The 288358-nt window shown below is 43.7% G+C and overlaps 2 protein-coding genes across 7 annotated transcripts; one reads left to right on the top strand and one right to left on the bottom strand.

The window, feature by feature from the left end:
• Window positions 1-29816: 29816 nt before the first annotated feature.
• Window positions 29817-92103, top strand: SCML4 (Scm polycomb group protein like 4; the record flags this gene model as incomplete). 5 transcript variants are annotated; one of them, XM_082668919.1, is made up of 8 exons in its annotated part: window positions 29832-29987; window positions 49357-49486; window positions 51654-51854; window positions 54235-54366; window positions 56407-56601; window positions 76134-76421; window positions 85434-85579; window positions 88100-92103. In XM_082668919.1, the coding sequence occupies 8 exons, from the start codon at window positions 29832-29834 to the stop codon at window positions 88223-88225; spliced, it is 1374 nt and encodes a 457-aa protein (XP_082525045.1). In that variant the 3' UTR covers window positions 88226-92103. The 5 variants fall into 5 exon arrangements, with proteins under 5 accessions (XP_082525048.1, XP_082525046.1, XP_082525045.1 ...); XM_082668922.1 differs by lacking the exon at window positions 54235-54366 and having other exon boundaries at window positions 29817-29987; window positions 76143-76421; XM_082668920.1 differs by lacking the exon at window positions 54235-54366 and having other exon boundaries at window positions 29817-29987.
• Window positions 92104-128549: 36446 nt separating this feature from the next.
• Window positions 128550-286697, bottom strand: SOBP (sine oculis binding protein homolog). Of its 2 annotated transcripts, XM_082669224.1 has the most exons (7): window positions 286489-286697; window positions 272869-273007; window positions 270527-270712; window positions 243908-244059; window positions 194383-194478; window positions 146288-148228; window positions 128550-128715 (listed from the first exon to the last, which is right to left on the bottom strand). In XM_082669224.1, the coding sequence occupies exons 1-6, from the start codon at window positions 286582-286584 to the stop codon at window positions 146291-146293; spliced, it is 2607 nt and encodes an 868-aa protein (XP_082525350.1). In that variant the 5' UTR covers window positions 286585-286697; the 3' UTR covers window positions 128550-128715; window positions 146288-146290. The 2 variants fall into 2 exon arrangements, with proteins under 2 accessions (XP_082525350.1, XP_082525351.1); XM_082669225.1 differs by lacking the exon at window positions 194383-194478.
• Window positions 286698-288358: the final 1661 nt, after the last annotated feature.

Here is a 288358-nt window from a genome sequence, read left to right as displayed (position 1 = left end):
TGTTTTTTCACTTTCTCTTCCCATGTCTTCCCTCACTTCTCCATGTGATGAAATTCTGTGTCTTTTAAGACATTGCTCACATATCACTCCCCTGACCCTGCTTCTCCACACATATTCTCCACACAGACTTTATATATAGTATTTAGATCCTTAACCTTCTCCTGCTGCAAGACTTGAGAATATTTTTCTGGTGGGCAAGGAGGAAGAAGGAAGGTATCGGGATATACATCCCTGTTGTGGCCAAGAACAAAACTGTAGTAGTGACATGTCTTTCCTTCCTTGTCAAACATCCCGAAGAGGTTTTTGTTTTTGTTTTTGTTTTCTTTTTTCCTCATCCAACTTCTCTATTATTCTGGGTAAAATACGTCTCCCACAAATGAGTGCGGAAGCAGGCAGCCAGACAGACAAAGCAGGAGGGAGTAATTGAGGGAGATGTGCAAAAGTAAACTGAATTCTGAATATCAAGCAATTGGGCTGGAGTGATTTGGAACAACGTGGTGGGTGATGTTTGTGTTTGTTTTCCCCTCACACTGTAATTAATTCATGGAAGTGCTGTAGGTTGTTAAATTTTAGTAAACAGATAACAGAACTGTTCTTTGAAATAAAAACAATGGCAACAACCTAGTCATCTTACAGTTTCGTGAATGCAAGACAATTACAGTTTGCGAGAACTTCCCCATCCAGTGCAGCAACACCGGCAGGGCAGGGCGGCTTGTCTTTGGCAGGGAGTTGCTGCGAGCACAAATTGCAAAGTTGATGTGTGTTCAGGGAAATGGCCAAAATGGCCAAGCACTTTCCCCATCTAGCCAAGGAGAGTGCTTAACTCACTTTTCAGAAATTCTAACCAGTGTCCAACAGGGAATTGTGCTAATAAATATGACAATAACATTGTAATGGGACAAGAAAGGCTGACACAGCGTTTAGTTAGTGTTCAGCATTAGCAGGGAGCTTTGCAACCCCTGGGCAATGAAGCAGGAGCATATTGGTTGACTGTAGGCATTTTAATTAGGGGTCTTGGGAATATTTCTGTGCTGTGGCAGCTGAGTGAGACCTGGCCCCACGAAGTTCACCCAAGGTGAGCTTTCCTCCTTGCCCTCAGCAGCCATTAAAAGGTTTTACCCGAAGCAGGGGTCTGGAGGAAGGGAGGAAAAAGTTTCTAAGAAGAGGAGGACTCCTGGTGGGCTGGGGTCCAACACCAATTAGCTACTCGGCTGTCAGCACCCAGAGCCCTTGTTTTAACCAAGTAGTGGCAAAGATTGACATAAATGGCTCGACCCCATGATGGGTCCCAAAGCATTTTTAAAAGGTTCTTTTGAGTCTTGCTACCTTTTCATAATTTGGCATAAATACAGTGCAAGAATACAGACATCATAAATCAAAAGCTGTTAGCGCACATGGCCCCTGAAATTTATGGGTATTAAGTAGAAAAAGCTTAGGAACATTTCACCAAATAATTTTCCAATCCCCTAAGACTCATTTAAATTTCCCTCCTCTCCCTCCCCTGTTGCTGATGTACGTTCTCTGGCTGCCAGCGATCTATCGATTATCACACAGGAGCACCTGAGCCCTAAGCCGGGGGAAGCCAGTTCTTTGCCATCAGACAGGCTGGAGGATTCTTACAGGGCGGAGCTCAAGGCTTCGTCCAGCTACCAGCACCACATGGGCAAAGAGCCAGGAACCAAGAGAAAGATATGGCAACTGCCCTCAGGTCAGAGATTTGGCCTTGGAGATGGCTGAATCAGAGGTGAGAAGAGGCAGTGGCAGGGCTGGGATTCAAACCCTGGGCTGTTCAGACACCAGTGCTGCATCACAGAGCCTCGAGTGCGAGGCAGCAGCTGTCCTCAGAGTTTGCCCTAAGCGAGGAGAAGACATAATTGTGTGTGCGTGCGCGCACGTGCGCACACACACACACACACAGAATAGATAATCTCCGACCTAAGGGAGCAGGGGATTGAGGTGCAGACCTGAATGGCCCTCTAAGAGAAAGAACAAGAACTGGAGGAAGACAGGGAGGCTTCCTGGAGGAGGTGGTCCTTGAAGGGCAGGAGACCCACTTCTGGTGCTAGTGGACCTGACTTTGTCTATCTGCATGGCCAGAGTAAGTTACTCCATGTGTCTCACCCATCAGAGGGGCTCAATAATTATTTGACAAGTTCACTGATTACAAACAAATGTAACATCACTAATTGGTTTCTACTTCTCCACTAGCAGTGAGACCCAGTAACCACCATCCAGGGCACAGCTGGGTGGGTCTGCTCCTTAATATTGACCTCTAGTGGGCCTGCTGCTCTACAGACATGAACACCTATATCACAGGTAGCTATGGGGAGCAAATGAGGTAAGATGGGTCTAACACTTAGCATATTGCCTGGCCACAGGGAGTGTGCAATAAATTGAAGCTGATATGATACTGTCATTTAGCACATGGATTGTCAACTGAGCCCCTGTTCACTGTCTATTAGGACAAAATCTCTTTTTGATTGTTTGTCCTTCTGAGTTGACAAGGGGCCCTCTAAGCTGAAAGCTGCCCGGGAGAAGTAGAGAAGGTGGTAGGCATAGGACTCTCTGTGGTATCACCTGGCCCCGTGATAAATCTTATTTTATTCAATGAGGAAGGAAAAGAAAAGGAATGTCTCCTTAGACATTCTTCTGAGGCTGACAGAAATCTATAGATCAAGAACTCATAACCGTGGCCTTCTCCACGTGAATCCCTGGGTTCTCATGCTCTCTGACCCCCTGCCAATCCTGGTCCTCCTCGGAGATAACGTCTGTCCATTTCAATGCCATTGTTCTTATTATAATTAGGAATATCATATTTCAGAACCAGGCTGATTTCTCATCAGGTCTGATTGCGAATATTATAGCTACCATGTGCTCTTAGATCTGAGGGCCTATAAAACAGCTCACCACATATGGGAAACTTTACATCACTCATTCCCAGGCACTTAGAGGCCAGCTGTAAGAGGAATTCCCACAAAGCGCCATGGGTCCTCACTGTTGGACAGGGTAGGGAGTCTTGCCAAGAAAGTGCCCTTGGAACCATCTGGAAGGATGACTTTGAGTGTGCCAGACAGAGAAGGGAGGTGGGAAGGGATTCCAGCAGGCTGAACAGTATGTGCAAGACAGTCTGTCTGTGGATCAGGGGGAGCCTGTCCTGGGTCTGGAATGGAGAGAGGCAAGAGAAAGGCAGGCTGAAGGTGTGAGTCTCACCATGATCCTCTAGAAACATAAAGAATTAGTCTTCCGTATGGAGGGGAAAGTGGCCTTCCCCATGTAAATCCAGACATAGAACTAGGGCCGGGGAGAGAAGTTTCTGGGAGGCAAGGTTGAGCTCAAGATTAGGAAGAATTTGCAATCAGTCATGTCCAGCAGTGGAGCAGGCTTCATCCGGCTTGCTTGCACGCCTCCCCTGTGTGCCAGCAAGAGCCAGGGCATGTGAGGGCAGCAAGTACGGGCGTGCGGTTCGTCTGGCAAACATAGAAGGCATTCGTGAATGGGATGAGGGGGAGAGATGAACTTGAACCCCACCCCACTCAGATGACCGGTGCTGGTCTCACGCCTCAGGCCGGGATGAGAGCAGGGCCTCTTCCCAGGTAAGGGCCGCGTATCCAGCTCGGCTCTGGGCTGCCTCGACAACCCCAGTTTTTTCACACTTTTTCCTTTCAAGGGCTGCAAAAAAATTGGGACAACTGGGTAATATCCTCTGCTAGCAGGAGAAATTTGGAGGGCTAGCCAGTTCTTAACATTAAAGGCTGTATGTGTCTGTGTGTGCACACACATATACACAGGTGTAAAATACTGTGTTCGGATTCCAATATTAGGTCTACTTGGATGCTTAAACAACATACTGCAATTTGAATCTGGCCCCCATTTTCTCTGTCTCCTCTGGACTCCCCTCTGGGTGTCCTGCATCTGTAAGGCTGAAATGAAACTTGAGAAGCAAAGCCCTGGACCCCATCTTGCCTTCTCAGGGGGCCTGACCTCAAGCAATGGTGGGCAGTCTGCCAGGACTTAACTTTGTAGCAGGCTGTCGAGGGTTATTTACTTATTTTAAATGATTTTTTCAAGATATACAAGTTGAACACACGCACGTTCATGTTTAAAATGAAAATTAGTAAATTGGTACAGAATTCACATAGCTGTGCTCTCCACAGCAGCCGGAGCGAGTCACATTATTTCTCTGGCCTGGAAACGTCTGGTGGTTCTGCATCTCAGAGAAAGAACCAACACTCATAAGTGGCCTACGGGGTACTACAGTCTCTGGCCCCTTATTCTCTCTCTCACCTCATCTCCCATCCCTCCCCTCAGACAGTCTACACCCAATATCCTGGCCTCCATACTGTCCTGGAACACCTGAGTACATACCCACCACAGGGCTTGGAATTTGCTGTTTTCTCTGCTTGGAACCCTCTTCATTCACATATCCCCATGGCTCATTCTCCAAGTTCCCTGAGGTCTCTGCTCAAGTATCCCTTGATGAGAGAGGCCTTCCCAGGCCATCAATATAAAAAAGCACCCTCATTGCCATCAGGCTTTATCCCCCTTAACCTAATTTATTCTTATAGCATTTATCATCACTTAGCTTATAACATATTTGTTCATTTGTTTGTTTATTGCCTGTCTCTCCCCATTAGAATATAAGTTCCATGAGAGCAGTGACTTTGTTGTTGTTCATACTATATCCTTAGTGCCCAGAACACTGGCATATAGTAGGTGCTCAGTAAACAGTTGCTGACGAAATGAATGAATTAACAAAGATCATAGTAAAAAGTAAAAATGTCTCTCTTTACCCACTTATGTGCTCACTCTCATTCCACACTTCTCAGTCTTTAGCCTTGTAATAGCATATACTTCTGGAAACTGTCTTTGCATGTGCAAGAATACATAGAGGCTTCTACTTCCAGTTAGGATGTAAAAAAATGTGAAATATTTTTGGACATGGGAAGCAACAAGAAAAATTTAGAAAAATAAAACCCATACTTTTCAATGGGACTAGCAAAAAATGATAGATGCAAAGAAACCTTGATGAACTATATTCCAGAGAGAAATGAGCCCTTCCTAGGTGTAGCAGAGAACTCTAGCTTCCATACCTAGGGAGTGAGCAGGTATAGGTAGATGTAGGAACGGGGAGTTTCCTCAAGGAGTTGCCCTCTGAGCCATCTGGAAGGATGGCTTTGAGTGCACCATGCCAGGAAGGGAGGTGGGGAAACATCAAAAACCAAAATATACTTAATGATAAATTTAACAAAATGTGTGAATGATATCTACACCAAAAACTACAAAAACATTTCTGAGAAAAACCAAAGAAGTCATAAATAAATGGAGAGGTATACTACGTGTAAGGATTGTAAGACTCCATACTGGTAAAATTTAAATTCTTCCCAAATTGATTTATAGTTTCAATGCAATCCCATTCAAAATGCCAGTAGGTTTTTTTTTTTTTTTGTACTTATGTGGAAATTTAAATGTAAGTTATGAAATAATCTTGAAAAAGGAAAATGAAGTTGGAGCACTTACATTACCTGATTTTAAGACTTACTATAAAGTTATAGTAAGCAAAAGAGTTTGGCATTGGCATAAGGATAGACAGATATGTCAGTGACAAAGAATAAATAGCCCAAGAAATACACTCAAATTCATACTGTTAATTGATTTTTGACAAAGGCACCAAAGCAATTCAATGGAGAGAGAAAAGCCTTTTCAACAAATTGTGTTGGGGATGACTTGCTAACTATGTGTGGGAATGAATGAATTCTGAACATTATCCCACACCAAACACAATAGTTAATTTGAGATGAATCATAGACCTTAAACTGTAATAAGTAAAATCACAAAGCTTCTAAATTAGAAGAAAACAGGAGAATATTTTCATGATCTTGGGGTGGGAAAACTTTCCTTGGAGAGGGCACAAAACCCACTAATCAATAAGATGTTGCTATACTGGACTTCACAGAAAAAAAAAAAAAAAACAACCCAAACTTCTGTTCATTAAAAGACACTATTCAGAGGGAGGCAAGCCGCAGGACAGGGAGAGAAGTTTTGTAGTACAGATATTTGACAAAGGACTTGTATCCAAAATATATAAAGAATTCCTACAGCTCGATAATTTAAAAGGCAAACAACCCAATAAATATTTGGGCAAGAGACTTGAACAGGTACATTAGAGGATACGTGAATGGCCAATACACACATAAAAAATGTGCTCAACGTCTCTACTCATCTAGGAAATACAAATTAAATTCTCACACTAGAATGGCTAAAATGAAAGACTGACAGCACTGATATTGGTGAGGATATAGATAAGCTGGGCTCTTTCACACTGCTGGTGGAGTGAAGACGGTGCAACCATTGGAAAATTGTTGCGCAGTTCCTTGTAAAGTTCAACATAAACCTACCCCATGACCCAGAGATTCCACTCCTAGGTATTTACCTTAGAAAATGAAAACATATGTCCACAAAGGACTTGTACATGAATGTTTCCAGCAGATCTGTTCAAATACCTTGAAAACAGAAACAATCTAAATGTCTATCAGCAGGTGAATAGATTAACAGGTTGTGGTATATTCATATAACAGGATACTATTCAGCAGTAAAAAGAAATGAATTATTGATATGTGCCAAAATATGTTTATGAACTAAAGAAGCCAGATACAAAAGAATACGTACTGTATAATTCCATTTAAATGAAACTCAAGAACAGACAAAACTAATCTATGGTGATAGAAATCAGAATAGTGGTTGGCTTTGGAAGAGTGAGGTTGACTGGAAAGAGACATAAAGGAACGTTCTGAGGTGAAGAAAATGCTCTAAATTTTGACTGGGATATGAATTACATTGGTGTATTCATTTGTCAAAACTCATTAAACTGTACCTTTAAGACCTGTGCATTTCACTGTATGTAATTGTGTATCAACTAAAACAAATATTTTTATCTGGAAAATGTAAATTTAAGTGGAAAACTTTACTTGCACAAATTAGCTTGAAGGTAAAGAAAATTATGGTTAAATTACAAGAAGGGCTATCAGATTTTCTTCATCTTCCTAGGGGATGTAGGAAGAAAAATGCCTTAAATTATAGCAAAAGACTTCTATAGAAATTCATATTCTAGTTAACATACCACCACAGATGGTAAGATAAAGACAGTATTTCCCCCAAATGAAAGGTCGATGCATACTACTCGTACTGGCCTGGATAGTGTCCCCCCAAATTTCACATCCATCCAGAATCTTGGAATGTGATATCATTTGGAAATAGGATCTTTGTAGATGAAATTGGTTAAGATGATGTCTAACTGGATTAGGATGGGCTGTAAATCCAATGACTAGTGTCATTACAACAAGGCCATGTGGAGGTACAGAGACACACAGAGAGGGTTGAAGGCCACGTGACCATGGAGAAAAAGACTGAAGTGATGTACTTGCTGGCCAAGGAATGCTAAATATTGCTGGTGACCACCAGAAGCCGGGAGAGAGCCATGGAACAGACTCTCAGATTCTCCCTCAGGACCCTAAGAAGGGACTAAACCATGCTTGGCACCTTGATTTCAGACTTCTGGCCTCCCGAACTGTGAGAGAGTAAATTTCTGTTGTTCTAAGCCACTAAGATTGTGGTGATTAATTATGACAGCGCTAGGAAACTAATTCACTACTCAACTAGGTTATCAAAGAACAAAGTGTAAGTGTTGGAACATTTGTTTGGTACACTCAGGTAGATTTTAATCAATAAAGTAAACAAAATGTGCTCTGAAAAGTGTATATACGCCTTTTCTTGTGTAAAACAAATGAGATAAGTGTACGTGCTAACATACTCTTTGGCTACTTCTTATTGTTGTTTTCTAATGGAACAGTAAATCCTGGAGACATTTCCCTGTTAGTACACAGAGAGATGCCTGAATGTGCCCCTCTGGGCTGTTCTGGGGCCAGGGAATTAGTCTTTCTAAAGACTGCACCGTGTTCCAGGATATGGATTTCCCATGATTTATTTTGCCAGCCCAGCTCAGTTAGATGACGGTTTATTAAATGCCTCATCCTGAGTGCTTCTATTTAAATCTGTTCAATTCAATCCAGCGTAGTGCAAACCAACTCAGTAAGCATCTATGGAGAGCACCTTCCTTGTGCCAGCAACTCTGCTGTGATCACATCTTTGGTTTCATCTTAATTGACTACCTCTGCCCCTCAGGTCTCATAGCAAACAAAGATTCTTCTTGAAAGTCTATTATGAAATATAATATGAGACTGATAATAAGACCAGAGTAAAAGAGTCTGATGTTTGGAATGGGTACAATATTTTTCTTTTCCTATACTGACCTTCTTGTTTTAATAGGCTCTAATGTCCTTACTTAACTGGGCTTCTTAGAATTTGGGATTTGCCCCAGATAGAGAGGCGCAACTCAGCCTATAAAGAAGTGACAGAAGAGATGAAAGCAGAAAGAATGTGAGTCCACCTGAGTCACAGTGAGACGGATGCCCGCCCAGAAGCAGTGAGGAGGAAGCCAATGTCCTGTCCTGTTCAGCTTGTGTTAAGTAGTTTTTTGTCTGGTATGATTCCCAGTTATTGGTTCTGTGTTTCACGTGCATGCAGGGGCTTCCTGCCCCATAGAATAAATACCCACTGGCAGTAATACATAGTATCTCACTCAGTTCTTCTTGCTGCTGATGTAAGGAAGCACATTAACTACTGCTTTCCCACTTTTGAGTTAGACTGGGTCTTAGATTATGAGAATCCTGAGTAATCAATGTTTCCGTTAATAATTTAATTTAAATTCTTGACACAGTGTGGGAGTGGAGATGGGGATCATTGGGGGCCATTTTGGAGACTGCCTATTATATTCTGGTTCTGACTCGTTGTGCCACATGGAATAATCAATCTCTTCTCCAAGCTAAGGGTCCTCAGTTATTTCAACTGTTCCACAGAGGAAAGTTTCCATATGCCATTTTCCCCTCCTTTTGGATATAATATTTCCTTTAATTTTTGCCCCCAGAAACAAGTGTAAAACTCTAGTTGTTCTGCAGACAATGAGGTTGTTTCCTTTGATCTGGACACTATACATAATCTATAATCTTGTGAGCTTTTTAATAAAATAGCCCACACCATAGTCTAAAAAAGACTTGTCGTTAACTAAAATTCCTAGATCTTTTTCACACAGGAAGCCTTCCTGTCAAGTCTCTCCTGTACATCTGTGAAAGAGGATTTTAAGTATTTTGTCTTTTAAAATTTCTATTTGATTGATTTGGTTTACTGGGTTAAAATTTTTTTTAATCTTAATTCTGTAACCTGTAGCATTAGCTGTCCCTCCCAGACTTGTGTTATCCACTTTTATTTGATAGGCCTGCTTTCCAAATCTTCATCCACGTCATCAGGGAGATAGTAACTTACACTAGAAACCTGTGGCATGCCACCAGAGACAACCTGCAGATCGGTGTTATCATTAGTTATGCAACTTAGAACCTAGGTGGTGTCTCATTAGTTACAATTCTACCCAAAAGTATTATCCTTCTACTCACATGTACTATGTTGATCCATGAAATAATCTTGGGAAATTTTGCCAAACACTTTGTGGTAATCAAGACAACCCGTGGTTATAGCATTCCTGATTTCCAACCTAATCCCTACTTCCCCACCCACCCCCTCGTCCCACCAATAAATCTAGTTAGGTTAACCCTTAAACTTTAAGGGAATTTGCTCTTAGTGAGCCAATGTGCCAATATTAGTGATGGCCACATTCTTTTATAAGAGTTTACCAATTTGTTTAAATATCAGTTCTGTAATGGCTTGTTCACATCCAGAATTCAACCTGTTTTGAAAATTGGGATAAAATATGCCCCTCTGCTCTTCTAGTACTTCTGCACTTTCCATGATTTCTCAGAAATTACCAGCAGCAGCTCTGAGACCCTATGTGTAAACTCCTGCTGCCCTGGAGGAAGGGTTTGTCTGAGTCTAGAGAGACTGAGCTCACTGAAGTGGTGAACCGTTACCAATTTTTCTGTCCTGTCCCAGGGCAGCCGACCTCTTTCTCACCCTGTGTTCTGCTGCCTCCACTTTGAGATCCTTCCCCTTCCCGTACTAAACAGGAACAAATAGTCCCCGAGCCTTTTGGCAGCTCGCTGTCACCTGCGAACTCTCCAGTCTATTTTAAGCAGTAGGCTAATTCCATCCTTGTTCTTCTTGCTTTGAAAAATAAAAGCTAACCCAATGGCACATCCCTGTATTCTTTAGTGCTTTTTGTCACTCTCAGCTCCTTCTGTGCTTTGACCTCTGCTGAGACTTTTCTGCCTGCCTCTTGCAGTAAGTTTGCAAGGTTCATCCCAGACCAGGCAAGTCTGCCGCTGCAGAAACTTTTCTGCTTGCATGCTTGTCCTGATGCCCCTTTGTATCTCCAGGGCCTGGCACACGTGCCTTGCACCTAGTAAGTGGTAAGTGTTCAATAAATATTCATATAGGTATAGATTTTCAAAAGGTAAATGTTGAAAGCTAATTAAGAATTGATTTAACTGCTGTTGCATAGCCTCAGGAGACCTCTGAGAAGGGGAGAAGATGTAGAAAATTATCCAGGAAGCCCCTGTTTGCTGACTGCTAACCCATTGGAGAGAGACCAGGACGAGAGAGTCATTATTTTTTCCTTTTTTGACCTTTTCTTTCACAACCAAGCAGTAGAAGTGCACAGCTGTGTTGTTCTATGCTCCCCTCCCTCCCTTTCTTTTTATGAGTCAATCAAATCATATTTGCTGAGGATTCACTGCATGCAGGGCCCCAGCAGGTCACATAAGGTTTACCCAGCCCAGGTACAGCAGTAATAACATCCTTGACTTCTCTCAGGTTGTGTGCAAGGCTTCCAGACTTTTCGGTCAGACATTTTAAAATACATCTCCCACTCCACCTCCAGCCAGAAACAAAAGCCCTGGGAGATGACACCCCTTGGGTCTCAGTGACTAACATCTTGTTAACCAGGTGCTGGTGGTGAGTGGCTGTGCCTGGCACAAGGCACAGAGCCTCTCTGAGCCATCATCTGTGTAGATTTGATAGACTCTTCATCTGTGTCTTGGGGGTACATAATAATACTTGTTTTAAAGACTTGTAGTGAGAATTTAACAAAATAATGTACGCACAGTTACACGCTTCTGTCGTCCATTTACTTATTCATCCACTGTTTGTTACCTTGTTGGTCCTGTGAGCTGGGCCCTATGTGTAACCGTGTCTACCAGGGACAGCGCCTACAGCATCAGGGGCACAGGTGTGAGGGGGGCGCTGACAAGGGCTGGAGGGACTGGGAATCCCGTGCTCCACGGGTGGGGTGTCCCAAGGGAAGAAGGAGTTGCTCAGGGAAGACCCGAACATGACCTTGGCTGTTGTGCCATGGGCTGGCATGCTTGGTCTGCAGAGGCTTTGACTTGTGGTTACCAGCCACCCCTCCTTATCTGGACTGAGTGTGTGCTGTGACTGCTCTTCCTTGTTGAGTGACCTGCGAGTGTCACCAGGCTAAGAGCCATCCTGGGAGACGGAGACTGAGAATTTGGCTGTGCCCTGCACACCACAACATGCCATTGGGGCCCCCCTGGAAGGAGGGGTGTGTGTGTGTGTGTGTGTGTGTGTGTGTGTGTGGTCAGGATGGGCTGGGACTTGAGGAGATGTGATGACCTGTAGGTGCTCTGCTTTCCTTCTGTCCTCCTGAGAGTCTCTGGGGAAGGGATCACTCTGGGTTCATCTTCATGTCCCCAGTGGGCTCTGCACAGGGCCTGGTACACAGTATTGTGCCCAGAAAATATTTGTTGAATCACTGAAGGGATGACCAAGGGGATAAGAGTCCATTTCTGACCAGTGCTTCCCTTTTGAGGGCCAAGAAGTTGCTTTTTTTTCGCTAGTCTTGTAGTACCGTGAACTCTGGGGCCCCAGGCTGTTTAAGGGTGGCCACTGGGGGACACTGGTCCAAGAAGTAGTGACCAGCCCACCGTGTCCCTGGTGGGATGATGCTGCAACTGCACTTAACAGGACAACTGGGAAGCCTTTGTGACCCTTGGTGATCAGAAGCAAATGAGGACTACACTTTGTTTTCCTCTTTTACGTTAGGAAAACAAATACAGAAACAAAGAAACAAAAAATACCACAGGGAAAAGTTTCCCAGTACTCTTTGTTCCAGCCCCTCCTTCCCTTCACCCATTCTATTCCCAGACCTGGTGATAGTTTCCATTCCTATTTAAAGGCCCTGGGATTCTTCTTTGTGAAATAAGGGGAAGAGTGAACCAGTGTGCAGTGACTGCACGTACAGATAGATGATGGATGGTGACAGTGCGAGGCACCAAGGACCCCTCCAGACTCACAGCTTTCTAGGGAGCTCTGAGTCCCCCAGATGCCAGGGTGTCCACAGCAGCTTCACCCCCATGAGGAGGGTATAATCTAGCCGGGAGACAGGACTAGTGTGATGCTCTGCAGGTGGAGATGAGGAACTTGGCATTCTCTGGAGGCATTTGGGTGTATTTCTTTAATAATAATAAGCTTAGGATGGGCTCTTGTGGTCATTTTCTTATCGGATTCTCAAGGCAGCCTGGTGATGTGACCCTGGCAAGTACTGGTGTCTCTGTTTGACAGGTCAGGACACTGACGCCCAAGCGTCACACTGCTTTTCTAGTTACTTCCCATGCAAGAGGGAAAAGGTATGGGAACGTAGGTATATGTATAACTGATTCACTTTGTTATAAAGCAGAAACTAACACACCATTGTAAAGCAATTATACTCTAATAAAGATGTAAAAAAAAACAAAACAAAAACGGCTCTCCTGATCCTTGCTCCCTGGACCCTGACCACCAGCTCCTCCTACTGGCCCCTCGATCAAAGAAACACGGCCCTTGTATACTGGGGAAGCAAAGCGTTCCACCCCCAAACACAGAGGACCAAAATCAGTTTCAAGATAAACATGCACATGCTGTTGCCTTTCACCTCTAATGTACATCTCTCCTTGACTTGCAAAGAGGTGAGGGCATTGGTTCCTGGGTTATTTTCATATTTGTTTTCTGCTGACTGCTGTATCCTGCCTATGTGGAGCCAATGTGTATATCTTTCTTAGACAGTCCAAGGTGTGTATCTTTCTTAGACAGTGAGTTCTTCCAGGGCAAACATTGAGTTGCTAAGTCTCATTGCAGACCACTAACAGAGTGTCTTGGATACTTCAATGTTTTGCAAAGAGTATCATAATGCAGATAGCATAGTTTCACATTTCTGTGCCTGAAAATTTTTGTGAAAGTGTTTGTGTTGAAAAGGATGCTGTCTAAAACATCCCTGTGTGAAATCCTTGAGGAATTCACAACCCCCAGGACTGCTGAATGGATTCCCATTCCGTGAGGCATTGATTTAGAGAGCTGTGATTTGTCTTATTGTTAAAACTTTAAGAATTCTTCTTAGCAAAGTATTTTAAAGGAATCTAGGTCTACAGTTCGGTTATATGACAAAACATCGTCTTGAAAAGAAAGTTTGCTTTGTTGATAAAGACTGAACTAGAAACAGCCAAAACACCAAACCACCAGTGCTTTCTCAAAACTAAGTGTAAAGTATAAATAGAGAACAAAACAGGAAATTGTGGTTTTCAAAAAAAGCAATAGTTGTAGTCGCCCTAAAAAGTGCCTTTCCCTACACTGTGGACTGAGTTCAGAGACCAAGTGACAGAAGGTCACTGGCTCCACCTCCCAGGAGAGACAGTGTCTTCCAGCACACGCTGCCTTACTGCTGCCTGCAACTGCTCTCTAATAGTCTTTCAAAAATCTTTGGATCAGTCTGTATGTCACAGGCACTGGCCAAATAACTGTGCTTCTGAATCTGTCCAGTCACCACATGCTCAGTGAGTTGATTGGGTTACCTGATACCCCCTAAGCTTTCCCTTAGTGTCAGTGTCACCTCTTTACATCCTATAGAGATGTGGAGATGTGTCTTGAAGGGTTGGGCTTCCCTCCTGTCCCCCTGACCAGCTCCATTGCCAGCTCCTGTCATGCCGCCCAGGGCTGACCCTGGGAGGCAGCAGTAGGGATTTGTGCAGAGGACCCTGGGGTGGAATCTGAGATCTGCCCACTAATGGGTGATCTCATGCAACCTCTCTGGGCCACAGCTCTGCATCTGTAAATCCAAGGACAGTACTACTTATCTTAGAGAATCATGAAAGTGAATAGAGATGAAGTAGGTGAAGGCCCATCCTGGGATCATGTCGGGCACTGTGTCTTGCTGGGGTGGCCTTGTTGTAGGAAAGTGGCTATTGTGGGGTAGAGCTCTGAGCTTGCTGGTGCCAAGTGCCCTGGGCTGGATCCTGCTGCCTCAGCGCTGGGGAGGGGAGGGAGTCCTGGAAGAGGGGCTGGGTTGTGATCCTTCACTCACCGTTTATTCAGTAAATATTTGTTAAGTCCCTAAGTTGTACTAGAAGCTAAATTAGATGGGATATGTTGATCAAGATACAGTGCCTCCTTCAAGGAGTTCAGATATATCAGGAGACACAGACAAGGATACAAATAAATGGAATGACATGTTTGTGGTGTTGTGATAGAAACTGTCAGTCACAGACACTGGGGGGACGTAGAACAGAAACATCCTATCCAGACAGAGCTGTGCGGGAGGAGTCTCTAGAAAGCCACCTTCTTGAGGAAAGTGATTCCTTTTTAGCCAAGGGGAAAGGCCTCACATTTCAGGGAGAGGCTGATGGCTTTCGGAGAAAGGATAGATTCCTCTCTTGCAAAGCTGGGCAAAGATCAAGTAACGGCGCTTCTCGGACTCCGACCTTAGAGGAAACTGTTAGTGAGGGCACCACCTTAGAGGCTTCTGAAGAGCCTTGTTGTGATTCAACTCACTCACCTTGAGTTCTCCTTCTACCCTTCAGTCAGACTGGAAGCGGATTAGTTTCACCACTGTGTTCAAGCCCATGAAAGCCGCCTGAAATGAGCTAGGAGTAGGTAATAGGGCAAAATTCCAGGGCTGCATCAGGGGACCCCCTTCAGTTTGGATGTCCTCTTGGTTCGGTAGCAAAGGGGAGGTTGGGCCCCTCGGGGAGTGCCAGGCTGCAAGGACCTGCAGAGGGTGAGGTGGAGGGAGGTTAGCAGGCCCCATGCTTTGACTTCCCCTTGGTGGTTCTGTGGCCCCAAGAATCTCAGCCCCACAGACCTCTCTCTCTGAGCATCCTGGACCCTTTTGTCCTCATCCTAAGGGTACAAGTTGCCTCAGAACAGTCCTCCTGCCATATCGTGTACAAATCTCTCTTCTCCCCTCCTCGGTACTTAGCTTCTTGAAGGCTGGAGGGGAGTATGGGGACCGGCTCAGCCATGGCACCCTGGGGACTTGGTACGTCTCCACGTAGGCCACCAGGCAAGGCTCAACCAAGCTGATGTGAGTCTTGGCAGAGCCCCTGTGATGCTCCCAGACCATAAGCGTGTAGGAGGCCTGTGAGGAGCTGCTAGCAGGCCGCTTGCCACTCACCTCCCTATCTGCCCAGGGGCCGTCATGGGACCGTCTCCCATTGCCTCCTGGGCGAGGCCTTCGCCTGGCTCTCCCTGAGGGTGCAGCTGCAGCCTCTAAAACTGCTCCCTGCAGCGTGAGGGCTCCTCAGCAGCAGGGTGCGGTCATCTGGCCCTTTTTGTTTCTGTGTTGTCCTATGGGACAAGGGCGTGGGTGCTCTTCTCACTGGTGCTTCAATGTAAAGTGAGAAACTGTCTGGACTGAACAAGGGCTTGTTGTCTTCTTACTGGAGGTATCTGTCAGCTTTGTTCTTCAGGGAGTTTAGAGATCAAAACCTGCACAGATTAGAGGGCGGGGCCGGGAGAGTTTGAGTGGTCTTTATCTCTCTGCCTGTTAGGAGCAGAGCCGGGACTAGAGGCTAGCGCCCTAAATCTGGGGTCATTTCCACTAGCACCTAACACTATGCCTTATGGACTATGAATGCCTGTTGAAACAATTGCTGGTCCAGTCAGTCAGGTCATTGGGGTTATTAGTTGTCCTGGTCAGTACAAATGCACACAACCATGGCTCCCAATGACCGTAGCACCCACATATTGGCTTGTGATTTGTGGTCCTTGCAGGGTCCAGGGCACCTGGCCCATCCTACCCCGTACATGCTAGTGCAGATGGCCCTGGCTGATCAATGGCTGCGGATGGTAGAGCCACTCATTCATTCTTCTCTGGAGTAAGAGATTGTGGATGAGCTCATTTATTTGTTTGTTATTTTTATTTTTGAATAGACACAAAATACAAAAGGTAGAAAACAGTATGCAGAGAAAAATCACCATCCTCCCACCGCCAACCTCCAAGAGATGAATGCTACCATTTTTAAACCCTTCCTGAGGCATTTTATGCATATATAAGTGTGTATATGTGTGAGTGTATATATTTGTATATGTATCTTCCTCACCTACCATATGATAGCATGCTCTCCATGCTACTGTGTAAACGTAAACATTTATCTTGAAAGTCATCTGCTCTTATTTTTCTTAGCCACGATTCTGCTGACCACAGCAATGGCAGGAAGCATTCTATCTCTTCCCTCCTCCAGGTTCCTGCTTACAACCCATGGGTATGCATGTGTGCAGAGCTCCAGGTGTGGCCACAGAGAGACAGACTCCATTCTTGGAGGTAGCAGGAAAGATGGGAAATTCCCAAAGGAGGCTTTCTTACAAAGTTCTGCCCGGTCATGAACTGACCTGCCTTTCCATGTCAGTCTGTCGGGGTCTAACTAGGAAACCTCTTTAGTATTTAAGGCGCTGGGCATGTAATGCAGGGAAATGGTGGCACAGTGATGGAAGAGCCAACACAGGAGGCTGGACCATTAGCCATGGTCCCTGGAGGTGAGCCACTGTAGGCTAGAGGGGCAGAGGGATGAGGTGGTGTGGCAGGAGGCAGGGCCAGGCCACCCAGCAGAGCGTGGGACCACGTGGGCCTGCCCAGCGGGAGCTAGAGCCTCAGAGGAGAGGCAGCTCCTGGTGGACACCCAGCAAAGCAGAGGCAGTGGGTGACAGAGCCCGGGCTTCACCCATGCCAACAGCCACCTCCAAACTCAGACCGGCACTTCCCATTGAGCAAACTCAGCCAGCAGCCAGCTGTCATGGCAAGCTTGGAAAACAGCTTTGGGGACCAGGCCCCTGGTGTAGAGAACTGCTGTGCAGTATAAGGGGCGGAGCAGAGGGAGGCCGGCCAGGACTGGCCCATGGAATCTCCCGAGGGCTGTCTTCTCTAAGGACATCACCTGAGGGGGGAGGCCTGTCAGTGTGGGGGACTGGATTTTTAAAAAAGGGGTGAACATTTGAAACAAGGAGGTGGCAACCAGTCCCTCTGGGGTCTGTCCTCTGAAGTTTACCTTCTGAGGAGCAGCTCTAGGCCAGATGGCAGTGCTGGAGTTAGAAGCAGCTTTCTCTTCTTCCTGTGCCAGCTGAGGGTACTGGCAGGACCCAGAAAATAGCTGGTTGAGGGTACCGCCGAGCAGCTGCCCAGCCAGTAAATAATTCATACCTCTGTGGTGTGCCTGTCTCTCATGCTTTCAAATGTTCTAACGTTTTTCCAAACCCTGCAGATTGGAATGGGTGTTTTCCCCACTTCGAGGCTCTTCCTTCATGCATCTTTTCTCCTTCCCCTTAAATATATGAATTTTTGCTCTCTATCACCCTGGCTGCTGAACCCTTACTTGATGCAGGGAAGGTTGCAGAATCAGGGAGGGAGGGGCTTTTATAAGTTCAGCCAGGGGTGGAATGGATGTGACAGGCTTTAGAATCTACCCTCTCAGCCGCCGGCCAGTTACAAGGAGGCGGGAAGCCCTTGCGCCTACCCAGCAGCAGAGCTGGGAGCTCTGTGCAGAAGGAGGCACCTGCACCTTGAAGTCTCCACACACTTACTATGCACATCTAGAAGCTTCATCTCTGGGGACTGAGGGGGTAAGTCTGCACATTAGAACCCCTCTAAAGACACTGAACAGAGTCATCGCCTTCAACGTTCTCTTGAACCCACTTTCTACCTGGTTATTATGTGGCACAACTGGGACTAACCAGTCCTTTTCGTTCCTGGGTCAGTTGCTATTTTTCCAGAATAAGCTAGCCTATTTATAATTTCTTTGTACTCACCCATGTGTATTTAGACGTGGAAAGACAAGGGCATATCAGTATGCAATCAGTGGATAAATAATATTTTATTCTATTCTCCCTTCTGTTGTATTAAAATAATTACAAATAAGAGTTTGGGGCACCTTAGCTTAGTCTTCTGAGTATCATAAAGAGCTCATAGCCTTTCACAAACAATTATTTCAATTCACTATATTACCATTGTTATTATTATGGTTGATTCATAAATTGTTACAACTTGCTTCTTTGTCCTCTTAGCACCACCCCTGATATTCTTAGAGTCATCCTTGTCTGGTAATAATAAGATGTTCCAAGCTAATTCTGGCCTTTCTCTGTCCCCAAGATACAGAATCAGCTACCTCTAAGGAGTCTTGGTTTTTATTTCCAGTGGAAAATAGTAGCAGAAAGTGAGTGCCAGGAGTGAGTACACATGAGTGTTGGTTTTGGCTTCTGTTGGCCCAATTTTTGTGACAGAATTGGGGAAAAATATATATTAAGGGAATTCTTTTTCTCCATTCAACAGATTATATTGCTGTCCCTCTTCTTATGGTATGAAGCTTTCATTGACCAGCAAAGTGTTCTATTATGTTCATATATTTCTAGCCAAAATTAAAACATATGAATGCACAGCTCTGACACCAGCTGTGGGCCGGGAGCCTCGGTGAGATGGCGGACTCCAAGACGAATGGTATTGCCACAGGTGCCAGGTGCACTCTGTGGGGGCAACATTGCACCAGGTGCTGTGAAGAGCATAGTGACAAATGAAAGAAACATGGCCCTGGGCCTCCAGGGATGGACAAAAATCACTTACATGCTTGCAATGAGAAAACTGTATAAACCATCATTTAATCAGTGCCTGCTGAAACTGGTGGCACAGGCAATAGGTGGTGAAGGAGTTGAGAGAAGGGAGAGATCAGTGTGTGGAGAAGGGAAGGTCCCTGAAGCAGGAGGGCTTAGGTCACCTTGGAGAGTGGTTGAATTTTAGATAGATGCCAAGGCACATCCTAATTGCTTGAAACTACCTCACATACAGAACTAAGCAGCCTGGGGAGCCGTGGGTATTAGGGTACGTACGAGGCTGCTGGCAAAAGAATGATGCTAGAGGGCTTCCCTGATGGCTCAGTGGTTGAGAGTCCGCCTGCCGATGCAGGGGACACGGATTCATGCCCCGGTCCGGGAAGATCCCACATGCCGCAGAGCAGCTGGGCCCGTGAGCCATGGCCGCTGAGCCTGCGCGTCCGGGGCCTGTGCTCCGCAACGGGAGAGGCCACAACAGTGAGAGGCCCGCGTACCGAAGGAAAAAAAAAAAGAATGATGCTAGAGACTCTGGCTTATGGTGAATGCAACATGGTGCCCCCAGAACGAGAGAAAATAAGATTCCGGTTGTACTTTTTTTTTTTTAATTAATTTTTATTGGAGTACAGTTGCTTTACAATGTTGTGTCAGTTTCTGCTGTACAACAAAGTGAATGAGTTATATGTATACATATATCCCCTCGTTTTTAGATTTCCTTCCCATTTAGGTGACCACAAGAGCATTGATTAGAGTTCCCTGTGCTGTACCATAGATTCTCATTAGTTATCTATTTTATATATAGTAGTGTATATTTGTCCATTCCAATCTCCCAATTCATCCCACCCTCCCCTTCCCCCCATGTGTCCACACGTCCGTCCTCTACGTCTGCCTTTCTATTCCTGCCCTGAAAATAGGTTAACTGTACCATTTTTCTAGGTTCCACATATAAGCAATATTATACGATATTTGTTTTTCTCTTTCTGACTTACTTCACTCTGTATGACAGTCCCTATGTCTATCCACGTCTCTGCAAATGGCACTATTTTGTTCTTTTTTATGGCTGAGTAATATTTTATTCTATATATGTACCACATCTTCTTTATCCATTCCTCTGTTGAGGGACATTTAGGTTGCTTCCATGTCCTGGCTATTGTAAATAGTGCTGCAATGAATGTTGTGGTCATGTATCTTTTTGAATTATAGTTTTCTCCAGATATATGCCCAGTAGTGGGATTGCTGGGTCATATGGTAATTCTATTTTTAGTTTTTTGAGGAACTTCCGTACTGTTGTCCATAGCGGTTGTACCAATTTACATTCCCACCAACAGTGTAGGAGGGTTCCCTTTTCTCCACATCCTCTCTAACATTTATTGTTTGTAGATATTCTGATGATGGCCATTCTGACTAGTGTGAGGTGATACCTCGTTGTAGTTTTGATTTGCATTTCTCTAACAATTAGTGATGTTGAGCATCTTTTCATGTGTTTGTTGGTCATCTGTATGTCTTCTTTGGAGAAATGTGTATTTAGGTCTTCCACCTATTTTTTCATTGGGTTGTTTGTTTTTTTTGATATTGAGCTGCATGAGCTGTTTGTATAATTTGGAGATTAATCCCTTCATTTGCAAATATTTTCTTCTATTCTGAGGGTTGTCTTCTGGTTGTACTTTTAAAATGATAGTGAGAGAGAGCATGACTGACACCAAGGTCAGAAACGCATCCCATGCAGTTAATAGAAGGAAATAATCCCGAGTCCATTAGGAAGCTAGAGAGCCTTGTACCTACCTCTCTCAATGCTTTTAGAAACAACGGAAAGCCATTGGTCCTGCTTCCGGTCTGGCTGGCCCATCCCTTCTCCATGCACCGCCAAACATCCCTGAACGTACCTGTTCTATCGCCAGCTCTGTGCGTTTAGCTTGCTCTGCCTGGAAAATCCTAGCTCTGATGTCACCTTTTTGTGCTTCTCCTGCCTCCACTCTTTCCAACCCTGTTAAAAGAAATGATTTCTTTTCTCCTTGATGTTCTCATAGCATTTCATAGGAAACCTTTGTTATACCATCTACCTCACATATTATTATTGCCTCCTTACTTATCTGCTTCTCCATAGTGCATATCTTAGGGAGATGTACTTTATTTATTCTTGTCTGTAATCCAAGTGCCTATGCACAATACTTGACACTCACTTCATATTCAGCAGATATTTCTTGGATGTATTAATAAATGAAACAGTGAATGAATGAATGGATACATGAACACATGCCTCAGGATTGAATTAGGTGACTCAATGGCCCCATGGGACTGGTGCATGCTTTGAATTTGGTAATTCCTTGTTCTTTACCTTGATGAAGTACCATTAGCCAGGATCTTGATTTATATGTATTAGATCTGCAAGGCAAGCAGGTAAACTGTCATCCCCAAATTCATAGACCGGATCTTAGTTTCTCTTGGTTTCAGCTATAATATTTCTAGCCAAGCCTTTTTTTGATAAGAAGAGGGAGACTTTGAAAACCAGCAGCAAATCACTTGATTTAATACGTTGTCAGGATTTGACAACCACTTAAAGGTTATAACTTGGAGATTTAGAGACTTGAATGTTAGGTTGTTCTAAGGACAGAATCTTTTAATGTTTACTAAAGCTCTTTGCTCTAAGATGGCTTCCAATTCTGAAGTGAACTGAGGCAGTCTGTATTTACTCAAGTCCACAACTGAAAGCAGAGAAATTCAGAGGTATCATATATACCTCGGGATTTTGACAGTTCTCAAATGATTTATATAGTTGGTTGTATCAAATTATGTGCCCATGGCTAGGATGTCCTTGGACAGCACTTGAGGTCTTTTGAAGGTCTTTGGAGATGAGTGGAAATCTTTGGGGGAAGGGCAGTAACCCAGCTGCCAACTGGGTGGAAGTGCCTGCAGGGAGGTGGTATCAAGGCCAGTAAACGCAGTGACCTGGTTCTCTCAGGAGCCCAGCAAAGCACCCCTGTCCACCATCTGTTTATGGACATTCGTAGCTCTGAAACAACTTTCTCTGTATTATTAGTTATAAAGTCTTTTGCCTTTTTGTTACAATTTATTTGAGATGTTAAAGCAGTGGCCAGTGAAGTTCTGTGGCTTAGGAGCCAAAACCATTAGAAAACAAGAAAACGAAAGGCCATCTAAAGCACAAATTTCCAATAGAAACTTCCAGAGAGTGAGAATTATTCACTCATTGTTTATTTTCCCTTTATACTATTTTTCTGCCTATGGTTTAAAAATTCAAATAATGCAAAATGGTACAAAGAAGAAAGGAAAATCATCTTTCCATATTTTTCTGCCCAGAGCAACTACCATCAGCTTTTCTGATGATTATCTTTCTCAGACTTCTTTCTATGCCTAGACACATGCAGATTTATCTCTATCTGTATATGTAAAAGAGATATGAATAGAATCGTACTATAAATGCTATTTTGCAATCTTTATAAATGCATGTATATAGGTATGTATGTATATGCACACAAATTACAGAGTATTCCATTTTATGAATGTGAAATAATTTACTAAACGAAGGCTGCTTTGAGAGGGGCATTTTGATTGCTTTCAGTGTTTTACTATCATAAACAATGTTTGAAGAATATCCTTGGCCATCTATCTTTGTGTTCTTCCCAGATTATCTTCTTAGGATAAATCCTTAGGAGTGATACAGCTAGATTAGGAAGTGTGCACGTATAAAGCTTGTAAGTGATTTTCAAATTGTCCTCCAGAAAATTTAACCAATTTCTACTTCTACAACAGTAAATGGGAATTTCCTCTACCCCCTTGCCAACATGGAGTATTATCAGGGTTATTCACATGTATCCATCTGATAAGTGTCAAATGATATCTCAATTTACTTTTTGGAAGGTTACCAGTGAAGTTTAGAATCTTTTCTTGTAATAATTGATCATTTATTTCTCTCCTCTCTCTTTCCTCCCTCCCTCCCTTCCTTCCTTCCTTTTCTTTCTTCTTTTTTTTTTCTTGCCTTCTCCAACACACCCCCTGCCTTTTGTGAGTTGTCTGTGTCCTTTGCCCATTTTTCTATTGGAGTGTTAATTTTTATTTTAATAATTTGAAGTTCTTTGTATTAACCTTCTGTTGGTTCCATATGTAGCAAATAGTTTCTTCAGATTTTCATTTATTTTCAACCTTATTCATGATTGTACTTTTGCTGTATGAAAGCATTTGTGGTCATGTCCGTCAGTCTTTCCATGTCCACTTCCTGAGTTTTCCATCATACTTAGAAAGTCCATCCCCATCCCAAGAGTATAAAAATGTTGACTTATATTGTCTCCAGCACTTCTTAATGTTTCTTTTATTTTTGTATATTTTAGTCTTAGATATCTCTAGGATTTATTTTGCTGACGTATAGTTAAAACTTTATTGATTTCTAAGTGCCAGTTGTCCACAGATTATTTATTGAGCTGTCTGCATTGATATGAAATGATCCTAAATTTCAAACAAATGGAAACTTAATATACATTTAATTTCTGGACTAACTTTTCCATTAATCTGATCGCTTATTTCTGTACCATAATACTGCCATTGTTATAGTTTTATAACACATTTTAAGAACCAGAAGGGCAAGTCTGTCCTGCTGGCCTTTGTTTTGTCTTTCTTTTCTTAAAATCAGTTTGGATTTTTAATGAGATTACACTTAATTTATAGAATAATTTAGGTAAAAATTATATTCTTAAAATATCCATCTGTCCAATGATAGATTAATCTTTTAATTTAATAGGTAAAAATTATATTTTTTAGGTAAATATAATTTAGGTAAAAATTATATTCTTAAAATATCCATCTGTCCAATGATAGATTAATCTTTTAATTTATTCATCTTATTTTTAAGGCATAAGTAGAATTTCAAAAACCATTATTTTCTTCATGTGACTCCTTCCACTTCTTATTAAGTCTATATAAAGAACAGAAAAGGGTCTGAAATTTTATCCTATGCAAGCAGACAGGTTAGCCTACCCCGGTGTTATGGATGCTGGCAGAAGAAAGGTGACTGCTAGATCAGAGGCACAGCAGGTGGTATAATTTTCATGTTCCCATCTGCTTCTCTTGTCCAAGTTCCATTGTGGATGCTTTACATGCAGTAGTCACAGCTGAGGAATTCTAAGCTTAGGGAACCCTAATGAGAACTCAGGGTAAGTTTCCTTGAGCTAATTGATGAAGAATGAGGGGACTAAGCCAGAGCAGGAGGAAAGAGCATTGTAGGCAAAGGCCCTGTGATGGGAGAAAGTGTGGCAACGATAAATATCTGGAAAAATGGCCACCATAGCGATTCCATTATCTTCTGGCTAATGGAGCTGAAGACAGCTAGCCTGTTTATTTTTCCTATTGTAAATGATCTGTTTGTTCTGCCTAACTGCTTATAGATTTTTCCCTTTGCTGTTGAGTGTATTTTTTTTAGGATTTTTTTGTTGTTGTTCGTTCTTTTTTTTTTTTTTTTTTGCGGTACACGGGCCTCTCACTGCTGTGACCTCTCCCGTTGCGGAGCACAGGCCCCGGACGCACAGGCTCCGCGGCCATGGCTCATGGGCCCAGCCGCTCCGCGGCATGTGGGATCCTCCCAGACCGGGGCACGAACCCGTGTCCCCTGCATTGGTAGGCAGACTCTCAACCACTGCGCCACCGGGGAAGCCCTGTTGTTGTTCATTCTTAAAGGAAGTTTCTTAAGACACAGAGAGGCTCTTTATGCTTGATGACAGCCTCTTAATATATCTTTGAGTATTTTACTTTGCTATTAGTTTTGACCTTTTCCTTAAATATTTGATAAATTGTGATTGTCTATCATCCGTAGTTTTGTTTTCCCTAAAAAATTTCCATCTGTTTTGTTTCCATTGCAGTCCAAGATTGGGACCTTTCTTTATTTTCAGTATTGATCTTTGCTATTTTTACTTTTTGTTGTTGTTGTTCATGTCTTAGTTTTGGAAAGGGAGATCTTGGGGACCCTCCAGTTTTTCCACCATCTTTTCCAAAGTGTCTGGATCTGGGTTTTTTTTGTTTTTTTTATCTGCAATAAATGTGTATTTATTTATAAATTTCAAACATGTGCTACACTGCAAAATTATGTGTTATAAAATGTACGCTTGGAACAACAGAAAGTTTAAAAGATGAGATAAAGAGAAATACATAAAAAGGTTTTAATACTTTTCTCTCTAATGGATCATCTTGATCCCTTCCCCAGGCACATACAGCCCACTTTCAAGACACTACCCTAGAGATAAAGGCTGTCAAATGTGATGTCTATTTCCCCAGCCTTTCCTCAGTGCATGTACTAACGTATATATCTTATTTGTTAAAAACGATGAGGGCATACCAGTTCTTCGATTGGCTTTCTCCATATAACACCACATGTTGGACAGCCTTCCTCTCATTACATAAATCAAGCTCATGATTACAGCTCCACAGTAACCCATAATCAGAAACAGTTATTTCTTTAATCAGACACTTATTAGACATTTAGAATCTCCTGATAGACATTTAGAATGCTCCTAATTGTTCATAAAGACAAAGAACACAACAAGGACCACCACTGTATGTTCACAGATTATTCATTTTTTTTAACCAAACATGTGACTAGAGCTGCATGGTTAATAGTCTGCTCACACCTAATAAGTTACTCGATTTGCCCAAGTGCCCTATGGAGTAGGCAGTATAGAGAATCCTTCTCATTCTGTGGATGGGGAAATGGAGATTCCAAGAGACTACCTGATCTAACACAAAATAATAAGAGCCACTACGTTCTCTGTGTATCGTGCTAAGAACTTGACATTGATTATCTGATTTAATCTTCACAAAAGTCCTAGAGGATAGGTATTATTACTATCCCCATTTTAGAGATCAGGGAACTGAGGCTCTGAGAAGTCAGCAACTTACTAAAGGGCACACAGAGTAGTGGGTAGTGGAGTGAGGTCAGACTCTGAAGCCTGGGCATTTTGCCTGCCACTCACTCATTAGGGCTAGGGTGGGGTGGGATTGGAGGCCAGCACACCTACAGCCCTCTTCGAAATAAAGTACCAGCTACAGCTGCAGTCTGGGATGGCCTTGACACTCTGCCCTAGACCCTCCCTTGGTCACATCCTCATAAGCAGGGAGAACATTATACACAGGATTAGTAAAAACTATTTCAGGCAACAAATTCAAAACTGAACTGTATATCACAGGGAGCTCTGCTCAATATTATATAACAACCTAAATGGGAAAAGAATTTGAAAAAGAATAGATACATGTATATGTATAACTGAATCACTTTGCTGTACACCTGAAACTAACACAACATTGTTAATCAACTACACCCCAATATAAAAAAAAACCCAGAAAACCTGAAACGAAGTTAACAGAAAAATCCCCTAGTTCTTGAAACTGGTTCTCTCTCTGTTGAGTTAATCTCTTTCGCACCACCAATGTCAAAGGTTTCTGGCTTCTTCCTCCTGGTTGGGGCCAGCTTCCTCCCATAAGGGGCACCTGTCAGTGTCAGCCACGTGCCTCTCACGCATTACTCACATGGTACATAGACGTGGGCGGCCCAGTTGCCCCGCTCGTGGGGAAAGGTGAGCACCTGGCCCCCGTGTTTTGCGCAACCATCCTCAGACCACTCCTCGGTGCCCGGGAACCTGTCCAGTACACTGTCGGGTACTGGCAACTTCTGGCTGGGAAGGGGGCTCTGGCCCCGACTGTGGCCTCCAGTCCCCAGCCAGCCCCGGGTCCCAGCCTCAGCTTCATCCTCGGAGCCACTGCTGCTGTAGCCCACCCGGAGCGCCGCACTCATGGGGGACCCCCTCCACTACAGCACAGCCTGCCTGCCAGCGGCTGAACCACACCAGGAATTCCTCTGCGCAGGAAGTTGGATCTGTTATTGAAAGAATCATTTTGTAGATGCTTTCCTCCAACTCTGTAAAATTATTCCAAGAAGACATTTTGAGACTCCCCCATGGTTAAAATAGACTATTCAGTTTTTAACAGCTCTCTGTCCCATTACTTAAAATTGGATTTATTTTTGTGTTAAAATGGTATATATTTGTTAACAAGGAATTGGGGAACAGCATCTTCCTGATTGATGGATGAAATACATAATCATTCAGGTATGGTGACTTGAGGAGACTGTGGGAAGACTCCCTATCTCCAAGTATCTCCCCAACCACTAACCAGTACTTAGTATTCCACTAAAAATACTTCACTGTTGTTCCATTAGCATGAAGTCTGTTGATCAGATTTAGTTACCTGGAAAGGTCCTTCATACTCCTGCGATGGTGTACTTCTATAGAAGGGAGTGGAAAGTAACATGAGTCCTGTTTTTTCCTCCCACCAGGGAGAGGGAAGTAGAACAAAAGAATCCAGTTTAAAAGATGACTGTTTTTCCTAGGAAATTATTTCTGGCATATTAGAAATTTGGGGATACTTAAGTGTAATTTTGAGTGATACGAATTCTTAGGATAATGTGCTCATTAGTTTGTTACCCTTCCTTTACTCTTCAAAACCTGTTCAACAAGAAGAGTTTTGTGAGGGAGTGTCTCAGTTAGCAGAGTATCCCAGCTCACGAGGGAAGGAGTGCTGCTAATTGAACCTTTCAGGGGACTCGCATTTTCATGAGAGGAAAGAAATTCAGTGCCTTCTCTGATTGTGGATTTTCTCATGTTGACTTTTGATCTTGATGTTATTAAATACATTGCTGACCTCCTCACTAGATGAAAGTAGAAAGGTAGAGAAACTTGTCCTAGACGAGGAAAATTCCTGTTTCCAAAATCTATAAAGATAAACTAATTATGAAGAAGCAGAAACTTGATCATGGTAGTTCAAAATGGGATTCAGATAAAGTTTCACATAGCAAAAATCTTACTGAATAATTTTTTGTGGTTTTTCAATGTTTTTAAAAGCCTCTCTTTTGAAAATGAATATTTGGGTATTTGTTGGCACTGTGGAGCAGAGATACTAAGTCTAGAGATAGTCTAATGTTTACATATTTGTCTACATATGGGTTTATCTGCATTGATCCTAATTCCTTGACTCTAAGATGTCTTTAAGTATATCACACGTCATTATTTCATATACCCCTAAGAAAGAAAAAATGCTCCCTATGGAATTCTGACACACTTACAGTGCTTTAGGGTGCATCCTGATTTCAAAGATGTTAATATGTGAAAAAATATGCATCATAGAATTGATGAGATATAGTATTTTTCTTAAACTTACAAAAACAGGGAAAATTGATATCCTTAATTACTTGTCCATCTATCTGAAATATTTAACAATACAGTCAATAGGTAAATTTATGCTTTAAAATTCTATTTACTAGGTATGATATTTCTAAGAAAAATCAAGACATTGATAGAATACCATTAATATTCAGAGAATTAACAAAGTGACCTTACATCTATAGATGATACACCCCAGATTTCCCCTGTCATGTTTTTTTAATATTTATTTTATTTTTAATATTTATTTATTTATTTTTATTTTTGGCTGTGTCGGGTCTTAGTTGCGGCATGCAGATCTTTTGTTGCAGCTCACGAAGACTTCTCTCTAGTTGTGGCGCGCCGGCTCAGTAGTTGCGGCGCCTGGGCTTAGTTGCCCCGTGGCATGTGGGACCTTAGTTCCCCGACCAGGGATCAAACCAGCGTCCCCTGCATTGGAAGGCAGATTCTTAACCACTGGGCCACCAGGGGAGTCTCTTCCCTGTCATGTTTTTAAGAATTCCCACTATTTGATATTTTCATTCCTGAGTAAAGCAATCTGGTCCCTGCAGTGCTGCCCAGACCAGGGTGTAGGGATTGCTTCTATTGTCTTTTCCAACTCTTTCAGCAGCCTTTTGAGAAAGAGCCTCTTATTTCCACTCTTAGGTATCACTAATGCTCAGAAATGAATTTTATCACCTAACATCACCCCTGAATTAAAGTCTAAAGTTCTGTCCCACTTGCCACTTTCCTGAACATTCCAGGAAATGTGATCCTTGAGCTCATGATACAGCTGCGTTCTCTAGGTTGAGGTTGATCAACTACCTCTTGCTGCAAGATTTAGTCAACTTTACTTGAGAAGCTTATTATAAATATTTTTAATGCTAAGCATATTATAGTACGAGGGGGAAAGGATTTGTGTGTGGTGAACAATTACCCATAGTCCCACTATCTTTGCCATTGGCAGCATTTTTGCAAGTTTCCTTCTAGTTTTTCACCACATAAATTTTTGCAGAGTTGAAATAACTTTTATGGGCAATTTGTGTGATGCTTTTTCACTCAACCTCATGTTATTAAAAAGAGTATCGTTAAAGGCTTGTAACTAGTTGACTGTTTTATTCTGTAGATATATTAACCATTCCCCTATTGCTTGTTATCGGGCTCTATCCATTTTATTTTTGCAGTTCTGAATCATGTCAAAATGAACATCTCTGTATGCAAATCTCTGTCCACATTTTGATAGGAGACATAATCAACATTAATCCAATTGATTTGTACTGTTAAATTTCTTTCATGGGAAAAAAAGGGTCATAACAATCTGTCACCCAACCAAAGGGTAGGAGTGAATGTGAGAAAATGGTTGTTTATTTAATACTGTTATTATTTCAGCTCAGAGTTGAACTGAGACACATAGGTAAAGTTGTCTCCTTGCTGATGACATCATCAGTTGTGCTTGTTGCTGGGAAGCTGTTGTCCTCTTCACCTAGCCAGTATCTTCCCTACTTCACTAGTCCCGTGGAAATTCACTATCCTTGAAATTATACCAGGAGCCCAACAGCACTTTAAAAGCTCCTACTGGTGCCTGGCTCGCTCATATTTGGTTTTCCCCTCCCTTAAGGGGTAGGTATGGCCAAAATCACCAAACCGGATCCATGTTTGCCTTGCAAACCAAACAAACACTTCTGTTTTTGTTTTGCTTTGTGTCTGGACTAATCCTTAGCACCTCTTCTGCCTGTGAGCGATTTGTCACTTCCTTCTGTAAGACTGGCACCAGCAGAAATGCAGTCTCAGAGGATCCCGGGGAGAAAGCGAGGCCGACCCCCACTTCACTCAACACCTATGAAGATGGCAGTTCATAACCTTTATTCTGCTTCAGCTGGTTCTTTACCAGCAGTGAAGATCCCAAAGAAAAGAGGGCGGAAACCCGGGTACAAGGTATGGCTCCATCATCTCCTTTCTCCAAAGTGCAACTGGGCTGGGGCATGGCGCTTGGGCAGAACTCCAGTGCCAAATGTGATGAGAGGTTGGAAACTGGGTAAAGACAGGGTGAGAAATAAGTTTCTCTCAATGAAGCATGTGACAGACGAGGCTTCATTGTTGCAACATGGCACACAATACATGCTGTCGCTGTCATGTGCATTTTTACAAGTGGAGAAAGCAAATTACACCAGATGGGGAAAGTTGTAAGGCGAGCAGATTTTAGGGTCATAGCTAAACACACATTATTAAGCCTCGCATCTCAATGAACGTTTCAGACACTGAGCTTTCCCCTGACTGTTCTTATGAGGGCAGCTCTGGAAGCCACTTTCCAGAGCTCATTTGTCATTAATTTCAGTAGAAGCAGATGATGTCCCTGAGACATTTAAATTAATAATGCGAGCAAGCTAGTGTCAAAGGTCGTGAAGAGTTTTCCCTAATAGAGCCTCAATGAGGGGACTCATCATGAAAATTCAGGGTGTTAATTCATAGTTTCCTGCTTACAAAAGGCGCTGACGTCAAGATTGGCTACAAGGAGACATATCAGGCAAAATGAAAATCCTGTTACTCTTTCAAGAATTAATGATTTGGCGAGGCTGTGGGGTGGAGACTAAATTCTCTGATGTAACTGAAATCACATAAAACAACCCAAACCCGAGGGAGAGCTTCTCCTCTAAGATGTTTTTGAAGAGTCTGCTAGAGAAGAAAGATCATTGAGTTGTTTTCCGTGAGCCTTTCGGGCATTAGAAAATGAGCTTCAGAAGTTTTCCTTCGTCTATTTTTCTAGAAGTAAAGAGCTTATGTTTCCATCTTGAGATCTGAATACGCAAACCAAAATGCAAATTGGCAATTAACTCCCATATATTTAGGAAAATGTATGGAAATTATTTCATGTCAGCAGAAAGACAAAGCTTCCGGAAGAATTGGTAATGAATTCAGCCTCTGTCCCTTTGGTTCTCCACAGTTCTTCCAACTGCTGGAAAATAGACACAATAGGTAGGGGGAAGGTGACTTAAAGTTATTTGGGGGTCACTGGTTTTAGTAAAAGAAGCTTTTACTCAGCCAGCTCTTGAAGCAAAGGCTTCTGTCACTGGTTATTTTTTTAACAAAGAGAGCTTCCTTTTTCTCATGGGCACACCGGTTTCAGAATTGTGTCTCTGAAGCTGGCCCAGGGCAGGTCTCTCTGCTCAGCTACCTGTGCAGTTGCTGGGGTCTGGGAATTGCATCTGGAAGGCTGGAGCAGGGCAGCCCTTCTGTTTATAGAGCCAGGGAGTGAATCCAGGATCTAAAGAAACACACTGAAAAATTTTCTCTCCTATTTGGCCTTTCTCCTGCTCCCCTGGGAGCTGTGACCCAAGAAAGAAAATTACCGACAGACACAGCATTTCTGGGGCCAGGAAAAATGGAAATTCACTCTGTGGAATGAACCCAACTTTGCAATTTTCCTGTCTCCTGAAAAAGGCAGTTTTCAGTTCTCCTAACACTCAGAGACAGCTCAAGGCAGGAAGAAAGCTTTGGAGACGGTTAGCTGACATACGGGCCCTGCACATGGCAGGTGGATCTTATTCCCATGCCTCACAGGGTGTCTTTTCTGGGGACAACAGGCCACAGATCTTCTTTCAGTCCACCTCCCATATATTTGAGGAAATTGTGGGAATTATTTCAGGCCAGCAGCTCCCCAAGCCATGGGCTTCGTGTTCGAGAAAAACGGCTCCAAACCGGGTGCCAGTCTGTATGCAGTCCCGACCCGCTCCTGGTGACAGGAGCAAAAGGTCTAAAGTCTTCAGAAAGCTAAAATGATTCCACCTAAAGGATCATCCTTTATTCTTTTTTTTTTTTTTTTTTGGCTGTGTTGGGTCTTCGTTGCTGCGCATAGGCTTTCTCTAGTTGCGGCGAGCAGGGGCTACTCTTAGTTGTGGTGCGTGGGCTTCTCATTGTGGTGGCTTCTCTTGTTGTGGAGCACAGGCTCTAGGCACGCGGGCTTCAGTCGTTGTGGCACGCAGGCTCAGTAGTTGTGGGTCGTGGGCTCTAGAGCGCAGGCTCAGTAGTTGTGGCGCATAGGCTTAGTTGCTCCGTGGCATGTGGGATCTTCCCGGACCAGGGCTCGAACCCGTGTCCCCTGCATTGGAAGGCGGATTCTTAACCACTGCACCACCAGGAAAGCCCCAGGATTGTCCTTTATTCTGAAATATTTGCTTCCTGCTATTTTGGTGTTAAAGTTTATTAAGTGTCATATATTATGAGGGTTTGGTAATCTTAAAAAAATGTCCTTACTTGGCAAAGTAAAGTTAACAATGTATTAAGTCTCTCTGGTTTTATTTTGACAATTTCTTAGACCCCGAAGCCCCATTTTACCAGTAATGAAATGGTTTTAATTGTGGAGATGCCAGCAAGGAAAGTGTACAGTTTGATTCCATTTACCAAATGACCACTCATTTGGCAATTTTAACTACCTGGGACACAGCTGGGGAGCCAGAGTTGTTAACAAAAAATCCTGAGCAAGTGAAATAAGATATTACTTGGTCTACCCTTAAAGATTTTGTATTTTATTACTAAGAAAATGCTTCCAAACCCTTCCTCAGTGTCTGTTTACCTTTATTGTAGATGCATTTCTTACAAGCTTGATTATTGCAGTTTAATAGCCTTTGATTTGAAGGGGAAGATATTTTGGGGAGAAGATTGCACACACAGCTGGATACTGAAAGTATAATTATATGATATCATGTTAATAATTTAGAACAATAAAATATACAATAATTTTTCAGTTGTAAACTTATAACACTATAACTTTATGTCAGCACATTATTATATTTATATTAACAATATTATCTTAATAAAATGATAAGTATTGAGCCAGGAGATTCTGAGGATGCCTGGTTGTACCAACTGTATCACAGGTTTGTGCTGGTTGACATTTGTCGCTTCTTGCCTGGTGCTGTCCCAAGCTGTTCTGTCAGTCACCTCTGTGTCCCTGCACGTGTGGAAACTCTCTCTGGTCCAAGTATGGGTATAAGCCTCTCCCTTTAAGACCCAAGCACAGCTAACACAGGCTATGATATTTAACCTCTTCTCTGAGTCTTGAGAATAACATGAGCAAATTATAGGCAGAAAAGGAAGGGTTTAACTGGCATTCAGATGTGAGTGCTCCAGAGTTCATGGGTCATTCTCCCTCCCAGGGCCCATCTGACCATGTCTCTTGGCCCCGGCCTGCAGCCACTTTGCTGGGGCCTGCTTGCTGCTGTGAGTATCATTTTATGGCCTTGCTGCCCCCTTCTCACCCCAGTCAAAGGAAGGAAAAACCTCTTAACGTCATATTTTCTCCGAAGAGCCATACTCTGCCACGAAAACAGCTTTCTTCATTACAAAACAGAACATTTACATCTCAGTTTGAAGAATCTGCTGTTGATTTAGGTCCTCAGTTCAGAGACTCCCCAAGGTCAACAGGTGGATTTTCCTTACATTTCATGACGAAGGAGACCATGGAAGTCTTTTTAAAAAGATAGAGAGGGTCTGCACCAGGGATAAACCCTAACTTCCATTCAGTAGACATAGCTGATTATAATGGCTCCAAATAGCGGGATTTTCAGCTTCTGTGTCTTTATGATTTAAGCAGGAAGAAAAAAGTGCCGGTTTTTTAAGATAGCCATTTGTCCCCAGTACACAATAATAATAATTAATAGTAATAGCAATAATAGTCGTAAGTAACACTTACTGAGCACTTCTACATTTGAGTCTCTGGGCCTAAGCACTTTATATATATATATTTCTTATAGATCCTTGATAATTTCATAGTGAGAAGAGTCAGAAAAACTGCAGGAATTAGGCATGAATTAACCATGCCCCGCAGCCTGAGGCCACATACTGTCTGGCCAGCAGCCCTCTCCACCTCAGCAATCTCTTTGCATTACTGTTCAGAATAGTATTTGCGTTTCCTGATTCAAAAAAGAGTAGATTACTTTCTGTCTGCTCTGTTTAACTAGCTAAGAAAAGTGTAACATGCTCTAGAAAGAATATCATCCCTGAAATATTAAAAACAAATAGTTTATATGTTCTAAAATGTTAATAATTGTATCATTCAGCATACAAATTCAGCTGCTGTAACAAAGGCCAAAGAACAGTGGCTTAAAGAAGATAGAAACTAATTTCTCTCTCATGTTACTGTCTGGGAAGGCCATGTGGGGCTGATTCGATGACTCCACCGTGTGGAGGACCCAGGCTCCTTTCATATTGTTGCTCTGCTATCTTAAGACACAGTCTCTACCTCATGCTCTAAGGTGGCTCCTCCAGGTCCCACCATCCCACTACTTTGGCCAGCAGAATGGGGACAGAGGTGGTGGAGGGCACGTTGTTCCCCTTTAAGGGTGAAACCTTCAGAGTTGTACACACCCTCACACTTGCAACTCACTGGCCAGGAAGTGAGTCACTTGGCCACATTTAGCTCCACAGGAGGTGGGAAAATGTAGTGTTGAGCAACCACATGATAAGCTGAAATCCAGGGATTCCATTAATAAATGAAGAGAGGAGCATGGATATTTGGGAAGAGCCAGCAATTTCTGCTAACTATTGAAAGGACAGTCTTCCATTAACTGGTAAATTCACTTTATAAAGAAAGTAATTTTCTAAAGAGCAAGAGTAAATGCAGCATTTTGTTTTGTTCCTCCTTTCTTATTGTCATCCTTTTCCCCCCCGAAAAAGTATGTGTTCTTGGCACTGTGTAACAAGGACGTCAAGTTAACAAAAATCTCAGTTAAGAGAATGTTCAAACTTAAGTAGAAAGGGTTTGTTTGTTTGTTTGTTCCAACATTTGTTTAAAGTCTCTTTCTAAAGTGTGTTTTCATTATAACTGTTGAATTGGCTTCAGTGCTTCTTTGATTATCCAGATCTTGTATTGCCTTAAGAGTCATAGTTAGGAACACTAACGGCAGCCTAATAGTGTGGAAGGGAAGAATCGACATCTAACCTTTCCTGTGCCTATTTTCAAGGTCCCCCTCTTGCTGATGGTGCATATGAAGTACCACCTGTGGCCCGTGAGGGAAATGACTACAAAGGCACTAGGCAGGGGCCATTCCCTTGGGCTGAACGGTGTGCAGCATCTAGGGAGGGGACGGTGTCTCCTGGGGTTTTCTGTGACCCTCCTGCCCTCAGCCCAGGGCTGGAGCAATGGTCAGGGGTGAGGCTAAGCAGTGTATCTGGGGCAGCGGTATCTGGTGAATGTTTCCTGACCAGCATTCTGAGTGTAACTCAGACATGAATGTTAGTTGGTATTTTCACTTATGTTAAGGAGTGAGAGAAAGGTAAACAGTGAAGTTGTATGTTGGAATTTCACTCATTTGTCAAGGATGTGGTTGACTTCTTTGCTGAATTGGATAATAGTTTGTGAAAACAAAAAATATTTGTTTTTTCATTCTATTCGCTGTGTAATGGCTACAGACAAGACACACTTTTAAGTTTAATTTGCATTTTTAATATTTTCTCCATTGCTCTCTTAAGCCTATAAGTCAACAAAACAGTAAATTCAGCCCTATTTGTAGCATTTGCCAACTTCCAAGGTGTAAATATTCCCAACATGGCCAGTTTCAAGGCACCAATGTGACTTTCCTGAACGTGGAGTTGGTAAAAGATGTGCTGTAGTATCACTCTTGTACTCTATTTCCACACAGATGCAACAGTAAAATAATTAGAAAGTGATGAGTTTTGAGTATCTATTACCTTTGTTCTTAATATATTTTAAAAATTAATACTCTGTACGTGTATGTACTTTAATTTTTAATAATTGCTGTGTTTAACAAACAACTTGCAATATTCCTGAAAATTTAACAATCACCTCTTGTGAACCAGTAGAAACTGCTCCACCTCCCCGCTGCTCTGAGCTCTGCTATGCGCAGGATGCCTGTGAGTGTATGTTCCATATCCCCACTCTCATCTTCAGGGCTGACCCCACGCCTGCTGGTGCATAGAACTTGGCTCCCTCACCAGTTTCTGTAAGAAGCTCCATCACAGCAAGCATTCGTTGAAATGTGTGGGCTCTACTGAAGATTGTTGGAGTCACAGGGCAGCATCGACATTCATTAAATACTTCACATGGATGGATCTGTTTTTCTGCATCCCACTTTATCCAATGATGGTTATTTTTGTTTTCCTTTTTCTTCCTTCTGTCTCCTCGTACTCACGGAGTACGGGCTTCACGGCTTCCCTGTCTCCTCTCTCAGCCGCCCTCTGTCAGGAGGAAATTAACCCATTCTTCTCAGCCTCACCCAGGCAGGATGGTAGCACCACCTCTGCCTCCATGCACACTAACCCTAGGGCGGGGAACTGTCTCTCCTGGGGTTTTCTGTGACCATCCCCGCCCTCCTGCCCTCACCCCAGGGCTGGAGCAATGGTCAGGGGTGAGGCTAAGCAGTAGGTCTGGGGCAGTGGTATCTGGTATCTGACCAGCATTCTGAGTGTAACTCAGATATAAATGTTAATTGGTATTTTCACTTATGCTAAGGAGTAAGAGAAATGTAAACAAGGCCAAAGGATACTGGCTCCTCCATCCCTCGCATGTTTAATCTCTCCCAAGGGAAAGGAGAAAAAGTTGTGGGTAAACCCAGAAACAGGCTGACTCCTCGGAATGGAATTAGGCCATTGGCCACAAACTTCTTGTCGTTGGAGCTGATTTGCATTTCCAACAGGCAAGTTTTTTAGACTAAAGTCTAATGTTAAACACAGTGAGGTATTCAATTTTCCCTAACCCTGCTCCCTGAATCTCCGCAGAACCCTGAGGGAGTTTTCTGTGAAGAAAGAGAGTGAGCCTAAAGGAGCAGTGTGCCCCCAGGGAAAGCTATGGGCAGGGACGTGGACAAAGCTATCCTCGAATGGTGTGGGAGAGGAAGGAAGGGAGAGAAAACATGATTTTTTAAAAATAGAATCTGGTACATCAGTTTCCTAGGGCTGCTGTAACACAATACAACAAACTGGGTGGCTTAAACAGTGCAAATTTTTTTTAAATTTTATTGGAATATAGTTGATTTACAATGTTGTATTAATTTCATGTTAGATATACATATATATCACTTAATATACATATATATACATGTTAGATATATGTATTACTAATATATATGTATTACTGAATATGTATATTCTTTTTCAGATTCTTTTCCTTTATAGGTTATTATAAGATATGGACTATATAGTTCCCTGTACTATATAGTAGGTCCTTGTTGTTAATCTATTTTATATATAGTGGTGTGTATCTGTTAATTCCAAACTCCTAATTTATCCCCCCCTCTCCTTTCTCCTTTGGTAACCATAAGTTTATTTTCTATGTCTGTGAGTCTATTTCTGTTTTGTGAATAAGTTCATTTGTATCATTTTTTAGATTCCACATGTAAGTGATATCATATGATATTTGTCTTTGTCTGATTTACTTCACTTAGTATAATAACCTTTAGGTCCATCCATGTTGCTGCAAAAGGCACTATTTCATTCTTTTTTATGGCTGGGTAATATTCTATTGTGTATATGTACCACGACTTCTTTATCTATTCATCTGTTGATGGAACACAGAAATTTATTGTCTCACAGTTCTGCAGGGTGGACATCTGAGATCAAGACCAGCCAGGTTGGTTCCTTCTGAGGGCTGGGAGGGAGGATCTGTTGTTGCAGGCCTCTCTCCTAGCTTTGGGGGGCCTCCGGTGTTCTTTGGCTTGTGGATGGCATTCTCCCTGCGTCTTCACATTGTCTTCCCTCTGTACATGTTTGTCTGTGTGTCCAAATTTCCCCTTTCTATAAGGGCACAGTCATATTGGATCAGGGCCCACTCTAATGAACTTATCTTAACTTGATCATCTGCAAAGACCCTATTTCCCAATAAGGTCACATTCACAGGTACTGGGGGTTAGGACTTCAACATCTTTTGGTGGGGAGACACATTTTAATCCATAGCACCCAGTATAATAATCTTTATCTTGTAACTAGACATTTAGTCCATTTATATTTAAAGTAATTATTGATAACTTTGGGTGTAAATCTGTCTTATTTTCTGTATTCTATTTGTCTCACTCATTCTGTGTTCCTTTTACCTGTCTTTCCTGCCTTCTTTTGGATTTTTAAGCATATAATTCTTTCTTTTCTACTTCTTGAAGTTTAAGCACTATGTTTTCTATTGTATTACTGATTGCTCTAGAAATTACGGCATGCTTACGTACTAGAGTTTTCTAAAGTTAACCTTACCTTTGCTTCTTCCTAGATCATACAAGGACCTTAGGACACTTTAACTCCATTTATCTCCCCACTTCAATATTACTGTCGTCACACATCTTAATTCTTTTTTGCTTTTTTAATCCCTCAAAACAATTATTTTTGTTTTGTACAGTTATTTTCATTTAGATTCACCTGCGTATTTACCACTTAAAAAAATTCTTCATTTCTTTTTGCATTTCATACATTCTACCTGAAATCACTTTCCATTTCCTGCAGTACATCTTTTAGAAGTCCCTTTAATATAGATCCTCTAGTGATGAATTCTCTAGCTTTTGTTGTCTGGAAGTACGTTTATTTCATCTTCACTTTTGGAAAAAAATATTTTTGCTGGGTGTAGAATTCTAGGTTGTTATTTTCCTTGCAGCACATTGAAGGTATTATTCCATTTATCTTCTGGGGCCCATTGTTGTAAAGAACTCAGCTCTCCATCTGGTTCATGTGAGGGTTCCCTGGCAGGTTTTGTATTTTTAAGCTAATTTTAAGATTTTTTTCTTTGTCTTCAGTGTTCTACAATTTCATTCTGTTGTGTCTACCTGTGGATTTCTTTTTTATTCATCTTATTTAGAGTTTGGTGGGCTTCCTGAATCTGTGGATTAGAACTTTCATCAGATCTGGAAAATTCTTAGCCATTCTCTTTTTAAATATAACCTCTGTTCCATTCTTTCTGAAACTCTAATGTTAAAACTTCTCATATTCGCATTGTCTTTTAACCTTCCCTCAATAGTTTTTATCTATTTGTCTCTATGCTACTTTTTGGTGAATTTCTTCTGACATATCTTCTGGCACACTAATTCTTTCTTTAGCTATATTTAGTATGCTGTTAAATCTGTTTATTTAGTTTTTAATTTTAGTTATTGTATAGAAGTTAAATTTGGTTCTTTTACATTTTGCTATGCTATTTTTTATAGTTTTCTGTTCTCCAGAGATATTTTAAAACTTGTTCTTTATATCTTTATACATAGTATCACACTTGCTTTTAGAATCTAAGTCTGATAATTGAAATATCTTAAGTATTTTATTTTATTTATTTATTTATTTTATTTATTTATTTTTGGCTGCATTGGGTCTTTGTTGCTGTGCGCAGGCTTTCTCTAGTTGCGGCAAGCAGAGGCTACTCTTCGCTGTGGTGCGCGGGCTTCTCATAAGAAGAAAGAAGCGGTGGCTTCTCTTATTGTGGAACACAGGCTTTAGTCGCACGCGGGCTTCAGTAGTTGTGGCGCATGAGCTCAGTAGTTGTAGCGCACAGGCTTAGTTGCTCCACGGCATGTAGGATCTTCCCGGACCAGGGCTTGAACCTGTGTCCCCTGTACTTGCAGGTGGATTCTTAACCACTGTGCCACCAGAGAAGCCCAGTTTCTGGGGTTTTACTGCTGTGTGTTTTTATTGCCCATTCTTGCTTTGGTTCCTTGCTTCCTTGTGTGTTTGGGCTGTGTTATTCACTGACTTTGAAAAATTATTTTGGGGACTTCTTTGAGACCTTTCTCCAGAGATGATTTGTGTTTGTTTTTCCAGGTAACCTGGGAGCACTGCCAGATTGGGTAATTTTTTTTTTTTTTTTTTTGCAGTATGTGGGTCTCTCACTGTTGTGGCCTCTCCCATTGCGGAGCACAGGCTCCGGACGCGCAGGCTCAATGGCCATGGCTCCCGGGCCTAGCCGCTCTGCGGCATGTGGGATCTTCCTGGACCGGGGCACGAACCTATGTCCCCTGCATCGGCAGGCGGACTCTCAACAACTGCGCCACCAGGGAAGCCCAGATTGGGTAATTTTTAAACTAATTTCACAGGCTGAAGTTTTCCTGGTTGCCCAAGTTCTGTGAATTTGAGCTACAAATCTGTGTGAGCTCTGGCTTGTGGCAATATCTTCCCAGGAATTCTGCACACCCCCTCCCCCAGTGTCAAGGCAACTTTCCTTAGAGTCAGTTATGGGTTGGGTAGGGCAGGACAAGTTTATAGCTAGCTTACCCTTACCCTGAGGTTGTAGCCCTTTGGGTGAGCTCTGATCCATGGCAATTCCAAGGCCTAGATTTCACCTATATTTGGGCCCAATTATCCTTTATATATTGTTAGCGCCTCCATACTTTTACTAATCTTACATTTTATCCATTGTTGGTGGTTGTTTTCAGTTGATCCACATAACATAGTTTTCTATATTCCCAGAAACAAAACTCCGAAGAAATTTAGGATGCCACATTTCTTCTAATCAACATTCAAAATATGGCACTGACACTGGTTTTATCTCAAACTCTTTAATGTTTTCAGAAATAGTCTAATGCAAGGTACATACACACATTACGAGTTGGAATAGAACTTAGAAACCAACAAGCTGGGATTTCGCAGGTGGTCCAGTGGTTAAGACTCCATGCTTCCACTGCGGGGGGCACGGGTTCGATCCCTGGTCTGGGAACTAAGATCCTGTATGCTGAGTAGCAAGGCCAAAAAAAAAAAAAAAAAAAGCCAACAACCCTACCCGCATTAATGGCTTTGGAAGATGAAGCCCAGAGGCACTGAATGGGTTGCTCAGAGTCCCACGTGAGTCAGGGACAGAACCAGGATTAGAACCCCAGCCCTCTCTGAGTCCTGTGTTCTCACCACTCCCCTGCAGCTCTTTGGGCAATGTGAAATCATGTCAGTTCTCAGTGTTCATTTTCCAGATGAGGAAATGTGGATGCTCGACTTCTTTTTCACGTCCTCTCCCAGAAGTTCCGCATAGAATGTTTCCTGTCGTATTCTGAAATTTTACTGCTTGAGTATTAGAGGAGGAATGTTTTGAACCTTAGACACAAGCCAGGGTTATGGCTTCCCCAAAGTTAACTAAATGAGCAACAAGTAAAATGCTAATGTTTTAAACTAATGTAATAAAAGTATACTATCAAACAAAGTTTCTGTGAATAAATCTAGAAGTTATCTTTGATTTTGCACTTTCTCTAATCACCTTAATTTCACCTCCAAAGTACACCTGAATCCAACCAATTCTTTTCTGTTTTCACTACTTTCACCCTAGTTCAGCCACCTATGCGTCTTGCCTGGACCATATGATAACCTCCTCACTAGTATTCTTTTCTCTATTTTGCCTCTCCCCATCCATTCTCTGTATAGCAGCCATACTTAATTTTATAAAATAAAAACTGGGTTGTGTCTTTCTCTGCTTAAAATTCTCTAATTGTTTCCATAACTCATAGAATAAAATCCAAACTTTTTAATCTGACTGTACTTATTTACTAGGAGTGCTATAACGAAGTACCACAAACTGGGTGTCTTAAAACAACAGTTCTGGAGGCTAGAAGTCCAAAATCAAGGTGTTGGAAGGGCCATGCTCTCTCTGAAGGTTCTAGGGTAGGATCCTTCCTTGACTCTTCCTAGCTTCTAGTGGTTGCCTGCAATCCTTGGTGTTCCTTGGTTGTAGACATATCACTCCAATTTCTGCCTCCATTGTCACATGGGATTCTCCCTGTGTGTCTGTGTCTGTGTCCAAATTTCCCTCTTCTTATAAGGACACCAGTCATCGGCATTAGGGCCCACTCTAATCCAGTATGGCCTCATCTTAACTTGATTACATCTGCAAATACCCTATTTCCAAGTCAAGTCCCATTCACAGGTACTGGGAGTTAGGACTTGAACAAGTCTTTTTTGAGAGGGACACGATTCAATCTACAACACTGACTTAGAAAACCCTCATGATTGGGCCCTGACCATCTAGCTAACCTCATCTTGCATCCTTCTGCCTCTTGCTCATAATTCCAGCCACTCTGGCTTCCTGGTTCTTTGAAGAAGCCAAGCTTTAGGAGGCTTACACTGATCACTCTGTCTCCTTCGAAAGTTCTTTCCTCAGCCTCCCTCTTTTTTTAAAAAATAATTTTATTTATTTAATTTTTTGCCTCATTGAGTCTTTGTTGCTGCATGTAGGCTTTCTCTAGTTGTGGCGAGCGGGGGCTACTCTTCATTGCGGTGCGCGGGCTTCTCATTGCGGTGGCTTCTCTTGTTGCAGAGCACGGGCTCTAGGCGTGCGGGCTTCAGTAGTTGTGGCATGCAGGATCAGTAGTTGTGGCTCGTGAGCTCTAGAGCTCAGGCTCAGTAGTTGTGTCACACAGGCTTAGTTGCTCCGCAGCAGGTAGGATCTTCCCGCACCAAGGCTAGAACCCGTGTCCCCTGCATTGGCAGGCGGATTCTTAACCACGGAGCCACCAAGGAAGCCCTCAGCCTCCCTCTTGTCATTCAGATCTTGATGTAGGTGTCACCTCCTTATCAGCCTACCCTAGTCACCTGGTCCCTTTTTATCACATCCCCATATTTTACTTCTCAGAGTAGTACTTATCACAATTTGACATTTTTGTTGTGTTTCTTATTTGTTTCCTCCACTATGCTATTACCTCATCAAGAACAATGACCTTATCTTCCCCATTTACAGATGTATCCTCAGCACCTACAACAGTTTCCTGCACACAATAGGTGCTCAATAAATATTTGTTGAGTAAATGACTGCCTCATGGAATGAATTTTTTTCCCTTTTTATACTTAGCTTAAATGATACAACTTGGAAAGGGCAGCTTCTGCCTAAGCAGTACTTAACGTACTGGGAACATTTCTTAAAGGGGATCGTGTGCAATGTGTAAGGTAGGAGAGTGGGTCTTCAAAGATTTGGGAAGATGTGATCCCAAGTGGGTAAGTGTAGAAAATGTAGATGGGTCCTAGAAGAAAGATGGGCAATTTCCCTTTCCTGCCATGGCTACATGAACAAGAAACTTGGAACTCATTTGTATTTCTGGAATTTCTAATAATAATATTATAATACTAGCAGCAATAATGATCAGAAATACTTACTGAGTTCTCACTTTGCACTAGCCCTATGCTAAATGTTTACACTTCATTCTTGTCACATCCTTGTGATGAGAAGGTGCTGTTATCCTTACCTTACAGATGAGGAAAGGTAGGCTCTGAAAGGCTAAGTAGCGAGACTGAGGACAGGGTTAGTGAGGCTCCATTGTATGTGCCTACTGTTATCCTGAACTTATTTTAGTTTTGCTTTGCTGTTTCATCCTCTGCTGATGTGCAGGCAGGCTCTACACATCTTCATACTTCCCCCGACCACAGTCTGTATCCTTCATTTACCAAGCTCTTCTTGTCAATCTAACAAATACTCTTTAGTCAGTACTTCTGTTTCTCCACACTTGCATATTTCTGGAAAAATACTTGAATTTTACATCAGCTGATCCCTTCTTCTTTAGTGTGCCCTGGCCGTACATCTCAGTTTGCAGACAAATCCCCTCCCAAGTCTTTGCAGTGATTTTCTAGCAAGCGTCTTAGAGAAGGTCTTCCCCTGAAGACAGCGCGAGCAAGAAACTCTCCAGGCCCATATCTTGGATCTGTGGATGGAAAAGAAAGATGAGCTGATCCCAGATTCCCCAGACCCTTTGGTGGAGACTCCAGCTGGCAGGGGCCGCCTCTACCCCTCTGCTTCACCCCACCATGATGCTTTAAGAAGGCAAAGCACAGCCACTGGCACCCATGCCCTGGATGAGGAGTCGCCATACCCATTTGATCGAGGTTTTGAATTTCAGGTAAAGGTGCCAACTTTGCCAGCGTCTGTACAGGCTGTTGGCTTCGAAGGCCAAGGATTAGCTCCTGCATGTCAGAGCAAGGCATCCTGGGCAGCAAATCTTCTTCCAGTCTTATGCAGCCAAGAAAGAGGCCTCTCCTCCCTCCTTCCTCTTTATTTTCCCCAATTTATTCTGCCAGATTCTGTTTTGAATATTTTTAAAATAAACTATATTTTAGAACAGTTTTAGATTTAGAGAAGGGTTGCAAATACACAGAGGATTCTCATATACCCGACACCTAGTTCCTCCTGTAGCTAACATCTTACATTTTTATGGTACATTTGTCACAGCTAGTGAACAAATAACAATACATTATTGTTAAATAAGGTCCATATTTTATTGAAATTCATTAGTTTTCCCCTATTTTGTTCCAGAATACATCCAGGATACCTCATCACATTTAGTCATCATGTCTCCTTAGGCTCCTCTGGGCTGTGAAAATCTCTTAGACTTTTCTTGTTTTTGATGACATTGGCAGTTTTGAGGAGTATTGGTCAAGTATTCTACAAAATGTTCTGCAACTTGGGTTTTTTGAAGTTTATCCCATGATTAGATGGGAGTTATGGATTTTTGGAAAGAAGATCTCAGAGGTAAGGTGCCATTCCCATGCCATTCCCTGTCAAGGGTGCGAACTATCGACATGGTTTATCACTGTGGGTGGTGATCTGGATCCCCTGGCTGAGGTGGTGTGTGACCAGTTTCTCCACTGTAAAGTTACTATTCCCCCCATTCCCATGCTGTCCTCTTTGGAAGGAAGTCACTTTGTGTGGCCCACACTTAAGGAGGAGGAGTTATACTCCACGATAAAATGTTTGGAATTTTTATACATGGGAGATCTGTCGATTCTCCCCATGTGTTTACTTAGTCAGTCACTCATTTATGTGAGTATGGAGTCATGGATATTCACTGTATACTTTGAATTATAACCCACTACTACCTTCTTTATCTGTTGCTCGTGTTTCTCCAGGTTTGGCCATTGAAAGCTCTTTCAGTTGACTCCCGTGTCCCTATGACCTACCCCTCTCCCTTTGCTAGGTTACCTTACTTTTGATTCATTCTTTATATTAAGCAATGAGATAGAAATTTCAGAATGCTGAGTCAAAGGATATTCCTACTGATGATTTATCCTCTTACCAAAAGGATATTTTTTAAAAGTCATATACCACCCACAGTTGCATGAGATTCCTTCTTTGTTCAAAAGTCCCAGAAGTTGTTTTACAGGTTGAATGAATATGTAAGGTTTTTCCTGCAACCAGCTGACTTATTCTAATCCCTTTAATTGCTTCACCTGGGCAGAAATTATGGGCAGAGGTAACAGCCAACTATATTATTTCATTGGCGGTGGGTTCAATGGACAGATCCCCCTCTAATAAATATTAAAATAGTGAGCAAGTATTAAGGTTAGGCTCATTATGAAGTTTACATGAACAGTAAACAGTGTCTGCTATCTAAGTCTTAGCTGCCGTCCTCCTCTTTCTCATCATCATCATTGTCATTTTCCTTGGGATGGATCACACGGATCTTTGTGTAATTTACTTAGAGGACACAGGGGGGAAAATGACTTACTAATCCTGTTTATTTTCCCCCACCAATACCGTTATCTGTATGTTGGGCATTGAAGGGCTTTAAGCCTGTAAAGGAGGATTTAGCCAAGGTTCTTCCAGAGCCTGTTGACAGCCTTTGGAGACTGTCACCACCAGCCTCTCCATCACAAGCTGTACCTTCCTAGAGATACCACTCCTAGAGAGACCACCAGGGGAACCCTTGGTACCTGACCTGGGAGAACAGGCAGAGTGGCTGCAGCCCTCCTCACACTTGGCAGATGAGGGAACCGTGCCATAGTCACGGTGACTGAGTCACAGGAAGTTTCCCATCTACTCTGTCCCAGCACTGAAGTTTCTTTTAAATTATTTTTATAATACTTAGTATGGTATTGCTACATGATGAGCCTTTTAATTCTTTCAAATGTTAACTCAAATTAAGATGAACTGTCTATTGTTAATTGCTGCTTCTGATTAGTACAGGATCTCTAGCAAGAGCCCCAGACTCTGCGCACATACAGCCTTGTGTAGCCAACATGCTCACTTTTGGCCTGTCTCCTTTTAAATTCATTGCAATTAATTTAAATTCATTTCCGCACATCCCACTGTGCCCTCAATACTGCTCAGCAGCCACATTCCATTCCCCCCATGGCCTCCCACCCTCCTAGTTCATTAACCCACCCTCCTCCACCCTCACACACAGCTTCCAGCATCACTGAGAAATTAGAAGCCATTGCAAAAGGCCTTCTGTAAGCTCCCACCTCCACATCCACCCAAATCCAGAGCCTCATATTCCTCCTTCCTTCCTACTGCAGTAGATGAAAAGTCCTTTTTTCTGTCTAAGGCCATAACCCAGTTCATTAAATCTTATCCTCTCTCACCTGTTCAGAGACTCAATGCCAGCAGTTCTCCACACACTCCCCTGTATCATCAATTTTTCCCTCTCTACTGGACTACTTCCACCAGATTAGAACATATTTCCCCCTTCTCAAAAGCAACAACAAAAAATTTTTTAAAAATTAAAAAAAATATAGGGCTTCTGTGGTGGCGCAGTGGTTAAGAATCCACCTGCCAATGCAGGGGACGTGGGTTTGAGCCCTGGTGCAGGAAGATCACACATGCTGCGGAGCAACTAAGCCTGTGCACCACAACGACTGAGCCTGCACTCTAGAGCCTGCGAGCCACAACTACTGAGCCCACCTGCCACAACTACTGAAGCCCGCATGCCTAGAGCCCGTGCTCTGCACAAGAGAAGCCACTGCAATGAGAAGCCCGCGCACTGCAATGAAGAGTAGCCCCGCGGCTCGTTGCAATTAGAGAAACCCGCGGGCAGCAACAAAGACCCAATGCAGCCAAAAATAAAAATGAAATAAATAAATTTTTTTAAAAAAGTAATTGTGATAAAAACCACATGGCATAAAATTTATCATCATAACCATTTCTAAGTGTACAGTACAGTAGTTTAAGTATATTCACATCGCTGTGCATCCAACTTCCAGAACGTTTTCACCTTGCAAAACTGAAACTCTATACTCATTAAACAACGACTCTCCCTTTCCCCCTCCCTCCATCCCTTAGCAGCCACCATTCTTCTTTCTGTTTAAGTGCATTTGACTACTCTAGGTCCCTCATATAAGTGGAATCATACAGTTGTTGTCTTTTTGTACCTGGCTTATTTCACTTAGCATAATGTCCTCAAGTTTCATCCATGTTGTAGCATGTGTCAGAATTTTCTTCCTTTTTAAGGCTGAATAATATTTCCTTGTATGTATATACCACATTTTGTTTATCCATTCATCTGCTGATGGACATTTGTTGCTTCTACAATGACTATGATGAATAATACTGCTGTGAACATGAGTGTACAGATATCTCTTGGAGACACTGCTTTTAATTCTTTGAGAAGTGGACTTTCTGGGTAATTCTATTTTTAATTTTTTGAGGAATGCACCATTTTACATTCCCACCAATAGTGCACAAGGGTTGCAGTTTCTCCACATCCTCATCAACATGTGTTATTTTTAATTTAAATCTTATTTTTTTTATAGTAGCCATCCTAATGGGTGTGAGGTGGTATCTCATTGTGGGGCAAAAATCTTTCAGTCCTACTTTTCCTGCTGCTGTGGCTAATTGGCCACTCCTTTTTAAGACAGGACTCCTTGCAAAAGTTGGCTTTACTTCCTGATCCAGTGCCTCTCTTCCCACTATATCTTAAGCTTATTCCAATCAGGTTCTCATCTCACCTACTGCACCACAGCCTCTCATGTCGAACCGTTGCTATGTGGCCACTTCTGGTCCTCCACGTCTGACCGAGCATTTGACATGGTTGGTTACTCTCTTCTCCATGAGACACTTTCTTCATCTTGTCCCCGCAGTGCCATGCTCTCCTGCTTTTCTTTCTACCCCACTGGATAGAGTTCCTGGTTTCTTTTGCTGTTCACCCCTCTCTCTCCGACTTCTTCATGTTGGAGTCCTTCAGGGCTCAATGAATGGATCTTTCTCTTCTCCACCTACCCTCAATTCTCTGATGATCTCATTCATTATCATGGCCTTAAATATCAACTCGCTACTTACGATTCCAAAATTAGTTCTCCGTTTAGACTTTCCCCCAGAACTCCGTAGTCCAGTTTACATACCTGCCTACTTACCATCTCTTCTTGGATCTAAGCATCTTAAACCTGACATGTCCAAAATCAACCCGACCTTCCCTCGTTGTCTCCACTCTCCCCTCCTCCTTCCCCCACCTGCAAACTCCCTGGCCCAAACCCTCGGAGTCATCCTTGACTTCTTTCTTTTTCTCTCACACACTACATCCAGTGTGTCAGAACGTCCTTCTGGTCCCACCTTCAAAATCTGTCCAGAATCTGTCCCCTTCTCTTCACCTCCACTGCTCTCACCCTGGTCCAACCTACCGTCGTCGCTCATCTACTCTAGATTAGTGGTCCTCTCACTTTTGCTCCTTTCGTCTCTTCTCAACACAACAGTAAGAAAGATTGTTTAAAATGTCAGTTTAGATTCTGTAGTTTCTCTGCTCAGAAGAGCTCAGAGCAAAAGTCAAAGAACTTACAGTGTCTTGCAGAGCCCCGTGGTTTTACCACCTCTCCAATCTCACTCTTGCCACCTTAATGTGGCACAAACACTCCAGGCATGCTCTGCCTCAGGACCTTTGCAGTTGGTATTCTCATTCACTGGAATGTTTTCCCCTTAAACACTGGTATGACTTGAATGAATGAATGTAGAATGGTTGGATAACTAGCAGTAGGAATACTATTTCTCCATGACTACTATTATTATTACATCCTAAAAATCCAGGAATCAAGTTAGGATATGGATGGGGATTGCATATACATTAACAACAGAATGTACACCCTTGCTACTCAAAGTGTGGTCCATAGACCAGCAGCATCAGCCTTTGATGGTCTCCACTGCAGGAAATAAACCCTGAGAAGCATGTCACCTTTTGGAAGAATGGCTCCTGCTGTCTCTTCTAGCAGGACCCAGTGATCTTTGTGAACAGAAAACTCAGCAGAGTGAGCAAAGCTTCAGGATTGGTCACTGGGTGGCTGTCAGGAAAGAGCTGTCCGCAGGAACCTCAGGAGCACAGGGGCTTAGGCTGGGAACTGTCCCCGACCCTGCATCCTGCACTCAGGAGGCTTATAGGCTGCAATTCCTCACACCTCTGTGTGTCCCACACCCTCTGCCTGACACAGTCATTTCCTGGGTGGCTCCACTGTAAGGACGGGGTGCAGAGCTGACCTCTAGGTGTGACCCAAACTTGAATCTTGATCATGAACTTGAATCTGAAGTTCAGCCCCCAAAGCTACACAATAGAAAGGTGTGGAAGAATGACAGAGTAGCAGTGGTTAACTGAGCCCAGGAAGGATCCTGGGAAAGTGCAGAGAGCATATCCAGATTTTCATTGACTCCCTGGGTTCTCTCTTGCAGCTCAAGTCTCGGGTTCTCATGACGCCTTTAGCCCTCTCACCCCCGCGGAGCACGCCGGAGCCCGACCTCAGCTCCATCCCTCAGGATGCAGCCACCATACCCAGCTTGGCAGCGCCACAGGCTCTCACAGGTAGGTGAGGCGAATGAACTCCAAGGCTGGGATGGCCTGCCCGCCAGCTAAAGTTACTTTGTGAACTAGAGAGCTGCCACTGAGGTCGCTCAAATGAAGGATTCAGTGTGTCAGTTGGACAGTAGATAGGATGACCAAATTCTCTGAGAACAGGAGTTCAGTGTCTCACAGCTTGGATTATTTAAAATTGATTTTCAATACATCTTGGGTTCAGCTGGTTGCTGTGGGTGGGTGGAGGCTAGAAAGAGTGGTTGGCGGCCCAGACTGTCTTCAGAGCCGCGTCTACTTTGCACCAACAGTGAGCCTGCTCACCTTGAAGAGTTTCTATCCCTGTGTTTGTACTTCCAGATCTCCTAAGGATCTTAATGCCCCTCAATCCCACCCAGTGCCTTCCAGTCCAGTTCAGGGTGGAGCTCGGCCCAGTCTCCCTCATGGGGCGTCCACCAACCAACAGTTCCATCTTAAAAGTAACAGCAGTCGGATGGTGTCTCTCTCTCTCTCTCTCTCTCTCACACACACACACACACACACACACACATATACACATACACATCCATAGTTCCCCCTCATCACAGACCATCCGCAGCCCCATCCCACTTAAATCCCTCAGTGCCCTAATGCTGTTAGGTAAAGACCAAATTTTGTAGTATGGCCAACAAGGCCCTGCTCTTAGTTTTTAGGGCCCATCATAGGATCGTAGCATATTCTCTTTCCTTCTTCTGGAATGATCTTTCCTCTAGGGTCAACCTATTCCTCCCTTGCACCTCAGCTCAGGTACCTCCCTCCAGAAAGTGTTCACTAACTTTCCTGCCAAGGTTCCCAGGACGGGCTCTCCTAGCATCTCCCTAATGTTTCTTGCAGCCAAGGTCACATATCACTTCCTGTAATTCTCTGAGTAGGTCTGTCTCCCCTTCTGGGCCCTAAGTTCTCTGAAGTCAGGGATTATGTAGATTTTCTCTGTAGGGCCTAGCACACTGCCTGGCATGAAGGTCCCTTAGCAATTAGATTTTCCTTAATCATGTGGGATTAGTTGAAGAAGGAAGCCTGGTAGAGTGAAAAGAGCACAGGCCATGACATCAGAAAGATGTTAGTTAAAATCCCTATTGCACCATTAATTACACTTTCTGAGCAGCCACTAACCACTTTTAACCTCAGTTTCTTCTTTAGTAGAGGAAGTAATAATATTTAATTCTCAGGCTTATCTTGAGAATCAAACAAGATAAAGGATATACAGTGCCCGGAATATAGTAGGTGCTCAATAAAAACTAATTTTCTTCAACTTTGTTGTTACTGTTTAATCCTTCCAAAGTCCTAATGGTCTCCTCTTACAGTCCCTCTTTAACGCTTCTCTGCACTAGTGGCCTCCAGGGTAAGATGCTCATACCTGGGCTGGGGGCAGGGGGAGACATAAAAGGAGCCATTAACATGTGGAAGAAAATATGACACCTACTATTAATATTTCTTTTTATCTCATCCTTTAAAATTTTCTATTTTTTGGTTATATCTTTAAAATGTATGTAATACCTTAATACGGTTGAGAATGTATATAATCTATAAATAAATAAACACATGTTAGGGCATGTGGCAAAAATTTTTTTACCAATGGGGTATATTACTTTAAAAGTGTGGGGACCATTGGTTGGGCTCACCTAAATGGACTGCTGAGTGTTCATTACCCTGAGATTGTAAGTAGAATCCTCTTTAGAATTTCATCGAATATATAGTCTTTGGAGTAATTAGCAACATGTTGATTTTTTTTAATTACTGAAGGTTAACAAAAAAAATGGCAAACATTTTATATAGCTTGATAGCTTCCTGGGAGGAGAAGGGAAGATTTTGTGTATGTTCCCAGCACATAAATACATTTATATACGTGGTCCACAATTGTCCATAATCGTCTACAATTCAGATTTGAGTACATCAGAGAGGACATGCCTATTTCTTCCCAACCAGGAGGCCTTTCTGAGAGCAAGCCCTGGCAGCTGGAGGCGATTGAGTCTATTGCCTCTTTTACTTCTTAAGTTGGGAAGAACTGGTCCCACTTTGGCCTTTGCTTTCCCAAGACCAGGGCCAAGGGGACATGGCTGAGGCCTCCCCAGTGTGCACGGGAGCCACCCCTGGCCTGATGTGCTTCGATGCTGAGGGCTTTGTGGGTCTGTTTCCACAGTCTGCCTCTACATCAACAAGCAAGCCAACGCAGGGCCGTACCTGGAGAGGAGGAAGGTACAGCAGCTCCCCGAGCACTTTGGGCCTGAGAGGCCGTCGGCTGTCCTGCAGCAGGCCGTGCAAGCGTGCATCGACTGTGCCCACCAGCAGAAGCTGGTCTTCTCCCTGGTCAAGCAGGGCTACGGTGGTGAGATGGTGTCAGGTAAAGCCCTGGAGCAGGCCGTATGAGGAGGGCCATGGGTGTGTCTCCAAAGAGGAAAATAACTGTAGTCAGGCTTGGGGGACTGTGGCCAGGGTCTGTCCCCATCTTCTGGGCTCCAGGGTCCTTAAGTGAGCCTGTGTGCCGAAGGTGTCTCTTGGGACTTGAGGAGAAGATACTTCCAGATCTGGATAAGAAGACTGGACATCTGAATCCTCTCCCTTGACTTGCCTCTTTCACCTCCCACTTCCAACCCATCAATAAATCCTATTGTTCTAACTGTAGAATATATCCAGAATCCTTTCAGAATCAACTTCAAAATATCTCCAGAATCCTTTCACGATTCTGGTTCTTTCAAAATCTAAGTCAGATCATGCCCCTCCTTTTCTCCAAACCCTCAATGGCTCCCATGTCACTCTGAGAAAAAGCCCACATCCTTACAAGGGCCTCCAAGTCCTATGTGACCTGGTCCTGGGAACTTCCTCGATCTCCTGGCCACTTCTATTGAGTCCCAAACTCTGCTCTGGCCACAGTGGCTTCATTCCTGTGTCCTCCAACCATGCTCCTCCTGCCTCAGGGCCTTTGCACCTGCTGTTCTCTCTTTATGGAATGCTCTTTCCCCAACTGTCCATGTGACTTGCTCCTGGAGTTCCTTCAGATTCCTACTCAAATGCCACCTTATCAAAAAGCCCTTCCCTGACCACATGTCTAACACATCAGCCCTTGTCACTATTTATTCTCCCTTCCTCTGCTTTATTCCTTATTCATAGCACTTAACACCATGCAGGGAAGTGGGGAAAGTTCATGGTCTAAACCCCACCTCACAGGACATTTTTTTTTTTTTAAAACGAGAGCCTTCAGGGTCAATCCCATCTCCCATTGTCACCACCGTCCTCCATTTTCCACCCCAACCCAACAGCATCCAGAGGGAGTGGAAACTGTCACCACAAGTCTGAGGCAGAATTGGGAGCTCTGCCCCCTTCAAATGTTTCCCCTCAGTGGCTCTGTCTGTCTTACCCGAGGCTCTCCACATGCACAGTGGTTGTTACCACCTGCCCTTAAGCCCTGGAGCTCCAGGACTTTGCAAGATGCTTTGACTCCAGGGGGACAGCCTGGTGTCTTCTCTAGCCCAGCATCGTAGACACAGCCTCCATATCACCAGGGAAAAGGGATACAATTCCCCAGCCACAGGGCAGTGCAGGTGACCCTGCTGGTTGACTAAGAAAGGGTCGGGGAGAGGGGCCTTTAATGTGGCTACGCCCTGGAAAACCAAAGCATAAGTGTTTTATTTAACTCCAGATTGATCCCGAGGGCTTGCAGATGGGGAGGTTTTTCCAACACAGCTTTACCAGCTCTGATTGATTCAGCCCTCCTTCTGGAGCTCCCTGTGAGCAGGAAGCTGGGTCTGACTTGCTGGTAATTGATTAAAATAGAACTTGGCAAGGTCTGGGTGCATGTGTCTGACCCAGGGTGACTTTTAAGAGACTTCAGCAGATGTGCGGAGAGACAGGACAAAGAAGTACTGCACCAAAGAGGCTAGGAGGAGAGTCCTGCTGTCAGGCCTCTGAGAGCTCCTTGGCTGTCCTCTCTGAGAGCCAGGTTCTTGACCCTGCACTGCCCTCTGAGGTTGAAGGCCTTGTCCGTTTCCTTGCTAAACAGCAGGGCTCAGGACGCAGACCCAGTGCTAAGAGAAAGCTCCTCCTGTACCGTGTGTCCCCACTCTTGAGCAAATCCCGTCTGAGCCCTTTGTGGCCCCTGCCCCCCAAGCTGGGAGCACTGACCCCGTTCTCCCTGCTCTCCTGCTTGGCTTTTCTGCGGCCTCAGGGGCCTCGGTGCTGGGGAGGAGGCTCGCAGTGCCTGGCACCAATGCATGAGCGGGCAGAGCCCTGCCAAGTTTCCCTTGGCTGAAGCATTCCCAGGAAGGCTGGAGCTGAGGACTTGGTCATGGAGAATGCAGTAGCGCTGAGGGTCCTCCTCATGCCACCTCCTTAGGTTGTGAGGTGGCAAGGTGGGCGTCCACGTTTCTGATGGTGATGTGGCAGCCCAGCAAGGTGGTGCTAGCCCCAAGGTGGTTTAGGGAGGGACTCAGGAGGAAGAGTCAGACTCTCCCACTCTCCACCTAGAACCTGATCCTTAGGGCACTGCTTTCTAAACATCCGCATGGCACAACATGTAGAAAATGGTGAACACTGGTGCTGGTACCATGGGCTAAGGGAATTTAACCTGCTGTGGCTGGGCCTTGGGCCACCCCAAAGGCTGAGGGGGAGTAGTATCTCAGTACCCATGACCCATTCCTAGCACACCTGTTGGGACGCTCTGCCTTAGTCACACTCTCCCAGAGGGGTAGATTTCGTGATCTCACAAATTCCATGTCTGCTTCCAGGAGGTGGAATTTTCCTGCTATGTGACCATCCAGGCACCTCTGGGAATGTATACACACTGATTTATGGCACAGGCCTGATGACCCAGACCTTCCTGCTGTGGGTTCAGTTTCCAGCACACCTACTCTTTCAAGGTATCGGAGGCAAGCAGCAGTGCCCACCTAAGAGGGAATTTCCAGAGTGTTCAAGTGGCCAGGATGACCCCCTTACTGAGCATCTAAGCAGCTCTTTGCTGGCTCTCCTAATCTGAGTCACCTGGAGTATTAAAGTGACAGGCAAGTGCCACTTATAGGCCTCATGAGCTGGAAAAAAACGCTCTAGGCCTTCTCCTCAGTTTCCTCATCCATATTACGGAGTCATAACCTTTTCTCCACTGTCCTCACAGGACAGTCAGAAGGCCTAAATGAGGTGACAGGTCTGAAAGCTCTTGTCAAACTATAAAAAGCTACACAAAAGAAATAGATTGTTTTGATTTCTAATTTAAATGGGTGTGGAGTTTTTTTGTTGTTTGTCTTTTCGCTCTGGTCGCCCTGCCCCAGCCCTTACAGTGTGCTAGCCTTTGAGAGATATAGTATAAAAATCCAGGCTGCCTTCCAGGTGCTGGTGCTGAGGGCAGAGCCCAGGTGGGAGCAGAATGTCCTGCTGGGGATCTTCTCATGTGTTCTGCACCCTGGAGCAGCTGTGCGAGCTTCATGCAGCAGCAGAGGGCTGTGAGGAGGATTACAAAAAGAAACATGCTCTGGGCTGGAAGAACCAGGTGTTTCTTCTAAATTCTGGTCACCCTAGAGAAAATGAGTTTGATCTAGCGTCACTGTGGAGACATTATTGTTCTTTGATAAAGACTCCTCCCCTTTAGGCTGAATGAACCCTGAACACTGTGGTGCTGCGTTAAGAGCTGGAGACCTCAGCATGAACTCAGGTTTATTTGAATATACCTATATGTCTAGATCTAGACATATCTATCTAGACCTACCTATTGATCTAGATCTATCTATCTAGAGTTGCTTAACATAGATGAGAGTATGTCATAGGGACACAGGAGTCAGTCTGTAAGATCCCAAAGACAAAAACTGGAATAATTTAGCAATAAGATACATAATATAGTATTGGACAACCCACAACACAAAATAAATATATATATTTTAAACTTTTATTTATTTATTTTTGGCCGCACCATGTGGCCTGTGGAATCTTAGTTCCCCAACCAGGGACCGAACCCAGGCCCTCGGCAGTGAGAGGGCTGAGTCCCAACCACTGGACCACCAGGGAATTCCCCCAGAATAAATATACTGAGTCTGCACTGATATCGATGAATAAACAAATAAATAAATGGAGGAAATGGGACAAGTCTTCCTTTATAGAAGAATTCCAAATGATATAGAGACTCTTCCCTCTCCAGGAGGTAGAGCTTAATCCCTCCACTGCCCTTAACTGTGGGTAGGACCTTGTGACTTATTTCCCAGGAACAGAATACAAAGAATACAGTGGAGGGCTTCCCTGGTGCGCAGTGGTTGAGAGCCCGCCTGCCGATGCAGGGGACATGGGTTCGTGTCCCGGTCCAGGAAGATCCCACATGCCGCGGAGCGGCTGGGCCCGTGAGCCATGGCCGCTGAGCCTGCACGTCCAGAGCCTGTGCTCCGCAACGGGAGAGGCCACAACAGTGAGAGGCCCGCGTACCGCAAAAAAAAAAAAAGAATACAGTGGAGAAATGTGGCAAACACTGTCTTGGCCAGGAGATAAAGGTTAACATCCCAGTGATGAACTGTGGCTATCATGTACCACCCCCCACTGACTCTGTGGTCTTCCTCCTCAAAACCTCCTAACCCCGGTAAAATCATAAGAAAAGCATCAGACAAACCAGATCGCGGGACGTTTTACAAAATACCTGACCAGTACTTTTCAAGACTGTCAAGATCATGAAAAACAAGAAAAGACTGTGAAACAGTCACAGACCTGAGGAGACCGAGTTCACACAACAGCTACACCCGATGTGGTCTCCTGAATGAGATCCTGGAACTGAAATAGGACATTAGTGTAAAAACAGGTGAAATTCCAATACAACTTAGTTGAAAACAAAACAAAACTGAACAAACCAAAACCTCTTCCCCAGGGCTGACGGGCTGACGGCTTTCTCCAGAGCCCCGCTCTAAGTCGCTGTCTCTGTGCTCTTCCAGTCTCCGCATCCTTTGACGGGAAGCAGCACCTGCGGAGTCTGCCCGTGGTGAACAGTATTGGGTACGTCCTCCGCTTCCTTGCCAAGCTGTGCCGAAGCCTCCTGTGTGACGACCTCTTCAGCCACCAGCCGTTCCCCAGGGGCACCAGCGCCTCCGAGGAAGCCCCTGAGAGCCAGGAAGACAGGATGGAGTCAGGTAGGGTTTGCCCGTCTGTCTTCCTGGGCCTGCAGGTGGTTCCAGGTGTCCCCGCCCTCCCGGGTCAGGTGAGGCTGCCACTAAGGGGGCTCCTGGGAGCTCTGCTGCTGGAAGCTCACGGGCTGCTCCTCTGGGCACCCGGGGAACAGTCAAGGCTGACCAGGACCAAGGACACCCCAACGGTCCGTGCCCAGGCTGCAGTGGGAAGAGATGGCTCCAGCTACTGAGAGCTGACATTATAGCTTCTAGGCCTATGTTATTAGAATTTAGACAATGAGACCGCATCACATGCAATGAGTGATTTTTTTCCTCTCTTCTAATTAAGACTCTTGAGCATTTATTCATCATCGTTGAGTAATTGAAGGACTACTAGCCTAAGGAACAAAGAAATCCTGAAGAAACAAGGGCTAACGAATTGATTACGTTGGTCCTGTCTGGGGGCCTCAGATTCCTATCCAGGTCAATAAAATGTGTAACAGAGTGTCTATCGTGGCAGGAATTTGACCTGCCCATAAATCACATATGTCCTTCAGTGAGAGTGTTTCTCTCTCGTCACAGGATAGAAAGTGACCCAGGGGCTGAATGCCTTTTGTATCACCAGCCCCAGAATAGCTCAGCATAGGGAAGTGGCCAGTGGGAAGTGCAGCAAGGCCACATGGGCAAACTTGCCACACTGTTGTCTGCCCAATGGGCTGCTCCTTCCTTCCCCACTTAGCGGCCCTGAGTTATGGATTTGCAAGGAGTTGAACATGAGTCCAGGTTCTAGATTCCAGGTTCCCAAGGATGAGCAGGCATGTTGCCTTTTTTCTTTCTCTGGAAGCAGTGTTGTTGATACATAAAGAACACATAGACAGTGAAATGGAATCTAACCATTATGTCATTCTGCAAACACTTGCTGAATCTTTTCTGTTCCAAGCACCATGTGAGACCCTGTCTTGGAATAAGGCAAATATGTATGTGAGCTTAGGAAAGTTTTTGAGGTATTGAGTAACCAGTATGAATAATGAAAAACTTACATTTGCAGGTATGTGCTCACAGACAGGCTTAGAGCATTCAACAAAACGATACTTATAATAGGAGTGGCTGTGTTTTAAGCCTAGGAGGACATCAGGGAAGGATAAAGTTAGATTCTAAGCATAGATTTTTCTCACATCCTGTCAAGAGCCTTGTCTACAGTTTTACTTTAAACTCTCAGAGACCTGGGAAACAGGAAGAAATCTGGCCTTTACAAAGAAATGTACCTAATTAAATATAGTTTGTGTGAGCAGATGCTATATACTTCTGTGTTTTTCTTGATGCCTCTATATGTGTGAGCTTGGGAAAGTCTTCTCATGTCTCTGGGCCTCAGTTTCCTGTGTGAAATGATGGGCTGAGTTGCTCATGTATAATGTTCTGGTTCTGACAGTCAAGAATCTGGCCTCTCTTGTAAACCTTAGTTGACTCAGAAACATATTGTAAAGCTCACGTATCTTCCAGTGAATCTTGCAATGAAAATAGCAGATGATGATCTGATTTCACTTCGCACACCCTAAAGTCATTGTTACATTGAACAAGCAATGACCCATGGACATAATCATAAAGCCACGTAATTCATGTCTCCCATTCTCCTTTAAATGAAAGTCTCCTGTGAGACCACTTCTTCCCTGTCCATGGATGAAATTTAGGGCAAATCTCGTGACTTTTCTGGCTCCTTTCAGATAACAAAACACTCTCTAGTAAATGATTAATATGTCCAGGTCAGTGTGATCATCCAACTTTAAATTTCACTCAAAGATGGAACTACTCCCCATTCCCAGCTCAGCCCTGCTTCAGGCCAGTTGCCTGCAGCAGTAAAGGAGGGCATGGTTGGCTTCTCTCCACCTCCTGCCCAACCCTATGTTTTTGCCCCTTCCTTATCTAGCTAATAATGATTCCCGATCCTTCCTGATCAGAGTGAGGGAAGGAGGAGACGCAAGAGGTAGGAGAGTTTTTACTTGACTAATCCCGCTGTGAGCTGGCATCAGCCTCCCTGGTTCTGGCAGGTGTTTCAAGCTGATTCTGCAGCCTGTGGGCTCTTGCATGGGTCCTTTGGTGATCCTACCATCTCTCATCTGCACGTTCCTTGACATGGACAAAGGTAACTCTTCTCTGGCTGGTCACTTACAGTTCTTCCCACAGCCTCAAGGCATCTGTGGGTACATCTCTAACTTCTTTCTGCTGAGGCCCCCTTGTGCCTCCAGACAGTCCTATGGAAAGGATCTAAGATAATCTCACTTCAGATCTCTCTTCTGATGGCCCGCATCTGGTCCCTTAGAAACACCCTTTGCCCAAACAAACTCAGGGCGTGCAGGCTGATCTCAGCAGACACCTCTCCTTTGTCCTGCCATCACAGCAGCCAGACTTTTTGGTTTCTCATGGAAATCAAGCAGTAATCCATTGTGTCTGTTGAGCTCCAGGGACAGATATCAAGCTATTCACACGGCCACATTGAAGCTCTTGGATCACGTGGGGTAGTTCTCTCCACAGTTCATCTTCTATTCAACCTGCTTTTCAACCTCTACAATTTCTTTTGCAGGCTGCATGTGGGTGGTCATCTACACAGGTAAAACTGGCTTCCCACCACCTCTTTTTTCTAGAGCTCCACACTTCTCTCTGCTATGGGGAGACTATTGTCTTGCAGCTTCAGCAAAACTGAAACTAAAATAGTTTCATTTTAACTTCCTGTCCCAGGAACCCCCCTTCAGCTTTCCTTAAGTGATCACTGAGGAAACCTTTGCCTTGGTTTCCTCCTTATTCTTTCTCCTTCCAAGCTCACCATGCTGAGTGCAGTTCCTGTCTTTTTCCTGGGAAAAGTGTCGTGCAGCCGCCTCACTTCTTCCCTGGGCTGAGGCCGGTATTTCCGCCTGCAAGCTGGTTTCTTTCCTAGTTGGCTTGGCTTTGGGAGTAATGACTCCAGTTGTCTTCATGAGCCCTTCCCTAGCCTGTGGCTGCTTTGAAAAAATGAATTGCTCCAGTTCTTGTGGAAATTGTTCCCCGTGCCCTGGGTGCTACAGAACCAAGCGCTGTGTGTTTCTTGTGTCTGGGGCCCCAGGGAGGGTGGAGGAAGCAGCTACGGCACAGTAAGCTTTGAGCAGCCCCCTGGCGCACACCTCTCCTACCTGTTTGCCATGGAGCCTAGGATGACACCACTAAAGAGTTTGCCTTTAGGGCTTCCCTGGTGGCGCAGTGGTTGAGAGTCCGCCTGCCGATGCAGGGGACACGGGTTCGTGCCCTGGTCCGGGAAGATCCCACATGCCGCGGAGCGGCTGGGACCGTGAGCCATGGCCGCTGAGCCTGCGCGTCCGGAGCCTGTGCTCCACAACGGGAGAGGCCACAGCAGTGAGAGGTCCAGGTACCGCAAAAAAAAAAAAAAAAAAAAAAAAGGAGTTTGCCTTTAGACTAAGACATTGCCTCTTTAGGATTGCCTTGTCAAAGTTCCCTTAAAGGATAACATATCAAGTTATTATTACCTTGGATGAGGAATTAGTTTATTACCCACTTTTCCATGATTATGGCAAGAAAGGCAGGTGTACTTATAAGCGAAGGGGTGGAGGTCTTCATTGATTTTAGGCTTCACATCCATCCGTAGGACCACATCATTCCTAAACAAGATTGTACAGTCTTGAACTCATTTGAACCAGATCCTGCTCTGCCCCAAGGTTGTTCAGTCAAAGCTGGAGTGTTCCAGGTTTGGTGCCACACAGTTAGAGGGTTTGTCAACACTCATTAGGACATTTCCAAAAGACAGTTAATCAGACAGTAAGAAAATGCAAAGCCATGACACATAAGGAACTATATAAAAAAATGGATGATTTGGGGAAGACAGAAGACAGATTTGGGGAAGACAGAAGACAGAAGACAAATTTTCTGTTCCAGGATATGACAGCAGGTCATGTGGATTTGGTCTTTGTGGCCCTGAAGATAGATTTAATTAAACCTCACGTCTTGCCACTCAAACTCGGGTCAGGAGCACTGTAGTAACGTGAGAAAGGAAAAGCTCAGTGGCCCTCCCTCACTCCTTCACAACAGATCCCAGGTGTTTTGAAGACACTTAAAGTTGGAGAAGCCTGGGTTTCAGGAATACTCTCCCACGTAGAGGACTTGGCACCTGAATAACCAGGAGGAACTCTCAGAAGACAGCTCCCTCAGGGTTCAGGTGGGGTTGACATTGTAAAGAACTTTGAAAAGCCAAAGCCATTCAGAAGTAGAAGGAGCTGCTTGGATGGAGAGAGCTCCTCATTACTGGTGACAAGTGCAGATGTCCACATGTCAGGGCCATTAGGGTGAACTCTGGCAACCCAGAGGAGTAAGAGCAAGATGTCGCCTCTGGTCCCTTCCAAGCTGAGAGACGGCTGGAGGTGGCAGAGGACGGCCACGGACAGCAGGAGGTGAGAGGCCCTAGAAGCCCTGGGGAGGGGGTCCCCCAAAGGGGAAGATGAGGATACTGAGACAGAAGGGCTCACATTAGAGCAGAGAGAGGGCTTCTTCCAAATCTCTTCCTCAGACCTTTGAAATATAAACTCTGTCACCAAATGATCTTTCTCCTGCATTCAGGGAAAACCAGGTTTCAGACCCACTCAGCTGCCTGAATTCAGTCTGGAAGGTAGAGTTCTTGGCTTGAGACCAAGAATTTTAGTCATTTTCCTCCGAATCTATTAACTGACAGCCAAATGTTCATGTTTTCAGAAGAAGAGCAGTTCCCTGGATGCTTTAGGAGAATGGAAGCAAAAACATGGATTTGATAACATTTGTGGTTCTGTCAGAAGTCCTGAGATGATCATGGGGAAATTTTACCTTATCTTTGAATGTTGGGGAGAAAAAAGGTCTCAATTATAAGTAAGCTTTAGCCAGATGCTTCTCAAACTTTAATATGCCCTGGTACCACCCAGGCATCTTGATGAAATGTGGATTCTGGCTCAGGAGGGCTAGAGTGGGGGCCTGAGAGTCTGGTTTCTAACAGGCTTCCAGGTGATGTCCGTGCTGCTGCTGGTTGGGGACCACACTTTGAACGAGAAAGTGTGTGCTGACGGAGTCCTGCTCCCAGAGGTAAATTTATTTCAGGTTTTCAGTAAAATACGTCTCTCCGTGCTAGGATGGTGCCAAACCTGTAAAAGCATTGCTGCTGAGGATGACCTGGTGCCCCGTGGAGGTGTCTGTGGGCTGGAGAAGAAGAGAGGGGCGTGAGGGGGCAGAGTAGTCAGGCACGGTGGCACATGTGCAAATCCAGGTGAGAAAGAGGAGGTTTGCAGTGCTGGGGAAGAGAGTGAAAGAAAGGAAAGAATGATGATGGGCAAATTTCCTGGTGTGGCCTGACCACCACCGGCAGCAGGGTCTCTGTTGCCCTCTAAGCTTCTCTGAATTCCTAGAAGACCCTAGGGATCTGTTCTCTCAGACCCTTGTTTACATACCCTCCCTGCCTTATACTGCTAGAATCTGGGTCCAGACCTCGTCTCCCTGCTAGGTAGACTTGAGGGCAGGGACGTGCAGTCCCCAGCAGAGCCTGAGATGTAACAAGTCCACAGTAAATATTTACTGTTTCGAATTCTATGCGACACAACAGAACAAACTGTCTGCTCACCAAGCATTGGGGAGATCTTCTTTGGAAACCACAAATGTGGTAGCTGAACTCTTTTGCAAGATCTAGTTTAGTGATTGGCTTCCTGCCTTTTGAAGGTTTGACATGATGGGAACAAATTGTTTACTTTTTGTTGAGTAGCTTTTCTTGATACACAGACGGTGGGGGTGGGAGATGAGAAAGGACATTTGTTCTTGAGACTTGATGTTTTCTTCCTTGGCTGGTGGTCTTGGAGCCAGGCACCAGAAAACTATTGGAGTAACAGACACACACGGTACGTTCTGCTGTGGTTGAACCTTCATACCCAGCATCTAGAAATCAAATCTGCTTCCTTGTTAAACTACAAATTTGTCTAATGTAATAGCTCTACAAAGAATGACTATCCAGAGCTTATCTCTCTTTCCAAAAGGTTGTTTATTTCTAAAAGGAAATAGAGCTTATCAAGTGGCATGAGTTCTATTATACAGGAATATCCATATGATCAGTTGGCAAACATTTTCTGAGCTCCCTCTACATGTGATACCTGCAGAGCTGAGGCCACTTGTTCAGAGCCACACAGAAAGGCGGCAGCAGGGTGGAAGCTGAGCCTAGGTTTTCTCCTCCCTGGCCCTTTGCTTTTCCTCCCAAGCCTATCAGTAGGGCCCCATTACCCAGCACTTGCTGGGGTGTGTGTGTGTCCTGTTCTCTGGCTCAGAAGCCTGACCGCACAAAATGGATGTTCACAAGTGGCTTGTGGTACCCCTGTGTCACTTCTTCTAGCAAAGATGTAAAAGAACAAAACAAACACAAATGCCCACTTAGCAAAATCTAGGCAGAAACTGCACTCCAGGGACATCAATTATCTTTTCTCCTTCTGGGTTAATATCTTGGCCCCAAGGAGTGTCTCTTCCTTATCTTTGTGCCCTAGCTACATCGTTGCTAGACGACATCCACAGGACAGGCAGAGCCTATCATCCTAGACACCAGGAGAACTTTCTCATCCCTACAAAACCCACACAAAGTGGCCTACTCCACCGACACTAGGTGTGGTTTGACCTGGTATTTTAAATAATATATGAAATGATGGGGGAAAAAAGAAATGAAGGAAGGCATGTGCAGGCCAATGATTAGAATATTGCAGAGCTATGCTCACCCTGTCATAGCCACGGGCCATGTGAACAAAATGAGCCATCTGGTTCTCAAGCCATGCATTGGAAAGGGGGTCATTTGGAAGGAGAACAAAGTATCAGTGTCAAGCTCAGTTCTTAAGAATCTTTGCAGAAAGTTTTGATGGAAAGATGAAAAGAAGAACGTCCGCAAGTTCGGCAGCAAATACAAAAGGCCTTCCTATATTTTCGGACAGGTAGGTCCAGGAGAAGCCCAGCCAGAGCTCTTACAGCATGGAATAGGGAGTGTTTGCCAGTGTAGAATTCCTGATCTTAGCTCTGCCTGTGTGCCAATATGAGTTCATTTAGGAAAAGCTGTTTATCATATTTTTAGTGATATCATTCATTAAAGTATAATATCTGTACCTATTTTAAAACATTGAGCTAAAAAACAAAACAAAACAAAAAACGTTGAGCTAAAAGGGAAAAATGTAACTTCTAAGGAAAACACTGGGTTTTGTAGAATTTGAAATAGATTTTCACAATGCTCAGTAATTTATTAGATCCCTTTGTGCTGTAATGATTTGGTTCTCTTTTGAATCCTGTAGATATTGAGGAAGCACAAGGATTCAATAATTATTGGTTAAATGAATGAATGAATGAATGTTCCAATTAAGTTGTTGGAACCTCCCAAGGTCCTTTAAATATGGGATAAATAGGCTACTATTGAATCATGGTGACCAATTTGGTAATATTTTAATAGAAAGTATATACATTAAAATGACACAAAAAGAAATGAAGATAATGCTCCGCTTGGCCAAGATCACAGATAAAGTCATTTTGTGGATTAAAGATGCCAACACCAAAGACTTGAGGAACAGAATGATGATGGTGGTAGATCCCCAGTAGGCTTTCTACTGTTTGGGAGAGCTCCTTCTAGGAGGGAGTGTGGAGGAGAAAAAGAGGCTGCCAAAAAATAGGCGGTATGAACCTTTCCTTCCTACAAGGCTGGTCTCAGGAATTCTCTGAAAGACAGCCCTACCCCTGCCCCCCATGTCTCTCTTCAAATAAAGAAATCTACTGGAAATCTTCCCCTTTGTTCAATGAAACTGTCCTTAATGTGACATCCCTACCCATCAATCCCCCATGAGCCACTCTTGAACCGGGGACGATGTTGGGGACAGCTGAGGCAGGTGCGCAAGGCCCTCTGTGTTTCTGGCAGGCTTGTCCAAAGAGGCTCCTGCCTTGATGGAAGAGTAGATGTTAGGGAATGGGCAAGGTCTGTAAGGAGATCCAAGGAGATGGTGACCAAGGTCTCTGGTTTATACATCAGAACACTGAAAGCACAAGGACTGATGGAAACAAAGGATCAAGTATATGAGATTTGGCCATCCCAAAATCTCCAGGGCCCAGAGGAGCTGTAATTGGAGACTCTATCCTTGGGCTGCTCCTCTGGACTAATACCCTGAGCCCCTGTGGTGAGTCCTAAGGTAATATCTGCAAGTTATCCACACCAGTATCTACTGACCATGCATCAGAACTGGGTTAAATTGGCAAACCATGCCAAGAGGAATTGAAGCAACTTTGGAAACCAGTAGCCTTCTAAGATAAACTCCATGAGCTTTCTCCTATTAGTTGGTAGTTTCTGGGTCTCAGACATAAGTAGCAAACCCTTTGATTTTGGGGGAAAAAAAAATCCCATGAACTTCCTGACAGAGAATTAGATATTCTATAGCAGATACATCCTAGCTGCTACCGAATTAATAGTTACAACGTCCAACCTAGATATGCAGAGTCAAGAGGAATTAAACAAATTCCCCTTTCCCACCTGTATTATTTATCTATTGCTGTGTGACAAATTACCCCAAAACTTAGTGGCTTAAAATAACATTTATTATCTCACAGTTTCTGTGGCTCAGGAATTCAGGTGCAGCTTAACTTGGTCCCCTGGCTCTGGGTCTTTCACAAGGCTGCAAGCATCCCAGAGTTCAACTAGGGCAGGATCTACTTCCTAGCTCATTCATATGGTTGTTGGCAGGATTCCATTTCCCACAAGCCATTGGTTCCTTGCCATATAGGCCTCTCCACAGAGCTTCTCACACCATGGCAGCCTGCTTCATCCACTTGAGAAATACGGGAAAGCCTTCCTAAAAATTAGGATGTCCGTTTAGAACCAAAAGTTATATGCTGTTCTCTATTCCAGGGACGCCAACATTTTCCTGATTAAGGGTCACTTTAAATTTCCCCAGAGTTCTATGAAAGACCAAAAAGGGGGGGGGGCTATTGAGGAAACAGGGCTTGACCGTGGGAGGTCCCACACTCTCACCCTCCCCCCCCCCTCCTGCCTTCTGGGAACTCATTCCCTTAAGCCTTGGGGTAGAGGCTTGGCAAAGCCGCAAAGAAAAGACCACAGGGATGGTGGTTAGGGAACCTGCTCTCCTCTGGAGACTGAAAGGGCATTCACTATTCTCAAACGGCTGACACTGGGCAAAATTGCCTTTGGGCAAAATTTCCACAAGAGGAAATCTTAAAGACAAAGTCTCAGGCAAACCAGCAACATTGGAAAGGATTAAAGAAGTTCAGGTGTCAGGGGGAAAGTGTAAATGTACTTAAATGGACCCAAGAGGAGTTATAAGGTTGATTCTGAGGGCTGAGTGATCTGTACTTAGAGATGAGCTTGAAGAGAAAATCTATACTGGCCAGAGACCAAGTTAATGGAAAATTTAATTGAAGAGAACGAAAGGCTAAGCCTCATAGGTGGTGTGGCCTGGTGCCCTTTGAACCAGGAAGGCTGGGACAAGAGGCCACAGGGGGCCCTAAGGGAAAACGTGATGAGCTTATCTGAGCCAGAACAAGGGGCGGGACCGAGCCGGAGTAAAAGAAACCTGCAGACCTCCACAAGAACCGCAGTGAAAGGTGGCAGGAGGGCAGAGAGGAAATCTGCTTGTTTCGGACACCGAGGAGTCCCGCCGAGGGCCTCCCTGCCGCCCACAGCTGAGCACGCGCTGGGCGCTGGCGGCGGTGCTGGCGAGAAGCGTGCATGCAGCTGCCTGGTGGCGGAGACCCAACCACTCAAGGTAGGAAGTGAAGCCCAGGTCCGGCTCTGAGCAGGGGAGGGGCAGCTCTACTGGGACCTGCTAGTGTCTCCTGGCCCTTCTCCCTCCTGCCCCCTTCCTCTTTCTGTTTCTCTCCTTGCAGGTCTCTTTCCCTGCATTCCTGAACTCACTGGCTGTGCTCCTTAGGTGGTGGCACCTGGTTAAGCAGGGGGAATAGTTATTCCACGGTTATTCACGTGGCGGTGTTATCAGGCCGACTCTGTTACTTCCTTTTCTCATCTGGGGTTCAGGGCTAGGGATCCGTGGTGCCGCTATCTCTTTAAACAGCAGAGCCAAGGCGCTCACACACGGAGCCCTCTGGACACTGGTCCAGTGGTCTGACCTTCTTGTCAGCCTGAGCAGGGTCACGTGGCCTGCTGGGCTAGGCAGACCCGCTGGCAATCAATCCCAAGAGAGGCAATGGCTTTCAGCCTGGGGGAAGGTAGCAGAGCTGATTGTAGAAAGGGTTCACTCTGTGCAGCTGCTCCTTCAGCTGGGACGTTGTGACTGATATGAGGAAAGGGGAGTGGAGGGTGAGAGAGTGTGTGTGTGTGTATGAGAGAGAGAGAGAGAGAACTGTTTAGTGCTGGGAAGAACAGTGTCTGAGACTCTGGGATTTAGGGTTATTATTGCACTCAGAGAGATTACTTGAGAATAATTTTGCAGATGGTGGTGTTGTCGCTTTTCAGGGCTTCATTTGGTTAAAGAATCCAAGTAAAGTGCCATTTAAAATTCTTTAAATAAATTAAATAGTCCAAGCTCACTTAACTGTGAGCAGTTGGCTCTTGTGTCCTACCTGAAAAGGGGACAACACCCCCTGAACTAAACCTCCGGCAGCAGTGTCTGGAGTCTCATCTATGGGGGCCCCTCTTTCCTCCCTGGACCGCTGTCGCTGCTTTGGGACTTTCTCTTTCTCTCTCTGGCTCTTGGCTTTCTCCTTCCCGTCCCTCTGCCTCTTCCTCTTCTCTTTGGAGTTTCTGCACTTTCCAGGTGCTCAGCTGACCCTCCAGAACTGCAGGAGGATGGGCTGTGCTGGGCGTCCCCCAGGCCTCTGCAGGGGTGTGGGTGGAGGGAGGAGTCCACACACTCCTGACTCAGACCCTAGAGCTTTGTTCTCCAAACAAGGAGGCTTAGACCTGGTTCAGGTTCAGGAGCAAAGGGGTATCCTTTGAGGCTTGAGTGGGTTTGAAGTCTTCTAGAGTATTTTTTAGCCTAATAGGCAGGCTTTATATGGAGCAGCTGGGGAAACCATAGTCCACAAGCAGATTAGCTATGGTGAAAAAGGCTCGTCAGCCTCTTTTGAATGTTCCTAAGACACCAAACCTTGAAAACGTGGCAGCCTTCTTTGAATGTGCCATTTGTGCCTGTGCCTTTCTACTTAAGCATGCCCTTGTGATCGTATGAAAGCAGATTAATCCTTTTTCTGGAGGAAAGATTTAATGATTTATAAGTGGCATCCTTAGTGTCTTGGATAGAGGCAGGGGGTTATAGAAGAGAAGCACATAAAATGCTTCTTGTTTACCCTGCTTTGCTGAGCTGGTGTGCACAGCGATGAAACGGCCTTAAATAGAGGCTGGGCTGGATCCTCTTGTTTAATGAGAGGTGCCAGGGTGACAAGGTAGCTCGTTTCAGATGAGAAGGGATTTTCTAAGAATCCAGGAAAAAAGACTGGGAACGTCTTAATCTGTCAGCCCTGTGGTTTAACACAAGTCTGTGTGCAGGAATCGGATCCACGCAGGGCACTCTCCGCAGATGATCCCAGGTCTGCTGGCCCCATCTGGTGTTCACTCACCAGTCAGCCACAAAACTGCTTGAAAAGTGTAGTTCTCTCTCCAAGGAGATTTGGTCCTTTTTGTTTTTGTTTTTTACCAACTTTAAATAGTGGTTTTGGGTAACAAACAATTCACGAGCCACACTTTATTAAATTCATCTTACCTGTATGTTGGATGACTTAATGGTTTTAATAGTATAAAGGGTAGGTACCCAGCAGTCATCGTTTTAACTGAAGCAAGAGGAATTGGGGTTAGGTGTAAGGAAGACATTTCAGGCAATGAGGTTTGTGGCACAATGACCTAACTGTGAGGAGATTGTAAGATCTCTTTGGGGGAAGCTTTTAAATAAGAGGCTCAGTTATTTAATTTATTTTCCGCTCCAAATAACACCCTGCCTGAAAAGAGAAGTTGGGGCAAGCTCAAGGCATTCCACCATTAATTTACCACCTTCACAATTTTTGCTATGTCTGACTAAAACCGATAGAAGTGTTTACTCAAGATATTCCTTGAAATGGATTCATTTCTTTTAACCGTAGCCTTTAGTCATCTTAAGCAGTGATAACTTATCAGTGAAATCATAGTTTGATGAGCTAACTATATTTTATTGCTGTGCACTAAAATATATGACTGTAATAAAATAACGTTCACCTGTTTTTGTGTCCTCCAAAAAGATACATGTTCAAGTCCTAACCGCAGGTACCTGTGAAAGGGACTGTCTTTGGAAATAGGGTCTATGCAGAGGTAATCAAGTTGAGGTCACACTGGATTACGGGCGCTAATCCAACGACTGATGTCCTTATAAGAGGGAAATTTGGACCCAGACACAGACAAAAAGGGAGAACGCCATGTGACCACAGAGGCAGAAATTGGAGTGGTGTGTCTGCAGCCAAGGAACACCACGGATCGTTGACTATCACCAGAAGCAGGTAGAGGCAAAAAAGGATCTTCTAGAGCCTGCAGAGAGCATGGCCCTGACGACACCTTGATTTCAGAACTGTAGCCTCCAGAAGTGGGAGAGAATATATTTCTGTTGTTTTAATCACCAAATCTGTGGGAACTTCTGCAGCCTTAGGAAACTAATACACCTAAGTGCCGCCGAGAATCATCCCCTGGTGGGCCAGCGCAACACGTTTTAACACTCGGGGAAATGCTGAGCCGGGTGCTCTGTGAAGGTCCTTTTCAGGCCTGGGGTTGAATAATGATGGCCTTCATTGTATCAGCCATTTTTACACTCAGGTATGATGTAAGTGTCAGCACCCCTATTTATAAAGGTGAGGAAAAGGCTGCGTTAATCGGGTTTGAGCAGATGCATCTGTCAATTCTGAATGGCACCCTGATGTGTGCACCTGAACGTGCTAATCACTCCCAGGCTTCCTGGGAGCTACAGGCTGTGCAGGACCGCGGCTGGGGCTTAGTGATCTGTTTCCATGGCTGTCCACCTGGCCGCCTTTGGAATCACTGTCACATCCTTTGCTGGGTAGAGGGCTATTGCTTGACGCTCTCTCAAGTCGGTTTTACTTTCTGATGAATTCATTTGGATCATAGCCCAGAAGCTGGCTTTTATTACCTTTGATCTCACCCATGGTTGTCTGTAGTTTTTAAACCAATAAGGTCCATATTCCCTTGTTCCCCATTTCCACATGTTGTCATAGGGGAACAATGTTCCATCTGCATCTCTATTTTCCAGCTGTAGTGCAGATTGGTGAATATCTGCATTCCCTACCTTAGACTATCAGACTTCCATAGGCATATTTAATTTAGATTTAATATATTTAATAAACAGAATAAATGTTTTAGATTTTTTTCATTGTTTACCGTGCATCTACATGAAGAATTTATATTTAGTTCTTTATAATCTGAATTTTAACACGTCTTCTGTGTAACAGCAGCCTCACTGCCCAAATGTCTACTTAATATTTATTGAGAGCCTTCTGAATGCCAAGCACCATGCCAGACACTGGGGACACAAAAATGATTAGTATCCCAGACTATGGAAACTTTTCAATGAAGGGAATATAATGGCAGGCTTCCTGCTCACTTGCTTGGAATGTGCTGGCCCACAGTAGGTGCTCAAAAAATGTTAGTCTTCCTCTTCCTCGCTCCATTCAAGAAGCAGCCTAGTATCTAGCTCCATAGCCAGGTCCTTCCTGCTGATGTCTTCTGACCAGGAGGGAAGATGCAATAGAGGCCATCTAGGGGAAGGTGCAGAGTTCCAGGTTCCTGAAGACATCGTTCAGCACTGCATTAGCTACAAAGCATGAGGCACAGAGCATGCATGCCTACCCTTTGCTGCTCAGTTTTCCTGTGTCCAAGTGGCCAAAGCAGTGTTGGATTTGACTGTACAACACTCTCAAAAATGTGTTTACAGCCAAACACTGGGCCTCCACAATGAGTTTTTAAAAGCAGCTTTATGGAGATATAATTCATACATCATACAATTCACCTATTTAAAGTGTATTATTCAATGGTTTTTAATATATGTGCAACTATCACCCCAGTCAACCCCGATTCCCCCAACCTCCAAATCCTAAGCAACCACTAATTTACTTTTATCTCTATAGATTTGCCTATCCTGGACATTTCATACAAATGGAATCATTTGATATGTGGTCTTTTGTGGCTCAGTTTCTTTACTTAGCATAACATTTCAAGGCTCATTCACATTGTAGCACGGATTAGTACTTCATTCCTTTTTATGCCTGAAATTATTCCATTGTATGCATATGCCATGTTTTGTTTATATATTCATCAGTTGACAGTTTTTTGAGTTATTTCCACATTTTGGCTATTATGAATAGTGTTTCTGTAAACATTCATATATAAATTTTTATGTGGAAATTTCATTTCTCTTGGGAATATATATATATATATATATATATATATATACATACATATATATACATATATATATATCCATACACACACATACATACACACACACCTAGGAGTAGAATTGCTGGGTTGTATGGTGAATTTATTTTTAACCATTTGAGGAAGAGCCAGACTGTTTTCCAAAGAGGCTGCATCATTTTACATTCCCACCAGCAGTGTGTGAGGGTTCCAATTTCTCTACAGTATCACCAACACTTGCTATCATCTGACTTTTTGATTATAACCATCCTAGTGAGTGTGAAGTGGTTCCTCATTGTGGTTTTGATTTGCATTCCCCAATGACTAATGATTTAGAACAAGTTTTCATGTGCTTATTGGCTATCTGTCTATCTTCTTTGGGAAAATGTCCATTCAAGCCCATTTTAAAATTGGGTTATTTGTCTTTTGATTGTTGAGTTGTAGGAGTTTTTTTAATATACTCTGGATATGAATTCTTTATCAGAGGTATGATTTGCAAGTAATTTCTCACATTCTGTGGGTTTTCTTTTCACTTTCTTGATAGTGTCTTTCAAAATGCAAAAGTTTTAAATTTTGATAAATTCAATATGTCTATTTTTTCTTTTGTTGCTCATGCCTTTGATGTCAAATCTAATAATACCTTGTCAAACCCAAGGTCGTAAAGATTTACCCCTATATTTCCTTCTAAGAGTTTTATAAGTTTTTGCTCTTACATTTAGGTCTTTGATCCATTTCAAGTTAATTTTTGTGTATGGTATGAAGTAAGGGTCCAACTTCATTGTTTTGCATGCAGATATCCAGTTGTCCAAGCATCAGTTGTTGAAAAGACTATTCTTTTCCTATTGAATGATCTTGGCACCTTCATTGAAGATCAGTTGAACATGACACATAGGTTTATTTCTGGACTCTCAACTCTATTCCATTGTTCTATATGTCTCTCCTTAAGTCAGTACCACACTGTCTTTGTTACCATTGCTTTGTAGTAAATTTTGAAATTGGGAAGTGTGACTACTCTACTTTATTCTTCTTTTTCCATGATTGTTTTGGCTATTTATGGTTCCTTGAAAATCCATATGAGTTTTAGAATCAGCTTGTCAATTTCTACAAAGAAGTCAGCTGAGATTCTGACAAGAATTGCATTCAATCCATAGATGAATTTAGGGTGTAAGATGGTAATAATCTTAATAATATTAAGTCCTCTGATTCATAAACATGGAATTTTTTCCAATTAAGTATTTAGATCTTCTTTAATTTCTTTCAATAATGTTTTGTAGTTTTTAGAGCATAAGTTTTATACTGCTTTTGTTAAATTTATTCCTCAGTATTTTATTCTTTTTAATACTATTATAAATTGAATTCTTTCCCCAATTTCATTTTCATATTGTTTAATGCAAATGTATAAAAGTACAATTGATATTTGCATATTAATTTTGTATCCTGTAACTTTACTGAATTCATTTATTAATTTCAATTAATAAAAGTGTGTTATTGGATTCCTTAGAATTTTTTACATACAAGAGATAGTTTTACTTCTTCCTTCCCAAATTAAATGCTTACCTACTTGCCCTGGCTGGAACCTCCAATACAATGTGGAATAGAAGTAGCAAGAATAGAGACATCTTTGTGTTGTTCCTGATCTTAGGAAGAAAAGCATCCGGTCTTTCACCATTAACTACGATGTTAAGTGTAGGTTTTTTTATGGATGCCCTTTTTCAGCCTGAGGAAGTTCCCTTCTATTCCTAGTGTGTTGAGTGTTTTTCTCCTGAAACAATGTTGGATTTTTTCAAACGCTTTTTCTGCATCTATTGAGATAATCACATGATCTTTGTTTTTTATTGTATCGATATCACATATTACATTAATTGATTTTCAGATGTTAAAGCAACCCTGCATTCCTGAAACAAATCCTACTTGATCATGATGTATAAGTCATTTTGTATGTTAAGGATTTGTTTTGCTAGTATATTGTTGAGAATTTTTGCATCCATATTAATGAGACATTGATCTGTAGTTCTCTTGTGATGACTTTGTCTAGTTTTGGTATCAGGGTATTAGTGTTCTCATAGAATGAGTTGGGAAGTATTCCCTCCTTATATTAGTCTGCCTGGCTGCCATAACAGAATACCACATACTAGGTAGCTTTAACAACAGAATTTATTTTCTCACAATTCTAGAGGCTAAAAGTCTGAGATCAAGGTGTCATCAGGGTTAGTTTCTGGTGCTACTTCTCTTCCTGGCTAGTGGACAGCCACTTTCTGTGTCTTCACGTTGCCTCATCTCTGTACATGTGTGTGAAGAGGGAGAGAGCTCTCTCATGTCTCTTCCTTTTCTTGTCAGTACTTTCTTTTTAACCAGTCCTATCAGGTTGAGGTCTTACCCTTAAGACCTTACTTAACCTCTATTTCCTCCTTATGGACCCTCTCTCCAAATATAGTTGCAATGGGGGCTAGGGCTTCAACATATGAACATTTGAGGGGGACACAATTCAGTCCATAGCACTCTTTTTTTTACTTTTTGGAAGAATTTGTGAAGAATTGGTTTTAATTTTTCTTTAAATACTTGGTAGAATTCACCTATGAAGCCATCCGAGCCTGGGATTTCTTTGTTTTTTGATGACTAATTTAATCTCTTTAATTGTTATAGGTCTATTCAGATTGTCTATTTCTTTTTGTCAGTTTTGATAGTTTGTCCATTTCTTCTAAGTTACCTAACTGATTGGCATAGAATTGTTTGTAATATTTCTTAATAATCCATTTTATTTCTGTGAGATTGGTTTTAATGTCATCTCTTTCATTTCTGATTCTAGCAATTTGAGTCTTCTCTCTTTTTTTCTCAGCCAATCTAGCTAAAAGTTTGCCAATTTTGTTGATCTTTTCGAAGAGCCAGCTTTTGGTTTCTTTGATTTTTCTCTATTTTTCTATTCTCTTTAATTTTCACTCTAATCTTTATTATTTTCTTCCTTCTGCTTGCTTTAAGTTTAGTTTGCCCTTTTCCTCCCAGTATCTTAATGAGGAAGATTAGGTTATTAATTTGAGAATGTTCTTCTTTTTAAATATAAGTATTTACAGTTACAAATTTTCTCTAGGCACTGCTTTAGCTGCATTCCATATGCAATGGTTTTTATTTCCAGGCAAGCTCCATATGCATCCCCATCTATGAGAAGACCTGCTAGTTCCCCTAATAAAATCTATTCTTAATCTTTCAATATCTATGTTGTGCGAGGAATCCATACATGAAGAAGACATCTGGATCTTGTGGCCCAAATGTGTTTACTCATTGCCAACATTGGAGGATCCCTTGGTTTTTGTTATTCTAATGCCTTTGGGGAATGTCTGTATCTGTTTTGATCATGTGTAGTATATAGATGATTGTTGATGGGGCTAGACAGATATGGTCTTGTCTGGGGTGGGAGGGACTGAAGAAAAGGAATTACTAGAATATTTTTCTTCCTCTTTCTATCCCTATAATTACTCTGGACTTTGTTCTTCAAAACAAAACAAAGCAAAACACCCCACACCATTTGGCCACAGGTATATAGCTCGCAGAGTTCAACAGGCTGCAAGAATGAGCTTTAAAAGTGTAGAAAGTCCTGATCTACTTGGGTGGGGGAGCTGATGATGAGGTTGGCAGAGCCTGCAGGTCCTCTACTCCCCCTGCACTTTAGATTGGTTCTTTCTCTCTCATCTGCAGGGTTTGGGGAAGACCATGGGGCCATCCAGATCAGCATTTGTGTCCCTAGTTTGTTAGCTTTGGTGGAAGGTTAGTGCCCTTGTGTGTACTGGAACTAAAAGTGTGGGGAGGAAGCACCATCACACCTGTGTCAGAGCCCAGGCCAATCATCAAAAAATCTACAAACGATAAATGCTGGCGAGGGTGTGGAGAAAAGGGAACCCTCTTGCACTGTCGGTGGGAATGTAAATTGATAGAGCCACTATGGAGAACAGTATGGAGGTTCCTTAAAAAACTAAACATAGAACTACCATATGACCCAGCAATCCCACTACTGGGCATATCCCCTGAGAAAACCATAATTCAAAAAGAGTCATGTACCACAATGTTCATTGCAGCACTATTTACAATACCCAGGACATTGAAGCAACCTAAGTGTCCATCGACAGATGAATGGATAAAGAAGATGTGGCACATATATACAATGGAATATTACTCAGCCATAAAAAGAAATGAAATTGAGTTATTTGTAGTGAGGTGGATGGACCTAGAGTCTGTCATACAGAGTGAAGTAAGTCAGAAAGAGAAAAACAAATACTGGATGCTAACACATATAAAGGGAATCTAAAAAAAAAAAAGGTTCTGATGAACCTAGAGTTAGGACAGGAATAAAGATGCAGACATAGATAATGGACATGAGGACAAGGGGGGGGGAAGGGTAAGCTGGGACGAAGTGAGAGAGTAGCATTGACATGTACACACAACCAAATGTAAAACAGATAGCTTTGGGAAGCAGCTGCATCACACGGGGACATCAACTCACTGCTTTGTGACCACCTAGAGGGGTGGGATAGGGAGGGTGGGAGGGAGACGCAAGAGGGAGGGGATATGGGGATATATGTATACATATAGCTGATTCACTTTGTTATAAAGCAGAAAGTAACACACCAGTGTAAAGCAACTATACTCCAATAAAGATGTTAAAAAAAAAAAAAAAACCCAGGCCAAAGTTGTTACTCCTAACTCTGGGACACTGTGACTCTGGCTTGATCTCTCCCAGGAATCATGGGCCAGGTGCGGGAGGCAGTGGTGATGGGCAAGAAAAGACGGAGCAGGGAGATTCTGCCAAGCTGGCAGAAACTCTTGGAGGAGCAGAGCCATGGAGGGAGAAAGACCTTTGTTTGAATTTTATTTACAAGTCATCAATAACCAAGATAATCACATTTTCCTCAGAACATGGAGGGTCATATGTCCCAATCCCTACTAAAATATGCTTTGTTGGTGAGGTGTCAATCTGCTGAGAGGTGAACTATTTGGGATTATGCCGTGGTATCCATTCCTTCTCATCTGCCATCCCCACAGATAGCGGCACCTGTGCTGCCGGGGAAAGGTTTTCCAAGACCCAGCACCAGGTGTCTTCTTGAACTGCTCTCTGATCTCTGCTTCTCTGCTCTGCCTTCTTGCTTAGCAAAAACAGTCACCACTGAGGAGTGCCTGGTGAACCCTGCGAGCATGAGCCGCTACAGCGTGGACTCCTCCTCCGCCTTTAGCCACAGGGGCTCCCTGCCCACCTCCTCTTCGTTGTACTGCAAGAGGCAGAACTCTGGAGACGGCCACCTTGGGGGAGGCTCAGCCACCACAGTCGGTGGTCCCCATACCAGCCCCATGTCCTCTGGAGGCCCCTCAGCACCTGGGCTGAGGCCCCCTGGCTCCAGCCCCAAGAGAAACGGGACCTCTCTTGAAGGAAACAGATGTGGTAATGTAATGCGTGCACTGCCTTCCCCATGACCTAACCTCCTCTGCCCTTGCCCTGGGACCACCAAATGTAGGGAGACCAGGGGACTGTAGCGGTCTGAACACAGCAACACTGGGAAATTAGAAGTTTCCACAAATCCCTTCATGGATTTTTGTTGTTCTTGAGGGCAGCTGACTTCAACCTTTGACCATAAGCAAAGAAAATGGTGTATTAGAGTAAGTTAGGCTGTAGGAATAAGTAGAATCCAAAATGTACAGTGGCTCAAATACAATAGAAGTTTTTTATCCAGGAGTCCAAAGTGGGTGTTCCTAGTTGGTGTGTGTATCCCAACGCAGGGACCCAGGATCTGTCCATTTCATGACTTTCCTGTCCCCTATGGCCCCCATGCCCCATGCATCTAGTGGTAGAAACGGAAGGAACAAACGAGGAAGATGAACATGTTTCCCTAGAGCCTGGAAGTGATGCCCATCGCTTCTACTCACGTTTCATTGGCAAGAGCTGGCCATTTTACCACACTTAACTCTGGGGGAATCTGAGAGGTGTAGAGTAGCTCTGTGCCCGGAAGAAGAAGAACCAGAAGTTGCTAAAGACTTTTCTCTTGCACAGTGGTTGACTCTTGCAGGGTACAAACACGTGGGCAGACCAGAGTTAAGTAAAATTCCCACAATGCTGGTTATTTATTTATTTTTTTTGTCCCGTAAGTTTTTTTGTTTTGTTTTGGTTTTCCATTTATTTATTTATTTAGGCTGCACCGGGTCTTAGTTGTGGCATGTGAACTCTTAGTTGTGGCATGCATGTGGGATCTAGTTCCCCAACCAGGGATCGAACCCAGGCCCCCTGTGTTGGGAGCCCGGAGTCTTACCCACTGGACCACTAGGAAGGGCCTCCCACAATACTGGTTATGATGCTACTTCTGTCTCACCCATTAAAGTTAGCTTATTGGAATGCAGTGTAGGAAGGTACTGTCATTCTAGGGGTAGGTTGATGTCCATTTTGATTTATGTTATTAAAAAAATCATTTTCAATTCAGTATTTGAGTATGAATAGAGCATAGTGGATAATCACATGGACTGTGGAGCCCAATGGCCTGGGCTGGAATGCTGGATCTGCCATTTTCTGACTGTGTGACCTTTTGCAAGTCTGAACTTCTTTGTGCCTCAGTTTCCTCACCTGTGAAATTGGAATAATAATAATAGCACCTACTTCATAGGTTTGTTGGGAGGATTAAATAAATTCATGTGTATTTAGTACAAGGCCTAAGAGTTAGTAAGAGCTCAATAAACATCAGCAATGACAGATCACGTGAACACACCCCTCAACAGATCACAGCCCATCAACTCTACACCTGAGAACTCTAAAGAAAGGAGGCCAGAGGCCCGGGAGTCAGGGAGTCTTCATCTTGCCCCTCTGGTGCCTCCTGCGGGCTGGCTGTCTTCTCTGGCATTTCTGTTCTGAGCCTTGGCTCGTCCACTGGTAGCCCTGACAGCCACAGTGGTGAGCTATCGCGTATGATCCCAGATCCTCCACACACTCCCCTCAAAGAGCCTCACCATCACAGATGCGCCTCTGTGGGCCCAGGAGGGGAGACAGTTTTGAGGGGCAAGGCACTGTTCCCTCAGCCATGGGGGCTCTTGCCAAACATGGATGGCCCTGCTCCCCAACATTGTCATGCAGGGCCGTCGGCCAGGCAGGTTTGAGTGGGCAGAGCCCATTTTCCAAAGGGGAGAGACGTTGTTGCATCTGATTTCTAAGAACAAGAGAAGGGAACAAAACCTGCATCATAAAGTAAACGCACAAACCCGCATCATAAAGCAAATGAGGGGCAGCAGTTATTTCCTAGGTTTATCCCCAGAGTTAGTGTAATGTCAGACATATAGTAGGCGTTCAGGAAACATTCTTTCTCTCTACCCCATTCCACTCCCCACATGGAGCCCAGTGCCCTCACATTGCCCCTGCTTGTCAAAGCCCTCATCCTGGGGTCCCTCTGCCCGTCACACGTCTCCTTCTCTCAACCTCTTCTCCTCAGTGCAATTCCCAGCTGCATGAGGTGGTGATCACAGGACACCAGGCTGATGGAATGGACTCATAAACCTAAGAGTATTGCCATTCTTTAAAAAGGAGGTATTTACTCTCCTATTTAAGTTGGTGAAATCTTAGACCCTATGTCTTAAGTGTAGGATTTCAAGTAGTAAGGGGAAGGCACGATTTGAATGGAGAGAACTTCTACCACTCCATCTGTCACTGAAGAGTTGTCTGCCCCATCCCAGCCCATCTGGTGGCCCAGATGAGGGGAATCCAGGACCCTTCAAAGGGGTCTCAGGTATTTAGCTCCCTCCCCCTTTCTCTTTCTGCCTCCTCCCAACAGAGTCCTGGGACGAACTCCCATCCCAACTCCAACAGCCCCCCTGTCCTTCCTTTTCATCTCTGCTTCAGCCCTTTGTTCTCCTGGAATTAGGTCCTCATCTACTGTCTGAGTAATCTAGCCAAAGGGAAGCCCAGACCCTTGCTCAGAACAAGCTCTGAGAGAGCCCTCTCTGTTAGAGCCCTAGATGCACCCCAGGAGAGCCCCACTAGCTCAGGACTTCTGCCTCTCAGGATCTTGGGTGAGACCAGAGAAATGGAGCCCACCAGTGCCTGCTGCCTTCCACTCCAAGCAAGCCACTGACCGTGGCCAGGAAGATGTAAGCAGAAGTGGAAAAAAGATTGGGTCAGCAACTGGCAGTTTCAGTCACTGCTGATTAGAAATGTTCCTTCCCTCCTGTTTCCTCCTGTGGCACTTTGTCTCCTCATCTCTAGTACTTCCTCTCTCTTGTCCCATAGTAGGAGCCAGACTCTCAGCTTCATGAGGTCTCTCACTCATATTTGAATCCTCTGCAGCCCCAGGAAAGGGGCCTGTTTGAGGCATATCCTAAATAGCTATTTATTGAGCACCTACTGTGGGCCAGACACTTTCCACACAATATTTCTGACTTATTATAAGTTATATCTTATAATTTATTATTATAGCAAGTATATATTATTATTGTAGGTATTATTATATTCAGTTTACATATACAGCAATTGAAGATCAAGTCAGTCAAGTGTTTAGTCAGGATTTGACTTCAACTGACTCCAAAGGTGGCTTTCAAAATTATCCCAGGGATTTTCAAACCATGCAAAATGGGCTTCAAGGGGTCCCTCAGAGGTTCTAGGGCATAGGAGAGAGGGGATGGGAGCAGATGGTACTCCAACACTGCCCTCTTTAACCAGGGCCTCTTCACATTAGAAGAGTGGGGTTCTACATTTGTGTAGTTTGAACAAAGTTTGCACAGCTAAACGCATTTGGAAACCATGGAGATAAACCATGCTGAATTGAGTGGCAGTATATTAAAGTAGGAGAGAAAACCCCTGGCCTCCTTACCCATTTGTCACCTAGCTGCCAGTCCAGGTGCCAGCTGCAGGCCCTCTGGAGGGCTGTTAAGTTTTCCCTCCACCCAAAGAAGTGCTCAGTATTGCTCTGAAATTGCATCCCAAGTGAAAGCAGTTGGTATTAAGAAACCATATCTCTTTAAGGGGGTTTGACCTAAGTCATAAACCTGGAAGGGACATAGAAATGTCCTTTGTGTCCTCCCCCATGGTGCTAATCAAAATGGTTTAAAACCGCAGAAGCCAGAAAGTGGCATGAGCCTGCACAGGACAGTAGGTATCGATGACGTGACAAACTTCTCAGTCCTCTCTCTCATGTAAATACCTACCCTGGCCTCCTGTTGTCTTTTTTTTTTTTTAAATGTGCAACTCTTTTATTTAAAAAATTATAAAATATTATTAAAGGACATAAAAATGAATAAATCAATAGTTAAATTATACCCATCAATTGACCCAATATCATGATGGTACTAATGCTACCCAAATTACTGTGTATATTCCATTAAATATGTTCATGTCCTATGACCCAATAATACTTCTAGGAACATAACCTATAAAAACTTCCTCAGAGACATGTGCAAGGAAATTTTTTGCAGCGCTGTTTGTAATTCCTCCTGCTGTCTTGATACATCATGCCCATCGCCTCTGTCAGTGGACTCTGAAGGGATGTATTCAAAGGACACGTTTCCCTGTTTTTTTGCTGATACTCAGGTGAAAATCTGAGAGCTCTCCTCTGTCTTTCATCCAAGATATAATCACTAAGAGCTATAAAGAGGTTTTAGGGCTTCCCTGGTGGCGCAGTGGTTGAGAGTCTGCCTGCCGATGCAGGGGACGCGGGTTCGTGCCCCGGTCCGGGAAGATCCCACATGCCGCGGAGCAGCTGGGCCCGTGAGCCATGGCCGCTGAGCCTGCGCGTCCGGAGCCTGTGCTCCGCAGCGGGAGAGGCCACAACAGTGAGAGGCCTGCGTACCGCAAAAAAAATAATAATAAAAATAAAAATTTTTTTAAAAAAGAGGTTTTAGATAACAAAAGCTTCCTGACATTTGCATTAACAGGAGATGCTGTAGCATTCCCAACCACAAGTATGTCCAAGCTTCAGAATTGAAGTGACTCTGACATTGTTATTACCACTCATATGCTTTCCATGGGTTGGAGTTTGATTCCATAGGGTATGGTGTTGGGTGACGGATAGAGAACAATTCAGCAAGAGAAAGAAGAATGGGGACAGCGCTCGATGTGGGGGGCGGGGAATGAGTGAAGGTGCGGCACGGCTTATTCATTCCAAGGAAAGAGAAGAGTTTGTTCAGGGACGCCAAGGGAAATCATGCTGGGAAATTTGGGGTTCAAGTCAAGCAGACTGAGCTTTCTTTACTCTGTGGAAACCAGACATGGCTGAACAGGGAAGTGAGCTGATGACCACAGAATTTAGGAAGACAAATCTATTGGCCATTATGGAATGATACATAATAATAAGAATAGCAACTATCTTTTGATTAATTCTTACCGTTTAATGCTTCACATTATCCTATTTAATCCTCACAACATGGTAGGTGTTTGACAGGTGAGGCAACTAAGACTCAAAGAGATGTTGGTCAGTCCTGGCCAGAAGATACTTATGGAGCACAATATGCCAGGGCCTCTTCTGAGGTCCAAGGATGGAGCTGTGAGCAAGACAGATGTGGGCCCTGCTCGCTGACAGCGTCCAATTCCAGAGAGGCAAACGTTAACAAATGTTAACAAATGATTCTGAGGGGCCCCTTTTGGAGACTGATGGGCTTCCTTCCAAGACGCTTCTTGTCAGGCTCCAGCCCAAAGCCATATAGTCACTTGACTCCTACAATACTTTTGAGAAACAAGATGAAGAAACGGAGGCTCATAGAGAATAGAATGATCAGGTCCAGGAAGGGGCTCAAAACCTGGCCATTGGCTCTGCATTCACTGTGCTTTGCACACAGACACACTGATGAGGCTTCAGATGTCCCTCGTGTTGCCCGGGACAGCCTGTGGTGTGAAGGGACTTCGGAGATCCTTCCTAACTCCTTATTTCACACCAAAGAAGCACAGAGACGCTTGCACAGAGGGTGGGTGGTAAGGGCGTCTAACTCCCAGCTTATTGTTCCTTCCATTCTTCCACATGACTCTATTGTTAGCTAAAAAGTTTCCTCTGAATTATGAATGAACAAAAGGAAATTATGCATGTGCTTGTGGGTCTGTGTGAGACAGAGAGCGACTCACAGGCAGCAGCACGAGTACCGGGGCTGTGAAGATATCCGGGGTTGCTTTAGATAGATTCACAGTCAGTCTATTCCTGGTGGATGTGAGTTCAGCGTTAGAAACAGCCACCACCATCCTTCATTCTACATCCATTCACAGCTGGGTTTTACTATACACACATCTCCCGCATCGCCCAGGGAACAGACCCGACCACGTACGAAGTTCTCGGCGCTGGAGAATGCCACCTCCCATAAAGGCAGTTGGCAAGCGCTTTGCATGCTCTGTTCCTTTAGGAGCAAGATATTTTCACCTCTATCACGTCTGACTGCTGTCCAGTCACATCTGCCTGGCCTGGCTGTGTCAGGCCAGACCCATCTGTCTTCCTGACACCTTCGCAGCAGCTGGAGGGGCTAGTGTACTTATTATCTTTGTGTGAGCACAGGCCATTGCAAAGGCTCTTCCAACCTGCTAGAAAGTTCCCTCTCTTCCTCCTAGAGCTAATTCATGGGCTTTGGATCCTGAGCAGGTCCCGAGGTGTGACAGCTTCCCGCTGCTGTCTTGTGTGACTGTGAGGCACCTCAGAAAGCAAAAGTGAAAACGCCCACAGCTAGTACCAGGTGCCAGGAGCGGAGCCACTTCCCCTCCACATTCATCACCTGGAGAGCTTCCCCATAAAGACAAGCCAGACCACCTTGCTCAACTCCACGGCTGTGGCTCATGGGGAAAGTATTTCCCTGGCCTTTTGCTCAAAGGACCTTAGGCTCCCATGGATGGTGTTGTGAGTCGGTCTGGTGGTTTTCCTTCCTGTCAAACACAGGAAATTAGATTTGACCTCCGCTCTGATCACTCTAAAATCATTCTTGGCACTGAAGACTTCCCGCCTTTGTAATCAGAGCATCTATTATCACCCTGATTATCGCCGACGCTCCAATGGGGCAGGCTCCAAAGGCAAATGCGATTTCCGTGGTTCCTCTTCCCCATGTTGAGTGCAGATGTCTTTAAATGCAGTGAAATCATCTCTAATAAGCATGTGTCGGCATTCAGATGGCCCCAGGGTGTATTAACAGTTTCCCGCCAAAATGCACCACCCCAGCCCGCGCCAAATCACCTTAGGGGACCCTTCCAGATCCAACAAGGAAAAGGCAGGGAAAATCTCAAAGTAAATCCAATTCTCAACCAAACTATTATGTATTTAGGACAGACTTCAAATGTGATGCTGTACTTTTCTCAGCACTACTGGAGAACCGTGCACTTCTCAAGTACATTGAAAAGAGGAGGAAAAAAGGAGACAGCAGAAAACCACTGCACCCTGAGATTAAAGAAGGGAAATGGAAGTGAAGGCTTCCCAACTTCTAACTTAGATTTATTCTGTAGGGAAGCTGCTTCATTGTTCAGAGCCTGAAAATAGGATTAAGGATTACTCGCACAAAGCTTTTGTGTAAGTTACTTATACTGTTTCTGCAAAGTATATTGAGTCATTTTACATTCATTGAACCCATATTACAAATATATTTGCATGGAGCTGTGGAGAGTCAATGATTATAAACTCTGTAATGAGAGGATCCCATTTTTCACCAAACACTTTGCCCAGGACCTGGTACACAAGAGACACTCAGTAGATGTCCGTGGATGAATAGGGGGAAGATGCAAAAGATAATCCTCGAGAAATTAAAACTAACTGGAGGTTCCAGGCAAGCACATGCATAATGGTAATACAAGGCAGATGTGGAAAGCATCTTTAAGAAAAGCGCAAACAAAAATTTGGGAGTTAAAGGTAGAGGAAGATGACATCCAGATGGCAGGACACGGAAATGCTGCCTGTGAAGGGGTCTACCTGGGCTTTGATGGCTGGTAGAGCTTCTTTGGAAAGGAGGGAAGGTAAACACCTTCTAGAGAGAAGCAAAAGCACTAGCTAAGGTGGAGACTGGAAGCTGGAGGAACTTTCAGTCAGAACCAGTATGCCCAGATGGGAGTGTGCAGAAGGGCAGGGAGGCGGGCAGGGAGGCAGGCAGGGTGCCTCCTTCCCTCTGTGGACCACCTGATGCAGGTCAACCATAAGGCCAGCCCCAATCCCACTTGCATCCTCACAGCTGCCCTTCCAGGTGGAGAGCATTGCCATTTTACAGCTAGCGACGGACAGCTCCAGGATTTGTCCCTAGGTTTCTCTGGCACCAAAGCTCTTCCTCTCTATCCAGGCAGGAAAGATGTTCTTGAGACCAAAGAGAGCCCTTGATCTTGTGCTAGAGTACGGACTTGGTGCACGGGCGAGGGGCATCCACAAGGGGCACTAGGGAGAGTGTGAAGACGTGACAGTTTTTGCTCTAGAAGGAATAAAGCGTGAGGTGAGGACATCTGCTAGAAAACCTTTGTAGAGGGTCAGGTAAGAAGTTCCCGGATTGGGGCAGCAGGGATGGAAGAGAGGAGACCAGTGTGAGAGGCATCCTTCTAATAGCTTCAGAATAATTAAATGCAGAGAGCAAATAAGGGACAGGAGGTAGAGATATCACTGAGGTTTCAGAAACATGAGAGATAGGAGGGGATGCTGGTTCTAGGGAAAGAGGATGAATTCGTTTGGGATATACAAAACAAGTCACCCCCTAAATATTGCCTAAATATTGATTCACTACTCTCTCCTCCTTCATATGTCCTGCACCTTTTAATCTGCCATGTGGGAAAAGCATTTATGCAGCAATGCAACTCATGCCACAATCACTGACCAGGGACCAGCTGTGGACCAGGCACAGAATTAGGCTCCTGTTGTCAAGGAATCCCTCATCTAGTGGGAGGTTGGAGTGCGTGCTCTGACAGACCTGAGGGCTGGCGAGGTGCTCAGTGTAGGCAGTGAGTCTTCTTTCTGCACATGCAGAGCAGGGCATGGACCTCTCACAGACAGGGCTTCTGAGACCCAGGACAAGCACAAAATGCCCCTCCATTCCGCTGCGTCCTTCTTGTCTCAGGGTGACACCAGTGGAGGCGGAAAGGACCTGAAGTTGTTTTGGCATCACAGCACTACAGAGGTCTATTTGGAGCTTCATGGAACCTGGTTACAGCAGGCCCGGGGCCCACTGAGACAGGACTGATCAGGAGGGGTCTTTAAAACTCTAACATGGGTCAGCATTTCAACCTGCTGGAGGAGATCCGTTTTCCAATGCTCTATTCCCTGGGAGAGCAGAGAACCTCTGTGTAGAGGGGGAGGCTGCTGCCCTTAGGAGTGGCCTCCGGTGCTCCAGGCTCCTGCCAAGAGCAGGCACTTCTGGCCTTTCTCTGTCGCAGGAGGTCACTCGGGCCGCCGCCTTGGACTCGAGGGCCAGGTGGGGACAGGAGGCACCAGGTAGGTGCCAAGGCCCGAGGCCTGCTGTCTCATGGCCTCCCTCTCTGTGCTCTACCTTCCAGCCTCAAGCCCTTCTCCGGACAGGCAGGACACCCGGCGGCCAAGGAGCAGGAACCCCTCTACCTGGTCCGTGGAGGATGTGGTCTGGTTCGTGAAAGACGCAGACCCGCAGGCTCTGGGGCCCCACGTGGAGCTCTTCCGGAAGCATGTACGCGCAGTGGTGGGCCTGGGGGCGGTCAGGGGGCTGCGGGGGGCTGTGCACTGTGGCCGGGGGCACCACTCAAGGGAGGCCAGACGGAACCACAGGGTTCTCAGAGCGGAACAACCACCTAGTTTCTTTGTCCCATCCGTTCCCTCACTTTGGCCTTTATCAGGAGTGCCTGTTTTCCTGCCCATCCATCCGTCTGTCTGTGCATCCGTCTGTGCATAAACAAACGTTTATAGCACACCTACAATATGCCAACAGACAGTGCCTATTCCTAAGCTGCTTTGAGGATTAAATGAGAAAATGCACATAAAGTGTTCAGCACAGTGCCTAGCTCGTAGATGGCCTTTGATTAGCAGGCCATTTACATATTTGCATAATTATTTAGGAGATTCTAAAATATATAAAGATGGTAATTTTTTAAAAAAAGGTAAGAATTAGTACTTTACCTGCCAAGCTTCCTATGTCAGTTATCGACTGTTGCTATAACCCGTCACCACAAACGTAGTAGCTTAAAACCACACAAGTTTATTATCTTACAGTTCAGTGGGTCAGGAGTCTGACAGGGGTCTCACCGGGCTAAGACCAAGGTGTCGGTGGGGCTGACATTCTTTCTGGACGCTCTAGGGAGAACTCATTTCCTTCCCTTTTCAGCACTGAGATCCGCCCTCATTCTTGGCTCCTACCTCACTGTCCTCATCCTCAGAGCCAACAACATCAAGCTGAGTCCTTCCCAGGCTGCCAACTCTTTGGTTTTTTCTTCTGATTTCTTCCTCCACTTCGAAGGGCCCTGTGATTGCACTGTCTCCTCCCTCCCCAATAATCCAGGATACGCTTCCTATTTTAAAGGCAGCTGATTAGGAGCCTTCATTCCATCTGCAGCCTTAATTCCCCTTTGCCAGGTAACCTAACATATTCACAGGTTTCAGGGATTAGGACGTAGCAAGGACCACAGAGGGGTTATGTTTAGACAGATCTGGGTGGGAGGACTCTGGCTTCCTTCCAGCATGACAGGAGGCAGTGGAAGTCTAGGAAGTGGGGGAAAGAGAGAACATTCGGCAGTGAGGCCCCGGGGAGGGCCCGCAGACGAGCTCTGAGTGACGCAGGGTAGGTGCTTCATCAGTGCTGGCTGAGTGGCTGGCTGGATAGAGGAATGAGAGGGGCTGCTCTATGAGTCCTGTACTGTGCCTCTTCTCCCCACCTGAGCACCCAGAATCTCTACCCTTGGTCTCTAGTAATCTGAAAATAGCACTATAGGTGAAGGAGGAAACCCAGCCTTACTAAGGAGTGATACAGTGTGGTAGTACAGGCGGAATGATTGGCTACAGCAGTGAAAAATGTGGTACCTACTGGTATGCTCTCGGGGTTCTTATACATGTAGCATAGATGACCTTTACAGTGTCCCTCCCACCTTCCCACCTGCATTAGGTGTTCTTTTTTTTACATTTTTATTTATTTATTTTTTGAACTTATTTATTTTATGTATGTATTTTTTTGCTGCACTGGGTCTTCATTGCAGTTCAACATGCGGTCTGGAGGGTTACCATTTTCAGAGACAAATGGGAGCAATATCGGGACCTCAGAGGATTGGCATTCCCTTCATAATTATTTGTGCTAAACCCTCAGATGAAGCAGGTGCATTATTTAGTTGTATGCCACCTAGTATTATTGACAGGGCCAAAAAAACACCTGAAATCCCTTATAGAGTGTTGTTAGCAATTTGGTAATCAGCGAAAGGCAGGTGAGTGTCCCACGAAAAGAAACCAGAGATTAGGATGATGGATGGAAGTCAGGGCCTTATACCAGCACCTGGAATGGAAAGGTAACTACTAGTTTCAGGGTCTAATGGGATGATACTTTGCCGTAGTCAGTCCAGGCTGCTGTAACAAAGTACCACGGACTGGCTGGCTTATGAACAACAGCGATTTATTTCTCAGTTCTGGATGCTGGCAGTCCAAGATCAGGTTGCCATCAAGGTCTGCTTTTGGTGAGACCCTTCTTCCAGGTTTCGGACTGCCATCTTCCCATTGCATGAGGACACTAATCCCATTCACGAGGGCTCCACCCTCATGACCTAGTTACTTCCCAAAGTCTCTCCTCCAAATACCACCACTTGGAGGTTAGGATTTCAGCATATGAATTTGGGGAGGGGGTAGGGGGGGCACATTCAGTCCATTGAACACTTCTTTCTTGTTTAGCCCTAGATTGGATGAAGAGATAAACGTATGTGGGATATTGGGAGTATGGCTGGGACTATGTTAGATTCCTTCAATCAGGAGAGAGCAGGAATATGAAAGATCCAGTGTATCAAACGACCCCAGGGACACTATGGGAAGAGGAGCACATAGTATTTGTAGGCTTTCGTTTATTTTCTTAAGGTCTTGCCTTGGGACTAAGAGAATATGCATCTAAGTCAATCCATATTCCCTTACTTTACTCCCTGACCATACTCTAACTGTGGCCACTATTTGATTACTTTGACCACTTTCTGGGTTTTCTTTTTTTCTGATTCTGTTCCACCAGGAGATTGATGGCAATGCCCTCCTGTTGCTGAAGAGTGACATGATCATGAAATACTTGGGCCTAAAGCTGGGACCTGCACTGAAACTCTGCTACCATATCGATAAACTGAAGCAAGCCAAGTTCTGAAGGTGTTTAAAAGATAGAAGCAAAATCCAGACAACAGATCTCCAGATCCTCTTCTGCCTTAACAACATTTGCCACCATCACAAAGATTCTCTCCTGAACAAGAACAGCCACAAAGACTTGGTCTTTTTATAAAACTCGTGCATCTTGACCTTTTAAAAAATTCAACATGGCCCTTTTGAAAGGTTCTTCTGTGTTGATGATTTGCCAAAAAATTACAAAGAAGCCTGTTATTTTTAACATTTCTGGTAGGTTGGTTGCTCTTAGGGTGGGTACTGTTTTTATAATGAGAATGTGGAGAACTGAATGCTATCACCCAAGGAGGACACTGGAGACGTCCAAGGATGTGAGAAGAACCTTTGTCCCTGCAGGCTCTGCGGGGACGCCCACCGCAGCACTACCTGTCTTTAGCTCTGACTTGGGGACCCTATCATTGTGAGCCTTGCTTAATTCAGCTCTGGAAGCTGTCTTCTGAGGTTAAATGCCTCACCTTGCACTATCTGGAAAACTTGAATTCTTTCACTCTCTGAAAGAGAAGGGAAAAAAAAGTCTTTTCTATTCCTAGTTATCTGAAGTACTGTGTTGCCCCACTAGAGGGAAGACTGCTAATGTATTTTCCGGACCCTCACTTCAGCAGCCTGATATTCAATACCCAGTGGATGGATTAGGGTTTCTGTGAACAAGACCTAGCCTACACAGACACAGGGAATTTATTCCACAGTCAGCACCACAGATTGCAACTTGGGAAGAAACCGTCTTCTAGAAGGTTCTAGTTCATATCTAATCATTACTGACTGACTGAGGTGCACCAGCAGCAAAGTCAAGAATTTGGAAGCACGTTCTTCCCAGATGGGGCTTAGGAGTTCCTTCCCTTCCAGCGTCATTACTGAGGTGTCGATGTATTGGCATGCCGCAGAGCTTAGTGACATTTAGCCATGGTGTTTCTTTAAAAAAGAAGAAAGATGTCTCTACTAAGCTTTGAAACGGGAGAGTGTTGATTTCTAGTTACATCGTGGGATTATATAGTTGTATGTGTGGCTAATTTTAATAATAATAGCATGTACACAGACATGCTATTATTGGGTTTAATTCAATTTACAAATAGGTTTTCCTTTCTCACCGTGGAGTAATAGAAAAAAATTGATTTCTACCCTTTTGCAGCTGTGTCCAGAGACGGACAATGAATCCACAATTTACTAGGCAGAAGGGCAGCCTTGTCTCCATTCTTCTTTTGATCCTTTTCCTTTCTCTCTCTCCCTGTCTCTTTTTTCCTTCCTCTCTCACTGAATAGGAAACGTATCTTCAAAATGAATTTGCCTTTGCCGTGGGCGTGTCCTCTTCCTTAAAAAACGTCCGTAGTGCTGTAAGGGAGGAGATGAATACTAGACTTTGTGATCTCTGGGAGGGGGAAGATCAAGGGCCACTCAGGGCCTCCCTTGGCCCAAATGCAAATCAGAAAAGGCACACCATCCTCGGGATGCAGCCTGGACGGGCGTCTTGGCCGGTGAGTGGAGCAGGGTGGGATTGCAGCCTTCTCACCCCTCCACCAGGTGACCTTGTGCAGGACAAGACCTGTACAAACTTGAGGGCAGCCCTGGGTAGATCTGTGTATTGATCCTCTATAAATCAGTTAGAACTTGGACAAGGATCATAAGAAACATTCCAAGCCATGCTCTTAGACCCACTTGATGAGTGGTATTTGAGAAAGCACATCAGAGCAAAATCCTTTTTAGACACGCAAATGGTGGCGGACTTAAAGTGTGACAGAAAAGGGATAAAGCAGAGTGTCCTAAAACTGCCCATGGAACTGAGCTTGCGTTATCAGGCTGTGGGAGAGCTGAATGTCTTGGTCCCGGCACCTGACAGAACTACCCTGAATCAGGCCTTGGGACAGCATCTTCAAGATTTTGAAACAATAAATGGACTCTGTCCCTCAAAGTTTGTAAATCGTGAAGTGCTCACTGCTGATCTGGAGTTAGATAGTTGCCCTCAAAAAACCATGGGTAGGGCTTCCCTGGTGGCGCAGTGGTTGAGAGTCCACCTGCCGATGCAGGGGACACGGGTTCGTGCCCTGGTCCGGAAGGATCCCACATGCCGCAGAGCGGCTGGGCCCGTGAGCCATGGCTGCTGAGCCTGCGCGTCCAGAGCCTGTGCTCCGCAACGGGAGAGGCCACAACAGTGAGAGACCCGCGTACCGCAAAAAACAAAAAACAAAACCATGGGTAGTGTATATATTCAGAACGGCCAGTGTGAAAACAGTGAGATCCAGAAAATCCCACGACAGCCTATGTTCCTCACTCCACCATTTTTGCTCAATTCTCTGAAACTTGTGGTGCCTCTTGCATCAACATATACCTCATATAGAGATTTTCAAAACTTTCTACCATTCTTAGTAGTGCCTCCCTCGGTACAAACACATCAACATTGGTGCCGCCAAATCAAAATCATCTGCAAACTTTTCAGGGGAGAGAGATTTTCCCATCTCAAGTCTAGGAGAAAACTGGGTCCACGTTCATGTGGAACTGCTCTCACAGAGATGCTATCTCATTTTGCATTAAACTTTAAGCAGGACAGATTGCTGAAACCATGATATTTAAGGTTTGACTTTTTAAAAATCTCATTACTCTTGAAATGAATGCTGTCACGTCAGAGAATAACCTAAGGAGGAAATTCTTCCTTTCCTGTTTTTGCACTGAAATGCAGTTAGCCGACCAAATTATTGTTGCAATACTGCAATTAAATTAATTTTCACCCCTTTCAAAAATCTTGTCAAACCAGGCAGTTCAATAGCTCAGCAAATGTAAAACATACCAGGCCATCTCCTCTAAACGGACCTTAGGCAGAGTCATGTCACGTGTGTCATTCTCATCTGAATGGGAGCTTATTTGGGGGCCCTTGAACTTGTACAGATGTGTTACTTGTTATTCCATGGCAGTAGATTTGCTCCAGGTTGTGGTAAACAATGATATAGTTTTGCATAATTTCAAATTAGTGTGTGTGTGTGTGCTCATGTCGCAAACATTTCCAATTACACTTGTCTGTTAAACACGTTTAAAAAAAAAATCTAGAGACAGTTCTGTTGCCTAAGGCATTTAAAATATTTTATGAGGCACATTATTCCCTTTGTGAAGACTTCAGGTAAAAGAAGTGCATTTCGTCTCTCTGTGTGTGTGTGTGTGTGTGTGTGTGTGTGTGTGTTTCCTGACACTGTAGTGGGAAGAGCCTTTGAAAGTGGCTGGGAGTGTATCAGCTTTTGCATTTGCTTCGTTTCAAATGCCTTCCCAGCTTTGTAGCCCTGAGGCAGAACCCTCTCTAAGCTGTTACTGCCAAGTATCCCCTCTAACACCAACAGGGTGTGCCCTGGAGGCAGCTGGGGGACAGTGCTGGGGTTCTGGGCCTGCCCAGGTCAGGTGCTAACTGGACTCACCGAGCCAGCCCAGGCTCTACTCCGTGTGACTAAGGGGACAGGCCTCGCCTGGGAGCCCAGTGGGCTGGCTTAGTGCCCACCAGAGCTATACAGCGCTTCCATCATTTCTCTTCGGCAGGGCTGCCTCGTATTTTCCTTTACAGCAGGAGAAAGGAGTGGGGAGCTCCTCAGGAAAACCAAATAGGGTATTAAAATACACTGGGGAGGAATACTGCGTGAGAAGGAAACAGTAAAGAAGGGAGGATAAAAATAACTGTCCTAGGAAGACGATAAGAGAGCACCTCTTCTAACAGGCCCAACCCTCTGAGCTACAGTAACCTATTTTTGTATTTATGTGCTGCATGGAAGATTTCTTATTTTATTTAAATTAAAAGTATGTTTTTTATTACTTTCTGAGATTGTTTTAGGAGAATTTTGTCATGGCTCTGAAGATGATTGGAAGTGCCCAGAAGTGACCAGGGACTTGAAGTTAGTCATTGTCAGAAGGTCTTGAAAGATGGAGATACTCTGCTTTCTAAGAAACTAGCCAGGTTTCCATACGTGTGAGTGGGAGGTGAGTGCTGTGTGACATTCGCTCTGATCTGGTGCTTTTTCAACTCTTCTCCAATGGCTTAAGAGGAGGAGGAGGAGGAGATGGGACTCACGTTTTTTTCCTTAAACCTCAGATAACAAGACAGGCAATTGGGAAGGAGGAGATGATTTCTCAAAACTGCAATATTTTGTTAAGGAGAGGGATGAACACCTGTCCGTGGTCTTGGTTTATTTTTTGTTACAAACTCACTCCAAGAACTAGGTAGCTGCCCAGCTCTGCTGTGGTCTTGCCACGTGCCAAGTTCCCCATGGCATGAGATGACCGTGCTGAGAAGCCCAGCGGTGAGCCCAGCAGATGGTCTGCCGTCTAGAGGTACAAAGAGTCCTGTTCCCATCTTGTGATGTCATCCCAGTGGCTACTTTCACAGGACTCCCGGCCGTGCTGCCCCGGGAAGAGGGCTGGGAGCCTCAGCTTCCAGGGTGCCCTTCCCTCCAACCATTATCCTAATCGAAGACGATTCCTTCATGGACAATTGGAAGCTGGATTTTTGGAAATCTAGCATTTACTTGAAAGAGAATCGTTCTTATTTATTGCCACCAGTTAAATATTATGGAAACATGTCTGCTAACAATTTGCTTTGTGTAATTTGTTCTAATGCTAATAAGCAACAGCTGGGACACTTCCTGTGGTAAATTCCTCTGTGGTTACAGTGGTATCATCACACATGGACTTCACCAAATCACTGTACTTGAGAAGAACGCTCACTCTGGCTCTCCTAGGCTGCAGGAAATTCCCCTAACTTAGAAGCAGTTCTGGGCAAAAGCGTATTTTTAGAGGAGGATTTGCTTTTCTTTGCTCCCTGCTTTTCTAAACAGGGCCCCAGACCTGTGCTCTTAAAATCCTACATAGAGAGCCTGGGGTTCTCCTCACGCTCAGCATTGAGCTTGATTTCCTCCAGAGGAAAACCAGCCAGCAGAGCTAAAGAATGACCCTTTCCTCCAGGTCAACGTGCTGTACGCATAGTTGATATGGGGCACAAGAAGGGTGGAGACGAGTCCGAGGGCCAAGAGCTGCTCAGCAGTTGGTTAAGTAATGATAGCCGACAGTGTGGGCATCTTTCCGTCCAAAGGGTCTAAATATACCATTCGGACTTGCTCTGGGCTGCCAGCCCACCATTCTCTGCTCTGTAGCTCGACCACATGACCTGAGCCTTCGGGTTGGTTCCCTCTATTAGATGCTTGTTGTAAGGGCCAACACAAACGTCTTCTATTGATTGGATCCTACTTTGGAACACAACCAAAGCCTTGCTTCTCCAAACAGCTCACTATGAGACAGCAGACCCACACTGGGTGTCATTTTACAGTAAGCATATGTGACCGAAGGCTACCTCCATCATAAATGTAGCATCCTCCAACCTTAGGCAGCCTCCACCTCCCCATCCAGTGCTGGGGCGCCTTCCCCACAGCCTGACCGCTTCTCATTAGGGGGAGTTGACTCCCATAGGAAGTGGCTTATTTCTCTGTTGGACAGCTCTGGTTGTGAAAACATTATTTCTCAGGGAGGCACAGATGTCTGTGAATCAGACACAGACGTTTGAGATGAAGCCAACTTTGCAATCTTTCTCTTTTTTAACAGAGCTTGTCCATGCAGTAACCACACCTATAATACAAATTGACATTGGCGAATAGATCCCGGCTCCACTACATTAGCGTAGAGGAGCAGACACTGAATATCAATGTGGGACTCAGATAGGTCATAGCCATCAGATTCATCAGCCCTGTCATGAAAAACTATCGAAATTCCTGTGGTCTCACACACACAAAAAGGGTGTCCTGGGAGAATCTTTAGTGTAGTTGTAAATCTGGCTGTGGTCACATAAGCATGTGAGTTACAAAAGTTTGCATGAATGAATCTATAAGTCCATGCACCTCATTAACTGGAAAAGACACTACGAGACGTGGAAGCCCTATCTCTTAATTGTACTCACTGGTGATATAATAAACTAAGGAAGCTGAAGCTTTTAGTTTAGACAAAAACAAGTTATAATTGATGATAGAAAAGTAAACATGGTCGGTTGTGAATTTATGCAAGAGGTATGCAGTTTATGACACCAAGCCCATGTGGATTTCATGCTTGTGTGTGCACGCCCCCGTGAGTGTGTATTTGTGAGTTAGTGCAATAAGAGGTGGGAACTGGGGAAGGTTAGAGAAGGGATTGCAAAGGGAGCTTTTGCTTTCTAGAGCACTCTTATTCAGAAGAGCTATCTAGCAATGATTTAGAAATCAGATCCCAAAGTACACATAACATGTAGTTTATGTAGTTTGCTTAGATAAAATTCTGGATTATGGAGCAGATTCTCGATGAAAATAAGTAGCTACAATTATATCTAGCACCTTGCACAGCGGCACCTGCCATATATTGTAAAAGACACCTCATGAATATTAATTCACTGAATGAACAAATGCTTGACTAGTTTCGTATTTTATTCAAAAAGTCACTAGTTTCTTTTTGAACCCCATATCTTTACTGAAAGGAGAAGTGCCGAAGGGACAGGCCAAAAGAAGAGATAAGGCGTTTCGTTTCCTCTGATTCCCCAAACGCTCAAGGAGGTCAACTCCGTAGTCACTGACTTGCATTTCACTCCTCTTTTTGTCTTAGCCTCTCGTGTTCTACTGCAAGCATCAGAGAATAACAATAGATTCCTTACAGCTTTACTTCTAAGACATCTTTTCCTTTTCCTACTCAATGCTCGGTGCCTCTCAGCATGAGTAGGGTCTCGGTGGGCTGGTTAACTGCTCAAGGACAGCAAGCACCTCCAGGAGGAAGAGAGCACCTTCCCTGAGCCCTGCACTCGCAGTACCTTGCTCACCTTGGAGAGGGCAGGTCAGTGGAGCTGGGTCTTCCCCGCAAGCCACTCTGTCATCATGCTGATGGTAGCCCGCCTGGGAATAGACGTGGGTAGAAGAAAAGCTTCCCCTGTCCTTTTCACTCTTTACCCATCTCCACCCTTGAGAGCAGATTTGGAGAGATCAGGGGCTTCTCTTTTTTCCACAGAAGGTTACATAGGAGCATTGAGAATAGAATATTGTGACTGATTTTTTTTTTCACAACCACACCAAAACTTAGAGTGTTTCACCTTCAAAGAAATCACCTCAAAAGTCTGAGCACATGTTCCAAAGATGTTGTCATTGCTCAGAATATTTCCACTGCATCTCTTTTGGGGTCATTGTTAGATGCTAGAACCCATTCTTTTCAAAGTGGAAAACACATCGTCGTCACTCGAGGGTGGATTTTTTTTTCTTTTTGGAGTCAAAGGCACTGGGGTCATGTCTGGTGAGCAGCACAGGTAATCCCTTGAGATGTAAAGCAGTGTTTCTCCATACTCATTAGTTTGTCTTTTCCTTGTGTGTTTCCTTACTGGGTACAGATGGTTTGAGCAGTAACAGCCACAGCTCATTTGTTAACTTGACTGTATTAGGCAGGTGTCAGTATAAGGAGCTGCAATGCAGAGACTGATTTGAAGGGCAGCGTCACTTGGATGAACATTCAACGTGTTCATTTTAAAGCTCACTTACAGTTCGTTGCTGTATCTTTAGGCATTGTAAGCTGAGGATATTGTGAGTGTACCTAGAGCTCTAGAATAGCAGAGGAATTGGGAGGAAGAAGCCTTAGGGGACACCTGGACAGCTCACCTCCAGGGTAAAGTCTTCTCCACACCGTCTCCCGCTGGTTGCACACTACTGGGGCAGCAGATTGTGGTGCAATACAAAGAAACAAGCTCTCCGAGTTACTGCCTCCCCCACACCCCCATCTCCTCATCTGGAAAAGGAGAGGCACCCAGATGACCTTCAGAGGCATGTACAGCTCAGTTACTTTCAGCAAAGGCCGGTGGGACTGTTGGCTCCTCGGCCTTCTGTTTTATCATTTCCAGCTTCTGCCTCTCCTCCTGTCTGGCCTCGTCTAGATGTTTTCTCATCCTCTTCTCTCATTGGCCCATAGCTCCTCCTCAAAGCCACAGAAGCATCACTTTGCTATCCTTTCTCATTATTTTTTACTTTCCATTTAATTCTTTCTTCCTGTCTCCATGTTTCTTTTGTCTCCTCTTTTCTGTTTTTCTCCATTCCACTACCTCCAATGCCTTGTGGGAAGGAGAGGAGGTGGAGAGATAAATAAAGAATTAACAAGTAGCCTCTTCCCTTCCTGGCCGGGCTGTCCTGACCCTTGCCTGCTCCCACTGTCCCATCGTCACCCGCCTACAGCATTCCTCAGCTCTGTTGTGCTTCCGGCCCGAACTTCACTTGTTCATTCCATTCCTCCAGGTCCTGCCCTCTCAGCCTGTCCTTGATTTCAGGAACAAGAGTCCTGTCCCTTTTGATTGCTTCATTCTGCGACTCGCCCTGATGTCTCACTCATAGGCCTCATCAGCCTTCCTCAAGCATAGGCCCCAATGCCCATCCCACCAGGTGTCCCTCCTCATTCGGCCCCGAAGGTCAAGGGCCCAGTGACCTGGAGCCGACGTGACATACCTCTTCAGAAGCATGAGTTGTTTCTGCCAGCCATGCTGGCTCTTGCAATCTGCATGGAGTCACTCTGCCCTCCAGTAGCAATTCTGATCATTGCACAGTTGTTGTTTTTTTTCTTTGTAAAGTGATTTTATTAATTTAAATTCTTTTTTAAATTGGTGTATAGTTGATTTACAATGTTGTGGTAGTTTCAGGTGTACAGCAAAGTGAGTCAGTTATACATATAACCATATCCACTGTTTTTTAGGTTCTTTTCCCATATAGGTCATTACAAAGTGTTGAGTAGAGTTCCCTGTGTTATACAGTTGGTTCTTATTAGGTATCTATTTTATATGTAGTAGTGTATCCATAGTTCTTTATAGAACATGTAGCTTTGTCCAGACCCGCTGAGCACTGACTGTGCCTCTCAGTGACCAAAGCCAGACCAGTGTCTCAGTTTAAATGAGGAGGGCCAGCTGGGATCAAAGACGAGACACAATGACCTACATGAGAAGCACTTCTGGGGTGAGGGTTTGTTTCTAGACATTTATAAGTCTGCTGAGACGTGTGCAATGTTAAGTGGCTTGTGTCTGGGTAGGGGAAGATGATGACATATTTCCCAAACAAAAATGTGATTTGGAGGAGGGAGAAAGGCAGCAAAATTCTGGAACAGGAATGCTCTGTTCCTGGCCTTTACCCAGCACCATCACATCCCCTCGAGGTTTTTCTAGAAGTCAAACTTGTTTCCTCCACAGGAACTGAAAGTGTTTCTGCCCAAGTGTGAAAGAGTTTGGAGAACTTTGATTTCTTTCATTCTCCACTGTGTTCTAAGCCACAATACTTAATTTGCTGTCATCTTCCAGCTATATCCTTGATCACATCAGGATTAAAAGAACGAGCTTGGGCTTCCCTGGTGGCGCAGTACTTGAGAGTCCGCCTGCCGATGCAGAGGACACGGGTTCATGCCCCGGTCCAGGAAGATACCACATGCCACGGAGCGGCTGGGCCCGTGAGCCGTGGCCGCTGAGCCTGCGCATCGGAGCCTGTGCTCCGCAATGGGAGAGGCCACAACAGTGAGAGGCCCGCATACCCCCAAAAAAAAAAAAAAAAAAAGAACGAGCTTGTCTCATCCTCCAGAAATTTTGAAATAGCAGTTGTTTTATATAGCATATATTTTCATTTATAGTTATTGATTAATTAGACTGTTTCTCTCCTGTAGATAAGTAGAAGTAATTTTATTAATATAAAGATTTTATACTATAAGTACATTTGTAGGTAAATTTACTTTTTATTCTATACACACACGAAAACTAAATAGATGAAATAAAATCATGTCATCATAATTGTATTCTGTTGAGATTTTTTTCTTCACATTAACAGTGAAAACTTTTTGCTCAGTGCCACTGTAACATCATGAAGTGTCATGAGGCCAAAAGGTTTGTGTTTTACTAGCGATGCTGTGATTATGACAAGGCTCTCGCTAAATAATGAGGAATTCTGAGTAAGTGGAAATCCATGTGTGCTGAGCTCTCGAGGTTGAATGATGATGATTGAAATGTTGTGCCTTTTGTTTTATAAGTTGAGGGGTTTATTTTCAGATTCTTTCTTTCAACTCAGCCTTAGTTAATCTCATGTTTCCACCTCTTTATTCTGCATCTTGCTCCCAGTATGCCCACGCGGGAGACTCTGCTGTCTTTCCACCTGGGAGACGAGCAGCTGCATGCTTTCCCTGGTTAAGTTCTGTCTTTAAAGAAGGTACAAATACGCCATCCCCTCATCTCGGTAAGAGAGAAATAGGGTTGACTACGTCCCTTTTCTCTACCTAGATGGTCTCCCCTCCCTTCTAATTAAAGACTGTAAAAGGGTGCATGTGCACACGTATTCATTCGTGTGCTTTTGATTAGATTTGGGGATTTGAAACAAAGGTCATCCAGTGAAAGTTTTTGCATCATTTGCTTGTGCCGAGGCATGTGTGCAAGAAGGGCCTGGTGTGTGTGCTGCAGATACGGTCATTACTTGAAAATCCATTGTGCTTTCACTCTTTATGGACAGAAGGCAATTCTGGAGCATTACTTCAACTCCCTGCTTTATTTAGAAGTGCTCAAGGAATGTGGAGCTTCGATTAGACAATGTGTAGTTTTGGGGTCTGACTTTTTTATTTTTTAAATACTGATGGATCTAATCTTGCAGACCAGAAATCAATGAATAGAACTCATTGTATGGGGAACAGCATTTACACTGGAGAGAAAGCAGTAAATTCTGTCACCTGGGGAAAGAGGCCGCTCCTTAATTTTTGCTCTTTGCCGGCATGATGCAATCAGTGTTTCCCGATGTTAGGAGAATCCTCTCACCTCAAAATGTTCCTATGTAATTGTGTCACATAATGGGAAATTGTAACAGGCAATTTGGTTCTGTAATTCAGTTTGCAAAGCACGCAAACATAAGATAACTAGGTTAAATGCAAATAGGCATTACACTAAGGTACAAAAACAGGTGGGGAGAAAAGATGCTGTGTCCATAACTTAGAAACGACATGAATTTCATTCCTCATGTGCCTCAAAGTGTAGCACTTATTAAAGTTATTTATCCTCTACTTTAATTTCATCACATACCATTCATACAGATGCATCATCTGTATGTTTTTTTACTGCACATATTTATAATTTGTCTCTTATTTGTAATAAACAGGCTCCAGCGAAGCACGTTCAGGAGTGAGGTGATGTGCTCGTTTTTTACGATGTACAGTGCAAACAGACTATTAACAAATAGACCATTATATATGACACCATATCAAAGTGTGCTTTAAATTTTTCAAAGCCTTTTGGTTATTGTCTGTAACTTTTTCCTTGGTGCCAATTCTTTAATTATTTAGAGGTCTGGTTTTTCTTGTTTTTTTTTTTTTTTTTTTTTTCTTTCAGTATGCAGGCCTCTCACTGTTGTGGCCTCTCCCGTTGCAGAGCACAGGCTCCGGACGCACAGGCTCAGCGGCCATGGCTCATGGGTCCAGCCGCTCCACGGCATGTGGGATCTTCCCGGACCAGGGCACGAACCCGTGTCCCCTGCATCGGCAGGCGGACACTCAACCACTGTGCCACCAGGGAAGCCCCTAGAGGTCTGTTTTTAATGTATTCCCTTAAACAGTGACTGTTTAGTCAGACATATTACGTATCTGTTACATAGTCAGATATGTACAGTTTCATTAAATAAACACTACTGGCCTTAATGATTTTAATATTTTCAGGTGCTTTTTTCCATTTTTGATGCAGTTTTCCTTTTTTTTTTTCCTAGTACAGTGTATCATGGACCTGGGACTGATTCAATAAAATTTCTCAATCCTAAGATTCCAAGACAATGCAGTGTTTTCTGTTCAGGCTGTAAAAAGCATTTCTGTATTTTTATTAAAGAATGGAACTTACAAGCCTCTGTATACTTTGTCTGATCAACGTTTTAATGTTCATTATTATTTCATTAGGACTAATTCCTATAAGAAGATAACAAGGAAAAGTCTTTCAAATGAAGTCTTTTGACAGCCAAGACCCCAAAGGCCTGATTCACAGCTGCCTGGGAGGCCCCTCCCACTGGCTGCCTGCAGTCCAGCCCCTGCGGTGGTCAGCCCAGCCCCACAATGGCTCAGGAGGGACTTGTTACAGGAGCCCAGAGGTCTCTACTGACTACACTTCGTGTCTCCTTGACCTTCCTATTCCATCCCATGACTACACAGGGGCAGCCCCGGGGCAGGGAAGGAGCACCTTCCTGCTCCTTCCCTGATTCGATCAGAGCCCCCAGGTAAGGGTCCACCCAGGCTTATCTCGGACTGGGACCTCCTTCCAGGTCAGTAAGCAGGGACACGAGGGCTGCCTCCTGTGACAGGAGGATTAACATAAATTGCAGTGCTTGGAAATCTCCTCAAACAGTGGCCTTTGAATCTGGAATCCTTGTTCCAGGCTGTTTACTCCCATCAGTTGGTTGTAACTCTAGCTGTCTGGGGGTCGTGACTGCTCCTGAGTTTTGTTTGTTTGTTAGTTTTAAATAGATCTTTATTAGAGTATAATCGCTTCACAGTACTGTGTTAGTTTCTGTTGCACAACAAAGCGAATCAGCCATATGCATACCCATGTCCCCTTATCCCCTCCCTCTTGAGCCTCCCTCCCATCCTCCCTATCCCAACCCTCTAGGTGGTCACAAAGCACCGAGCTGATCTCCCTGTGCTATGCAGCTGCTTCCCACTAGCTATCTATTTAACATTCGGTAGTGTATATATGTCCACGCTACTCTCACTTTGCCCCAAATTCACCCTCCCACCCCATGTCATCAAGTCCATTCTCTATGTCTACCTCTTTATTCCTGCCCTGCCCCTAGGTTCATCAGTACCTTTTTTTTTTTTAAGATTCCATATATATGCGTTAGTGTACGGTATTTGTTTTTCTCTTTCTGACTTACTTCACTCTGTATGACAGACTCTAGGTCCATCCACCTCACTACAAATAACTCAATTTCGTTTCTTTTTATGGCTGAGTAATATTCCATTGTATATATGTGCCACATCTTCTTCATCCATTCATCTGTCGATGGGCACTTAGGTTGCTTCCATGTCCTGGCTATTGTAAATAGAGCTGCAGTGAACATTGTGGTACATGACACTTTTTGAATTATGGTTGTCTCAGGGTATATGCCCAGTAGTGGGATTGCTGTGTCATATGGTAGTTCTATTTTTAGTTTCTTAAGGAACCTCCATACTGATTTCCATAGTGGTTGTATCAACTTACATTCCCACCAACAGTGCAGGAGTGTTCCCTTTTCACCACACCCTTTCCAGCATTTACCATTTCTAGATTTTTTGATAATGGTCATTCTGACCTGCATGAGGTGATACCTCATTGTAGTTTTGATTTGCATTTCTCTAATAATTAGTGACGTTGAGCGTCTTTTCATGTGCCTCTTGGACATCTGTATGTCTTCCTTGGTGAAATGTCTATTTAGGTCTTCTGCCCATTTTTTAACTGGATTGTTTGGGTTTTTTTTGATATTGAGCTCCATGAGCTGTTTGTATATTTTGGAGATTAATCCTTTGTCTGTTGTTTCATTTGCAAATATTTTCTCCCATTCTGAGGGTTGTGTTTTTGTCTTGTTTATGGTTTCCTTTGCTGTGCAAAAGCTTTTAATTAAGTCCCATTTGTTTATATTTCTGTTACTATAGAAGGTGGATCAAAAAAGATCTTGCTGTGGTTTATTGCAAAGAGTGTTTTTCCTATGTTTTCCTCTAAGAGGTTTTTATAATGTCTGGTCTTTAAGTCTTTAAGCCATTTGGAGTTTATTTTTGTGTATGGTGTTAGGTAGTGCTCTAATTTCATTCTTTTACATGTAGCTGTCCAGTTTTCCCAGCACCACTTATTGAAGAGACTGTCTTTTCTCCATTGTATGTTCTTGCCTCCTTTGTTGTAAATTAGGTGCCCATATGTGTGTGGGTTTATCTCTGGGCATTCTATACTGTACCATTGATCTATATTTCTGTTTTTGTGCCAGTACCATACTGTCTTGATTACTATAGCTTTGTGGTATTGTTTGAAGTCAGGAAGCCTGATTCCTCCAACTCCATTTTTCTTTCTCAAGATTGCTTTGGCTATTCGGGGTCTTTTGTGTTTTCATACAAGTTGTAAAATTTTTTGTTCTAATTCTGTGAAGAATGCCATTGGTAGTTTGATAGGGATTGCATTGAATCTGTAGATTGCTTTGGGTAGTATAGTCATTTTCACAATATTGATTCTTCCAAACCAAGAACATGGTATATCTCTCCATCTGTTTATTTCATCTTTGATTTCTTTCATCAGTGTTTTATAGTTTTCTGAGTACAAGCCTTTCACCTCCTCAGGCAGGTTTATTCCTAGATATTTTATTCTTTTTGTTGCAATGGTAAATGGGAGTAGTGAAAGAGATACTACTCCATTGTAGGAATGTAAAGCACCATCACACGCGTTGAGCACCGACACATCTTGCCTTCTGATCTCTAAGAACTTCCATTCATTTTAGTGCTCAGTGAACTTGCACATTTTCCCATTATCCCTTTTATAAAAAAATCATTTTTTAAGCAGAATTGCTTTTCTCCTTGAACTCTTCACCAAGGTCGATCCAATATCCATCTAGGAGTAGCTCCTAACTTATTGTTAACCTATTAGTGAAAGCAATAAAAAACTATTGAGACGCAAGGGCTATTTAGATGAGAAATATTTCTGTAGAATCCCCCGGGATTGGGAGGTGAAGGAGCAGTGGATCTGACAGTAGCTCTGTTGCCGGTTTCAGACTAACAGGTTTGGCAATGATGTTTTGTTAGCAGCAGTTAATCAGCGAATCCCATTACTTAATAAGGTTATCATTCTTAGCAAAAGCTGCAAATTACAGTTTCTTTCTCTCCAGGCTGAAGATAACACCCTTAAAAATTTGCACCTACAAGTAGTATGTCGTTAGTGGAAACCCAGTGCACAGAAGCCCACTGAAAATGCCATTTGTGTGCAAATGAAGTAGATATTTTATCCAAATATTTTACAGTCATGCTAGCCTTTCGCTTCCCTTCTCCCCCACTGTTTGACGCTGGCGTGGACTGTAAATCAGGAAGAGGTAGGAAGCTGCTCCTTTGTTCATCACCAGCTGAAGGAACACACTCTCATGTCCACCGAGAGTAAATTCACAGGCTTGTAAAAGCCTCGCTAAGTCAAAGCCAGTTCCAGGTCCGTCTGCTCATCAGCCTTGGAGGAGAATTTCCAGTGATTTAGTGATCCAGGAGATCCACTTTCCTTCAACAAAACCACCTCCATTAACGTCCCTCAGCTCTCACTTCAAGTCTCTCGTCCAGGGCACTTAGAGTAGCTCTGAGCTCCGCCACCCTACCCTTGACTCTTGCTGGTGTTTAAATCCCATGGCCCCATCTGCCAAATTTCCTGTGCATGAGTTCATACATGCTCACCCATCCCTTTCCCCGTGGGGCCTGGGAACCTCAGAGAAGGACCACGTGGTGCTGAACATGCTGGCGTCTGCTTTGACCTCCTACCAAGATGGCGTCATGTCCCCTGTGGAAGGGGAGGTGGTGTAATGGTGAGTGTGTCATGCAGCTGGTGGGAGTGCTATGACAGCCCCTCAGAGAAGGAGGCAAAGGCAGCCATTCCCTCCACGCAAAATACAGGACTGGAGGTGCTCGGCCGAAGCCGTTGGGAGCCAGGAGAGTAGGCAGTGGAGACCTTCTTTCAGCATCACCTCCAGAGGGGCAGGGCTGTGTCTGAGCACCATGCCGACACTCCCAGGTGTAACCCAGCAGACCTGCCATTCCCTCTCCACACTGCTCCACTTTGCAGTTCAGCTGTTTTGTTTTGTTTGGTTGGTTTTTTCCTTTTGGCTCAAAAAGCTCCAGAGGAGACGAATTTGAGAATTTTTCTGGTGTGTGGTGTGTGGTATGTGGTACATGGTGTGTGTGTGTGCGTGTGTGTGTGTGGAGTGTGTTTTGTGTACGCACGGAGTCTCTCTGCCTCGCTCCAGTAGTGGATGACATTTTCCCTCCCACCCTTTCTCCTCTCGCCCACCCCTTCCCACGCATCCTCTGGTCCCTAGCATTTCTTGGAGCTGCGTGAGATTTCCCCCGGGAAGGACTTTGTGTTTTCTGGCTGAATTATTCTTTATACGTCTCCAGTCCAACACTTTCCCCTTTTGCTTGCACCTCTTCATCCTTCCTCCACTTGGCTCTTGAAGCCTTTTTTCTTGGCGTTTTATTTCCTCCTCAGCCTTCTCCACCCCGACCCCAGTGAGACCGTCTATGGGCTCGTCTCACAGCCTTACATTTTCCACCCGCAAGCGCTCTTCCAAGGGCCTCAGTGACTTGTGAACATTCCTTCCAAACTTGTCGCCTGGAAACAGGATGGCAGATGAAAGATTTCTTCATTAAAATTAGACACTTTAAAGAGGCATCCAGTAAAAGCTCTGAGAGTCCCAATGGGCCTCCAACTGCGCGGAGTTGGTGCGGAGGCCGGGAGGGGGCCTGGGCTTCAGGGAAGGCCAGGACCAAGCGCGCTGGGTCTACCCGCCCCCCCCCCACCCCCGCTTCTGACACAGACTCCCTCCCACTCCCCGGGCAGGGAGGTTTTGAGGTTTGGGGCTGTTGCCTCGCTTCCTACCCATTGCTCGTACTGTGACTGCTGCTGAAACAGCTCGTGTGTGAGATGCCTGGAGGTCCCGATGACCCGTGGTTCTCAGAGAACTGACTATGATTTATGACTTGAGAACCTCTGGATGTAATTCCACGCTGTGATTTCTCATTTGGGCTCCTAATGTTTGATTACGCAGCTGGGCGGCGGCCCCTCTAAGAGGCCAGTTCCCAGCCCAGCAGAGTGCGATCCAGGCCTGCAGCAAACTCCCGGGCTGGGCCTTAGGAAACTCAGGGCCGGGGAGAGCGGCTGTGGAGCTCCGGCTGCAGCAGGCGAGGTGGCGGCACCAAGCCGGTTCCTGCTCCGCGCCAGGAGCCGGGCTCGGCCCTGGGTGCTTCACGCACGACAAACATCTCGCTCATTCCTCCACCACCCTTGCTCCGTGGGCACCTGAAGGGCAAGGTGAGCACATGGAGGACCCCTGTCCTCTGTGAGGCCTTTGGTTCTCCGTGAGGACCGAGGCCGGGTCATCGAATCTGGTGATCAGGGCCTCTGTCCCAGGCAAGGACCAGCTCTCAGGCCCAGGCCTCAGCCTAATTGGAACCTTTTCCTTCTTTCAGGGACTTTGTGAATAAGCCTCTCAAAAGTTACCTAGGGGCTTCCCTGGTGGCGCAGTGGTTGAGAGTCCGCCTGACGATGCAGGGGACACAGGTTCGTGCCCCGGTCCGGGAGGATCCCACATGCCGCGGAGCGGCTGGGCCCGTGAGCCATGGCCGGTGAGCCTGCGCGTCCGGAGCCTGTGCTCCGCAACGGGAGAGGCCACAACAGTGACAGGCCCGCGTACCGCAAAAAAAAAAAAAAAAAAAAAAATACAGTTACCGAGACACCAAGCACAAAAATAGATGGCGATTTTGGTTTTTGTCACCCAGCCCTCCGAAGGAAGCCAAGGATAAAGCCCCTTCTCAGTAGAAGCACACTCACACACTCGTATACACTCGCAACTCTCTTTCACACTTACACACTCACACACACAGCACTCGCAGCAGATGTGCCCCATGCTTTACTGTAGACCCTGGTTGTATGTAACTTCCAAGCAAGCTCTTAGGATTGACATTCCAGCCAGCGCACTGAGTCCCGCGGCACCAGTGAGTGAGCCACATCAGTCGAGTCCTTCTTGTCCGACCTACAGTCCGCCCGCATCCGTTCAGCCTCTGCAGAGTCACGGCCACGTGTGCACACATTGCTCCTGCCAGCAGACGTTCGCCGGGTCCCGGACGCCGTGGTGTGTGAGCACGGTCCTCCTGAAGCAGGGACTGTGTGTCCTCATTTAGCTCCGCTGAGACCTGCCCCTGGCAATCAACCTGGAGGCAGCAAGGACTTGGGGTGCACGTCAGGGGGCAGATCTCGAAGAGTACGTGGACCAGCCTTCAAGACCTCACACATTGTCTCCAGGCAAAGGGAAGCTGTTTTCCTCTGTCCAATGAGAGGGGCCTGCTTCTGCTGGCCTGGAGAGCTAAGGAGAACTGGGGATGAGGATTCCCAGGCTCTTCCAATCAATCAGTGTCCCTATCCCAAGTCTCAGGGTCCCACTCTGTCACTTTTAGGGCCATGAATTTGCCGCAGGAGACCTAAGGCTGCACATTCAGTGTCTTGCACAGCTCTGCCTCTATTATTATCAGATGCCGGGGCTGATTTCAGCACAGTTTGTGCCGTGGATGCAGGAGATGAGCGTTAAGGGCTGTCACAGAGGCCCCCTGGCTTTCCCAGCATGCTCTAAGTGGGCAGTAAACTGTCCCAAACACTTTTTTTAAATCAAGTATTACAATGCCATCAAAGCAGCCAGAACCTACCGCAATCCTTACCATTGTAATTACCCCATTTCACCAGTCAAGAGCCACAGCCCACGCATATCCCAGCGGCTCCCAAACTTTGGTGCATATAAGAATCACCTGGTAAACTTTAAAAACTGCTGACACCTGGCTTCCACCTAGAGACAGTTTGATTTAATTGGTATGGGGTGGGGCCCAAGCGTGGGGTTATTTGAAAGATCCCCACATGATTTTAATGTGCAGCAGTTTGGAAACTACGGCGTATCCCAGTCCCTTGACTTGCACCTCCACTGCAGCGCGGGTGAAAGCGTTAGTGCCACCACTGCACGGTGGGTTGTTCCCAGTCCACTCACTACCAGAACCAGGGCCTAGTGCCTTCAGACCAGTGGGCTATTCAACTCCTAAATCACATTCTGAGGATCTGATCTCTAGGACCTCACTTGGAACTGTCTCTGCCCAGAATCTCTAGAAAACAGAGGCTGAGCAAAAGGTTATATGTTAAGACTTTATTGAGAAACAAGATTCTAGGGAAGCAGAACTGAAGATAAGAAAGAGTCAGGGGAAGAGAGAGTGCAAACCTCAGGAGGTGCGTTACCAAGCTGGTCACGGCTCCACGAGAAACCGATTGCTCCGTCCTGCAGAGAGACCACATGACACGACCCATCCTCAGACAGTCCCTCCCAGGGGAAGAAGGGAGACGATTGCCCCTCCAGCTCCCATCTTCCGTTGGTCGTTGCGTGCCAGTTACCATTTCCAGATGTGTCTGTATGGGCACCAGTGGGTCTCATGGTATCCTGCATCTCAGAAGGTGAGAGTCAAGAGATATGCGGCATGGCGTGTGGGAGAGGCACTGTGACTATTGCTGTGAGACACACCACCCTAAAACTCAATGACTTAGAGCAACAATCATTTGCTCACAATACCATAGGTAAGCATCTTGGGCTGGGTACAATGGAGTGGTTCTTCCCTTGGTCTTGCCGGGGGTTACTCCATAACCACAGGCATCTGGTGGCTCGCCTGGGGCTCACCTAGGGCTGAATGGTCCTAGACGGCTACACTCACACGTCCAGCTGCTTGCCGATGGCAGGGCCTCTCTCCGTACGTGGTCATTCACCCTCAAGGGGGCCGGCCTGGGCTTCCCGACGTGGCAGGATTGTGTTCTAAGAAGGGGAGACAAGAGGCTGCATGGTCTCTTAGGGCTGAGGCTCAGAAGTTACACAGGTCCTTCCTTCCTATTAGTCAAAGGAGCCGCGAGGGCAGCCCAGATTCAAGGAAGGGAAGATAGGCCTCTTGATGGGAAGGACAGGACAGGCACACAGCAATGGGCATGCGCACGGCAGTGGAAGGGATCATTGCAGCCCTCTTTACGAAGGGTGCACCGCGAGCATGGTGGCTTCAAGCCTGCCACCGGCCCCGGGCCCAGGGCAATGTGGAGGCACACTGACAGAGCAGCACAAGTTGTAGTTAGAGCCACTCCAGCTCCTGCCCAAATCCAAGGAGAAGGTGTGGATCTGGTTGGCTAGTGCCTGAATCTCTATCTTAGAGAGCACTGTGGCAATGTCTAATAAAGTTGAAGACTTGCCTACACTACAACATCAAAATTCCCTTTCTAGAAATTCTCACAGGTGTTCACAAGGAGGCCAAATATATTTACAGCAGCATTTGCTTGAAATAGCAAAACATTAGAACAACCTAAAAGCCTATCAACAAGGGAAAGGATAAATGAACTCTGATCTATTCATTCAGTGGGATACTATACAATAACTAAAACGATACAGGCGTGTCAACACAAATAAACGCCAGAAGTACAATGGTGAATGCAAACCAAGTTGAAGGAGTTTTTACATAGTTTGAGCAAATCTTTAAAAATACAAAAATGATACCTTATATTGTTTAAGTATGCAAATGTACATAGAAAAACACGTATGGGAGAGATACTCTGAACCTCAGGTTTTCTGCAGGGCAGAGGAAAAGGATGTGGGGTGGGGAGGATGTAAAAACACTGCCACATTTTGTTTATTAAAACAAAAGGCATCTGAAGTAAACATACAAATGAGAACTTTTGTTATATGTGGGCCTTGGGCTCAGGGATTTTTGTACAATTTTCGATACATATTGTGTATTTGAAATATATCACAATAAATAAAAGCAAATATTCTTAAAAGACACCAAGAGACCTCAATTCTGGCCTGGGTTCAAGTTCTAAACTTGCCCTTTGATAGAACTAAGTCTGGAGATACACACCAAAATGTAAATGGTGCTTTTCTCTGGGTGATGGGATTTTAGATTACCTTTATTTCCTTAATTTTCATTGCATGTTTTTAGTATTATTTATATTTTTTATTCTCAGAAACATGTAAGACATTAAAGGAAAAAAAAACTTGTTCTTTGGCCTTAGACAAATCACTAAACTTTAAAGCCACATTATGCCTCACAAGAAAAAAAAAATGGAGGGACACACTACAAAACACCTAACCAGTACTCAACACTGTCAAGGTCATAAAAGCGAAAGAAAAGTGGGAAACTGTCATAGACCAGAGGAGACTAGGGAGACATAAGAACCAAACACAACATGATGTCCTGCCTCGGATTCTGGGACAGAAAAAGGACACTAGTTGAAGAACTCTTGAAATCTGAATAAAGTCTGGAATTTAGCTAACATCGATGTGCCAGTGTTGGTTTCTTAGTTTTGACATGGGTACCATGGTTATGTGAGGTGTTAACAGCAGGAGAAACTGGGTGAAGGCTATACGAGAACTTTGTGTACTATCTTTGCAACTTTCTTGTAAATCTAAATTTGTTCTGAAATAAAACATTTATGCAGAAAAACTATCTCCCTTCAGGTCAGGAAGAGTGGTAGGGTGAGCTCAGAATGCTAATCAGCACTGGGAAAAAACAACAAGAAATAAAACATATTAGGATCAAAAAGGAGAAACTAAAACTGGTATTATTTGATATGATTGTTTACACAAAAAATTCAAAAAAACAGTCAAACTATTAGAACTAATAAGGCTTCAGTCAGCTGTTATCAACACACACACAGATAATTAGAAAATGTAGATATTCTTAAAGATACCATTACAATAGCAATAAAAGCTATAATTTTTCTCGGAATAAATCTAACATATAATGTGCAATATCTTTATAAAGAAACACAATTTTATATCGAAAGATATAAAGGAGAAATGGAATAAATGGAAGGTGCACCATGTTCATGGAAGAAAAAATGTTATATCATAAAGATGTCACTTCCTGACCAATTGATGTATAACTTAGTCAAATTATCATCAAAATCCCATCAGAGTTTTTCATGGGATACTTCCAGAGTAGTTCATTTCCACCAAGGGATGGGCCACAGGAAAAGCTCCACAGAGCAATGACCCGTGACGACAATCTAATCTCTTCTTTGCCACCATCCCAGGGTGATGGGGTCTGGGTCTCAGTCCCCATTCACCCCAATAAGGTGACGAGCAGGGGAGTCTCGAGTCAAACCTATGACTGTGTATTTCAGCATCGGTCGAGTTCTGCGTTTTTGAAAGAGGAGCAATGGAGAAAATTGGTTCCTGCTATTTCTATTGCTCAGGAACCAAAGCCTCTTCAACCCTTGGATCTGGCCAGCTAGGACATAATAAATAACCCCACCCGTGGAAAAAATGCCTTCATGTCATTCCACGAGTTTATAAATCAGTATGTTACTCAGTTATCCCCTGACTTCATCTTTTTCTCCATCACTCCACCATTGGGGATAGTGTCCTTCAGGAAAAACTTACATTCTGCAATGTGCATTTCATCTTCTTCCAATATGGAAAAGCAGGCTCAGTGGAGGAAGAGGGAGCAGCCACTGCCAGCTTTCTGCTTGGAAACATGCCATGGAAAGGCATCCAGGAAGACTCTCGTTGGAAGACGACTCTATCAGGCCAGATCAGGAGTTTACGGCCTGCAGCTCATGCAGGAGACTCCAGTGACCCTCTAGGAGAGGAGCTGGCCCCTTCCCCTGCCAGTGTCTGTTCCTCCAGTCTGTGAAGCTCTGTGACACAGCTCAGGTCAAAAGATGAACCCCTACAACTGCACACCTGTGTACATGGGGACCTCATAGTTTGCAAACCATTTTGTCTCCTTTGATCCACACAACAACCCTGTGACTACTGCCATTTGAAAAATGAGGAATGTGGTGTTTTACAGAAGGGGAAGCAAAGCCAGACTTCGAATTCACAGCTAGGAAGCAAACAAGCCAGAACTCAGGCCCAGATTAAAAATAAATTAAAAATTGTCCTTACTCCTCTGTCTCCACACCCTGAGCATCGGTGCTTTCTGGGCTTTCTCCCCACAGTCCCCACCTGCCTCAACATCTTCAAGCTGTGGTTTGGTCAAGACGCCCCACAGTGGCCGTTTTACTCATCTGAAGGCAGAGAGAGGCCTGTGGTTAGTCCACAGGCAAGACCGAGGGAGGGGCTTTGGTAACTTAATCACCGTGCCCCTACTAATAAGAATGGCAGTTTCTCCAAACAAGGAATTTTATTTTATTTTATTTTTATTGGAGTATATTTGCTTTACAATATTGTCTTAGTTTCTGCAGTACAGCAAAGTGACTCAGCTATACGTATACATATAATCCCCTCTTTTTTGGATTTCCTTCCCATTTAGGTCACCTCAGAGCCCTGAGTTCCCTGTGCTATATAGCAGGTTCTCATTAGTTATCTGTTTTATACCCAGTATCAATAGTGTACACATGTCAGTCCCAATCTCCCAATTCATCCCACCCCCCCTTCCCCCTTGGTATCCATACGTGTGTTCTCTATGTCTGTATCTCTATTTCTGCATATTACTCAGCCATAAAAAGGAACAAAACTGGGTCATTTGTAGAGACATGGAGGGACCTAGAGACTGTCATACAGAGTGAAGTAAGTCAGAAAGAGAAAAACATCGTATATTAACGCATATATGTGGAATCTGAAAAATCTATATAGACGACCTTATTTACAAACAAGGAATTTTATTTTATTATTTTTTAACATCTTTATTGGGTATAATTGCTTTACAATGGTGTGTTAGTTTCTGCTTTATAACAAAGTGAATCAGTTATACATATACATATGTTCCCATATCTCTTCCCTCTTGCATCTCCCTCCCTCCCACCATCCCTATCCCACCCCTTTAGGTGGTCACAAAGCACCGAGCTGATCTCCTTGTGCTATGCGGCTGCTTCGCACTAGCTATTTTACGTTTGGTAGTGTATATATGTCCATGTCACTCTCTCACTTTGTCACAGCTTACCCTTCCCCCTCCCCATATCCTCAAGTCCATTCTCTAGTAGGTCTGTGTCTTTATTCCCGTCTTACCCCTAGGTTCTTCATGACCTATTTTTTTTTCTTTCTTAGATTCCATATATATGTGTTAGCATACGGATATACAGATTGCCAACAAACACATGAAAGAATGCTCAACATCATTAATCATTAGAGAAATGCAAATCAAAACTACAGTGAGGGCTTCCCTGGTGGTGCAGTGGTTGAGAGTCTGCCTGCCAATGCAGGGGACACGGGTTTGTGCCCCGGTCCGGGAAGATTCCACATGCCGCGGAGCAGCTGGGCCCGTGAGCCATGGCCGCTGAGCCTGCGCGTCCGGAGCCTGTGCTCCGCAATGGGAGAGGCCACAACAGAGAGAGGCCCGCGTACCGCAAAAAAAAAAAAAAACTAAACTAAAAATAGAACTACCATACGACCCAGCAATCCCACTCCTGGGCATATACCCTGAGAAAAACCATAATTCAAAAAGAGTCATGTACCAAAATGTTCATTGAAGCTCTATTTACAATAGCCAGGACATGGAAGCAACCTAAGTGTCCATCATCAGGTGAATGGATAAAGAGGTTGTGGCACATATATACAATGGAATATTACTCAGCCATAAAAAGAAACGAAATTGAGGTATTTGTAGTGAGGTGGATAGACCTAGAGTCTGTCATACAGAGTGAAGTAAGTCAGAAAGAGACAAAAAAGGAATTTTAAAGGGCAGCCAGCCACACCTTCTCTGTGTGCTGGGCGGTCCTCCTAGAGCCGTGCGCAGAACCGGCACCTGGCCAGCCCACTGCTGCCACCTTGTGGCCGAGAAAAAGAGCGCCCGCCCATTTCCCCTCGGAATCACATCAAGGAAGGAAGCTGAATGCTAGGACCAGCCCGACCTTCTTCTGTCCTTCTCCTGCTCCCCTGGCAACCCCCATCCTCTGAAACCTTAGTGCCAGGGCTGCTTAGGAGCTGGTATAACCCTCGGTGGGTAGCTGCAGGGCTTCCTCGGGACAGGGGCTGCCCAGCTCCTGCCAAACCACGGTGGTGGTCACAGGGCCCTCTAGGTGGCACCTGCTGCCCAAGGCAGTAACCAGCACGCGTGGCACTCGCCAAACAACTGACAGATGAAACAAGGATTTGCTCATAAAAATAGGCCTGAACCGGACACCTGAACACCGGGTCTGCTTGGGGCCCTGTGTCTGCTGCCGCAAACTGTGAACATCAGAAGGTGGGCAGAGGACACTCTGCTGGAAATAGAGCTTGCGGCGGACGGCTTCTGGTGATAGCTACTGAGGCAAGTTTAGAGGCAGAAATCATCGGGGCACTTGTTCCCATGTCAGCAAGAAAACACCTCAGATTCTCGGGAGACACTGACAAGCAGTAGGAAAGGGGTGCCCTTATGACCCCTGTTTGCACACCCTTCTAGTGGAGGCATCTAAATCTGGGGAGTCTATTGCTGTTTTAAGATGTGGTTGCAGTGATTTCAGTTCAAGGGTTTCTTTCTTTGTTTGTTGTTTAATATCCCTAACAGTCACCATCCGTGTGGCTGTGATTTGCTTACTAAGGATTTAAGGCAGTTCTGTGTCAAAGCACCGTGATGCCCCATTACACTTTGGTAGCTGAGGGTCCTGAAGCAGATCATTTGATCTCTTGCCCTCTGTTTCCCCACCTATAAAATGAAAAGATTGAACAAATCTGTATTTCTCAAAATATGGTTTCTGAACATATGTGCCTGAGAATCACTTGGTTTTATTAAAGACCCAGTCACTACTCTGGGGTCTGGGGATCTGCATTTTAATCCATTCTTCAGGTAATTCTTATGCACGAGTGTTTGAGAATCACTAAACAAGGTGACGTGGGGTCTAAGATTTACTGAGACCTACATGCACCAGGTACTGGCAAGAGAAGTTCCTTTACCTCAAAGAGCCCACAGTCCTGTTGGGAACAGAGACGAGTGAACAAAAGATACAGCAAATGACAACAGATGCCATGAGGAAAGAGGAGAGTGGGTGACTGCCTGGGTCATCATCACTGAGGGCTTCATGGGGGAGGTGACGCTGGAGTTGTCTGGAAAGATGGGGTCACCGGTGCAGAGAGGGTGCTGCTGACAGAGGTCAGGAGGGGTGCCTCAAAGGTTTGCCTCGACAGCAGCATGGGACTTTCCGCCCCGTCCTAGGGCAGGAACTGTTAGAGATCCGACGCCCACTCCTAGGGTGAGGCCAGCATCTGTAAGAGGAGAGGAACACGCTAAGGATTAGCCTGATGTTTTCATTTGATCCAAAAATGGATCCAAAGCTCTGGTAATCTCATCCTCTCCTTCCAAAGCAGTAGGAGGTCAGGTCCTCACTGAGGGAATGCCCGTGTCCATCACGGCACACACGTGGGAGGCCCGTGGGACCGTCCACAAAAGCAGGCCTAGGGTTCTGTGTCAGCACATTACTGTCTTAATAAAGGATATTTTAAAAACAATAATCCTTTTCCTCCTTGTTTCTCTTTTTCCTGTGCCCCTTTTCCTGTCAATTTCCTTGACTATGTAATATTTAAAACTTTATTTTCTGTAGCTTTTGGAAGGATGTATAAAAAAATCAACTCCACCTTTTTTTTTTTTTTTTTGCAGTACTCGGGCCTCTCACTGCTGTGGCCTCTCCTGTTGCGGAGCACAGGCTCCGGACGCGCAGGCTCAGCAGCCATGGCTCACGGGCCCAGCAGCTCCGCGGCATGTGGGATCCTCCCGGACCGGGGCACAAACCCGTGTCCCCTGCTTCGGCAGGCGGACTCTCAACCACTGCGGCACCAGAGAAGCCCCAACCCCACCTTTATTCACCTGCTACGTGGGGTCCGATCCATGTTCTTAAATCTGCCCTCTGCACCTCAGCATGGGTTCTGTCCAGGCCCTCGTACCCAGGTGGCCAGCATCCTGGTCTCCCCAGCCTGGTGGCCTTGGGCATACCCTGGGGAGGAGCGAAGCACCTTCCCATCCATGCTCTGCTGGTGCTGTGCTAGAGGCTGTCCCTATGGGCTCACGAGAGCTGATTCTCAATTTTCAGTTCCCAGTTGTTAAATACAGACATTATTAAAAATTAAATTATACACATTACAATTAAGTAAGTTATGTTAAAAACAAGAGTAATTGGTGCTCAAAACTTATCGCTCCCCAATTATTTTACCACCTTATACTATTATCTATGCTCTTGGGGTTATTTATACCTGTTGCATCTGAATAGTGGAAATACTGTAAAATGAGGAGCCACTGCACATGTCTTGCCAACTCTGAGTTCAATGACATCACACTGTTAGCTTGAAACTGATCATGGTGAAAATATTTATGCCACGGAAATCAGCGTATGCTAGACACCAGGGCTTGATTTATGGTTTTGCTGATTGTCTAAACTTAAGAAGGTAATGGAAAATATTAATAGTGAGGACTAAACTCAAAAGCATGTCCTATATATGGCTGTTACATTGCAAATAGCACAAAAATTTGAGGGAATATTCTCTCCATATTTGAAGGCTACTATCTGATTTAGGAAAAAAGTCATTGCTGTCACTGATAAACAAGCAAAGTTCCAACCTGTGTTTGTGGCTTTGGTTTTGTCTTATTTGTTAACACACAAGAAAATATCGCTGAATGCTCCTTCAGCAACTGCAACCAGGTACAGGTACAAGAATTCAGCCAAAATCAACAAAAACGTCCTGTGAGGATCAACTGGCTGCAGGGAATTGATAACATTGTATATTTTATTATTATGTGTAATTGTGTGCTACACATCCTTTATGTTAGCAATATTTACAACATACTTGTGTACGTATGTATATGCACACGTTATATTTTCCATAGAGTCCACGGTTGAACATTTACCAGGGCACCATTAATCTTCTCTGGGCGTCACATCGGTGGAATACAGCTCCTATGCATCAAGGCAACACAAGCTTTGGTTGGTTTTAATCGCCGTGGTGGTCACCAGAAAGAGCACTCGAGTGAGGTCCCTGAAGGCCCAGGTTCTCACCTTGACACTGCCCCTCACTAGCCACCTGCCGTTGGCCAAGTCACTCAGCCTACGTCCCCATCTCAGTTCCCTCAGGTGCAAAGATAGGTGCATTGAATGGTATGAACGGTGAAGTCCAGTCCAGCTCTCAACTGTTACGATTTATGACTGTGTGAGAAAGGGATGAGTCTGAAATTGCAGGGCTGCAACCCGGGAGATGTTGGTAGTATAGACCTAAGGATTCCCAGCTCTGCGCTCGAGTGTACAATGTCATCTGTGACGTTACAGGTGTGTTTAAAATGTCCTCGTGTTGTTTGGTTACTATACTTTCAATAGGAATGACATGAAATCCAGCCAAAGGGGAGGAGAGAAGCCTTACCCATAAAGAATGTCTTTCTACGCCTGTCACTTTGAGATGAAATAGCATAAATCTGCCTGAGGAGATGGGAGTAAGAAAAATGTATTAAATATGCTCTTCAGGCAAAGGCACTGCTGTCCTAATTGTCCCTCTCCCCACAGAGCGCAGGTAGCTCAGGACCCAAAGGGTGATGGCCCCCAAAATATAATAATCAAATAGAGAGCACTTCAGAGCTCCTACTGTGCCTCTGTAGCCTTCACGATGCTGGGCAGGAAATGGTTAAGCAGGGACCATCCTGAGCCGGGCGGCCACCAGCAGGGGAGGACCACCGATTAATAACACTACACAGGAAGTCGGGCCTCCTTCTCTCTGCCCAATGGGGAAATCCATTTTCAATTCTGACCTCAATGAGGAAGTTACTCTTCCTGCCAAAAGAGGTGGAATACAACCTTCCGCATCCCTGTGGCACAGCAGAACCAGAAGACAGAGGGCAGGCGGAGAGAAACAGCACTGAAGGCAGAGCAAACCCGGGAGAGACAGAGCAGGGGGTCGATGGACACACACTCCCCTTAGTAGTACAGGGATGAGACGACCCTTAACGCTCACTCACTGAAGCAGGAGACGAGGCTGGGAAATGAGCAAATGCTCCCAGGTGTGAAACAGGAATAGCAAGAGACTCAGGAGAAGGTCAGCTGAACATAGAAGAGTCTAGACACACCAGACCACACCGCCTATAGGTTCCTGAGTAGAGAGTAAACGGAAGGCAGGCCAGAAGTCCACTGGATATTTTTATTATAGTGTATATATTTAAACTAATGTATGATTTAAAAAATATATAGGTCTTATCCAATTTTTTTGTCTTTATAAAATCCCCAGTTGAAGAACCCCTCTGGAAATTGTTTCCGGTTGACAGTTGGCCCAGGAGGATCCTGACCTCATGGTTAAAGTCCAGGATCTGATGCTTAGGGTGAGAAGAACCAGGTCAGCCGCTCTCTCCCCTCGCACTTAGTGCAATGAGAGCTTCTGTTTCCATCTAGGTGTACAGTGCGTTTACATGTTCACATGCTCTGTTGCCTAAGGTCCAACCAGGGAAACAGAAAGCACCTCAGCACTTGCATTCACATGCAAGGGAATTCAACGAAGGGGACTGGCTGCACCGGTGACGGTGATGGTGAGCTGAGCAGCTGGGCAGGGGATGGCAGGGCCACCCTGAGGCTGAGGGACAAAGGGAGGAGGTCATTACGGGAACTGCAATACTAAGGACTTCCCAGAGGGGACTGGAGGCTTGCCAGAGAGGAAGCTGCTGCCGGAGAAGCTGCCTGAGTCAGAGAGACGGGGAAGGGAATACCTTCCCCCATGTTCCCATGGGCTGAACTCAGCCAGGGTCTGGTCCCCTCCCATCCAAGGCAGAGCAGGGACAGTGAAGGAACGGGCCCAGAGCTGGCACACATAGGATCACTTCATCCTGGAAGTAACTCCACAAGTCGGTATTACAACCTCCATATCATGGATGGAGAAACCAAGCCTCAGAGACAATGAAAACCAACCCAGCCAACAGCAGTGTAGATGGCGGAGCTGAGACAGAAGCTCAGACCTTCCATCTGTCCACCCACACTCTGCCCACTCTCCTTATTTGCTCCTGCACTGGTGTGGGGTTTAGGGCTGCCTATTGAGCCACACGGCATTTCCCAGCTACCCACGGTAGTGGTCCTTCACCTCCAGCTCTTTCCTGGGCCAGGATGCACAGTCAGGGCACCACGTGGTGCCCTGGCATGAGGCGAGACCACTGTGTGCCAAGACTGCCATCCTGGGAGGGGGACTCATGGAGGGTCTTGCCCAACCTCCCTGAGCCTCCATGGAAGGACTCTGTGTGCTCGTCAGAAGGCAGAGCAATGGGCCAGCACATAGGCTGTACCAGCTAATTATCTAGCCCTCCTTCTGCTGCCTGGAAGCCCAGGCCCGGCTGGACGGGTGGGCGTTCTGTGTTTCTGATGTCAGATGGCCTGGTTCCATCTCTCACTGGGGCTGGTATTTGGTTGGTTCCTTTGGGCTCCCATTTGGATCATAAAACACAAACATCTGCTGGGGTTCTGGTTGGCCCGTGGCAGACTTCAGAGTGGAGAGGGACGGAGAAAAGGTGAGGAAGGGAGAAGGTACTCGGGGAGGGAGGATGAGAGCAGCCTTTCCAGAGGAGTTCATTAGCTACCGTGTGATGGAGAGAGGCTTTATCGAGCCAGGGCCCTGATCAGCCCCGGAGGAAGGGAAAGGCAAACGAGAAGATGAATTTTCATGGAGTTTCACTGGAAAGCCTGGGGTAGAGTCTGTGCCTGCTTTTCCTCCACTGCTTTGCTTCCTCCAACTGTTCCTTTTCTCACCAGTTGGCTATCATTTTCTAACGCATTTTGATAATTACTTTATCAATCAAGAAAGATAAACAAAAGCCTAAAAATGTATCCGAGGGGATGAGCTCCTAGAGCTAACCAATCTTCAGTACTATGTTCTTTGTCTTTTTTTTTTTTTTTTTTAACAGACGTTCTTGGGAAACAGTTTAAGGGCTCGGGGCCTCATTCATCGGTGGTTCCGTAGAAGATATCAGCCACCCTCTGCCCCCCGGCACTGATTCAGAGAAATTCAGTGAGTTAAGGAAGTGCTACCCAAGCAAAATAAACACCCTGAAAAGACTCACCTATAGTCTTATCCTTATTAGAATGACCCTTTGCCTTTGACTGGTTTATTAAATCAACAGAATATTGGGTCAAGACAGGGAGCACGTCACGAGCCACTCCTAAAAGGTAAAAGGCAGGGAGTTTGTATCATTGCAACTGTTTAGGAAGAAAAAGTGTCGGTTACTCAGTGAATAAAATTCATCTTGCAGAAGCCAAAATGCTGCCTAGATGTGCCCTGTGAGGGACTGGATGTAAATCCTGTCCATCAGCCTCAAGCGTGTATCACGGAGGGGCCTAGCTGGGCCTGGCTTATTGAGATCCCCGGGAGAAGCCCAGGAGCCCCGCACTGGGGCAGGGACGGGGACTCAACTTCCGCCTCCGTCCTAAATCCATGACTTTGGAATGAAAAGGTCACTGGGGGCAAAACACGCTTGTGACCAATTGGAAAGTCTTGTGCAGCCTTCCCCATCCCACCCCCCAACCCCTCCCGGGTATCCTTAACTTTGTGCCCTGCCAGGAGGAGGCCTGAGTTTTCTCTCCTATCAGGAACAGCACAGGACTAACACCTTCAGTGATCATTCCCGACAGTCCTTAGCAGGCACCATAGGGATATCAGACCTGAAGGAAACCGTTCAATTTATAGCTGCTCACGTAAAAGCCATCAGGAGAATCACGAAATGATTCTCCATATGGTGCCCTGAAGCTTCCAAAAACTTCCAAAAACTATACGAGAAAGGGGCTTGGAAGGAATTCTTTCCTTTTCGGAGACAAGAAGGGTGGAAGCCAAGCATCTGTGGAACCAGGGAAAGACACCCCTCCTTGACACTCAGCCCCACTGCGTCCCCAGGGGTGGCCTGGAAGATCGTCTGTGACTCGGCCCTGCACCCGGGGTCACCGACATGGGCTTGTTAGGCTTTTCCATTAACCAAGCTTATGTTTTCTAGTGTAAATGGACTCTACAGTTACATTGTGTGGAAGCTTCGGGACACGGTTTGCCAAATGGAAAAACATTTGGAGGTTGGGAAAATATCTTGCACATAAATTACTGACGGCACAGAGAATCTAAAAGAGGGATGAAATCAGAAGCCAAGGAAAAGCCGGGAAGGTGCCAAAGTAAAAAACGGAGAGACAGAGACAGGGAAAGCGATGTAATGATTTCTCTTAATGACCTGCCTTCAGACCGAAGAGGCGAGTTTCTAAGCCATGTTTGAGCCTCATAAAAGCCATGTGCCTGCGTATTGGGAAATATCCTTTAAATGGCAAGATCAGGCCCCCACTTTACATCCTTTCTGAGTGGAGCTCTCCGTTGATTATGTTAAGTGCTGGCCACCGGTAAGAAACACAAAAAGGTCATTGTCCTGGACTGTGGCAAAGGCCAGTTACACACTTGTTAATTTCCTGATTTATGACACTGAGGAGATGGAATTGAGGGCAAGGCTTCCTCTGTCTCTCCCTCCCTCTGTCTCTGTCTCTCTCCATCTTTGTTTCTCTCTCTCTCTCTCCCTCTCTCTCTTGCTGTCTCTCTTTTGGTGGTGCTGGTGGAAACTATTAAAACAGAGGCAGATCAGGAAGTTTGTGATAAAGAGAAGCCAGGCTCTCGTCTGACATACAATCTCTCTTGGCTTCAGTAAACTTGCTCCTTCAAGGCCTGCCATCAACAGAGTCGGGCTCACGTTTCACCACTAAATCTGAGTCAACAATCTCTAATCTGGACACTGGGTTCGGAATCCAGGCTCAGGTTGCACTTGGAAGCTGACAGCAGGGACGAGAGCAGAGAAAAATACGGCCTTTGTTTCTGGTTTGCTCGTCCCCACTGAGCTGAGCTGAGGTCATGTGTCGTTTTCTGTCATCAACAAGATAAAAGTTTGCACCTCTCTGGCCCTGAAATGGCTCTCCTGCCATTTATATTAAGGCCAAGAAGCTCTCTGCCCCAGGATTGGAGGGCCAAGTTTGTGGAGAGCTGAGATTTGGAGTCCTTTTCATCTTTCTGACATGTGATACCGTGACATAGGCAGCTCTTGCTGGGTTGCTATGCAGATATACAATTTCTGAAAAGTTACACCCGGAAAATGAAAACCTCGGGCTGGATTAGCATTTCACAAAGAACAGGGATAAAATGTGTAGCAGTTAGGCTAAAAAGCTAAAAAAAAAAAAAGTGAATTAAAGTTTCATGAAAACAAACTCTTTTTTAAAGGATCAATATGTATAAAAGTATCTTATTGCATTCCTGGCCTTTGGTCCTGAGCCCTAATCCAGCTACCGCATGTGAAGGGGATACCTGAGGCAAATGGACGAGACCGGAAGGCAGGTCTCGGTGTGGGCTGGGGGCTGGGTGCTGAGAGCACGCAGTCCAAAATGCCCCTCCTGGGTGCTGTCGTTTTATGAACCTCTTCTTTCTCTGTCTGTAATTGTTTTCATTGTTTTTATGTTGTTATCTTTCCCTTTAGTTTAAGTAAACCTAGAAAGAAGGGGAAGAGAATACCGCATCGTCTAAAGCTTGTGGCTGAATATGCTTCTGCCTTGACCTTCCCTTTCTTGATCAAGGTCAGAAGGCACGCCTTCCAGAGCTCACTCCCTCCACCACCAGCCTTTCCTAAACACATTTTTTTTCAAATATTTCCAATACCAGGGCTTCCCTGGTGGCACAGTGGTTGTAAGTCCGCCTGCCGATGCAGGGGACGCGGGTTTGTGCCCTGGTCCAGGAGGATCCCACATGCCGCGGAGCGGCTGGGCCCGTGAGCCATGGCCACTGGGCCTGCGTGTCCGGAACCTGTGCTCCTCAACGGGAGAGGCCACGACAGTGAGAGGCCCGCGTACCGCAAAAAAAAAAAAAAATATATATATATATATATATATTTCCAATACCAGAAATTATCTTAGATGGAGCATTTAAATGGAATGTGAGGTGTTTGCATGAGAAGCAGGAGAGGGGAAATGACGAGGGGTTTTCCTTATTCTCCCCGACCAGCTGAGGCTCCCCGAGCCGGCCTTATCCACACAGCTGGGCAGGTGGTGGCCCCTCACTGCTGCTCAGAGGCTCTGGAGGGGAACCCAGAGCAGGAAATGGGGAAGGGGGGTTCGAAGACACAGCGGGTGTGGAGCAGATTCGAGGGACTCAAGTGATCCTGCCTAGCAACTCAGTCCTTCGACACTGAGCGCACTGCACGCCAGGTGCCCGAAGGGAATGCAAAGATGAATTAGCCCTGGTGCTTGCTCCCAGGCTGTTAGAGGAAGGCTCGGTAGTGGAAATAAGCACCCTAAAGAGCTTTGGAGCGAATCCCCTGGAGCCTTCTTCTTTGTTACGTTATGAGGCCGGCAGTGTTTGCAAAGAAGAGTTCTCATTCAGGACAGGAATTGATGGGAGGTTAGGTGAGGAAGATAAGGGCAACTGCCTTTTTCTATAACTCAGGAGATGGGAACCATTCCCGTGCTCATCCACACATCACTTCCAGGGCTCATGCTCCAGTCACACTCGAAGGTGAGATGACACATGTGAAAGTGTCAGATCTGGCGTCCCTCGAGGTACTCGATTAAATGCTCTTCCATTCATGCGTGCAGGCATCTATGCACCTGCAAGAGGGAAGCGGAAACGTGAGCGTGCTGGTGAGGGAAGGGCTAGGTATCCGAATGCCCAGATGCGGGAGCACGCTCTGCCCTTACTTAGCCCCTGTGTGCTCGGCTTCCTCATCTATAAAATGGGAATAATCATAGTAATCACCCCACAGCGTTGTTGTGAGGCATAAATAAAATAATGCAACCAAAATGGCATTTAGTACGCATTGGATAAATGTCGTTAAGATTAGCATTCCCTCTTGGAGGGGTTCACGTCTGCTGGTTTGGCCCAGCCCTGCAGGTGAGGAATGGGTGAGGAAAGAGAACGTGATTTGTTCCCAGAGATCTGGAAGCAGGCTGGAATGACATCATCAGGCACGTGTCCCATTGGCTGATTCAAATTCATACTGAGTTGTGACCTGAGTTGACACTGGTATTTCTGCTGCTGCGGTACCATCAAAGAGCATTGCATACGGGGACTGAGGGTCCAAATCTCGGCTCTCTGACTTATTAGCTGAGTGACCTGAGCAGATCACTTAATCTTCCCGGACTGTACCTTCCTCATCCAGAAATGAGGATCGCACGGCCTGTATAGCATGTGGTTTAATAAGAATTGCCTGAGACTGTCTGTGTGACTGCCCGGTGTGGTGTCTGGCATGTGGGGACTTTCAACATTTCTGTCCATTCATTCGGTCAGCTAGTTGACCCTGGATCCAGTGGCCCAGCCCCAGAGTGACTGTGAGGCTTGGTTGTAGCCCCCTGCCCTCCGGGCAGAGGGACGGAGTCCTGTGTGGCCCTGGCAGCCCCCCTGCTGCTCTTCTTTGACACCCCTTCACCCATCCAAACAAGTGCCACAGGAGAAAGCCCAGCTTACAGCTCCCCAAATCAGAATAAGGGGAAATGGAAGACAGCCCCTGGCCCACATGCCCCCTTTCTTCCTGCCCCAGGAATCTAACACAGGACCAGCCTGCCTCTCTCTCCGCTCCTCTGAGCTGTTGACACAGGCTCCCTTCCCATCTCCCTCAAACTTTCCCTACGGAATCATTGACTGTTCCTTTTCCGGTGATGTGCAAAACCAGGCGTCAAGAGACGTAGATTATTTTTTCCTCTCCAAACACAATATAAAGGTCAAACGTGTCTCCAACTCATGGTTTAGGCACCAAGTAAATGACCCGAACTCTCCCTGAACCACCAGGCGTCCTGGGCCTGGTGAGGTCATGCTTAGCATGACCAACGGGGAGGGTGGCCACTGGAGCCCACTGCTGGGTTCTGATTCTATTTGTGGACAGAAGCCCCCTTCATCGTCATGCCTCAGTTTTTTCTGACCGTGAAGTGGGGATGTGGTAATACCAGCACCTCCTTCACAGGGCTGCTGTGAGAATTAAGTAAGCAGATGTGTGTAAAGCTGGGGCCGTGCACAGAGGAAGCAGCTAATTCATTGTGAACCAGCTGAGGCCCCTCCTCTCATGAGAAGAGCTCCATACACTGGTGGCAACTGTTCATTCCATCCACGGTTGAGAAGATAGAATAAGAGGTCCTTTCTGGGTGCTGAAGACTAACTTTCCATCTCTATGTGTGTCTGGGGGTCAAGGAATGATCTAATCTCCAAGGCTCCTCAGGGTAAAAGGTGTAACCCTCTGTGGCCTGGAGTCACCGCACATCACAGAAGCCCCAGGGCAGTGCTGCGTCTTCTCCCCTTGTGTCACTCCTTGTTTTCAAAAGCAGTCTGAAGATGTGCTGAACCGGGGGCTGCTGCTGGTACCTCCTCCCTTGAGCACCAGAAACAAAATGAAACTCCGAACACAGCCTTCCTGTGTCTGCCACACGACAGCTCAGGCTTCTAGGGTTCCCTGTCCTCTTCTCCCATCAGGCTGGTAGGAGAAAAGTACCTCAACTCAGCCAGCATTTTCTGTTCCAAGAGTGGAGAACAGCTCTTCAAAGATGCAAAATTAGGAAGACCACGGTGCCCGCCTTCGAGGGGCCCGGATGATGTGGGAAAGACCCTGTGAGAAGTGGTCTCGGTCCATTTAACCAAGAGCTGTGGGAGACAAGGAGGGGAGGGCGTAGGTGTGAGTCTCGAGTGCCTTCGCCCCCGGGCCCCAGCCCTGACATTTGGCTGTGCCTTGTGGGCAGGACCGGCTGGCACCTATAGGCCTGCTTGCAGCTCAAGTTGCCCTTCCAGTGTCAAGGGAACACCTGCAAAAAGAGGGTGGCTTTGCAAAGCTGTGAATCCAGGCTCCACATGTGCATTCATATAAACTCTGGAAACCTACAGAGAGAGCCTGCTGAGACCAAGAAGTGGTCCTTCTTTTCCACAGCCCCATCTTCCCGTTACATGTAAGCCCACCGGGGCGGGGGCTGTGAGCTGTGTTCGTTTCCGGTCTCCCCTCAGCATCACACATGGGGCCTTGTGTTCAGTGGGGCTTTGATAACCAACAGGGAATTCATTGCCTAATTTCTCAGAAAGCAGAGTGGCCTCAGCACATCCACACACCCAGTAAGACGTGGAGGGCAGTAACCATGAACACTCAACTCTCTGGCTTAGTTTAAAATGAGGGCCACTTTAGAACAAAGCTGAATCACTGCCAGCAACTTACAGAACTGAATTACTGCCACAAAATGACAATTCATGAAAATGTCAACAGTTTTTCTGCAGATTGGACGTGCAGCCTGGGCTCTGGCACCAACCCCCCTGGGTTTGAATCCTATTCTGCAACTCACTGGCTGCGTGATCTCGGGCTATTACTAAACTCACTGGGCCTTCCGTTCTTCACATGCAATAAAGGGGAAATATCAGGACCTTCCGTGAGTAAGTGAGGCTAATGTACACGTACTCAGCACGTGCTCGTAATTATTGACATTATTATTTCTATTTCTCTCTGTACGGTTTTGATAGCCCAAGAGGATTCTGTATTTCAGGGAACACTGAGATTAAGAGAAGGAAGAGAAAGAGGAAAAGGTGTGCTGTCTGATGAGATGCCACGGAATCTTTTCTTGTTGGAACAAAGGGACCTTTTGTTTCCTGAAGGGTCAACATGTTTGCCGGACAATCTTGGACTACAGACAAAAGCAAAATCAATACCCTGGGCGATTGCGTCTATGGCCAAGTCCAGCTGAATAACGCTATCAGAGACTTTGCACCAGACAACCCCAGCTGGGTGCCCGCCCCCGCGTGGCCTCGGCTGGGGCTGAGGAGTTCCCATGGAGTCATAACCATAACCCCACACCAGGAGCCTCCGAGATCACTCAGGTTCCACGAGAGAAAGAAACCGGGTCACCAGAATCCACTCCTAGAATGGTTATATAGAGAAGATTGCTGATGGTGCCTAAGTTTTTTTTATATATATAAATATATTTATTTAGGTTTTTTCTGGCTGCGTTGGGTCTTCCTTGCGGTGCGCAGGCTTCTCGTTGCGGTGGCTTCTCTTGTTTCAGAGCACGGGCTCTAGGCACGCGGGCTTCAGTAGTCGTGGCACGCGGGCTCAGTAGTTGTGGCACACGGGCTTAGTTGCTCTGCTGCATGTGGGATGGTCCCAGACCAGGGCTCGAACCTGTGTCCTCTAAATTGGCAGGCAGATTCTTAACCACTGTGCCACCAGGGAAGTCCCAGTGCCTAACATTTTAATGAACATTTGTTTTCTGACAAGCTAAACCAACTCAGTGTGGACTCTGGACAGGTCAATTCACCTTTCTAGGCTTCAGTTTTTTTCACATGTAGAACAAGAAGATTAGGCTAGATCTTCATTGATTAGAACTAGGTATCAATGTACTTTCCATCTTAGAAACTTTCTGATGTTAATTCAGGTACCAAAGCAGAACCAGATCGACCCCTCTCGTTCACAGGAGCACTCCCGACCTACAGTGAAATGATGTACTAACGGGACCAGAGTCCACTGGGGAGGTTTGCTTCTGCTGCATGGTGCTTCCTGAGCCTTCGACCAGAACCCTTGGAACTGAAAAACATCAGGACTTGGAGAGCACTTGGGAAGGGACACCCCAGTCTACAGGCCCAAAAGCCCACTTCACACGCACTGTGTGCTGTCAACAATGGACACGGTGGGGAAGCAGACCCTTGAACAGGCCAGGTGGGCTCTTGTTTGCAGAGATGCAGGTTGGGAAGGGCCAGCATCACCCTGATATTTCAACATCTTTTAAAACTTACTAGCTTTATTTAAAAAAAAATTTCCCTGGGGGAAAGAAATGAACACCTTCTGTAACAAGGAAAATAACAACAATAGCCATAATAATGAGAAAAGCGAAATAAGCACATGTAAGTGCATTTTTCTTTCTTAGAGATTTATTTTTGTTTGATGAATCGGACACTGGTCAGGGAGAGAGGAAAATGCTGGGGGCCCCGCAGGGAAAGGGGCACCCAGAGGTGGGGCTTCTGCATCCTGCGTGGACAAGTTTGGTGTTAGGGTCGGTTGGTTGGTTTAATCGGCTGCTGGAAGTTTTCCTTTTGTTCACTTTTATAAATCTCTCCCCAGACTTGCGAGCTTCCCCTCCCTCCCGCCCCCTTCCCTTGCTCCCCAATTTCATTTTTAAAAAGCGAGCTCGCTCGCCAGGTGTGTCCCCAAGCTCTCACAGCTCTAATAAATAAGGAGCACCTGTAAAACAGTAGCTTGACTTGTTAAGTGACTCTGTACAAAGGAGGATATAGAAATACAGTATGTACACCGCATCCACGGCCCCGTGGTGCTTCAAGGCCAGCGTGACTCTGTCTTGGCCTCGCCTGCCCACCACACCCCACCGCCCCGCTGCTGCTGGCTCAGCGGCCTGTGGGCGGGGGCACCTGGACCCCTCCAGAGGGAACAATTGCTTTATTGGAGTTAGTAAACAGATACACTGAATCACAAGGTGATTTGATTTTTTTTTTTTTTTTTAGTTTTCTTCTTTTTTTTGTTTTTTTTTTCTTCTTTTTTCTTTTTTTTTTTTTTTTTCTGTACTCATCAGAATGGGATACTCCACGACTGTCTCACCAACTCAGTGCCAGTACACATGCTCTAGAGGACTTCTGGACTCGCAGCTACAACTGTACAAGTGCACACAAGAAAATCTACCCTGTTATCCTCCACCCACTGATTGAGGATCGAATTGCACATTTCTCTTAACCATGACAGGAGAAAGCAAACAGTGAAACAGAATCATGGGCGAGCTTTCTCACTTTCCCTCCTGTTTTCATTGGTTTGTCCATACCATTCTAATTATCATGAAAGGGCTCTGCGTATAGAGAGATTGCTTCACTGACTTCCTGGATCACCGAAAGCCATCAGGGTTGAAATTTCATCCAAGTCTTTCGTGACGCCCAGCAAATATTCCCCCTCGGATTATTTTACACCTTGAGGGCATTTTGGTCTTCAGTTCAACACTCTTGCTCTGTTCCCAAATGGGGCGCTATTTAAGGGAATTTAAGGAGAAAGCTGAGAAGAATAAACATTTACCGAGTTCTCTTGGCATTCAGTCTCTGAAAAACCACAGTATAAACTATTCATGCTGCTTCTTACATCTGTCAGATCGAAAATTAAAAGCCATAAAAGTGTAACACTGAAAATATGGCATTAAAAAGGATAAAGGTGGCCTTTGTAAAAATAACAAGAAAAGTATATTAGCCAATAAAATATTTTAACTCTTCATTTAAAAGTGCATCCTAGGCAGGACAGAGATGAATCTGAAGCATTGGGACTCCAGTATGATCCCTCTCCGCCGTCAAAACGTGAACAGTATAGGTCCAAAACCGTACAATGCAAATCACAATTCTTCGTGTAGCAGCAAAACCACAGCAGTTTTTAAAAAGGTTAAAAAACGATTTTTGTTTTCAAATCTGTATCATCTTCCAGCCTCACCCTCTGAGCCTTGAAGATGAGGCAGGGAGAATACCTACATTGGTCCTTGCGGCTTGTTGGTGTTTTGTCGTTTTTTTTTTGTTTTTGTTTTTGTTTTTTCTTTTAAACCAGGGGCAAAATCCCTAAGTTCCTCTGGGGAGAAGCAGAGATGGTGGCAGCAGGAAGGCTGGGCCCGCTTGGTGGGTCCAAGACGTGCTGGCTTCTCTGGGCTAGAGGCCACCGAGGGAGGGCTGCTTCCTCTGAGATGCTTAATGACAGGAAGCGGCTTTATTTGCTTGAGTTTTAGCCAGAGGGGGTGGTGAGCTGACCAGCTGGTGTCACTGGATGGCGAGACATGGTTTGCTCTGCGCCCTCTCTCCATGCAAGGTACCCTGTGAGTGAGCGTTCCTAGAAAAAGAGGAAAAGGGGTTTGTTAGAATCCACTAGACCAAACTACCCCCCACCCCCCAGGCTGGGGAGAACCCGGGCATGAGTCAGAGCAGCACACTCTCCAGCTGTCAGGTCAGACTTACAACAAGGCCCCAGAACTGGGGCGGCGCAGCCTGATTTCCACACAACTTTCATTCACGGTTCTGCGCAGGATCAGCCCTGCCAGCTTTGTGTGAGGAAATGAAACTCGAGTCGCTTTTTGGAAGACCATAATGAGCATGGAGCACCACGCCCTCACCCAAAGACTGCAGCAGCATCCTTTGCAACCCAGCAACATTCACTCTCCACGTTACTGCAGGCTTAACTGGCAGGAGGTCTTTGGAGTTGCCCAAGGGCATCCCAAAGCCAGGCAAGGTCATCGGGGGACCCTGGTGTTGCAGACCTCAAGCCTGTACCCCGTGTAACAGCCCTAGTGTCTGCTGCAAAGGAGGAAGGCCATGAGATGGACTTTTTAGCATGTGAAAATTTCCTGGGGCACAGAGACCACTCTTCAGAGGTTTCCTACAGGGGCGACTGAGCTGGAAGAAGAGCCCCTCTCTGGGGTCTTGCCTGACAAAGGTGAGCCGCTCACATCACTTCACATCCAGACCAAGCATAGGACTGGGATCCCAGGGCAGAAGGTCTGAATAGGACTGTTGGGCTCTGCCTCTCTTATCCTTACTGGCTTATTTCATTTGCTACCAGTCCCTTGGCTTGAAACCTCCTAAGGACACTCCATCACCCCCAGGAAGCAGCCATTCAGAAGGCATCCAACTAAACTGTGAAGTCCCTGAGGTCTGGGGCTGTGTCTGTTTTGCTCAAACCCCTACACCCGGGGACAAATGTATTCAGCTCAACACACATTTGTCAAATGAATGAGAATCAAACAGCTCTTGTCCCCCATGTCCCAAAACGGTACTTTTTTTTTCCTGCCAATAAATGGGGATGTCAGATATGTGAATGGGAAAATTTGGCTAACGTGAGGTGGTGGGAGAGGACTTGTAAACATCTTTACAACTGTTGAGATTATTCCTAGACCAGTGAACAAATAATTTCAGGTGATAGAATGTAGAACTTGAAGGGACCCCAGAGATAATATACACAGTCTCCCGCATTTTATAGACGAAGAAATGGAGGCCACAAAGAGCACTGGAGAGTTCAGAGTGTCTGTAGCATGAATTTAGCAGAAGCGTGAGGAGGTCAAAATGCCCATTGGGAGGACTAGGTCCAAGCTTGTGCTTTGAACCCTGCTATCCAAATACTGGTGTTAATGGTAACCATAATAATGATCAGCCAAAAACAAGGTTTGAAAATCTGAATGTGCATGACAGGAAATGCCTGAGTTCCCCAAATCACATTAAATCACCAGATCTGTGTGCATTTAATATGTATATTAAATAACCAAAGTGAAAATGCAAAACACCACAAATATGCAATGGGAGTGGAATTACAAGGTCATGGAAACCTTTTCATTTGGCATGGTCAGATTTGGAAATGTGGCTATTTCTCTCAGAATAAAGAGCTCACTTTAATTTCTTTCTTTTCTTCCTCTTCTTTCTTTCTCTCTTTCTCTCTCTTTCTTTTTTCCTTCCTTCCTTCCTCCCTCCCTCCCTCTCTTCCTTTCTTTCCTTCTTTCTTTCTAAGACATAATGGTGGGAAGAGGTACAGAAACAAAAACACCACAAGCCACCAACAAATGAGAAGTCACAAAGGATTGGGAAGAGGCCTTGGAAACGGACCCAAATGGATCCTGAGACATACTGTAGCTGCTTCTGGGCAGGATTTACTTTTGTTTAGGAAGCACAGCCTGGAACTTGCTTTGGAGGGAGGGAAACCATCCCTACCTCTGGGCTTGGGACTAAGAGTGACCAAATCTTGTAGTCAGAGAGGAGCTCCGAATCCTTCTTTAAAAAAGGAAAAGGAAAAGAAACGGTGTTTAATGGTTTCTTCCAGTGACTGAGAAACGCCACCATTTTGAATTACTCACTCAAGAACGCTGCGACTGCTTTTTCAAGGGTGTAAATTGTTTCTTTAATGTAATCATGAACCCCCCAAAGAGGACTATTTCTCAAATAAGTTTCCTTACGTTGAAATCGCCTTTGGACAAAGGCCAAACATGGACAGCATCAGCCTACTTAGAGAAAATCTCAAGGCTTTCATAAGGGACTAGGAAAACGGGATTATAATGAGAGCCATTCTGGAACCTTAACTACAGCGTTTGCCATCCCAAACGCTCTAATAATCATTATCATTCTCTGGTATCTATTATTGTCTGGTAAATAATATGTGTTTTCCCCCAAAGTTCTACCGGGTGCAGCTGCACCGCACTCTATTGTTTGCAGCCCCACTCCTGCTGCCTGGAAAGCCTCCTCACGCCAAGCTTATTTCAAGAGAATGGCAAAGGGAGGATCTGTGCCGCTTCCTTCCCTCTCACCGCACACTTGCCGTGTCTGGGACACCCCCCCAGGCCAGATGGTGGCAGTGCAAGTCCCTCTCGGCGGATAACGTTTGAGGAGGGGGTAAACTGAAGGCCCCCTCCTCTGTCCTCCTGACTCTGGCTGGTTCAGGGCAGCCCCCATGTTGGTGACACAGGAATCAATGAAAATGAAGAACCAAGCTTGGGCATCACTTTCCTGACAGTTATTTGTTTGCAAGGTGTGAAACTCAAAAGTGGGGGACCTTGGAGTTTTAGAAAGTGATCACGGCAGGAAGTTCCAGAGCCCAAGTCCGTTCCGACTCAGCCCCTGCTAAGCAGAGGTGTCTTCTAGAACAGTCGGTCCTCTCTGTCTAAATTTCTTGGTCTGAGTAAAGGGGAAATTTCTACAATATGTGAGACAGAGACACAGGTTACAGCATGAACCCTATGTAGCCGTGTGACCTTGGACCTATTCCTTAACCTCCCCAAGCCTGGATTCTTCCTCTGTGAAATGAAGGCATGGGTGAGATTTTCTATTACATCTTCCATCTCTCATATTCTGGGACTGTAGGATCTTTGGACCAAAGCCATCATCAGGTATGGTGGTACACAGTTATCCATGTATAAGAAAGACTATTCATTTCTCTATCCTGAAGTCCCAAGTTTCAGAAAGAGTCTCCTTCTTTCTATTAATCACATACACACACTCTCACCTCTGGCAGAGATTTATGGAGTGTCCCTTAATGCAGGGGGTTCTGGGGAAGTGGTTCTACCTGTGCCTCACATTCGGGTTTTCCTCTGAATTGGGGTTTGTCTGAAGGCAGGACAACCCAGGGTCCTGCCATGCGGAACATCTCACACACACACACACACACACACACACACACACACACACACACACACACATCCCATCCCGTGGACCACGTTGCACCGTGTATGAAGACCAGCTCCACAGTGCGTGGTCTCCAGCAGGCATGTACGGTCAGCGTCTGCAGAACTCCAGGCCCAGCTGCCCCTTCTGGCCAGAAGAATAAAGTCTCTCCCTCATGGACTCAGCTGCACACCAAGTGCCCTGAACAAGCCTCTGACCACCGGCAATTTCCCTTTCCATCAGGAAAGCATTGCTAAGAATGTGACTGAGTTACTTCTCCTTTATCACATAAGCGTTGTCAGAGTGTCATAGAGAACAAATATAGGCCTGAGTACTAATAACTTCTTTCAGTGTTGATACTGTCAACATACCATCATCCTCACCTTTTCTTCTTTGACCTTTACAGCCTAAGATGTACGCAGGTTGCATTTAAAAGGAAATTTTATAATTTCCAGGCAACCACTCCCAAAAGTAAACGTGTATCCAAAGAAACTGTCTGTCCTATTCTACATCCCATCATAGTCCCTCCACGGCACAAGATTTCACCTCCACCAGGCAGCCTGCCTCCATTAATCTAATCTGTTTTCTGAACTTTTATTCTTCTTTGCTTCCTCAAATACCTCTGTCATTAGCATAATCAAAATCCAGTAGGTCTGTCCTGTCTTACCTGTCTAGAAGGCAAGCTCTCCAGGTCCATCATATTTATTCCCCAGAGTCCAAAATCCCGTGGCATCAACCCTATAATGTACAAGAGATGCCCGCTGCCAGGCCGGCTTGCCTTTGTCCAGTTACCCCAGCCCTGCCCGTGATGCCACTCGGGCACATCGGCCCATCACTTATCACGGTTAAATACAGCTATTACGTGCTGGCTTCGGCCACGCTGTTTATCTGGGACAATAATGAGTCCCTGAGGACTGGATTGCTCTCAGGTAGCCACAGCTATTCTGGGACGCTCACAAGGGTAGAACCCCGTGGTCAATGAACAGAGCCGCCTGCACCAGCTGATAAGGCTGGGTGTGATGCCAGACAGTGGTCTCTGCACCAAGCCCATCCCGGAAAGGGCTACGGCTTGCTGAGGTTTTGCCAAAAAATGGCTCCCTCTCTCCTCCATCGACCATCGCTTCATGAAGGGTTCTGAAATGGCTTTTACCAAGTTGGAAACCGTTTTCATTTACGAAGTGGATGGTATCTCTTTTCTTATAGCTTCCTAATTGATGAAAGTAATTTAAAAACATCGCTTCTCTAGCATGATTGCTATGGGAAATAACCCATGGTGAGGAGAGGGGAGTAGGGCCAAGGGTGAGCTCCAGCACCACTGAGCTGCCCACGGCCTGGCTCTGATAAGCTAAGGCTCAAATTATTTAAAAGAAAGAAAATTAAACCAAACATGAGGCCTTGCTTTTCTTTTTTATAATTTTCCCCTTTAGCAATATCTCTTATTTTACTCTTTAATCAATAAAAATCCCAACCACACAAGACCCCCTACTGAGATAACTCCATCTTTAATTTTTTGTTTTACAAATTTAAATTTCGGCTTTCTTTGCTTAGCTGGTTCTAGGAGTTAAATGGGCAGAGAGACCTGTTTATTCATATGAGTGGCCAGTGCTATCTTGCTGACCTCTACAAGATCTTGGGGGGGACAAAGAACCCTGAGCCACAGAACCCCCTCTTGTGCACTTGCAAAAGCCTTTATCTTCACCCTGGACAACGGATCTCTTCAGCCACCTCAAATCTTTTTTTAAAACCTGGGAGTTTAAGCTAAACAAATTACCCTGTCTCTGGTCCTTTTCTAAAAGCAGGCAGGGATTCATGACTAACTGCACACATTTTTACAAATGCACTGGAGCAAGTGGCTGCATGCATTCGTGAAAGAGAAAAATAAAATGAAGAATTACATGATATAGTTAATGTTTTACAAGAAATTTTGAATAAGAGCCTCAAGCCCTATGCCGCCTGGATTTCAAGACCAAGCACTTCCTATTATGGTTTGGGAAAGCTGCAGTGTTTTCAAAGAAAGTTACATTTACTGAGCACTTAATGTCAAATACTGCGCTAGGCACTTTTATATATTTATTTCACTTAAAAACAAATATATTTTATATACTTATTTCATTGACACAACAATGCTACGAAGTATTTATTACTGTCTCCATTTTACAGATGAGGAAACTTTCCCAAGAAGGTTAAGAAACTTACTTGCTCAAGGTCACCAGCTAGAAAGGGGCCAAGCTGGATTGAAGTCCAGCTCCTACAACCTCAAAGTCCATGCTCGCCTCCGAGTGCTATCCCCTAGCCCAGGTTTCACCTCTCCCCTTCCTCACCCTGACAAGCAGGGGTCACAATGTCAAAGTTGGCAGGGGCCTTAGAGACAGAACTCCGAGAAACTATTTGCTAAGAAATAATAATTGCATTTTCATTCAAGTCCTATCCAATACACAAACTAGCTGATGCCGGTTCTTGTGCCTTCCAAAAATTCTGCCTTGGACACAAAAGTAGATGTTTATTGTACTAAGATTGAGTCTGTTATTTATTTATATAATCTGAACACAGGCAGTCTAAGTTAAAAAAAAAAAAAAGGAAAGAAAGAAAAGAAAAAAAAGAACCTAGAGAAAAGAGCAGCTTTACATGGCAAGTAGCTATTGTCTATGGATCAACAGACTTTAAGATTTTAGGCTAGGTCTGGAAAAGAGGTCTGACACTTTACAACCAGCCTTTTAGCAGAAAGAGAGAGGGAGAAAGAGAGAGAGAGAGAAGGGCTTCATTTCACGGAAACTTCGTGTAAAAAATTAGAGCAAGCATACTGATTCCCTGCTACCCCCCTCTAACAGCCAAGGAGATGGAGCGTGTGCTTAATAATTGCTTTTCTGCAACCCTTCCACCCTTCCACCCCAGATGTTCAGGTACAACCTATTTCCTCTCTGAAATCAGCTGCCCGGTGTGAGGCAGTGATGCCGTGGGTAGCAAACGTATGACTCTGGTCCTTGGCACAGGGCGTGTAACTGAAGCAGCTCTGGTCGTATCCCGTGTCCCACTGAGGGGAAAGGCAGATGAGGACTCAGGTTCTAATCCTGGCTGCGCCACTCTGTGACCTTGAGCGTTTACTCTGTTTGTCCCAGTCCCTACTTATAAAAGTGGAACCAGACATCTTAGGAGAATTTCTGGAATCATTTCCCTAACCTCCGAGGTTGACAGCATCGAAATGTTTCGTTACCTCCCATTACACGTTGAGGGAAGACGTTCTGGGCTGCAGGGGCTACCATTACAATTCTTATAATGAGCACCTAGTATATATATGCCAGGTGGGCATTTTCCTTCTGTTATTTACACTGGAGCCTGATAACGCTATGAAGTATGGGTTATTATCTTCATTTTTTTTTGTATATAAGACATGCTTGGTGGTTCTGCAGGAAGATTCTGGAGCCAGGCTGCCAGTCAGATCCCAGCACTGCCATTTACTGGCCAGTGACTCTGGGTAGGATATTCAACCACTCTGTGCCTCAGTTTCTTCATCTATAAAATGGGTTTAATAATGGTAGCCCAGAGGGTTGTTGTGGGCATGTAACATCTGGAACACTGCTTACATATAGAGAGTGCTCAATAAACATTAGCCGTTACAATTATTAAATGAGAAAAAGTAGGCATAAAGAGGTTATAAAACTGGTCCAAATTCACAGCTGGTTTTCAGATCCAAGCAGACCTCACTCCAGCCCTGGACTCCTCTCCCAGGCATTGTAGCCTAATAGGACAGTAACTCCATTTCCTGGGCACCTCTACCTATGTTTTCTTATCTGCTCCTCCCAGCAGTGTTATGACCTTGAGACTGAGGCTTGGGGAGGTAAAGTCGCTTCCTCCTTCGCTTACTAATTGGCTCTGCTGGGATTTGAACCCAGGCTGGCCCAACCCCAAAGCAGAAGTCTGTATCCACTAAACCACACCGCTGCCTTCCTTCACTACCAGGAGCCCACTGTCACCACATGTGGAAGCTTCAGAAGATGTACGACCTGGGAAGTTACAAAAGATAAAAGGACATTTCCAAAAGTTGCCACACCACTTTAAACGTGCCTGCCAGCCCTGGGAGGATCTGATTCAGCTTCTGTGAAGGTGTCTGAGGTTGAGCAAAGCCACGCAAGCCTTGTGGCTGCTCTTCATTCCAGGGACCGAGCTTTGGGCATCACTAGGGCCACCGTCCAGGCTCCACGTCCATCCTCAGGGAAGTCCTCTGCTAGGAGAGCCGCTGCCTGCCTTGTGCACCCATTGGGCGACCGACGGCCTGCACCACGCCCTGCCCCACTGGCCTAAGGCTCAGAGCAGCTGGGCAGTCAGAAGGGTGGAGCCCCTATTTCCACGGCAACCTGGGGCCCGGCCAGCATCCCCCTTGACTGAACTTTGGAATGTTGTGAGGTTTCCTTCCACTGTGTGCTATGAAACCTCTTAGGTCTGCTCTGGGCACAAAGAAGAGAGCTCATCCTCCCCTTGCATTGCCACAATGGCTTTACACGCGTAAAACATAGATGTGGCAGCTCTGGCGGCTCACACTGCAGCGATAACATCTCGCAGTGTTTAGAATCCACTGCTGGTAACAAGCCTGTCATCAGAATTCAGTGATCAGCTCAGCGATGCTAGTCTTTCTCTTGCTTCCTTTTCAGTGCACAAACAGCTGCTGAAGTAATTTTCCTCAAACATAGATTTCCTCCTGTCACTCCTCTGCTCGAGGTCGTGGTGACATTGCCTAACGTACAGAGTACAAGTGCTACAACCTCCCGCTCCACTGCCCACCTGCTCTCCTCCAGCCTCCACCCCCTCTCCGTCTGCAGCCGAGCCCTTCACTCCAGCCGAGCGAAGGGCAAGGTCATCCCTCACGCGACTTCCTCTTCTCCGCACCTGTGGCTCTTGCCATCCTACTGCCTCTTTTATTCCTCCACTCCCGACTGCAAGTTCAAGGCCCTCCCCAGTTTTAGAACCTAACTCCAAACTCACCTGCTGTATGGAACCCTAACCTGGTAACTCCATTAACTAGACCTCTCCTGACACTCTTCTCGTTCATTCACTCAATAAATACTCATGTGCCCATCCTGCCAGCCACAAGCTAGGTAATCAGTTACAACAATGTGTGAACTGCCCCCATTCACACCAAAGCCCTCACCAAAGCCCCCTGTCTACAGTGTCATATCTGTTTGCAGGTCCTGCATAATGCTTGTAATAGTGGCCTTGGTTACTTCTTGCCTCACTCAGGTTATTAGCTCCTCAAAACAAGTCTAATGAGACTCCTGCCACTGCCTCTCCCACTTTTTTTTCTTTTCCCTCCCTCCCTCCCTCCTTCCTTCCTTCCTTTCTTTCTTCCTTCCATCTCTTAATAACAGTGTCCCTGCATGGAGTCAGTATTCAATACAGTTAGTTGAAAATGGATGTGTTTTCCCCTCTAGGGAAATAAATGAAGACTATCTTTGAACCATAAATGAGTGAAAGGGGACTGTCTCCCTCTGTTCGGATATGATTAAGAGTTTATTAACTTTCATGGGTCGTAATATATTAATTAAGTATAAATTAACCATTCTAAATATAAGGTTTTTTTTAAAAGTTACTATCCCTGTGCATCACACACACACACACACACACACACACACATACACACACACACACACACACACACACACACACACACACACACACACACACAGCTGAGACACAGAACAAGTTGATCGGAGGATCAGACAGTAGGAGGTGCTATCAAAATCAGAACCCTGAATGAGTGACCACTCAGCTTCATTTGCAAGGTCATAAGGTTTTTCCACAAAAAATTTTTCATAGTTTTTCAACTAGTATTTGGGATTCAAGTTGCTCAGACCTTGGTGGATATGAAAATAGACCTTCAGTCCCATGTTTACGATGTCACCGTATTAAATGAGAGGAATGGAGGGACCTGGATATATTTTTGGTTTGGCAAATTGTAAAACTATTTTTTTTCAAACATTTGGGGTTTGGCTAAAACCAAAACTTATTTTGCCAAGCACTTTGGCCTTAATTTTTAAACCCATGTGTATTTTAAAAGAAATTCAATCTATATGTTTCTGACTCATTTACACTTAACTCATGAAAATGCTGTTTGGTAAGAGCTATTAGATGTCCAAGCAAGTTTATGAGCCCTTTTAAGCCTTCTTTTCCTCGTTCTTGCCAGAAAGTTGTATTTTGCCAGCCATAAAGAGTGTGAGCCCCAGAGGCCTGTGGTCAGTTTGAAATTTATAACCTCTGAAGCTTAAATGGATTCTGACTTGGAAAAAGGTTTTTTCGCTCTCCTCTTTTTCATATTAAGTGCTCGAACAGGCTACTTATGATAAAGATGGGATCCTGTGTCTCAGTTTCCAAGATGGCTGAGGGTGAATAGTGAAGAATTCCATCTAACCAACAATAAACTGCCTCTAAGACATTTTGGAGGAACAATACGACACTTTAAGTTCCTCTGGACACAGATCCAATACTCTAGTGGAAAGTTTTACTAATTACTCTCAGGATAAGAAAAAGAGGTAGGAATCAACATGATTCAAGTTGAACATTTTATCTTTGGGGGACTTGGTAATTCTTTAAAAAATCACAGACAACCAATCCTGTTTATGACTTCTTATACATTTAAAAAATAAGCTGAATCTACTAAAAACGACATTTGAATTAAAACCAGAAAAGCAGGAAGAACGTGCATGCGTGCTGCAGTGACTTCACCCTGTTATCTACTGGACGCTCAGATGATGCTCAGATACCACTCAATTGTAGTATTCTAGTGGGAGAAAGCTTTTGGATAAAGTACTTAAAAATGGCTTATAAATATTTAAAGTATAAGCATCTAACAAATCATAATGACGAAGTTTTACATTTAACCACATGTGCTCCAAATATCTTGAAATTAGTCTAAATATGGGTTTAAAATATCAAAAGGGCTTGTTGATGGGATGCAGAACTTTGCAGAGAAACTTAAACCTGATCATTCTTGCTCTCACAACACCCAATAGGCACAATTTTTAAAGTGTGCGTGTATAGATTTCCTTAGAAAAAGATCATGCTACGGTCTGAATTTCCAAAACAAGAGTTGAAGGATGAAATATAGGGTTTCCCCTTCTCTCACCAAATGCAACTTAGCCACTTTGCTTCTAGATAATTTGTTATTGTAGGTTGGCTCAAATTTAAGACAGTAACATCTTAGAAACAGTTGGAGAACGAAGCCAGCTGCAAGGAGGATATCATTACAAATTGAGACACATGTTATATGGGAATACCATTCATTTTCAATACCAAAAACATGTCTGGGGAAATAAGCCATGCAAATGAGGGAGAGATATGCTTTTTAATTGCATTTTTTGGACATTAGGTCAATGTTTCATATCCAACGGGTCCATAATGTATGTTTCTCCCTTCTGTTCTTCTGTCGCATTCTTACTTCCCTTTTTACCCAAAACAAAACACAGCTTGCTATCGAAGAAAGACAACAAAGCAGAGGTTCAAAGGGGGAACTGATGAGACAGCCAGCGTTGCAGCCAACTGTCTGGATGGAATGAGGCCGGGGAGTGCCGGACAGCTTTGATTGACCCAGTCCTGACCCCACGCCCACGTGGAAAGGCAGTTCTGCTCTCGTGTTCCCTTCTCTCTATTCAGACTTGTGTGTTTGGTAAAATTGCACAAGCATGTTGTTGCTTATGGCCACAGCTCAGTCCTAGGAGCTCAGAGTTAAGGGATATCAGGAGCTACTTGAATGGTGTCAATTTAAGAATGTTTAGTACACTCAGGAGCTTTTTTTTTTTTTTTTTTTTTTTTTTTTTTTTTTTTTTTGCGGTACGGGCGCCTCTCACTGCTGTGGCCTCTCCCGTTGCGGAGCACAGGCTCCGGACGCGCAGGCTCAGCGGCCATGGCTCACGGGCCCAGCCGCTCCGCGGCAATGTGGGATCTTCCCGGACCGGGGCACGAACCCGTGTCCCCTGCATCGGCAGGCGGACTCTCAACCACTGCGCCACCAGGGAAGCCCCACTCAGGAGCTTTCTAAAGCACAAAAGGTGCTTTAAAAGTTTTGTTCTCATGTCCTTTGCTTTTGCTCCGGTCATTTTCACTAGAATCTTTTAAATGACCCCCTTGAAATAATTTGTGTGCGTGCGTTTCCCCTCCTTGCTGATGGCTGCACATTCTCAATCCTGACCCCACCCTACTTTTTTCTCAAGCACAATGCTGTGGAAATCCGTAAATCTAGAGAAGAGCTCTCCGTGGTTAGTACTGCAAGCTGGCATCTGAGATGGCATTTACTCCTTTTCCTTGAGAATGGGACCCTGTTAGATGATACCAGTGCTAAATTGTTTATCTTTTAAACTAATTTATTTGTTTCTCTGAAATGAATTCCTTTTATGTTTTTGAGGCATTTGTAAAAAAAAAAAGTTTACACATGCAGAATGCATTGCCTTAACATGCAGCCATGTACATTTAAACCAGCAACTGAAGGATACAAAATAATTCTGGGTGGGATAGGGTGAAGGAAAACAGAATGGCCACCCTCTGTCCCTTTGACACAATCTCTTCAACAAGAGAGTCTGGAAAAGGCAGAGTGTTGGTGGTGGATGGTGTTCTACTACATGAGGTAAGTGTTCCAGGCTGCAGTGGATTTTGGTCCTCAAACACCTCTGCCCCTCTGTGATGCTTGTCTGCATGAAGGTAGGTGTAAATGATTGAACCAGGATGCCCAGGAAGTTGCTCGAGCCAGCAAGGGAGTGATTCATTGGAAACCAGACAGGGAACTTATTTCTAGTGCCCTCCTGGGCAATGGCTTGTTAGTAGCTGGTTGAATGCTTTCACCTTTCCAAGCACACCCTCTCCAGGTGAAGAAGCATGCTAGGGAGCTAGGGGGCTTGGTAGAGCTCCAAGACATGGCCATGCCAATGCCCTGGTGTTTACTGATCTGTCCACTTCTCCGACTCAAGCCATTCTCCTCCCTTGGCCTCAACAGCAGGGTAGAAGGTTTTCCACTGAAGGACAGCATCTGCCTGTACAGCACAAACTTTGGAAGTCCAAGTGCTGGGGAAGTGTCTAGCTTGTTTCTTTCCTTGCTTCCCCTTTCTTCTTTCCCATAGGCACTCACAAGTTATAGTAACTTGAAGAAAAGTCTATCACCCTTTGCATTTTGTCACTAAGGCAATCTTATTGAGGCAAGGGTCCACAGCAAAAATTGTTAAAAATAAATTCCAAGTTTTAAGGGAAACTTACAATTAATTCAGCTTCCTCAGAGTAACAAGAAAAATTTCTGCTCAGGTATTGCTTGGTGATAATATAAAATAATCTTTCAGAGATGTAAGGCATACTTTTCCTGTAGCCAAAATCTATGGACTGCTCCTCCCAAGAAAACACCTCCGTGCACAAGCACATAAAGCTTTCCACAAAATTCCAGAGGGAATAGCTGAAGGCTATGCATGGACAAGTCTATGGAGACCAGCTCCGGGGAGCTGACACACAGATTGGGAGGTCTGTAGATCAGGGCCAGGACTCGCGCTGCACTGCCTGACCCTGAGGATCGTCGCTAAAGCTCGCGCACTAAGCACTTCTCTTCCCTCACCCTAGCCCCAGCCCTGCTGAAGATGGAAGGCTATGGCTACATCTGAAAGAACTAAATACCCGGTCACATATGTCATTTCCTATCCCATCATAATCTGATTGAAATAATATCTAAAGCCAGGTGCCTGCACATTAAAACCCTCCTTCAACCCCCTTCTCCTAAAGGTTAAAAGAGACCTGGCAACACTGAACGAGACGTGTCTAAGGCCAACCTTGACACTGTTCATCCAGAAAATTCTCCTCTATGAGTCTCAAATGATCACAGCAAGCACTCTCTCAGGTCCTCACCACTCACACGTGCGCATGACGCAGACCTGGCCGTTCCTCACTGCTGGCTCTCTGAATAACCTATACCTAGAGCTGGGCAGCCATCTGCATCCTGACAGACGGGCAGAACTTGAACATCAGGGATTACGTCACCAATGAACGTTCCAATAACCAAGTATTAGAACATTAAAAATCTCAAGTCTGGCAGAGATCTGAGCACACCCTACTTGTACTGATTTCCTCCTCTCAGTCACAGTTTTTCCTCTTTTCCTTGCTTTCGTAGTCGGCACCCACAATCACATTTCAACTGCCTGGACTTGACTTTGCAGGCAGCCAATCCTCTCAAACTTCTCAGCTGGAGAAACCAAACCGGCAAAAAGTTACCTGCCACCTCCACCCTTGCGGCTTTCCTAATGAGGCGAGTCCCCTGCCCCCTTCTTGAAATAGTCCTTTCTGGGATTGTGGCTCCGTGGCCAGACTAATAATTAAACTCTAAACTCCAAAAAGTCAAAACTACAGCCCCCCTTCTTCGGCTGTCCCAGAGAAAACAAAAAGTGGAAGGAACTCTTGCTGTTGAGGCTAGGGGAGCATCTCGGAATGGGGGCCGGGGACAAGACTGTTGGATTTTCTTTCTGGTTTTAAAAACACATAAGGAATTTGGGAGTCACAAAGGTGGCAAGTTCTTGGTCTTGCCGCTCCTCGGGAATGGAAAAAGTGAGGGTGAAAGGGTTACTCATGGTACACATTTTTTCCATTGATTATTTTACTTAAAGAGAAGATGTCATTTCCCTGGAAAATCAAGGAGGGGGGGATATTTTCTTTTGAATATCTTCAAACATTTGCAAATGGTTACTCTGAACTCCCCAATGTACCATAAACAAGTGTAAACTGTAGAAATTCAGAAAATGTACAAATACAAACAGCTATCCCCCAAGCTCAAAGGCAAAGACAAAGAAAGGAGTATTCCATTTATAAATGGAATTCTTTGTGGAGAGAACAGTTTGGGAAATGTTTATACATTGTTTCCCTTATTATTTGGGGGGATTTTTTTTTTCAGCTTACAGAAGCATCTTAAAAGTTGAAGATAAAAGGAAGTTTCCAACCTTTTAAAATCGTCGACTAAACTTAATTGGTTCTGCATCTAGGAAAATATCTGCTCATTTAAATCATTTGTAATCATATCAACAAACCAGAATGCATAAAGTCAGGTAACTGGGAACAGAATAACTTCAAAATGGAAAAAAGAAAACCCTGCGATTTGCCAAGAACTAGCAAAAATGATGACTTCTTTGAAGGTAACTGTAGCTGCCTGGATTACTGATTTCAAGACACAGTCTGCTTTGAATCTATTTTAAATGATTTTTAAAAATAGTAATACAGTATGAAAATGGTGGGCATAGTGAAAATGAAGAACCCAGACGAAAGTTGCTGACAATGAGTCACCAACAAGCACAAGGAGAAATCACTCACCTGCGCCTCACCCACCACAACTCAGCCCAGGTTTGGTTTTGTTTTTTTAGTGCTTTCCCCTTTGGCTTTAACTTGTCACCAAACAGTGTTCACTGTCAGGGCACAAAAGCCATGCAGTTCTTTACTGAACAGATGCATTTCCAGGTTCCGTAACCATATGCATAGGCTGGGTTTCTGAAGGCATAGAAGAAAAACAGCACCACGTGTGCACAGAAAATCAGGAAGGGTCAGAGAATGGGAGTGAATTACGGCAGGTTGAGACTGTGCTGTGAGCTGACACGGAACTACAGAGGGCAAGAGGCAATGCGATTTAGTGGAGCAGAGGCGTTCTTCCCCCACCTTAAATCACTCGCCTTGTCACCCCACTGGAGCTGGCAAAGCCTGAGAGTCTCTGGCTTTAGAGAAAAGCTGTAATTTCTTGCGGGACCCATCATAAAAAGAATTTTCCAATCTCAGGGGGATATGGGCAATTTCATCATTGCATCTTCCGAAAATGACTGAAGCCAGGTTAATATTTTTAGTAATGACTCTGGTCCACATACAAGACCCTAGCCTGACTCTTTATTCAGAAACATATATCATCCAAATAGCCATCATATATTTAATGCTTTTATATTCTTTTGACCCTATACTACTTATGGACTAGTGACACTCTTCCTGACCTGGTCACTTCTCACTTTAGCAATGGTAGTAAAATCTTTCACCCTCTCGTTCTTCCTTTAATGTCATTTGAATGAGTGACACTAGAATGTGTTTAAAATTACAATTCCTGATGCTTTTCTGGCTTTCTAAAGGCCATCACTTTTTTTTGTCCCACATCTTCCCATTACTCACTGCTTTGTCAACCAGATTAAATTACTCTGGTAGAGAAATCAGGGGCATTTTCAATTGAGGTGACTATGAAAAGGCTGAGACTGTCTTTGGAGAGCAGAACTTGCAGATATAAAATCAAGGATTGGTGAACTGATTTTTAGTATTCTGCTCCTACTGGCAAAGCCATCAGTGGAAAAGGAAGCCTCAGACTATGGTGGCTGAGAAACCCTTCTCACACCACCCAGTAAGGCCCCTTTCACTGGCTCTGAGCTTCCCAAGCAAACTCCTGGCTATAAGTGAGGTAGGTGCCCATGTAAATATGCTGACTTAGAGACAATGGTTTGGACACACCACATCAGGTGTGCTGGTCCACATCTATATTTCCTACCGTGGAGTAATGGGTTGGTATTCTAGGTTTTTCATTGTTGTTGCTGAAAAAAAAAACTGAGCACGCTAAAAACAAACAAACAAACACCATCTAAACACTTAGAGAAGTTGGTAGGTAGGCTTGGTTTTTGTCTAGGAACTTTCCCCCAAGACAACTGAGGTGGATAAAAGAATTTTATCAAGTAGGGTAATAAAGGGACCAATTAACCTATTCTCCTACAGTGGTTCAAAGAAAATGTAGCCCTGGAGTCAGACAGCCTACATTTGAATCTCAATGCTGCTTATTAACTTGGTAATCTTGGGCAAGTTACTTAATTTCTATGTCTTAGTTTCCTCATCGGTAAAATGAAGACAATAACAATTGCCAAATGGATCCTGACCCAAATAAATACTGAAAACCACTTAGAGAAGGACCTGCACATACAAACGTGAGCAACTGTTCTTCCTAGAAGGTCCACTTCTCCTACCCAGGCCTCCTTCCTCCCCGGTGTACATTTCCACCAGACTATAAGTGCCTTGAGGGCAGGCACTGCACCATATTCACCTTTGTAACCCCCAACTCCCGGAAAGAGCTGTGCATAAGTTATGTGCTCAGTAAATATTCATTTCCCTTCCTTTCCTCTCCACAAATAGTTGATAAACTTCAGCAGAACATTAGCCTGTTTGCTGTCCTTGTGGACAGAGGAGAGCGCTCAGGCTCTGGATCCAGCAGGCCTGAGTTGAATAGTGGTTCCCTCACTTACCAGCTCTGATTTGGGCAACATCTCCAAGCCTTATTTTCCTCCTTGGTAAGACGCAGACGATGCTTATTCCACCAGGATTGTTGGGAGGATCAAACAAATGAGGCCACATCTGGCTACAGTGGGCAGCCACGCAGGCTAGTTTCCCTCCCCCTTACTGAAATTCTGGACTCGTTATTTATGGTTCACTTGGTATTAAGCAGGATTCCGGACCCTCCCCTGCCAGAGGTCAGAGATGTGCGCTCTCACCCACTTTGGTGATGTTGCCCTTTTCCCTGTCAAAGCCTCCCACTGCCTGGAGAGGTGAGCACCTCACCCACTGAGCTGATGAGCCCCAAAAGGGGAGAAAGCAAAGCTGGCCAGTGATGCTTGAGGCCCACCCCGGGAAATGCTGGTTGGTGACAAATGAAGGAAGAGACCCCGTGAACACGAGCTGCTCCAACACCTTATCAGGCAAATGGGGCTTCGTGGCCTGGGTTCAGTTGGCATAGCATGTAAGAAGGTTAGATTTTATTCTCATCGTGCAGATGGAATCCCCTGGTTATTGAGAACATTTGGTGAATTAGGACATTCTGCCAGTGACTCTACCAGCTCCAAGAAGTGGCTCAGCTTGCCTTTTAGCACAGTCCTGTAACCTCATGACTGAACATTTACCGGTCCCAAGTAATCTCTCCTTCCTCCCCACATCCTCTTCTACTTACAGGGATGAGCCTAATAATAAAAGTGTAATTAGTAGATAGTGTTTCAATGCAGGTTCAAGAATTGGCTTTATCCTTAAGTAAGTGACCCTAGGCATGGCACTTACATGCTGTGAGTCAGTTTCCTCATCTGTAAAATGGGAATGATGTTGGATGAAGATGATGATAGTGTGTGACCACACAAGGTGTACTGTAAAACACGTAAGGTAAAACCATGATTATCAATACAACTCTCTCGCGCGCCTCTGCCCTGTAAGAAGTAAGGAGGGGTGCGCTGACTCGTGTGGAGAAAAGCCCCAGTGTACATACAAACCTTTTACTTATTCTGATTTCTAATTCGGAGGCACCTCCTTTTGAGCGGAGGCTCCAGGTCCTCGGGCCCGGCGCTGAGCATGGGCGAGGAGATGATGCACGGCGCCATGGCAGTCTTCTCCGCGGGTTTTGGCACAGGCTGGATCACGCAGCCCGTCTTGGGCAGCATACGCAGAGCATACGCGTGGTCCTCGTCCGCGGGGTTATTAAGGTTCGGGTCTGACTTGTCGCCTCCCGCCAGGGCCTCCTCCCCCATCAGCTTTTTGGCCGCCTCCCCGTCCAGGTGGCAGTTGGAAGCACAGTTGTTCTCTTTGACGGACTCCAGCTCGCTCACCGCGGGCTCCTCCGGCGACAGCAGCTTCTTGGGGGGCGCGGGAGGCGGCGGCGGCTGGGGCTGCTCAGGCGGCGGCTCCGCGCCCTTGGCGCCCTCGGCGGCGCCGCCGCGCGTGCCGTTCACAATGACATTGCAGGCCGCGGCGGCCTCGGGGCCCGCGGGCGCGCCAGGGCCCGGGTCGCCGGCGGCGGGCGGGCTGCAGTGGCCATCCCTGCAGCCGCCGCAGGTCCTGCGCTCCGCGGCGCCCGGCTCGCGCTCCGCCTTGATGTGCGCGTGCAGCGCGCGGTGGATCACGTTGTGCAGCCGGGCCCGGTGGCCCACGGTCAGGTCGATGACGCCGTCCTGCGGGCCCTGCAGCACGCCGGGGAAGCCGAGCTGGCCGCCCGCGCCCGGGGGGCTGCCGGCGCGCCGCGTCAGGTCCACCACCTCGCTCCGGCCGTGCTCCGCGGGCGCCAAGCTCAGGGCCTGGCCGGAGCAGCCGGGCGGTGAGTCCGCGGACTTGGACGAGCCCTGCTTGGAGTCCCGGGGGGACAGGGAGTGTCCGCCAGGCTTGCCTCCTGCCGCCGAGGAGTCGCCGGGGGCGCTCGGAATGAAGTTCTCCCCGTTGCTGGAAAATCCGTTGGGGGGCTTGGAATCATTGATGTGAGGGATGGGAATAGGGATGGGGATGGGCACGGGCAGGGGCACGATCACGGGGTATGGCACGAGCAAGGTGGGGGGCGGCACCAGCGGGGCGAGCGACGGCAGCCCGAAATTCATCATCTGGGGCACGGGCATCGGGCCATTTGGCATCATGCTCACTGGTGGGAAGGGGAGACTCGGCAAGGGCGCGCCCGGAGGTGGCGGCGGTAGCAGACCCGGAGGGTTCCCGGGCATGGTCGGGGTGCTCGGGGGGTGGATATGGGGCGACAGCATGGGCCGGTGCATGGGACTGGAGGTGGGGCCCAGGTTCCTGGGGCCGCCGGGCGGGGGCCCGATGCCGGGGAGCATGGGGTTGGAGAGAGGGCTGTTAGGGTTGGAGGCGTGGTGCGGCGGGCCGCGAATGAAGGGCGGGCGGATCTGCTGCATGATCTGCTGTTCCATGAAGATGGGCAGCGGTACCGGGCCGCGGTTGGTCATCACCATGGGAGGGCTGCGAGGCGGGACGCCGAGGGGAGGCCCGATGCTAGCAGGTGGCTGGACGGAGACAGGAGGGATGTTTGGAGTCTCGCTAATGGGCATGGACTTGGGCACTGGCGTAGGGATTTTAGTAACAGAGCAGTTGGCAGTGTCAGATGGAGAGACGGTGGTGGACACCGATGGGCCAGGGCCCTGGCTTTGGCCAGCTGCAGCCGCCGGGGAGGGGGCCTTCCTGCGAGCATCTGTTAGAGGGATATTCCAAGAGTCTGGAGTGAGCAGCTGCACCCCAGTGCCTTCTGCTTTATTTTCCATGGGAGGGTGTAATGTGCTGCACAGCCCAGCTGGAAGATTGGCCTGTGTCTCTTTGTAGAAAATGTCCATTTTGTACTGATTGAGACATTTTGCACTGCAGAACTGAAGCCTTCTTTCCCCGTCCCCAAAATCCAGGTATTCTTTTGTGTGTCTTATGTGCTTACACCAGTCACATACCTACAACACAGTAATAAAGAAGAAAAAAGTAAGGTAAACAATTTCCTTTGGTAGCTAGCGTTTCATGTTTTACATGAAGGTTCTTTCAAACTTTATCATAATTTTTCAAACAGGCGGAAGTGTTTCCTTCTAAAAGGTACAATTCTTAAATGTTTGTAAAACAATTTCTCTTTGGAAGCCAGAATTGCTTTATAAATATGAACTCTTCAGAATAGCAATTACCACCATCTCCTATTTTAAAAAAAGAAAACGAAACTGTGTTATCCCATTTAAGCATGACTTTAAGGTAGATCTAACAAAAAAAAAAAGAGTACATATACCTGCCCACATAGTTTCACTGGTCAAAGAGGCTCATTGTACATGCAAATCTAAATAGTTTTGGTGAGAAGAATTCTCCAGAAAGTTCAGTGGACTTTGAAATATAGACCCTTAAAATTCTCCTCATGCAAAGTCACTTTACACTATTGACTGTTGGATAATGCAGTTGGAAGGGGTGTGCTGTGTTAACCAATAACACATAGCACTGAACATCATTATGTCTGGCTTCCAAGGGGAAACTTGGAATTAGTCATGAAGTCTGTGTGAGGTTTAGCTATTCCCAACCTGTGATGTTGCAGCAAGCTAGAATTATTTTTTGAGCTGTTTGCCCACTCTCTCTCAGTAGTCAGAATTTTTGGTGACATTTCTTGGCAGGCAGTCTTATTTAACAACTTTTCAAACACCAAGAGAACGTTTTCCAAAAGTTTTTATGGCTTTCCCCCCCTTCAAATCTACTCCTGGCAAAAGAGAGACATCACCAAATTTATTTTAAAGTTGGGCTGCAGAACTAATTAAAGGCTGAGAGCTTTTCCCAACTGGAAATCACTAGACATCAAAGTTCAAAAAATAGTCATTCTCGGCTTCAGAACCCATTACTTTGGAGAAATTATTGTGATTTCATTAACACATTAATTTTGTAACACCATCAGCTCTCACAGATGGTGAAGACATGATCTACAATTCAAATACGACTCTTGTTTGCACAAATGTCTTTCCTTCATATGGCATTTTAAACAAGAATTAATACGAGTAATCTTGCCATAGCTATAAACAGATAAACAGATGTCAAAATTTTCAATGGTTCTTTCAGTGCCTTACTTTTTTGACTGAACATTACATACACAATCTTTTTTTCTTTTTCTTTCTTTCTTTCTTTTTTTTTTTTTTTGGTCATTTCCTCAGCACTCAAGCCATACAGCAACAGAGGAAGAATTCTGAAACACAATGCGATGGTGAGTTCATTGAATTTGCTTCTCTCTTCAGTAAAGCCCTGGTTCCAATATTGCTCTAAATGGAACCTGTTTTTGTTGAGGAGAGAGTCTGTTGTTCTGTTGCTGGTGCATGTTGCTTTTTTAACTATGGTAAACTGATAGCATTAAAAGATGATAAATTTTAATAATGATTGGTCACATAAACAATGCAAAAACAACATATGCTGGGCATTTGATTACTCATCTCATTGAACTCTCAGCTTTCCTAGACTGTAAACAGTGGTGGCATGCTACTATGTGATTGTGAGTATACACACTCGTGGCAGATGTAAGTCTGTTTGTGTAAATCCACTCTTTTCCTTCGCACTTTTATTCCCACTGATATCTGCAGGTGATATACTCGATGGTGTGAGATTGAATGACAAATACTTATTGGCACACATTAGCTTTTTGTTTAGTCTCATATGAAAATACCCTTTCAAAATGCTTGTTGCAAAAACAATAAAATCAATGCTAAGATACTCCTGTGTTTCACTACAGTGTTTCAAGTTTCTCCAGAATTAAGAGGTTTGTTTTTTTTTCATAGTTGAGATGTCTAATTTACAAATAAGCACAGAATTGCCTCTGATGAGAAGAGACACACAGAATCTATCAGACTCTCAAAATTCTCATCTAGATAAAGGTTAAAGAAACTAGTAGTGAAAACTTGATGCATGTAAGTTATTATTTTTAAAACCTGATCATTTTTAAAAAGTTAATGTATAATGACATGACATTTAAATTCCAATATGAAATAAAGCCACCTGATTCTGTTTCAATGTTAGGCATCGATAGCCTAAAATGTAAACTTTTAAGCTTGAAGTGAAGGATCAAATATAGCCTCTTTAATTATGAACTAAAAAAAATTATCAATGAATTAAGCTAATTTAAAAAAATACCAAATTTTCTGGCATATTTCTTTTGGATCGTATTTTTTAACCATAAGGGGAAAGAGTTTTCTGAAATCCTTAATTGGTCTTCAAATTGCCAGATTGAATTATTTGCCTCCAGAGGATTCCTCTGTTTCCTCAAGCTAAATAAATATTTTCAAGTAGAGTCACAAAAAGTAACCTAAATATAACTTAAATGTTCTCCCTTCACTTTCAGTAATTCATTGACGAATAAGGAATGCTCACAGATCTATCCCAATTATCCAATGAGAATTCTCCACCACATTTTATCTATTTCACATAAAAAGAATTACAGACATCAAAGTTCGAAGAAAATTCTATTTCATCAAATTTTCCAGTTAAAGCAAAAGCCTAATGGTTACCCTACTTGATTTTCTGCAGCATCCCACGGTGTTTAGGTAATAGTGTGACAGTTTCTGACAATCTCATTTTGGGTAAGGAGTGTGAATGTGAGTGTCTCCTTGTCTTGTTACATTTCAATTTCGAACACTAGTCTAAAAATACAATAAGGCAATCTTTCTGATGAAGCAAAAAATTATTTGGGGAAAAAACTGTCACTTAAGAAATAATGGATCATGTCTGTCTTACAGGACACATCGTCTAAGATTAGGTCAATGAATTTATGGCACAAATGGCTGTATCATGTGAAGCAATAAAATGCAGCACATCATTCATTCTACATCTAACTAATACACTTCTAGTAATTAAAGATTTCATCATAAGAGCCTGAGCTGATTACTTAAGATGTGGTAGTTAGGTGAAAATATATACTGTAGATCTTTCTCTTTAATAAAAGAACATTTGCATATCCATGAAATACACAGCATGTGTCTCATAAACTATGGTTTTTCTGAACTGTGGTGTTATGGGGTATTCTTCCCACCTTTTTTCCACAGACGGCTTTAATTTTTTTCAAACTTTTTGAGGCATTATTTTTTCCCTCATTATGCCAAGAAGTACCAAAATTCCTTCAGATATTTTAGAAGATAAAGACTAAGAAGTGCAGAGCTCAACTCACTGGGCTCTGGAATGATTTCCCCCTAATTCCACCCGGCTTTGTTTCTGTTGGAATCTGGCCTCTTTGGTTCCACTTCTCTCCCTAACAGGTCCCAGATTGGACGGAGCTGAGGCTGAAGCTGTTTAACGATGGCAATCTGGGGACCGAACAATCAGCTAATGCGAGGCTATTGAGCGAGACAGCTGAAATGCTTCGTATCACAAATACATAATGTATCACCGGGGAGACAAAAAGATCACAAAGGAGATAAACAAATGCATATTCCATTCAGCCCTATAACAGCAGTCCTCAAAAAGATTAAGTTTACCTTCCTGGGATGTGTCCAATTCTAAACAACAGAATGAACATTTCCTTTAGTCCATTTAGAGTATTTATATTTTGGTGGCTGGCTGCCAGGGTAGTACTTATAAGCTCAGTGGCCTGATGGATTCACTCCTTTCCTGTGAAATAAATGTGGCAACCTACACCGCTAAACTGCTCAAAAGACACTGCCTCAGCAGAAATATCACTTGCTCTTGATATAAGAAAACTGAAAGGCAGGACTTCTGGTTCCTATAACTCTTTCCATCTTGTATTTCCCCTGGAAAGAAAGAAAGCTATTCATGTTGGCAACTGAGCCTTTATATAAACGTCCAAAGTCAAAGCCAAAGTATGCCATGAGGTTACCCACATGGGCACGATATATACACTCTGCTGGGCTCAGAAGAAGATTCAGGTGATCAGGGAGGGAGACAGGGTTCCTAATTAACACACATTAATCAGCTGTCAGCTGTGGCAGTGAACTTCATCCTTCAATGGAACCCATCCACCGCTGCCTTCTGAGTGGTAACCTGGCATCAGGCGATATTTCATTAAGAAACTCTTTTGCTGAAATCTTTCTTATCTGGGCAAAGGCATTTGCAGCAATGGAACAGTAAAAAGATATTAGCAATCTCTTGAATGCCATCAACAATCTGAAAAACAAAATCTTCGCACGCTCCTGACTTTTCACGAACACAGCACCCATGTAACAGCTCAGAAGTTGTAGCCCCTTAACCAAAATTGGAGCTTGCCATAAGAGGCTGGTTCTTTAGATCTTGGCCTGTTAAATATGGCATTGATCTTGCGGTCCAGGTCACCTCAAAAAATCATGAGCTCACCTAAGAGTGAAGCAAAGGAGGCTGGAGAGACATGGACAGGGGTGATCAGTGTTTTGAAGGGTTTGGGTCTGCCTCACCTATAGACAGTCACCTCATAGCATGAATTGAGGGCCTCAGACTGATCCCACCTGAATACTTGCTTCCAGCTCAACCCTGCAGTCCCATGGCCCCAGCATCAACTGTTCCTTTGGGTTTAGACTCTGCCTTCATCAGGGCCGTAATTTGGTGCACTTGGGCAGCAAAGGATGCTATAGAAATCACATCTGACTTGGAATCAGAAGATGTGGGTGTGAGTCAGGGCTCCATCATTCTCTCTTATGAAAATCTCAGCTTCAGTTTCTTCCTCTGTGAAAGGGAGCTAATATAGTAGTAGCAAGCAACACTGGTGTGCTGGGCCTAACAGTAACCTTGTTGCATAGAGAATTTTTTCAGTTCCTAACCTGTCTCCCTCGTGGTTGCTGATTTCCCAGGAACATTCCATAGGCTTAAGTTCAGTTTAACTTAATAGGAGGATGTTTTTCTGGCAGTGTGAGGAGGAAAAGGGAGGTTTTCATCTAGGCTTTCCTAGGAGTCTGCGTGTCTTTGAGACATGGACAAACACATGCTGAACCTCACAGACTCCAGCCCCCATCCTGCATCCTGCCATCCCAGGGGTGACAGAGGGACTGTCTGCAGTGACAAGGAGCCAGATGACAGGCCTATGGACATCCCAGCTGCCCACCATCCTGGGAAGGCTCTTTTCAGCTCCTGGGGAGCCCACTTTTTCCAACGCCAGTCACTCTCTAATTCAGGTGAAAGCTTGATAAAGCAGCATGGCTGCTTGGAAATGAGTGTTAGAACCATTAAGATGAATAATTCCTCTTAGGCTCAACTGCTGTTTGAACAGTGGAAGCCATAAACTGTACTATTCATGTTTTATTAAAAAACAGAGCTGATGAACGATCTGCTTGACTCATTACATGGCAGAACTATCTTCCAAAGGAAGGGCCAGAAGCCACAGTATCACATGCCTTGAAGACAGGCTGACCCATGCCCGGCGTGGCAGAATGCGTGTGAGGGCGAGTCCCCACAGAGCGGTGCACCAAACTCTGATGGGGGGACCGAGTTCACCATTCCAAGTTTCCTTGCAAAGTTGGGTTACAGTGAAGGAAGGAAAAAGATGACCTAGCCTTAGACGTGCACAGCTACACAGAAATCAGGAGTGGGATTTAGAATGAGCAAGGGCTGTTTTTTTTTTTAGAGCCAATTCATGGAGAAGTTCATTTGCAAAATAAACTTTCTGCAGGTTTAGATTCCAATGTGATGATGTTTGCTACATGGTTCCTTTTGTTTAAGGGTCTTATTTGGTTTTTTGTTTTGTTTTGCAGTTTGGCTTTCTCTCTCTCTCTCTCTCTCTCTCTCTCTCTCTCTCTCCTCTCACATAGGATTTGGAACTCAAGGAGAGACTAACGAGCATCTTTGTTAGAATTGAACATCTCATTAGAAAGCTGCCCTGGAGGAACTTTATGCCATGACTCAAGTACTACTTATAGGTTAAGCTGGATTTCAGAAACCGTGGGCCAGGTCCTTCTCTTTCACACGTGCCATGAGCTCTGAAATGCAGAGCAGAGATGGGCTTGGTTTCCAGAATTTCAATGAGTGTTGACAAATGGCTCCTTACTGACCCAGGTCTCTGTTTCTACAGCCAAAGCAAGAGATGGAGTCCTGGACTGTATTCCATGACCGAGCCTCCATCCTCACAGCCAAACACATGACTCAGAAGAAGGTGACGTTTCCCTTTGTTCTGACATATTCGGTCGCCTAAGTGTGTTAGTATCATCACAAAACTCTCCACTTCATTTAAACTGGATACATGCAGCTCACCTCTTCTTAACACAGGTCACCCAGACGGAAACTGAAAAATTCAAACATTGGAAAATCTGATCCACCTGAGGCCAAACGTTTGCCTCTCTGTTTTCCAGTTCTGTGGCCGTGAAAGGCCACAGGAGTAGCCCAGGAGATCTCAGAGCAATGAAAGTGAGCCCTGAAGGATACCTCAGAGATCATCTAGTCCACTCCTCCAGCCTCCAGCTCCTGGGGAGGTGCTTAACCACGCTGAGCCACAGGGGCTCAGCTGTAAACTGAGATCATCCATAGTGACGCATTGCCCAGGAAACACGTGAGGAAGAAAGAACCAGCAAGTGATTGCAGACATGGAAAACGTGCCCCATAAAAGCGGAGAGCCATGTCCTACCCCATCCCCCACTGAAATGCTGCTGCCAGGCCCCGTGACTCGATTTTCTCTCCTTTTTTTCAACTCCAGGTATTCTGTGACCTGCCTGAAAATTTTGCCATGACATAATCCAATTTATTCATTCATTGAGGGCCCACCTTGTGTCAGGCACTGTGCTAGGAACCAGGGATAGGAGTTAAGTAAGATGCATCCCCTGCCCTCTTACAGCTTAGCATCTACAGCAGGAAACAGGAGGCCTGCACGGTTTTGTTTTGTTTTTACTGAATCCTCTTTGCTTCAAACTGAAGCTTGAGAAAAACTGAGCTTCTATTTGTAATGCTTTTATTTTTTTAAAAATAAGTACTGAGCTGTGCTCAAGAAGGCACTGAACTGTGAAACAATGGGAAAGATTCAGCACCTGCCCTCAAGAAACTCAAAATCTGTCTATTAACAGTCATGGGAGAAATCTGCACGCACTTCCTCTCCCCAGATTTCTTCTAAATGCAACGAACAGTTTCTAACTAAAAAATAGTCTTAATATTTTACTCTCTCAATATCTAACCTCCCTTTGCTCTGCTAACCCTGTGACTCCTCTTTTTTCAAATGTATATCTGAATCTTTTTTCACATGTATATTTACGTTGGTTATTGTAACTCTCCCTGTTTTCCAAATAGATATCTGAATCTCTTTTCAAATGTGCCTTTGATCTCCTTTATCTTTACTTGCTGTTTCCTAAATGCATACTTGAATATTTGAAGTTTCATTATGTGTGACTGTAAGAGCCCACTCTCTGTCTGAAAAAACTGTAGGGAGGGACCTTGGGTTGCACCTGTGTATAAAGGGAGCGCCACCAAAGTGATATGTTGAGAAGTGAAGTGTACTAATTATCTGGCTTCTTTTTATCTGTGGTCACTCACCTCATTTCTTCCTTCACACAGGCTTTTTAGAAAATGGCAAAAATGATATTTCAAAACACATGGCTTTAATTCCACAACACAGCTAATCGCACATCAATAATAGGACTTTTTGGAAGGACTGCTATTATGATCTGTGATATTTGAAACAGTCTCTTTTTTTCTAGGGGTTTTATTTGAATCTGCCTCCCAGCCTCCTCATCCACCCAGGCTGTGTCTTGGCATCAGCGATGAGAAGCAGCACTGAAATGCCATAGGACCAAGGCTGTGTGTGTGCAGGTGGTCCAGGTCAAGGGCACTGCTAGGCGGAATTCACGGCTCCTCTGGCAGTTCTGCTCCTCAGCTGCCTCTCTGGCTGCTTCTCAAAGGCTCGCAGCTGCTCCTAGTGACTCTCATTTATTTACCAACTATATACTGATTGCTTGAAATCTGCCAGACACCTGGCAAAGGGCTTTACCTGCAATGCTTCATTCAATCCCCTTTTAGCAGTCTTGAACGTTTCTGTGCTCCTGGGCTCCAGACTGAACCAGATCCTACCTGTGGATGCCAGGATTGCCCCACTTCAGCCCCTGGTGTCCATTGCTGCCCAGTCCTCAAATCTCTCCAGGACACTCCATTGAAAATTATGGCTTTTATTACAGTGCCTACTGGAAGCCCCAATTTGATGTAATAATAATAGATTATACGAGTTAACAATAGCTTGCATTATTTAAGCACTAGTAACCATGCTAAGCATGTTACGTGGATTACCTCTTTTAATCTCCACAAGTACCTTACCATATAGATAACTGGGGCTTAAATAACTTGTCCAAGATTCCCTATGCAGATAAGAGATGGCAGATCCAGATTCTAACTTAGATGTGTGTGGCTTCAAAGCCCAGACTGCCCCACTATCTCAAGGACTTTGGCATTTTCCTTTAAAACTACAGAAGTTTTACTGATGACTGACTAATACAGGCACACCTCCCTTGTTTGCACTTCTCAGATACTGTGTTTTTTACAAGTTGAAGGTTGGTGGCAACCCTACATTGAACAAGTCTATCAGTGAGCAATGGTATTTGCTCACTTTGTGTCTCTGTGTCACATTGTGGTAATTCTCACAATATTTCTAACTTTTTCATCATTTTGTGTTTGTTATGGTGATCTGTCATCAGTGATTTTTGATGTTCCTCTTGCAAAAAGATTAAAGCTAGCATTTTTCAGCAATAAAGTATTTTTTAATTAAGGTATGTACATTACTTTAGACATAGTGCTACTGCACACTTAGACTACAGCATAGTTTAAACATAACGTTTATATGTAGTGGGAAACCAAAAAATTCATGTGACTCCCTTTACTAGGATATTTGCTTTTATTTCCAGTGGCTTGAAACTAAATCCGTAGTATCTCCGAGGTACGTCTGTATTTGATAATAGCTTTGTTTTGAAATTTCAGAATTACAGACATTTAGATCTCTAAGGAACTTCATGGGTCAAGCCCAACCTACCTCCCCCAGCAAACGTGGGTTTGCTTCTACACAGATGGTCTTCTAGGTGCCCCTCATCTTCCTACGACAGGGAGACCATCCTGATCCATCCACACAGCCAAAGAGTGAATCCCACAAAGACGATCTCTCTAAAGAGGGTTGCAATATAGTGCAGAGTCCTGCGCAGCCTGCTTTGCTGTCGGACAGCTTTGAGTGTCAGAAAGTTTAACCATTCAATGTTCCCCATCACTTCCACCCATTGACAGTAGTTCTGTTCCCCAGGGTCTCTCAGCACAGGTCAACTCCTCTTCCAAAGTTCAGCCTTTCAAATACTTAAAAAGAGCCATCATATTTTCCCCAGATTTTTATTTTTAAACCTCCCCAGTTCCTGCACCCATTCCCCAGGGACAAGTTCCCAGAGCCCTCCTATCCTGTCTGTCCTCCTGTGTCTTTTATGCAGGCATATACTTCACCTTGGTAATGTCCCTCTTAGAGGGTGGAGTCCAGAACAGGACGCATCAGCCTGACCAGCATCGAGTCCAGAGAACTCTCCCCTCCCTCACATGGAACACAGTAGCTCCACTAATGCCACCCTAGAACACATGTGCTTTTTTAGCAGTCATATCCCGCGGTTAGGTATTGCTTTTTCAAAACAAACATTTATTGAATGTCTGTTATGTACTAAGCCTGAAGCTTTCACTGATCTCCTTTAATTCTGACAACAAACTTGTAAAGGAGCTACTGTTTTTCCCATTTTGCTTGAAGATAAGAAAACAAATGTTCAAAGAAATGATGTGGTTTCCCTAAGGTCTCAGCCTACAAATAATGGAGCCAGGATCCAGAACAGAACTTCCGACCCATCATTTTTTCACTCTGACATGCTGCATGCTTCACTCTGAGTTTCTGGTCAACCAAAACCTTTTTCTCTAAAGTGCTTATCAACCACTTGTTTAATGATATATTCAAGGCCTTTTGAGGGTAAGCCATCAAGCCTACTGGTCTAGAGTTTCAGAAATCAGAAACCCTTTCCCAATTTTGAAATTTTAGTCCATTTCTGTCTTTTTGAAACCTCTTCCATTCATCATGATAGAATAAAGATTATCTCAAAGTAAATATGAAATTATCCTCAAATTCCCTCCAAGCGGCAGGGAGAGCTAAATGTGGTGAGTGTAGCAGGTGCTCTCTGCCTATCTCTTTGCCCCCAACGTGGGATTCATAGTTTTCTTTAGGGTTTCTGTTACCCTTTCCAGTATAAACCGCATTCTCTTTATGGAGACAATGGGAAAAAAAAAAACAAATAAAGGTTGCCCATCCTTGTCTTCTCACCCTCTTTTGTTAAACATTACACCATTTGCTCTAAACACTGAGCTCTCCAATTCTGCTTCTTGCTCCTTCCATGAACATAGCCCTAATAGCTCCTTTTATTACCTTGGGCAGTTCCCCCAAGGGTTTACCCCTTCATGCACCCTTGCCTTCCTGACACAATATTCATTTTCAGAATTTCCCACCCTCCATTTTGCCCTCCCCACCCCCACAAACTACACTGAGCCTCTGATTTGGGGAACAAATCAACCTTCCTTGGATTAAAAATGTCTGCTTATCCCAATTCTAGGGAACATGGTTGATCACATCCATGCACATTCCAAGATGGTTGGGTCAATTCTTTCCATCCACACACCAAGCTGCTCTCCCCTGTATTAATCAATATGGTGGTTAAAGTAGGATTCCCCTCATAGCTTCTCCACCTTCTCAGAACTATGCACAAGGCATGGGAAGGAGGATCAATTGCTCTGTTTCTAACAGAATGGTATCCTTAGCAGATGTCTAGGTAAATGGCCCCATATCTTGCTTAATTGCTAATTAATCTATTTTCAATATCTACTTCATATTTTGTACTCAATTACCGCCCCCCAAGTAATTCTTTTGATGTTTCCTTTTATTTCCTTAAAATTCCCACCTTGCATTTCCCCTCAGGTGCATGGATTGCCATACAAGGATATATTTTCCAGAATTTTACCCACCTACTAGGTATGTTGGTGGGATGTGGTGTTTTTCATTTTAGTTCTATATGTCATCTCTCATCTAGGCATTAACCCCCCTCCAAGTCTCAGTGGCATCTCCAAGATCGTTTTTATCTTTTTGGGCCCACAATCCAGGGTAACTTGGTCCTTCCCACTCTTTGCATTGGGAGAGAGATGTCAGAAGCCATTGTTTGTTCCTACTTGTGACTTTATTTACTCTTAAAAGGGACTGGCCCCCCTTTTTCATTATCCCATCTCCTCCTGTGTCATATCTGCTGCCTTCACTGGGTCCAGTTTTACAGGTTTAAAACAGAGCCAACTGGTTTACCTAAACTCTTATTTACTCATTCTTTTATTAAATCTCAGTTATTAAAAACAAAGAGAAATTCACTACTATGATGCGTACTTCAAAGTCAAAAGCACACCACAAAAATAAAACCCAGAAACCCAAATCAGCAAAACACTTGACCCCCATATTCTCTCCACTGTGTTTCCAAGGGCTTGTAGAATGTTTGACAGTAACATAATTGCAATAATGAGGAGACTTGCCAGCCAGGTTGTGGTCTGAAGCTCACGGATGTTTTAGCCCTAGGCTCAGCTTCAGGCCAGCACCAGTCGCCCGGGCCAGAGTCACCAATGGAATCCCTTATGCTCAGTTACACACAAATGTGACATTTATGGCATCTGGTGCACAGTGCTACCAATTCAAAAGGCCCAGAGTACTGGGCTCACGAACTTGGGGAAAAGAAATAATTTAGGCTATCTGCTGTCTTTTTAGTTAATTAAAACCAGTGTGAGAGCACCTACTTAGTGACAGTTTCTTAGGTATCTGTGAGGGATATGCTGGACTGCTTCCAACTTCAGATCCCCATGTTGGTTCCTTTGTCTCTGAAAAACTTCCTGGATGTTTGTGGACCCTAGGTTCGCCTAGTTCTCTTCCATCTTTGTTCCATGAATGCAGCCACCCTGCTGAGCTAACTACTTAACTGAAAGCCACCACTCCACTAATGCTAGATTCTCCACTGAGCATCTCTCTTACGATTCCATCCTCATAAGCAAATCCTGGGTTAGCTCAAGCCAATCTCCCCATCCAGGCTGAATGTCTGAAGCGCTAAATGGTATGAAGCAAGACAATTTGCGACAAAGATATGTTAATTCATATATGTTTATAAACACATCTGTTATTTCTACAACTCCTTTCTTCCAGTAAATTCAAGTGGTGCAAAAGACACTATCACAATACCACTCACCAGAAGTCTGTGAAGAGATCAGCAGGCAGGTAACAGACCTTATTTTAGAGATAAGGAAATTAAGACTAGCAACAATTATATATCCGTTATCAGTATTTGGGTAAAAGCCCCCATCTCATAACCCATATATGACTGACTACATCATTCTTTGGTCTCCTCTGAAGAAAGGAAATGAAACGGAAAAGGATCCTACCATTTGACCCACTGTACAACTGGACTGTTGGCTCCTAGGTGAAAAGAGAAATGAGCATGGTGCACTGCCTAATCCAAATAGCCTGTACAATGGACCTCAGATCTGGTACGATACAGAAGAAGGGTATATGAGGGGATAATCGAAATATGTGAGGCTGAGCCTCTCTTCTAGTGCTTAGTATCTAAGAGTGAAAGAACAGGCGGCACTGGATATATTGTGTTATATCAAGGCATGCCTTTGGTATGGACTGGCAGGTACAGAAGTGGGGAGGAACAGGAAAGGGGAGAACGAGGAGAAGAAAAACAAAACTGTGTAGGAGCTACCTGCGTATCAGAACAGAAGCCATTAGGCACTGAGTGCCTGCTATGGCCACTGTCCGCTGCTGTCCTGCCCTTAGCAGACTGGACTCGAGGATACCTCAAGACCTGGGGCGGGGACTCTGCCTAACAGGGACAGAGCAATTCAGCAAGCCAATCAGGTTTTCTTCTCTGGTGAGCTGGGAATCAAGATGACCTCAAGAGACTAAGTAGTGGTGGGCAGAGTGGCCGTGGGCGGAAAGCCAGAGGACCACAGAGGACAGGCAGTAAGCAGAAGCGCGGGGGCAGCACAGGTGGTGAGGCCGAGTGGAGAGGAGAGGGCTGGAAGTGGCAGGACTGGAAGTCACGCGGCAGGAGTTGCAAGTCCTCCGAGGCCGTGTGCTAGAGCAGGAAGCAATGGTGCCTATTCCTTGGGGGCAAAAAGACTGTCCCATCGCCCAGTTCTTGGCACTGTGGGGCCACGTTTGCTGCCAGAACAATTGCCCAGGCTCCAGGAAGATGGGCAGCAATGGCTAGTCCTGCCTTGCTTGTTTCCTCGAGCTTCTATATAGCGAGCCTCCAACTTCAGGGAGACCAAGAATCTACCCCAGCTTTACAAACTTTCTCCCATTTAATCCCGACCACGGCCCTTTCCGGTATTACTCTATATTAAAAGATGAGGACAATCTGGGAAGGGTCAGGGACTTCAAAGTTCTTTCTGATCCCACACTACTTCCTCCTGTGGTTAAGGAGCTCCTTGTGGCATCATCCTACCGTGTACCCTGCTATAGGTGTGGGGTGCCCAGGGCAGCCTCGGCCCAGGAAAGCAGGAAGGTGACATCAGGATATGCCTCTTACACAGATCTCCTTACACCAGCACTATTTCTGAGGGTCACCACAGAAAGGAAATGTGACTGCCACATCAGGTCCTTGCCTGTTCCTAATTCCACTGCAAACCCCGCCCCCCTTCTCATTGACTACTCCTATCCCAACTCTATCGCCTACAGGGTATCCTGAGAAACACCAGTCCCATCAATGTTCTGCCCCTAAAAAAGGATTCCATGGTCAAATGAGTTTGGGAAAAGTTGCACACCCTATGTTCCTCTGGAAGATTCTCATTGCACATTGCCATATTTAAGCCACTGAGAAGTTCTGCAGAAAAGAAACATTTAACTTCAGTAATCCAGAGTTTCCTCAACTTTCCAAAAATAGAAATCTTCTTTTTTTTTCCTAGTAGGATCCTGTAGAAAATCACTTTGGAAAATGATGCCTGTCAGACAGAGCCAGGAAACCTAGGCCTTAACATTTTTCGTTTGCTTAAAGCTTTCCTCTGTGGTGCCGGGCCTGGGCCTTTACACCCCAGAGCACTGTCTTGCACATGGTAAGGCTTCCCACGTGCAACTGTTGGTTGTTTTCTGAATTGTAAGAGAAGGCGAAGGTGATTCCCATGCCTTTGCCCTTCCACATGTTCACAGGCTCTGCCCTGCTGGGAATCAAGGTTACTCGTCCCCTTGCAGCCCTTTTCTCAGCCCTACAGCTCCCTCCTCCCCTCTCATCAGCTTCCTGTGTTCATCGAGGCCTGGACCCTATTACATTTCACCCTGTGGTTTCAGCTTCTGCAGTCACTACAAACTCAATTTCTGTCCTCTCAGTTCTAGTTACCCGACACAGCCCGCCAGCCCACAGGATGTCATGAATACTGTTACCTCTTGTGTGACCTTCCAAACCCTGAAGCTCCACCCAAGAGCATTTTAGGTCACACCACTGCATTTTCTGCATTATAGATGAATGCATGAGCATCTCACGGGAACCGAGGCTCCACGATCAAGGGGGCAAACTCTTAGAGCACAGCAACAAGAAAAACAAATGGCTTATCAGTATCTTCATATTCATATACAAAGGAACATCCTTATCTGTCCCGCTAAATAAAAATATAAAATCAAGAATAACTGCCCCAATCAGCTTTGCTGGCCCACTGACTCTGAACTGGATTCGACTGGTCCATGAGGGTTTATTCCACGCCAAGCCACACTGGTCATGTTATCTCTTCCTCTGGCTATTCTCCACCATAGGAGAAATTCACCCTCACAGGAGTGTGTCCTACATTGGGTTACACTGTGCAAAACTGATAGCAGGAACACCACTTAGCAGAATATTTCACCCCACTGTATTGAGGCATGCTGCCAACTAGGCACAGTGGATGAAGAAATTTAATTTTGTCCTTTGTGTAAATAATATGCAACCCAAGCATTTGGAAGAGTGTTTGGCACATGGTACTCAGTAAATATTTGTTGAATGAATAATAAAGTGAACTAACAAATGAAAAAGAAAAAAGAAAAAAAGAGTGTGTCCTAAAGGGCCAGGAGAACTATGGTCTCAAAAGGAAAATGGGTGGTTAACTATCCCTGGGCTAAGTCCATTTTTCTAATCAGACACCTGCATCCTGTAACACACACTTCATAGCCTGATAAACCCAGCAGGAGCACGGAGGCCCTAATACTGCGATTTCTAACAGATCACTTACTCTCCCAAGTCCTATCAGTTGGAAGTAACTCAAATTCTTTCCTAAGTCCTGTTAACAACGTACAGTCATTTTATCCAACAATCTGACTGAAAAGGGTTGTGACAATTGTCTAATGAGAAAGCCTAGTACTACCTAAGCTGCCCATACCTATGTTTCTAGACACTTTGAGAGAACACGGGCTTGGCCCTGGGAGAGTCAAAATGAGCCGTGGAGTGAGCAGACTCGCTGGCTAATTGAGTTTTTTGCTTAGCGCCAGTGAGACGTAAGACGTGAGCTCGGATTGGAATTCCATTATGGGTTTTTAATAATTAAACATTACATGTTCGGTACCTTACTCTTCTGTATTACTTTTTAAATATTAATCTATTTACATCAGCTGGACTTCCTGCAGCTTGACACGCAGTAAATGGGAGTCACACTGAGAGAGACAACTGTGTTCCTAGCTTAAGACGTCTTTGATGTTCAGTAACAGTAAACACGACACTAACCCTCAGTTCAACCCAGTCCTGTAGCATGACTACCCCCCCCTTTTAGAAGGTAGTTTCTTCCATTTTCCAACACACTCATTATTACACTGACTTTTTAAATTAGCAAGAATCCAAATTCGTCTTATTTGGAGAGTTTTATAATGCCCCTTGAGACCTCAGGGGCGCGGGGGGCACCCTGCCCTCTTCAGAACCAGGGTTGGAAATGGACGTGGAAGGCACCTGAGGGTTTCCTTGGCTACTACTCCACACTGTGATGAGATGCCAGCAGGAAAATTCAAAACCCGGAGTGCACATAAAAACCTCATCAAGGGCTAACCCTGCTTTACACAGTGCCCTCATGCCGAGAGGACGTCTCCTCGGGTACGCAGCAGGCACGGTCCTCCTGGGGAACGCTGCTGCTTCCGCTGCGGCCTTTCCGCCTCCCATTTCATCCCTGTCAGCAGCTCCCCGGTGCCCTTCTCTCTGCTGCTGGGGGGTTTCTGACTCTGATTTTTGCTGCCTGTCCGTCCTCTCCCGGCTCCAACCCAGAACATCCTGGAGACAGAGACAGGGCTTCCCGAACGAACGCCTGAATGCAACAGTGGACGGCCTGAGGCTGGTCATCAGTGGAATTCGGGATTCTAGGCCGGGCAGGATGATCAAAGGCTGTCTAAATCCAAGGACGGGGAGAACACACGCAGCGAGTGTCCACTGCCCCAGAGATTATGGACCCCGCTGTCTCCGCAATTAAGGTCATCAGCAGACCCACGTCTCTGCACGCCCCTCGCAGAGCGCGCCATAGAACAGTCTCCGATTTGGTTTCAACTTAAGAATTTTATTCCCTTTTAAGACAAAGCTAGCCGTGCAGACCGGCGATGGTCTGTTTTAAAGAGTAAAACTCCATCTTATTTAATAAAAAAAGATGTAGGATTCAAAGTGGAAAATTACATGGGAGCTGCCCTTGTTATAGGAAAATAGCCCCCCTACCCGGACTGCCCACCTCTGTGACCACAGAGGAAGCCGGGAGTACTGACACCCCCCCCAAGAGGTTAAACATAAAAATCTCTACCAAATTCAGTATATCTTTCCATTGTTTTACCTGTCAGTACTATTTAATGGCTTATGCAAAATACCTCATTTCAAATGTCTCTAATTAGTCTCAGAAGGAAAGCCCAGTCCCACACCCTCCAGGCTATCCATGTGCCCACAATGGCTGGTCACATGGCCGCATGTGACCAGCCGGTCCCAGACCACACGGCTAGTCCAGGAAGGCCGCAAGTCCTAGACAGTGACTGGTGGCCCCCAGAATCTGGGCCCATCCTGGAAGAGTTGTCTGTACTAGACTTTGGGAGGAACAAGTAGATCCCTAGCATGTAGGGGACATGGTCCAGAGAAGAAAAGCTCCAGGTTTATGGAGGGTTATGCAGTGGCTGAGGTCGCCATCTTCCTCAACCAGTTGTTTTCAATTCTCCCTGCAGCAGGTGTCTCCTTTTGACACAGAGTTTCAAGATCCTTTCCCACCAATCACAGAACGTTTGACTTTCGCCTCCTCTTCCTGCCCTTTAGAGGCACCACTAACAAGCAGGCAGAGAAGTCAGGTGCCTGCTCCACCCCAGATTCTCTCCAGAATTCTCTTCTGATTCTCACATTTGGATTTGACCCTTGGGAACATAACAACCTTTCAAAAAGTCCTGGTTGTAAGAAAAGCAAGCACTTGCTATAGGCGGACAGAAGTCATTCAGTAGGAGATTGCCCACTGAGCTTTTCATGTTTATGAGACAGACTAGAAGGCAGAAAGCTAAGCACTCTCCGTTTGCCTGATCTACAGAGACTGTGGTTTCCTCAAGATTATCTCGGCCTTTGTCCCTCTGATTTTCAAGTGACTTTGAAAACACAGGACAGCATTCCCTAGAAGATATCTAAAAGCTTCATCAATCTATTGCTTGGAAGTAGCCCACTAATATTCAGTCTAAATCTTTCTTTGCTTAATTTCATTCCCTCACTCTTACCCTAATTAGATATACCCCTTGTCTCGAGCTAAATACATTTCTTCCTTCCTCAGTATTTACATCCTTCAGATGTCTGAAGAACATGACCATGCCAACCACCCAAATCCTCAGACCTCACTAATGTGAGCCGAATGCAGTAGGAAGAACGATAACACAGAAAGTCCCTGTTGTTTGCCTCAGACTCCAGCTGGGTCTTCCCTGCTTTGTTATCTCCCAAGATGCTTACCCACGGAGCAGCTCCATTTTGAGCTTTCCAATTATTAGCCTAGAAAGGGAAATGCCAATGGGTCACAGCGGTACACAGTGATCAGAGGGTATTCAAATTGATGCTCCCACTGAACTTATAAAAAGGAGACAAAATCCCCAAAGAATAATTACTCTAAATATTTCAGAAATGTCCATCAGTGATGCTGAGTGATTTTTTTTAAAAGGAGAGACATAATTTAAACAGTGAAAATGACAGATCACTATCAAATTCCCTTTCAATACTGGTTTTGCATTCAGCATATAACAACTCAGCAGCTAAGTTCAAGGTCATAATGCCTTGGAGTTAAACAGGCACCAGGGAGTCATTTTTGTCTCACCTTCCATTCAGTGCAGGGAGCCCTGCCACAGTCTGCTTGGCTGGTCATCAGACTCAACTGTGATGCTTCTGCCAACGGGGAACTCACTACTCCACAAGGGTGTCCATCCTACTCTTCTGAGCAAACTCTTTCTGATACTGAAAAGAAATCTGCCTTCCTGCAACCCCTACCCATAGGCCTGGCCCTCTCCCCCAGAGCCACTCAGCATGGCTGCGTCCTCTTCCGCAGAGCTGCCCTTAATCTACCTGGCAACAGGGTCATATGTGTTCCCCTGGCCTCATCTCAGTCACTTCCATTGTCCTTAGGGCATCATGACTTCCAGACTGTCACAGTTCTGGCTGCCTCCATCTCACCTTCATTTCATTCTCAACACGTGACACCCAAGGTAAAACACAACACTCTCCTGAGCCTGCCCTCCAGGGATCGCGAGCGCTTAGCTTGCAGGGGACTCCGCAGTGTGGTTCCGCGGTTGTTGGAAAGGTCTTCCTTTCCTCTTCTTCAGGTATGACATTCTACCTTTAAAGATTTATTTCTTTAGGTTAAAATAATACATATCCAGGAGTCCTCTGTTAAAAATCCAAATATCCCCAAAGGGGTAACATTTTAAACCACCCACAGCCAGTATAAATTGATTTATTCAGCAACTTTGGACTGAGAGCTGGATTCTAATAGCTGGCTTTGTCATTTTCTAGCCATGCAACCACAAGCAAGTTATTTAACCTTTCTGAATAGGAAGAATAATTAGCTGAGAATAACATATTGGGGCCTATAAGTTAAGACAATAGTCCCTGAACATTACCCAAGTATCTGTGAACTTATAGCAAATACATTTTTCCTTTTCTCTTTCTTTTCTTCCCACGTACTACCTCTACAATTCTCAGGGGGGAAAAAAGGGCTGTTTTCTACAGACAGGAGTAGAGTGGGTCATTGTTATAGTTAATACCAAGGTCATCATGGGGTAACACAAAACATGTGAGTGAAATTCCAATCAACACCTGAATGGTTATGTATTTTTAATAAATGTTTTTCTGCCAGCCCTTTAAAGTATTTTGAGGCATCACCCTTGAAATAAAGTCAAAGAGAATCCCTGATCTGAACAGGTATTTTTCTTCTGGGATTAGTCTTAGAAGGACCCTTGAGAAACTCTAAATATCGATCTCTGTAGCATAAATGAAATGTAAGCAGCCACAGCCTTGACCCCTGGCTAGGATGGATGAAGCTGCAGTAGGGCAGACTGCACTGAGTGTTCCAAGTTTCTATAGAAAGACAGCTCTGGGGCTCTGGGCCAGACCTTCTCCAACTTAATTAAGTACACGTCGGAATCACCTGGTGGTCTTGTTAAACCACAGATTCCAGATATTTGTAGACCAATGTTCATTGAAGCATTATTCACAGTAGCCAAAGGATGGAAACAATCCAAGTGTTCATCAACAGTTGAATGGATAAACAAAACTTGGCACACGCATACAATGAAATATTATTCAACCATAAAGATGAACAAAGTGCTGATACATGCTACACCACCACGGATGAACCTTGAAAACATTATGCTAAGTGAAGGGAGCCAGACCCAAAAGGCCAAATACTGCATGATTCCACCTGCATGAAATATCTCTAGAATAGGCAACGCATAGGGACAGAAAGTAGATTAGAGGTTCTCAGTGGCTGGGGGGAGAGGGGGGAGGGGAGTTATTGCTTAATGATTATAGATTTTCTGTGTGGGGTGATGAAAAGTTCTGGAAATAGTGGTGATGGTTGTACAACATTGAGAATGCCACTGAATTACATGCTTAATATGGTTAAAATTGCAACTGTTATGTTACATTATATTTTAGCACAGTATTAGAAAAAGCGAACCCCACATATTCCAGGGCAACACCCCCAGAGTTTGTGATTCTGGTCTGGGATGGGGGTCTAAGAATCTGCATTTCTAACAAGTTCCTAGGTGAGGCCGATGCAGCTGGCCTGGGGACCACATTTTGAAACTACTGCCACAAGCCTACAATGAAGCTAAGCAAACCCTTCAACTTCTCCTGCTTTGCTTTGCTGATCATCTAGAAAAGTTCACACTTCTCTGCGTGTATAGCAATGTCAAGCCAAGCTGGGAATAATAAAAGCAGCTGCATCTAGGTCGACTTGAGGCTCTCAGTGCTTCCCTGTGGTTTTCTCCCTCTTCTACTCAGTTTTGAGCCACCGTTGACCAGCAGGAATGCCAATAACTAACACCAACTTCAGCAGGGTAGGGACAGGTACATGTCAGAATGTGCACTGGGGGCCTGGAGAAGTCATCTTCAGGGTCTCATCCTCGGAGAACTGTCCCCCTCCCCAATCCAAACTCACCACATGAACAGTGGATTATTTTCTAATAGGGCTTAGAAAAGTGCTTGCTGCCTAAAGTTTCAAAAGAACTTGTGTGCCAGGCTCCCTGATATTGATCTGGGCAAGATATTCGTATGGGGCATACAGGACGTAATGCATATGTCTCATTCGGGGTCTGGTAAAAGGCCGAAAGGCTCACATTTCTGAGATTCTCTTTTTTGACATTTTTGGGTTCACCTCAAGTTCACTGGTTTTCCCGACGGTATTACTTAACTTCTTCAAATTTAATATATTTTTATTCCTGCTCATTTGAGTGTTGTATTTCCACACATGCATGCTTAATTGAGCAAAGTGCACTGGACGTTTTTCCCTACAGAGGTAACACGGCACGGCTTTCTCACCCGGAAGGAACGGCATCCTTGTCACCACTGCTGAGTAGCCTGCCGTCAATGGCTGACACATGAATATCTATGGCAACACAGGTGAACCCAATGCCTGGCCCGATGCCAATGGATGGAGCGGGTCGGGTCCTCCCACCGGGCTGAGGGAAGACGATAGCTTTTACTCAGCAAGCAGATAAAGTGTTGGTTCTTTTCCATTTGCAGGGCTGTCGTGTTTAAATATGAAAATGTTGCTTATAGACAAATGTTAGTGACAGTGGCCTGTGGAGACTATCACAGTTTGCACTCTCACTCCTGCTAAAAATAGGCCTCTTTTCTCTGGATTCCTTCAAATTCCACATCTGCAGGAAGTTTTTGTTGCCGTGGTTGTGGCCCTTTTCTTTCTTTTCCGAAGATTACTGCTCTTTGGCTCCGCCAGGGCCCCCTCCCCTTCCCCCTCCCCAGGAGAAGCCATTCAGAAGGACGATAAACACCTCAGGCTCAGACAGTCCCACAAAGGCCTCACGTGGGTTCTCAGTTCTTATCACAAGCCCTGCCTCTGAAGTCTTTAGGGAAGGGGGAACGGGGCAGCGACCAGTGGCGGAATCATTTGACCTTCAGCAGTAAAAGATGGGGCCTGATGGGACTGACGTGGCAGGTTGGGAAGCAAAACCAGAGGGTGAGACTCCTGTGTTTGGGCCCCACTTGGCAGCCACACCTGCAATGGCCAAGCAGACGGCCTGCTCTCTCTCACATGCTGGAATACTTTTGTTTTCCAGGTATTATATTCACACCCAGCAAATGGTAACTATGGTAATGATGCATTTTGAGCAAATGTTCAGTTCTTCTCAAGGCAAGTGTTCAATAGCCTTTATTATTCTCTCTCCTTCTTTCCTGCCCAAGGTGTGTGTGTGTGTGTGTGTGTGTGTGTGTGTGTGTGTGAGAGAGAGAGAGAGAGAGAGAGAGAGAGAGAGAGAGAGAGAGAGAAGGGAAGGAAAGGGGGAGGGAAGGAAGGAAGGAAGGAAGGAGGGAGGGAGGGAGGGAAGGAGGAAGGTAGGGAAGCGTTGCCGTGGGTATTTTCAGAACCAGCCAGAAGATATTGCATGGCACAGGACCTAAGCGCCTGGAGATGCTCCAAGTGCTTCACAACACGTTAGAATCACTGCAAAAGATTTTCTCGGCCCCATTCTCAAGGGTTCTGACTCAGCTGGTCTGCAGCAGGTGGGGTCCCCTCAAGGGCTTGCGTGGTAGCCACGTGGCATCTGCCCCGGCCTCCTGAGCAAAGGCCACAGGTCGGCTCTTGGATCTTTTGGCTGCTGAGACCGCCATGTCTTCTTCCCAGACCATCCTTCCTCACTCCCTGCCGCCTCTGCGGGCCACTCACCTCGGATATGCCCTCCTTTTCAGGAAGTGGCAAGGATCCTGGCTGTGAAACGTTTCACGGGAGACAGTCCAGAAAGCTGTTATGGCTCCTCCTCCCCCAGAAAGGAAGACGGGCTAGCTTTGCAGTCCTGGCCCAGCTGCCTTGTTCTGGGGGACCCTAGGCAGCTCTGGACTGAATGAGCACCAGGGGAAGGGAAGGATCCGTCTCATAACCCTTCTGCTCCCAGCTTTTCCCAAGTACCTGACCCTTGGTAGGTACCTGACAGAGGTTTGCTAAAGTGTTAGGTGTTTTCTCAGTTTTCCACAGAGCACACAACCTATGAAACGGGGCAGGGGGCCTCCAACTGGGAGAGGAGATGTGACTAAGAAGAAGGCTCTTTAAGTGAATTCCTATGAACTGATCCCTCTGTGGGCCCCGACTTGGCTTATGGAAACTGGAGATGTGTGTTTATGGTGGGGGGGATCCTCCTAGAACTGGATCCCTAGGTCAGGAATGGGTCAAAAAGCACCAGAGGATGGAGCCCTGGGACGGCTTGGGCAGCATCTTAAGATTATGACCCCATTGCCCAGCCCTAATTTACTGTCTCCCTCCCAGTTTAGTCCTCCCCAGGGATAGGGTGCAGGGCTTCCCAGGTAGACCTTCCAGAATCTCTGTCCACTTTTATCTGGGATTCCTAATGCCCTAATGGAGCCAGTGGGTAAGATCAGCCCACTGAGCAGGGCTGCTAACACCAGCCTGAAAGCTCCTCGGGATCCGGCAGAGAGGTCCTGGGGAAGGTATCAACTACCTATGTGTTAAATACAAATTCTGCACTACAAGCTGAATTACGACCAAGAATCTCAGCATTGTGCCCCACAACTGTTCTGTAATTTCTCTCTACCATCCACAGACATCAACGTATTCCTGAGATTTGCCGAGGAATAGGATGTGTAGCCATTTAATGGTATACATCCTGAGGCTTTTCTTGCCTAGGGGAGCTATTCCTACAAAACCCAGTCTCCTTCAGCAGCCTATGTGCCCCTCTCTAGAGTGTTGGTCTCTGAGGTGGGGCAGGGTACCTCAGAGAGTACAAAGACAATCTACTGAAGTGATGGAAGAAAATATTAGGGTGTCTAATGTTTTGTTTTTCTACTGGTGGGGCATGTAATCAAAACCCCACTGAGATCACAGGTCTAAGGGACAGTCTGGCCTCACTTTTTATGAAACACTCAAAGTGGCAGATTAGGGTGTGAATAGCTGGGGGGCAAGGATGACGCTCCCTAGGTTTTTCTTTGGGGAGGGCGATAATGGGCAGGTCAGAAGTGACGGATGCCCCTTGTTTCTGTGTCAGCCGAAGGAGCTTTCTGACGCCAAATCTAACAGACTCACCTGATTCCCTCTCGTGGATCGGATGTGATTCGTCCCTCCTTGGGACCCTTCTTTGGCACTTTTCCCCTTGCTCAAAGCTCAGGTCACTGTAATTTCTGATGTTACTTGAGTTTTTATCATGTCTGTCCTAGACTCTTAGCTTCTCGAGGGCAGTGTCTGTTTCTTAACTCATCTCCTGAAGGCTTTGCATACAGTATCTGATGGAGAACGCTTGCAAACATAAAGCTTTCATTTTAAAAGAGATGACCATGTCATAGTGAGGTCCCTGAGCACTAAGTATTCCCTGACTTTGGGTTCCATACTCAGTGGAAACTTAAAAACAGCTTTTAAGTTTGCCTATGTAAGTCCCTTGATTCATGTTTGCCTAAGACTTTTTAAAAACCACTATTTATTATCACTGCAATCTCAATTTTAAAAAAAGAAAAGAAAAAAGACATTTCAATGCCACACAACTAAAGGACATAATCTCAGAAAGAAAAGATCAGCCTTCCCCCAAAAGACTGGGACCTTACACCTCCATATAAAGTATTTAAACAGCATCCTCATTTTTCCCATTCATAATGCCCCAGTCCAGGGATTACCATTTAGAAACAACTGAGGCGGAGGGAAGCAACAGCACAATTGCCAACCAAGTCACTGACAGCACTTTGTTCCCTTGGGCAGTGCGGAAGAGACAAGCCCGGTTCTGAACAGAACTAGTGATGTGTGAGATGTAAGATGTTTATCCCACTTTCTCCTTCATAGGTCTGTCTCTCCCTTGGTTATCTATCCTTCTTTCAGGGCCTTGATCCCAGATAGATAAAACCCAAGGCTTTCACCTTAGATAGCATCAAAACCCAAAGCAAATAACCTCTGATGGTAGAATTTCAGGTGAGTGGGTGGCCATCCCTCCCCCTTGAGTAGCCCTTCAAATCAGAGCATCTTCATGGTTACAAGCCAATCCACCTCTCTCCAGCTGGCCCTCTAAAAAGGTCGAAAGCTCCAGCAGCCGTTAGGACCCTGACTGACACAGTCTCTCACATCTGGTCAGAGGACAGCATAAAATGCTGATAGAGTTAATTCTATCATTTGAACTGAAAACAATGTTATACCCAGAAAAGGTGATTATACTGACTGTACTGCATGTACATCATCAAGAAGACCCAACCTTAAGCCACATACTGCCCACAGGCACACAAAAGGCTGCCGAACTGCACGTGAGCAGCTCTTCCTGAGTCCTTCAGTACTAAGGCTTTTCTATTGTTTCTTCAGTTTGTCAAGTGCTAGCATATGCTTGCTATAATAGGTACCAGGTACCAAATGCTTAAGAAAAATTAGAAGAAAAACTCTTAAATGGAAAAAATTATATTCATTTAAAAAAATCTTTTGGTTGCTCCATGAGGGACGTGGGATCTTAGTTCCCCGATCAGGGATTGAACCCACGCCCACCACAGTGGAAGATCGGAGTCCTAACCATTGGACAACCAGGGAAGTCTCTATATTCATTAACTTAATTTTTTCTGCAACAATGCCCGTATTTGACACCAGCAGCAGAACATGAAGGCCCAGCTGGAGGTGCACCAGTGTTCCTTGGGAGTTTAATGATAACAGGCCAGAATATTTTACATCAGGCCTGTCCCAGAAATTCCGGGTGGCCATAGACATGATCCTTTAAGTTAACCGTCCACTTCCTGTTGTGCAATAAATTGTCACCAATTGCCTGAAAAAAAATATCAGGACACATGATCTGACTTATATTTGTTCTGCCACGGTGTGTAAGGCAGACTGGGATGTATAGCTGAAGCCCCAAGTCATCTTGCTGATTTATAGTGACAACAGGCAGAACATTTGAAACCAGGTGCCCTGGAAAAGGTACAGTAGCCATATTAATAACATCACCCAGAGCACATCCCCAGGACTGGACTTAAGGTCAAATGCTCACTGGCCCTAATCCCTTGTCACACACACCTTCTTCCCAGTTCCCTTTCTTGGTGTGGACAACAGACTCTGTACCCAGACTATGAGAAACCCAAGGCCTCCCAGTCTGTCATGTGCTAAGCTCCCTCACCTGTTCAATGCACAGGGTGGGGAGGGAAGGGAGGAATGGGGGCAGTGCTAAGCCCCAAGTTGGGCACCACTGTGGACAGCTACTTAGAAGTCACATGGCAGGGACCGGGATTGCCCAGGCTACCCTTCCCACAGCACATGTTCACCTGCCTGAGCAGAGGGAAGCCAGCCAAGTCCAGCCCCTCCTGGTCCTCCAGGCAGAAAACAAGGGGATGAATCCTGGTTCAGACCTTGCCCCTCTATCCTCCACCCTGCCCAGCCTGTGGACCCCACCTCCCATCCCACCAGGCTGAGCCACCTCTCCTAGGGTGAGATGCCACGCGGGAACCCTGTCTTTTCCCTTTGGGGATTAAACAATGAAGCCCAAATGCCAGGCACCAGAAGCTGTTTGGAATTCAGTTTCCCATCAACGGCCTCACCTTTTCTTCCCAAACTGGAGCCCTAAAACTCCGACTGCAAACATGCAGAGGCGCTAAAGCAGTGGCTGAACTTCCTTCCCGTGGAGCTGCGGTCTCTCGAGGCTGTGTCCCCCATTCCATCTACCTTTACCAGCCCCCAACCTGCTCCTTCTAGAGACTCCCAGCAAGATACTCTCTCAGCTGAGGGTACGAATTCTATCTGTTGGACGGGATAAGATTTTCAGTGGCTGTGAAAGAGACTCCAGCAGGGGAAGGAGTACGGGGTATGAATTTTTGAATGCGTTGTGGGCAGGTGTCCTATGATGATAAGGAGCCCGCTGAAGCCGACTCAAAGTTACAGGATAAAAATACCCAGAGCTTCTCAGACTGTAGGGTACACGTGACTCCCCCAGGATCTTGTTAAAGTGCAGGTTCTGATTCAGGATGGCTGGGTAGGGCCTGAGAGTCTGCAATCCTGCCAGGGGCCCGGGTGGAGTCCAGGCTGCCCGTGGGTGGACCACATTTTGATAGTGAGGGGCTACAGACAACCTGGGGTGGGAGGGTCAGCCCACAGTCAACGGAACCATATCTTCTGAACCCCAAGACAGGGCCTATGGTCTAAGGGAAGATTGGGGTTTGCTTTCGGGAGCCAGAGGCAGTGTGGAAGCCACACCAGGATACTGAAGCTTCTCACTTCCTGGGACATTCTCAGAGACTCTGGGGGTGGTGGTTCTGAAACTCAGCTCCCGAGGACACACTGTTTGCCTCTAAGCTGGACCAGCTGGAGCTGCTACTTCAATCAAATCACTTTGTCTCCTCCCAGACCACTGAGGAGAAATGTTAATGCACTAATTTTGCAAATTTATGTTTTTCTCCTATATATTTTCCTCAGCTTTAACTAGAAAGCTTCAAGATTTAGCTATGGCAGGAGAACCTCTAGTAGGAGAAGGGCAGCTAACTGAGCAAGAGGCAGAGATCCCTGAGCTTCACCACCTCTGGGGCTGCCCCACATCAGCGCTGCCGGCCCCCCCGCCGGCCCCCCCGCCATGGGTCTGTAAACGGCAGCTGTCTGGTCTTTAAAGCGCGCGCACAAGCATCAGCCCTACTTTGACTTGCTTTATTCCCTGCGGGACTTCAAGAAAGATACTATAGTATACAATATGTGAGAACAAAACGGAAATATACTCAGAGAGTACAGGAAGCACAAAGGCTGCCGGGCAGTGCCTGGTCTGTTCAGCATTAAAAGTTGAGGGGAATGTGAGCACGGGGTCTGAACAGACAGAAAAGTGAGGCGAGGAAATGGGAGGAGGGGAAGATGTCTCTGAGCAGACTGACAGGTGACCGTAACCTGTGGGGAAATGCAGCCAGGAAGAAGTTCCTGGGGGCTGAAAAGTTTTTATGAACTGGAATGTCATATTTGAGCTTCTCATGGTCCTGTGATATAAAAGCCCTCAGTAAAAAGTTGCTGCATGCACATGCACGCCCACAGGGACACACACACACACACACACACACACACACACACACACACACACACACACACACACACACACACACACACACACACACACACACCACAGTCTGGCACAGAGAATCTAATATATCAAACTCACAGGTCCCAAAGTGCTGGCACAATTATGCAGGCCTGGGTCGAGACACAGGATCCAACTTCAGGGCCAACTTGGAGGGCGTTATTATACCACAAATCACTAGGGGGCGCCCTCACCGACATCCACACCGTAGTGAGGGCCAAGAAAGCCTGCCTATCCCCTGCCCTCACCCTTCTTAGTTTCCAAAGGGAAGAAGGTGGGAAGGGGAACCGGGGTCGGGGTAGAGATGCGGGATTGAGTTTAGAAATATGAGACGCCACTCCCTTCAGTCTCTTCATAAACGGAGTGGCCAGGTCTCCAGAACAGGCTGAGCAGGGAAATAAACTCCTATCACAAGGCAGTAACCACAGCATGCATAAACAGGAACTACCCAGATTCAGCAGCAAAGGACTTATCTCACAGACGGAGGCTGCAGGATCTGCTAGCAAAGCATTCAAAGATGACGAAACCAATGGGCAAGCAGCAAAGGAAGATGAATGGGAAACAAGAAACTGTCACTCCTGTTTAGTTAGCTTGATAATATATTTACTGAACTGTTTATGACTTTGTATGTCATATGTGTATTACAGATGGCAAAAATTCCTCCTAGTTCATGCAGTGGGGATTAAATAGGTCAATAATTCATAGTGTTCCCAAGAGTGACACTACTTCCAGATGCTGGGCACCTGAACTCATCTGAGGACCACTGGTTTGTGAAAACAGATGATAAACGTGAAACTGGGAAGGCTGTGCAAATCCCGGGATGTGCAGTCATCACCCCGATAGCCAAGGTGCCTGTGTCTGCCTGTGGGTATGATGCCCTCAACAAAGGACATCCCCCAACACAGCCCTGAAATCCCAGCCCAGCAAATAAGGAAACTTTCCCAAGAGCAATCCAATTTGTTCAACCTGAACTTATCTCCTCACCCTCCACTTTTTAAGGAATTATTACAGGGGTTGGGGGTTGGGGGTACTCCAGGCCCCCAAAGCATGAGAGCCACAGGTACCCTCCACCTTCTGGCCCTGCCTTCCCTCATGGGACCTCCCATCTCCGGGGGGAAGGGGACTGGTGTGGAAACACCAGCTTGGTGCGGACACACCAGCTTAGTGCACCTCCCTGGGCATAGAGGTTTCCTTCATGCTCCTATAGCACTTTTTTGAGACTCCTATTACATGGTACTTAAACTGCTTTTGAGACAGTTTTCCACTGTGTTTTCAAAGCCTGCCCTGGCATGTCTGTAAACATCAGTTCATATTCCTGGAATAAATCTTTTTTGTGTTCCATCCTACTACCCACAGGGGTACAGATGGCATGTTTTATGTGGTGGCCACTATTTACAATCCAACCCCATGGAGGCCCATGAGATGCCACAAATGGAGCCCACACAGGAAGACAGCCCCTTCGGTAGAGACATTTGTCCCGACGGGCCAGGAGTGCCAGGAAAGGACACACCCTGAAAGTACATGGGGTGCCTCTGTGCCGCTGACACACATCCTCTGTTCTGGGCCAGTGGGGTCTTGGGCATCCCCAGGAGGCACACGGAGAGGCAGGCTTTGCCCACGTGACAGTGGGGTATGTGCGGCCAGTGGCTGTAAGCAGGCAAAACAGCACACAAAATGCCCAAAATTGGTTGCAGAGTTAAAAACATCAACAAAGCAAATCCTTCCTACCAAGGAGGCTCACCACATTCATTTGCATGTTCATGAGCATCTGCTAGCTGAGCACCAACGTGTCCTTCTTTCTATCCTGATGGACAGCCATTCATCACAATAGACTTGACCGTGTCAGTACCTCAATGAGGGGATAATAGAAGCAGGGTTTGTTTGTTGGGGAGGAGGGAGAGAAGGAGAGAAGAATCGCTTCACTCTGAAAAATACTCTGAAGAAGCCACGGCTGCCTCTGTCTCAGACGAAGATAGCATTTGCCGAAAATGTCAACAGATTGCTTCTTGAGTTGGAGTAGTGCAGACATCAAAAGCTTATTTTAACAGGGCATTTGCTTAAAATCACTTGGTTGGTTTAGGCATTTAGAATGTCTCTGACTATATAATTTGGATTAAGAGGTTCTTGTTGGGTTTTACTGATTTAGCATAAATCAGAAGGACATACTGGAATAGACCCCTTCACATAACCAGAGCCTTTAGGCCATGAACGTAGTAAAATTTGCTCTTTGTTTGTGCTGCATTTTTAGTGGGTTCTTTTTTCTTTCTTTCTTTGTTATTATTATTTTTTTTAACGCGGCTTAGTTGCTATGCGGAGGCTTAGCGCTCCTGCTTGGGGATCAGTTCCAGACTTCGGTTTGATTTGAAACAAGCCAAGCAAATTTGCCTGAATGTGATTTCAAAAGGTTTTCCTATTTCTCTCATCAGGAGATTGAAGGAAGCTGGGAAGCAAGACACTATTTGAGTTCAAATAATGCTGGCCTGATTTTCTCAAGAATTCGGTACGATTCAGTAGACACAGTTCTGATGGACGACCACCGACCACAGCTGCAATGGCTCTCAGGACCAGGTCTCAGGAAGCTTAATTTCAAAAGGCAGATTACTCATACTTGGAGATAAAGTCTTTTTCCTCCATTTTTACTTTTCTTTCAGTCTTTTTCACTTTCTCTCTCCATATCACATTGACTAGATGTGACTCAAAAAGTTAATGGTAATTGCTCTCATCTTAATTTAGCAAAGAGAGAGGAAGAGAGGGAGAGAAATGAGTGTAAGTTGTAGATCTAAGCACAGGTCATTACAGGTGTGTTATATTAGTGTATTCATGAGCCCCCCAGGGACAGACATGCTGCGATATCCAATAACTTTCGTAATGTGTAATTACACACCATCGGACTATAATTGATTAATTGAAAAGAGAACGTAGGCAGATGTGAGGGCAAGACTTCTGCTGCTCATTAAATGAATATGTCCTTGCTTGTCTTCAATAAGTTAAGTGGAACTACTCAAAAGCAATTAAGTCAGTAGCGAAATTCATTAAATTTTAAGTAATTATTGGTATTAAATTCTGTAATAGAATTCAAGACTTTGCATCGTTCTATTTCAAAAAGAAAGATGATCATTCTATGGGGCCAATTCAACAGAATGAGGGCTCTGAGAAAACTACATCTTGGAGCCACTGACATTTCGTATGAAAATCACCTGAGAGAGAGAAGGAGCTGGAAGAGGGCTAGGGGGATTTCCGGAAGCTTTGCTTGCCATCCTAGACCAGATAGACCCGAGTGTCTCACTTAAACCTAGGAATGTAGTCGTGTTTCCAAAGCAATTCTTTCATTTAAAATCTTAATCTAAATAGTTCGAAAAGAATGAAAAATACATATTTTTAAACCTAATGCCTTGAATACTACATCTGATACTTTCTCTAGTAGCTAAATTCAAACACAAACATGGATATGCGGCATTGAATGCAATTTGGAGAAAATTCTTTCCAGGCTCCACTCTCATGTGGGAAATGAACCTGGGTGACTGGGGTGGCGGGGAGACTATGAGGTATGCCACAGTTCAGAGAGGGAACCCCAGATAGTTCTCAGAGCCCAGAAGTGGCTCCTACACCTCTGCCACTATTCATTCTGCCCAAGAAACCAGACAACTCAGAAATCTATCAGAGAGGAACTCCATTCAGCCAGTGCTGCCGCATTCCAGACATTCCTGACAACTCCCTAGACGCAGGAGAGACCTTGGAGTCTGAGCTGGCTGTGGAAAAGTGCCAACAGGGAGCCACACCAGTACGGTTTGTTCATTCATTCATGCAGTAGGTATTTCTTGAGCGCTTATTCAAAGCCTTTAGTAAAATGAGTTTATAAATACTTATGTATGTCTATATCTATCTATCTATCTATCATCGATCATCTAACTATAATATAAAGTAAATGTACAAAGAACTTATAGAAACCAGGGGGCAATTCTGTGAAGATGGAGTCCATTTCGTACCCATCCAAGATGATCTTGCGCCCTGCACCTCGTAAGCACTCAGTAAAAGCTCGCTGACTGAATGATGGAAGAAACTGATGACGTGGGCTTTGAGGAGAGCATGATTGTGTGTGGCACCCGCATACAGTTCTCTAATTTATGGAAACAGTTAAGAGATGTTAATGGCATGGCCAGGATAAGCCAAAGAGATGGTGATGATGGCAGCTGAGAGTGAAGGAGAACTGATTGCAGAACCTTTGTCTATTCCCAGGTTTCTTGCTCTAACCATCAGCATCTTTAACAGTCCTGTCATTTCTTTCTTGGGATAGAAAACTTAAAATGTAAACCCATGTATTGTGGTCATTTTAAAAAAAACAACAACAGTGGCTTCAACTACATTTTTTAAGTCATACTTTCAAATCTACAAATAACTCTGTATGGTTAGTTTCACAATCTAAAAAGACATTATTGTACTTTCATTGTTTGCTGGGGCTAACACTTCGATGACATGAGAGCCAGTCTAGATGCAAGGCTGTGGGGCTGTTGGTTCTGGAGAGGCACTGTTCCCACCCTGGGCCCCGTGAGAGGCGTCCCCACAGCAGGCTGACCAGACACAGAGACAGGAGGGAGATATGTGATTCTTACCATTCCCCAAAGGAGGAGAGAAAAGCATATTACGTACACTCTAATTGCTGTTGGAAGAAAAAAAATTCCAGTCCTCGCACACATTGTAATTTTAGAAACCATAACTAAAGCTAAAACTAAATTAGACTAAATAGGTGTATTAGGCTCAGAAAGAAAAAAAAATCAGGGCATGTGGAAAGACATTAGGTCTCATTTTCTGTTTGCATGTTTTTCTGCTATAAAGGGCAATTTATTGTCCCACAGCTCATTTTAATCTTCAACATGACCTTGATAATCTGTGTAGGATAGAGGCAGCCCAACAATTTCAAAGAGGAGTTCTAACCAAGGGAGATGCTTTCCAGCTTTATCATGTTCACTTAATGACATTCTGCTCACATTATTTTGGATTTTTGCTTCTTTTCTTTCTTTTTTTTCATTTTTATGACTGTCACAAGTTCCACATGCATTTTAGCGAAATCAGGCCAAAAGAAAACTGATTTATCAAATCAATAATTAAGTGCCTAACTGATACATCCTGAAACTTATCAGCATATGAACAAAGAAGATGGCCAAAGAAGTAGGTGATGGTGTTTACTTCCAAAAGAAAAGTAAAATTTTAAATAGTCAGGTAATTAGGAAAATCAGGGAATGTGGGATTATAAGAAATTTGCTTTGGAGGTTTAACTAGCAAACCCTTTTTGTGTAAGACGTTTTTCCCCCCAAACCATTTTATATTAGTCTAATACTCTATCTTAGTAAAGACAGTAAATTCAATAAGATGTTTTTTCTTTGATGAAGATCTTGAAAATCTTTAGGGTCATTACTGGATAAATACCAGTTCTCCTTCTAGAGTCCTGTACACGTGCAAGGTGTGAAGAGTAAGCTAAATCCACACAATCAAAAGCTATGTGTTATAAGATTTTTGTCTTCATTTTTAAAAAACAAGGAATCTAATTATTCATGTGAGTTTTATTTACTGGCATTTCTTTCTTTCTCTTAAAAGTTGAATACAAAAAAAGGGGGTTTATTCCCTTTATTAGTTACCTTTTGTTGAGTGCTTATTATACACCAAGCACTTTATATGTATTATCTCATTTAGCTTTTATGGCAACTCTAAATGGTGTATACAGCTATCGTTCCTGTTTTACACATGCAGAAACCGACCTTCCCAAGGCCACAAAGCTAGTCACCACACAGCCAGGTTAGTGTGACTCCAGGGCACATATGCTGCACTGCCTCTGTGCTGTTCTCTCGGCAAAGGAGTTATTGCATTCTTGTTAAGGGAGATTCTATCCCTCTTTAATCCAAATTTAAGATCCTTTCCCCCCTAGTTTGTGTTTAAATCACAATGATCCCTGAATCATTCTGGATCACAGTTCAGTTTCTTGCTTCTACTTTGATCTCAGTTTTTCCCACTGTTCACAACTACCTACTAACTCGATTACGACTCTTATCCAAAGTCTAAATTTATAAGAAAATTGGCTTGGGATGAAATCTTTGCCAGTTACTTATATTAACATGGTCATAAGAACTTGATGGCCAATATTTTTGGACAGTCATTTGCAGTCTCTTTCTTGCCTTTCCAGCTGTGAGAAGCATTTGTCCTCATCACAGTGTGCCTGGACTGCTCTAACCACCTTCTAGAAGTCTCGCTGCTTGTGTCCTGCAAGGCGTGAAAGCACTGCTTTCGTAATGGCACGTCCTGGCGCAGTTACCTAATACAGATCCCATAGCCTAAAACACCAAATGTGAAATTAGCTGTCTGGCTTTCACTGTTTTTATTACTTGACCACAACGTACCGAGGTAACTCTATTCTCACTACTCACAAAATGATGCCAGGCAGTGTCTCGATGACCCCCACGTGCTCCCTGCTCACCTCCCTCCCATCATTCCACCAATAGTCTTCTCTTTCTCTGAGACATACTTCCATTCCCCTTCCTCCAAGGACCAGCCCAGGCCCCACCTCCTCTGAGGATCTATTCCTGATGACTCCAGCCCACCATCTCTTCCCCATTAAATGACCCTTTACTTCCTTTTTCTACACATAATACTTCAGTACATATTTCTATTCTCTAATCAGCATACCACCACATCTGGCACTTTAACATACACTGGAAGTTCATTGTTCATATCAGCACAGTTTGCATGTAAGCTCCTTATGAGAAGGATCCACATTTTATGCTGTGTTTGCACTGCAACACACGTCTTTTAAGCACAGCACTGGGGAGATGGTAGGTGCTCAATAAATGCACCTCGACTGAAAGACAAATATCTTCAAAATCTGGGTCACATACATACCCCATCACCACCTACTCTCATATTAATTCCACCTTCTGAGTTGTCTCCATGACACTAAACACTCAGGTTTTTAGAAAAGGTTTTAAATCTTTACAGATATTGCATTGAATTATAGATATCGTCTTCATGCAAGGTACACAGAAGAATAAATTAGAGATGTAAGAAACTATCCAGACCAAACACACCAGAGAATATATCCCTTGAGAAAAGGTCTTTTGGGTTTGAATTATCAAGACCGGCTGTCTCTACTGATGCAATTCTCAACTTGGCTGATTTGATGACAGTCATAACATTGTTTAAAAATAAAAGTGCTAAGGAAAAATGAAAATGAAAATTTCACTACAACTTTATTTTTCCATGTTATTTATTTTTATGTGTTCATATATAAACATCAAATTATGTTTTTGATGTTTATATCAAATACTGCATAAATGATTGAGATGTGTTAAATGCCATAGGCTCATAAGCACTTCTGTAATGCTCTAGTTTATTTTCATTTTCCTTTATGTATGTATCCACATTTCTGCATGGGATATATAATTTGCCTTCATACACTGTATTTTATATACACAATGATGTCACAAATTGTCAAAATTCAAGCTCTCTGGCAAATATATAAATATTTCGCTAAGCCAAAACTAGTGTTTACACCATTTTTGTCCTAACACATTTATCAGACAATTTAGAAGTTAAAAACACCACTGCTTGAAATGGCTATATAATGGAGACCCCAAAGTATTTCATGTATCTTAATAATCAGGCTACTTTTCATTTGAAGGCCTTATTCTAGCATATGCTCAATATTAAATATCGCCTCCCTTCCCATCTCAGGCTTTGACATTTAAAAATGTTTATGTGGTTTTCCCCTTCTGTGTTCACACAAAGAAGAGTATAACAGATCCTGCTGCAATATCAGAATCAGATTCAAATTTTCCATTCAAAGGAAACCAAACTATATTGAGATCTGAACACTATAAAACAGCAGAGTATTTCACAAAGTTAAACATAGGGTGTAACTTAGCTGATATCCTGAAGGTGGATTATCAAATTTGAAGTGTAGGAAATGTACTTATCTATGTGTACTTGTCTCTTCTGTAGATTGGGAACCTCTCTAAGAGATGATGGCGTTGGTGATGATGATGGGTAAAAAGATCCTGATTTATTTTAAAAACCCATACTTTATCCTAATGGAATCTACAGCTCATTCTATTGAGAAAGAGAGAGAGAGAGAGAGAAACCATTGCTTCTCCACCAATGTATCTTCATGGATTTTCAAGAGAAATATTGATGGATATGCAATCCAAAGTAGAACATTAAGCACTTTTCTGGATAATTAAGGCAAAAGTACTGCTTATTATTTTAAACCTGGCTTATCGGGAGTATGCCTTAACCGGTTCAACATTTCCCTTGAAATTATGAACAAAGCCATCTATCAGCTCCACTGAAGGGAAAGGATACAGCAGTAAAATTCTCAGCCAAGACAACCACAAACCAACCCTCCACTCCACCTTGTCCGTGGCCAATGCACAACCCAGACCCAACCTTAAGCATTTCGTTTTTATGTGAACTAGAACCAGGGGGATATGTTATTGCATGCGTTCAACCAACAATAATTTTTGAGCACCTACGTCCACAGATCATTGAATCTATATCACCACTGATCGTTAAGATGCTATTATTTTATACCATTAGGAAAAAACATGGCCAATGAAAAAAATGACAAGTCATCAACTGTAACATGCAATCCCCCTTCTTTTTTTGGCCTTTCTGCACAGCACACGGGATCTTAGTTCCCCGACAAGGGATTGAACCTGGGCCCTTGGCAGTGAGAGCTTGGAGTCATAAAATATGGGGTGGGCAAGCATGGTTCTCAGGGGTACACAGAGCTCTCAGCTAGGGGAGCCTCATCTGGACTTAAAAGAGGGTTATCTCAACTTCTGGTTGTACGTGGCCAAGGAGGAGAAGCTGGGAAGACAGCCCTCATGGAGAGTCCGATGCCTCAAACCAGAAGAGTAGGAAGTGTACAAAAAACATTATTACAAAAGACGCTTAAGCCAAATTCAATGAGAAAACACATTAAAGACCGTATTTGCCTGAACCTGCTTATTTGCCATTGAATCATGGCCGTCTATCTTTCTTCTTCTCTTGAAATTTCCTCTCACCGGTCCCCCATCACCCCCACATCCCCATCTCCGATTTCTTGCCTCCTTTATTACTCATATATGTCATTCTTCTCAAGTCCAAATACTTTTTATTCCCTTTCCCTTTTTCTCCCAAGAGACTTTCATTAGCTTGTTCTTCTAGCCATAAACCAAGCATATGACTAAATATGATTAATCCTAGTTCTGGCTGGTTTCTTAGGCACTTTTATATTGATAATTGATATCCTATCTGGTTTTCTGGCTTTGCTTGATATATGATGTAGAGTTTCTATCAAGCCATCAAAGGTGAATTCTCTTTGGTACTTTGGGTAATTGTTCAGTTCTAGCAATTAAAACAATGAGGGAAAATGTCACTGACCCCTAACTCCAGTATGCTACCTGATGGCCGGAAGTCTTGAAGGCAATAGATCAGTTCACCCCGAGGAATACAACCCCATCAAATCAAAAGAGGCCAAGCCTTTTTTGAAACGGCCTTATTGATTGTAAAAAGAATCAAAATCTTCAAAAGAAGATTTAACATTTATCATATATCATCTATTGCTGTCAGATTTTTAAAAACCCACTCAAACGCTTATAACACATTGAAAATTATATTTTCTATAGAGTACCAAATTTAAAAATATATATACTTTGGTTCCTTTCCCTATAATTTAGTATTCATTGGAAATTCTCAAACACTGACATGCCTTTCTGAATAAACTCCCCTTCCTAACGTTCCCACAGACGTTCTTTCTGGCTTCCGAATTCTACCAAAGAATTGTTACCATAAAGGAACTACAAAGAGCGATTCTGGATTAATTGCTTAATTCCTTCATGTCACAAACATAGATTGAACCCCTTCTCTCGCCCTGGGATGGAAGAATGTATCAGACCTGGTCCCTACCTTGAGAAGGTGGCAGTGTGTCTTGGCCTGAGCACAGGTCAGAGAGATGTGGGTCAAATCTAGGCTCTGCGCCTGCTCACTAGATCCCCTCCTCTCTCCCAGGGCAAGGAACGTAACATCCCCGAATTTTAATTTCCCCATCTGTAAAACAATAATAACAATATCTACTAGCAAAGGTATAGAGCGTACAGGGTCTAAAAAAGGGTCTGTAAAGACCAAGCACAACGGCACGTTGGGGGCGCCCCACAAAGGATGGTTTCTTGTCTCCTTCCCTTAACAGGCTTATCAGAGGCACGTCCATTTGCTACTGCAGACATTTACATGTGTAAATTATATTTTTCCTTTGCTTTGCATTTATTATCTTCGTTGTATATTTCTAAGATTAACAATTTTAGTATTAAAGGGGAGAGCAAGATGAAGGGGTCTTGGATCACGTAGAATCTTCCTGGACAGTTATATATATTTTTAAAAAGCTTAGCTATAAGAATTGTCTGCATAATGCACCTTTGTCCCTCTCATTGTTCACAAGGAATTATTGTGGCTTTTGCATGCAAATATAAATACGACTTTCAGATAATCTGTTGCTAGAAAATTTGGTCAATGGTATTCTATGATGTGCTAGTAAGTATGCAACCTTGAAAGAAATAACCATAATCATAATTACAACAACCTCAATTGAATGCCATCCATTTGCTGAATACCGTTCTAAGCGTCATAGGGGTATTCATTCGTTCAGACCTCACACCAACCCTACAGGATACATAGGATTGTTGTCCTTATTTTACAGACCAGGACATGGACACAGAGATATTCAGTGACTTGCCCAAGGTCACACAGCCAGTGGGTGGAGTGGTGGAGCCTCCTGAATCTGAACCAAATAGTCTGGTTCAAGAGCTCAAGCTCTTTACTCCAACATCGTACTATTTTCTGGAAGTTTTAAATTCTTCTTTGAAAAAGTACTCCAACATTTTAGTACCTCACAAATCAGCAACATTTGCTACGCAGCCAACAGGCATCTCTAGTGCCCTCGGCATAAATAGGCAAGTGAGTGGATGTTCAAGGGTTTCTCTGAAGTTTTGTCCTAAATTAAAATATTACCTGTGGGCTTCTATCCGACCCCACTGGAAAGAGACTCTCGTTAGAGAATAAAGGCAGGTACTTCCAGCATTTGCCTGAAGATTTTGTTTAAACTAATGCCACCTCCTAGATCCATTTTATTAGTAATAAGACTCCTGCTTATTGAACTTTTTCCTAGTCTGTGTCGGCGCACTAAGTGCTTCATATACATGATCTCATTTACTCCTGGAAACAACCCTACGAGGCAGCTACTATATTTATCTTCATTGTATTGATAAAGGCACTGAGGCTCAGGGCAGGTAAGAAAGTTGCCCGGCTTGCACAGCTGGCGTGTCTGCAGAGCTGGGACTGGGACACCCACTCTTACCCACCCTACCACAGTGCCTCCCCTGGAGAACACATGGTCCTCGATCCCTCTCTCTGGCTCCAAGAACCACTGTGATGTACTGTGTGATGGACAGCTCATGTAAGCTAGCATGAACACCAAACCATGTGCCTCTGACCTTTTTGCACAATGGCCCTGGAATGGGAAAGGCGAAGATCTCCATGCCTTAGAAAAGGGGGCATGCAGGGGACCAAGGGTCTCCAATCAAATCTAATCCCAAGCAGAGTACCTACACCAGAGCAGAAGCAGGGGAACTCCAGCCCTCCTGCAGACAGCTTCTCCCCCAAAGAAAGAAACTAAAAAGGGACAGTTAAAAGAGGGTTTCAATGGGTGGTAGGTGAGGGGAGATGGTCTTTGTGGGAGAGGGTCTTTGTACAGGAGAAGAAAAAGGCTCTAAATCACAAGACCATGGCAGCAATGGGAGCCAAGGGGCTAAAAAGAGAAAGAGAGAAGCAGCAGAGCCAGCTGGAGAGCCAGGGGAAACAACAGCACGGATGGAAACAGAGGAGTGTGCAGGTGAAATAGGACAACTCAGGTGGAATCCACTCCTCTGCCTGTGTTAAAGTCCAGATGGTCTAGGTGGAGAGCATAATGGTGCCACCTCTTTTGGAACTGACCCTTGTTCAGTCTAAGATTGGTCCTCTTCTTTCTAAAACGGTCCATTTTTCTTTAAAAAAAAAAGTTCAGAGAACTGTGGGAACACAGGAGTAGCTCCAGAGTAAAGGGATCTGGAGGGTGGGTAGAAAAAAATGGTTGGATAGGCCAACTCTCTCTAGATAGCAACCAATCCCTGGGGATTTCTGGGTCATTTTACACCTTTGGGGCATTTACAATTACTATTTCAGGAAACAGGCACACAGCATACTACATACACATACATCATACTATATTTTATTTGATATGATGGGAGTCCAAGTGTGTCACCATGAATTTTAATTCTCAGTGCCTGGGCTGCTCAGTTGTAACAGCAAAGAAACAGTGTGTCAATTCAAGTTGAGCTGGGTCATGTATCTGGCTTTCCGCAAGACTGGCAGTGTTAAGGGAGGTCTTTGGTCAATTATACCTATTTTGAAAAGCCTATCGAGTTTCAAGTGAAATGTGGCTGTTTTTATCACCTTTTGGGCGTTCTCATTAAGATTCCATGATCTAGCCAGAAAGGCCTAGCAGTAGCTAATATCTGACAGCAATCCAGAATTCCCCCTCACTGTCGCGATGAGGCCAACATGCACTGGTGAGAGGGGCTGGGTTGCAAAGAGATCTGATCTTACTGTTAAATAAACACATTTAAAACTAGGGGCCTATGCAAACTATTCTATATAGGATGCATAAACAGCAAGGTCCTACTGTATAGCACAGGGAACTATGTTCAGTCTCCTGTGATAAACCATAATGGAAAAGAATGTTTTTAAAATGTACACATATGTATAACTGAATCACTTTGCTGTACAGCAGAAACTAACAGAACATTGTAAATCAACTGTACATCAATAAAAAAAGAAAGAAAAATTAAAATATAGAAGAACAAAGAAGACTCAAGTCATCGCTAGCATTATGGCAAGTCTTTCACCTTAAGGGTTTTTAAAACTCCATCTGAGGGCTTCCCTGGTGGCGCAGTGGTTGAGAGTCTGCCTGCCGATGCAGGGGACACGGGTTCGTGCCCCAGTCCGGGAGGATCCCACATGCCGCGGAGCGGCTGGGCCCGTGAGCCATGGCCGCTGAGCCTGCGCGCCCGGAGCCTGTGCTCCGCAACGGGAGAGGCCACAGCAGTGAGAGGGCCGCGTACAGCAAAAAAAAAAAAAAAAACAAAACTCCATCTGATCGTCCAAGCCTTACAAGGCTGTGCTGAGCAGGGAGGGAAAAGCATATTGCATAACCAAGATTCATTGGTTTTATGTATACATAGTCACAAAGCTCTAATTCCCAGTTTACTCAGTCTTAATGGATTCTTCATAGCCAGAGAAGTGGTGTGCTAGTCTTTACAAAAAAACAAAACAAAACCAAACAAAAAAGCATATAGGCTTCACAATACTTCAGCAGAATAAAAGGGTGGGATGGGTAAATGGGTGGGTGAAGCAAGATTAATTGTTGATAACTGTTAGTACATGGAGGTTCATTATATGACTCTCTACTTTTGTATGTGTTAGGAGTTTTCCATAATAATTTTTTTTTAATCCACAGAAGTACTAGGAATTTCCATGAAGCAGAACTACTGAAGTCTAGACTTGAAAGGATGGTGTCAGTTATTTAGACCTCTGCAAATGGGCCGGCCTACCAGCTCACCCTGTATCCTTCAGGTACCCTACACTCCAGCCAACTTAGTTGTCAAATGAGGTGTGAGTCACCTGGGCTGTACTTTCCCACTTCCTTGCCTTTGCCCATGCTATTTTCCTCTGCTTGGAATGACCCCTTCCCTTATACCCCAGCTCCGACTATAGAAAATCCAACCCACGTAAGGCCTAGATCAAAGGTATCCTCCTTTGTTAAGTCTCTAATTATGGCATGTGGAAATAATCTCTTCCTCCTTTGTACTCCAGAACTTTGTGGGTGCTCTCTAGGGCCACAGCTCACTGTGTAATGATAATAATCATGAAAAAAAGAAGCATGATGATGATAGCAGTGAAGATATACTGAATGTTGTATGTACCAGGCACTTTCGATACGTCATCACTTTCGATCCTTACAATATCCTTTGAGGCTATTACCCTTTTATTATCACATTTTACAGATGAAGATCTGAAATGCGAAGAGGTCCAAAAGGCGAAACGGGGGTCCAATGTGATATGATGCCAGATGTATCACCATAAATATTAAGCCTTTGTGCCTATGACCCTTAGCTACCACACCAGAGTGATATGGTATAAAGTCTAGTTGAGACAAAATTCTAACTTTCAGGAAGACCGGAGGGCCCACATTCCTGACGGTTAACAATACTGCATATGCCTATTCTTCCTACTGAATTGTAAGCTCCTTCAGGGAAGGGACTGTGTCTTTTTCTATTTGTGAACCCCCAAAGCACTGTCTAGTAAAATGCCTTGTACATAGAAGATGATCAGTAATATCTTGTTAATTGAACACTGCATTAATACAGAGCAGTTCTGCCCAAGGGCGATATACAACTCTTATAATCCACCTTGCTGCCTCCACAAGGAAATAAGATGGACACATCAGCCCACAGAACTGCCTAGGCCACTCTCCTCTCCACCAGCTCTATTCACAAGGCCACAAAACTGAAATAGTTTTCATCTTCTCCCTACATTGGCATTGTAAAGAATGAATTCTTCTTTCAGAAAGAAGAAATAATTATTCCCCGATGCTATTTTTATTTAGCTTCCCAACTGAGGGCCCCCTCCCCTTTCCTCTGCAAAGCTCCCACCCTCAACAGAGTAGGGAAAAGCCAAAAGGAGTCAAACTTTGTCTAGGTGATGACCCGGGAATCTGGAACTAAGGAAGACAGGCTGTTCTCCTCTTGAGTTTCCTTTCTCTTATTTCCCCTTTCAGACTTCCTAAACCCGGGTTCTTTCCAACCAAATTACACCACACTGATTGCTGCTAATCTCTGACCATATTTTTATTTTTTATTATTATTATTATTTTTTTTGCGGTACGCGGGCCTCTCACTGTTGTGGCCTCTCCCGTTGTGGAGCACAGGCTCCGGACGCGCAGGCTCAGCGGCCATGGCTCACGGGCCCAGCCGGTCCGCGGCATGTGGGATCTTCCCGGACCGGGGCACGAACCCGTGTCCCCTGCATCGGCAGGCGGACTCTCAACCACTGCGCCACCAGGGAAGCCCTCTGACCATATTTTAACCTTCTTCCTGAACACAGTGATGCTCTCTGTCCCCTAAGAACACTTGGGGCTCAATTGTCTTCAATTCCTTCCCCAAACTCTTTCAACGTTCCTTTTTCTCTAGCTAGAAGTCTTCTCCCTCCAAGGACTCAGCTCATGCTATACTTCTGCTAGGTGTTACCCCAGGTGGCTTTCAAGAACTGAGCAAGTACTAGCTTAAGAGAGGTATGATTTAGGTCCTTCTTCCACTCTGGCTCTTAATGCAATTCCCACCATCAATATGAGCATTTTAATAGGGGAAATGAGAAGGCCTTCTAGTCCCAAAAGAATGAGGCAATAATGGTAAAGGGACTGGCAACAGAGTTGGGATTTGGGACAAGGGCTGGTCATTGAGGCTGGCTCTAAGTGTTCCCTCTTCTGGGCTCTCATAAGCCACGATGCTGTATTGTTCAAGTGATGTGAATTTCCCACATTTTCTTTTACTGAAAGCTATTTGCTTTGGTCATAAACTTAAGCCAGCAAAAGACCCTGAGGAGTGTGTGTGTGTGTGTGTGTGTGTGTGTGTGTGTGTACATACATCTACCTACGAAGAGGTAGATGGGGCCACAGTGAATTGTGATATATCAAATAATACTCAAGTTTTATCTAATGCCACTCATCTTGACAGCCTTGCATTTTCAAAATTAATAAAAAGCATAAGGAAACTGCTACACAGTCACCAACCAAAGAATCTTGGCCACCAAGCTAAATATCTAGTCATCTGTGTTGTACATTAAGTGTGAAGGCACATATCACAGTTTGAGATTTAAATGGGCAAAGCAATACCTACAGGAAATCGACAGTCACATAGCAGGTTTTTCTATCAGCCAATGCTTTCTTTGTCAGTGCCTTCTGATTACACACACTTGTGTATTCTAGGCATCGGTTCTACTTTGCTTTTGTTTAGGTTACTTAATATTCCTCCTCTTCCAAGAAGCAGAGACAATCAATAGTCAGTTATAAAGTCAGAGGCCATGTCCCATCTACCTGGCCAGGGTACTTTCTGTCAACACCTGTGGCCCAGAGGGTTAGCCTTCCAGCCATGTGTTCCTGATCACCTGGGAGACTGGAAGTAACCTGTGCCCTCAAGGCTTTCTCCCAAGAGCCATCACCATCTTCCAAAGAGCTCCCCCACTTTCTAAAGCCACCCTTGTTCTAGGGAACCATGCAAGATGGCAGACCCACCCTTAAGGTAAGAAAAGCCCTTTGGAGTGGGGCTTGCAATCTTCTCTCACCAAGTCTTTTTAAAATTTGCCCTAAGCTGCACTAAGAAAACTCCAAGGACTTCCTATTTCTCTCTTATGAATGAACAAATCATTTTCATATAGAAGCATAACTTCTCAGGGCTTCATAACCAGCCAAACACCATCCTTTCTCTTGCAACTGAAAAAAATTACAATTCTCCTTGGAGAAATAAGCTTACTTGTTTTTTCTCTCTATTTCTTTTTTTTTCTTTTATCACAAGAAAGTGTACTGACCAAAATAAAGCATTTCTAACAGAGACTAAAAGGACAAAGACTGTACCAATCTCTCAAAATTACTGCCAACACAATATCATGTTTAAGCACAGCAATGACTAAACGTATATTTTCTCTAAAGATAGCTGGAAAAGATGTTCACATATATGTTTTACTTTCTCCAGTATAAACTGACCACAGCCAGAACTCAAGCACATTCATTTTTCCAATAAATAGGGAAAAAAATCAAATATGGCATATTAGTTTTAACAATATCTCTAAAAAGGAGTAAGCTACTCTCAAAAGCATTTTGATACCAAAACATAGTATAAATGGCCCCTATAGTCTTCTGCTAGAAAATCAGAGTGACGGAGTAAAACATTAAAATGAAAATGAAAGAAAAGGGTTCCCCCCAAACAGGTAATGCTAGCAAGCCTGGAGGTTTAAGAGCCCTAAGATAAAACATAAAGTGAGTTAAAATTTCAGGGAAAAAAACTGCACTTATAAGCAACAAATTTGCCTGTGGATTAGTTGGTCAAGGGACGACACACAGAATAAGTGATGCTATTGTAAACCACGCAAACTGTGGAGTGGGAAGGAGTTTCTTACTGTCAACATCCAGCTACTGTGGCTAGAATGAGAAAGAACTGTATTTTTCTCTCTTCTCCTGCTCTTTGGACACTTTGTTTTTAATGAACAGTTGGTATCAGAGCTAAGTCCAAAGACTGTTACATGTGGGATTTCCTAACGCAGAGACCTGGCAGGGCTGTGCTGTTAGGCCAAAAAACTAAACAGAAAAAGAGACTACCTCAAAATGTAACAAGTGAGCATCCTCATTCTCTTTCAGTGTTTTCATTTAGTTGGAGCAAATGTTTTGCTTTAATGCAATTGAAAAGAAAAGAACATTTAGGGACAACATAGCTAGATCCCTCATAAAGCTTCATTTTCAAAAGCAGTGTTTGAATCTCTAAATAAATGACAATTCATTCTCTGTTTACTTTAGGTAAACAGAAAATGCATTGCAGAGCACTTGTTTTCAAAAGCTAATCAAGAACATTAGGTCCCAACAGATTCATTTAATAGAAATATAATAGGCATTCCTGCTCGCTTTTCATCTTGTCTCGCTATAAATGCTAAAATGAACAGCAAATTAACCCTGCATTGGAACAGAGTCCCTGTCACAGCTGAGATCCTCTCTCTCACGACTTGGAAACATCCCCGCATCCTGTCGCTGCTTTGACTTCTACATAGGAGAGAGAAAGCGCCTGATTGAGTTTGGCAAGAGAGTGTAGGAATACTTGAATTCTAAAGGGAGTACTGCGTGTCAACTCTGCTATCTTTCCTAGCAGAACAAAATATTACCATGTTGTCTCCTAAAATAGTGTACAATTAGGAAGTAGGAGGAGGGATGGGGATGGGATTTTTTTTTTTTTTTCTTTCCAAGCTACATACATCAACTGTCTTTTTCTATATTTTTAACTTTACTAGCCATTCTCCAAATGGCTGCTTATCAACTACTATACAGAACAAGCTAATAAAGACAGGGCCATCCAAGCTCTATAATCAGATACAAAAGATTTGCAAACAATTTGAGATCTTATAATTCATATTCAGTGATATCAGAATTAGCATTTAGAACTCTATACAGAAAAACTATAATACTTCAAAACTTATGTAATAATGAACAAACCCTTTCAAAAACTGTTTTCACTGTGCTAAAGTAACATTCTAGACTTGTTGTAAGTATGTTATTCTTACAAGTAGTTCGCAGTTATTCTTGAAGGCAAGCCTTGGAGTTTCCTTAGCATAGTGCTGCTGGGGAAAATTTTCAGCATGTCCATCTTCATCTCTAGCCTGAAGGGAAATATAATGGCCTATTTAGGGACTTACAAATAATGGAAGAAAAAAAGCTAAAAGCATAACAGCTCAGATCATTAAACAAACGGGAATCCAGAAATCACAACATTAATAAGAAATTTGTTTAAATACGCAGTACGCCTTTTAGGTATCAAAATTTGGGATTTATTTTTCTTTACATAGTTCAGTTTGAACATGCAAATTCATTGTGGTGTAATATTTAAAATGATACAAAACAAATCAAAAGCAAATAATTCTGTTGAAAATTACCACCACTTCAGACTTCCAGTGACTTTTGTTGCACATTTAGGATTATATGACATACATACGTGTTTAAACTTTTTGGCATGCTTAAGCAATCTCTAGATAATGCACTTTTAAAAAATTCTAATAGCAAGGCCATAAGAAAAGCAATTTGCATAGTTATATTTTGCATTGTAATATTATTAGAGATAAACTGATTCCCCTCAATTTTTAAATAAAGATCTAAAAGGAGTAATGATCTAGTAAGAACAATGATTCTTCAATCAAATGCAGTAAAAAAAAAAAAGATTTAATTAAGAAGCTGCATTAAAAGTTACTGGTTATTTTCATCTACACTCTTAATTAAGAAAGTTGAAGTTTAAATGGAGACATTAACAGAACCCATTAGCAATACCCCTTGCATACAGTCTTCCCTTTCTAATCTCCATTGGTTTCTGGTTTGGAGTTGGAGAGAAGAAAGAGGTAGGTGAAAGGAGGCGTGTCTGCAGCACACTCATTAAACCATTCATTTGGGTGACACTTGCACTCTGCTCTGCACTCCTCTTATCTCAGCCCTAACTGCTCTCTCTTTCCTGGCCTCCTGAAATTCACAGCTGAGCTGTCTCCCTCACATATGGCTTGCATATAATTATGCATATTCCATTTTGCACTGCATTAAAATGATGAGCTCCTGGCTCCCTGCCAGCTGATTTTAAAAAGCCCAAGTGAAGTAGGAGAAGGGAGAGAAACACAGGGAGAGCCGCACAGGAAGCAGCAGGTAGTTCTATCTGCTGTCTCTTTAGATAAAATGTATGTCTGGCACCAGGGGAACAGCTGAGAACTACCTGTTGTGATGTATGGACTGAGGGGGAGAAAACAATGAGCATACATCTGTGCATAGCGATGACAGCGCTGATGTATTGTTTCTCTTTTAATGGCGTGAAATCTGCCCCTGACAAGTATCACTCAGAGCTCTCAGCTAGACTAGGGACTGTCGTTTTAGAAAGGGATCACTACTCCGTACATTTTAGAATGTACAGCTTGCCTTTCATAAAGGCTTCTGCCACTTATTGCAGGGAGGGAACTGATGGAATTTGGAAGTGGACTGTCATGGTAGTAATACTGGGGTTACAAAAAGTATTTTTGAGATTTACAAACATCTCTGGGATTTGGTGCCTTTTAATTTTACCTTTTATTCCCCCCCTCTACCAAATCAGAGTAAAATAAAAATGCAGGATTGGACGATGTGTGACAGAAAAAATGTGTAAGCATGCTCATGTCCAATCAAGGCACTGAAACCAGTGATGTTTCTTCTCACAGCATCAGGTCTACTAGGCAGCTACATCAGTGTTTAAGCCAATAGAGCCTTAAATGGGGCCCATTTTAAAGCAGAGTGTATACATAAAAGGCAGCTGTATAAAAAGCGGTAAGATGCCAATGGGTAGCAAACATGTCAGATTCTTAAGTGAATTTTAAGGCACTCTGTGAGGTGCAGGTCTCTTGAAGGCAGGGACCACATCTATTTCATCTTTCTTACTCTACTATGCCCAGCGCCTTACTTTTAGTTGGTGCTTAACAAACATTTCAGTGATGAAAAGAAACCCATACCTGGTTAGTAACTAGACCCTACCACAACTCTGTAGAAGACACCACCTCAAAATATGCTAAACTTGGTGGTAGGTTTATTATATTCCTGATGCACTATGATGCATATGCTTGGAAACATACTTGGCATATAGTTTACAAGGGCTACTATTTACATATGTATGTCTATATTCAATATATATGTATCTTGTGTATAAATATTCATAAGGTGGAAGATGTTTATTATGCATGTACTATGTATACACATTCATACACACCAGATGCCTGGGGATATTTTCAACATTAGTGGCAAAAATATATTCATTCCACTTACATGTAAGGTGCTCACAATGCTTTTTATGTTTTTAAAGAACAAAAAAACCCATTAAGGTTTGACTGTGCTTCCTCAAAGGGGCTCCAGGATTTTATATAAAGTCTCATAATTTATGAGAGTAAATAAAACAGCAGTGGAAGAGAAAGGAGAGGAGGGTTGGAGTGATCAGAAGTGGAGAGAGAAAGGCAGAAATTTGCTTCTTTATTAAACCGTGTATTTGCCTCTGCATCACACTCCATGGAGCTTGGAACAGTCTGCCTCTGATAATCAACCTGATTCTTGAGTCCAAGAAATTCCATCCTCCAGCCATTCGCTGTGTTTCCACCACATGCCACAGAGACGGAAAGCATATGACATGCAAGAAGACCAAGCACCATCACCCTCACGTGTGTGTGCACACACAAGCACTCACACACCTCTCACTGACGTAATTCCCTTTGCATTCTCAAGTTTTTTAATGTAAAATTTTAAATTATTATTACTGGACTAAGTGAAATTAAGTGCATTCATCTAAGGCAGTAGTTCTCTGCTCTGGTTGCATATGAGAATCATCTGGGGTGTTTGTTTTTTTTAACATATTGATGCCTGAACTCCCCCTCCCCACTATGTTTCCAAGATTCTGATTTAACTGGTCCAGGGTGGGGCCTCGACATGGATTTTTTTTTTTTTTTTTAAAGCTCTCAGGTGGTAGTAATGCACAGGCAGCCCGAGAACCACTGATGTCAGGAGTGTGCCTGGAGGAGGGGTATTGAGAGGGGGCCCTGAGCGGACTTGTCAGCATGGCCTCCAGCCAGGCCCCAGGCCCACTGGAGGAAACAGCTATGCAACACTAGGAGGATACAGGATGTGTCTCCAGCAGTGGGGTTTACTCCAAAGATTTAGAGATTTCATGACTAGCTGCTTAAAGCGAAAACTTCTCTTTATTTATTTTTAGTTTCTGGTGTGACAAATAGTCTTGGAAGAACTACTACACCTCTTCTTCAAAAAGGCCTTCCTGAACCTCACTAACCAAGTCAAATACCTCCACTCTGCCCTCTCTTAGGCCTGACACAGGTGCACCCTTACACTGGCTGCTGTAATTTTTGTCTTCCCCACCAGACTGCAAGCTTTCTAAGGGCAGGATGGTGTCTGGCTTCTCGCCATTGGATCGTCGGCCCCAGCCACTGACTGGAGCATAGTAAGCGCTCTGTAGGAACGAGTTTAATTATCATTCCACAGCAACTTGTGGCAACGTTAGACAAAATCCATTAGAACTTCTTTACCCTACACGCGCAGATTCATTTCAGCACTTCAGATTCATTTGTATATTGAAGCCATTGCCTTTTTCTGCATCTGCCCCATTATGGGTGGCAGACAATGGCGTACCATGCAGGTAGACAGAGGGAGTCCACGACCCCTGCAGGGAGGGTATGTAAACACTGAAGCTGCTCGGAATCACTGCTCACAGTAATAACACAAAGCAGACCAACTTTCGGCTGGTTTCATTATTGTTCTGGAATTCTCTAAGGACTGTGCCTCCTCTAACGGCCTGTGTCGAGGCGGACCACCCCACCACCAGTTCGTGGTATCCACTGGGGCCAGGAGACCGGTGTTGATGTCTGACTTTGTTCTAAAGTGACCAGTTCTTGGGCGTCCCTGGTGGTGCAGTGGTTAAGAACCTGCCTGCCAATGCCAGGGACATGGGTTTGAGCCCTGGTCCGGGAAGATCTCACATGCCGCAGACCAACTGGGCCTGTGCGCCACAACTACCGAGCCTGCGCTCTAGAGCCTGAGAGGCACAACTACTGAGCCCACGTGCCACAACTACTGAGGCTGCACGCCTAGAGCCCGTGCTCCACAACAAGAGAAGCCACCACAATAAGCCCACGCGCCGCAACAAAGAGTAGCCCCCGCTTGCTTCAAGTAGAGAAAATCCGCACGCAGCAACAAAGACCCAACGCAGCCAAAAATAAAAACAAACAAATAAATAAATTTATTTAAATAAATAAATAAAGTGACCAGTTCTGACAGAAGGAATGTCAAAACACGTCATGATGAACTAACTCTCTCCATGGGTCTTATTCTCAACAGCTTTATTCTGACTAAAATGCTAGAGATTTATGCCAACTATGGGGAAAAGCAAATGGGAAACTTTTTCACATTTTACTACAAATGTGATTGTCAAACCAAAGGTGCATTTTTGATCTATTATTGTAAGAAGGCTTCACTTCTTGCCATGGAATAGAAATAAAACTTAAAGTCCTTCAGTTAAACTGCAAGGGCATTTCCCCATCTCGCTTCCACTCATGCATCTATTTTCATGCCATGCCTAGCATTTGAATAAATAATAGATAATGTGAGAAACTAAGACTAATTTTCTCTCTATCTCAAACACCTCTGGCTTAAACAAACTTTATTTTCACCTCTCTTTCCCTGTGAATCATCACTAATTTACTTTTTAAATTTTGATTCTTACATTCAGCAAACTTTATTTCTTCTTTCAAAGAATCCACTTATTCCTTTGGGCTAAAGCCTTGGTGCCATGCGCATATCCAAGCAAGATCAGCATCTTTTCTCCTCAGGAGGATTCCTTTAGAAAATGTGGAACATTCTAAAAACAGCTCCACTGGCCCATCCCAGAAAAGTGCAATGTTTCTGACTCAACAAAAAGGTTAACACTGTTGCCATTTAAGTGGAAGGATAACTAGGCTTGGGAGTTAATACCTCCCTGTGAGGAATGGGACTTTACACCTCCCTGTCATTGTGATTTCAGAACTTCTTTGGAAAACAAGAAAAGGTTCTGCCTGGAATCAGAGCTCGGGGGAGCGCTGTAGAGCTTCCAGACTTTGCTTTCCAACCCTTTAGCAGATGTAGCACGTGTCAGCTCACACATGTGCTGTGGTGACTAGACTTGGGAACATCAAAAATAGTGCATCTCAAAGTTGCAGGAGTACGCTTAGAGATACAGAGCTCTAGAGCAAAAATTTTAGATTTTATAACTAATTTTTGGAATCAGAAGCAATAGAATTTCTTTTCAAAATTCAAGATAAATTGAAGTTATCACAGGGAGACCACTTCTGAAAACCCCTGGAATTTCATTTTCTGGTGTACCATTTCTGGTCTGAACTTCCTTTGTCGAATGTCTATACACACTGCCACATGTGGCCTTTCAGCACGTCACGAACATCTCTGTGGACTTGACGTAAACAACAGCCCAGCTTCTTTGCCGCTCAGTGAGGTTCAGCCAGTGCTGGCCCTGGGCTGGACAAGCACAGGGAGGCCTCCGGAGTAGCTCCTGCTTCCACTTGAGGTACCGCCAAGTTACTTTCATCTCAGTGGCCCAATTCCTCATGACTGAAAGCCCTGTTCCCTTCAACTGGATTCCTGTCCCTTACCTCATTTCCTCAGGGTAAAACCAGTTTCCATCTCTCCTCCCCCACCCTTCTCCTGGAAAATTCTTAGGCATCTTTTAAGCCTTCATTCAGACTGCAGCTCCTTTAGGAACCCACTTGAGACCTCTTCCTCCTGGTCTAACCTGGGCTTTGTACCCTTCTGTCTCTCTATATCCACTCCCTCCATTGCACTGTACTATGACCATCTATGTGTTTGCCTTCCCCACTAATCTGTGTGGTCCTTGAGTGCAGAAACTGTGGTCAGTTCAGCTGCAAATCGCTAGGGCCTCATCTAGTGCCTGGCATATTATAAAGGCTCCATAAATGGTAAGTGAGTGAGAGAATGAATGAATGAATGAGTCCTATCCTTTAACCCTAGCAACTGGACATTCTGCCTTGCACCCCAGTCCCCAGAGGTGAATGTTCTGCCCCTGAACCGAGGAGAACTCTCCATGCTGAGTCTCAGCAGGCCTCTGCTGGCGCTTTCTGACGTCATCTGCCTCACACCTGGGCCATCACCGACTATTCCATGAACTTCTGCCCAACTTGATTAGTGTCCCTCCCACTTGGTTAGACACTAGGGTCTTAGCCTGAAGATCCTGTACTCAATTTGGACTTTGGCCAATAATCCTTTTGTCCCATATGTTTCTCTCCTCCACCTCCCACCTGGACTGACTTTTGCCTAACAAAGATCAGTCTAACCTCTGGTCTTTGCCTACGAAACTCTCATCCCCCAAATTCCGTTCCTAGATCAACCAACCTGGTGCCTCGCTCCCTGTTTCTTTATCTCACCTAGTCATAGTGCCCCAAGTCCATCTGGGACTCCCTGGTGTAACTCACCCCAGTTAGGACTCCTCTCTCACCTTCCCTACCAGAATGGAAACGCCTGAGGGCAGAGACGGTGCATTATGTATGAAGCCCCCATGCTCAGCGAGTACCTTGTATAACAATCCTATAAATATACGTTGAATGGATTCATTAATCCTTTGCCCTTCCTTAAGGTAAGACCCAGAAATGCCCTTTTTTCTCTACTCTGAGCTGCGTATCTCTACAGATGGGTTGTTTCTATGTAGGTACATATTCAAGTCACTGAACATCAGAAGGCAGATGGGTCATGACAGGATTGTGTGTGCATGCAGCTTGGGCAGAGAGCTTTCTTTCTAGACCGAGGACTCCCACCTGGCATCAGGCTCCCTGCTCTGGAGATACTCCAGGCACCCAGAAACTTCAATGTGCGGAGCCAGGCATCTGCTCAATTCATGTTGCTACCAATCTTTGCATCCCGATCCTTTGCCCTCCCTTTCATTAGCTTGTCACTGAAGACTGACTATGGGATTCTGCAGCAGTGCTGCTTTACTTTGCTCTTTTAACAAAATGTATTTAAATTCCCACTTAGCATGTGGGCCGAGGGAGAAGCTGTTTCCCCCAGCGAAGTTCCTCCTAATTCTCCATCCTCCTCAACTGGCAAGCAGAGGGGCTCTCTCCATACCTCTTCAGGCCCCTCTGACAGCTCACACATCTCTGATGGATGAGACGGACCTATTTGCTGCTGCCCTTTTTTCACTCCATACAAACCTTTATATGTATCATAAATTTTTAATAGCCAATTTCGAGTCTTCAAAGAATAACGGTAACAAACATGCAACATGAAGATAATGGGAATCAAATCATGTTTATGGCCTCCATGAGCATCTCCTTAAACGACGTCAGGTCAGAGCTGCTCAGACCTGCGAGTGTATGAGGCTACAGGGCTGATCTCGCGCCTGATTAATGGCTGCCCTCACTCAGGGCCCTAATGGATTGCATGACAGTTACGGCAACAGATTCCACATCAGCCTGAAATACAGCTACCACACGGACTAAAATATATCATCCTCAATCCAGCACGTTACAGCTGTGTCTGGAATAATCAGAGCAGTTGCTAAGTGGTTCTGAAATCCCTGTTTTTGCTTTTCCTTTTTAAAATCTATTTTCTCTTTAGCGAACAGGTGACCCTTCTGGATTCGTCTTGCACTGCTATTTGTCAGGTCACCTGAGTGTCTTTGTTTGGTAAGAACTGTTTTTTCAAAGTGGCCACATGTAAGACCCGGCAACTGGGGCATGTGGCCCCTTCTTTTCAATTCTCAGCTAAAGCGACATCACTATCACATCCCAGTCAGCTTCTGATCATCCCAGGACCCTTGATCCACAGTGGATTATCCAGACTTCTGACTGCTCCCCTCCCCCCCCCCACCTCTGCCCATAGCCCGCCATTTGGTTTTTCGCTATTCATTTGCATCTATTACCCTGGGACCCTAGAGGGGAAACAGAAGGCAGGGAATCACAGATGACTTTCTTTTCTCTGACCAGCGACCACAGAAATGCCATAATCAAGGTCCAGATACAACAGGGTTGCCTCCATCTCCTCTGGACAGTTCATATGCTAAGCCGCAGTCAGCCCCGTCCCCTGGGTGCCCACTAACCTGCAGACGGGACTGCAAAGACCCAGAGGCTGATCTCAGCAATCAGCCTGCACTCTTGTCACTGGTCCCCTACCAGCTCTGGTTTTGAGTCCACTTCCATACCACTCCCAGCTCTCCACTCTCACCCTTGACTCTGGCCCTGCCTTGGGCCCTTTCATCTGTGCACTTGGCCTGCCTGGAGCCTGCAGTCCCTCATGGACTTAGCTTTGGACCGTCCACTCTGGTCCTCCACTCTGGACAGCCACAGGAGGGTTACTCTGGTCACTGCTTTGGCCTGGGACAGTTTTACGGTCAGCATCCAATAACAGTGCTCCAAGTACGATTTGTCTTAAAGATACGATTTCTTTAGCAAGAAACAGAACTGTGAATTATGCAATGTGTGTAAAGATCTAAAATTGGCCTGAACATGAAGAAGAAAGACCAGGACTAGGTGTAAAACCCTAACTGTCACTGTGCACTGTCCACACAAATGTTCTGACTGACTCGGAGAGGTGCTGTGATTTATGTGGAGGGGGCAAGCAAAGAAGAAGGACAGGGTGACCGGTCCATGAGCTCTGCCCCCGGGTCTTTTAGATCGTGAAGTCAGAATGCGATTCTGAACAGGATGGTCCTCCTGACAGCTCCAATTATGATCCACGTGAACCTTGACCTGTTAACAGAGGCCCCATCAGGCTTAGAGGAACAAAGTGTAAATTACCTGGCTTCCAACCCCAGGACCAATCGGCAAAGATGGCAGCACAGAGGCTTCATGAATAACAACCTCTGCTCAAACAACACTCTCTGGAGTCTTAGTTTTTAAAGCCCAGTCATTCTGCAGATGATGAATGGAGGTAATAAAAGGTGGGATTGTGGCATGTTTAAATAGGAGATAATCGTTCGCGCAGAATTTGACTGGGGTTGACAGAAAGGCCTGTTGAGGCCTTTCTGCCGAGTATCAGGTTAAAGTCCATTTTTGGATGACAATTTCAGTTAACACTTGTTCGTTCCTCTGTTGTGATTACTATTATCATTATTATTATTTATTATTATTATACTTCCAGGAAGTATATTCTGGAATCAAAACCCAGGTGACAAAAGACAAAAAATGACCTGGGTCTCCACGTCCTCTCCCTTTTTAGAATAACTGAGAACAGGGGATGCGTAGGCTCCCTGTACAGTGAGCAGCCCTCCCCCTTCCCCCCCATTTGCTTTAATCCCTCCCTCACCCAACCATTCTGGTACCAAAATTCCCAAACTATTCCAGTTCCTCTGCACCCTGGTATCTCAGTTGCCCAGTGTGATTCTAGATATGAGATAACTGGTAGCCCCACTGGAAGGAGGTTCCCAGACCACAGACTGGACCGCACGGGAGAGAACGTTACCACTTCCAGAACTTCCAACTCAATGACCGCTTCACAGGGCTCTTACCACAAAGGAAGAAAACTCAATATAGAAGTCACTTTGACAGTAACACAAGACTCAAGTCTGTTCTGTGCAAGACACCATGCTAAGAATTTTGCAGACTTCAGCTCATTAAAGCTCCCCAAACCCTTATGAGGTCTGTATTACCATTACCACCTCCATTTTGCCAGCAAGGAATCTGAAGTGTAGCCAAGTTAAGTACCTTGTCCAAAGCTAAAGAGCTGATAAAGACAAAGCTTGGCAGGTGTCTCGACAGCAGGCACCGGCTCCTGTCCCCACACCGCAGGGGCTCTTCCACAGCGGCACAGCCAGCAGAGGAAGCCTGGCTGACAATGAGCAAGAGAAACGGCAGACATTTTCGGAAGGCAGAGAAATGATGGCTCAAACGTCCCTGTGGGTCCTGGTGGAAAAGAGGGACATCTTGCCCTGTGGTCTCCCCTCTTCATGGTGAAGCACTGATGCCCAACGCAGCTCAAATGGAGGTGGTCACGGAAGCTGGCACCCCACAAGGGCCTGAGGGGCGGTCTACTAGACCACAGCCAACACAAGCAACAAGAAGACACCAAAGCCTGAGCAGACCGAAATCCTGAGCCCACCAAGGTGGAGGGCAACGGCCTCTCCAAGTATTCTGCCCTTGAGGTATGGGGCAGAGATGGGGAACGATGGGAGGGGAGAAAGGGTGAGGAGTGGACATCGAAATGGGAGTGTGCCAAGGAGTCTTGCACAGCAGCAGGAGGAACTCTGCATGGAGATGGGGAAGGACACATCCTTGAACTTGACGGACTTCTTATTAGGGGGCCTGCTTGTTTTCAAATCTCTCTTATATTTTGGTTTCATCCTACAAATTTAAGATTATGGGATCCTAAGGTGAGAGTGGGAGCCCAAATCTTTTCTTGGATATCAAGATAGATTGAGACGGGCTTCCCTGGTGGTGCAGTGGTTGAGAGTCCGCCTGCCGATGCAGGGGACACGGGTTCGTGCCCCAGTCCGGGAAGATCCCACATGCTGCGGAGCGGCTGGGCCCGTGAGCCATGGCCGCTGAGCCTGCGCGTCCCGAGCCTGTGCTCCACAACGGGAGAGGCCACAACAGTGAGAGGCCCGCGTACCGCAAAAAAAAAAAAAAAAAAAAGATAGATTGAGACATGTTTTCAAGGACAAAGGATTCTAAATTCATAAAACTCTTCTGGTGGCTCTTGCCTAAGCATAGAACATAAAACTGTTATGGTTTGATGTGGAAAATAGTAAAAGGGGAATAAGAATGATCAGTTGATATAACTATTACTAGTATTAGCTTTCCTTTATTAATAATAACAAGCAGAATGCAATCAAGTATCCTAGTGTGATAAAGAAACTTCATTCATTTCTTTGCCTTACGGGATGACAGACCTTTCCCTTTGGATTATATTAAAATGTTTTGCCCAAATTCATAAACTGTAGGTTGCACTACTCCAAATTTACGCCAAACCACTTTGTGTGGCATTGTGACTTCACAGAAAACAGACCGCAATGACAAGAGCATTTACATAATTTTTTCCTGAGGTCTCATTCATTCATTCATCACTCATTGAGCATCTACAACTAAGTATCCAAAATGAATGGCATCCAGCCCACATGCTCAACACATTTTAATTTCTGAAGTTCAATGATAACAATAGAACGAACGATCCCTAGCCAAGGTCCAACCATACGCCTTCTGGAGTGTCGAATATCATACGTTTATATCCTATTTAAAATTTAGATTTTTAAATAATTATAAATTTGAAAGGTAAATAAAAGTAAACCACAAAAAGTAAGGAGTAGAAAATATTCTCATAAACACACAAGAATTATGAGGAAGTAAAAACCAAGAAAAAGCAAGAGAAAATTCTGAAAGTTTGAGCAGCCCTGTGCCATTTGGTTGAAGAAGTTAGTACAGAAAGGGGTGAAGAGAGCCATTTGGTGCCAATAACGAGCTGAGCGTGATTTCCGGTGAAAAACGGGGGACGTAACATCCAGCTTAGAAATTCGTTGCAAGGATTGAATAAGAAAACCCATCACATGTCCCACACAATGCCTGGCACAGAGTAAGAACTCAATAGATGACAGTTATTTAAATTTCACAAGTCCACTTCTTTTCTGGAGAGAAAAACTCAGCTGGCAGGAAGGCCATAGTGACTCAGTATCTTTTCTTATCATTAAAGTCTTGATTAAAATCAAGTTTGCAGGCAGCTATAGGGCATGGTCAGCAGCGAGAGGCAAAGGCGAAGACACTGGCAAAGGTTTGAGGGCTTTTAGAAATGCATAAACACACCCTCTAATCAGTATCCTAACCCCCTACACAGCATCGGTACTTAATGACGGCTTCTATCTCTCTTCTGCCATCTGACTACCCATTGTGCCCTCTGCAAATAAGGCATCATTTTGTTTTCTAACCTCTTTATCTCCTCTTATGTTTCATGTGTAACATCTCCATCAAGAAACTTTCCACCCTCACTGGGCAGCTCCCACCCACATAAGCAGCCTGGGATTCCTGGAGACTGCTACATGTTGAATTCCACCACCTTCACCACACTTCTGCCAAATTAACAACCAAGGTTTTATTGGTGGTACCCTTCTTTAACATTCACATCATCCCCCTTTATTCCCTATTTTCCAGCTACTAACTTCATCCTGTATGAACTTTGTTTCTAACTCAGTGATAGACGACACCTGTATCATTTGCTGATTTCAATGCTCAGCAGAGGTTGGACATGTATACATGGTGACCACACACTCTTTCCAAACTGAATGGCCTCACCAAAGATGGATAGGAGCAGACAAATAGAGGCGAGGAAGAATTTCCAAACAATCTAATATTTGGTTCACCATTTTCAGAAAATGTGCAAATGAGTGAATATTATTTTCTTATTCAAAAGGCTAGGGCTTTTTTAAACTAAATGTTGCAACTCTTATTAGGTTCTTATTTGTTTTAAAATTCAGTTCAATATTGTTGCCTTTGAGGTTTTTTTGTGTTTGTTTCTTATTGTGTTTATCCTCATCTTTCGGACACATCATCCCTCCTTCCCAACCCTTAGACAGGACTCTGAATCACCTGGCAATCCCCTCACCATAAGTGAGAATCCCCTCCTCCACTTAGTCACCTGTACAATCAGAAACAGCTTTCTTTTATTTTACTGACCTATTTCATCTTAAAGTAAAATGCCCTCCTTGTACAAAACACTTTCATTTCTTTCCACCCCTTGCCCTGTCGCAGGAAGCTGCTGTACGGGTACCATATAATGTTTATACTCATTTGTTTCGTTATATTACATCCTGCCTTCCTGCTCTAGGATCTGATGTCTACAAAGATATAATCAGAATTGGTTTAGATTAGTATCTGTGGCAGCAATTCCTATAAATGATACAGACAAGGCAGTAGCTATAATGTCTGTCTTGTTTCAAGGTAAAAATGAAATATGACATCTTTGATGGAGAAGACTCCACGGAGACCCGGGTGGAAATGCAGCCAGTTCTCCTGCTCACAGACATCTCTCTTTCCCGTCATATGGCTGACAGGTGTGTAATCATGTTCCTTAGTCACAGTTTGTGTTAAAATAACCAATTACCAAATGAATAAGAGTCGAGTCCCAGTGTGACTGTCGCCACCATTGCAAAGTGACGATGTGCTTCTAAAACACAGGGCTTGGACTTCCCTGGTGGCGCAGTGGTTAAGAATCCGCCTGCCAGGCTTCCCTGGTGGCACAGTCATTGAGAGTCCACCTGCCGATGCAGGGGACATGGGTTCGTGCCCCGGTCCAGGAAGATCCCACATGCCGCGGAGCGGCTAGGCCCGTGAGCCATGGCCGCTGAGCCTGCGCGTCTGGAGCCTGTGCTCCACAACGGGAGAGACCACAACAGTGAGAGGCCCGTGTACCGCAAAAAAAAAAAAAAAGAATCTGCCTGTCAATGCAGGGGACACGGGTTCGAGCCCTGGTCCGGGAAGATCCCACATGTTGCGGAGCAACTAAGCCCGTGCGCCACAACTATTGAGCCCGCGCTCTAGAACCAGTGAGCCACAGCTACTGAGCCCGCGTGCCACAACTACTGAGCCCGAGCGCCACAACTACTGAAGCCCACGCGCCTAGAGCCCATGCTCCGCAACAAGAGAAGCCACCGCAGTGAGAAGCCCGTGCACCGCAACAAAGAGTAGCCCCCGCTCACTACAAATAGAGAAAAGCCCACGCGCAGCAACGAAGACCCAAAACAGCCAAAAATAAATAAATAAATTTAAAATAAATAAATAAAACACGGCTTGAAGGGGAGGCTCTGATGCGCCCCTCCCCAGCCAAGGATGCTCTCCGAGGCTAAGAAGCCTTTCCTACTCCACGATAAATTTGCTAAAATGCAGGACATTTCTCCCCTGGTCCCTGCCCTTAGTAATGAAGCTTCCAACAGGGCCACCACGGATGGTCTGTGGGACCTCCCAGGCAACTCAGTATCCGTACCATTTCCTGTCCTTGATCTTTCCAGAACACATCACCCTCGCCTCTCATTGAGTACCCAGAGGTGCTCACCCACCTGACCGCCTGCCCACCTAGATTTCCACATGAACAGGGCAGTATCTACCATCAGCTATTCTTCTCCCCATGGTGTACATCACCTTCCCTGAGACCCCGCAGTGACAAGAGACAATGCTAAAACCCAAGAGCCCTGCCATTCCAAGCCTATCGTCCCAGGCAAGGAATTCCCCAGACCTACTGCTCGGGAAAGGTGGGGTAGCACACAGGTAGCCTATACAGAGACACGTGTCGTTCTATGTTGTGGTACAGTCAACAGTAGCAAATCCATCAGCACTCACAAACAATGTAAGCTCAAAAATCACACTTTTGATTGGCCCAAAGGTTATTTGTTAACATGCTGGGGAAGAAAGTCTACAAATAAGTCACATGAAATCAATGTAGCAAGTTGAGATAATGACTTAGTAACAACAGATCAATTATAATAGCACTGTTATTATGCTTCATCAAATATAATAACCCAACCCCTCCTGTTGCAGGGCCTGTGGGTAGAGGAGCCCTACCTCCCAGACTGGCGGCTGAAGAAGTTGAAGGACAGGTAAAAGGCAGTTACTGCCCTGTGGCTTGGTTTCCCATCTGTGAAGCAGGGCTAGTACTCGTTACCCACACTCGGTTTAGTGAGAGAGTGGCTATAACCTCCATGTTACACTGATACATATAGATCACGAAGAGAGTTTGAGTTTGAGTTGAGCGGACATTTTTTGATCAGAAATACTGTATGCTTTCAAACAAACAAGTTTCCAGTAAAGCCAAAGGTAGTGACGATTCAAATTTTCAGCAGCAAATATGAAAGTAAAATACAATTAACCAAAAAACTCTCTGAATTGGTTTACTTCAGGTAAAGTATACAAGGAGTGAAAAGTACAATTATCTTATATCTCTCATCTTTTTTTTTCCTTATCATAGAAGAAGTTCCACCAGAAGATTTACCTATAAAGACCAGACTAATGTTACTTTCCTGTAAAAAGGCTTGGTAAGCTATGCTTTGCATGAGATGAAGGACAAGAAACATTTACGGGGAAGAAAAAATAAATCAGCTGGTTTTCCTCTCATGTCATTCCTCTGTAACTGATGAGTTTTTAACCACAGTCTTGTTATCCTCATTAGCATAAGTGCTAATTACACCTCTCCTCTCCTACCAGAAGGGCAACCGGAACTCCACACCGGCCTCAACAACGCCTGGCACCCCGGACCAAGGCTGAGGGGGCAGGATGAGGTTAGGGGCACTGTGTAAGGTAAGTGGAAAAGAGTGGGACAGATGAGCTAACAAAGGGGGGGGGTAAAAAATGCAGGTGGGTGTTGAAAGCGAGGGTCTCTTTCCAAGGAGGTGGCGAGGCCTGGTGCCGCATTGCGTTCGGGGTGTCTCTCCTCCACTTACTCAGGCACTCCTGGCAGTTTTGGCAGCGGCACCTCGGGGGAAAAGCACACTACTCTGCACATATGGTGGAAAGAATCTTGTGCATCAGTTGAATGCATGCTGTACTACATACACATTCTGTTTTATCTCCGGGCCCAGCCGTGCTGCAAACGCTTGCAAATTGGGAAACCTTCTGTGCAGTAAAAACACGGACAGGAGAAGCTAGACTGTGACTTATAAGATGTGACACCAGCCAAAAAAGCCAAAGTAACAAAAAGTTAAGGCGGGTGCTTCACACTCATCGCAACAAAGGCAGCTCTGCAAGGCAGGGAGGGACTCGCAGCCAGCATTTATCTCATTCCCCTTCATCCTGTGGTTTCAGGCCCAACGGATGGGCTTCCCTTCCACACACACGATGTCCCCTGGGGAACCTCTGCCTGTATCCATTGCCGATTTCGTTTTTGGAATGCTTGAAATTTATATGGACAAAATAGCAGTGAAATTTCTCAGATGTACCTTGGAAGAGGCTAGCGATGAAATGGCTATTTCTGGGCTCTGTCTCATCCCGAGGCCTCTAGCGGACCATACTGCAATGGGATGCCACTGCCCCTGGTGAGCGAATGGCAACCTTTTCACTCCATAAGTGTTTCTAAAAGCACAATCTGATACTGCTCAGGATTCAGAACTCCCTGTATATGGGGGATGTAAAAGGGGCAAAGTGCTGGATTGTTCTGACCTTGCTTCTTTCTCACTCTTCCTTTACCTGACACCCCCCCAATAAAGTATGATTTCTTGAAGTAACTTTTAAAATAAATGGTCCCTAATTAAGGAGATTGATATAAAAACCCATTCTCCCTTTAAATCAGAGCTCTTCCTTTCTTTTCTGTTCGCCTTGTGCATGAGTAGGGAAAAGGTGTGAGAGTGTAAAGATTTCTTTAATAAATGAAGACTATTTTTACACGGGTCAATGCATTAAGGTTTCCATTGCTCTTTTTCAGCCTGCGGAGAGTGGTAATGTCTCCCTGTTTCACAAATGAAGATACTGAGATGTAACCAGGTGATCCAACTGAAGGCACAAAAGAATTATAATACGGGGTTCATGGCAACATACTGACTGGTTCAGGGATAAAAGGAAAAGAGCAGAGGGTAGCCAGGGTAATACCCAATATAGTCCCCACTATCTGCTGGTACCTTTCTTATTCAAGGACATATCTCTCCCCCCCTAAACCTTTCGTCTGTGCAACATCAGGGGTGGTAAAGGAGCAATAGGCTTAATAATGCTAAGTGTGTGTTGCTCCTTCCCTCACTTAATCTGTGTGTAGAATTCATGATTTCGATTCCATGTTATTCAGAATCATCCTCTCACACCTTAGGAGTGACGGAAGTTATTAACCCCAAACTGGTGGGAAGCTCGGAGTTGCCTGAGGCATGCTTTGCCTTATTTCAGTCAGTTGTTCATTTTCAATATGTTTTTAGTTTGTCGAGTTGCTAGAAACAATAAAATACATATTTAAAAGATTGTGTTTTATAAGGACTCCACAGGCAACTTCACTCTGCACTTTCCACTGTTCAGCACTTTGTCCTGTCTTATTCTTCTTTGTTCTTGTGGCTGCCTTTTTTTTTTTTAAGTTGTTGAAATATACAGAAAAAAGTCAGTCATTGGAAGCGACTCTTGCCATTTAACTCTACCTATTGACAACGGCGTGTGATTGTTACTGATATATTTGAAATTCTTAATGGAGATTTCTGAGAAGGATATGCAAACCGAAGGGAAAGAAATATATTACATACTTGGATAAAGCCCCAGGTCCTTAAAATGGACAAGGTCATAAGAGAACCAGCCAGTTGCGTTTAAATACTTCCCCTCCTCCTACACGCCCACACTAGAGCCAGAAAAGGTGGAGCCAGGGGAGAGCCTCTGCGCTACTTTCAGAGTCTCTTTCCTAGTTTTCCCTTTCAAACCTCCCTTCCATGCCAGGCCTGCCAGGGCAAAGACACACCTTCAGCATCACAGCTCACCCCTGGATGAGCAACCACTGTCTACGCCACAACATCCTTCCTCAACCAAGAGATTACCCCCTCAAAGCCTATATTATTGGGCATTTCAAGTACGGCTATTTTGTTTTGTATCATCAAAATACCTGCGTATTTTACTAACCAAATTCTGAGATTGGATTGCATTTTCACACACAGTATATATTCAATCCTTAACCAAGGCTCCTCTTAGATGAACTTCTTCCAGCATTCTGAATTCATTTTCCTTATCTCATCAACTATAGGAATTATGGGAATTATGTAAGATCTGGCCCTTTCTCTCAAGGAGTTTTCTGCTTGGTTAAGAAGATTAGACATACACACATTAAAGAGAGGAAAAAACTGGCAGATTCTTGTTTAAATATGTACCCTGCTTTCCAAGGCCATGGGAGAGAGGTATCCTTTTGGGCTGAAGGTGGTCAGGAGTAGATGCAATTTAGCTGAGCCCTGGAGGGAGGCTTTCAATAGGGTTTTTTAGTCATTTTTAAGGTCCTGTCCACCTTTCAATTTCACACTCAAGGAGCAAGACTAAAGAGGAAGGAAATGTGCTTTTGGATCAGAACCACAAGTCTGGTTCTAGATGATTAAACCCTATACTTCTACCATCTTCCCCATGTGCTTCCTGCCATTTCTTATCCACTTCTAGATGTAGTCATTTTTTTTCTTTCCTCCTTACTACATAAATAGGAAATGAATGAAAAGCCTTTGATCACCCTTGACACCTAGCAAGGTGCTTGACACAAGTCAACATTCAATAAATGTTGGGCAGTAAACTTGAGATATCAGTCAAGGTGTCTACCTATCACATCCCTTTCCAAGGGACTGTGTACCCTGTTTTGTACCATGTGACCCAGCCTTGGCTGACTGGAGCAAGGATATGCACATGACCCAAGGGCGGCCATTAGATAAGCTGTCCAGCAACCCACGATGTGCCCTGTTGCAAAAAGACAGACCGATTGCATCAGATTTCCTCTCTCAGGAAAGAGAACTAGAACACAGCAAGAGACTACAACAGGTAAGGATGGGACCTGAACTGAAAGATCACAATATCAAGGGGAGCTGGAGAGGCCGTGATGGAGTTGTGCGCACTGAAGTGATGAGGACCACGAACTGTGGGGAAGCAATGAAGTCTGGTTGATAGAAAAACATGGAGCAGAGAGCCAGAGAAACTCAGAGATACCAAGAGAGAGGAGGTGGAGAGAAGCCAAGCCCTAAAGCTGCCTCAGTTCTCACTGCTTTCTGGTTCCAATTCCAGCTCCCCTTCCCTAAAGAGCCTGGCTAAAATAGACAGGAAGTTCTTCTCTCTTCAGTTTAACTCCACTCTCTTCCCTTTCAAAAGTCTCAATGCTTGTATTCTTTCTCTCCCACGGTGGAGAGGGAGAGTGGCTACTGCAGATGGAAGGGGCCTCAAAGGGTGAACAAACAACGAGGATTTTGCAACCATCACGTATCTCATCACAAACCTCCATTACCTGCTGGGTCCGATACACAGGGCACTGCATTAAATCTTAGGAAAGGGAGTGAGAACGGTTTGGGTTTTGTTTTGCAGGAGAAGACAGCAGTGTTAACAAGCACAACCAGGTTGCCTGTTTTCCTTCGTTACCTGAAACCACCACTAAATGCATGGATTAGACAATGCTGTCTGTTTGGTGAAGAGTGGAGTCTGAGTAGATTCTATTTTTTACAGAAAATTAGCCACAGCCTTTCACCCTTCGGGGCATCTGTCATTTCTAATTTCTGAGAGTGGCAGATGTCAGCTCCCTTAGCAAGGGACAATTTTTAAAATCTGTTTGTACACATAAGCTGACACAACCTGAGCTGAAGCCCACTGGGGAGACTACAAGATTACGCTCGAAGCAGCTGGAGAACACGGCTCCCAGTGCCTTCTCTGCCCAGGAGGGGCGGGATGACCCAGGGCGCCTTCCCTCCCCAATTCCCTTTATTTCCATTTAACATATTCCAGCTTACAGTTTTGGAAGGTGCAGAGACTGGTCAATTAACACGAATACTCGGATTAGGTGCACTTTGATTTTTCAGTCTCTGGCTCTGCACTAATGCCTAGAAATTAGGCGTATATCCTGCCATTTAATAGAACCTCATTTTTGTTTTCTGGGTTTTTTTTAAAGTTAATATTATGTACTCATTCCACTTATCTCCAGATACCTCCAGTTATAGCCAAAGTCCAAGAAAGTACTAAGGAGTGAAGAGTTACTCCCTGAACTCTGCCTCCTCTCCTTGGGCTCCACACCTCACCCCCCGCCCCCATCCATCCCATACCTACCTGGTCCCACTCTTAGCCCAGGAGCCCTGGGAACCTAGAGTAGGCTCAGGTCACCTCCTACCCAGGTGACCATATGGAAACTGAGTCAGATTTAGCGCTTGCTCTCTCTCTCTCTCTCTCTCTCTCTCTCATACACATGCACACACAAACACACCCCTTCTAGTACTCACCCAACCTGAATCAGACCCTTTGCACCTGCCTCGTACTGGATTTGGAGAACCCAGCATGAGAAGGTGAGGAGTGGGGAGGTAGAACTCTCTACCACGGTGGAGACTCTGAAACGACCTGGCCTCAGTCACACGGAACCTGCCAGGACAGCTTTGTGCAGACAGTCTACCACAGATCAGACAGAGGCAAGCTCAGTGGGACCTAACAGAGACTCTAGAACACATGGACAGCTAGGTCCTATTTCTGATTTTCTATATCACCTCCTTTGTGTCGTTAAATATCACTGAGTCCTGAAGAAAAGACTTCTTGAGGTCTCTCGACCCTTCAAATGACAAGGGGACTCCACTCCTTTATTATAACAAGATTTGAAATACCACAAGTTGATCTAGTCATATAATCCAAACCAAAGAGAAAACATTGGACAATCTCAAACTTTGTGTTGCTGCCATCCAAACTTCAGCTTTCAATAGGCATCTCTTCTTTCTCTCTTGCCCTCTTCATTTTGATTTGCTGCCCTTTCAGGCAGTGCTGCTGTTTTCTTTAGTAGACCAAAAGCAGTTTGTTTCTGAGTTAAATGTCACTTCAATATTTCCCCAAGTGAGATGTTTGAACTAGTTGATGAGTTTCCTAAGCAACAGAGAAATGCTGGAAAAATATTTGGTATCTCAGGTCTGAAAGTTGCCTTAAACTTTGGCTCCCTGAGGCAAATGAAACAGATAGATTGAATACTCCAGTCTCACTAAAGTTTCAAGTTGAAAAAATAAAGTATTGGCCTGAAAGCACAGAAGCTCTAAAAGCCAGCCTCCTAAAGCCATGCCACTCGGGTTGGTGCCCCCAAACAATTTCAACACTGAAATATTCTAGTGACAGTAAGAAACAATCGCGGCACAAATCCAGAATCACGGAGCCATAGTCAACAACTAATGTGTGAGGAGGGAAGTAAGCTTCCCTAGCCAAACACAGAATTCTGCAGGAAAATTCCTGTGGGAACCCAGATTATGCCTTGAAGGCTGAGATTTGATTAACCTTCTTGTAGCATGTGTAACGACAAATGTTATCGGTCATAAAATTATCCAGCCCTTATTAAAACACAGCTGCAGCTCTGGGCTCAGTGACCTCCTAGGGGAGAGATTTCCATAAGATAGCAATAGACTTTATGGAAGGAGAGCGCCTTCCTAGCGTCAAAACTACGGGAGAGTGTTTTATACTTTAATGAGGAGTTCTTGAGAGAGGCCAGGCTCCTTGGCATTAAAAGCTTTAAGGAATAGAAGGACCAGATTACATCCAGTCTGCTACTAGGTGGGCAGCCAGCCTACAGCTCACAATATGGATACATCCTCCCTTGACAGGGACCGTGCCGAGTCACATTCTCAGGCGTACCTATCTTGCATCCAACTGTTACCGCGGAGGATGTTTTCATTTCTCTTTGTCTTATATAATCATAAAAATCTCAGTCTCTGAAGGAAACTTAGAAACTCTCTGGTCCAACTACCCATCCAATTCCATCACTAAGTAGAACTCCTGAAAATGGGAGCCTGGAAGTGTTCCAGAGAGGCTATGAAACCCTATGGGATGTTATCAAGGGGTAGCACAGCCAAAGGAACAGATTTCTCCTGAGAGCTGAAGCTAGCTGGCTCTCCATCTCAAGTTGTAGGGGGCTTCCCTGAACCTCCACATTCATGGAGAGTGTTGCTGTAAGACTCCACCCCCTATAAGCCAAATACCATTGTAAGAAGGGGATCCTCTGCTTTTCTGGGCGCATACAGGTGAATCCCTTTTTGTCTATTACAAGTTTTGTAAATAGCTAGGGATAAAATAAGAACAATGAAAGTGCTTATTCTTTTCTGTAGTTGGTTCCTATGATTTATATCCAATTTCTTTTCTTCCACATGAGCCACTAACTCATTTTTACTGATGGTGCTTCCTTTGTGAAATTCAAATCTGTTCCTAGAAATACTTCCCTCAAATACAGAGTATTTCCCCAGTTTAATTTCTCCTAAATCAATAATTTATCTGCTGAAAAAATCAGAACCTGAAGGATCGCAGAGTTTTGTCTCATTAATTTTTTCTCAGTGACGTAAATTTCCCAACGATATTGTTTATTTGTTTTTGGTGGGTTTTTTTGGCCGTGCCACATGGCATGCAGGATCTTAGTTCCCCACCCAGGGATTGAACCTGCACCCCCTGCAGTGGAAGCATGGAGTCTTAACCACTGGACCACCAGGGAAGCTCCACCAATGATAAAATTTTTTTTCAAATGATGTAAAGCTTTTCTTGTGAAATTATGTTGGACCACCAAATTGCTACAATTCATGATTCTTATTTTTCTATCTTGTACATATCATGCTCCTATTAATATTTTATCACTTAAAAATTATTATGAATTTTTTAAATAGCCACAAAAATAAAGATAATAGAATAGTGAATCTCCAAATTCCCATCACTCAGCTTCAACAATTATCAAATTTTTACCCCACTTACTTCATCCATCCCTTCTTTTCATTTTCTCCTTGCAGAATTATTTAGAGTAATTCTGAGTCATTTCATCCTTATACACAGCAGTGTACCTTTCATTCTATCAATTTTTGCTTAATTTGGATACTATTTTATTTCCTTTTTTTGAGATTTTTCAGGTTTGGGCTTCAGGTAAACCATCTCAGAATGTTTCAGAGAATCTCATCATCTCAATATGTCATATTCATTGTCTCTACTTTGGAGAGAAGGTGAGAGGGGTGGGGGCAAGGTTTGCCTCACCAGTAAGAACACCCTATCATGAAATGTGAGATGCTGGCCATATATTCAAATTGTCTGCAAAACTGGCATATACAATTACTTGGGGAAGACAAGTTAATGTGCATAACTATACCACTCAGTAACCATAAGAAAATATGCTGCTGCCCATATTCTCATCAAGACAACACAGCACCGTGTACTGAGTGACCTGCCAGTGTCTAAAGACAATCTTTCTTTAAAATTTCTTTTATTAACCTCTAAAAGGTTTCCTTTTAATCTACCATCATTAAGTGAAATACAGTATTTAAGAACCAGGGAGCCATTAAGAAGCAAGCGTGCAATGATTTAATAATATTCTAGTTCAAAGAATACATGATTTCATGATTTTAATGATCTCTTTTGAACACCATAGAATCCCAGACCCTGGAAAGAAATAGAAACGTATGACACACCATTCAAGGGATCTATTTCTCTCTGTTGTTCTTACTTCCTTTTTTTTTTTTTTTTTGCGGTATGTGGGACTCTCACTGTTGTGGCCTCTCCCGTTGCCGAGCACAGGCTCTGGACGTGCAAGCTCAGCAGCCGTGGCTCACGGGCCCAGCCACTCCGCAGCATGTGGGATCTTCCCAGACTGGGGCATGAACCCGCGTCCCCTGCATCGGCAGGCGGACTCTCAACCACTGCGCCACCAGGGAAGCCCCGTTCTTACTTCTTTTTAAACTATCAAGCTGTAATAATTATTCAGTCTAAGCAGCCCCCAGTAAATGAAACAGCCCTTAGACAGCTGTCAAGGCTCAGTCTTCCGGAAGCTTTGATTTTAATGAAACTCATTAAGGAAAGAACTTAACAGAAAATATCATAATTTGTCTTGGTTCAGAAAACTAAACAGAAACAAAGGGCTTCTTAACCTGACAAGGAGTCTGACCAGCCAAGCTCCTTCCTGCTCTTCAGAGCTCCTCACCAGGCAGCTCTGCACATGCATAGGATTAGGTTAGAAAAAGTGCCTCGTCCTAGAGGGATGGCCCAGCCCAGCCCAGCCCAGTGACTTGTCTCAGCTTCATGGAGAAGGCCTCCGCAGCCAAAGCGGAGGTTTTTTGGAGCCACGCAGCGCAAGCACAGAATATTCAAGGAAATGAACGGCTATGGAAAACATAATTCCCATTAAAGGGCTACAGTTGGAGGAATCGTCCACACATCTGGCTGAAAACACTAAGTGCAACTTCTCTCCAACAATGATGAAATTTTAGCTTGGGTTTCTTTCTTTTTAAAAAAAAAATTTTTTTTTTTAAATATAAAGCGTATATATGAAGGGACTTCCCTGGCTGTCCAGTGGTTAAGACTTCGCCTTCCAATGCAGGCGGTGTGGGTTTGATCCCTGGTCGGGGAGCTAAGACCCCACATGCCTCGAGGCCAAAAAAACCAAAACATAAAACAGAAGCAATACTGTAACAAATTCAATAAAGACTTTAAAAATGGTCCACATTAAAAAAAAAAATCTTAAAAAAAAATAAAGCATATATGAAGTATATAGTTTCCTTGCTTTCCTTTTCCTAGTATCTTTCAGGTCAAATTAACCTGGAATGTTTCAAAGACTGGACGAAGCATTCACCTAAACTTCTATCTACCAGCTAGGACGCTCCCAAGGAGGGTGCTGACGACCCCATAGTCTTTAGGCTCGGCACAGCCCCAATTTGAAAATGTTTAGATTACAGGTAGATTTAATTGGCATCTTGCCCTAATAGGTCAGGTCACCCCAGAGACAACTTTACAGACAGAGGGCATCAGAAGTGTTTATGAAACTGAAAGTAAGTATAACACTGACAGTGGTCTCCCTGCAAGCACACATTTCTGAGTCTCTCAGAAAAAAAAGCCTGAAAAGGTGGTTGGGCTTTTCTAGGGATTTCGGTTGTGTTAGCAGCAGACAAGGAACAGAACAGAGCAGGGACTGTGTGCATGGCACTGCTGCACCCACCTTCAGCCTGGTATAGGGATAGCCAAAAGTACAGTCTGGTGGGAGAAGAGACCCAGGCCCATTCCCAGCCTGGTCACTTATGGACTGCCTGACTGACCTGAGGAAGCTATTTAACTTCTCTGAGTTTCAGGTGCCTCCCATATAAGATGAGGACAAAATACCCTTTTCATCAGGTTGTTGTGAGGATTAAACAACACAAAGTGCTTGGCTCGTTGTCTCATGTAGTAAAAACTTTAAAAACGGGAGGAACTATAGGCATCCACAGCTGTATAGAGAGGGTGCTAACACAATAACCCTTGGGGGTCAGGAAGGCTCTTGGGGCCAGGATTTGGGGAAAGGATCCTAGAAGGAGAGGAACAAGAGAGGAAGGAACCCCTCGTGTGGTGGGCGGAGGTGACACCTGGAGGTTCCTTCACTTGGCTGACCTCTCATCCTGGTGTTGCACGTCCCCTAAACAGGTCCCCAGGAGCTGAGCTGGGGACAAATCCTTCCTGAGCTAGTCTTCTCAAATCGTTCCTGAGTTAGTCCTGTCCTTACCATGAGAATATACACAGGAGACCCAAGAGAGAGCTGCATAAAGCTTAAGTGAACATCACTTGGGATGGGGAAGGTTAGGTAAGGCTCCTAAAATCCTCTTTTTTACAAGCCTGATAGGTAAGATGAAGGCAGGAGGCTGCTAAGAAAATAGAAATCACCAGACAGACAAGAGGGAAAAAAAAAGAGAGGTTCTTCTATGGCACACAGTACTGTTTCAACTGTCTAAAAGGTCATTTTGAATTAGTTATTTTCTACCTTTTGCTGGGCTCCATTTGCTATACACTGGGGCATCAGATTCCTCCCTGCTCATTGCTGCCCTCTTTCCTCACAGGGTTATTAGTCAGTTCTATGCAATGCATTGAACACTGCCTTTTCAAAGGAGAAAGAAATTGACATGTACATTGCAAACCAGTGAGTGATTGATGACTGAGATTTCTACTTCAGATTACAAGAGTCTGTGTTTGCTGCAAGGTACAAACTACGTGTGGATGGTATTAAGAGAAAATAATCTATTTGTCACCCAAACTTCAGAGAAATCCGTATTCTTTCACACAATACAAAATAAGTTTTGTATGGTGATACCACTGAATAGCTGAGAATAAGATAATTATTCCTACTACTACAAACCCGGAAGACAGATTAGTTAATCTGCAGAGGTTTTATACAACCCAATAATTCAGGAACAAAGTTATGTGGGATAAGTGATCAGGAGATGAAGGACCCCCGACTCTGGATCCATTTACCCCAGAGAGGATTATGCATACATTGTAGTTCTCAGTCATTTTCCAATATCTCCCCTTTTTCTTAATTTTATGCCTGTTTCTATTGTTTTCTTGGCTAAAATAAACTTCATCTGAATTTTTTCATCTTCAATCCACTTAGATTCTTTGTGCCAAAGTATTTGCATATTGAAAGAAGAAAAAACTACGACAATCAACTAGTTTACCATTTATTCTTGCAGCCTTCACATCCCCTGTAAAGATTCCCAGGTTCAAAAAATGTGACACTTGAAAAAAAATTTTTTTAATTAAAAAAAATAAAAAAATGCAACACGATGATAAAAATGAGGTTATCTATTAGTCTACAAACTAGCTCTTTTTAACATTTAATTAATCTAATTTGATAAACAAATTAACATTCCTTTCAATGATCCCTATTTCAAAAAGTCTGGTCTAGTTTATTGAGTTCATCATTTAGCTCAGACCTAGTCCATTCATTCATTCATTCATTCAGTGAATATTTATCAAGAATCTTTTATTTATTTATTTATTTTTGCGGTACGCGGGCCTCTCACTGTTGTGGCCTCTCCCGTTGCGGAGCACAGGCTCCGGACGCGCAGGCTCAGCGGCCATGGCTCACGGGCCCAGCCGTTCCACGGCATGTGGGATCTTCCTGGACCGGGGCACGAACCCGTGTCCCCTGCATCGGCAGGCAGACTCTCAACCACTGCGCCACCAGGGAAGCCCTATCAAGAATCTTTTATATGGCTGACACTGCTTCAAACACTGGAGATATGCCAGTAAACAAGACAGACAAATCGCTGTCTTCATAGGGTTTTGTTATGATAGGAAGTACGGACAATAGGCAAATATCTATAAAAAATATACCATATCCAGTAGTATTATATGTTATGAAAAGAAAAGCAGTTGTACGAAGTTAAAGAGTGATGGGGACTGCTGATCTAAATAGGTATTTGTTGAATAAAATAACAAGTGCTCAATTTTTAATATCACTAGGGAGAGTTTAAAATTTTTCTTATCTTCCATAGTATGCTATGAATTAGTACATTGGAACAAACATGTAGCTCTGATATTATGCAGTTTTACTTATTAATTCAATTTTGTTTATTAATTTATTCATATGCTGTCTCATTCCTGAAAAGATTCATGGTAGAGCTACTGTGCAGTTCCACAAATTGCCCTGTCCCTTTACTATTAAAGAACTAGACCTTTATGAAAACAGAAGAAACACAAACTCATTTCCAAAATATTTCATTTTCTCTCATTTTAAGTTGATTTCCTTGACAATTTAAGTGTGTCAGTAAGTACTCAGAACCAAGATTTTCCAGGAAGATCAAATGAAAGGGCTAAAAATCAATACAGTCAGCAACCACTTCTTATAATCCCAATTTTTGTAGACATTTAACTTTGTGAATTTTTTTCACAATGCGTCAGTCTCAGAAGCATATCAGGATTGATCCGGTAGTCAGCATCCTAAGTCTAAAATGTTGAAATTTCATATTCTGGTAGATATACAATGAAGGTTAACATGACATGGGAGAGTGGAGGCAGAATGAAGGGAGAAATTATTCATAAATTGTGAGGAGTCATCTTTTGCTGATGCTCCTTGGTAGGATGGGAGAAGTCTGAATCACACAGGACAAAGGATAATCTAAAACTTGCAATGGAACATGCACAACTAAAATCCCCCTTGATAACCAACCTTGGCCCCTCAAAGCTCCTCTTGACAGCCAGAATTTAGGATGAGGATGATGACAGGCAACCCAGTGCATTGCTGTGAAAACTCAATTCATAGATAATCAAGTGTAGTCTGCAGAAAATGTTAGCACATAAAGTGAAATCTCTGTTTGAAATCTACTACTTGGCACTCGGTGTCTATCTGTTCAAACATTTTAGAATAAATTTCTGAAAGTTTGACTTATTTTGACCACACCTGATATGCAATTATAGGACTTGAGATACACTTTGATTTGTGGTTCATTTTTGCCGTTCTCAAAAGAGTAGCCATTAACAGTTTTCAAATAGCTATATCTTCCATAATTTTTTTTTTTTGTCTGCGCTGGGTCTTAGTTGCGGCACGCAGACTCTTAGTTGTGGCATGCATGCGGGATCTAGTTCCCCGCCCAGGGATCGAAGCCGGGCCCCCTGCATTGGGAGCATGGAGTCTTACCCACTGGGCCACCAGGGAAGTCCCATATGTCTTCCATAATTTTTAATAGCTGAGAAAATTTTTATATGGAAATAGCAGAAATAGATTTTTGCTGGTAAAGTAAGCCTATGGGTCACAGAGGCATTAGTATTTAATAAATATTTGTTAATATTTTATTTAATAATAAAATAGTTTAAAATATATTTTTTACTTTTCAAACCACCTCTACTGGAGGTATTAATTACTTATGCAAAGAAAGTTTTGTATGTTTTCATTTTTCTGTTTATTTCAAAGGAAAAAACCCTCTAAAATGTGAAATATATTTTCTATCCCTTAGTTTTAGCTCTGCTTTGCCTCCATACTACGTTTGTCTTATCTACAAAGTAATCCTTGCACCAATAGCAAAGCGAATGTACCAAGTGCACACAAAATATATGTAATTAAATAACACAACTGGTAAAGATCAGAGAGGAAAGATTAAGAGGTATGTGAATGCTTTGTAAATTACAAAATGTGATACAAATGTTTATTCTTATTGTTGCTACTGGTGACATCCTATCAGTTAATTTCCTTTAAGGCTCCTTACATAATAGGTTAGGCCACAGCTTTTTGAATTACCATGTGGCTCTCTTTTATCAGTCACTTGATTTTCAGAGTTGCCAGATGGACACATCTGTTCTGAGGTCTGACTAGACTGATTCACCCAGGAAGAAGTAAGTTCAAACAAGCCCAATGCCTACAGCTGCTGAAAGATCTGTCCCAGATGATTATTTACATGCTAACTCCTGTTCATGTATAATACCCATGATTCTCCTGCTCAGACTCAAGGTTTGTAGACGAGATTCTGCCACTTGCTTTTTAGGCACAAATTAATGCAGTCGGACTATATAATTAATCCATGCCATTCTGTCAAGCCAATTCACGAAGAAAGAGCATTGGGAAACCACACCATTACCCCTGTTTGATATCTCCAAATTGTGTTCAGTCATTCGCTCTCAGGTGCGATGGATCAGAAGGGCCTCCAGAAAAGTGTCTGAGGTGATGGAAATCAGGCTGCTGTGAGCACTGTGAGATCTCAGGTAAGCTGATTTGTGTGTGCATGTGTAGAAGTATGGCACTGGTATAATAGAAAACCTCTGACTACATGGAGAGGCCGTTATTAGGCCATTCAGCATATCAAGGACAAAGCACTGCTTTACTGTGTTAGCTTGAGTGTGCATTTCTGTCTTTTACAAATGACAAGCCACTGAGTGGGATCACTGCATACCACCCTTGACCTAGGACCTTCTTAGAACACAGGCCACCTGTGCACCATTATAACACCTCTATTATTTTAACAAGCAGAGCCGTGGTCTGGTTTCCCTGACGTGCCACAGAATTCTCAGGTCAAGTGTAACTGCATATTACAGAGCATCCTCTGGCATGTATTGTTAAAGCCCTCATTAAAAAACCTCCAAAAGTCTTCAACTGTGCAATTGGAAATGTTTCCAAATCCTCTTATCCCCAACATAGCAAATCCCATTGTTTATTAAATCTGATGTTTTGTAAATCTGATACTGACTGGCTTATAAGGAAGGAATATCTTCCAAAGCAACCTAAGAGAGTTCTTAGGGAAAGAAAAGCAAATCAGGAGAACCCCCGTCCATGGTAAGAAGACAATTCTAGGATTTGGAGACACAACAGTATTGCTAACCAATTACAGTTCTGTTTGGGTCATGCCGCTATCTATAGCAGAAAGAGGCAAGATGGCAGATGCCCTGGGTTATTTTAATTAATTTAATCATGTGACTAATTGGTCTCTGCTGGGTTTCTGTGGTAACTGCTTCCTAAGTGCTGATGGGCAATTGTGTTCAATGTAGCTTGGAATCCGCATGTAGGGCCCAGTGCCTCGGAGAGCTTGCAAGGAGAGCTGTCTGTGCAGCTGCGCTCAGAAGGTGCCCCGCTGGGCCTCTGATTGTCTGGCTGCAGAGAGCATACAGCTGCAGCGTCCTCTGGAACCAGGCGCTGCCTCCCTTTTCTAAAAGAGCATTGCTTACCTACCTACGTGGCAAGAACTCACTGTGGACATAGGAAAATGACCTGTGATCAAACAATGCTCAGGTTCGGCAAGGATTTGGAAATGAGATGGAGAAAGGTATCTGTTAATAAAGGGACACTGGAACGGGAAAGAGGAGAGAAGGAAAATTAAGGCTACTCTTCCGGGCATGATATGCAGCCCCAGGAGCGATCATGTGTTATTCATAGCTGCCCTAATCAGCCATCCTTTTAAATGCCTTTCGGGATTTATCTCTTCTTTTTTTTCCTGCTCTTACAATGCCATCTCCTTGTCACCGAGAAGGTGCGTGGGAGAATGGGTGGGTGCGTGGCCAGTTTTAGAGCACAGTCTACTTTAGACAGATGGAAGGAAAATGACTTCCAAATTCTCTCATGAAGTGGGATATGTTTGTATTTGGGCAATGCATTCTAGCACCTGTGCAGAGAAAAAAAATGTCATCACAGATTTCCCTCAGAAGGGGGTTAAAAAAAAAAGGTGAAACGACTAACTGCAGCACAAAGCTGCTGGACTTGACCAAGCCCTTCCGTCTACAGTCCCAGGCAGGCTCTCAGAACTACAGTTACTCCCACCCCAACCCCACCCCTGAAGAGAGAATGGTCAGTGCTTGCTTCCTGAGATCATTCCCGTGTCTGTACGAACGCGCCATGAATGATACTCTTTTCCAGAGAGGGAGTGGGAGGCAGCAGCAGGATGGCATTGCTTCTCCCTAACAAATGCCACAGTGACCCACAGAAGCCATTCTGTGTCATGTGTGCTCCAGACTTCTGCAAAGGGGCGGCTCCAATGGACTCCAGCCCTGCTTTTCCTCCCCCAAACATGAAGAGATGTCTTGGTAAATTAAGCTAAACTGGCTTCATCTAAAAATTTCACATTAGGGACGGACATTAAATGGGCTGACAGTTAAATTCCTTTAAAAAGTGACAAGGAGTTCTGTTAAGTATTATAATGCAACTGACAGGACATCTAGGCAGCAAGCGTTATTTAATCCAACATCTTGCTAAGACTGGGCGCTTCCCCACATCTGTTATGTCTCTGCAATACAAATGGAAGAATCCGTCCGTAACATCACCAGTTTTTGTGACTTTAATGACATCCATTTTGAGAAGTATCTGTCTGCTCTAAGTATCGGACAAATTGGTGAAAATTTGTGTCGTTTGATTCTCAAGGCCTACGGAAGGAGCGTCATCTCTGGCACTAAGGCAGAAGTTATTATTTATCATTGGACACTTATTCTAAAGATCTGCCTGGAGACATCAAGCAGTACCAGTCAACCCCGAGCCTGCTTGTACTGTCCCTAATGCTGTTGGATTTATATGGCTCTCCTCCACCTGTTCCAAACCTCTGTTCCAGGCTGCACAGGTCAGAAAACCTTTTGTCTTCTATCTCTGGTTTAAGGGAAGAACTCTAGTTTTTAGAAGAGCAGATGCGGAGCCAACTTCCCCCACCTCCAATAACCCTTAGTCAGGACTCTAAACCTGGATTCAAGAGGTCCACAGATGAATGTCAGAAAGTCCACGAACCTACGAAATTATCTGTAAAATTCTGTGTGCATGTTTATTTCTTAGAGAAAAGGTCCCCTTTGATGTTTTCTTGAATTATCCAAGAAGGCCATGATTCGAACAAGAGGTTAAGGACCCCTGCCCCAGACAGTTTTCTATACAGGTTTGTGCCCCACTCCGCCCTCACCCTGCCTCTGATCTGGCTGTGGGTATCAAATTATTTAAACGGGGAAGTCTTAGCTGTCATTTCTTTATCAGCCTACTATAAAATAGATTCAACCACTCTCTTTCCTTGGCAGCCAAGCTGTCCTCCCAAACAATTCCCCGGACGTTGCCAGACCTTGTAAAGGATGAGCCTCACACCGTGATGTGCAGCGCAGCTCTGTGAAACAGGCCTGGCCACTGTCTCGTTGATTGTGATGAGAAGACCGGGCCAAACATGGCAACAATCTGTCCCCCCATCACCTTTGGCCCAAGGCTCAGAACTACAGTGGAAGCTGCTTGGGAGGCTGTTCCTCCTTCACGTCCCTTCTCTGGCCCCTCCTCCCTGTCTGGTTTTCGTCCACCCCAAAGTCACCTCTGCCTTCTTTTACTTCATTTTCTCCTGATACAGGAGCTTGACATAGCACTTTTTTTTTTTGCGGTACGCGGGCCTCTCACTGTTGTGGCCTCTCCTGTTGCGGAGCACAGGCTCCGGCTCAGCGGCCATGGGTCACGGGCCCAGCCGCTCCGCGGCATGCGGGATCTTCCCGTTCCGGGGCACGAACCCATGTCCCCTGAATCGGCAGGTGGACCCTCAACCACTGCGCCACCAGGGAAGCCCAACATAGCACATTTTAAATGTGAGCATTCCCTTTTACTGTCTGATCAGTATACCCATCACCCCCAGTTCTCCATCAGGACGAATGCATACTTAAAAACAAATTATAAATGGGGCAGCCGTGGGCCATTTTAAGGGATAAACAGGACTCCGTTAAGAGAGTCCACAAGGAAAGCTTAGAATAGCTGACAGAAATACCTCAGTTTAACCTGTTAAAATTGTAGAGTTAAGGTCAAGGAGAATCCAATGGTGAGACCTTGAAGGGTCCCCTCCCTACCCTGCCATAATAATTACATTTAATACAAATCTATCTATTCATCTATTTTCAAGCTGGGTTCTCAGTCCATTCATGAGTCCCAACCAGCAACTTTTTAATGAGACAGAATAGAACAAAACAGAAAATATCAGAGTATATCACATAGAAAAGTAAGTATTGTTTCATGAAACTTTTGTTTCAGTTTTAAATAGATATGCCCTGTTTTGTGTATTCTAAAGCTTGAACCTTTTTCACATTTTAGTACTTCTGAAATTGTGCTGCATCTTAACGATTGTTGTCAGCCAGGTTGCCATTGTGACATAATTGTGGGAAAACCTCCTGATGACACTTTCTGGTAAAATCAAGAAAACGCCAGCATCAAAGTGACTTAGATATTATGAATACGGTATGAGTTTGTGTGTGTGTGTGTGTTGGGGGGTGGCATACTAAATTACAAAGCGAAATTTACTTCTTACCACAGGTTCATGGTAAATAAAAGTTTGAAAAATAGCATACTAAGCCCTTTCATAAAGTTTATAATGTGCACTTACTGATATTGATATTCTAATCAGAAAGAAGAGCAGTTTCCATTGCTCTTCAGACAACTGCCAATGCAACTCTCCTCTTGTGGCTGCCATCCGAGACCTCATCCTAGTTGCAGAATCTGGGGTATCTGCCCTTCACTAACTCAGGGCCACAGTTTTCTCCTCTGTACAAGGAGGATGTTGAAGAAGCCTTCTAATAGCACTTTCATTTTGAACAGTCCAGGAAGTATGCAGATAAGCATGCAACTCTTCACATGTCTGTCATGAGCCCTGTCTGTCTATTGTCTCCTTTGCTGCTTCCTTTATCTCCTGCAGAAGAATCTTCATAATACAACCCAAGGACCAAACGATGTCTAGTATTCCTATAAAGTCTGTAATGTTTTAAAGTGTTAAAACATAATGTGGGAATTACAGTAAGGGTTATACAGTTGTTTTTTAATGTGCGGCATGTGGAACACTCATTCCTGACTCACATCCTTCTTTCCTGCCTCACCATCCTTAGCTTTGTTCCTAGCCATACCATTTCCTGAATTTACATTTTGGTCTCCATCCTCACGTGTGCTCACTTGTGCCCACAGCCTGGCCCCTGGGCTGGAGAAGTCACCGTCTGGTCCCCCGTTCTTCTTACCCACATCTGTTCCAGCCCACCTCACACCATATCATCTGTTTACTTCTCAGTCTCACCTACTCAACTATGAGAGTCTTAGAGGCAGAGACCTCTCCTTATTTGTCTTTGTCTCCCCAGCCACGAAGCAATGCCCAGCCTGCTGTGGACACCGCATAAACGAGTAAGGGAATAAACGTGCGGCATGAAGTCAATTTCCACGCAAGCACAGGAAAACGCACACACTCAGGCAGACATTCTTCTGAGCAGAAACCACGTCTCAGATTTCTGTGTTCCATGGCACCCAGCCCTGAGACAGGTCCAGCCTCGGAGAAGCTAACTGAGCTGCTAGTTCATTCACTGGCTGCACAGACACGATCTGTACCCAAATCCCTGAGCTTCTTTCCGGCCTTTTACTTCCGCAACCTAGGCCGGTATTGTGGCCCAAGCCAAGAGTGCTGGGCCCCACTGTTCCTGGTCTTGCTGGCAGCAGCCCCTGGGAAGGGGCTGAGTGACAGAGGGAGTTATTTCAGGACCCACGACCAAGATGGAAGCAACCAACTTTCTTCCTGTCCCCACTAGGAGGAAGCTGGGCCTTCCAGGTGTGGAGAGGAGGAGCCCCATGGGTGCGGGGCTAACCAGGAGTGAGTGAGGCTCATCTCCCCACTTCTCATGCCCTGCACAGCTGGTGTAGAGCAACACGATGGTGGCTACCAGGCCCCGGATATGCCTGGAGAGTACACACGACGGAGGAAAACTGTAATAATCACTTTGATATAGGTTTTATTTAATACGTCTTCCTATCTCCCTACATACATAGGGAGAAAGAAACTGAGGTCCACATCACCATTATCAGCCCCTGACCAAGTATTCAGGTCCTGGGGTGTCAAACATCTCCTTATCCAGAGCTGAATTTCATAGTTATAAAGAATTAAATTTCACTGATATTTGCTAAGTGACAAATGGCTGCATTCAAAATGTAAAGGAAGTGAGCAAAAGGGCTTGAACGAGGAGGGGACTTCTGCTTGTGGGGAATGGAAATGTTAATCTCACCTCTGTTTACTTTGGGGCACTTTAATTTTCTTCTCTCATCACATTTAATACAAAACAATGCCCTAAATGAAACACGATAAGGCATCTAAACTTTTCATGCAACTCTTCCCAAATTTCTATTTAATTCTGGCTGTCTTGACTTAAGCTTCAATAAATACAAATAATTTCTATGAGCTCCGCCCCTGGCCTTGGGAGTATGCCTCTTCATAATTAATTCTCTGGAGTTTATCTGTTTTTAATTTACTCTTTACGTCAACTTTAATGCTCTGGAATTTGGGAAGCCAATATTCTTTTTTTACTTATTAAACAATTCAGGATACAGGAAAATGAAAATTATATCTTTGGTACGGGGCTCTCTCTGGTGCTAACAGGCTATAAGACTGGGGATTCTTTTTTTTTTAAATCAGTGTTGACTCGCTAATCAGGTTCAAAGTTTCACTAGATTTACAGCAGTGATGTCCACTGCCTTCACATTTGATTCACACATTCCTTATACTCTATGTACTCTCAGTGGTACCACTTTAACCAGAAGTAAGAAGTCAAACTAAATCATGGACCTGGGATGTGAGTCTACCTTCTCTTCCTTCCATTCACCTGACATAGTCTAAATCACCCCTTCCCCGGAGCACGCCTCATCAGCTGTGCAGTGCAATACAAAGGGGGAGATGTTTTCCCACCCTAGAAACTCATCAACTTGAACCCTGAAGCATGACATCTGAATACCTTACTGCAAGAGCAGAGGCAGCTCACAACTGCTATACACGATCATTAACAACCTGCTTGCATTTCCAGGGCTGCCTCGGTGGATTAATATATGCACCATGTATTAAACCATCTGCCACGAAGTTTGACCCAGTCTCTCTCCATGGTGGCCAACTGCAAAGGTTACCTCTGAGTGTTAAGAGGCAGGGTACACTTTCATCACATTTATCGGTACTAATTCTTAGTTTTATTATTGGTTCTTTTGTCCTCAACAGAATACCTTTTCAGGCTCTTGTGTCTCATATGTGTATAGCCTGGAGTCTAATGAAAATATATTTAATCCTCGATGTCAACTCTTTTAAAGTTCAGCATTAACCTTCCGTAAAAATCAGGTTAAAGAAGAATGAACTTCACATTTCCTGGGAAGATTGGACGAAGTTTGATTATCAGCATATAGCCCGATGTACTTTTGTCCACTTTAAAAAACTGTCTTTAAGGCAGTGAAACATTTCAAAGTTTTTTTTTTTTGGTTTTGTTTTTTTAAGTCTAGGTAAGGAACAAAATTGAGCCCCCTTCACACAGGACCAAGTTCCCCTCTCCGGAGATGCTGAGAGACAGCCCATATCAGGGAGTATGGAGATTGAAACTTTTTGCTTCCTTATGCTAGCTGGCAGCTCAGTGAATGGAACTGCATCTGATGTCAGGTTAGCTCATTATATTTATATATTTGCAGAGCAGGGGGTTTTGGGGGTAGTGGGGGCAGGGGGAGAGGGGAGATATTCCCCTGTGGTTTTTCAAATGAAAGCAACTTAGAGAAAATAACAAAATTCTCCTCCTTCCTGACATCTACTTCCAAATAAGCAATCAGTATATTAAGTGACACTACTCTTAATAATAACCCCCTGGGATGGTATGCTATTAATTTAACTGTACTCTGAGGAATAGCATCCGTTCCTTACCTAGGTTCTTAATCCAAGGCAAGGCTTTATTCCTTGCCTTCAGTTATTTATTTTCCTCAAGGGTCCCTTCACAGGGAGTCAGCCAAACTCTAAGTGAATTACTTGGATTTTTGAAAATCCAAATCTACCTTACTTTTTGCAAGGCCGTATTTGGCCAGTTTTTAGTTAGGTTTATATTGAACGTTAACTCAAGACACAAGTACTATCTTTTTCCTCAGAGGAGGCTTCTCAAATGGTGACCCTACAAACTCTGTATTGTTTTGTGATTCTTCAGAGTCTGACTTCTCTCAAAATTATGATAACAGAAGCTCACCCATCTAAAATCCAGGAATTTTCTGTGTATGTATACGTGTATGCCCCTGCACTGCAGGCGCAGAGCAATACACTTGGGGGATTGCATCCTTAAGCACTCATGGGTACCCTCAAAAAAGGCTGAAGTCCCTCCCAGCCAGTGATTTCGCAGTTCTCAGGTATGTTTACAATTTTTAATAACAGTAACATCGTAATTTATTTCCTTCATGTGCTTTGGACCTTCTGATTCACGGCACTTAAGCTTCTCAAATTTGCTTCAGCTGATTTTTCTTGGAGATTCTTGGAGATTCAAATCACCATTTCAGTTGCAGCGAATCCCTATGAAAACTGTTTTGCATCAAAAATATAGGACAGGGAAGCCCAACTCTCCGCATACTATGTCTTTCTCTCTCACTGCTTTCTGATCTCCTTAGAGCACAGTTTCTGATACCCAAGGTACATAAACACACTGTGTGTTTTCACCATCTCTGGTTGCTTTTTGAAATGTCATCTTTTTGCCCTCTCCATTCCCCACTGGTCTTTAACATGTCTTCTGAGTTTCTGGAGACAGATTTTTCACTTTTCTAAAGGATGCCTTTTTAGTACTAATAAAACTTTCATACTTGTCTGCTTAATCACGCCAGCTTTACTGTCCCTTTTTTTACTTTTTTGTTTTTGGCTCAGAGGTATATGAACCATCTGTGCCTCGAAAACAGTTTGCTTAAATAGCCTCCAGGCAGATTTTATGGTTTTTAAGTTTTTTACTTTAACCTTCAGCCTGCTGTTAGCCATTTTCATCACAGTTTTAAAATCAGCCTCTTTTGGAAATGACTGTCACTATACGTAGTTTTCAGAAGTTACTGGAACTGGAAAGGGGGGCACTGACTCCAGCTGAACTGCACTGTGGTTTCCATTCACAGTCATCTGAGGCAGGTGCAGGTATGGTTAAGCTTGATAAGGGTCATCTCCTCCATCTGGCATCCTGAAGAGTGATGGAGACCCCCTTTCATTTAGAATAGCCATGTCCATATCACCCAGTTAAAACCCAGGAATATTCAATCTGATTTACTTACCTGCCTTTTTATTTATCACCACATGCCTATGACTTTGTCATTCTGATCCTAGGCACTCAATGAAATACCAGGCTGAAACAAAGAATCCAAAGAAAGGGCAGAGATTCCTCCCTTCCCGCCACACCAGTGTGCCGTGAGAAGCGCCCTCTGTTCGCATGCCAGAAGACGTGCTGCTCTGTTTCCATTTTATCACAGTTGTCTGGTCTGGGGACCAGCGTGTCAATAAGCATTCTTCTTTGGTGGAGTATATCATCACCCAAACTTCCTGTCTGCCCTCACATTAATATTAACATAGCTCTATAGTTTCTTTCTATAACAAAACCACATCTCTGTCCACACTCAGCATCGTGGGGGCTTGGGAGGAAATCTTTCCATCTTAAAGTAGTTTACCCCATTTATTTTCAACCATCTAACAACATCTGTCAGACGATAATGACACTATTTCTCTCTCTCAAATCAGGGCATTTTTACCCAATCTTTTCTCTGTGGTCACTGTTGCTTTTCTGATACATTTGATAACTAAAAACACTTGGGTTCTTACTGTTATCATTATTTTTATTATTATTATTTGTTTACAAAATGCTTTTACCTCCAGGAGTTACAAGCTGTCAGTTTACTCCCTGCAATGAATTAGTACTAACGTGCTAACTCTGTAATTATGAAGTTGAGTGAAGAGTCAAGGAAGGCAGAGGCTAGCAGGCAAGCAACGAATCTCCAAAGGTCAGTAGAATGAATGAAAGAATGAATGAATGACTAAATGGACACACAGGCAATTGGATAAGTGAGATTATGGTTGTAGGGAATGTTCATTTGTTCCATTCTTTTCTTGTTTGCAGGTAAAATTCCATCCCTTCCCAAAGAACTTGAAATGAGCAAAGAAGGAGCAAATCAGGGCCAGGATTGGAAATCATGTTGCTGTGTTCTCAGCCCAATAAGCTCTTCCTTCCCCTCTTCCCCTACTTAACACACCTTCATCTCTCAGATTTCAGTTCAAGCACGACTTCCTCAGGGAAACTTTCAGATCTCCTGATTAGTCAAATCTCCCTATAAGAGGCCCTCACAGCACTGTGCCCACACCATCACAGCAATTGCCACAGTGGCAATTTCACATCTGTGTTATTATTTAAATAAATAGCGGTCCCCCACTGGAGTGTAAGCTTCGTGAGGGCAGGAACCAGGAGTTTTTTTGTTGTTGTTTTTTGCCACTATAGTTCCAATGACTAGCGCAGCGTCTGGCACATAGTAGCTGCTTGACAAATATTTGTTGAATTAATTAATTAATTACTGTGAAAGCTGCAGCCTCCAAGGTCTCTGCTCTTTGGCCACCTGAACTTGATGTATTCAGCCTCAGACTAAACCACAATTTGTTTGAACACTCTCCTTTCCCTTCTGTTTAGCAGACACAGTTTTCAGCCACACAGAAAGTGCCTTAAATGTGGGCGAGCAGGCTAACTCTTGATGGGGAACAGTAGCCTCATCCCATCACCCATCTAGTCCCAGGCATCTGCCTCCCCACATCCAATATGGTCCTTGGCCAACATCTCCCAAGCCACTTACACTGATGAAACTACATGCTGGGTTATCTGCTGTTCTAACTGCACCCTTGTTCCTCTTCCTAAATGAGTGTATCTAACAGCTAACTACAATCCCTTTGTCTTAGCTCTGTGCAATCTCATGTTCCATAGACTCCAAAAAGAATAGAAAGAGTCAGCACTTTGGTCCTGGCACTAAAACCAACATTCTAATTATCGGGTTTGTCAAAGCAGCTGGTCCTGGGTAGAAGAGGTAGTTCATCTAAGGGCCCTATGATGAATGTTAACCACGTTTTTATCTTTCAATCCACACATGGGTTTCAAAGTCCTTCCACATGACAAAAGTCGATGGGCATGACACATTCACTGTGTAAAGAATTCAACCTCATGAGATCACCTCTCCTCTCTAGTGGGCATTTGCTGGTACCTACCGTCAGCCATCACTCTGACCTCTTCCTTGTTTAAACACTTTCCAGATTTTCATTCTGGTAGCTTCTCTTCCCCCATGCAGCTTCCCATGGGCTTTAGAGGAAAATGAGCCCAACTCCAATGTCAGAAGGAAGCCCTGATTGGCTCAGGCTAATTCAAACATCCATTGCCCTGGTCATATGCCAAATTCAGGCATGAGCATGTGATCTAAGCACAGACAATGAGTGTGAATTTCAAGACTCCTGCTCGGAATGCTAGGGCACAGGCACTCTGTCTTCTATTGGATGTGAACAAGAAGGCATATAGCCCTGATTGCTGCTAGCAGCCGCCCCATGGCCTCTGGGGAGCTTGCATTATAACATGGCCAACACTCTATACAGAAGAATACAGAGATGGGAAGAAATAAGACCATGATAAGATCACTGCACTGCAGGACCAACCTACCCTGAAGCATACTGTAGCTTAGGACTCTACAGTTTCATCAGATAAAAGATGCGTTTCATTGATTAAATCAGTTTGAGTTGGATCTTCTGTTATTTGCGTTAAAAATCCTGATACACCCTAAAAGTACATAATCACCAAATTAGGTCTACTCTTAGAATAAAATAAACTTTAGAGTGATTTAATCCAAAGATGGCCCCTTCAAAGTTACCATCTCCTTTGCCTCATGCTACTTTGAGGGGTAGAGCTTGAGAAGACCAGCATATGCTATAGGTCTCCCAGAGCAAGAGCTGGGTTCTCCGTGGAGCTTGAGTTTGCCTCCTGAGGCCTAAACCTCCCCACTAGGTTGGAAGCAAGCCCTGTCAACCCTACAGAAAGAAAATTGCTGTGTCAGAACATTTAACCAGCAACGTCCATCCTCCGTTCATTTCTTCCCACAGTTTGCCAAAAGAAAGAAAGAAAGAAAGAAAAAGAAACCTAAATTGGTTCAACATACTTTTGCTACTGGGAAATGTTTCATAACTACCAATGAATAATTCAGTGAATATGATATTTTTAGTTTTCTATTGCCAGACACACCCAACTTTGATGGGAATGCTGTTGCCTTTCTTACTCTCCAAATCCCCTTTCCATCCAGGATCTTAAACGTATTATGACAGAGATCCAATCAACAACAAAAATCAGGTCATGTCACGTACCCTACTCAACACCTCCGAATAGCTGCCGTCACACTTAGAATGAAATCCGAACTATTACCTCTCCAGCCTGCATGATCTGGCCCCTAACCACCTTGGTCATTCAACTCCAGACACTCTGACCTTCTTGCTGTTGCTCAAAAATGCCCAGCCTGTTCCTGCCTGAGGAACTCTGCCTTTCACTCCCTCCCCCTCCTCTCTGGAACCCTCTGCTACAAGCTCTTCACTTGACTAGCTCCCTCACTTCATTCTGTCCCTACCCACACATCACCTCCTCAAAGATAACTTCTGTGACGATCAGATACAAAACAGCACCTCGTCACTAGCCATCCCCTCACCCTGCTTTTTCTTCATAGCATTTATCACTACCTGAAATTGTGTTAGATGTATACATATTTTTAACCTGTATATTATCCATCTTCCTTAGAGAATGGAATGCAAGTCCCTTTAAGGCAGGGATTTTTCTCTTGTTCAAGGATGTGTCCACCAAACCTAAAACAGTACCTAGCACATTATAAGAGCTTAATATATCTTTTCACTTTATTTTCTAAGAATGAATGGATGAATAAGTAACAAGGTTTTTTTTTTTCTCTCTCTTAAAAACAAACAAAAGAGCAGCACAGAGGCACTCATCTCTGGTTGGACAAATCCCCCTTGTCTTTAGCTACTTGCCCAGCTTTATCTCACCTACTCCTGGGTCTCTGTATCTCTAAATCCTTTAAAACCAACAACTTAAATTGCTCCAACTTATGACACATACAATCCTACAAATGACCACAGAAAGGGTCAGGGCCTTCAAAGGTTCTTCTTATAAAGAGTTGGATGTGCAGTCACAGAACTGCTCGCCATATTTTAAGTAACATGAAGTCATTCTATCAGAACGGAATACAAGATAACACATCATTTATTGGATCCATATAGAAATCACCACTTTATCACGGAATGTTTGGCAGAGGCCTGTGAAGCAGACTAGCAGTCATCATACCTCAAAACTCCTATTCCACACTGAACCCCCAAAATATACTTATTGGGGTAGAAGCCTGCTCTCTTGATACTAATGAGCTAGTTAAGAAAGTGAAACACTCAGTTTAAGTTTGTGTGACAAAAATTGGATGCAAAGTCTTTCATTTATGTCATAAATTCTACTATCTCTGTGGAAAAAAATAATAATTTCAAAGTCAAGGCAGTTGTTTTTCCACAGTCAAAAGTGGTTAAATACTTTTAAATACATTTCAACATATTTATGAAGGAATTTTTCTACATGCTTCCAAAGCTCTCTCATAAATCAGTGTAATGTTTCCAAGGCACATTTGGAAGTAAAAAATATATATCTCCTAACTGTATTTTCTTCTATTAGAAGATGAGTTAAGCAGAAAATATATTAATATCTGAATTTATAATAGGAGAGGTTAACCCTTAACCACAGCAAACTAATGAGGAATATTTTACCACAGAAGGATTAATCAGGGCTCTTTTAACACTGTGCAATTTGACATTTTAAGGACTTAATCAAGAAAGAATTTTCTTCACCTATTTGCTTTTCATCATTAGGATGCCTTACAAAGACAACACATGTCAAGCTCACCATTCTCAAGCTTAATCTCACTGCCTTAAGAAAATGTTAATTTAATTAATATTCCACAGCTTTTACAAATAGTTCTCACAGAAGTAACGCTACTACACTTATGTCATCTCCGGGCCAAATTCAGCTCAAACATGCAGAAAATATCAATATAGATGTGGTGCGCTCCAAAGGCTGGACCTGACTAACCCTCTGTTAGCAATGAGACAACAACACAAATTCTGGGAGGTTGTGATTCCTGGACACTGGCTTCTATCTCCAGCCGTTGATTATCTCTATCTTTGTTAAAGACTACAGGAGTTTCATTTAACTAGAGTGCTCAGTAAATTGCACAGAGTTCAAGCATCTTTTATGGATTCATTAAACCATTGATCTGCCTTCTAGAGCTTGTAGTAGTGCCCCACTCTGGCCCACAGCCTGTGTTTACAGAGAATGCAACAGACTGGCTTTGTAACCTCCAAAGGCAGTCTGTCAGGAGACATTAGATTCCGCTGTGTGCATGGCCACCCTATGAGTGGATTGTAACTTAGGGAATTTCCCATTCTCAGTCTGAGCGGCTGGGGCAGAAATTAAGTGGCCTTCTGTAGCAAGATTTTCTTTATTCCTTCCTAATCTGTGATAATAAGAACAAAGAGCAAAGAGCCCAAGGAACAAAGAATTGCACTTGGCTTGCCCAGTTCACACTTTTGCTTATGTGTACAAAAGCTATCCAGAGGTACTGAGATGGGGGAGAAATAAAAATAAACACGAGCGTGCCTATAGTTTGCATCTCCTGCATATGGCTCTCTTGGGTGTACTAGGTTTTATGACCAGACATTGAAAAAGTATATGAGAGAAATTCTGGACTCAAGCTACTATCTTAAAATATCTCATAGCAAGCCACCTGGCCTGTCTTATGCATGCACTTTTTTAGACAGTTAACATTTTTAACAAAGCATTTGAATTAACAGAGCATAACTACAATCCCACGAAAATGCACAATCATCTCTCTTGGTTTATCTAGACAGTGCACTAAGCACTCTTAGAAACTCCTCTCCCCTCTAGTCATTACTAGTAAGGTCTCATGACACCTTCCTTTTAAAATCAGGCACAAAGAGACTCTGTGCTGCACGTAGCTTATGACTGGAGAAGCACATGAAAATGACCCGTTAGATAATTCTTTAAAAGCTCATTCTTCAGATAAACCTGAACACTGTTAGCAGCAAGGTGAGAAAGTCGGCAAGACAATGACTGGATCAATAAGGAGAATGCAGGTCCCAGATAACTAGATCCCTTCCTGATCACCTGTTTCCCTGAACTGCCCACTACCCAGACAGACACTGGACTATGAACTGGAAGCAAGCACATTCATCACTCTGCAGCCCAGTCACCAGAGCACAATGCAGCTGATGCAATCTGACACTGTGCTTAATGTTAAAAGGGAGCGTGCCTTTGAGATGGATTGGATAATTACCGGCAGTTCAGATGAGAAAAACTTGCTTTAAGTGTATAGCAGGAGCTATCACCGGGATGGCCAGAGACTGACCGAAATTAACATTCAAGCATCTATGTCAATAGCCCTGTGTATTGCTCTCCAGGTGACCAGATTCAGATCTATGAAAAGTACTCCCTCTTCCTTCTGCTCATTGGAAAGAAATAGTATTGGGGCTTGAAGCTATTTGGAGTTTTAATCATCTCTTCACATTTAATCTAAAATATCTACTGTTACTCAGAAGTTGACATCTATTCTGGGTAACAGATTAAACTTATTTCTCTGTTTCCCCCACAACCTCCCCAAATGTAGCCCATTCAAAACTAGACGTGGCTGCTATTCCTTTCTTTCAGTACAAACTCGCTTGCCCCATTCTGTTTGTGTTCTGGGAATTCCTTAGACCAGTGTTTCCCAAGTGGTGGTCAAGTGTTCTGGTAAACACAAGATCACATGCCTCTCCCCCAGGCTTCTGATCGATGGCTTCCTAGGGCATTGTGTCCCACCTGGCCTGCAGAAGCTCTGTCCTGGGACACTTTCTGCCTTTCTTCAAGAGCCCAGGCATCACTTTAACCTGACCTGCATCTTATTTCTCTGGCCAGAATTCTCCTGTTCTACCCCCACCCTGAATTTGTAAGGACTAACACCGTCCCTCCCCTCTGCTGGTGCTTTTTTCATAGGTTCTCATTTGCAGCAGCTCATCAACATTCCATCCCATATTTCAAAATATGAGAGAACAAGAAAACAGGTGGGTTTGTTGTTCTTTCCCCAAAGCTTCCAGAGGACACCCCTGTTTGCTGCAAGCAAAAGGGAACTAACTCAGCCACTGGCCTGCAGATTAAAGGCAGAGGCCATGCTATGTGCAGGCAGTGGGCAGGCTTGCAGCACAGACACTGCAGAAGCAAAGCAATCATCCCCCAGGGCAGGGTGAAGGTAGACAGACCCAACAGGCTCACTGGCACCCCATAAAATCACGGTGAATCCACAGGAAGAAATCCAGTGCTCCCTAAGCATTCCTGTCAATCAAGAATATTTGCAAACAACTGGCAAAAGCAAGTCTGTGGCTTGAGCTTCAGGCAGTCAGGGGACATTAATTACAAGTAATTTAATGTCCTTCCCTAAACCTTCATGAATGATAGCCATTTTGCAAATTAAATCTTGCAGGTGTTTAAAGGAAAAAAAGTAGACAGGTTAATCACAAGATTAACAAGGCAATTGTTACACATTTCTTTTGCACTAGTAGGTTCTGTAATGAAGTTTGAAACTGAGAATCTTCCCCAGGATATATTCAAGTTTAATAAAAAGACCAATAGTCTAAATAAAATGTAACTCCAAATAATATGATGATACATGCTGTGTATCCAGGGATATAGTTTGAAAGTAAAGGAAATGCTTATTAGACAATATTCCCCTCGTTGAACATTTGTTATTATTATCATGATTGTTAGATCTTAATGGTATCATCTGCAAATGTTGTTTCTATCTATATAACCTTTTTATTTTTAATTCATCCTTATCTATTATCTACATAGGTTTCTTTCCCCTATAGTCTGTGGAGGAACAGCAACACTATGATATTGAAGAAGTATTTCCATCTATTCTTGTCTCAAGTTATGGAAAAACTAGAACGAGGAAGCAAACTTTGGTACTGTTAGGAATTTGTGTCTATTATTAAAGTATCAATGCCACTAATCCACAAAGAACACTATAAATTTGGTATCTGAACAAGGAAAGAAAACAACCATTCTTTACATTGCCTGCGTTGGACACCTGTCTTGAATTTTGATTTCTTGCTTGATTTGTGGCCATCCGTTTAGACAACAGGATATTTCCTGTGCAGAAGGAAAAAGATCAAACACAGGATATTTGGAAATGACTACTATTTGTGACCTTGTTTGTTACTCTTGTTTTAAGTGGGATAATGGTTACAAGGCATCACTCCCTTAGGAAAAAATATTTTTGTGTCTGTTATTGTGCAGAGTAAAACCGGTATTAGTTGGACTAAACACTTCAGCATCTCTTGCAAAACCACTAAGGAGTCCACAACTTTCCAACTCCTAGGCAAATCACTAGGTTAGAAATGTTCTCAAGTTCTTCTCTACGTGTGGCCTCAAGAAGGGGCTGGGAAGAGAATGAGCTATTAGGTCCCTGAAAAGTCTCCAGTGCATTAAGTAATGAGACTGACATCCCATTGTTCGGCTGATGCCATAGACTACAAAAGTATTTTTCTTACCCGTTGTTTCAAACACTTTTGAGTCAGCAATTGGACCTGATGGGGATAAGGATTCTACGAAATATGATTATGAATTAATACTGTACACTTCTTAGAGCCAACATCCTGAATTGTGTACGCTAGTAGTTAGGTTCCTTAAATGAAGACAGCTGTGACTCACAGTTCTAGCAGAAGTATTCTGAAGAAAGCGTACATACTTACAGTAATCCAAACTACTCTTCGAATTAAATTTTAAATTGGTTTAAAGATATAACCTATATGGCATAAAAGGTTAACTTGGCTTCAGTCCGTCCCACCTTACTTCACAGCACCAGGGTTTAGGAGAGAGGGATGTGACATTCTTAACCTACTCCATCAAACAAACACAGAGACCTCTGGAAAAAGGTTTGAGAAGCAAATGAAATTTAAAGAGCCAGTTTTCAGTGGGCCTTCATTTTGAGAGCTGGGCTATTTTTGTCCTTGTTTTTAGCAGAAAAGCAGTTCCTGCCTCTATCCCCGAGCATTTGTGACGAGGACAGCAGGGGAAGCACAGGCACAGCTGTCCAAATTACATTCACAAATGCAGGTGTTGCTCAGACACAAAACAGAGGTCAGCTGAATACTGCTCCTAATTAGCTACCTTTTCTACTAGGATTTTTCTTTGTAAAGTTATGCATGCGATTTGGGTTCAACTTAGAGACCATTTTTAGATCCCAGCATGCTATCCACCAAGAAGCGGGCTGTCATTATAAAGCATAATTTACAGCATAGTTAATTTTACATGTTTTTTTAGATTCTACATTATACCTAAGGCAAAATTCTGTTCTGCATACACATTATTCACTGTTTTCCATCCAGTTCTCATTATTTAAAATTGTAGAATTTAGCCAGAAAATCTTTTAGGTAGGGATGGGAAGAATTCTGCCCTCTTTCTAAGATTAAGAAAGTCCACAGTTTTAATAATGAGGACTAAAGACTTTGTCAAATGATACAAGAACAGAAGTAGCTATTTGCTATTGTCTTCAGTGGGGAACACCCTAGGGCTTATTACAGCAGTTCTTAGAAATGGCAGGATGGAGACTGGTATCTAATACAATCCATTAGGAAACCCAAGCCCTAAATGAAATGACCACAAAATCCTATCAGTTAACAGAAATGCAGCAGCTGTACATGTTTATTGTAATACAATAGGATATTGTTGCAGAGATAACACTCTTAAAATTAAAAAAAAAAAAAAGAATCCAGCAAGCGATGTGACCAGTTTATTTCTCTATCTGAAAAACGAGAATGTCTAGTGTGGCAGAGCTTTGGAATACATAAATAAGCGTGAAGATTGCAGAGAAGACAGGTATTGTATGTACACTAATGGGCTGCTGGGATCAGCTGTCAAAGTCACTGGCTAAACTTCAAGCCACTGCGGCTCCCAGGTTTTGCAGGATGTTCAAAGAACTACCCCAATAACTCCTTGCAGGAAGTGAAAAATAATGGTCTTTCTCCCCTTGCTGACTTTACCTACTATAAGTATTCCAAATACTAATTCCTATCTTGGCTCCCAGTTATCTATTTTGCAAAACTGTATGCTGTGGAAGTTTAAACTCAGTTTGACCTTAAACTTTATAATCACAAATATGTACACATTGTATATATGATATATATTATACATATATATTATTACGAACTGCTTTTTCAAACTGAATCAGGTGCCTTTCATCAAAGGCTTAAAAAGTTGGATCACTATGCAAAGTGTAACATGTATCACAGGGATTGTGACAAATTCATCTTGCTTGATTTTATTCACTACAGGCAGTCCATCAAGATTCAGACACATAACCCTTCAGAATCATAAAGAAACAAAAACCCCTGTTCTATAGCCATCTTCTGGGATGGAATGCAAAGTATTTTGTTGTGGTAAGTAAGGCTTTGAAGATGAAAGCACTGGGTCCACTCTTGTGATTGTTACCCCAGTGCTCAGCATTAAAAACGGGAGCCCCAGGGTCTCAGAGATCATTTTAATCCCCCTATATTAAAACAAAACGTGTCTCCCATGCGTTGCTCTAACTACCCTCCTCTGAAGCTTCACCGGCCCCTCCCAAGGGAAAGTGAACTGTTGACTGTCCCAAAAGAATTCCAGACAATTTCCTTACTTGCCTCCCTGTTCCAGTGAAGATTATGAGCCTAATTCTTAGAGACTGCTCCTAAAATTCCACCCCGCTGAATTCTGCAGCCTAATTCTTTCGGCATTATGTTTTTTGGCAGAATAATGTGACCCAAATTTGCAGTAGATAATTTGCTGCAACAGTGCTTCTTGCAATGCAGTGAGCACAAAATTAGCATTTCAGGATTACAAATAAGACTTTAAAAAAGTAGCAATTGTTTGCTTCAAAGAAGGACAGATTTTGATCTTATATTATGGAAATGGAACTGCTTAGCAAAATGTGGATGATTTTATGAATTAAGGAAAATTTACAGAGCAATGGAAAATAATCAAGAACTAGCAATTTATTTCAGTAATTGGTGGCAAAATGCAATAGCGGTTCTTAAAAGATTAAGAAATTAGCTGTGTGTGTATGTGTGTGTTGATTGTAAAGACATCATGCATTCCATTTCCCATCAATGGTGGCTAATGCTATTCTAAAAGGACATTTTTATATCTGAGATGTCTTAAAACAAATAAAACAAAACAAACAAAGAAACCATAACTATGGCTGTTCCTGTGTTCATCCACCATGATTCTCACAAACGCTTGGCTGTGTGAGCAAGGTTGGTTCATGTATTCATTATTTCATCTTCTCTCAATATCAATCAACTTTAATGTAAGGTGTCAAGAAAGACTTGACATTTTTCTTGATTAGAATTTGTGGATCAGATTTTGGAAAGAGCTAGAGCAATATTCGCAATGGGAACAAGTATAAAACTGAGTGGACTAAAGCTTTCTGGCCATGCTTCTGTGGCTAGTTTCTCAGCCTTGATAAGAAATCTCTACCACTTATCTTTCATGGACCCTAGTCTAGTACTCTACTGCTGGAGAGACACTGTAACTTAGGATACCAGCTGCGACCACCATGTCCTCATCAGATTCATTCACCCTCTCAGAATTCAAACACCAAGACAAGAGAAACTGAAGGGCAGGTTACACATTAGAAGAGGGTTCCTTATTCCAGAAGGTTAAGCATGACAGAGAAAGAGAACAGACAAAACAGAAAGAATAAAAGTACGGGGTGCGCACTGATTTCGGCTAGAAGCTAAGAGGCGCATGCGCACAGGGTGGTGAGGCCTGAGTGGGCCGCCTCTCTCTACGGTGCTCTTACCTTATTTCTCTTGAAGTAGGCTCGTCGGCAGGCCGCAAAGCACTTCTCGCTGCAGAAGCTTTTCACCTCACTTCCCATACTCAGGGAATAGCGCTTGATTCCCACTTTCTGGCACCAGGCACACATTATTTGTACATTTGACACATCATCTTCTATAATAAAAGTATAAGAAAAATGTTCATATCAGAAGCAAACATCCCTTCAAACTTAGACACACCCTGAACCTCACAGAGCTACTTGAGGTCTGTTCTTAATTTCAGTATCTCACCACTTTCTGACCTAGTAGATAGCCAGCTCTTGGTGGGAAGACTCAGTGCTTTTTTCTTTTTCTTTCCTTTCTTTTTTTTTTTTTTTTGGTTGTCTCCTAAGTTTCCAAAAGACATCATTTATTTAAAAACCAGAGCATGACTGCAGAGCCATGAGGATTCCTTGCACTTGGTATCCTGGTACAAATGCTTATTCTGCCTGGTTAAACCAGGCTCAGTACTAATGAAGCTTGTAAAGAGACCCATATCTTCAAAGGTACTGCTGACAGCCTACAAGATTCACACTGGGTGGGTTGCCCAGTGCTAACCTACAAATGTGATGCCCTCATGTGAACTTGGACAGTCAGGAGCCAGGCTCAATCTTGACCTGTTCCCTATTACTGTTACATGAAAGGGGGTGTTGTTTACTCCTGCAATATAATGGTTCCCGAGTGATACAGTTTCTCAAAGAAAGGAAAGATGTGAGTGGCCATCTTCTCACGATGAAAAGGCACCATCCTGGCTCACACAACAGTCTGCTGTGATACAGCCTTCCCACACTGCTGTCCTCGGGGAGGCGCAGGCCTGATTTAAATTCCCCTCCTTGTGATATGGTTCGTGGTCCCTGGATGGAGGAATGGTAATGGGGGTGTCAGCCATGAGGCCTGAGGTCACACATCTGCCCAGATCATTCTCAGCCAGACTGGTGGTCCTTGTAGCTCCTGTAGCACCTGCCACCCATGTCATGGGAATGCTCAGAATAATGTTAGGTGGTATGCAGATATTTTCAATATTTAAACTACTGTATTTCTTTTCCTTTGTAAGAGAAAAAAACAAATTTTACTAGCACAACAAGCCCAGGATATCACAAATACTACTGCTTAAAACAAAGAAAGGCTTTTAAAGTGAGTCAGTTAATAAAATATATTGAGGAAATCATAGTGCAGGTGGTAAGATGCTGTAACAAAAATGTGATGGTGATATTCAAATGACTAAAGTCTGGGAAACAGTGGTCTCTTTACAGGGAGTGACTGTAGGAGAGACTACAAGTAGAAGTCTAAGAAATATTTTCTTGCTGCCTCCTAGGGGCTTTCACTATATCTTACGTTTTCTCAGTCTTCCCCATTGACTGTGTGTGTGTGTGTGTGTGTGTGTGTGTGTGTGTGTGTGTGTGTGTGTGTGTGTGTGTGTGTGTGTGTGTGTGTGTGTATGACTGATTGCCACTATTAGGTGCATCTCTTCCTCCTTTATCAATTTTTTTTGTACTGACCCAGACTCATGCTCCAGACATGACTGGTAATCATAAAATCCCCAATAAGCTCTGGTATACTGTTGTCTGATTTCTGAATAAAATCCCCCAAAGACTAATTGCTAAGCAAGGCCTGGTCCGTGAGTTGTTGACATATTCATGGTTCATAGAGTCTGTCATGCAATCATTCCATTTCCAGGGAAAAGATTTGGTTTGAGGCAGTGCGGTCATCAGCCTGCAAAATTAGAAGCAAACTAATTTGTAGTGCAGTGATAACGGTATTTTCTCCCCCTGAGTGTCATCACTCAGAACTATGTAAAGCATTTTATTTACCTTAATGGAATAAGTGTTGTCATTTTAATGATCATTTTTATTTCACAAATTACATGTTGTAATTTATTGTTAATTATCAAATGAGACAGTGTAAAAGGCAACCTTTGATGTTAATCAAACATTTTTGATAAAATAACTTTCTTTAAATGGAGTCATAACATGAATTCAAATGTCATACAATGATTGTGTTTAATAATTTATTCTATTCAAAAAAAGATTTATTTATATTTTGTATGATTTCTAATATGGCATCTGTCTACATACAGACATTTTACATGGTATGAAAAATTAACAAGACTCTATAATTTACCTTAGAGTATGGAGGAGTTTTAAAAATTAAATTAGAAAGACTACATTTAGAAAATAATCATCTATCATTACTAAACTAACTAGCACTAATAGTTTCTATTTTCCCAATCCATTAGCTGCTTTAAAATCTTAAATTCCTGAAAAAGAATATGATACAGCAGAACTCTCACAAATGATCCGTTGGCAATAAGCTTGATTCTGGTGAAATCTGTAAGGAAAAAAAGATTTTATGGGGGAAATTATTTGGCCACAGAATTCAACGAGGAGACCCCACTTCCCAAGGATCCACTTTAGAACATGCATTAGGTTTCCCCTTTCGGTTTCTTCCTTTCAATAGTCTGCTTTGGGGGAAAAAAAATGTTAAGTGTTTTAGTCCTAGATCTTTAACTATCATAGACTAAAACTGAGATGACAGAGGGTGGAGAGCAAAGCTATAAGAAGACTGGGCAGCGGGCCTGAGCTCTGGCCTGGCCTGAAGGAATGATGCCTGGGGCAAAAAGGCCACTCACGGGTCTTTCTCCCGCTTTACTCCATCATCACCACACAGACCTACTTGTCTTTTTTTTAGGGGAGGCAAGGATAGTTTCTTACAACAGAGATAACAAATAAACAAAAAGTAGAATTTTAAAGCAGGTTATTTTTATAAATCATTTGTACTACAAAGTAACAAAACGGGAAGATGAGACAAAAGAAATTGCGTACTTTTGTATCTGGCAGTTGGAAAACTCTTAGGATGGTGGTTAGGATCTGCCTTGTTAAATAATTCAGTATCCCCATCCTTTTTTCATAAAATTCTGTTTCATAAAGGCAAACCCTTTAGAAAACTTCCATCAGATACCTCCTTTTCTGTCACCAAACTGCTATCAATAGCTAATGCTCCAAAGAAGCGTCTGATAAAGGGATTGTTCCAAAAGTTCAAGAAAACATTTTCAGATATCTCAGATATTCTAGTCTTATAAAAGTCATTTTTATTAATATATTTAAGAAATTAAGAAAGAACTGTGATTATTAAAGTTAATTTTGTCAGCTAAAACTTAGCTCAAAATTCTGCCACCAGACATGAGATGGTGCCCCATCTTAAACAATATGACTGCACCCCTAGAAAAGTGAGCTCTTCTTAAGTGCTTAAAGCCAAGGGGATAGGTTCATTTCAATAACCGCATCTTTTTTTTTTTTAATCTGAAACCCAGGAATCGTGTGCATGCTTTATATTAGCAAAATAAAGAGCCCAGCCCTTTAGCTTTCTGAATCTTATCTGCTTTCAAAACTTTTTTATTTAAAAAATATTTCTTCAAACTAGGGAAAAACCTGATTTCTTATATTTAGGCAAAAGGTCCCGGCCATTAGAGATGATATTGCCTCAAAGAAAATTCACGTAACAGATCTTTCCTTACAGCCATTATTAGCCTGTGTATTTTTCATAATGAACAATGCAGCAACAAATGCAAAATGCTTACAGCATTATATCACATTCCCAAAGTGAACAGTTTATATAACATAATAAATTTTTCATATGATAATATCATATAAATATGCATCAGTCAAAATATGCATGTTTCAGTTAATCATGAAAAGTTTGTACCACCTCTTTTGGATTTAATTAAGCAAAATATTTAGGGCATTATCTTTCCAATCTAATGTTCAAAGAGCTATAGAACATTATTCTACTTTACACCCCAGAAGGAGAAATTTAGATTAATTACTCTGAGATAAAATCAAAATTGTATTTATTTATCATAGTGCAGAGAAGTATGAAGTCAAGCATTTGTGGAATGCCTTGCTGAAGCTGTTTGAGAGACTGCTTTATCTGGTGACTTAAAAATAAGGATGGCCATTCTAGGGGCATTTTAATTGGCTATGAACATGCATACTAGCTTACCTGACCAGAGCCCAAATAAAATCAGGTGGGCCTTAACGAACCCCAAGTGATTAAACTGTAGATTTACCACCCCTCTGTAACTTTCATGGGAATCCAAGACTGAGGAAAAAAGACTGAAAGTATCTGCTGGTGATATTTCTCTCTTCCAACAGTTCCTAGAATGCACATGTCCAGATAATCATTTCAAGACTTGAATTATATGAGACAAGCTGCAAGACAATCTGAAGTGATTCCTGTGTGTTCTCCACGCCATGAGATGAAAGCACAGGTAACACTCTATCAATCTATTTGTTGAAGAAGGTATATTGAAGAACAGAATAAAGACATGGCCTGAAAGGCAGGCAAAAAACTAGGATTAAAGTTTGCTTTCTTTCCAGCCCTTCTTGTAATAATTGAATTCCAAAAACTTTAAGGCAGTCTGATTTAAAAGTCTCTATAGAGACTCTAATTTAAGAGTCCTATAGAAGCTTTTGTACAATTCCCTGTGTTCCAGAAATAAACATAAGGGAGACCCAGCGAAAATCTGGACCACTGAGTCAAAAGGAAAATAATGATACTTAGCCATTATTTACTATTTAATAGGTGCCAGGCACAGTGCTAAATTCTTTAAATCCATCACTTAGTCTTAATCACAGCCACTACCCCGCAGGCAGGCACTAACATTATCCCCATTGTGCAGATGGGGAAAGTGAGGTTTAGAGATTAAGTGATTTGCTCCAAATCACACAGCCAGTACAAACCAAAGCCAAGATGAAGCCCAGGGCATCTGGCTCTAGAGCCCAAGCTCTTGACCACTACACCTTAGAGACCACAGCCTTTCTAAATGGGTGAGATTATGCACCATCCACACAGACGTCCCTCCACAAAAAGGACTAAAAGGTGTCACAGACTCTGCTACTTACACAGCACACTGCTCCATGACACACTAATAGACAAAGAAAATGGAATCCAAATGGTCAAAAAGTCTTTGAGGAGACATCTGAAGTGTTAATCGATATTTGTTGACTGATTTTTTAAAAAACAAGTTAAAGGCCCACAGTGCAAACCTTTACTTCTTTATGACTATGATACTTGGATTTGCTGCAAACATTCTGTCTGAACTTTCACCAGCAAGTGCCACTTGAACATTAAATGATGAGACAGAACCAATATACCTGGATCTCAGGAAGCAGTCATTCTACTCACAGGAAAGCAACACTCTTCCCAGCTTTTTCTTTTGTAAGGGAGGGCAGTCACAGCAGGACATGAATAAGACTGACTTTCCATGTGGGTGAAGTGGGGAACCACTTACATGTGTAACTTCAAAGATGCCAATAAGAATATCCTAGCTTCAAAAAGTATCCTCAACTGCTCACAAAAATTTAATTCTACCATTAGAGAGTAATTTCCTGGGCTAAATATTTCTTATATCCTATTAAAACACAAATTCCCTGAAAGCAAGAAGGCTCGATATGTATTTGTCTATAGTGATTTATGCTTTAAAATGAGTGATTCTTTCTGAAGAACAAGTTTTCACAGAGAGTGATGAGAAGGGCTAAGGACAGGGCTCCAATGAGAAAGAGGAGGGCAGAGATGGGAGAGGCTAGGACAAAAGAAGCCTCTGGTCACTAATTTGCTAATGTCTAGCCCTGGGCATATAGGTAGAGCAAGCTGAGGGCTGCCAAGTAAAGGCAGAGTGGACAGAAAAACTACTGCCTGATCATACTGTAGCACAATGTCAGATATTTCCAGAATGACTTTTACATGTGAATTTAAAGCACCGTGGAAGTTGAAGGAGGTGGGAGGAATGGCATATCGCTAGGGATCTCTAGAAAAGAAAAGCAACAGGCAGATCCACTTATTACAGCTCAAGGGGGTGACTTTTTGTTAAGCAAATGAGGTAACAAATATATACTCCTTTGTGAACCTAAGTCACTATTATTTGAAAGACATTGTGATGGAGTATGGAGAGATGGAGACAGAGGAAACGGGTGAAAGTATTAATACTGCCCCTTCTAGTTGTGTGATGTGGGTAAGTCACTTAAGGGATAGTAATGCCCACCGTAACTCTAGCTGTGGTGAGGATCAATCCAGAGAAAGTAGACACATTCTTCATGTAAATGAGCCTTCCTTAGAATTACTGGCAATTAGAGCCATAAGAAAAGGGTAGGTGTCACAGCAAAGGAAAACATAAACAAGACGAAAAGACAACCCTCAGAATGGGAGAAAATATTTGCAAATGAAGCAACTGACAAAGGATTAATCTCCAAAATTTACAAGCAGCTCATGCAGCTCAATATCAAAAAAACAAACAACCCAATCCAAAAATGGGCAGAAGACCTAAATAGACATTTCTCCAAAGAAGATATACAGATTGCCAACAAACACATGAAAGGATGCTCAACATCACTAATCACTAGAGAAATGCAAATCAAAACTACCATGAGGTATCACCTCACACCAGTCAGAATGGCCATCATCAAAAAATCTACAAACAATAAATGCTGGAGAGGGTGTGGAGAAAAGGGAACTCTCTTGCACTGTTGGTGGGAATGTAAATTGATACAGCCACTGTGGAGAACAGTATGGAGGTTCCTTAAAAAACTAAAAATAGGACTACCATACAACCCAGCAATCCCACTACTGGGCATATACCCTGAGAAAACCATAATTCAAATAGAGTCCTGTACCACAATGTTCATTGCAGCTCTATTTACAATAGCCAGGACATGGAACCAACCTAAGTGTCCATCTACAGATGAATGGATAAAGAAGATGTGGCACATATATACAATGGAATATTACTCAGCCATAAAAAGAAACAAAATTGAGTTTTTTGTAGTGAGATGGATGGACCTAGAGTCTGTCATACAGAGTGAAGTAAGTGAGGAAGAGAAAAACAAATACCGTATGCTAACACATATATATGGAATCTAAAAAAAAAAAAAGTGGTTCTGAAGAACCTAGGGGCAGGACAGGAATAAAGACGCAGACATAGAGAATGGACTTGAGGATACGGGGAAGGGGAAGGGTAAGCTGTGACAAAGCGAGAGAGTGGCATGGACATATATACACTACCAAATGTAAAATAGATAGCTAGTGGGAAGCAGTCACATGGCACAGGGAGATCAGCTCCGTGCTTTGTGACCACCTAGCTGAGTGGGATAGGGAGGGTGGGAGGGAGATGCAAGAGGGAGGAGATATGGCGATATATGTATATGTATAGCTGATTCACTTTGTTACACAGCAGAAACTAACACACCATGGTAAAGCAATCATACTCCAATAAAGATGTTAAAAAAAAGGGTAGGTGTCAGCTGTGTGCAATCTGGAGAGGCCCAACGAGCAGGCGCCAGTCTCTTCAATCACATCCCCCACCAATGGATGACATCTGTAGACTCACTAACTCTGAATACAAAGAAAAACCCAGTAATTGGTTAAATTTATTTAAGAATAAAGCCATTAGATTTAATAAAAGCTTCACTTACATTTATTCTTTTTTAAAATTACTTAATTTGAATTAATAGTTGACAGGGTGTTGCCAAATATATCACTGTACTGCCAGATATTCTGTAATTAATAGACGGGAATTCTTTGTAATTATCACATCAACTATCCACACATGGGTGGATCTTTCTACACACCTGAGAAGTTTGCTCTTTTAAGAAATATCATAGGAACAACTGAAAATGTCTGCCACCTTGGTAACTGAACTATCAAAAATTGCCAAAGAATAGAGTCTGAATTAATACAGTTTTATTGCACTTGTTTCTCGTTAAAAGGAGAGATGCAGTTAAATGATAGCAGTTCCATACGATTACGATTCTTTATAGTACCTAAAATTATCCCTATTTTTCTTTTGGAAATAGAATTATTTGAAGTGATTTCAAGATTTTAAATAGTCAACACCCCTCTAAATAGGGTAGTACTTAACCCCAAAATAAAATCTAAATTGTTATATATAAACTAAAATTTGGTTCCAGTATGTAAAAGGAATGAGCACATATTACACAAAATGACAGGAAAATGATGGAATTTAAAATTCATTTTCAATTTTCTAATGGAAGTTTTCTAGCTGATTTTAAATTATTTATGTATATGATACATATACATGGGGTGTATATATATGTGTGTGTGTATATACATACATACATATATATATACAGGTCACACACACACACATATTTGTAAAAGATGTGACTTCAAAATGAATTAAACATTTACATCCAGGTGCAGGTCCCTGTGTTATGTCACTGGTCAAGAACGATGAGTTGACTAGGACATGGCCCTGCTCCCAAGAGAACAGGCAGAAAAGTGTGTGCCCCATCATTTGACAGGGAGAATGTGATAAGAGAGGAGTTCAGAAGCCTCTTCGAGCCTAGAGAGCACAGCTTCTGAGTTGGGTCTTGAAGGATTTGGAGCGGGAGAAAGTTCAAGAGAAGGAGGGAAAGGACAGAGGACCAGCAGGAGCCAGGAAGTGGCAGACACACTCAAGGATGGGGAGGAACCCTGCAGCAGCTCAGCCACTACAACTGCATGAAGAGAAAAGTAGGAATTAGACTGGGGCTGTGGGGCCTGCATGAGGAGTCCCTTGAATATCATCTTGCTCTGGGGTGGGAGGGGTTCCTCTTCATTCCACAGGTAATGAGGAGCTCCCAAACATTTCTCACAGGACATGACAGGAGCAGAGATGGGCTGAGAAATGTTACCCCAGCAGGGTGGATCAGAATTCAGAAGACCGGGGGCTTCCCTGGTGGTGCAGTGGTTGAGAGTCCGCCTGCCAATGCAGGGGACGTGGGTTCGTGCCCCGGTCCGGGAAGATCCCACATGCCGCGGAGCAGCTGGGCCCGTGAGCCATGGCCGCTGAGCCTGCGCGTCCGGAGCCTGTGCTCCACAACGGGAGAGGCCACAGCAGTGAGAGGCCCACGTACCGCAAAAAAAAAAGAAGACTGGACTCTTGTTCCACATCTTAGAAAAAAGCAACATGAGAGCAGCCTCAATGACTCATTCACTTTTGTGTGTTCAGTGACTAGTACATAGCAATGCTTAAGCTATGTTGAATGAATGAATAAAAGGATGGATGGATGGATGGATGGATGGATGCAGAGGAAAGGAGATGAAGTTCTGAACCCGTAGAATAACATTTCTAACAGTAGAAATGAAAAGGAAAGGATAGATTTAAAAGTGAGACCTAAACAGTCACCAAAATATAAGAATGTAACTCACCCAAATTCAGAGAATTCTTCTACCTGTGTCTCTAGTCAAAGCACACCAGGGAAAAGTCCAAAGAGTTCTTTGTGAAAATTGACTCTGTAGTCAAATTCAAAGTGAATTTGCTTTACTTCCAGTGTCCCTTACTCACTTATTTTTTCAACATTCAAACAAAGAAGGTAATAAAAGGAGAGATCCCAGAATGTCACAAAATAGTAATTCTCTCTTGAATACCATACTAAACTTGGATTCTTTAACAGACACTACTAAGCACATGTGTCTGCAGCTCCTTGACATTAACTTAAATACTTTCACTGATTAGCCAGAGTAGGGACTTCTGATAAGTCTCCTTGACAATCTCACCTCCACGTCTCAGTACTCAATATAGAGAGTTTGTCTTCCCTATGTACCCACCCTAAGAAGCTGGAATAAGAAAGGAAGAGGATAAAACTTAAGAGTAAGGAAAACCCAGAATCCTCTATGCAACATTTCCCAAAATACACTCCCCACAGAACACTAATACTATGGGATACTTAAAGGGGTGTTATTTTTTTAAAGACTTCCATGGTCAAATATGCATGGAAAACACTGGGCTGAACAACAAGTTCTTTACTGTAAGACTTTTGGGCTCCACCAATGTGTAATTAGAAATCTTCAAGAGGGAGATAAGAATGGCTGTATTTCACAAATTTGACCAGGGACAGGTATTTTCACAGAGAATCCACAAGACTGGATTTCTAAGGATGTCTCCCTGGGATGTTCTGCTCTACTACCCTACATTAGTGCTGAAGCATGAGCACTTCCATGTGGGCCATTAATTATGAGGAAGGTTTCTCCTCTGTTGCCCAGAATTGGATCCTCCATTGCCAGGAGTTTTGTCTGCACTGGGCAGAAGGACAAGTCCAGCAGCCGTGTGGCCAGTGCTGGGTTTGCTGACCAACACCCACCAGCCCTCAATAAACACCACCAGACTGAACAAAGACACCCACGGTCCACTAAGTCCTGTGGTGTCTGCTATAGCCATCATATACAGAGAAGGCAACCCTTTACCTGTAAAGTCCTACAGAGAAAATGGCAGAAATCAATAATAAGGCAATGGGAGAGTAACACTGCTCTTAATAGACTGGATAATTCATGTTCACTGGCTGGTTGCAATGGAAAAGAAGCTTGAGTAAACTCTTGTCCCCCATCCCTGAGTCCTGGATTTGACCCTCTGTCCAATCTCAGGTGCCCTGGGACAATGATGGGTTTGCTCTCCACCGGACCTTTCTCTCCTACATGGCTAAAGTCCACACACTGAGTCCCAGCATCTAGCCAACAAATGCACATGATTAGGGACAAGGGAGCAAGGTCAAAAAGTGTGCACGAGCACATGCATCACTGCTGGAAAAGCAATTCCGAGCCACTGCCCTGCATAGAGAGGCATCATCTCCAAAGAAACGCAAATAGCAGCATATTAGGACTAAAGGGTCAAGCTGCTTTATATAGGACTTCAGCGCAGGAAAAGTATACCCGTTACCCACTATTTATCTGAAGGGCTCATTTCCCCTTCTGAAATCTGGCTGTCCCATTAATTACACTTAATGGGCCCCGCAGTGGTTGACAAATCCCCCCAGAGGGAGAACCTTAATTGTAGACAAAGGATTCATTTATTTACTCTACTTTGTGCCAGGCACTATACTAGGGACTGCAAATACACTGGCAAAGAAGACAGACACGATCCCAATCCTCAAGGAGGTTTCCATGGCTGCCCCTAGCATAAAATGCCAACATGCAGTAGAAAAGGACCGTGAGAAAACCAGGCCTGCTCCCGGGGCTCTGTCACCACTGGGGGTGTCACAGGAGCCAGGTGTGCTTGGTGACCACAAAGCAGGTATAAGCAGCCCCACTGTGACTGACCAGCACACCAAGTCCCACCTCTCAGCATTCCAGGCAGTTCTACTAAGCAGCATACCTGCTGGGGCTACCATCCTAGGGGAGGGGAACTGACAGGCTAGAGACCAGGGGGTCAAAGGGACACGTGGGGAGGGTAAAGCCTTCGCATCAAGCACCACTGTCTCCTCCTCAGCCCCTCCTCTTCAGTCTCCTTCAACAGACGGAAGACTGGGAAGAACTTCACTCAACTAAATTTGTTAAAAGAACCAAGATGAACCCGCTGGAACACTGTCAAAAAGATAATTCACTCCCCTCTTCACCTTCCCATCTTAAAATATTCATTTAGATTTCTTGAATGAGAATGATGAATGATGGAGGGGCTCTCTGAAGGGGCCCCATGCCAATCCCTACTTGGGAATGTGATGGGACATCACGTGTCAGAACAGCGCCACTATGGGAAAGGGGGAGGGTCACACCCACTGAAACCTTTCAGAGTCCTCTCTTCTCTCTGCATAGTCCCCGTGGGCCATAGTATTTATGCTCTCCTGTGACTCCAGCTACCATCCATAAGATGAAGATTTCCAAATCAACACAGTTACTTCTCAGTTTATTTCCAACTGCCTCCCAGCATCTTAACCTGTCATGTCCAAAGCTACATACACACCTTTCCCCTAACCTGTCCCTTCACTGTGTTTCCCATCTCAGTTCCTGGCCCACGCATCCATGCAGTTACCTGCTAACAGAAATCTGGTCTCTTTCCTGCCCCTTTCACCTCCCACATTCTGATTAATCACCAGGTCCTCCTAAATATTTTTATAATATTGCATTCATTCATTCAATTACTATTTACCCAGTCTAATTGCATACCAGGCGTTACTCTAGGCTATACGAGACCCATCCTCATGGAGTTTACTGCTGTCGGTTCCAGTGAAGCCATCAACACCTCTCACCCGTACTACAGGTGGCCTCCCATTTCACTCCCATCTAGCTCATTCCCTCCACTCTGGAGGTGAGGAATTCTTGTGAAACACAAGTCTGATCACTGCTCTCACCTGCCCAAAGCCCTCCAGTGGCATCCACTGCCCTCCAGAAGTTGGAACTCCTCAGCATGGCCTCTCCATGGCTCCCAGGACGAGGCCAGTCTCACAGCTTGTCTACTCTCGGGCCCGTGGCTTCTGTTGCTTTCCTTGAGGCTCTCTCCTCTGAGTCTTTCCATGTGCTGCTTCCTCCCTCGACCACAACCTCAAAATCCTTGACCAATTCAGTCCTATTGCTCCTCCATATCCTAAACCTCCTCCTATGGGAGCCTTTCCTGACCCTGAACCTGGTCAGATCCCAAAGCACCCTGTACTTGATCATCAACACACTTGATTGAGATTTCTTTTTAATGTCTGTCTCCTCCACCAGACTGTGAGCTAGTTAAGACAGGGACCATATCTGTCTTATTCACTAGAATGAAATGTCTGACTTTGGGCCTCAGCATAAGGAGAAGAAAAAGCAGAATCCTTACTAGATGTACCTTGGGTGGTTGGATGTCCAGGGCGGGGGCAGGGGGTGGGGGAGGAAGCCAAGGGCACCATCTTTGCTAACCACTCAGAACCAAGTTGCCTTAGAGGGAAACACCAGTGAAAAGCCCCAGAACAGAATGCAATCATTATTTCCACTCTCCTTGGCCAAGTCCATGAACTAAGTGTTCTCAATTTAACAAGAACTTTGAGAAGTCAGCATTGGGAATGTCCCTAGAATAACACGAGTTACCAACTTCACCATCACTCCTCTCTCTTAACCAAACCTTATTTATACCTTCAAATAATTAATTGCAAACAGTTCAGTCAAGTCTAAGTTAATTCCAGAATTAAACACATCCACCCTCTACAAGCAAAGGGAAGTACAGCTGACGTTTCCTCTTATTTCCTATTAGCATCTTAGCTCTTTGGTGATCTGGGGCAGGGTGTTCTAAAATCCTAGCTAGGTCATACCCCCAAAAAGAGTTTATAGAATGCCAAGAAAAGTTCTAGGCTGCCTCATGGATCACAGAAGTGTGTGATTTATAATCCATGTTTAGATGGTGTCCGTACTTCTGCCATGAAAGCAACTCAGTGACCTTGAGAAGGTCATTTACTCTCTCCAGCCTCATTTTCCTCATCTGTAAAAGAGGAGATTTAGCTAGATGATCTCCTAGGTCCCTTCTAACTAAAAATCTAGGACTCTAAATCTCTCAAAATAACAAGATCCATTTAAAGGAGGGCAGCCAAGGGGTAATCTTTTTCCTTTCTTTTTTTTCTTGAACCCCTCAATTTCCATCCTTTTTTCTCCTTCTGTATGGCCACCACTATTGTCCCTTGCCCTTACCACAAGAGGCTTAGAAAATTCTTTGGCTGATGGGACAATTTTAGAAATGGACCTTTCTAAGCTCTCCAGTATTTGCACCACCACAAATCTGGTACCCTCTTTTTAATCCTTTATTATATATTTATGCTTCACTTTAAAGGGACAAACATGAATGTTTATAAAATTCTAACTTTTTATATTATTTTCCATTAATTTCTGATCTTTCAGTGTGGATCTCCACACACATGGTATTTTATGCTGAGTTTCCCAGAAAACAGAATCTGAGACAAAGATTTGCAAGCAGCCAGTTACTGGGCGTGTGATTCCAGGAAGTAGGGGGTGGGGGACAAGGGGAATGAACCTGGGGAGGATGAAGAGCCAATGTAACGATGTGATACTAAGTTGGCCACTATTAAGGAAGACTGGTATTCAATCATAAAGAACAATCTTTGGAGTATGTGACATACATTTCATAACTCTTTACCCAGGGGACAAAAAGGAGAAAGAATTTATTCATCACATCTATGCCCCATTGACCTAGTGTGTTAATTCCCCTATATTTTTGGTTTGCATTTGTGGGCACGCAGCCAAAAAGATTTACACAAAACTCATGCTGCCGTATCAGGGAAGTCCCAGAGCAAGAAGCTAGGGACATATGCCACAAGCATGAGGCAAGATCCTTTCAGAATGCACATGCCTAAGCTGTCAAAGTACTATAGCAGTCACTATGGGGCCAAGAGGATCTGGTGTGGCACATAAGAGGCGTCCCATACTCAGAGTTGTCATCACTATAGAGCCTGGTTTCTCAACCATGGCACTATGGACATTTTCAGCCAGATAATTCCTTGTGTGGGACTGTCCTGTGCATTGTAGGAGGTTTAGCAGCATCCCTGGCCTCTACTCACTACACACCAGTACCACCCCCTCTCCCAGCTGTGACAACCAAAAATATCTCCAAATATTGTCCAATGTCCCCGCGGGGGGGGGGGGTGCAAATTTACCCCCTGATAAGAACCACTGGTGTAGAGTAATGTATATCCTACTTTAGTCACTCACCCGGTGCCCCTTCATTTCTCTCCACTTTACACGGTATCAGAAACAGCTCTCGAGTAGACCACTGTGAGAGATATTTATGCCTCATGCCTATAACTTAATTTTTAGGCTTCACCATGATATAATTCACGTAAATAGGTGATTATTCCTTAATAATAAGGAATGATGAGATTTTAAAAACTCCATGTGAGAAAGCTATGAACAGACTAGACATAGGACAAAAATGTTAAAATTACATTCTAGGGTTTCGTTGCTGAAATCAAGACAAGAAGGAATTAAATTTTTAAAAAAATTTTGAAACCTAGGTCTTTAAGTCAAGGACTCAATATATTTTGAGACAAGGATTTTTTTCTCTGAATTATGCATATGTAATATACACACAATTTCACATTCAACTTCAAGGCCCACACTCACCCACCTAAGGCCATCCAAGGAACCCCTTGGAGACAATGTTAACTACAGTTGACGAGAATTTAAACTGTTTCCAGTTTTTAACTATTATAAATAAATGCTCCTATAAAGGTTCTTCCAAATGTTTTTGGCATATATATATATATATATATATGTACATACATACATACAGAGAGAGACAAACAGACATTTATGTTGAGTATATACCTAGGATGGAATTATTGGATAATAGGATATGTTTAGTTCAGCATTAATAGATATTCGCAATCAGCTTTCAAGAGTGGTTATACTGATTTACACACTCAGCAGCAATGCATGAGAGTTCCAATTGGTCTGTGTCCTTCCCAATGTTGGGTACTGTCTTTTTCATTTTAGCCATTCTAATGTTTGTGCACTGGTATCTCACTGCGATTTTTTTTTCTTTATTATATCTGTATTCAAATCACAACATATACATGTAAATACTGAAGTGGAGCAGAATACAAAGATTGGAGGGCTCTTCTAGAGGATCTTTGTGTTTCTTTTTTTTTTTAACATCTTTATTGGAGTGTAATTATTTTACAATGGTGTGTTAGTTTCTGCTTTATAACAAAGTGAATCAGCTGTACATACACATATATCCCCATATCTCCTCCCTCTTGCATCTCCCTCCCACCCTCCCTATCTCTCTCCTCTAGGTGGTCACAAAGCATCAAGCTGATCTCCCTGTGCTATGTCTCACTGTGATTTTAAATTTTATTTTCCTAATGACTAACGAGGTTGAACAACTTTTAATATGTTTATGGGCCACTTGGATATTTTCTTTAGTGAAGTGCCTGTTTATATTTTTTGCTCATTTTGCCATTGGGATGTTTTCTTTTTTATTTCTAGGGGTTCTTTATATATTGTGAATGTGAATCTTTTGTGGAACGTGTTTTATAAACATATCTCCTACTCAGTGATTTGCCATTTCATTTTTTTGAAAGATGTCTTCTAATCAACAGAAATTCTTAACTTTAATAGAGTCTATTTAATCAACCTTTTTCTTTATGGTTAGTGCTTGTAGTATATAATTTAAGCAGTATTGGCCTGCTCAAGATCATAAATATATTCTCTGAGGCTTTCTTCTACAAGCTCTATTGTTCTAACTCTCACTTTTAGATCAACAATCCATCTAGAACTGATTTTTGTGAATGGTGTAAAGAATCAACATACATTTTTTATCATAAGAACTGAGAAGACTATTCTTTCCTTACTGCTCTATACTGTCACCTTTGTTCTTATGGACTGAATGTATGTGTCCCTCCAAAATGCAAGTTGAAGCTCTAACTCCCAATGTGATACTATTTGGAGATGGGGTATTTGAGAGTTAATTAGGGTTAGATGAGGTTGTGAGAGTAGAACCCTGGTCTAATGGGATTAGTGCCCTTATAAGAGGAGACACAAGAGAGCTTGCTATCTCTTTCTGCCATGTAAGAACACAGGGAAAAGGCAACCACCTGCAACTCACAGAGAGAGTTCTTACCAGATACCAACCCTGATGACTTTGATCTTGGACTTCCATTCTTCAGAATTGTGAGAAAATAAATTTTGGTTATTTAAGCAACCCAGGCTATGGTATTTTATTATGGAAATGCAAGCTGACTAATACATTTGTCATAAATTATCAATTTAGATTTGTTTCTGGATTCTATTGAAATGATTTATATGTATATCTTTATGTCATTATCTCATTGTCTTTTTTTTAATTCAACAGAAATCATTTATTACTGCTCATGGTTTCTGTGGATCAGATATTTGAGAGTGGTTTGGAGCAATTCTGGCTCAGGACTGCTCATGAGGTTACAATCAAAGGTCTCTGGGGGCTACAGTAATCTGAAGGCTTGACTTCAGGCTGGGGTATCCACTTCTAAGGTGGTTCAGCCATAGGGCTGGCAAGTCAGTGCTGGCTACTGGTAGGAGGACTCAGTTCCTGTCTACATGGTCTTCTTCACAGGACTGCTTAAGTTTCCTCATGCTTCCCACAGAGTGAATAATGTGAGAGAATTAAGCAGAAACTGCAATAAGCTTTTACGACAGCATTAGAAGTTGGTCACACAGACCATCCCTGATTCAATGTATGAAGACACCACCAGGAAGCCAGGATAATTGGGGGCCATCCCAGAAGCTGGCTACCATAATTTCATTATCTAAAGTCCAAAACTAGGCAAAAATAAACTATTTTAGGGAGGCATACTGAGGTGTTTAAACTATAGAAGAAAGAAAGGTAATGATTACCATAAAAGTGGTTACCTCTTGGAGGAAAGAAGGTGTGAGTAGACAAGGATCACTATTTGTAAAAGGATACATTTATGTTTTACACACTTTTCCAAAATGTATATATTTCATAATTGCAAGAAAAGGTTCTTTACAAAAATTAAACCAAAAGAGAACTGACATGAAACAGAAAGTGTTCTTTCCTCTTTTATGTCTCAAATATAGATCAATAGATTCCTAAAGGATAATTTTAAATATGGTCAAAAGAAGAATAACAACAACAGCAACAATTAACACTAATAATATTCATTAATAATTATTCTAGTCTTATAATAAATGTTGAGATCTCTTAGTATAAGTCTTCGAATTTTGCTTTTTTTCCTCAAGATAATCTTGGCTACTCTTACCCCTGTGCATCTCCATGTATACTTTAGAAGCAGCTTTTTTTTTTTTTTTTTTTGGTGGTATGCGGGCCTCTCACTGTTGTGGCCTCTCCCGTTGCGGAGCACAGGCTCCAGACACGCAGGCTCAGCAGCCATGGCTCACGGGCCCAGCCACTCTGCAGCATGTGGGATCTTCCCGGACCGGGGCACAAACCCGTGTCCCCTGCATCGGCAGGCAGACTCTCAACCACTGTGACACCAGGGAAGCCCCTAGAAGCAGCTTTTTAATTTCCACAACACTTTATGATGAAATTTTATCAGAATTGAATTAAACATATAGATCAATTTAGGAAGAATCTGCCTTTTTAGAATATCTAGTCTCCAATCCATAAACATGGTGTGTCCCTTCACTGATTTAGGTTTTCTTTCATTTCTCTCAACAATGCTTATACTTCTCTGTGTAACAATCCTGCACACATTTTGTTAGATTTTTTCCTCTGGGTATTTGATGGTTTGATGCTATTTTAAATGGTATTTTTAAGGTTTCGTGTGTGTGTGTGGCTGGCATATAGAGAAATAATGGATTTGGCGGTACTGACTTGGGGGTTTAGACCCTGATAAATGCACTCATTAATTATAATAGTTTATTTGTTCATTGGTAGGGGAGAGAGGTTCTAAACAAAACAGCATTTCTACCTTTCAAATCTTTTTTTCTGTTGCTTTTTCTTGCCTTATTACATTGTCTATGAGTTCTAGTACAAAATTAAATAGAAGTAGTGATAGTGGTTATCTTTATCTTATTCTTGATCTCAAAAGGGAAGTTTTAAATATTTCACCATTAGGTATGGTGTTTGCTGTAGGTTTTTTGTGGATTTTTTTTGTCACATTATGGAAGTTTTATTCTATTCCTATTTTTCCAAGAGTTTTTATTATTAATTGTGTTAAATTTTTATAAAATTGTGTTTCTGAATCTTTTGAGAATATTGTATGAGCTTTATTTTGTTCTGTTAATGTGCTTAATTATATTGACTAATTTTCAAAATTTAAATCAACCTTGCATTCCTAGGAAAAAAATCCAAGTTAGACATGATGCATTATCCTACTGCTTATATCACTGACTTTGGTTTGCTATGATTTTGTTCAGGATTTTTGAATCACTGTTCATGTTAAACAGAAGTTTTCCATTTTAATGTAATCTAATTACATTAAATTATCATTTTTACTTCTAATGCTTTTGTCATGTGATGAGATCAAGGTCATGCTGGGATCATAAAATGATTTCTATTCTCTAGGAGAGTTTCTCTAAGTTTGTTTTTATTTTTTCCTTAGATGATAGAATTTAACACTGAAGTTATCTGGATCTAGAATGTTCTTTGTAAAATGATTTAATTATTTAATTTCCTTACTACTCAGGAAATGTAGGACTACTCAGGTTTTCTTATTCTTGTGCCTGTTTTCGTAAATTAAATTCGACATAATGTGACTTCTCTTTTGCAGAAATTCTGGGAATTACTTCCAGTGATCACAACTTATGTATAACATCAAAATGATTAGGTTTAATACCATATGGGTGATACAGTCTTTTTATATACTCATATTTCACCTTTCTAGCACTTTCTCTAAATTTTATTTTTTTAATTAATTTTAATTGGAGTACAGTTGATTGACAATGTGTGTTAGTTTCTGCTGTACAGCAAGGTGAATCAGTTATACATATACATATATCCACCCTTTTTTAGATTATTTTCCCATATAGGTCATTACAGAGTTTTGAGTAGAGTTCCCTCTACTATATAGTAGGTTCTTACTAGTTACATATATTTTATATGTAGTAGTATGTATATATCAATCCCAGTCTCCCAACTTATCCCTCCCTCCTCTTTCCCCCTTGGTAACCATAAGTTTGTTTTCTACATCTGTGACTCTTTCAGAGTAAAAATTAACAATCATTGAAAGTTGTCCTAAGTAGCATAAATCTTCCATCAGAATTTCAGCTGCTGTAACTACACACATAGGTAATTGGCTTTAAATATATTCAATCAATTAACAAATACATATTATGACATATTAAAATAGACCCTTTCAAATATTAAATCATCTAGGCATTTCACTATACAAGTCATAAAACCAAGATTTTATAAATGTAGGGAAATTACAGATTACCTTAGTTAACTACATCATTTTTCAGACAAGGAAACTGAGGCTCAGAAAGGCTAAGTGGCTTATCCAAGATTAGACAGCCAATAAATGGCTGAGCTGGCATTAACAATCCAGGTCTCCTGGCTCTTACTCTGGTGGTCTTTCCACCACATCATGCTACCATTCAAACTACACATTCCATTTGGCATTAAGAATGACTGAACATATTGAAATTTGACTTACATCTTTTCAAGACCCCTTGATTGTATAAAGAAAGATAAAACAGGACCCATGTCATAGTAGCTAACATTTTAAGACTTCATTTTGTGTCTTTTTTATCACTTTGAATTTCAAATGACTATCTCTAGCTTACATTATGTTTCAAATGCCATTTCTCCCCAACTGTACAAACATAACAGTTCCTGAGTATCTGCGTATAGACTTTCTGCTACTCCAGTTTAACTGCCCTTCTACTCCCCATGCACCTTCCAAATGCTGTTAAATTATTTCATACTTTCCAAAGTCAAAATAGAATAATGTTTTGATTATATATCAAGTACACTGTAAGTTCTTGGTGATCAGGGACGATATATATATTTGTATCATATACATATATATAATTTGTATTTATATTGTATATATTTGTATTATCTCATATAATGTAAAGAACATTCAGTAAATACCTTATTGACTAAAAGACTGACACAGTGTTTTGAATAATCAAGTGGTATGAATATGGGTTAAGGAGACATTGTGCCTAAGTTCAGCTACCAGCTCGACCACTTATTACCTGTGTGACCTCAGGCAAGTTGCTTAACTTTTCTGGGTCTCAGTTTCCTCAATTGTAAAACAAGGTTAATAATAGCATCCACACAGAGTCTTTCTGAAAATTAGATGAGATAATCTATTACACAATGCCTGGCCCATAATAAGTGCTCAAAAAATATTAGCTTGATGAGATTATATCAATACTGTTATTAACTACTCCTCTTCCTGTCATTCACCATAATTCCTCCTGTCCTCATCCTAAGCGGTTTGGAAAGATCTCCAAATCTGAGGGTTCAGTGAACCTCTTCTTTTTATTGAGAAATGTATCTACTACATAAATAGTAAGTCATCCAAATCCCATTAACTCTAGGTAATTTTATTTAATAATCATATTTTAAAAGTTGGACAAATAAATAAATGGCAAAGCAATTTTTATTAAATCCTGTTTTCTCAATGGCTATTTGGAATACAGCATTCATATGCAAGCCCCAAGAATATTGAATAACAGATAAAATAAATAATGATCATAATGCAAACCACATTCTGATTCCCACTTCCCTGCAAGTACAACTCCATGTAAGAATTACAAGAGCCAAAAAGTAACATGCTTATTAACTGTGGGCTACTCAGCTATACACATAGAGCTTAGCAGATCACGTGAATGTTTCCATATTCTCAATTAAGCTAATGGTTCCTTAGAGCCCAGTTCTTATAACCCCTTAAGAATTTCAAGATTTGCCTGAAAAAATATATCACATTTCCATGACTATGACTGAACACAAATTTGGAAAGCTCACTGAAAGCAAACCATCCTGGAAGACAGGAAATGGTCATTGTTTTCCAAGAAAGGCAAGACGCTCCTGCACAAAGGAAATCAAGCTGGTCTTAGAAGCTTAATCTCATGTCCCTCCACATAAACCTGTGTGTGCTGTGTGGATGGACCCTGCCTTGCACTTCACACATGGGAACATACTGGGGAATAAGAATAAGGTCACTTACCATTTGAGGTAAGAGACATTTTATTCAAAATTGCCATATAAATGCATCCAGAGAAGTATATTCCCTCCTTTTTTCACATTTCATTTTATTTTAAAGTATTCAGAGATTTAAAGGGATTCTGGACTTATAATAGACAAGTTATAAGCCTCTGGAAAAACCTGACAAAAGACTCAGATCTAAAATATTGTTTCCTAGATACACAGTGTTTTCTGCAACTGGGCTCAGTGAAACTTTCACTAGCAAAGTCTTTGCATTTCATCTTTACCTTATGAACAAAAAGAAACTGCACTAATTGTTTTACTGATTTTTAAAGTCTTGAGAGCAAAATGTTGTTCATGGAGCAAGTCTAAGAGCAGGAGATAAAAAATCCTGGTTCAAGTCCCAGCTGGTTACTTTAACCAGAAGTAGGCAACCCAAGCTTGCCCAACCACTGCAGAGGGTTGATGTCTGCTCAGTGGAACTGGGTGCTACTACACTTGTAAAGCAATAAAGACCAATATAAGGTCTTTGTAAAAAAAAAAAAAAATGTATTTAAAATTCATTTTGAATGGCTTTGCTTCAATAGTCAAACTTGCGTGAGAGCAGAGCAGGCATAAGTGTTCTGATGGAGATTCACTGTTGTACAGCTCTTCCAATCCATGCTGGAAGTCCTTTACTGGTACAACCCTCTCTGAATGAAGTCCCAAAGGATTGAACCCATATTAAAATCTCTAATATGAGAAGAATTACAGCAAGGTTACAATGTAATTAACCTGAGTTATCTTTCAAAACTCTTGCTGATATATATTCTGCCACTTCAGACTATGCTCACGCTGTGGTTTTTTAAATTAGCAAAGAAGGAGGTTTTCATATTCATTCTAACTGAAAGGATAAAGGAATGTTTGTGTAAAAAGAGAATTGGTTGATACTTTCTATTATTTTCTAATATTATTCTTATCATTATATTCTTATCGTTTTTTAAAAATGGTGACTCTATATGGCAAAACCTTATTTTGTCCACTGCAGAAAAGTCCGTGATTCTTATTTAAAGATCATGGTGATTCCCTTCATTTGCTTGGAGGGAAAAGAAAAAAAGTAAAAGCAGGGCTATTATTCTGTGTTTATAACAAGTCTATTACCATAGTAACGACTGTGATGTCACAAACCCTATACCAAGGGCCAGATTCTGTCTCTGAGCGGGGAAGGGCAGCTTAGCCTTGGAAATCGGATGAAATTGGATGCAAACATGTGCAGCAGAAGCAGGGTCAATGCTTGTGGTAATCACCAAGGTGCAAGAAGTTCCCCTTCCGGGAAGAAAAAGGGTGCAGGAACAGAAAAGCAATCTCCCAGGCCCAGAAATAAGCTACCCCCACAGTTCTGTCTGCAGCTGTGCAAAAGGAGAGTGGAAATCCAAGCGAGTGTGCTATCACCGTGTTCCCGATCACGAGTATTCCACTGGGCCCACTGGCTGCCAAATGTGGATGGGATCCAGTGGTGAGCCTGCCTGAGCACAGGGAACACTCTCTGGAACTAGTGCCTGACCAGATGGAGCCTTCCGGTACCTCGAAGCAGGAGCAACTTGCTTCATGATGGCAAGACTTTAAAACCAAGCTGGGGGGTTACCACTGCTAGGTCATCCTGGTTCACAGAACCACAGATGCTTAAGAGTTAGAGAACTCATCAAGTCTCCCCAAAGATGTGGACTTGAAAAAAATAACCTTTTGCAGGAACAAGCTATATCCCCTGTCACTAAGGAATCTGAAGTAGCAGATTAATAAATACTCTTATTCTGATACAGTCTAGGGAAGTTTCGTATATATACGCTGACAAGGCAACTTTATATTAAAAAGAATATTGGATTAGGAGTCAGAAGACCTTAGTACTAGTCTTGACGCAAGTACTTAGAAGCCACCTGACCTTGAGAAAGCCATTTAACCTATTTGAGCTTCAGTTCTTTATTTAATGATATCTCAAATGCTATTTCCCAGGGTTATTGTAAAGATCAAATTAAATAAAATCTGAATGAGTTTCATAACTGTAAAGGGTTTAATACAAACATAAGGTATTATTAGCATTTTCACATAGCCGGCTTACAGTATACCAGGAATAATTTGAACACTAATCGTTCTTTTCTTTCCAGGAATCCAGAGCATACACACAATCCTCTTCTTCCCTATCCCGAGAAGTAGACACTTGCATGATACAGTCAACTCTGAATTATTCAGGGGTTGATTACCAAGGGGCCTTTTGTTCCTAGCCATCGTATGATTTATTAGTTTCCCTCAGAAATGCCCCATTAACCTATATACAGCTAGACCATTGACAGAGGGTCCCTCAACTGGATTACCTTGAATAACAACTCTGGTCAAAGTTTTAGCAAAAGGAAAAATTGAAATGATTAACTAGATGGGAGTTTTTGGATAATTTGTGGACTTTACACTTATCTATGGATAAGTACACACATCACTGTCACAGAGGCTATGGTCATGGTCAGACAGACTGAGACTAATCCAAACAAGATCCTAGCACTTTCCCAGTGAACAACAAAGTAGCCTGTACTATCTTCTGCATGTGCAATAGGAATTTGAATATCAGTCATTCATTCATTTATTCAACAAACACTGGTGGAGTACCTATTATGTGCCAGAGCTCACCACATACCCTGAAAACCCCACTATTTTCCTGCCCTGTCACTGTCCCTTCCTCACGATATTACACAGAGCACCTTGACAAATCTCATAGCCTGACTCTTAGAAACTCTATTCACCTTCCTGGTATCATGAGACTTTTGCCAATCTTACCCTAGTGCTAGGGTCAGCAAGCTATTGTCCCTAAGCCAAACCCTGCCTGCTGCCTTCTTTGTAAATAAAGATTTATTAGAACACAGCCATGCCCATTTGTTTATGTATTATCTATGGCTGCTTTTCTGCTACCACCGCAGAGTTCAGTAGTTGTGACAGAGACGGTAGAGCTCCAAAGCCTAAAATACTATCCGACCCTTTACAGAAAAAGTTTACTGACCCCTGCACTAGACAACATAACTAAATCAAAATTCATCTCTCCTGTAAGTTTCTGCTTGGAGAATAATAGAGTAAGCTCCTTGAAAGCAAAGAACCTTTGTGTATCTTTTTCTTGTCATATAGAACCCTGGAGTAGGATCGAGTCAAGGTTTAGAGAAGATACAGAAAATTAAACATGTCCTTCCCTACATTCTGTTTTCAACAGATGAGTGCCTTGGAGTTCCATGGAAGACAGCATAAAACCACTGGTGTTCAGTTACTCTGGCTTCTAAATCCTCAGAGTTCCTACATCTAAGACTTCCAAGGCTCAATTTTTGGCCTCTATCCTTTGCATATTTATTTCTTGATCTGATGTGGAATTAGAGTTAAATAGGAGCTGTGTGCTTGAATTCCACGTGGCTGGCTCAGCAGGAAACTCCAGGGCAGGTTTTTTGGCATGCCAAACTCATGTTAGCCTCAGCTATGCTAATTTCTAGAGCTGTTTGCTTTGCTCAAATAAATCTTAGAGGGGAATTTGCATTTGGATACACACTTTTTTTTTGCACAAATTATGTGCATGATAACTCTGGGGCAGAATAAGGACTGAAAAAAAAAATAACAAGAGGCATGGTGTTTACTGAATGGTTTTCATGTGGCAAGCACTATGCTGGTGCTTTACCTACATTTTCTCATCTCATGGCCACAACTATCCCATAAGGTGAAACTGTGATCCCCATTTTACAGATGTGGAAATCATATAACTTGTCTACACTCACAGAGCTGGTAAATGACAAAGCCTGGATTTGAACACAATCTGTCTGAATGTGAAGCCTGTGTTCTTTTCACTTAGTCACACTGTTTTATTGATACCCTCATCATCATCACCACTCACCTAAGCCCCTGGACATACTTTCAAACAATGAACCCCACATTTAACAAAATTAGTCACCCTTCTCTCCAGTTGTCCTATGCAAAATATGTGTTTGACCTTTAGGAGATAAATTTGGGTCCCTCTGCACCATAAAACAATCAACCAAAGGAGAACAGTGGCATTAGAAAGACAAACTTTATATGTAACACAAATTATGTTAGTATTTAGTAGACAAACACGATTACAAGTGATTTTGATAGGTAAATGGATTTTAATGACATATCTGAGGACCTCAGTATGAAAGGACACTTTTGCTGCTAAAATGTCATAGGTTAAGCAAAAGAATGTGCCCATACCATGAAAAAAATGTTAGTAACACTTAGAAGATGGTACCAATATATCTATAATATAAGCCAAGGAATTTATATCTACAAATATTTTCACTATTTATGGAAACATAACGAAACACCTATCTTCCTTAAAAAAAATACAAGCATTAACTTTAGTGAGTTATGATAAGTACTGCTATCAAAACTCAGTATTTATCATTGTTCAATTCAACATACAGAAAAATAACCAGTGTAGCAATTAAACGTTCTAGCATAATTCTGACATTTTACAGCAAGCCAGATACAATATTACTGAACTTCTTTCTCTGTGTGGAGCATAACTGTAACCTAGCTTGCAATAAGATTTTAAGACTGGCTTAATAAAACAACATCATGCTCAGCCCACTGCCGTCTAGCTTAATACACCGCCATCTAATTTTCTAGAAATATAAAAGAACTGATTACATTTTCATGCAAATGAAATTCAGATCTCCATTTTTTTTAAGCTCTCAAAGAGCTTTGCACAAATTAAAAGGAACTCTGTATGAGATGGGTAACCTAGGTTGTTTCTTAAGTGGATTTATAAGAAGGCACGCTGGGGAACAAGCCTGCCACACACACTTCACAGATTGCCCCTTCCTTCGCAAAACCCACAGAGGAGACGTGGTCCTCACTGCACCACCACCCAGCTCAACCATGGTTCCTTTTTTTCTTGCTAACCAGGCAGTATATATCTTATTTTTTTAATTAGTTCATGCTTTTTTTTATTTTAAACAGATGATTTTAGAGAAGGAAAATAACTTCTTTTATAGCCAGGGGTAGGAAAAATTTATTGTCAGTTGAAAGTTGACAGCCTAACTAGTAGTAGATTGGCCTAATAAAACAATACTACTTTAAATAATACATGCACTAACATTTCTTAGCTGCAAAGTCCCTAAAACAGTCTTTTCCAAAATTAACTTAAGCATTTAATAATTACCATAGGATGGTTAAAACAATTTTCTATCAATCATTATCACTGGAAACCCCAGTATTGACTTACCTGCCGGTGGCTTTATGAAAGGTGGAGGAATTAAAGGTACAATAATGGGCACATTGCCATGATCCTTTGACCCTGCAGGTGAGTCACTGAGTCCATTTCCTGTGGCAAGCCCTGAATAGCCTGTGCTTATATTGTATGGTGAAATAACACTGTCCTCAGGTAATTTTGGTTTTGGCAAAGAATTTTCTGTAAAAGAAGAAAATCACATTCAATATGACGAAAGGGCTTACAACCACATTTTCTCAAGTAAAATGGCTATGGAATAAAAATTTTATTTTGCAAATCTTTAAACACTTTACCAGAACTCCACAGACCATCCTGGACCTTTTCAGTCGTGTTACCATAAATTTCCAAAGGGCTTCTTTATAATTTGCTCCACTATGATAGCTAACATCTCAACTGTACTGTGGTGATGAATTTTAGCATTGTAAAAGCCCATAGAAAATTGAGAGGCAATTAACCCTTTCCATGTACAAAGTGATATACAGCAGACATCGCTCTCTGTCTACCAGGGGAGAAGCTTAAAAAGTGCCCCTGTAGCACTGTAACCAGGTCCCACTGTATTGTAAACTTGAGTGATAATATAATTAAAAGAACCAATGAAGGGAAGAGATATGGGAACAGATGTATATGTATAACTGATTCACTTTGTTATAAAGCAGAAACTAACACACCATTGTAAAGCAATTATACTCCAATAAAGATGTAAAAAAAAAAAAAGAAAAGAAAAAAAAAGAACCAATGAGAAAGAAGCTGATGATTAGGAAAAAACTGTTGTTTCACAGGGTAGACCCATTAACCCATTAATACCCATTAAAAATTAACAAAAATGATCATAAAGAAAACTTATAATGATATGAACCTTGTGAATTTTATCCTTGCATGTGAATCATTAAAAACAACAACAGTGGCTTCCCTGGTGGCGCAGTGGTTGGGAGTCTGCCTGCCGATGCGGGGGACGCGGGTTCGTGCCCGGGTCCGGGAGGATCCCACATGCCGTGGAGCGGCTGGGCCCGTGGGCCATGGCCGTTGGGCCTGCGCATCCGGAGCCTGTGCTCCGTGATGGGAGAGGCCACAGCAATGAGAGGCCCGCGTCCCGCAAAAAAAAAAAAAAAAAAAGAAAAGGAAAAAAAAAACCAACAACAACACTCAACCATAGAAAACAACTTGTTCCCTCCAATAGCATATCCTGGCACTCTCTCCATGTTCCCCAGAGGCAAAGATTATTACCTAGACCAAGTGTTAAACGAGCTATTAGTTTACAGAATATAAACTCGACTTGCATTTTTCGTTTACAGTGAAATTGATGACATTATCTCTGTAACATGATGTGTACAATTTCATACCAAGCTTAACATAAAATTTGTCACATACGTTCAATTCCACATGCCTGCAGGACAGCTCATTTACATTTCATTGCTTGGCATATAAGAAGGAAAAGCACTATCTTAGAGACTGGAAATAAAATGCATGAACAGGTAGTTTATGCCAATAGATATTGAATGTAATGAAAATACTGATCAAATTGCCAATTATATCACACAATTAGTTTTAGTCACACTTTATTAAAGTTCCCCAAATGGATTGCTTCTTCACATAATCCTTTTCTTTGACAAACAAACACTCAATCCAAATTTAGGTTCATAAATTCAGTGTGCAGATCAACACCCACCAATGATTCTAGGCTTCATGAAATATCAGGCACTGCTACCCACCGGCAGATTCAGTGTTATTTCAGCTCCACTAACCTTCTAATTTCTACTCTTTGGCTGGGCTTTGATGATCATTCTTATGGAATTATATAGGACCCAACCTTCTACTACTCTCTTACTCTTCTTCTTAACCTATCCAAGGCTGTGTGGATGAGGCAAGGGTGAAAACTTCAAACAGAAAACAGAAATAGGGCCTTCCTTTAGAATTCCCACCCAAAAGGGGGGGAGGAGAAATTATCAAACTAACCATGATTGTCTCTTACCATCTGAAAATCTAAACCTAACATTTCACTTAACAGAAAGCACCAGTCCTTAACAATTGATATATCGAAGGGTTCAGGAAACTAGAAATTAGCAAACACTGTCCCTTTCTATCAATTTGTGGGCAGGACCACAGCGCTTAGCTAGCCCTTGTCTAGCTAACTGTCCCATTGCTGGATGGAGATTAAGCTGTGTCTATTTTTGTTTTATGTTGTGCTCTTACATTCTGCAGAATTCTGCTTACGGGGATGTCCATTTAAATCAACCATTGGCATCATGAACAAAACGAGTCCCAGAGCAACTCAATTCTGGCAGGTTGAGATAGCCAATCCTTGTTTGCATGAAGGAAAGGACATTGAATATCATTACCTTTGAGAACAGAAATGTGCTGCCGGCTCTCTCCATCTGTAGGATAGTTTCTGAATTCAATATCTTCACCATCTTTCAATTCAACCTTATCATAGCCATACCAGCCAAGAAGTTCATTCATGGTGTTTTCTGCAAAGTTCTGAAAGAGAAGCATAGGCTACTTATGTATATAATCAATAACTATTTGAAAAGAACACATAAATCGAATTCTGTTTCCACTACCCATTTTCTGCCAGCCCCGCCCTACCTCCCTTAGAGTCATGTTTATTTTTCAAATCACGTTCAAAAACTGTCATGCGTTTAAATCTCAGGATGACGCATCCAATTATGACAGGCCTTCAGACATTTGCAATTTAAAGATAACAAGAGAAAAGGTATTTGTCAGTTTTGCTTAAGAATAGGAAGTCATATTTTGGCATATCCTTCTGCAAAGTCTATATCTTTCACTAATACAAAAATATTGAAAGGTAAAAGCACAAAAACAGCTAAGAAGAAATTTTGAAACTGAAAACAATCGACCATTTTGTGGCTCAGATTAATTTAAACTAGAATTGCTTTCTAATTTAGGTGTTGTTTCTTAACATGACTCTTATCTCAGATAAAGCAAAATCTCAGCAAAGAAATAATTTCTCAACTGTCAACCACTACCATCCAGAAAGCTGAATAGTCTACAAGGGTTTCCCTTTTGTAACAGTATTCTTTAAACATTGAAGCATAATTTCCTTTACGAATTCCACTAGTGACAGAATCTTTCCCCATGAAATCAAAGGTCACTGTGATTGTCTTCTGACAAGTAACATAAAAGTACCAAATAACTTTAAGGTTACTAGCCAGCTCAGATTTTGGATAATGTATGAAAACACTTTATGAACTATAAATCAATATACAATCAGCCCTCCATATCTGCAGGCTCTGCATCTGCAGATTCAAGCAACCGCAGTTGGAAAATATTTGGGAAAAAATTCCAGAAAGCTCGAAAAAGCAAAACTTGACTTTGTCATGCAGGCAACTATTTACACAGCACTTGTATTGTATTTACAACTATTTACCTGGCATTTACATTATATTAAGCATTATAAGTAATCTAGAGATGATTTAAAGTATACGGTAGGTTGTGTGTAGGTTATATGAAAATACTACACCATTTTATATAAGGGACTTAAGCACTGTGGATTTAGGGATTGTGGTGTGGGTGTGGGGTGTCCTGGAACCAATCCCTTGTGGATTTGGAGGGACAACTCTATAAAATATAAGGCATTATTATTGTTGTTATTATAGATATCAAGCTGTGGAAATAATGGGTAAATAATAGTTGGACAAATTTAAAGCTTATACTACCAGGTGACTATTTTTAATGAACTTAACAGCTGCTATATCTTAATGCTTGTGTGTGCCTTAAAGCATCTCTATCTGAGAAAGAGAGAGTAGAGAAGTGGTTACCCGGGGCTGGGGGCAGCGGAAACGAGGAGACTGGTCAAAGGGTATAGTATAGCATGCTGTACAGTATGGTGATTATAGCTAATAACACTATCATGTACTTGAATGTTGCTGAGATAGTTGATCCTACATCTTTTCACTGCAAAAAAGAAATGGTAACTATATGACAGGATAGAGGTGGTAGCTAAAGCTACGGGTAGTAGTCATTTTACAACATATAAATGTATCAAATCAATACATTGTACACCTTAAACTTGCAGTGTTTTGTGTCAATTATATCTCTTCTCAATAAAGCTGGAAAAATTTTAATAAAAAGGATCCTATACTACAGAGTAAGATAATAAATGTTTGTTGAATTAATTTTTTTAAGGCATCTTTATCAGGCAAGGCAGGCTGAGCCTCCTAGACTGAGCTAGAAAAACTATACATTCTAACCTTCTCTGTGGCTCAAAGAACCTTTTCTCATTCTCCCTAGAAGTTGTCATTTCTGAATTACACTGGGATGTATAATTTATACCTGAAACAAGCACCCAGGCTAAACCAGCATGTGCACAGCCTCAACGTGTAAGTTCCATGTTCTCTTGAACTTCACTTTAGATTTCAGCAGGGGTTGCATAACCCCTGGTGGTCCAGTGGGTAAGACTCTGCGCTCCCAATGCAGGGGGCCTGGGTTCGATCCCTGGCCAGGGAACTAGATCCTGCCTGCGTACTGCAACTAAAAGTCCACACGCCGCAACTAAAAGATCCCACATGCCGCAAGGAAGATCCCGCATGCCGCAACTAAGACTCAGTGCAGCCAAAATAAATAAATTAAATAAATAATAAATAAGTAAAAAGAAATATTAAAAAAAAAAGTAAGGATATTACACTACATAAAAACAAACCTGGCATTTCAAACCACCCACAGGATGCTAGATTTTTTTTTTTTTTTTTTTTTTTTTTTTTGCTTTAGTACCCACTTGAGCTCAGAGTTCCAAATGGGTCAATCTGTGATAGTATAATGCACAAGCAAGTTTTAAAAATCTAGCCAGGTTGATTCAGTGTTACCGTCCACAAGGCCAACAGCCAGCCATATCAAGCTTTACTGAGGCATTTATTCTATCTGATGGCTGGTCATGTCCACATTAAATAGACATTCTTTTCATGAATGCACGAAGATGATATGATCGATATGTATAATAAGCTCAGCAGCTTCTGGAATACCACCGAGGAGGATTCTGCTAAATGCTGCACTACTCAATCAAAAGAGATTGCTTTAATGAGGTGTCAGTCTCCCTCCCCTAACACCCAATTTCTTTCACTGAGCTGAGTGCCTGGACTGGAGAATGACAGTCCCTAAGCACACAAACCAAGGTCCTCCATCAGGGGTCTGGCAGCAGAAATCTCTGAGGATAAGGATTACATCTTGCATCAAAAAAACAATTCCCAACAGTGCTAAAAGCCAAGTTCAAGCCATCCTACTGGTTTATATGCTGTTTGCCTCAATCTCTAAGAGAAATGTGCCCAAAACCCAGAAAATCTCTTGCATAGTAACTCCTGGCCACCATATCTAATTTTCTAGACCATTTGTATCTTGGGCACCTCTTTCTCTGGTTCTGTCTAACCTCTGAAGCGACACAAAAGCTACAGATGCATAATTCACGGAGCAACCTCCCAGCCAAGGATATAGATTTGTTTGTTTTAGTCCAGCTGCAAATCCGTTCAGCCTTTCAGAACCAATCCCAGGGATGGGATCCAGAAGTTTCAGACATTCGCATAAATACTGAAACCTCAACTGGATTATTAACACAAAATTCATATTATTTGGGCATCTTAAGTGCATCACTTAGTTTACGGTTTGTCCTGAAAACTCAGAGGCTTCATGGAACAATCAATATGATCAACATGGAACTGATCTATTCCATTTTCGAGTTACTATAAATGTCAGCGAAAATAAACTCTAAAACACTCCCTTTCTTATCACTGAAAGTAAAAAGAAACATATTAATGTTTTGATATATGACTGGAAAAGCAGAAAACAAAAGGTTTATAGAGCCTTGAGCCATAACTCTCAAACTTTTCATAAAAAGTCGAACAAGATCAAAGAAAAAGAAACACCAAACTACAAGAATAGGTATCACCTCTGTCTTATATACTATTGCATTAAGAAATCAAAGAACCCCAAGGAATAAATAATTTTTAATTTCTAGTTAGAACTTGATGCTAGACATCATATGGGCTCGCTATGGTGCTAAACCAAAGGAAATGAAATGGATTTTTGCAGTTACCATCCAAGAAACATAATATATTCTAGGAGAAGTGAATTTAATGTTTATGGTCCATAAGGGTTTTCAAGTTTTTCTACCAGAAAATTAAGGTGATAAGAGTTAAAGTGCAGAGAGACTTTTGAGGTAAGGCTGTTTGATAATAGGACAAACCACTGTACTAAGAGAAGCTGTAAAATTTGCTTCCCCCCATATCTTCACCCAGAATTTCTCCTGGAGACTTAGAGCAGGAAACTCAAGTAGAATCTCTTAAAGGCCCTTCTAGCTCTAAGGTCCTGTGAAATCAAAGAATTTCTACTTATACAAGAAATAAATTGCCTTTTGCTAAGAAGTATCATAATTACAGTGATCACACAGCATAAATTTTACTGAACAGCCACTATCTCAAATATTTTATCATTGTTCCCATAAACCATCAAAATGTGCCAGAATTTCAATATTCTGGCATCCAAAACACATTTTGCAGACTGCCTCTCACCCTTGGAAGTGGCACAAAAATCCTCCCTCATACCATGTGGTCCAATTTGGGTTTGGAAAATAGGTCACTATAATTACAATGATAATGTCTAACACTCTTATAGCACTTTACAGTGTTTCCACATCCTTTAACTCTCTTGTTCCTTTCAATTACCCTGTGAGTTAGGTATTTGATTTCCACAGTAAACTTTTGGTGAACCTCTGTGACATCCTCATTTTACGACAGAAAATTGGGGCATACAGAAGGTAAATGACAGGCATGAGAGATCACCTAGTAAAGTCAGAACAAAAATACAGATCTTCAGATCCTTATACCAGGACTCTTTCTATTATAAATTCCGTACAGTCCAATGTGTCAGCAACTCCAAAGGAGCTACCTCCTTGGACCAACAACAGTATTGCAAAGAAATCATATCACCGATGTCAATGTCACATACAAAGAGCTTTTCAACTAGGACATATCTACCTATGCTAAAACTTTGCTTGTTTTGCGACTTGATCATTGACCTCTACTCTCCTTAACTGTCTTTATTGTTGGGATAGGGGGGGTCTTAAAATTCATAATCAAAATTTAATCTTCTCATTTGACAATTTTTTGACATCACATCTGACTCTAATGGCTTTGCACTTTTAATACTATACCTCCATACCCCTTCCTCTCCCTTTCCAATTCCCCTCTCTCACCTCCAGGGTTCCTAAAGAAAGAAAAGCCTAACCTTTAATCTGAAAGCATGATCTTTTCCTAGAATTTAAAAAAAAAAAGGTCACAGAAAGATAGTGGAAAGACAGGAAACTTAACTATTTCCCCACTCCTCTGAGTTCTTGGCAAAGTTTATTTTTATTGGACTCTAATTCCCAGGACATTCATTAGACACTCTCCTTATTCAACTAGAAATACTGTATGCCTGTCAAAGTTCACTCTAAATGGTTTTTAATTGAACATTTTATCAGGTAAATAATAATGACTTGACTTCAAGTCATTTTGAAAATCACAGTAATTACAAAGCCTCAAAATACTCTGAAATGCAAGTACTTCAAGGTCTTCAAAAAGAACTAATGATTTTATTCTGAAAACACCAAAGTTTAAAATATAGGGTAGGTGCCACCGATTTCTCTTATCTCAGGCCTTGCATAACTGAATGTCAGATGTGTTTTCAACTTGGTATCCTACCCAAGAAAGTAGAAAGTTTTCAGAGAGCTCCCAATCATTCATTCAGATGAGGGGAAAGCCACATCCTCCCTCTTCCCACAAACATAATTCCCATTTCCACTCCAAGTCCTACATCCCTCCACAGTGCTAGTATAATATGTCATCTATCCCAACGAAACATACTATAAGTTACTTGAGGGCAGAAACCCTTTATTTCATTTTATGTCCCATCTAGCACAATGCCTAGCACTTAGAATCTAATCAATAAATGTGCTAACACATTTGGATACATCCATAAATATTTTTTAAATATGTAAATACAGAAAAATTATCAAACAAAATTCAGGACAGCTGATTCTAAAAATAAATATGTGAAAGCTTAAAAAATTATAATATCCAGGGCTTCCCTGGTGGCGCAGTGGTTGAGAGTCCGCCTGCCGATGCAGGGGACACGGGTTCGTGCCCCGGTCCAGGAAGATCCCACATGCCGCGGAGCGGCTAGGCCCGTGAGCCATGGCCGCTGAGCCTGCGCGTCCGGAGCCTGTGCTCCGCAACCAGAGAGGCCACAACAGTGAGAGGCCCGCGTACCACAAAAATAAATAAATAAATAAAATTATAATATCCAATGTTAATGAGCACTCTCAGACTTTTTTTTTTTTTTTGATGTGGACCATTCTTAAAGTCTCTATTGAAATTGTTACAATATTGCTTCCGTTTTATGTTTTGGCTTTTTGGCTTCGAGGCATATGGGATCCTAGCTCCCTGACCAGGGATCAGACCCGCATCCCTTGCATTGGAAGGCAAAATCTTAACCACTGGACCTCCAGAGAAGTCCCACCCCCAGACTATTGGGAATTCAAGTTAATTCAACTTTTAGAAAAGGTAACTTGACTCTCTGCAATAAAAGCTTAAAATTTTACATACCCTTTGATTCAGCAATTTTATTTCTAGGTATAGTAGGGACTATTCTAAGGAAATAGGTGCAAAAATATGAATGTTCAGGAATGTTTATCTCAGTGTTGCTTTCTTAGAAACAAACTATATGTCAAACAATCGGAATTCAGTTAAATAAATTATAGACTAGTCATGAAATCACTGAAATGGAATACTATTTTGCCACTAAATATATGCTGTGGATAAATTTTTACTGCCATGAAAAGTTATTAACAATATGTTAAGTTTTAAATGGAAGGTTAGTAGTTTTTTGTTTTTGTTTTCTTAAAAAACATTCATCATACATAGAAAAGGACATGAAAAGACATACATCAAAATGTTGACGGTAATGGTGTCTGGGTGGGAAAATTACAGGCTTTGTTTTTCTTTTTGCTTATTTATATTGCTTATTCTACTATTTATATCATGTCCATGTATTATTTTTATAAAAATCAAAAAATAGTTTTAATTAACACAGTCTTCTCACAGACAACCATGTCAGTCATATTCACAGTCCTAATAACAGTAAAAAGGATCTGCCAGTTACATTACTTAACTTCAAAACATTCTTACACACATTATCCAAGAAAGTGGAGCATATGAGAAATATTTTCAAAGGAAAAGGAAACCCCCAATCCTGAACAATTTACAAGGTGGGGGAAAAAAATGCTGGTATCTCTGCCAGTTAAGGTTATGAATAATAGAATGATGGTTATTTTTGGAAAATATTTTATCTCCCTTTTCACCTCCATGGGTTCTGACTGACTTCTGAGGTAGATTTCTATTAAGCATCACTGGGTTCACTAATTAAGATTTTTAAAGGGCTGAGGGGATGAAGCTGTAGAAGAAAAGCAGTTCCTTTTGTAGGAAGTAGGAATTAAACTTGATTAGAAATCAATTTCTAGCTCTACCTATCCCCAGGTTTGAAAGTTAAAAGAATTATAATATCCAGTGTTAATGAGCACTCTCAGACTACTGGGAATTCAAGTTGATTTGACTTGAAGTCATCTCTCTTAACACAGACCTAATGGATTGGTTTTATTTTAAGGTTCTACCAAGAAGCAGGCAACATTTAAACAGTGAAAAAGAACTGTGGGAAGAGCCCTTTACAGACTACAAAGTACTTCCATGCTCATGATCCTACTGGGTCTGATGGTATCCTAAGGATAAGCCACTCCCACAGACATCCCATGTGAGGGTCATCCACATGCATGTTATGTTAAGAGCAGCCAGATTCATACTCTTGGTGCAGACTTTACCCATTGAGCCTTGCTGTTTGTATCTGAACTGCATACAGATTTTTGGCCTAAAATCCTTTTAAGAAGGTCACTGAGCTCCATCTGGGTCATTTTGCAGCATTGTTCTCAGCCACGACACAATGATTAGCACACAGTTCTAAGGGCAGAGGACACATCAAAACACTAAAATCCAGCTCCGACCTGGAGCCGGCCTGAGGAGAAAGTCTCGTTCTCTTATTGACACAGTCTGAATTAGATGGGTGTATTATTGTCACATGAAACCAAGATTGTGTGTTTCCACATATAAAAATCTACGTTGCTTTACTGTCTTGTTGTGACACAGAACAGACAATTATGTCCCCATGTTTTAATCTGTGGCCAGGACATCAAATGTCCTAAAAAGGTCAAAGAAATGTGTGAAATTGTGGAGCCCAGCCCTGGGGCCAACACTGTAGCAGGCATGGCAGGTGTGCAGCTGTGTGCAGCTGTGTCCTATCACAGCTGCAGCACTGGCCTTAAAATCACCAAGTCTTGTTACATTGTTTTCCTGTCCATGCCAAAAGCCACTGGCCTTAAAGCAGGACAGAGTTCCACAACCCTTTAGTTATATAAGAGATATTAACACCCATCAGTCTACAGATTCTAAAATATACATTCAGCAAATCTCACCCAGCACAGGCTTTCACGTCTGTTTACATGTTTCAGTTGGCACCATCAAAAACAAAGTTGTTTTTTTTTTTTTCATTCTACCCTGGAATATCCCTTCTCTTTTAGGAAAATATTCAATAATCTTATTAGCTTGAGTACAAGTATGGCTGACTTCCCATTCCGCAAGAGGAAGTTTTAGACTTCAGAGATTTTTAAATGATCCACCTTCTACTACTTCTAATAATTTTTTCAAAAAAATAAAAAGTATAAAGACTCGATAAAAAGAACACTTCCTTAGAAGATGCAAGAAGTCTGGTCACCCTTGCAAGACACCTCTATTTCCCTGGAACTCTCCTTTTTCAGACAGTCACTTGTATTCACTGATATTTGCCTTTTCTGAGGCCCTGTTTTTGACTTTCATTTAAAAACTCTGTTACCTCTTGGTTTCTATGAGTCTGTCTTTCACACAAGGAGAGTAGGGCTTGGCTTCTCAGAGCAGTGCTTGGCAAGCACAGAGGCAGGAAACGCAGAAGGGAATGAGTCTGTCAGACTCATTTTCTTCTAGTTCAAATGTTTATTTCAGATTCGGGAGGAAGTGGAGTGGTTCCTTTCCATTTCCTCCTCTCTGGAACCTGTGAATTGTGTAAGGCTTAGAGAGTTTCACTCTACCACACACTATCCTCACCAGTTCACAGATGGAGAAAGAGACTCTTTTCAGAAAACTCCTGGTTTGAACAGAGCAGAATTCATAGCTCTCTGTGCCCTCCCAGGACCTTCTCTTATGGTTTGAGACTAGAGCCTTGAGCAGGACAACCGAGAGCAACACAGAGGACAGGGCTGGTGGGCTCGGGAATATCCTACACCAGCTCCCAAGGGGCAAGCACCATGCTCCGACTGACAAGAGTTCCCAGCCCTGCCACGTGGCACACCTTAGACCACTGCTCAGCCAGGGAGGTCTGACATAATTTGTGAATGCCACAGTGAGATCTGGTCCCAAGCCCACTTTCTAGGTTCCTGAGACTCACTGTTTCTGACATCAGGATGGAGTTTCAGGAGCAAAACTTAAAATATACCTGTTTTAGTAATGAGCTGATTTCAACCTTAAACATGCTGACTTTTCCAATCCACACTCTGATATCTCTATTTTATTTTATTTTATGGCAAGCTATTTAAATCACTGCACTCACCAGCTCAGCTCTGCAACTTGCTTTATTGTCTATGCAATTGACACAGGTCATTTTTAATGCCAAATGGAGACCATCAGAAACTAAACTAGAAAATCTTATGGTGAGTTTACTACTAAACTCTAACAGATGTGCCTGCCTCTAACTGTAGGCATTAGGACTGAAGCATAATTTTAGGTACAAATTACTTGCTAAGAATATTTATAGACAGAGAAATTCAGCAAAGACCCTAAGACATTTAACACAGATTATCCTGTAGTTGAGCAATTGATAAGGAAGCCAAACATTGTAAATGCATTAATTATGGTTTGTTTAGGAAAGTTTCCAGGGCAGAGTGCTTGATCTAATCACAATGGTTTTGTCAAAGAGTTTTAAAAGATGAAAATCTGACTCATTATCTCTACTCATAGTCTACTTTTTTTTGAATTGTATTACTGTTTGGTAGTCACTAACCATGTTCACCAAGATCTATGCACATAAAATACATACCCTTAAGTGCAACTATATTTATACTTACTCATATATTTACATTTGCACAGCCAATATTACGTCTAGCTTTTATGTTATGTTCTGGATGAACACCTGAAACGAATTAACACTTCCATATACCAGAATTCCCTCCTAAGAGCCATTTGTTATGATACATGTGAGCTAACAATATATTGAAGGCATATTACAGTAGATACAATCACAATATTCACTTTAGAAACCGAAAGTAGTCAAAATATAAATTGAATTGCCATCTGATTTTTTAAAATCCTCTCTACTGGTCACTAACTAAATAGGGCAGACTGATTGTAAGTACAGTAAAGCAATAAGTCTTTTTAATTAAGAAAAACCAGGATGAAGTGGGGGGGGGAGGAAAGATAAAGAAACATTGTAAAGGTCATAATGAGACAAATATTTCTACTTGAAGATATTTTCACTAAAGGACATTAAAGGCAAGCTATGCCAAGTCATGTACTTTTCACACACAAAACTATATTGTATCAAATTTAAATTTGTTACAACTGCTTTGTACATTAAACCAGTGATAACGAAAATGTAACTCAATATCTGATCTAGTGAAACAGCAACCAACATTAGCTCCCAGCCACATGAAGACAATCTCCAATGCCATTACTGGTGTCAGCTAAACCTCTGCCAGTGTGTCTTCTCTGTCCATTTTTAAATAAATTTGTGACTATCTCAGTTAGGAAATCTTGAAGGAAGTCTCTATGATGAGGCAATTTTGTTGCTCATTCTCAGCTCCCTGCATTTGCTGTACTTAAAATAGATGCTTATACCAATGTCCTTTCTATTACCCGAAGGGGAAAAAAAATCACATACACACCAGTCCTTTTTCTTTCAGCTCGCAGAGAAGCAACTTGATCCAACCAGTGTTGAAACCTGAGTAGGTCACTGTACACCACGATAAAATTCCCTAATCCCTGAGCCAACTCTCCCTAAGGGGGGGGGCCTCCTCCGGATCCTCCACTTCCCAGGCTGACTTTTACATTCGCTCTCTCCTCTTTCCCCCTTTCATTTCCCCTACCTTCAAGCCTTGATATGTGATCCACGGTGGGGCTCAGGTTTCCGTTTTTACAGCTTAGGCCGTGCTAGCTGTATACATTCCTTTCTTTCTGCCGGGCTGTGATTACTTACCAGGGCTTAGTTTACACTGGTCCAGATGAAAGCCGTTCAGATGAAGGCAAACACAGCCAGGCAGCTCCAACGGCACCGATATGAAGCTGCACAAGGCCACATTGTGTTCTCGGTGACATTTTGTTGCACATATTTTTATGCAGGGCAACCAACTTGTTAGGTTACTCTACACTTTAGGTTTGGGGAGATGGAGGGGTAATAATACCATGAGGTTCAGGGAGGGGTTTTATTGATGTGGTTATTAACATTAAAAGCAGAAAAATCTTGATGAGTTCAAAATAACCCTTCCAGCTTTTGACTTTGAGAAATCACTTTTAAAATGAGGACTTTTGGTTCTATTATATTAGAAGAATGCATACCGAACAATTCCACTAGAAATGGGATTTCATGACTCACTGGCATGATGTGCATTGACACGACTGAAGATTCTGACCCAGTGTCTCTTACACATTGTTCCAAACTAGGGAGAAAATACTGATCCTTCAGGCAATTGAATTATTTGCTGTGTAAAACTTCTTATTTAATGCTACTCTGTACTGAAATGATAAGGATTAAAACTTCAAATAGTAGGTGGTGACTTGGAAGAAAAATAACATTTTAAAAAGAGGAAATTCTGTGCACGAACGTTAATTCCATACTTAGTCCTGCAGCATTGGCTAAAAATTGTGTAATTTTTCCCCTTCACACAATGTTGTTTTTGTTTCTTCCTCACCAGTTCAGACAAACATCTGTTATACTGTAGAAGGACAACTATCTCCCAAACCACGGAGTGCTCCCACAGCCAAAGTCAACAACGTGAGACCCAAGCATCGAGCACAGTCAGCCTTTATATCCAGCCGGGATAACATTTCACATGTTTTGATTAAAATTAGCTAATTTGTAATTCTAGAACCTATGAAACTTAAAAGCTGCCATCCATATAGATCGCATTAGACAGTGTTTTAAAGGGCCAGTGCACACTGTGACTTCTTAGTGCCTTTACCTCTCTCCTCTTCCTCCACTCCCAATTTAAAATGAAATGGAAAAGTAATCTGGAAATGCAGGACAGGAGGGAAAGGCGAGTGAGGAAGGATGGTTATTGTAAACTGTTTGAATTCCATCCCCATGGGAAGACAACTCCTGCTGGTCACTTTTTTAAAAAACTGTCTATCAATGGAATCAATGGAGGTTTCCATCACAAGGAATGGCACTGATTTCCAAGGCAAATCTTCCTTAACTCTCCTTGGACTGATGCTGCACCTCATGCTTCCAGGCACTAAATTCGTCACCCAGAAATAAAAACCCTTATTCCAAAATGCAGATTGCTACAGACATTTTCTGGAAGAAAGGAACGCTAAGCATAGGCACCTAGGTACAGATATAGGATGTATTATCCGTGTGCCCCTTTCTAAACATGGGCTTCATTCAAGGCACTCTCTAGAATATGCTTGTTCTAATCAAGACAACGTCAAACCGCAATAAATTTTACTTAGTTGCTTGCCATCTTCATCGTTTGTCTTTTAAATAGCAACTTAACCAACCTGACCAAGTCAGTGGGCAGTGTTAAGGATTCTATGCAGAAGATGGGGAACACCAAGACGGCTGCAGAATGAAAACTAAAGTCCCCCCTGAAATCTGCTACTTGTTTGTAACTCACAGAAAGACAAAAAATACAAATAAAACAATTTTTTTAAAAAATCAAGAGAGACTCGTGAAATCAACACAAAACAAAACCCTCACCGGGCAAAAGCTGCAACTTCATGGAAAATAAGTGGGGGGGGGGTACGAGGGGGGTCCGGAGCCGAGCGGTGCTCTTGTGCAATCACTCCAACGCGAACAGCTGGAGCGCCAGGCTGCTGCGCTCGCCACCTCTGGAGCACCGCTGGCCTGGCGGGGAGCCCGGCCTCGCCGACAGGACTCCGGGCTGGCCTTTCCGAACAATGGGCAGGCGCTCTGCGAAGGCCGCCCCTCAGACAGCTATCTTGCACCGGGGTTTGCCCGGGTCTGCTTAACTGGTAAGTGGAGCATGCAAAGACGAGCGGGAGGCGGAGGCAGACGAGTGAGAGGAGCGAGCAGCTGCGTGCGAAGCGAGCCGGCCGTCAAAACGGTACCCAGACCCGCGCCGCTCGGGCCACAACTCGCCCCGGCACTGACAGCCCCTTTTACACCGTCGCCGCTGGCTTCTAGTCGGGAAGCGGGATCGAGGAACGGGGAGATGAACTGGGGAGAGGGGTGGAATCCAGCGCTCCCCGGCTGCTCCGGCCCGGCGGCTCTTAACTTTGGAGGGATCCCGGGGATGGCTCCCGAGGAAGAGGGAAAAACTACCCCACCGACTAGGAAAGCCTCTTCACCATACCCACCCGCCACTTGGGCTCCCGGTCCCCTCCCTCTGAAACGCGCCTGTTACCAACCTGGGGTTTATAAGGTTAAATAGTATGTGGTTTCCCGGCCGCCCCTCCACCCCCATCAAATCTGAGGAAGGCAAATCTCGGGGATGCAGCCCGAGAGTTGGCCTCGGTTTGCACCTGGAGGAGGAGCTGAGGCGTTCCGGGCATCCTACAGAAACTGACAAGCGCTCCCCTGTACCCTCCGAATCTATACAACGGCCCAAAGGGAGCAGGCGGAAGAAAGAGCTCAGGCTCTCTGGCCCCGAAGTCCAAAAATACCTTCATTTCCTCATTGATCTCCCTTTTCACTGGGTGAGCCGGTTTCCTGCTTCTTTTATTTTCCGGAGGTCTCCCTTCTTTCTCCATTTCTGCCATGTTTTTGTGTCTGGTTTCTGTGGAGATGAAATGGCTGCTGCCGCCGCCGGCGGTGGTGGCGGCGGCGGCGGCGGTGGTGGAGGTGGTGCTGATGGTGGCAAGGCTGGCGGAGGTAGCGGTGCTGGCGGGGCTGGGGCTGGGGCTAGGCGGGGGGGAGGGAAGGCGGGCACCGGAGAAGCGGGGTCTCTTCTAGCGGCGGAGAACGTCAGTGGCTGTCAGAGGGAAAGGTAGCTCGAGGAGTCTCGGGGATGCCGCCGCCGCCGCCGCTCCTGCTCCCGCTGCCGCCGCCGCCGCCGCCGCCAACGCCGCCAACGCCGCCGCTGCCCCTGCCGCCGCCGCTGCTTCTGCCGCTCCCGCCGCCGCCGCCGCCGTCGCCAGGCTGCATCCTCGGTGCCCCGTGGAGTCGTCAGCCATCTTCCGTCGCTCTGTCCGTCTGCATGGGCGAGGGGAACGTGGGCCGGGCGCGGAGAGAGCGGCTCTGGGCGTGCGTGCGTGGATGTGTGTGTGTGTGTGTGTGTGTGTGTGTGTGTGTGTGTGCGCGCGCCCAGGAGAGCGCGCCAGCCCAGGCGCACAGCGCCTCCCGCTAGCCGAGCCGGGGGCGGGCCGGGGGCCGGCGCCGGGAGGAGGGGGCGGGCGGGGGAAGGGTGGGGGGGCTAGGACAGCCCCCAGCTCCCGAGCGGGCGTGGCTTCCACCGTCACTGTAGACGCCGATGCTGCGCGGCTCCGGGGGCTGCTCGCGGCCGCTGGCTCATCCGCGGCGGGCATCCGCTGGACTCGGAGCCCCTCACGGCCGCTACCTTGGTACGACGCCTCCCCGGGCCCTCTCCGACTCCGGCCGTCCCCCTTAGCTCCGTGATGAAGGCCCGGGTGGGCTCGGAGTTGGGTTTTGAGCCCGAACTAGAAGCTGCTGAGGAAAAATGAATGTGGTTGAGGGGAGGAGGTTGGGCGGTGGGAGGGCGCGGGGATCCGAGGTCGCGTTGCTAGAGGTCCGCTTTCCTCCCCCCTGAAGAAGGCAGACTGAGCTCGCCCCCTCCGGATGGCAGCGCCGGGGTCTCGGAAGAAGGAAACCACAGTCCCGACCTCCCCACAGCTGCCAGGACAGTGTCCCCTTCTGGGGGCCACCTCCGGGCTCGTGAGGCTGGAGGCCCCTTGGAGAGACCCCCGCGCCCTGCTCGGCTGGTCCCCAATGCGGCGCGGGCTACGTACGACTGCGCTTGCTAGAAGGCTTTTGCCTCTCAGTGAACCACTTAGAAGTAGGACATCTCGGCCTTCAGCTCCCTGCTCTTTTTTCTTTCTTTTCCTTCCAGTTCTTTCTCAATCTCTCTCTCTCTCTCTCTCTCTCTCTCTCTCTCTCTCTCTCTCTCTCTCTCTCTCACACACACACACACACACACAACGTCTCACTACAAAGTAACAGCCTTACCCTGTGACCCCGCGCGCACTCTTGTCCCGGTGCCCTGAGTTTAACCCCCCAAAGATTGGGTGCTGCTGGGAGCGCAGGGTCCCGCGTGGGTTCCATTCTCCAGGGAACGGGACTCCCTAGCCACCCCGGGCGGGACCCTCCCTACCCGCTGGGTGCACTCGTTCCCCTAGACTTCCCTGCGTGCGTCTGCTCTCCCCGAGACGTGCTCGCTCCCCCTGTGCTCGCTCGCCTACTCTTTGGGCCTCTCTGTCCACGCCCGGGGCCAAGCTCGGATGGCGTTTCTCCCTCTCTGGGTTGAGGCATTGGCCTGAACGTTTTGATGAGTTTTCGGTGAGACACGCAGCCCTAAAC

The sequence above is a fragment of the Grampus griseus genome, assembly GCF_964374135.1.
Source record: "Grampus griseus genome assembly, chromosome: 13".
Taxonomy (NCBI): domain Eukaryota; kingdom Metazoa; phylum Chordata; class Mammalia; order Artiodactyla; family Delphinidae; genus Grampus; species Grampus griseus.
This window is presented reverse-complemented; position numbering and strand designations above follow the sequence as displayed.

What these genes read in the sequence shown, in the direction of transcription:
- SOBP (XM_082669224.1), bottom strand. Translation starts at nt 286,584, where the DNA reads ATGGCAGAAATGGAGAAAGAAGGGAGACCTCCGGAAAATAAAAGAAGC. An exon ending in AGATCAATGAGGAAATGAAG is followed by an intron (nt 273,008 to 286,488) that starts GTATTTTTGGAC and finishes CTTCTCTTTCAG; the next exon opens with AACTTTGCAGAAAACACCAT. An exon ending in CCTACTTCAAGAGAAATAAG is followed by an intron (nt 194,479 to 243,907) that starts GTAAGAGCACCG and finishes ATTTCCCTTCAG; the next exon opens with GCTAGAGATGAAGATGGACA.